Raw genomic sequence first — 288,358 nt, 5'->3', positions numbered from 1 at the left:
CTAAGTACCTATATCCTTATATCCTCCTCTTTCTCAGAAAAACAGTAACAAACTGAACACACGTGTTCCACCTTGCTTTTTTCACTTAATGCATCTGGCAATTACTTTATAGCATTATATAAAGACGGTTCTCATTTTTGTACAGCTTCAAAATACTCTCTTGTATAGATTTACCATAATTTATCCAGCCAGTACTCTATTAATGGTTAATATGGGCTATTTCCAACATTTTGTTGTTATAAAAAGTGCTACAGAGTATTGCTCTCTACCTACATCTTCTCATATATTTGGCAGTACACCTTTGGGATATATTCTTAGAAGTGTGAATGCTGGACCAAAGGGTAAAAGCATATAAAAATTTATTTGATATTGCCAAATGTCCCCCCATAATGATTGTACCAATTATATTCCAACCAGCAATGTGTGAGAATGCCTAGTTCCACACAGCCTCACCCACAGAGTGTGTTGTCCAACTTTTGGATTTATGGTAGGTAAGTAATGGTAACATAGTAATTGACGCTTCTCTTATTATTATCAAGATCGAGCATCTTTTTATATGTTTAAGAATCATTTGCATTATTTTCTATGACCCTTCTGGTCATTTCTCTTGTGTATTTTACTCTCTGGCCATTGCCCCTTTTCTATCCTACTTTTAAAAGCATGAGCTAACATTCTAAAGGAAGACAACAGACACCTCAACAGAGAGTTACAATAAAATGTAGTATAGTCAGTGATGATTACAGTAATATGTTTAATGAATACAGGTTTCCCTCACTACCCAAAGGCAGAGCACACCTATGAAATCTTCCATAAACTGAAATGACGTAAAATGAAGAGTCTCCCTGCTTCCTGAAAGTTCACATGAGCTTATGCTTGCTTTCACAAACGACCCACATTAGCACCTGTTTTTGCTAACCGAAAGAAATCCTGAGAGTAGTCTCACTTTTATGAAGAAATGAGTGTACTAATGCAAGAGAGCAGAGGATCACCCGCCAAGGCCTAGGACAGAGCAGGAGGGATCACAGTGTGGTGAGAGCGGGTTTCCCTGAAGAAGTGACATCTGAACTGTGTCTCCAAGAATGGCGAGGATCTGGGTGAGGGATAAGGGATAAGGGGCTGGAGGATGGGGTGGCCAGAGAGGACCTTTGGACAAAGGGAACAGCTTGAGCAAAAGGCTGAAAGCGGAGAAAGAGCCAAGATGGGAAATAGGACTGGGGAGGCCCTGTCTGCTCTGCTAGGAGCTTGGACTACTCCATGGACAATGAGGACTCTGAAGGGTTTTTAATGGGTGGAGACTGGTCAGGCTTGGGTTTAAATAGAAGATGAGCTTGAGAGAAGAGCCTCGGGACAGGGGGCCCCAGCTGGTAGCTGTTGAATTGGTCCAGGAAAGCAAAGATGGGCGCCCGAGCTAAGGCAGAGGTGACGGGAATGGAGAAGAGACACATTCGGGAATGGGTTGAATAGAGGTTGTAAGGAGTCAGGGTGACCCCAGTTTTCCAGCTTGAGTGAGTGGTAGTAATATAACAAAATAAAACAGGGAAAATAAGGGAAAAAGAAAACCAAGGCCAATAAATAAAGTATTAAGTAGGTGTGGATTTGTATCTGCTGTACAACAGGCTCATGGGACAGTTAAAATTAAGCCCAAATTGTCATAAAAAGTTGTGACAGCTCTTGAACTCATTCTAAGGGATTAAAGAGGATCTCCTGAGGCCACCAGATGCATTTCTATTAGAGAAAATCCCTATTATTTATTAATCAGGAGCAGCCTCCTCCAATGAAACAGGGTTTGCTGCTTGGCACCAGTGAAATTTTGGCTGTTGTCTTGCTTCGCTAATTTAACAGCAACATCAAAGTGACCACTTTAACGGTACAACTGCCAAAGCCACCACAGTGGGTCCTACAAAAATATCTTGTTCTAACATCTGGGGAGGCATCGGGCTTTACATTTTAATGACACAAAAGCGATACAGACCAGAAACTCTTATAATACAGCAGGGGTATGAATTTCCAGGTGAATATACGTCAGAATTTACTAAAATTACATAATAATATTTAAATATCCTATTTCTAAGCACCCTTTGGAAACTGAGGAGCTTTGCCACCCCTGTACCCGTGAATATTTCCTTATACTTTTTTTTAAAAAAAGATTTTATTTATTTATTTGACAGAGAGAGCACAAGCAGGGCAAGTGGAAGGCTGAGGGCTCCCTACTGAGCAGGGAGCCCCTGAGTGGGGCTCGATCCCAGGACCCTGGGATCATGACCTGAGCTGAAGGCAGACGCTTAACTGACTGAGCCACCCAGGTGTCATGTTCCTTATACTTCTAAGCACCAAATATTTTTGTTTCCTTTCCTTATATTCCTCTTTTCAGGCAATAATCTAGAAAACACATAGAATGAAGTCACAGACTTGGCTTCCAGTCCCAAAAACTGTTCTGTGTAACACTGGCAGGCTGATTTTCTGTAAAATGAGAATGATTGTGCCTACCTCAAAGGGCAAAGGGGATAAAGTACGTAAAATGTTTATCACAGTACTTGTCACATAGGATGTACTCAGTAAATATTCGTCGTAACGTTGGTCTCACCCCCCTACCTTTCACCTTTGCCACTCCCCCATTCTCCTTTTAGGAAATAAACAACACTAATACAAATTTAAACTGTGACCATAATAACCTTATTTTTTATATTTGGGTTTGCAAGACCAGCCACAAAAGTGTCTGTATTCTTCCTCCTACTCATTTAGCTGTAACTCAGGTGTTAGCACCGGGAGTATATAGTGTTATTCCCTGTCCGTCTAATCAACCCAACTTCCCACATTTGTAGTTAATTTAATTGGGGATGATGGCACACTTAAGCTTTTCCCATAGAAACACAGTTTTAAAAAATTAAAACCGTAAACATTATCATTGCTATCCTTTAATTGCTGTACTAGATATTAAAAAACAATGAATAATTAAAGCCAGTGTTTTACCAACAATAATGGTCATATCTTACAAATACGTGAATTGTTTTTCTTAAAAATGACCTTAGCCATTACGGAGACTGAGCCCCTCACTTTTTTCCTCGACCAATCTGATCCTGGAAGAGGTTAGCTAAGGAACTAACCAAGCGTCCAGGGGAGCTGGAAGCAGAACCAGGACAAAAACCCATCCTCTTGATTCTCAGTCCAGGGTGCTTTTCTCCCTACCGTACCTTATAAAAGAATCTGTCATCTGTTTGGCTCAAGTGTGGCACCATGGATATCAACAGCTAATGTTGATATGTGCTAAATTGTTGATAATGTGCTAAACATTCCCCCCAAAGTTTTCTCATTATCTGCACAATAATGTTATGGGACAGAGTCATTATTCATGATTTATTAATAAGGTCAGTGAGTTTCAGAGAGTTTAGTGTCAAAGTTTTGTCTTATTGTACATTCATGACAGAGAAAGTGTATTCCCAAATCTGGCTAATTTGGGGGGGTTTGTTATTACTGGAATCTCAATTTGACCTTCTACAATCATACCTGTCAAAATGGTACTTTCAATATGACTGAAATTCTCCCATATGAAAAAGTGATCATAAGTAGAAACTCTTCTTCTCTGTACTATTACAGCTCCCCAGCCTGTGAATACAAGTGAGATGAGAGTTACCTTCAATCCCAGCTTTTCCTAGCTTAATAACCCTCTTCCCTTTATAACCACAGAAAATCAATGCCCTTTGGAATTTCTCCTCTTCTCCCTCAACCAGCATGAATCTCTGAAGTCCCTAAATGCCCATCCAACCTTCTCTAGTCTCTGCTTTAAGCTTTAACTTGACTGTGGCTCAACCACATTTTGCTTAAGCCTCTCCACTGGCCACAGTGAAATTCTGCTAATCTCTGTTCCCCAGCTCACCCAGTTGCCACTGGGCTCCTGGCCCCCATTCCATTCTCTGTACTGTCACTCTGACTCAGACTCCTTGACAAGATGGGAAGGGAAACAAGTCCCTTCTTCCATAAGTTGCTCTCTTAGAGGGCCACCAACAGATTTTCTTGGGTTCCAAAGGACAACCCAGTTTTAGGTGACAGCTCTTTTGATTCTTTAATGAGTGTACTGTTGACTGCATGGGGTCAGGGTAGGTACTTTTGATCTGGAAGCTCCTCTCCTCCAAATGTCAGGTCTTTGGTTGAACCCAATGTACTATGCCATACTTAATCTTTGCTTGGATTAATTCTCTCTCCTGCCTGGAAAAATCTACCTGTGAAAAATTTCTTCCATCAGCGCCCTCCCTCTACCCAACTCCCTTTTTTCCTGTCGGTCATCCAGTTCACCAGACCTCCCACCTCCCTTTGAAAACACTGGATACAATTAGCAACCAGGAGGGAGGCAGCGAGGGAAGGTTTCCCCAGTGCGCAGCCAGGAACCAACACTTTCCAAGGAAATGTATTTTTATGACAGACTATAAATATTTACAGTTATGGGGAGAATAAGCAATTAAATGTCATCTCCAATGATATGTGTTCTTCTGTAAGTTTTTCTAAAGCTCCTCCTCAGAACCAAGGTCTAAAGTTCAGTGTATCTTCATCTTGCTTCCTGAGGTGAAGCATAATTTATAGCAGTTGTACATTGTAATGTTCCATATCAATGTCAGACCTTTGATATTGATATGAGCTATAACTTCTTTATATTTGCCAATCATTGGCCATGCCATAGAATGAGCATTCAGATATGATCCTCAAAGAGGGCCTCATCGCTTCAAACGTAAAAAATCATAAAAAATAGCCTGTTACATTGTACTTGACGTGGATTATACATGAGTATGGGTGTTTGGTCTAGTCTTAAGAAAAAACTCCATTTCTTTGAAAAATTTCTTAGCAAATTCAGCAGGATTTTGATGGGGGGGCACAACTTTTCTTACATATATTATTAGAATTTTTAAACATCTTTTTATTAAACTCTAATGTAACATTTAGAAATGTTATTTTAAATGGCTAGGAACAGTGTGAGCTGAGGAGATGGTAACAACATCTAGGAAAGAGCACATGAATGGGCCTGGGGCCTCCTTAGTGGTAAAAGGTGAGACCCCTCCCCACTTCTCCCTGTCACTCAACCTTGATGGGGGAAGTTTAAACAAAACCAAGTTAAAATGCTTTGTATTAAGGAAAATTAAGGTCCCAGTAGGGAGTAGATTGGGGCTTCTTAGACTGGAGGAAAAATGGCAAGACGGAAGAGAAGGTTTGGTAGACTAGGCCGGTCACTTAGGGAGGGGCACACAAGACCCTAAGGACAGTCAGGACTTCCCCATGCTGTGGTTCTCCAAGAAACTGGAGAAGTCTAATTTCAGGAAACATTGAATTTTAATTTTAAGTTGTTTGTTTTCTGTGCTCTGCTGTGCTTCCATTCAGCAGCCCTGTGTTGGTGGCATCTCAGGGAAGTTGAAGAAAGTAGGGCAGGGCCCATTGTAGAACAAGGCTCCGGCAGAAACAGAAACTCAGCCCACAGAGGCAGGCTGACCACTGCAGGAGGGGCGTAATTCCAGAGAGAACGGTGACTGATGGGAATCCTGGAAGAGAGAAGAATTTCTACAGCTGTGAGGGAAAGGGGTGACACAGAGCATTTTATTTGAGGTATTGAGATAACAGCTGAGCCCAGAAGACTGAAAAACAGAGATTTCAGGAGTGGACAACTCACACTAACATGTAACAATAATCCAAATCAAATGGTAGCCCCCAAATAACTAAAATATTTGAAAATAATTTGTTTATTACTATCAAAAGTTTAAATAATCAGGGAATGGAGTATTTCATCATCAAAGTTTTAATCTCAACTTTATAAAATGTACTGAAGTTAGAATATGCTTTTTTTCCCCAAAAACTAGAATATTTTTAAGTTGATGAAATCATAGATACATTACTTATTTTGGGCGACCCACAGTTTCTTAATATAAGCTGAGAATTGTTGTTACAGCAGCTGGCACTAGAGTTTCTCTTGGGTTACAAACTTCCTTTATTCTTTTTAGGCCATTTAAGGTGGGAAGGAGAAGCCCTGAGGGCATGGCACAAAGGAGCCTGTGAAACAGTTTTAAATTGTCCACAGAAGAAGTAAAAGGAGTGAGGGTGGCGAAGGGCCATGAGAGAGATGGGGCACTCTGCAGGAAATGAGAAGGTGGACTGAAGAAGATGGAAGGGTGCCACCGGATGGAAAGGTGTATTAGTTATCTGTTGCTGCATAACAAATTACCCCAGAACTTAGTGGCTTAAAAAACCAGGTATTTATTTTCTCACAGGTTCTGTGGGTCAGGAATCTGGGTGCTGCTTAGCTTGGTGCCTCTGGTGCAAGGTCTCTCATGAGGTTGTGGTCCCGGCATCCGCTGAGGCTGAGGTCTTCTGTGAAGACTCAGTAGGAGAGGATCTGGTTCCAGACTGACTCACCTGGTTGTTGCCGGGGTTTGATTCCTCGAGGGCTGGTGTGCTGAGTGAGGTGTGTGCTTCTCCATAGGCAGCTCACCACATGGCAGCTGGCTTTCTTCAGAGAGAGCAAGTGAGAGCGTGCACCCAAGACAGAAGCAACAGCCATTCTGTAACCTAATCCAGTACATGGCATCCCATCACCTTTGTCATATTCTTTTTGCTAGAAACAAGTCACTAAACCAGCCCATGTTGAAGGGTAGGACATTACACAAGAGCATGAATACCAGGAGGTAAGGATCACTGGAGACCATTTAGAAGCTTTCTGTCCCAGGTAGCCAATGAGAAATCCTCAGTGGCAGTGTGGCCAGGGGTATTTTAAGAGCAGGGATGGTAACTATCGAACTTTCATTGTTTCTATATCTGCTTCAGCCTCTTAAACATCAGCACTGACTCTTTCACCATCCATCAGGTGTTGGGAGATTGACATATCCCTTGAGGGGGTGGGGTGGGTGTGGGAAGGGTGTGGTTGGTGGATAGAGAGTTGGAAGTTTTCAGACTTTGATATTTGGTTGTCTCACTCTTTCATTACTGTATTTTCTGAGGCCTTTTGGAACATTCCCCATTAGTGACCATGACTCTGTCAGTTCTTCTTCTTTTTTTTTTTTTTGACTGAGAGAGGGAACACAAGCAGGGGGAGTGGCAGAGGGAGAAGCAGGCTCCCGCTGAGCAGGGAACCGGACGTGGGACTCGATCCCAGGCCCCCGGGATCACGCCTGAGCCAAAGGCAGACGCTTAACGACTGAGCCACCCAGGCGTCCAGACTCTATCAGTTCTATTAGACCACTAGCATTCAGAAAAGTTAAAAAATATTATTCATGTTTTTCTAAAACAAACATCTCTTCTTGTGCATTTTTTAAGGTTATTTTTTAAGGAGCTACAAAAAGTAGGTTGTTGTTACTGACAAAGTAATCCACTCCTGAATACATTTACTCTAAAAAAATAGCTTAATCCTAACAGGAAAGGGAAAACCCTATACATACATACATACATACCTGCATACATATATTCATGTCTGAAACCATTTACGCATCTACTTAAGCAGTATTTTCTTTCCTTAACTGTGTATTTAAGGAATTCCCTCTGCTTCTTTACATTTTCTCCGATGTTGTTAAGGGCAAAATTTACACTAGATTTTAAATTGAAAAACATTCCTTTCATTCCTGCCTTGTTCCATTACTTGATTGATTACATTTTTTTAAATCTGCTAATGCTTATCACCCATTCTTAGGAAACACAGTCTCCAGCAGTGATCTATCTTGATCTCTTTATCTGCTGTGTCACAAAGTCACATTACAACAGATTCTTGGTAATCTAAAAAATACCACGATGCTTCTAGGATAACTGACAAACCCAGTAAGAATTTCCTGCACCCACCTAAGCAGCTCTGCAGAAAAAAAAAACAAAAAACAAAAAACTAGGCTCCAACCAGATGTGTACCGCAGGCTGCTCAAAGCACAGTATGGCCAGCCCGGCTCCCTGGTGCTCCGTGATTTTGTCCTCAGTTTTGTGTTTCTGTAATGATCTGAAATAAATTAAAATGCACAAGAAGAGGGGTTTTCAAACATGAGAACCATGAGACGCTAGCACCTAATGGAATAGCACTCAATAGAGAAAAAAAGCACAACGAGTAAAAGTGCAAGGGCCCCAACTCCCAACATTTATAGAAGAGGATACTCACCATGCGGTGTGCTTACCTCCCCTCAAGAGGTCTGTTCCTTCTCCATGTGATTTCTGTCGTCTGTTTTGCCCTTCTCTAAGCCACCTGAGCCAGTCAAGGACCCACAGGGTATTCTTCTACCTCCTCCAGCGCGTGGTATTTGAGAACAGACCTGGCCTCTGTTATGACCGTTTTGTGTAACCGCAGAGGGGGCGGGAGGAAAGCTTTCGAGAGCCTCTGCCCATCTCCCGTTGAAGCCAGTTTATTCGCCTCGTGCGCAGGGCGCGCTGGAATGTTTGGCAAGTGCAGCGCAGTGAAATGCGTCATTGTGCTGGTCTCCCAGCGCCTGTTTTCCCACGTAGGACATTCAGAATGTTCAGTTCCCTGGAAAATGTTCTAAAGAAGTTTCACTGTATTAGGCTTTGTCTTCTCCTCTTTCACAAAGCAGTCAGCTCTCTGTGGAGAACAGGCTTTCCTTTCCATAGGCATTTCTGTTGGCACCGAGCCACCTAGACTTGAGCTGCTGCCACTGGGCTACGGAGGAGAAAAGCGGGGGGAGGGGACGCCCTACAACCCACCCCCCCACATTCAATACACAGAAGGATGCCGACTTGAAAATGCCTATCCTTTTGCTCCTGAAAACATTGTCAAAGAAATGTGTTTACAACGATAAATAATAATTATTTTTAAGAAGCGAGATCATTTCCCAAATGATAAAGAATTCAAAAAAAATTATTTGACATCAGAATATAAAACAGGAGCTTTTAGGCTGAAATATGTGGTTGGAAGTCCTTAAAATATTGATGTCAAATGTTTAAGGTTATGTCACATACGTTCATCAGGCTTAAAAAACTTTCCCGATGACTGATTCTCACAGAAAGAAGTTTTCTGATTATGGGAAATTTACAAAAATAATAGGGATTTCTGAAAAATTACTGTCAAGAAAGATAAAGTAACTTCAGTTTGTCACATTTCAGTGGATTCTACATTCAACACAGAATAACTTATTTTTTTATATTTAGAAAAACAAGACACAGCTGGACCAATTAAGCCTTTTTTTTCCTTTCACTACACACAGAAGTCTGAAAACATTTTTATTGCTTTCCTGAAAGCACCACAATAAATAACTCCAAATTGTTGAGAAGTTGCAAGAAAGAAGCTTGAAATATGGAGATGATATCAAGATTCTCAGAGATCGATTAAAGAATGGAATGCAAACCAAGTGATTTTAAACACACTCACTTGTGTGATCCCAACTTGGGATTTTCAGTCAACTTTTCTTGAAAGTATTTGTTCTTCAGAATGTTTTGAATTTTTATGATTCTTTGGGAATATTGGTCACCTGTTGTCAATTTTTTATATTAGGTCAGGATCTACTCAAAAGTGAGTTAAAAGTCACATGAATTTTGTGTCTGTCTGGGAAATAGGATTTGACTCCCACAGATGTTATAGAGATCCCAAATATACATTGCAGTACATCACTGATATTTTCCCTGTCACAGAGGAGACAAAAGTACATTTGATACCGGGGAGGTCTGGGTAGGGAACCGGCACTGAGGTAAAGCTTACTTTTGACTCTAGAATTAAAGCTTCTTGATAGATACAAGGCAATCTTTTGACAACACATCAAGTGACTTAGACATTATTTTAAAAATTGTGCCTTGCTAAAAAGATGCCCTGCAGTGTGAACACATTGCTCTGGCCCTGTCCTGCTTTCTTTTGACCCAGCTGGGGAAGCAGTGGAAATAAAGTTAACGGTGGCATTAATCAAACCTCTCTTAATTTTGACAGCATCTGGATTTCATTCTTCTTACTGGGTGGCACTACCACTGATCTGTTTTATTTTTTGACTGTGCTTACTGATAACCCTGTCAGGATTGAGAAGTAGAACGACAGGTTGACCACTTAACTTTAGTATTGGTCTGCTGAACTGAATGGGAGAGAGAAGTGATTGCATTTTTAATGAACATGTATGACGTTCACGGTGGTATGAGTATAATAATAATTAAAAAGGGGGGATGGGAAAGAAAGGAGTGTGATTTAGGAGAATTTACAGATTCAGATAACCTTACAAGTAGATAAATATAAACACTTTTATTTTTAAAGTTGTAAAGAGGCTTCCAAGGAAATGCTTTTCCAAGAAAATGCTATTCTTTGCATTTTCTTACAGAAACATAAAAACAAAATGGCTATAGAATAGGGTAACAGTTTTAGTAAACGTGGTTTGAATTATGTTCAGACAAATGTGAAGTGATATGTTTTCTGGGACAGGTGTCTAGTACATAGATTTTGGTGTTCCTTGAAACTGTTTAGGATTTGATCTGGGCTTTTGGGAGGAGCTTCATCCTTCTTGCAAATCTAATACCACTAGACTCTAAGCTTACTCAGAGGAAAAGATTACCACCACCACTTCCTGTGCCTCCCCCCACAGTGCCTGCTACTCCCTCCACAATAGGAGCTAAGAAATATTGTTGCCTCAGTTACTGAAGGGTCACATTCAAAAGCACTTTCATTGGCAAAGGCAAAGTAAGCCCATCTACACTACGGTTATTTCTAACATCTCTTGCTGCTAATTAATGAAATCATATCTGCCATAAGATGTCACGTCTATTTAGAGTGGTGGAAATAGAATCTCTTTCTTTTATTGCCATTCTTCTTCCACTATTTATTTGTTTCCATAATCGCAAAAGCATCTGCCCAGTATTCATTACTCAGGTTTTCCTCCCAGCACAGTAAAACCGTCTGCAATGTCTGAAGAGATGTGTTAAGCTCTAGTACCCAGCTGTGTGCTGAAATACAGTCAACCACTGGCGTGCTTATCACAGTTTCTTTGTGGCCCATTACTCTCTTTTGCATTACTATTGAATATTTACTAAGAGTGCCCATCAGCTCCATCCTTTGATTTCCTCTCCTTCGCAGGCAGCGCCCTGGTCCCCCATGCCTTCTAGCTGTCTCCTCTCTAGTTCCCTCCAGTTCAGGCTGCTGAAAAACCAAACACAACGTTTCTCCTGACATCACTTGATTCCCAATGGAACCCCCTCCCCCCAGAGAAAAAGTGAAAATGACTCAGATGGAGGGAAATAGAAAAGATGAGGAATCCAGGGGCGGATATTCAGACCAGGTGAGAGTCTGTTGGAGAAAAAGGAGTAGAAGACAGTGACATCACCTTTCCACTCTCTCTGGGAATAAGTCTGGGAAGGAGCCAAGTACACAGATTTAAGGCAGAGGTCTCACACTGGTGGCCGGCGTGCTGGGTTTGCACAAGGTGTCGATTTCATTTCTTTCTCAGATGTACCAATATTAAAATATCAGACTTGGTCTACAAATCTACGTGTCCAGATTCTCTTGAAAAATTGGAAGACCTGCACCCACATTGCAATGCTTCTCATGCCCTGTGATTTAAGGAGACCCTGAAAAGACAAAAACAAAGCCACAAAATTCTGGCACACAGTAAAAGATTTATCTCCCCGGGTGCCACGAACTGCAACTACTCAGTTGTGCAGGTACAGCAGACTGAAAATGGGGAAAGGTTTTGGGCTTAGAACTCAGCTCCTCCACTTACTAACCGCAGAACCTTCTCGATGTAAGCCTCACGCTTTCTCTTCTGTAGACGCAGTAGTGATGCTGCTATTTGTCTTCACCTGGTTGTCCTGAGGATCAAATTAAAAAACAACAACAACAAAGGGTTTGAGTGAAAGTGCTGAGTATGCACAACATTGCAGGGCAGCTAGTTTTCATTGTTTAACTTTTTTGGGTTGTGGCATTTACTCTATGTGAAATTGTTTAAAATACAAATAGACATGGATGGGTAATGTATTGATTTACGAATGTATAATAACACCCAGGAGGACACAAGGATGGGTGTGGGCCAGTTAGGGCCCCTTAGGCACGGGACGCATCCCCTCATATTCCTGGGTTCCCTGAGCCCTCATCTACTTGTTTCAGATCCCATCCAGGGATCTAGCATGGTTCCTGAGAACTTGAAGTATGTCCTGTCTCTGAATTCCTCTCTATTTAAAGCCATTTCTGGAAGATACGGACCACGCTATTCCCTTCCTCAGGATTTTGTTCTCAGCAGATTGAAGCCATGAATGGCACAGGATCGGACAGCAAAGATTTTCTTTCCTTTCTTCCTCCCTCCCTCCCTCCCTCCCTCCCTCCCTTCCTTCCTTCCTTCCTTCCTTCCTTCCTTCCTTCCTTCCTTCCTTCCTTCCTTCCCTTTTTTCTTTTCTTCATTAGAAACAAATTCATACTGTAGCAGTTTTTATTCCAATATATCATCATTCCAACTCAACTCTTTCTTTAAAATTCATAAAATAACGATCTTCCTTCCCATTCCTGACCCTTTCACATTTTACGTGTTTGCAGGAAATGCAGCCCTAACTTCTAACAATTCAGAGAAGCCAGGGATCCTGTTTCCATGTTCTACAAGCCCATTCTGGCTGCCACTGTCACTTCTCACTCCACACCTCAGTTGTCTCTTATGCTAACACCTCTCCCCAATCCACTTCCCTCCCCAAACACAGACACATGCTTCCCTCATATTCCTCCGCTAACAGAAAGCTGTTGTGTTTAACAGTCTTTACTGAAGGATAGGCGGTCACAAAGGGACATTATACGTTGAATGGAAAACAACTTGAAACTTACGTTTTAAAAATCTTGTTTGTGGAGGACAGTGGGCATCCCCTCTGAGCACCCCTCCAGCCTGCCTCTGTCCTCTGGCTGAGCAGCTGGGTCCCTGAAATCCTCCTGTCTCCTCATTGTAGGAGGTGACATCTTTCAGGGCCTTATTGCCTAGCACTCCACCCCCCCCAACCCCTGCCCTCACCACTTATACAGAAAATGCTTCAAACCATAATAATCTCTACAACAAGCTCTCTGCTCCCACTGGAGACAGCATTTTTAATTATTGAAGAGAATATTGAACATCCCAGGCTGAGGCATCTCTATTTTTCTCTATTTCACTTATTCCCTTAGTTCAAGGCTTCCCCAAGAAAATCTGCATGTCTAAAAAGGCTTATCAAAGCAAACCGCCCCCTCCCCCACCCTGCCATAAAGTTTGAGTTTGCCTAAAGACCACATCTAACCTCAGCAGAAATGTTGAGGTCTGGGGTCACAGCATTTGGATGCTGTTCTATTTCAGGAGAGATCCCGAGGCTTCCTTAGACCTCCTTACTGAAGGGCACATTATCAGGAAATACCTGAAGAATTCAGGGAGAAGAAAAGCAAGTATTGCCCCCTTCCGCACATAGGTCTGTGGCCCGGCCTGCAGGACACATGGGTGCGTGGAATGCTCCCTAGCACGCTGATGACACTGTCTGATTCTTCCCTGCGCTTCTCCCTTTTGAGAATTTCCAAATGCCATAGGAAACAGAACCATATGAGAAAAACGCCGCAGCCAGAAGCATTCGCATGTGTAGCTTCTGGTGTCACAAGGAATTAAAAAAAAAAAAAAAAAGTCTCCAAGGGCAAGGTTTATATGGTGAGCATGGGTTTCAATTATGTTCCGATCAGGTTCTAAATTTCAGGATGGAGAGCAGAGAAGAAGGAGGGTATCCTTCTCCCCTGAGGACTGTGTGTTTTTCAAGCAAAGGATAAAGAAAGCTTTTCCTGCAAAGGCTGGCTTCCAGCTCCCATTGTAAATTTATGCCACTGACATTGAACAATAAGTTATTCACACCTGCGTCAGACAGGGGAGGAGCCGCTTGTCTCAGCTTAGACCTCACCATGCTCACCAGTGTTCCAACACCTCCCCCTCGTCCCCGTTCTTCATTTCCTTTCTCACTCCCAGAGGTATGTTGTATTTCATTTTAAAGTGCTTAGGGACTATAGCAATATGCACTATATAAATAATAAATGGAATGCAATAGAATTCAAATAGTCTTGGACCCCTGACTTTGGCTTATATCCCAAAACAGACAGATTTAGACATGCAAAAGCTGCTTCTCCGACAGGCTAGGTTCCCCCCACCCCTTTCTTAAAACTGTCATTTCATTTACTTATTGGGATTTTTGTGTGTCTGGAGGTTAGGGGAAGTTCATAGCCTTCCATCTCTGTTGTTTGTGGTGGATGTGTTCAATGTAGAATGTTACTGCATGTGAAAGAGAAAGGCTACGGGCAGAGAAGGGAGAACAAGAGAATAAAGCATGGCATCCGATAGGGTAGAATTAAACAAACCAACAATAAACACAGGCTTATTTTGTGCCAGGCATTGTGCTCGGGTGAGGGAGGGATACAAAGAGCATTGAGACATGCTCTCCGTTTCGAAAAGGTCTGTGATGCCCCATATACAGCCATCACATACACCAGCTGTGGTAAATGCTAGAAACGAGATGGTGGCAAAGGAAAAGAAGTTCATTTCAGTTGGGGAGATCAATCTGGAAAAGCTTCTTATTTGGGGGGTAGGTAGGATTTTGGAGATGCAGGAAACAGGCAGGCGATAAAAAAAATAGAATAAGCAGAGGTGTAGAAACAGAAGAGCGACAGGTGGGCGTGGGGATCCATGGTGGGTGGGGTAAAGAAGGCTGAGCCCAGATCCAAGAGCAAAGAAAGACAGGAGTTCACATTAAGGAGGCCCTTCATTCTGGACCCTTTCAAATGAATTCTCATCTAATCTTCTAAACAGTCTTGCAAAATAGATACTATTGTTTTCACTGTGCAGATAAGCAGTTTGGAAGGTTAAGTATTAGCACAGGGATGGGACCCGAACCTGGGAGCTCGGAGTCTGCGCCTTGTACCCCCTCCTGGGTACTGCTGCTATCAATAGGTTCTTCCTATTGTCTTAGAGCCACAATTTAGGATTTGGAATTTGTCTGTAGACCAGTTGGAGCTATTGCAAATTTTTCAGGAAGGGAGAAATACAATCAGATCAGAACTTTAATATGTTCAGGTCTTACATTTAACAAAGGGCCTCTACAACAGGGGGCGAGGTGGGGCGGTTAGTAGGTAAGGAGGAGTGGCTCTCATTTCCTGACTGCCCTTTTATGATATCTGATAACTGATAATCTGATAGAAGGTTTTATAAATCATTCCCTAACAATCGGAAATTAATCTTAGTTTTTTTATAATCTGATGTATGCAGCAGCTGAAGTGACTTTTTTCTTTTTATTTGGTTCCCCAAAGATGAATCACATCAAAGACACCTGTTCCAAACTTAGTGCAAATTAAAATCACTAAAACATTCATTCAGTGCTAGAGAACTCTGCATGGTCGATGGTAGAGAAATTAGAAGGGTCATTTGAAAAAAGTAATTTGAAATTCAAGATCAAGTCCTAAAAATGTTCATTTTTGGAAATTTAGAGTAAGACAATACCTCAGTTGAAGAAAACTGTGTAACCAAACATATTTATTGTCTCATTATATTATTTTTTATTATGGAATAATAGAAAATAAATGATAAGAGTGCATTCACTTAATGAGATATTATGGATTTATTAAAATGAAAGATATCAGCACCATGTCAGAATATGGAAATATTTATGCTGTAATATTAAATAAAAAAAACTGAGTATACGATTATGATTTCTTTTTTAATTTTTAAGGGGGGGGCAGGCAGAGGGAGAAAGAGAAAGAGAATCTCAGGCAGGTTCCAGCCCAGTATGGAGTGTGACATGGGGCCTGATCTCACAACCCTGAGATCATGACCTGAGCCAAAATCAAGAGTCGAACGCTTAACTGCTGAGCCACCAGGTGCCTTATAATTTTCTAAAAATCACTATATCTATTAGGAACTACAGAAGAGTGATGTGTAAAATGGTCATTGTATTGGCTTGGGCTTTTTTTTTTCCTTTGAAACTCTTGTTTTGTTATTTTGAACAGTTTCTAGTGGTATTATTTTCTTAAATGTCATGGTTGCAGGCAATGGCAGCTGGGTGGAAGGGGACAGAAAACCTATCGCTAAGAATAGTAATATCACCATAAAAAAATGAAACTTTGCCATTTGCAATGACGTGGATAAACTAGAGAGTATTATGCTAAGCAAAATAAGTAAATCAGAGAAAGACAATTATCATATGATTTCACACATTTGTGGAATTAAGAAACAAAACAGAAAATCATAGGAGAGGAGAGGGGAAAATAAAACAATACGAAACCAGAGAGGGAGAAAAACCATGAGAGATTCTTAATCATAGGAAACAAACTGAGAGTTGCTGGAGGGGAGAGAGAGGTGGGGGGATGGGGTAACCGGTGATGGGCATTAAGGAGGGCATGTGATGTAATGAGCACTGGGTGTTATATACGACCGATGAATCACTGAACTCTACTTCTGAAACCAATAATACACTGTATGTTAATTAATTGAATTTAAATTAAAAAAATAAAAAATAATAGTAATATCAAATCACAACTGACATTTTTTATGCTAAGTACTAGCAAAAGAAACACAGTTTTTGTTTTATTTTGCCCTTCATCACTGAATATTTATATTGTTAAACCAGAAGTATTTCATATTGAATGAAGGGAAGATACAAAACTTCCTTTTTAAAATACATGTCTTGCTGTGCCTGGGTTGCTCAGTCGGTTAAGCATCTGACTCTTGGCTTCAGCTCAGGTCATGATCCTGGGGTTATGAGATCGAGCCCAGAGTGGGGTTCCACGCTTGGTGGGGAGTCTGCTTGGGGTTCTCTCCCCCTTTTCCTCCCCCCATTCGCACATGCTCTCCCTCTCTCTCTCTCTAAAATAAAACTTAAAAAAAAAATAAAGTGGGGGCGCCTGGGTGGCTCAGTTGGTTAAGCGACTGCCTTCGGCTCGGGTCATGATCCTGGAGTCCCGGGATCGAGTCCCACATCGGGCTCCCTGCTCAGCAGGGAGTCTGCTTCTCCCTCTGACCCTCTCCCCTCTCGTGCTCTCTATCTCTCATTCTCTCTCTCTCAAATAAATAAATAAAATCTTAAAAAAAAATAAAGTGTATGTTTTGTATTTATAATTAGGGAAATTTTCACTTTACATTTTCTCAATTGTGTGTGTCTTCATCTGTCTGAATATGTTTAAGGGCAGCTTTGCCTAATGGGAGAGAAGTGGATAAGCGCTTTAAAGTCTCTTTCAGGTGTACGATTCTGTGACTATCATTCTAGAAATTTACAGCTATTACAGGATAAAGAAAATAAATAGCTGTAAAGGAAATAATGGAAGCATGGCTAAGACTGGCTTATTTCTAGATAAAAGCATAATTATAGAGGACGATATACCTTTTTTATTTTAATTGGCACATTTATGGAGATGTATAATATAGAAATAACTGAAATAATAACTTGAATAGTATTTTATAAAGCACATACCCATTATCTTTACAGTTTTACATAAAGTAAAATACTGATCCACAAATGGCTAATAATACCTTTAATTTGCTTTCCCACTTTAAGTTTAGTATAATCATTGTAACAAAAATACAGCGGTTAAAAAAAAAAAGTCTAAGTGCAAGTGTCATTGTGATTGGTACTTTACAGAATAATACGCCTTGAACACAGACCTAATCTGTGGGAGTTTATGTTCTAAAATGGATAGCATGAATGTAGACATATATCATAGGAGAACTCAGTAAAATGAAGAATGAAGAGAGAAGAGATGACAGCATGAGTGGTAGTGTGCTGCTAGGAGACACATATGAGTTGCAAAAGTAACACAGAGTAACTCTTGCGTATGCGCTGGAATTCTTTAAGAGGCTGGGATTAATGTCTGTTCTTTGTCACAGACCCAAGAGAGCAAGTTTTCCTGAGGTTCCACATTCTGAAATATGAATATGAATCTAGTAATGATAAAATATGGGATCAATTATTTTTAACACACCGTAAAAGCTGATGAATTGATTTTAAAATGCAGATGAGTTTTGTGAACGCATGCATGGGACAATGGGGGAGAGATACTTTGTGAGCAGGGAGGGGAGACCATCACAGGGTTGACTGATGAGACATAGCTGATTGGCTTTCAAAAGGTGGGGCAGGGGCCTGGAATGGCTCTGTCCCTCCCCATGAGAGGTATACAAATATTAGGTACTTGGCCATGGAAGCTGAACTCAGAGATTCTTTGCACTGAGAGAAAGCACACGGGCGGAGCACAGAGTACTCTCCAGTCATGTTAAGGCCCAGTTTAGATCTAAGGTGACGCATCAGGGGCCCCACCAGGTACAGAGCTCAGCACAGTAAATCCTGCCGTAGGTGGGGTGTCCAAGACTTCTGCCAGGCCTGACTGTTGAGCAAAGGACCACCACTTGGGTGGGCCAAGTTACATTTCCATAGGAATGGAGACTATGCTCTGAAGTTGCCATAACAGGGACCAAGACAAGATTTCCAATTCTACTAGCCAGCCCAAATAAGAGAACGTACTCAGGAGTCACAACTTTAGTGAGGAGTCCATTTACCGTGATGGGACAAAGGGACACAGTTCAGAAGCCTAGTGGAGAAAGCAGGGGTGCTGCTTCCCAGTAGCCCAATAAGGAGATGCATACTAAGTGCCTAGTGAGGATCTTGGTCCTCTCTGCCCCAATCAGGAACTAAAGTGGAGCCGAGCCTAGAATGGTGTCAGTGGACTGGCTCTTATAGCAGGTGTAATTCACTGTCCCTGGAGCTGGAACTGGAAGTCCAATGTTTAAAACTGGGGGCTAAAAAGCAAAAATGTTACTCTCCTAAACATTGGAAGAAACTTCTTAACAATGGTGGCTTGAATAAGGGATAGTGGACAGAGGTAGTGTAGACCAGGAAGATAAGGCGTTTTCCGAATAGTTGTATCTGGAAGGGGCTGTGAACGCTTAAAAATCTCAGGGACTTTAGGGTAGCCAGAGAGGTGGGGTCTGCAGTGTCATCCTGGGATTTGATCCTGTGCAAAGCGCACCAACTTGTGACATTCCTTAACCATATGTAAATTCTAGAGTATATTAAATAATGTAACATATCTGAGGATGCTGACCACGGGGGACAAGTTGGGAGGAAAGGAATGCAGCCACAAAACAACAGAAAAAAACCTGAGGCTCTGAAGTTTGGCCCCTGCTGGGAGAATCCCCCCGCTGCGCAGACCCCAGCTGAGAGAGCTGGGCCCAGGTCTGTTTGTCTCTCCCCCGGCCCCTCGGAACCCGCAGGCCCGACACCCAGAGGCCTCCATCCTCCTGGAACACACACATTTGCCTCGCCCCGAGACCAGGGATGGTATTCCGGGATGCTCCTTCACGGTGGGCAGGGAGAGACCTTGGAATGGAGTCCCCCATTAATCCTTTGAAACAAAATGAGGGGCTTGTAAAAGAACTGAACACGAAAAGATAGATCTGGAACAGCAGGTGCACAGTGGAAACGGAAGGCATGCCTCTAGGAAAATTGCAAATGTCTTACCGTTGCTGGCAGGTGCCTAGGGGTGTTGAGAGAGAGGGGGCTGACATCAGCAGTGGCAAATAGTGGTGGCCCAGAGGCTGGCAGAGACCAGAGAACCCAGAGACAGCGGGGACGCCACAGCCCACGCCTCCAGGAGCAGCAAGTGACAGCACCCAGACCAGGTGTGTGTGGACCACGCTGGACCTCAGCGGAACTTTCCTGGCTTCCAGGAGGAGACAGGACCACCCAGACACCTTGCCAGGGGAGAGAAGGAGGTTCGGCGATTCCACTCTGAGCAGTTACAAATCAGAGGCGATTTTTTATTATCTTTGAAGGTTATTCCTTGACTGTCTCCTGCCAGGCTGCTATGGCCTAGAAAGCACGCCTTACGAGGACTTGAAACTAAGATCATTGGCTGTAGTTGCAATATTAAAGCAATTTAAGTCGTTTCATATTTTTCCTTATTAATGAGCCACTATTTTAAAACACCTATTACATGCTGATCACTATCATAGCAGAGGCTATTTATACATTTAGGGAAGACTTAATGATCCCTCTTTTTAGGTAAGGAAATTGACACTCGGAAAGATAGACTGAGTCAAACCCAGTCTGGTGCCTAGGTCTCAGACCCAGATTTTCCCCATGGTTCCCCCCATTTTCCTTTTACTGTGAAAAGTGTGGTGTCCCAACTCTTAATCACCTCACCCGCCTATCTTGGCTAGTCCTAGAGAACTGCTTGTGATTCACTGTCTATGTTGCTGATCCATTTATCTTTAGTTCATTCAGGCTGCTTGCATTTTTTTTATAAAAAGTAATCTCTAGGCCCAACCATGGGGCTTGTACTCACGACCCCAAGATCAAGAATCACATGCTTTGCTGACTGGGCCAGCCAGGCACCCCTGGCTGATTGCATTTTTCAATGCTCCGTACAAAACAGAGTTGATAAAAATATATGAAGGCATTACCATTTGGGTTAAGTTTATCTATTTATGACTCAACCCCACAAAGATAATTGCAGAATGAAATGTCAGAGCAGCTTTGCAAGCAAAGTTTCAATGCTTTTGTTTTAAAGATCAACAAAAGAGAGATCCTGAGCAAAAATAGAAGGCTTCTTACAACGTGCACTGAAGGCTGGACTGACTCAGTAGGTTATTTAGCTTCATTGTGTTCTAAAAATAAATAAGCTTGTATTTAAGAGGGTGGTATTTTCCTTGTCTTTTTCCCACTAAAGTTTATTCCTTAAGCTTTAGTTTTTATTTGTTTATTTAGGTACTTGCAGGGATAATGTCAAAAGACAGCCATAAGAGTATTAACTGTGATATTTGTAATTTATGACTATGTATTATTAATAAGGGTTGATGAATAAATAATGAATAGCAAGATGAACAATGAATATTTATTTTCAAGTCAACAAAAATAGGTTTGAGCAATGGTTAGAAGAGAGTGATTGAGGCCTGCTGTGTCATGGGTTGAATTCTTCAGGTTTTTCCAAGGCTAAAGGATCATATGGAACCAGAAAAGTGTATTAAAAATTTTTTTAATATTTCAAATGAGTTATCTCTAAAGTCTTTCCAGAAAAGAAACTTGTAGGGAAATAAAAGTGACCTCTTACTAGCTTCACTGCTCTTCGCTCTCAGAGCTCATTTTACTATTTAAAAGCCAGCCCTTCATTATGTCTTTTATTTTAATTTGCAAAATGACAAGTCAAGTAAGCTAGAAAAGAATGAAGGAATTCAGAACTAAGGAAAATCACATTTCTGATGTCAGTGATCTTGGAATTCTTCATTGTTTCTTATTTGAAAGAAATATGGATGAATAATATTTTTCTCCTATACTACTCAAAAACTGTGCTAGGAGGATTGTTTTAGAAGAGCATCATTGGCTTTTCATGTTAAGTTTTCTCTAACATTTATAGGGTTTAGGCTGTTCTCTCTCAAGTTCTATTATTTTAATCATATTGAAAATATATTAAATATAAATTGAATTAAATATTAAATATATATGTTCAGAATATATAGAGTAATAAACAGAATAATGTTTTAAAACCCTTTTCGTGAAAATATCATAGTCTAATTCTATTGAGATTAGTCTTTAACCTGTGATGTAGTGTAGATTTTTCAAATCAAGTTCCACATATGGAAGGGATATACTTGTGTACCGAGGGGATGAAAGGAAGCATTGATTAGCCCTCAAGTTACATTAATGTAACACAACATTGCGTTTTCCATTTGATTCTATACCTTTGCATTAATAATGCATGCAATTATTTGTGGACACAATTTTTTACATTCCTAGGAAGATGTATGTGGTCAGGGCACCTTCTAGAAGGTTTCAAATTATACCTACTCACATAAATGGTATGGCTACTCCTGTATGGGATGCTCCCTAGTACCTAGCGTGGAGCAATTTACACTTTGGTTTTGGAAGGCCCCTGTGCAAAGGTGTCTTTCTAGTTCCTCTCTAAGCAGACTTTCTTTTAAAACTCTGTCTTAAGTCGTCCTTTCTGGCTTCTATAACAAAATACCATAGAGTGTGTGGTTTTAAAACAAGAGACATTTATTCTTCCGGAGACTGGAAAGTCCAGGATCAAGGCATTGGCAGATTCGGTGTCTGGTGAGAGTCTACTTCCTGATTTGTAGATGACCATTGTCTCTACTTTCTCTGTCCTCACATGGTCAAAAGTGCCAGGGATCTCTCTGGGGCCTCTTCTATAAGGGCACTGATCCCGTGAATGAGGGCTCAACCCTCATGATCTACTCACTTCTCAAAGGCCCCAGCCCATCCCTAAATACTCTCACATTAGGAATTAGGCTTCAATGTGTGAATTGGCTGCAGAGAGGGAGTGGAGGGGTCTCACACATTCAGTCTATAGCAACTGACCTGATTTTGAATATTTGACAATGAATAGAGACCCAATTGCAGCCCCTATTTTGGAGAGGGAGGGGTGGTGGGTAGAATCTACTCTCCGTCTTCTAAATAAATGTCCTGGATATGTCTAGACGAGTTCATCATAACCTGAGTTTCCTACCATGAGGAAGAATGCCCTTTCAGTAGCTTTTCATAGTAAATAAAACTGAGATTTTTGATGTATTTATTCATTTAGTAAGTTTTTTAAAAGCTGTTTTTCTTGGGGCATTGGGTGACTCAGTCTGTTAAGCGACTGGCTCTTGGTTTCTGCTCAGGTCGTGATTTCGTGACTGTAATGATCTCTGGTCGTCATGAGATCAAGCCCTGCTTTGGGCTCCACTCTCAGCATGGAGCTTGTTTGGGATTCTCTCTTTCCTCCCCCCAACCTCCACCCCGGCCCTCTCCACCACACATGTACTTTCTCTCTCTCTCTCTGTCTCTAAAAAAAATAAAAAATAAAATAAAAGCTGTTTTTCTCTTTACAACATAAGCTCCCTAATAATTGAGGGTATTTGCATTTTAGAGACTGAAAGTGTTCAAGCACAATATTGCTTTCCTTTTTCTCCAGGCATGGTTGGAAGTGAAATTATGTTGTGTTAATTATGTGTTTAGAACTGATTTTAAATAGATAACCAAAGGGGATTTGTATCCCTATATTCATTGCACTTGAATAGGTTCTAATTGAAAACAAGTCTAAGAGTTTAAGAAATGAAACTTGACTGATTAAAACACTGTGAGGTATAGAAAACTCATTTGGGGAGCTGATTGGCGTTGTCTTCTGTGAGTTTCATGAAACAGGGAAAAATCTTCTCAGAAAAGATTGCTTGAAAAGCACAGGAAAAAATGCTGCATCTGAATAAGTAAAACTCAAGCAAGGCCTTCACATGGTTGTGCTAGCACTCTATAGTGAGAACAACATTGAAGGGCATTTTTCGTGTAACAGTTTCTCCTTTCCCCTCATCCCTGTTACGACGCTGCTTCTAGGCAGCACGACTATACCTCCCAGCCCCCACAATCAGAATCAATGCCTTGCCTTCCTTTCCCAAACTTCAGCTCTCCTTTTGCCTCACACCATGTTTTCTGGCTTATTTTTTCCTTCTTATGTCTACCTAATGCATATACTCTTGACAAATTACCTGTATCGATCTAGATAACTTTCAAGAACAGTTGAGTAGGCATGGTTAAAAAGGGAGACCAGATTATTAAATGGTTAAAAGTTACTAAATAGTTTCTCAAGGGAAATGGTTGATAACTGCTTGAAGTTTTATTGCAAGTGTTTGGGATAACTCCTGCCCTCATAACCCTGAGAGCTATGAAGATCATTTCAAACATGTGGCTATCAATCTTTTATAGATAGCATCTTCATGTGTTCTGCATCTCTTCTCAGGTTGAGGTAGTTCCATGGAAACCATGACAAAGGCTAAATTCAGCTAGAACTATTTGCTGTGATCTGTGCCACATGTTAAACACGGTTCTTGCCTTCCTTCGGAGCAGGAATGAGGTAATCTGAAGAGGGAGGAGCATTCTAAAGACATTGTAACCCGTTCACGTTAATTGCAAGGGTCATGTCTTACAATTTTGCTATATGTTGGACCTTTTTACGCCCATTTCACAGATATAGAAATTGAGGTCATGAGAAGTTAAACTACTTTCTAGGGGTCACACGTGTAGGATTTAAATTGGGGCAAGTCTGATGGCAGAGTCCTCTCTGCCATGTGACCTCCAGTCATTAGTGACTCCGTATGCATCTTTCCTTCCCTCATTACCTAGGTCTTTCTCAATGTTCCTAAATATCTGCTACCTTAGTGACACCACATACATAGTCTTCTTCATAATCCCAAAATTGTTTTAGCAAAATTTTAAATTTTTCAGTCTTCCAAAATTCCAGTTACATTTTACACAACTTTCAATTCCCAGAAATATGACATATTATGTAACTAGAGAAATCTTTTGCTATAAAACACCTGTAACTGCTGGAAAGAAATAACTAACACACAGCTGATTTGTAAAGTGATACCTGCAGGAGACAAAAATAGTTAGTAGAGGAGCTGTGGGAGCTGCAGTCCTGTAGAGGGGTTGCTGGTGTGGCAGGAAAAATGTGCTTTTCTAGATGGAGGAGTTTGGAATTAGGTGTCCTTAGGATGTGAGTCCTTAGGCTCTGGGGTCACGCAAGAGAGTTAGAATCAGTAAATCTGCATGAAGTCAGGACCCCCCAAAAGCCATGTCCTTAGTGAAAGCATGGGCCATTAAAAAACCTCAGCAACTCCTGAGGTGCTCATTGAGTCCACAAAGAAACCTTTCAGCTTAGAATCAGGGTGGAAGGACATGGTCTCTTCCCTGAGAATCTATAACCTTATGGCTGTCTTACTCCGGTTTAGGATTTGAATTTATACCAGGGTGTGGCAAACATTTTCTGTGAAGAGCCAGATGGTAAAACAGTATCAGCTTTCTGGCCCTTATAGTCTCTAATGCAGCTATACGCAACTCTGCCATTGTAGAAGGAAAGTTGCCGCAGACAATACGTAGACAAATGAGCACAGTTGTCTTTCAATAAAACTTTATTTATAAAAATAGATGGTGGTTTGCCGAATGCCGATTTACACTCTCTGCCTGGCCCAAGTATCTCTAAGTCAAAAAATTGATATAAAAATTGGTCCTGTCTAGTGAAAACCCTAAGGCTCCTGGAAGAAGCAAACATAAAAACTGTTGTGAAAGGACACCTCGTTAGCTCAGGCTGTCAGGGATTCCCATGCTGAAGATGAACACACATTCCCAAATACAAAGCATACAAGTAAACAGTTCGCCATGTCTGAGAGTCAGCAGATACAACACAACAATTAGGGGATTAGGTTTCCTGAGAACTTCAGATAACAGAACTATTAAATAGGGACTATAAAGTAAATATAATGTGATTAACGGCATAAAAGAAAGACTGTAAAGTATGAGAAAATAATAAGAGTCTATGAAAAACCAGCATACATATTTGAAAGAAATAATTGAATACAATTTCAATAAATGAAAAACTGAAGTAATTGAAATGAAATATTAATAGAAGAGTTAAGGAGCTGAAATGAGACTTGATAAATTGCAAAGCAGGCCTGAGGGAATTACCTGTATATCATCACTTGGAGGGAGGAAGAGATGGAAAATATAGGGGAGAGAGGTAAATGGGGGGCGCACAGCTGGCTCCGTTGCTAGAGCATGTGACTCTCGATCTCGGGGTCGTGAGTTCAAGCTCCATGTTGCGTGGAGAGTTCACTTAAAAAAATACAATAATTAAACGTATCTGTTCTCTTTTTAAAAAGCGAGAGAGAAAGAGAGAGAGGTAAGTTGGGATGGAGAGGAAAATTAAAAGGTTTAACTTTCAACTACCCTTATAAAACTTTTGGGTCTATAAAAAGAAAGAATCAAGGGAATGGGAGAAATGTAATATTTAAAGAGATAGCACCTGAAGAATTTTTAGAATTGCTTAAAAGACATACTCCTTAGATTCATGATTCACAGTGAGTCCCAAGCAGTATAAATAAAAAATGCATTTTAGTGAGATTGCAGAACAAAGACAAAGAGAATAGTTTAAAAGTAATTCGTGAAAAAGAAATTAGCAACAAAGAATGATAATTGAAATGATACCAGACTTCTTACAGTAACAACAGAAGCCAAAGACAGTGGATTAATTTCAAAGTACTAAAAGAATGTCTATGTCAGAGTTCTATATCCAGCAAAACAATCATTTGAAGGCAAGAAAAAAATGAATATTTTAGATCACCATTTCATACCACGGATCATCTTATTCTTCTTAAAGTCCCTCTTCTTCCTTTCCTCCACTTCCTCTTTATCCCTTTCCTTTAGGTTAGGATGGCTCTGTTCCTTCCCACCAAACTGTGAACATTCCAAGAAATCCTACCTTGGCTCTCTGTTCTTTGTCATTTACCTTCAAGGCTTCGATTCTTTGTGACTTGCAGATTCACATTTCTTTGGCCCATATCTCACTAAATCTCCAGTCCTGGGTCATAAGGCAACAGGAAATGTCTAGTTGATCATATGACTAGGTTTAGAGTAACATTGGCCAATCCCCAGCTCTCCATGGGGCCACCAGTGGCAAAACTAGGTATCCTTTCCAATGTCCGTGCATCTTTCAATGCCATCGCCAGCTTCCCGTTACCTACTGTTAAAACTCACGAGTCATTGCCCCTCTTTCCCGCAATTCTCATAACCAGTCTGTTACTACAGTTCATTATATTTATTTAGAATAAAAATTTATTCTTATTATACCTTCACCCAATTTAAGTATTTTGTCTCTATATTCCTGAAAAAGTCAATAGTCTTTATTGAGCTCCCTGATTTCAGTCTCTGTCTCTTCTGATCTAGTCTGAAGACTGTATTGCCAGGTTACTAACACTTTCTTCTTGATAATCACCTCTCAGCTTCTCATTCTTCATAAGTAGAATTCTAGCTTTATCACGCTGGCATTGAAATGCCCCTATATTCTGGACCTGTAGTTTGATCTCACTTTATCGATTTCATAATTCCCCTTAGCTACTTCCCGCATTTTATTCTGGACCATTCTGTTTTTCCTTCCTTAACTATGTTTTTGTTTCTTGTCTTAGATTTCACGACCTCAGGACCTTGTTTTGTCCTACGCCAAGACTGAAATGTTTTCTGATAACTGTATGAGCCCTCTAAGTAACATAATTATATTGTAACGGGGGCTTTATAGGGACTCTGTGTATGTGTGTGTTCCACATCTTTACCTAAATAAAAAGCCTGAACTTGAAGAATGGTCCTAATAGGGAGAACTTCAGAAAAATTGGCAGACTAAGGGAAAGGATATTCTGGGAAAGACAGAGCCTTTGTGGTTCCCCAAATCGCATCACTAGAGGATGTCTTTATTCCTTGGTTGTCCTGGATTTAATGTCTGAGCCCAGTAGATTAAAGTTCTTTGATGATTAAAAACAATAGCAACAATGTTTTCTATCAATTTTGCATCTTATTCTCCCTTCTCTATATCCAATTTTGGGTACAGAGAAGGCATTTAATAAATGCTGGCTGAATAAATACCTAGGCAGCGTTTTTGAGGATTGTAACACAATTTTATGAATCTTCCACTTGAATTGAAGTAGATCCTTTGGGAGCCCCTCCAGGGCTCATAACACAACACCTCTGAACAGATCTTTCATCTCCTCAATTACCATCGCCCCCATGTTGGTCCTTCCTAGAAGGCATTTCCTTCTAAGAAAAATTAAATAAAAAAATTAAATCCCAGCTCTGGCTCCTTTCATTTTCTCTTGGGATACTTTTGGGAAATTAAGCAACGGCAGAGGTCTTTAGGAAATGTGGGTTTATGTTTTTAACTTATTTTCTATCAAACACTGATACACCTTGATGTAAAATCAGTATTTTTCTTATACTTTTTAGAAGCTCATTTTTATCAGTATAACCATGACATGTTTATTTTTTTTCTTCAGTTGCTTTTTCATCCCCATGAGGCAGACAGCTGAGATACTTCATACAAAGTGGAATATTCTTGACTAAAATTCTAAATTTTGTCTCCATTTTGTTAGACTCCGACATTCACAAAAGTGGCCTCCCCCTGTCTCCCACAGTCTATGGGAAAGCTTTGGAACCACAATAGCAGATCATGTGTTTAATACTGCAGGGAACAAAGCATGTAATATTTTAAGCACCATTACTCTAAAAGAAGACAATGACTGTTAACCTCTTGCAAGACACCAGCAAAGAGGTGGTATGCTTTTTTTTTTTTTTTTTAACAACAATTAATCATGACACAAGGACTCAGACTGGGGGAAAGGACAGATGGTTCTTGTTACAATCTGCCCCTAACCTGACTTACCATGCCCTACCATAAATAGAATGTTTGTATCAAAACTGTGAGAAAGAAAGAATCATTGGAGATAAAAATCTGCAATAGTTTATACTACCAAATTGTTTAAAACCACAATTTAATGATGAGTGTATTAATAATACTGTGAATACAGTGGGGTCAGAAAAACTTTTGGCATAATAAACATCAACAGTCATCAAGTATTTGACTGATTCAAAGGTAATATAGGTACTCATGAATGATAGAATGTAAATATGTTTTAAGTTATTTTTTGAGGCACAGTTTAATCCGACCATCATATTATCTGGTATGACCTTGACAATTCCATTCTAAGCTTATGTTGCTTTAATAGTTCACTAAGCTTTGACTTACATGGAAAAAAACTTCTCTGAAAGGTGATTAAGCTTTAATGCCAGAAGGTCCCTGGACATTTTCAAATGTAAAGATACACATATGGTTTGGAAGAACCTTAAATTATTAATTGCAACCAAAGGATAGATATGTGAATATTTTGCCAACTTTGTAGGTATTTCTTAGCTTGTTCATACATCCATACGTCTTACTGGATTGTCCTCAATATGGCAATATGTAATGTAATGCAGTATGCGGGGAAGGGTGTTCTAAAACAGAGACAGACTTTTATCACTTAAATGTGTGTATACCCATATAATCAGAACGTCCAGTGTTCTGAAAGATAGGGTGATAATTCTGTGGGTGGGAGAGTACGTGTTTTTGTGGTGATTATTTGTTTTTATGAATGCTTTGGAAGGGAGAGTTGCCAAGGGGGAGCTCCTCTCCTAAGGACTCTGGACGGCGTGCTGTAACCATTCTTTCTGGAGCCACGCCAAGCCTCAGTGGTCAATGATGATGATGAGCACTACTGGCAACAGGGTTTTCAGAAACAACAATCAAACAGACGCCATTTGTTGCCCCATGGCTGGAGTCCAAGAAACATTTTTGTCTCTGGATGATCAAAGCACGGTCTGATAGGCTAAGAATACAATAATTGGTATAATTAGCCAATAATTTTGCAGCAAAAAAAAAATGTCATTAGTGACTGCTAGCTAACTCATTTACATGCTAGTATGGTGGCGGGGGGGAGAAAGGCTTTCGAGGCTTAAATTTTTTTATGGATATCAGAGTTATTTCCAGCTTTAGTTGTGGTTGGAATAATGTAAAGGAGATTGTGCATAGGTTATGTCATCAGAGAATCCTGTGATGTGGCTGGTAGAACCTGTACACGGGTTTCTGGTACCTCAGTTCCAGTTGTCCAGAGTGACCCTTCCCTTGAGGCTCTATGGAGGACAAAGGGCTAGGGGAGGGGAGTAGCCTGGGATTTATAGGATCTATTATTTGCCCACAAGAAAGAAGAGTCAGGACACCTGCCACCTTTCATGATCAAGAAGCAACACAGCTATTTCTATTAAACTAAACCAAACACATAGGGCAGCAATGACAAACTCATTGTGAAAGAAAATGAAGCAAGTTCCTGGATGTAGGCCCTTCCCAAACCCTGAAAACTAATTTAGGAACATCCCTAATATGTGAATCATTGCCCCCTTCCTGTTCACATTGGCTACCTGAAAATTCTTTTTTCTTTTGTCACCATGAGGAAAAGAATTATCTTTCTCTGTTGGCCCAGTAGGAGAGGAGGCTGGAGCATTCCATGCCTACTCTCCAAACTGCGGAGTTGTGGTGGATAGCAGTTTGGGAAATAGGGAGATATTCCAGCATCCTGGGTTGCAGGGTGCAATGTTGCCATTTTCCCTCAGGAACAACAGGGAACTACAATTTTTTGGTGCAGCTACATGGGAGTTAGTAGGCTTACAAGGCCTGCTGGAAATCTAACCATTTTTAACATGTTTTCCCTAGAAATATTTTCTTCTAAGTTCCAAATGAATTCACAAATGTCCATCTAGAGAGTAAAAAAAAAAACAAACAAATAACAGCTGATAAATTGAGGAAAACTTGGATTTGGATGTCTCCCTTGTCCATCCTCTCTCTCCTTGGGGGACAGGTTTCCAATGTTCTCCAACCCTCCTTCAGGGTTTTTTTGTTTTTTTTTAAGATTTTATTTATTTATTTGACAGAGAAAAAGAAAGAGAGCACAAGTCGGGGGGAGTGGCAGGTAGAGGCAGAGGGAGAAGCAGACTCCCCGCGGAGCAGAGAGCCTGATGCGGGGCTCCATCCCAGCGCCCTCAGATCATGACCTGAGCAGAAGGCAGAAGCTTAACCAACTGAGCCGCTCAGGTGCCCCAGGGTTATTGCTTGATCTTTTCTTTTCTGTTACGGCGTTTTAATGATGTTCATTGTTAATTTTACAAATTCTTATTTCAGTGTCCCAAGTTCTTCCCAAGAGAACCACTTCACCGGTAATGATATAAATGCTCAAAAACTAAACTTAGAATTTTAGTGAAAAGATGTGCTTTGATAAGCACAACAAAAAATCGTGAGTAGTGTTGGCTTACTACTTCTAAATGTAGGAAGGTAAACTATTATTAATATTTATAAGCCATTTCGTATCTTTTCAAAGGCTTTGTTAGCCTCACAATGGCTCTGCCAGGGAAGTGGGTGACAAGGTTTGTTAACACATAGAAAATTATGGTAATGGAGTATACACCGCATTCGTCTTTTGTGCCGCCTTTGTACTTTTCTTGAATCCGAACAATGTCACACCTATGGAGGGAGGTCACTCTATTTAGGAAAAGTAAATTTTCTTCTCTTATTCTACCTAATATTCATTAAGGCTCTCTTCAACCCATAAATAAGTAAATAAATAAAATTCCACAGTGGGTAGTAAAGCCAAAATACCATTATTAATCATTGTTACCTAAACATACTAGTTAATTTAAAAATGAGAAGAAATGAAAGTTCTTTTTTTTGCAGACCCACCGCCATCCCACCTCTCACCGTCCACCAGTCATTTTCCCCTCTGGGAAATAATCTGACTAGGAATGTGTCCAAAATACCTCCTGAAGCAAATTGAATTTCGGTAGAGGCTTTCTGGAGACTCCTGGTAATAAAAAAGCCCATTGATTTTTATGTATATATAGATCAGCACATTTTTAGTGCATTTCTTCCAGCATTGCTGAATTCTGAATTCTTTGAAACAATTGGATTCAAATAGTAGAAACATATCAATTTGCAAAGTTTTACCATTGTTTTAATCAGTACTTTTGATCTTCTTTGTTGTCTTTTTTTTTCTCAGTTGCATGTAACAGAAACTTCAATAGGTTCAAGGAAAAAAAACCACAGTGTATTTGTTCACATAATGGTAAAAGCAATTGTAGAAGAGAGCTGAAGGGACTAGGGGCTCAGAGTTTGGAACTGAGCACAGTGACTCCAAGGCCTCTTAATGTCTTCTTTCTCTCCTTCATTCCTACCTGTCTCTGCTGAGCTCCATTCTGCAGAATATTCTACTGGGAATAGAGAGATTGGCTGCAGAGAGCCCCAATGTTACATTCAACAGTCTTTAGGAAGAAGAGGGCCGCCTTTACCTCTAATTTGGGAAATTCTAGGTGAGGAATCTCTATCATTTGCTTAAACTACAGCTTCACCACAGGAACGAATCATAATGGGGGGGGTGGTATTAACAGAGTTGGCCCACCAGGTCTGGGGGTGGTGGTTGCAGTGAGGCAGTATGGAACAGGCATATATTTTCCAATCTCAACAGAAGAAGGCTGTTGACTAGAAGAAGAAGGATATTAAAACTGGGAGGCAAATGAGAATATTAACTACCCAGTCCATTACATTATTTCCGTTAAGAACTGGTATCAGTCAGGAGGTCAGGACAGGTAACACAAAACACATATTGGGTAATTTGAAGAGATCTTAATAAAGGAACTTTTTATAAAGGGGTGAAGAGGAGGCCAGGAAATCGCTGTGATGTTATTCCCTGGTACTAGTAGGAGCAAGGGCCTTACCCTCTTAAGTCTGGTCAAGGGCTACAGCCCACCTCCTCCCACAGTGACCACTTTAGGGAGGGATATGGAGAATAAATAATCCAGTGTCTTGCTGTTCTCTCTTTCTCATGTCCTGCTGATGTACCCTGTTGGCTGAACCTGCCTAGAAGCCAGCGGACGAGGGAGTCCATTGATATAGTCCTAAAAAGTCAGCCTGGCAGTGCAAAGACTAGGGTGAAAAGGGTAGAGATCTGGAGGGACAAACAGAAAATTTCTAGGACAGCCTTATGTACATACAGACAGACCTGTAGACTGACAGACAGGCAGACAAACACATTTAATATAGTAGAAACAACTGTGCAATTGAATATCTAGTGATATGTATATAATAAGTATGATTATAATATATATTATTATATAATATTTGTATTGCCTGGAAGAGATTTAAAGAGAGAGTGGGGCATAATAGAAGCTTTTGGAAGCAGGCTAACAAATTTGAATCCTGTTCTCTAATCTTGGACACTTCATTCTTTTATCTGCCAACACTAGTTAGGACAAAGCAATTATTATTTTTTTTAAGATTTTATTTATTTATTTGACAGAGAGAGAGAGAGAGAGAGAGCACAAGCAGGGGAAGTGGCAGGCAGAGGGAGAGGGAGAAGCAGACTCCCTACTGGGAGCCAGATGTGGGGCTCTATCCCAGAGCCGTGAGGCCAAATCCCAGGACCCCAGGACCCCAGGATCACCCCCTGAGCCAAAGGCAGACGCTTAACCCATTGAGTCACCCAGGTGCCCTGGCCAAAACAATTATATCTGCAGACTAGATGTGTCACAGCCCAGTATTCTGCAGCTTCCACTAAACATAGATCACTAATATTCAAATGATTAGATCCAACTGAAATAGTGATATTATGACTACCAAAGAGACTATAATTTGACTTTTTTTTTTTTTTAAAGTTCTGAAAGCTCTTTGGTACTTTGTAGTGAGTGCTTTGACTTTGCAGTTATGCACATTCCTGAGCAATGGATAATGCTAAAAATTCTGCTTAACTCTTGATAGCAGAAAAATACCCTGGTTAGTGGACAAACTTTTTTATGTATCAATAAATTTTTGCCTCTAACTAGGTCTTTACACCAATAGTTGGCTTCTAGTTTCTTTAATGGCACAATGACGATGATGATGATGATGCTAACATTTATGGGATAATATGTCCTGTGTGCTTCAAACATATTAATTCTCCCAACAATTATGACTCAGGTACGAATATCCCCGTTTTACAGGTGAATAATCTGTAGCTTAGAGAGGGCTATGAAAACAAGGTCACACTTCCAATGAGTTTGAAACCCATTTTCTAATTCTGGTCTGTCTGGATGCCATCTTTGTCCTGATGGCTGTATAGTATGTTGGCTTCCAATAGATTGCTCTTCTGACCTACTGTTTTAATTTTGGGTCAATATGTTTACTTTCTGTTATTATTATATAGCAGGCCATAGTTGATTTCACAGTTACTTCTAATTATTTTTGTAATTGTTCTTATTTCTCTTAGCTGAAATACAATTTAATGTCTCCTTACTAGAATATTAATGGAACAACTAGTGTATCAAGAAAAAAAATTTCCTGGGGCCCCTGGGTGGCTCATTCGGTTGAGCATCTGACTTCGATTAAGGGCGTGATCTTGGAGTCTTGAGATCAAGCCCATAGCAGGCTTCCTGTTCAGCGGGGAGTCTGCTTCTCCCTCTTTCTCTCCTCAGCCCCAGCCCCTACCAAACACCCCCCCTGCTGCTGCCCACTTGTGCTCTCTCTCTCTCTCAAATAAATGAAATCTTTAAAAAAGAGAGAGAACAGAGAAAAATTTCCTGGGCGCGTGGGTGGCTCAGTCAGTTAAGTGGCCAACTCTTGATTTCGATTCAGGTCGTGGTCTCGGGGTCCTGGGATTGAGCCCCATGTTAGGCGTGTCCACGTTCAGCATGGAGTCTATGTCAGGATTCTCTCCCCTCTGCTCCTCCCCCTGCTCACTCTCTCTCTCTAAAATAAATAAATAAATCTTTAAAAAATATCCTTTTAAAATAAACATTGTTATCCACAAATTGAATACATCTTATTATTTAAAACATAAGAAAAGTAGGGGTGAAATCCAGATGTCCATTAAAAAAAATGTTATATAAACAGTAATAAATACTTTACATGTTTTTCTTTTGAGTTTTTCTCTTAGGAGAGTTTTTCTTGGGGGGGGGTTGCTTCTTTGTTTTTTTAACCCAAAGTTTGAGTTTTGTAATAGTTTTTATAAATTATTCTCATTATTTACTAAGCTTAAATGCTATTTAAGTCCAGCTATATTAGGAATGTATAATTGGATTTTTCTTTTACATTTTAAAAATGTATCAAAAAATAATTTTGTTCATTAAAACAGACCTCATTATACTCAAAAGACAAGAGGTCACTGCATGACTCATTTAAGACTTTATATTCAATCATGATATGAAGAGATCTTTAATTACCTAGACAAAGCCTCTTAAGTAACGGAGTGATGGTGATTAACATCTGGGGGAAAAAAACCCCAGAGACTCCAGTTTAATGGAACAAAGCATCATCCTCTCAAATAAACTACTGAAACTTAGATAGGCAAACAGTGCTATTGTGGTAGCAAGCAGGTGGCACTTTCATTTTCTTGTTCCTTTACTAAAGAGGAGATGTAATCAGGAGTCTCAAGTTTGTACATAAAATGATATAAAAGAAACAAAGTCATAAAAGAAAAAAGTCAAGGTGTCTAAAAATAGTATATGAAATGTGAAAGAAGGCAGAGGCCGGGTGCAACAGGTATTTCCAAGTTAAACCTAGCCTTTTTTATTTTTTTATTTTTTATTTTTTTGCTTTTGCTTCAAAAATTAGAGGGGCACCTGCCTGGCTCAGTCAGTAGAACATTAGACTCCGGATCTTGGGACTGTAGGTTCAAGCTCCATATTGAGAGTAGAGATTACTTAAAAATAAAATATTAAAATAAATAAATAAATAAAAATTAAGCAAAAAGTAGAGGGGAAACCTAGAATGAACAACAGACAATTTTTATTAAATGAAGTTTTCAGTGTATTATGTGTTTTATTTCATGAATCCTGTGCAGCTATGAGTACCAAAGTTTGCTCTGAAATCCCAGAGGAATGCCTGGCCTATAGTAGGTCCTCAATAAATATCCATAAAGAAATGAATTCTCAAGCAACCTGCAGGAATCCAGAATGGAACAGGATGACACTGGTTCTGCATGAACTTTGGATTTTCAGGGTGAGGGGGTATGGAGTTCTTACTGGTGTTGGAATTGCCCTACCCCAATGCAAAAAGTGCCCCAGTTGATAAACACTGGGGGCTTCACAGCTGATTCCCTACTTAAAAACAAATACCTGTGATGGAAGGACTTAATGAAAGTTGCCAGAACTTTTAATCTTGGGCTGAATGAATTTTTGATAACCTTTCCTTTTTTTTTATTATATTATGTTAATCACCATACATTACATCATTAGTTTTTGATGTAGTGTTCCATGATTCATTGTTTGTGCATAACACCCAGTGCTCCATGCAGAACGTGCCCTCTTTAATACCCATCACCAGGCTAACCCATCCTCCCACCCCCCTCCCCCCTAGAACCCTCAGTTTGTTTTTCAGAGTCCATGGTCTCTCATGGTTCGTCTCCCCCTCCGATTCCCCCCTTTGTTCTTCTCTTCTGCTATCTTCTTCTTCTTCTTCTTCTTCTTCTTCTTCTTCTTCTTCTTCTTCTTTTAGCATATAATGTATTATTTGCTTCAGAGGTACAGATCTGTGACTCAACAGTCTTACACAATTCACAGCACTCACCATAGCACATACCCTCCCCAGTGTCTATCACCCAGCCACCCCATCCCTCCCACCCCCCACCACTCCAGCAACCCTCAGTTTGTTTCTTGAGATTAAGAATTCCTCATATCAGTGAGGTCATATGATACATGTTTTTAGCCTAGTATTATTTAGCAGGGAATGGATGTGCATGAGGGTGAGGAGGTAAAGAAAGCTGGAGGATTGGATGGGTAGGACACCAAAAGAAAGGCTGGAAGTCAAAAGACAAACTTCTCACTTTCCCTGTGAGCATAGAGCTGGTCATAACACAACACAAACATTTACCTAGTTACTAGATCAATATTTCCAACTGGGAAACCAATTTGTCATCTCAAAACCAACTGGACACATTAAAACATACTGATTTCTATTCAAGAAGACTTGGGATTTTTGTGGTTGCTGTTTGGTCGGTACATTGGTTGGTTTTACCAGCCAGAGCTCAACCATATATTTAAAAAGCACAATTTTTGGAATACTGAATTTCATTTTAGGTTTTACTTTAATTTGATGTTCTATATAAGTAAATGCATAAAAATTGCCCCTATTTCTATTTCTATAGCTATCTCTTTCTCTCTCTCTATATATATACCTTAAAAATTGGGATATCATTGTAAATTCAGATTTGGAGTCTACTTTTTTTCTCACTAAATATAATATGAGCATATACTTATGTTACTAAATAATCTTGGAAATGTGGGGTTCCTGGGTGGCTCTGTCGGTTGAGAGGCTGACTCTTGATTTTGGCTCAGGTCATGATCTAAGGGTCGTGAGACTGAGCCCCTGAGTGGGTATTCATGCTCAGTGGGGATTCTGCTTGAGATTCTCTCTCTCTCTCTCCCTCTCCCTCTGCCCCTCCTCCTGCTCTCTCTCTAAAAAGATAAAATAAAAAAAATAATCTTGAAAATGTGAGCTTAGTAGCCTCGTAGTATTCTATTGCTTTAATATAATTTATTTAATAAATGCTTTATTATTGAATATTTAGATCATTACTACTTAGAAAATATTTTATTTTTAAGTAATCTCTACACCCAATGTGGGGCTCGAACTCACAATCCTGATATCAAGAGTCTCACGTTCTACCAACTAAGCCAGCCAGGCATCCCACTACTATTTTATTATTATAAACAGTGCTGCAAATAACTCTTCATTCTTTACTTATAATCGATTTCTGGAAACGAAATGATGAGTAAAGGAAGGCCTGAAATTCAAGATGTATAGAATGTTGGAATCTTGATTTTCCCATCTTCTCTAGTCCGTGTTGGGACTCCACACTTAGTCATTTAATGCACCTGGCTTATATGAGTGTTCTTGAAAAGTTGTTCTCCTCTAATTGAAGAAGGAAAAAAAAAGTTTTCAAGTCAAGCAGAAGGAAGAATAATCTAAATCTGACAATTCACCATTTGCATACACGTGTGTGTCTGTGCTTGTGTTTTGTTTTGTTTTGGGACCTGAGGGGTAGGAGCCTTGGTCAAATACGAGCTTGGCCAAGAAGAAGGGACTCAAGACTAGGAAGGGGAAATTAAGCACGGTATTTGGTGACAAGCTGGAAGTGCTGAAACATTATCTTCAAGTAAATACTGTGCAATTTTAGTCAAACTTTTTTTTAAAGACTTATTTATTTTAGAGAGAGAGAGAGCATGTGCGTGAGCAGGGGGAGGGGCAGAGGGAGAGGGAGAGAATCTCAAGTTGAGCATGAAGCCCCCATCTGGGACTGGATCTCATGACCCTCAGATCATGACCTGAGCCAAAATCAAGAGTCAGCCCCTCAACCGACTGGGCTGCCCCTAGTCAAACGTTTGCAATTGCAGTTTCATAAACGTATTAATCTGATCATAATCAGAAAATAGTGTTCCAGGAACAATTCTGGCTATAAATTGGTGGGCAAATAATCAGTTCAACAGATTAAGCACTTGCTATCTATGAAATTAAATTTCGATCTCCCTGCCCCATCACCGCCTTCATTTGTCTTAGTACCTGACAACGTAATCAGAGCTGAATTTCTCAGCTTTTGGTATTTTAAGTTAGATTTATATTTCTATTTAAATGTACTTTTTTGGTGTTTATTAAATCATCTGGGAGATAGACTCAAAGTGGTGCAATTTTCTCCTTTAAATTGTGTGCTTAACTCTTGTCAATGTTAATACATATTAAGTGTGTATATCAAAGTAGAATTATGAATAGGTTCTGCCTTGGGAGAAAAAAAATGCTACAGATTTCTCAGACACTGTCAGAAATCACCTTATTTCTTTCATATTTCATTAATTTAGTTGAGTCCCTCCTGTGTCCCAAGTATAAATTATTGTGCAATTTTTGAAGTAAAAAATGCTATGTTCTACTAGAAATCATCTTTTCTGAAGATTCATTAGACTTTGTTTAAAGCTATAGCTTTGAGGTGCAGACATATTTTCAAAACATGTCACTTTGCCCTATTCATCATCCTTCTCAATTCTGGAAAAACTATGAAAACTAGGACAAGTTGATTTTAATTAATATTCTCATAAATCTCTCTAGAGTGCATTATAATTTCCATTACTTAAAAGTGCTTCCGGAACCACAGGGGATAACATTCCCCAGTTTAACTACATAGTTACAAGTAAGTGCAATAAATGTTAGTATGGTTTTTATGTTTTTTATGGTTATATGGTTAGTATGGTTAGTATTGATTTAAGAAAATGGTTGCAGGAGGGGCGCCTGGGTGGCTCAGTTGGTTAGGCATCTGCCTTCAGCTCAGGTCATGATCCCAGGGTCCTGGGATCGAGCCCCACATCGGGCTCCCTGCTCCGCGGGAAGCCTGCTTCTCCCTCTCCCGCTCCCCCTGCTTGTGTCCCCTCTCTCGCTGTGTCTCTCTGTCAAAAAATAAATAAAATCTTAAAAAAAAAAAAGAAAATGGTTGCAGGGACGCCTGGGTGGCTCAGTCAGTTAAGTGTCTGCCTTTGGCTCAGGTCATGATCCTGGGGTCCTGGGATCGAGTCCCACATTGGGCTCCTGGCTCAGTGGGGAGCTTGCTTCTCCCTCTGCTCCTGCTCTCTCTTTCTCACTCTCTCTCTCAAATAAAATCAATAAAATCTTAAAAAGAAAAGAAAAGAAAATGGTGGCAGTTACTCAAAGCTGCTTGGTTGAAGAACAAGGGCTAGGTTCTGTGTCCATGTAGGGACTTCCGAATTAGTGGGCTATCTACAAACTTGAAAATGCAAATGAGTATGAATTATCCTTTTGTGTCTAAGTGTATGCTTAGAGTACAATTACAAACGTTCAGTGGACTATCTCTATGGAGCGTAGAGCACCATTTACTTTGGATATACTATGTAGGGCAAAGCTATCAAATGTATTTTGTGTTATAAAGCTTTCTCAGAGGAACCAGAACAATGTTTGACACCTGAGTGTTAAACAGGGTTGAGATCACCCTGCATAGAGTAGGAGACAATCCACCACCATCCTGTTATGTAAGAAATTATATTTAGTTAAAAAAAAAGCTACATTTTAAATTTTTTGGCTGATATCATCCTCACATTGTGGTCCTTGAAGAAGAAAAGATGACTCACATCACAGTTACAGCACACAGTTTTTCCTGGTTAGGTGTCCCCAAATCATGCTGGCCTGCCTTTCTACAGCCCCCTGTCACAGCCAACCAGGCCTGGACACAGACTCTTAGAAATCCTCAGTGCTAAAAAAAAAAAAAAAAAAAAAAAAAAAAGATGGTCCCTCACCCCACATGCAATTCTAAATTAAAAAAAAAATACTAATTTGTAAGATAGAGTCCAACAAATTCTGATTTTCCTTTTAATGAGCATTTTGATGCTTTTTCCTTTTTTCTCTTCTCTCCTTTCTCCCTCCTTCTCCTTTCCTTCCTTTATTTTGAATCTTTAAGAATTTTTTTTTATTTTTTTAAAGATTTATTTATTTATTTGAGAGAAAGAGAGAGAGCACAGAGGGTGAGGGAGAAGCAGACTCCCACTGAGCAGAGAGCCCTACCCGGGGCTCGATCCCAAGGACCCTGAGATCAGGACCTGAGCCGAAGGCAGTCGCTTAACCAATTGAGCCACCCAGGTGCCCCCAAAATCTTTTTTTTAAATGCCCCTGCTGTGCTGGTGCCCTAAATATGTGTTTAGTCTGTCTGTTTGGTTACTCAGCACTCCCTATGTATAAGTGCTGGTGTCCTTATGAACCATCTCTAGCATGAATCCCAATATGGTCACAAGTCTAATTTCTCTGCTCACTCAGTTCATGAAGATTGAGGCCACTGCTGCTTTTTCCTTCCTTCAAAAGTGGAAAGAAACCAAATAAAGTGCATAACCCCAATTGGAATCATAGACAACAATAAAAGGTATTTTAGGGACAGTTGAATGACTTTGAAAGCAGACTGAATTTTGGATATTATTGAATCAAATTGCTTAGGAATTATACCAGTATTGTGATTATATAGGACATGTTCTCATCAGTAGGAAGTACATGCTAAAATATTTAGCGTTTTAGTATCATGATGTTTGTAACTTGCAAATGGTTCAGAAAAAAATTGTAAAACTGTGTGTTATATACGTACATATGTAGACACAGAGAGATCGGGACAGAGAGAGAGTGCAAATATGACAAAAATGTGGTATAATATGTACTATATTTCCAACTTTTCTATAGAGGGAAAAACCACATAATCACTAAAACTAGAATGCCAAGTATCAAAAGAAACAGAGTTGGTATTATATGATGCTTTAAGATACATGGGAAACTATAGCTTTGATTTATTAGATTCATCAAAGAAATCTACATTTTTAAAGATCATTGTAGTGTATATTCTAGATAAATGAATTTAGGGCGCACACACACACACACACACACACACACAAGCATACAAAGACCTGAGTTCACTTAATCCTAGTAATTACTGGCCAAATGCCTATTGCTTTCTGAGGGAGTCCAGCCTTTTGCAAACCAACTAACTGGTTTCTTTTGATGAATTTCTTCTACATCAGCTTGCCAGCAGCTCAGAACCTGTTAGGAATCAATAAAGAGGTATTTCTTATACTTTCCTAATCAATACAATATATTTTCTTCCTTTATTCAACCAATTAGTAAAAGTTTAGTGGCTGTCTACTCTGTGCCAAGGCCAGTGCTAGCTTGAAACATACACAAATAAAAATACATGGGCCCTGTCCTCCAGGAGTCCAGAGTCAATTGGAGAGGCAGACATTTGACACATGATTAAAGTATAATGTAAAAAGCATTATAATAATGTATGTATAAGCTGCTATGGGAGCATGGAGTAAGAAGCGTAATTGACCTGGTAGGGAGGGAGGAGATGAGGAATCAGGGAATAATGTTACAATAATAAGTGATAATTGTAACAACAACAGTAATAATACTAACATGCAAGTCCTAAATATAACTATATTTATGAAGGCATAGGGGAGGGTGGACGCAGAAGCCAGTACAAATTACTAGCAGGGAAGGTGCCTGGATATATCAATACAAATCTTGAGTAAAAAATATTAACAAGTCTACCCGGCTAGAACATTTTTGCCATCACCGCAGACTCCCTTCCCAGGTGTTTCCCATATGTTATCCAGATAATATTGCCTCCATTTAAACAAGGCCTGAGGCTCACAGGAGAAGGTATGTGAGTTGCCTCTGAACAAGCAGCTGGTATGTGGCAAGGCAGAATGTAGGTTAGAACTCAGGTGTTTCCATCTCTTGCTCCATCTAGTATGGAACACCACCTGCCCATAGACCTTTGCTTAGGAAGGTCCAAAAGGAGGAGTAGGAATTTCACAGGTCAACCTTGGAAAGAAGAGAGAATTCTAGGCAAGAGGTGCTTGTGCACTGCATTAAGAACTTAGGGAGTTTAGCAAATCCTCAGGGGCTCAATTGTTAGGAATGACTGGAGTAGAAGTTCTGTGGGTAGCAAGGGGTGGGAGAGACAACTAGACAGGTATACCTGGGCTGGAACACTCAGGGCTCTTGAATATTGTACAAAGAGGCTTGTACTTCATGAAATGAGTTTTGGAATTACATGATAGATTTGATTTTTCAAAAGATCACTCTGCAAAGGCCCAGGCAGTTTCTAACAGGAGGGGAGCCAGCCATGTGGTGGAGCCTACACTTTGACTGGAGACACCAGGCAGGTCTTATTCTTTGCTTGTGTTCTCTCTACAACTTATGGCCCTTCTTTCAACAAGACTGAATGTAACATCTTTTCGTCACAATCATAGAAACTATCATGTCAACATGTTCTTTTAAAGGATGTTGTAAAGGTACCACTTTTGCAAATGGTGCTCAGGGGAGCAAAGTTTCCCTCTGCTACTTCCAGCCATGCTCCTCAAGAGGCATTTTGCAGGGACTGAAGGTAGGAGACAAGGTTTAGGGGGAAGAGTGCCTACAATAGGTCAATGGCAGTAAAAGGGAGTGAAGAGTTAGATGTGTAATTCAACATAATTTAGTAAGTGATCAAACTTGGCTAAAAGTGAGACAGTGGGTCAGAGATAACTCCTGGTCTGTTTGTTTTGTTTTTTTTTTTTTTTTAGCCTGAACAACTGGGTGGTTGGTGGCATCATTCTCCAACATACAAGAATATTTGGAAAGATTTTGGAAAAAAGATGCTGATTTCAGATTTGAACATGCTGATTTTGCTGGATGCCAAGTTCTTCCAGTACCATTTATTGAAAACACTCCTTGCTCCTTTGAATTACCTTTGTCTCTTTGTCAAAAATCAGCTGGCTATATTTTTGTGGGTCTATTTCTGGCCTTTCTATTCTGTTTCCATTGGTCAATGTATTTATCCTTTTGCCAATACCAACTGTCTTGAATGTGGTTTTATAGTAAGCCTTGAAATTGGGTAATGTGAGTCCTTCAACTTTGTTCTTTTTTATCAGAAGTGTGATAAAAAGTAACCTTTTCATATGAATTTAGAATCAGATTCTCAATATCTATAAAAAAAGGTTGCTGGGATTTTGATTGGGATTGTACTGATTCAATAAATCAAATCGGGGGCAATCAGCATCTTAATATTGAGTCCTCCAATTTGTGAACATGGTATGTTTTTCCACTTTAATTAGACATTTTTGATTTCTCATATCAGAGTTTTATAGTTTTCTGTGTACAGCTCTTGTATGTATCTTGTTAAATTTGTCCCTAAGTACTTCATTTGTTTTGGTTGGACATGTTGATTTTAAGGGTCTGTGTACACCTATGCACAGATGTTCTGTGGGCAAGCCTGGAGATCTGGGGTGTTGTCTAGGTTGGAATTCAGGTTTAGTATAATCACATATTTCTCAAGAAATGTCACATTTCTCAGGGACAGAAGATAGAGAAGAAAATAGCGCTGAGGATTAAAAGTCACCTCAATTGTCAACAAATGGTTAATTCTGGCACTTGATAGAAGTTCCAAGTTTAAGAAATACGTCAAGGAAGATCTGAGAACCCCCATGATGAGGACTTAACACATACACTTGGGCACCAGAGAGCATGTGTGTAGATCCTGGCTCTGGGACCTCATCAAGCCTCTGTTCCCCTGAACTGTAAAATATGTGTGGTAATAGTACCCACCTCATAGGGTTGTTGGACAATTAATTAAGACAGTACATCTAGAGGACATAGAACAGTGCTTGGCTATAGTGAGCACTCAATACTTGTCACCTATTATTACTAGTGATATAAATGAATTGTCAGGAGCCTACTGTGGGAATGCCTTGGAAAAAGCTTCATGGTTCTTAAGAATCTTATTATTATTTGGTGATTACTACTGGTTTGCACAAGAAAAGATGGGATTCACTCACTGTGATAATTTTTCTTGCACAAGATATACCCAGGCCTCACTGTCCCCCTTCCAAAGCTCTTTGTTTAGAAACCATGTCTGCTGCAATTTTTGCAATGTCTCCCAAATGAAGTATGGGAGTTGTGGCTGGATATCACCATGAACTCACAATTTCTTTCTGAAGGGAAGCAAAAGAAAAGTGGTCAGAGCTCATATTCTTCCTCCCCATCCCTCCCTACCACCAATGGGTGCTTGGCCTTGTTCACAGAGATTAGCACCTTAGCTTAGTTTGTCTCCAGCTTTGCATGAGTTGGCCCCACCCTGGAGCCAGGGCCCTTCAAAAGAATCCCATTTCAGGGCAAGGACAGAAATCATGCAGGGACAACTGGATGGTCTGGACAATGCTTGGCGCTTTGTTTGATGGAAGGAAGGGGAGAATTGAAGCCCTTTCAGAAAGTCTTTATTTTCTCCATTTTCCATCTTATTGTGAAGAGTCAAAAATGTCTTGGCCAGAAAAGAAGTATTCTCTAATATTGGCAGGTACCAGGAAAGAGACCCACAGCTAACTTAGTGTCTGATACAGTCACATAGACTGCAGATGCTCTAATCAGGCAAAGGAGCTATACAGGCACTCCTTTGAGATCTCTTGTGGTGTATTGGGAGCAAGTGTTCTGGGACCTAGTGCTGCTACTATTCATTCTGGAAATTCTGCAGTGGTTTTGTGTTCACAAGTTTTCATAGTTCCTGAAGGGAGTTGTGTTAGATTGCAGACAGGTAATTTTGTACAGATTCCACTTGGTTAATCAGATTGTAACACTGTGGTTAACCTTGGGTAGAGGGCATTGAGAGGCTCCTGGAGCATTATTCTTTGGCCCCTGGTGGGTCAGGGTAAGGCACAGATTGATTTGGTTTTAAAATCCGTTAAAAATCTGGGAGTTGCAAATATTACAAACATACCACTTTGGATGTTATCTTTGTATGTAAATAAATTGGATCGCTTTGATTTGTTTGATTCTACTATACTTTTTTTTTTAGATTTAGTCTTTTGAGTGCTATGTGTAGGTTCACACATATTAATATTTGGAATCAGTAATTCTGACACTTAAAAAATGAAATCATAACACCCAAACTAGTAGATTGCAACTATCCCTTGCTTTTCAAAATGGACATAAACCTGGCAGTAGATTTAATATTTGTATGAGTAAGTTCTGGTTTTTCATTTATTTGATAAAGTCAGAGATGCTGTCAGACCCAGGTTTAGCACATCTGATGGGCAGCTCCCATTCTGCCCTGTGGAACCCTGGAGGCTTTCAGGGTACTCTCAGCATTGAGAAGATGCTGATCATCCACAGTGGGGGATCACTGGCCCAGGTGGAAAATTATTTACTTTTGAGGCTTTGGGCTATTTAGAATAAAGTAATTAAAGCTTATTTTAGTTCTCTAAGTTCAAAATTCTCTATATAAAGTTAGGTGAATATATTTTTAACCTAAAATCTTTCTGCCCTAGAGACTTGAAGGGCCATATTAAGATTCTTTGACTAATGCTCTTCCCTTTCGGGCGAAGTGAGAGATGAGAAAGGGTGTTTACTTTAATAAACCCTCTTTCGAGTCACTGTCCTATTAATCTGGCAAGGAAAATATTACTAACTACATTTTACAAAGGTAGAAACTCAGGCTCAGAGAGGTTAAATTCTGTCTTCAGGGTCACAGAGCTCATGCATATCAGAAAGGCTTTCAAATTCAGGGCTGTCTGCTATTAGATTCCAAGGTTTTTCCCACTATATTACTTATATCATATATTCCACTATGCCTTTATAAGCCTGCATTCATTGACTCCACTGAAAATACAGATTATGTTTTTCTCCTGAAGCAATGTGATAAAGTTCTGTAAATTCAGTCACCTCTATGCTATTTCTTCTGTGTCAATATACCTGTTTGTGTGGCCCTGACCAGGTAGGGGTGGTGTACTGTGGGTTTATGTTGGTCTTTAACTTGATTTAATTACCTCTGGATGCTTGCAGACAGCTATGATGCCACAGGCTCATTCCTTGTAGGTGAGATAAACATAAGGTGGAACTGAACTTTGTTTTAAACATCTTACCAGTACTTATCACTGGTTGTATTTATGTTATGTGATAAGTAAAACGTTAACTGTAAGAAAAACACCGAAGATGGCCAGGACCGATTGTGATATGCCTCTCAAGGGCTTGGATGGTTCTATTTTCTTCTGTGCCATATCTCATGTATTATCTTTCCTTGGTCCCTGTATCATAATAGCCCATCCAATATTCAGAGTTTCTCTTTTTGCTATTCACTTGTGCTTTCTTCCATTAGGTCTCTAACTCGATACATTTTGCCATTTTATATTTAAGGTTTCCCTCCATAAACTCCCATAGAGGGAATGTGCTTTCTCCTTTGACTTCCCGCCTTTAAATTTTTGTGTTGCAACATAATGGACCTTCTGATAGTTAAAACTAAAATAACAACATAAAAAAATAGCCTCATTTTCTAAACAGGCCCTCAGTGCCTGTTTCCCACGCCCTTGTTTGCCCTTCACTTCCTTTGCCTAATTTAGATTTGTAGGCGCAATGCACAGGCACTTTGTCTTTGTTTATGTACATATGGTGCCTAACACTAGTCTTGGATTTAACAAATATTAAATAATAATGACTTCAGAATGATTATGAGTATTGGCATTTAAAAAAATCACAGCTGATCAAGAGTACTGCTTTTTCTTTGCTCAAATGACCTTGCCTGATTTTGACAGTCTTGTAGTAGATGCCTGTATTATAGCACACTTGCATTTCCCCTTGAATACCACTTAGGAGACAAGAACTGGCAATAATCGTAGCTGCTCTTCTTCTGTAGAACACATTTACAAATTCTGCACTGCATACCAGTTTGCTTGTGGATCTAATTTCAGTTGTGTGTCATCACCTTACCATAACTAGAGAAACCCAGGTCCAGTCTTATACAATGCTCCCTAATGCCGTTGTGACAGAAGTACCTCACTGGGTTAACTTTGCATGAAATTGAAGGTCTTTTTCTCTTTGAATTATTAGCTTGAGCATTCATGATATCCACAGTGGGCTTTTAAAATCTATGCATCAAGTACTCACTGACTGTGTAGTGGCATTTACATTGTTAGGTTTGAAAGTGAAGTCTTTAATTTTACCTATTTTCAATCTTAAAAAAAAATCTGTATATCATACCTAAACCCCTTTAAACTGGCAGACTGATTGTGGACTCCAGTTCCACAGGGCAATTCATAAAAATAAATGCCAAACACCAGGCAACAATAGAAGGAATTGACGGTGGATCCAAAGTTTAATAATGCATTTCCTTTTAGAAATGTCAGCATCAGCTTTCTCACAATAAGGAAATAAAGACGGTTGTTTTCTCCCACTAGCCTAATATTTCAAATGCAAACAAATCAATGGAAGAAAGTAGTTTTATCAGTATGAAGGATATAATAGTGTAACCGGATAGAACAGTTTTTTAGCCTGAATAATTTTTTATTTGTATACTTATTTAATTTTATGTCCAAGGCAGAACCAAGGTGATAATGTTAAATTAGGGGAAATAAATGGACTTGTTTTCTTAGTCAGTTCCAAAATATCTAAACATCTATGTGACATTTACATTAATGTTGTTCTTACTCATGTGGCAGCATCCTCAAAACTGAATTTATTACGATTCCTGTAAAATCAAACCTAAGAGTTTGATTCTAATTGTGCTTTTGATATGCTTCATCTAACTTATTTCATGAGCTCTATCCTATGAGCACACTGCATCTTTCCCTGGATGTCTGTCACCGCACTCTCCACCAGGGACTCTTCTGGAATACTATTTGCATTCTATGTCAATATGCTACTTGCAGGTGAATATTTCCTAGTGGAGTGTGCTGAGAATGATACAGTGTCTAAGTTACAGCCTTCCACTCTCCTGAGATTCTTACTGACTTGATGTCAGGGGTAGCAGTTACTGTAAAACAATATAAAAAAAATGTTTTGGGGCACCTGGGTGGCTCAAGTGGTTAAGTGTCTGCCTTTGGCTCAGGTCATGATCCCAGAGTCCTGGAATTGAGTCCCACATTAGGCTCCCTGCTCAGTGGGGAGTCTGCTTCTCTGCCCCTCCCCTGGCTCCCGTGCATTCTCTCTCTCTCAAATAAATAAATAAATAAATAAATAAATAAATAAAATCTTAAAAAATGTTTTGGAGGGAGGGGGAAGTATGTGAGGAATGTCATTAATAGAATTCAACTTCTCTCTGCTCTGAATCTTCTGTTCAGAGGGTTTTAACAACCAGAGAATATGGTAACCGAGGAAGCTCTTGTCTCAGCAGATCAGGGAAGCTTCCTGGATCTTTTCAATCACTGCCACCATTCTCCTGGGTGAGGTGAGTAAATTAACCAAGTGCTTGGCACATAGAACAAGTGTCCACAAGGCCAGGGGAGGGACCATGCTTGTCTTATTCACCATTGGTATTCCAAGCATCAAAATCAGCACCTGGCACATAACACCCAATAAATATTTATTGACTGAACAATGACGTTCAGTGTGTGTGTGTGTGTGTGTGTGTGTGTGTGTTAACAAAGTGACTTCTCCCTATCAATTGGTCAATAGATAAAGTATAAATATAAATATATCAAATCCCTAGTCTTGTGTCATAGCTGGACTCACAAGAATTTTTTAAAATTATTTTAACTCACTTTAAAAAATGAGCCTCAACACCTAACCTACATGATATATTAATATATGTAGGGATGTATTAGATTTTACACTTGGGAAGATAAAAGATTTTTAGATTACAAGTAGAATGGCATTAAAGCCAGAACTTAAAATGTATTTCTGACTTAAAACTTAGTGCTCTGTCTCTGTCTACCCTCTAATAACTTTCTAGATAATATGATGGTTGTGGAGACAGAACAAAGAAAGTCTCATTTTTATACTTGCCTTTATGAGGCAGCATGATAGATGGCTTACTTTGATTATGGTTGGTGGACACAGTTTGGATCAGACTATTTGGCAAATTGGCAGATTGGTGTCCAGTTCTGTCAACCACGTTATACCTAACATGCCGTTGGTGCTCAAAGATACTAAAGCAGCCATGCATGCCAAGTATCAGATGTCCTAGATGCTGAATGGTGATAAGCATTATTGACATATGTAGATAAGTAGATTTTAAATAGTGAGAACATTAGCTGTAATTGAAGTTAAATGATAGTGCAGAAGTTGACAGTGAGCTAGTCATTTTGGCGGTGGAGAAGATATACTATTAAGCCTTACCTGAGGTCATGGGTGCAATTCAGTATCACAGGAGAGCACTCAGAAAAAAAGAGCTAGGTTTATAGCTGGAATTCACAACTTAATGGCTGTGAGATCCAGATGAGGGGGGTTTCAGCCTACTGCCCGTGCTCTGAAGGACCCCACCCTAGCTTCACACTTCTTCATGGGACAAGGAGTTCCATACTCTTTGAGCACCCAGGACCCTGGAATTTATTGGTCTGCTACCTCCAGGCCTGATCCTCCAAGGCTGGCCCAGGGCTGGAGGAATTGCCGAGGGGTGCCTTTTGCATGGAATACGATGTAGTTTAGATATGCAGGCTGGGGTGTCCTCATGGGTAGGAGCCTTTTTGTGGTAGGGGATGGAGCTCAGATGGGAAGAAAATCTAGTGTGAGTTTCAAGCCAGTAGCTACTCCTCCCTGCAGCACTTTGTTCCCGTTAATGTATAGTTCTCAGTATTTTTAATAGGGCAAATTGGTCTCCATTGTTAACTTACCCCAGACCCTTCCAAAGTTAAAGGCAGGCCTGGAACTAGGGCAAGTCAGGTAGCCTATTTCAGTCTCAGTTTCCTCATCTGTAAACAGGATCATAATTGTTCCACTGACCTCAAAGGGTGGGATGATGAGAATGATATTAAAAATAACTATCATTTGTTGAATACATACTATGGTTCAAGGATTCTTCAAGGCAATATTGAATCGTTACAAATCCTCAGGGCATGCAATTTTTATCCTCTTTTTATAGAACAGAAAAATAGGCTCAGAATGGTTAAGTTTCTCTCCCAGGCTTCCCTCCCCCATCAGGGACACAATTGAGATAATGTATGTAACAATCTTATATGCATATAAGCAACACCATAGTTATTAATTCATTTACATCACTTTGGGGGATATAGCAGTGAACAAAAGGAACAAAAGCCATCGACTTCAGAAGCTTACATTATAGGGGAGGGAGACAATAAAATAAGTAAAATATATGTTAGATGGTGGTGAAGAAAGCAAGGAAGAGAAATAGGGATGTGAAGTTACAGGGAAACTGACAATTTGAATAAAGATATGAAGGAGGGGAGGGAACAACACTCTAGGTTTGGTTTTGTTTTCTGGTGGACTGGGGAGCAGGGAGCTAATTCAGGTGGTGGAGGGAAGAGCAAATGGAAAGGCCATGAGCCTGGAGCTTGTTCACTACATAGCATCTTCATGCATTCAGAAACAGCATCTCCATTTCCAGTGTGGCTAGGAAAACGAGTTGGGGGTGGAGTCGTAGGAGATGAAGGTAGAGACATACGGGGTGGAGGGAACAAGGTCCATAGGTCATTTAGGCCATGGTAAGGTTTTTACCTCACATGAGATGAGGAGCTAATGATTTTTTCTTTTTCCTTAGCAGACGAGTGATTTGAGCTAAAGTGAAAAGACTCACTCTGGCGGCTGTGTCCAAAGTAGACTGCTGGAGGCAAGGACAAAAAGAGGGAGACCAGGTAGGTGGTAATTGCAAAGTGCAGGCAAAGGGTGATGCTGGCTTGGACAAAGGTCCTGGCAGTAGAGGTGGTAGGTAGAGGGTAGATTCCAGATACGGCACTTTGAAGGTTGAGCTGACAGGTTACTGACACTTGTGGGGTGTAACAGAAAGGAAGGAGTCATAAAGACTCCAAAGTTTTTCACCTGAGCAATGAGAACTGCGTAGCTGGCATTAACTGGAATGAAGAAGGCTGGGGGTGGGGCACTTTTCGGGTAAGATATCTAGACCCTGGTTTACAAACGTTAATTCTGAGATGTCTATTAGACAGCAGATGGAGATGTCAGGTATATTTTTCCACTTCACTGGATTTTGATTTTTTTTTTCTTCTTCTCTCTTTACAGAGCTGTAATAGCATTTATTCATGTCCCTTTGCTTTCAGTGTGGTGGTCTGTGTCATAGAGAATTTGATGCTGGGGCTCAACAAAGGGGTGAAAAACATGTGGTGAAGCAGTTTCAGCAAGACAGACCCAATATATAAAAGGGTCTAGAGACACAATTTATAACTCGGGTCTAGTTTCACAAGATTGGGCAGTCACTTCTCTAGGAAGCCACACAATCTGTTTAATAACACAAAGGTGACTTAAGGACCCCAAAATATTTGCTCACAACTAACCCATTCTAAGTGTTTAAAATAAACTAGATGTTAAAAATATGTTTGAAAATTTGAAAAAGTTCAATATAGTAGGCCATAAAAGTAACAACCCTCCTCTAAGTATAGCCTCCACACAGACATCAAAACATGAACTTATTGGGAGGGAGGGGGGGAGGAAGGAGAGGAGGCAGATAAAAATAAAACCCTAGGACCAGAACAGCAGAGCTGTCCTGGGAGCTTGGCTGACCTTACACACCTTGACCTGGCTCGGAGAGGGAGAGGGAGGGGGAAATGAAGCAGCAGGAGAGGTAACGTCTTAAAGGGCTATATTACCGTGTTCTCTGCACCAAGGGAGTCCGGCTTGGAAATCTGGGGTCTGGAGAAGGAGGTTTGCTCTGCCTTGATGCAGAGCCAGATCTGCCAATGTTTCTGATTATGTCATGGACCTTGCCGTCCGGGTCTCCCACTAATGACTGATCACCTTTAAATCTGACATGTTTGCCTGTCTGGGGGTGGTATTGGATCTAGTGTTGAAACTGGCACTTTTCCATGTCCTTAATCTCGTGGTTATTAAAGTGTCTGAAGGTGGCAGTAAGCACGGAAGGCAAGAGAGGAAAGCTTTCCCTGCAGCAAGTTGCAAATAAGCAAAATAAAATCTTAAGAGGATTTATCGCTTCTGAAGCAACTCGGAGCCAACCCCCGGGTTCAAAATGAATGCCCACTACAGCCCAAGCTTGCGGGCTGGACTTCTGCTCCGGGTCAACTTTCAGCCCCCTTGGCCTCGGCGTGGCGCCAGGAGTCGTCTGAGAGAGGCGAACGGACTCTGCAGGGTCTCCCAGGAACCGGGTGGGGTGTGGGTACGCGGCACGGCGTGAGACGGGGAAGGGGTGGGGAGGGTAGGAAGGGGAGAGCCGTGCGCTTCGCACCCGAGCACCAGGACTGGCGGCGCCTCCTCGGAGCCAGGCGGTGCGGGGCTCTAGCTAGCTCAGCCGGGAGCGCTGAGACCCTCTCGCGGCGCGAGCGCCGGGCTCACCTGGTCGCGACCGAAGGTGCAGCTCCGAAGGGAGGGCGCGGCCGGCGGGCGGGCGCAGGGAGCGCCAGGAGGCGGGACCGAGCGCGACGGGGCCGCCCCGCCCCTCGATGATGCGGCGCCAGCCGACTCGCCTCCGCCTTGTCACTCACTCCTCACCATGGTTGCAGCACAAAGCAACAAGCCCCGGAGGCCGCTTCCTCCCTGAGGAGCGGCTCCGGCGGCCGGAGAAGGCGCAGGAGGAGGAAGAGGCGGAGGAAGCGGAGGGGGAGTCGCCGCTTCCCAAACACTCTCGCCGAGGGGGCTGTGCGCGGCTCTCGGCTCTCGGCCCTCGGCCCTCGGACGCCCGCCGCCGGGAGTCCGGACCCGGGCTGCCCGTGGCCCCCTCTTCCCCCTCCCCCGCCCCACGCCGACCGGGAACAAAGTTGCCGAGAGCGATTGGGCCGGAGGGCTGCAGTCCCGGCTGGGTGCTCTGGCCGCAGCGGCGCCGGCGCCGGGGCAGCTCCGCTCCTGGCGCGCTGATGGGGGGAGGCGGCGGCGGCGGAGCCCACGGCGGCGGCCAGAGCAGCAGAGGCGGCGGCGGCGGCGGCGGGGCGGCCCGGGGGGATGCAGCAGCAGTCGGGAGGGACGGCCGAGTCCAATAGACGGAGACTAGGAGCGGCAGGCACGGCGGCGGAGGCGATCGGGCTAAGCAGCGCCCGGACCTGAGCCAGTCGTCCCGACATCGGCTGCGGCGCCCAATTGCCCGAGGACTAGGGACGCGGGAGATCCGAGTGCTTCGCGGAGACTCCCGGGCGGCGGCGCGAGCCCTTGAGAGGAGGGGGCGACCCTCCGCGCGAGAGGGGAGAGGAGGCCCCCTCTGCCTGCAAGCCTTTCCCTTCCTTACTGTAGCTCGTACCTCCCTAAAAATAACTCAGGCCCGCCGGGGCCAGGAGGAGACGCCACTGTCCCCCGAGTGGAGCCGGGGGAGGCGTGCCGAGCCAGGCCCGGAGGGAGCCGGGCGCGCCAGGAAGCCTCTCCCGGCCGAGCGGCGAGGAAGAAGAGGAGGAAGGGGAGTTCCCGGCCGCCAAGCGCCCGCAGGGACCCTCCGGGCCGCGGGTCTCTGGAGCTGCGCGCCCCCCGCCCCCTTCGCGCGGCCTCGCTCTCCTGCCGGCTCTCCTGCGCGCCTGTCCCGCGCTCTGGGCCGCTGGGCCCAGCGGAGCCGCCCCCCCGTAGGCCCCGCCGCCGCCGCGGTTTGGCTTATTAGCCTCAGGCGGGCGGGCGGGCAGGAAGGCGGAGCGCGCAGGGCGGAGGCAGCTGCTGCGCTGGGCCGGGAGGAGGCCGACGAGGGTGCGGAGCAGCCCCGGCCGGGCCCACTGGGGGAGATGGCGTCCTACGTGGATAACAGCTTCCGCCAAGCGGTGATGAAGAACCCCGCCGAGAGGACCCCCCAGGTGAGATCCGCCGGGACTTGGCTGGATTTATGCTTCGCCGGCTGCGCCCTTTCCTGTCCCCGTCGCCCCTTCCTGACACAGTTGTCCCCGCGCACCCCACTTCTCCCATCAGGACCCCCAACTTTTCAATGGCATCCCATCTCCGAATCTTTTCCCCTGGTCGTCCTGGGTTTATATTTTCCCTCTCCTCGATATTCTCCTTTTCGCTGCCCTCCCCATTACTGACCTTCCTCCTTCGTTTGCCCCGCGCAGGAGAGAATTCTCTAATTAGGTTCCCCTCTTCCCAGTTGTATCCTGGAGCTTCTGAATCTCGGGGGTGAGGGGGGACTCACCTCCCCATGACCAGCTACTCCTGCCACCCTAGCTCCAGGGCCCCTTTCCTTCCCATGCATGTGGCCCCTTCTACCTTCAGAGTTCCGTGGTGTTTGAAAAGGTATAGGAAAGAAACTTGTATGGCTCTGCTAAAGACAAATCCGTCTTGACCTTCTAAAGTAAAATATTGAGATGTTTGTATATTTACTATTTTGCTTCTTTGAAAAAGGGATGCAGCTTTCCAGTGCAGGGGAAGAAAAGTTGATTAGCTAGGTTGGTGCTTTGAGTTTAAATTGCAGGCATAACTGCAGAGCATATTCAAATACATCCACGGAAAGGGCACCCTGCGGATTCTTCTGGTGTTGCACAACCTTGTCAAAATTAGATAAGTTTGTTAACCTTTATATGCATTCGTTTACCTTTAGGCTTATTTGTCCTCTTACTTTAAGTGGAGCGATTGCGGATGGTGTTGGATTTGGTCGTCTCAAGTTGGACTAGAGAGGGGGAAATTGTATAAAAATGTGGTGCTTTGATTTTTTTTTTTTTTTTTTTTTGCTTTTAGTTGCTGAGTGGTTAATGACGCATATTCCTAAGCATTGGGATGGTGACTACATACAGGGGATCCTGCTGCCAACCCTCTTAAGACAAGCCCTGATCCTTGGGACCATCAGACATTTAGGATCTAATGCTTGAAAGAGTTGCTTCGCTTGTTAGGTGTTGGATGCCATCTGTTCAAACCCAAATGCTCTCCTTCTCTGATGTTGATTATTATTATTTAATGTAGGGAGAACAGAATAAAATAGAATATTTCACTGGCTGCCTTTGGACAAGGCCCAAGAAGGGCACCTGGTACTGTTTCTGATTCTTCATTTTTCCTGATGGAGCCATCACATCTGGGGGATCATAGGTTGCACATATTTACCAAAAGAATGGAAGATGTGTGATAATTTTACAAGAATATTCATTTCACTATATTTCCAGAAAGTTTCAATTCTGTAGGATTATTTTATCAAAACCAAGCAGTATTCTGCTTTGATCTTGTCCCTGGGCATTGCACTACCTCCCATGTGCCTTCCTCCTCTACTGTTTGTTTTAAAATTGTAAATTGAATCAGTCTAATGCATCCGAAAATGCTCGTTCTCCGTGGTAGTGTGATAGAAAAGCAAATTTCAGTGAAATATTTCAGTTCCTTTCAGTGTTTGAAGTACCAAATGAAATCACACAAGTTGAGAATATTAGAACCTAGCAAGGCTGATTAGAAAATGATGTCATAGGCCTTTAGTGGAAATTAAAGCGGGGGTGGGGGGAAGCTGTGCCTTCGGTTAATTAGAACAGCAATGACTTGAAACCTACTATCAGTTGGGGGGTGGGGTCAACAAACAAGACTGGAAGAGACAAAACCTCCACTGTGAAAGTGTGTGGATTGTGCCAAATAAATGAACTGTTAAACTTTCCTCTTCTCCTGCCAGTTGTAGAGAATAGAGAAAAAACTGACCTTGCATAGAACTTGGCCAGATTCAGAAGTGGGTCGGTTACTACTAACACCACAACGTGAAAGCTTCGTTGATAATCTGAAAGCAGCACATTTCCCCCCCCCCGACCAAACCTTCATTGGAAAAGTAAACATAGAGAAAGCTACCAAACATTTTGAACATTAAGTGTCAGCCCTATTAATTTTGATACTCATTTGGTTATTACTAATGCAAACCCCATGTTTCCTTATTGTTGTTTTCAGGAGAAAGTAGCTTGAAATGTGAATGTTTTCCCAACCTTACCTGGCTGGTTAAAAACAATCTTCTAAAAGTTTGAAATGTACTGGAGAGTAAAAAAAAAAAGTTTTGGTAGAAGGTGCTTTTTATATTGAGTGCTTTGTAATGTAAGCACTCACTATATTGAGTGCTGAAAGTTTTTCTGTACCATCTTTTGTCAATGTTAGAGAGAATTTTGTAGTGTGAGGAAAGCAAATGTATTAAATAAACTTGATATCACAAACAGAAGGATATGAATTAGGAAAGTTTTGCTGTCATGCTTCCTTCTGTTTTTCAGGATAGACTCCTTAAAGGAGTTCATATGATTCTCATTACAGGCAAAAGGAATGCTTTAAAAGAATAGAGGAAATATATAATTTTTTGTTAAGTTCAGGTTTTCTTTTTTTTAATCCCTACCATCCCAGTTTCTCTCAAACTCTGTGAAGACATAGTTTTGTATTTAGGTCAATCAATTGCCTAGAAGTTAATAGTGATGTTGCTAGTGTAACCTAAGAGGTTAGCTAGAGGAGAATTTGAGGGTGGGAAGAGTCCCAGTGTAAACATGGAGACTGCAAATAGGGAGCTTTCAAGCACACCTGGAAAATGGGAATCTATTTTATTTAGCCATGTCATTAGAGAGGCAGAATGGTAAGGAGAAATTAAAAAAAAGTCACCTGAATTTTTAGCCTAATCATGCATACCTAGATTTAAGAGGCTGTCACTCTTTCACCTGATATTCTGAAAGGATGAAAAAAATCTTTGATCCAATGTGTGTCCCACATTATGTGTCTGGAAACCTGGCTAAGTTTTAGTCAATGGGGCACTGTATTCTAAATAACAAACCCCTTGAAAATAATGAACACTAAATGTTCTATTGATATTTTTCAGTGCACCTATGTTGAAAAACAGGACTCTTAAGTAATTGCTTTATTAAACTATTTGGGTTTATGCTTTAATCATTTAAATGAGAAGCTTGGTCACCAAAGCAATTTAGTCAAGTAAAAGATGTAAATAAATTACAAACAGCTTTATCCCCCAAGGCTTTAAACAATAAAATGCTTTTTCTAAACCATTTTATTAACTTGTTGAGTTCAGACCCTTTGTAGCTGCTTCTGTAGGGTGTTTAAATGCATGTTTTTAGTTTTTCAGGTGAAGCATCTATTGCTGAGTTTTCTTTCAAGATCTTATTTAATGTGTTTTTAGCCAGTTACAAGTTATTTTTAAAAATGGTATGTGTAAAACAGCTCCATCTCATTTCTTCCTAGTTAAATAGTATTACTTTGTCCTTTACTACTGAAAATTTTTTTGGCTCTTGAACCTTTCGATTTAGTTGTTAACTCATGAATTTGTCAGCTGAGGGCCCAAAACAGTGTAAGACTTCATTCTTTGCAAAGTCATTTAGTCATAATGAGAGGGCTGAAAAAATACCATTTTCCTAGAGAACTTTAAATTATGAGAATCTGCACAAAAGAGTATCTCTGGTAAATACTTAACTTTAAAATCTAGTGGAAGAATTGTGTTTATTACAGTTACATTTTCCATTTGAATTTCTTTTTATTGTTTATGAGCAGTTTCATATTTTCATTTGACAACTCATACTTTGATTATATTTTAGAAAATTTGGGGGCTCTAGTAATAAATATTTGGTTCTGAAGTAGTTTTTGTTCAAAAAATAGAACTGAATGATTTTTGTGCGGTTTAGAAAATCATATTTCACTGAGTAATTCCTGTTCGGCAACAATCACTTATTTACCTTTCATAATGATATTTGAATTTATAGGTTAAAACATATACATATTTATAACTGAAATACTAATTTCAAACTGTATGAGCATGTGACTTTGAACTTTATGGTAAAAATTAACATTTTTTTGTGATATTGGTAGAAACTTAGTTGTCTTAACATAATCTTTTAAACATTTAGTAATTAACAGTTCCATAATTAGCTTTGCATATATTGGCTGAGTTTCAAAATGAATCTATCCAACTGCAGTGCTATATGTGGACTGGTTTAATGCAGTTCTTCCCAGGCCCTGGCCTTTAAACAGAACAGTTACAAAAAAATAATAACAAAATAAAACTAAGAAAAGGAAGTGGACTACTCGGTTGCCAACTTGTTTCATTTTTTTCCTTTCAAGAAAGGATGTAAAATAACAAAATAAACTATAACCTTCGATCACTATCATTTTATTAATGGTCTTACCCTTTAATAAGAAAGGGAGGATATACTGTCATTGTAAAGCTATTTCTCGAGATCAAAGATTCCTTGATTCATAAGAAAACTCACTGTTTGTTTTTTGGTTTTTAATTTTGCTGTGGGCCTGAAAACAACTTTATCCAAGTGGATTTTGGGGGCAATTAAACGATAATGGTAGGTCTGCCTTTGCTGATATTTGAAATTCAAGTCATGTAAAGTGACAGTGGGTTATTACTTCAGTTATAAATTAACTATCTGAGGTAAAGATAAAATAACCCTTTAAAGATACATACTGCTGCTTGACTCATTTGAAAACTTACTTTTTTTTTTTTTTTTTAGTGAAGAAGACTTGTAATTACCTGAAGTAACTTTGATCTAGGCTAAAGAGATAGGGAAATGTGCTGATAGTTCTTTGATATCTAAATTTTATGGGCCATTCCCTCTCCTCACCTCATTTTTGGCACGAGATAGTTTTCTTATCTGTAAAATGAGCATAATAGCTTCCTGAGGTTGTTCTGGGATTAAGTGAAAGAAAGTACATTTACTATTTAGTGCAGTGTCTAATAGTAGTTTTTATTGTAGCACATTTTAATGAAATACTTTTTATCAGGCCTTGGGAATTCAAAGATGAAATGAGACCTCTGACCCTCCAGTAACTCACCGATGTATTGTATCCTTTAAGTAGGATGTGATTCATTAATTGCTATAGCAGCCGTTGAGGCTGTGGACTTCCTAGTTGAGATATCCTATGCCAACACTTAGACAATCATGTATTGAGTCTCAGGGGAGTAGGAAGTTACCCACCAGTGGAGTAGGGCAAATGCAGGATATTCCAGAAGTAGCACACATAGTTGTAAGAAAATAGGTGTAAACCTTCATTCCGTGTGCTTGGAGCCAAGGAAGTGAGTAGGGGATGAGAAGTGATTCCACTGGAGTAGAGAAGGTTGTGGTTTGAAGGAGAGTAAGAGGAGACCAAGAAATCTGTTAAAGACTGATGTCTGTTCTTCAGGCTTGAGATGGTTGGCAGCCTGAGTGACACAGTGGAGAGGGACTAGAATTATTGCAGTAGTAGAATTTATTGGACAGGCTGACTGAATGTGTGCACATTTATATCAGCTACTCATTGTATCAAACTATGTGCACATTATGCCAGTTACAGTCTGATCATGGCAAGTGATTATGATGGACATTTCCTAGTTCATGGGAAAAACTTCTAAGTTTTTGAATATATTTTTTATTAAAATATTTTTATCTTATACTATTTTTTCCTTAAACTGTGGTATCTTCTACGTCTACATTTTGGAATCTAGTATGAAATATCTGATTTATCATATCATTATGCCAAATATTTTATTTCTTAATTTGTAATGCTGTGGTTTTTTGTTTTTTGTTTTTGTTTTTTTTTAGTGGGGAGCAAAGCAAGGTTTATTGAGTGATAAGAAAGTGATAGTACAAAGCTCCTGAGGAGGGAAGGGGCCTGAGAGGGTTGCCCCCCCCCCTTTTAAAAGATTTTATTTATTTATTTATTTATTTATTTATTTATTTATTTATTTATTTATTTATGAGCGCACAAGCAGGGGGAGCTGCAGGCAGAGAAGCAGACTTCCTGCTGAGCAACGAGCCCAACACAGGGCTCAAACCCAGGACCCTGGGATCATGACCTGAGCCAAAGGCAGATGATGCTTAACCGACTGAGCCGCCCAGGCATCCCTGTAATGTGATTTTTAAGCATTCTGCCCTTTGGAAGAGTTGAGGAATATCTGAATTTAAGGAGGACAAATGGATTTATTTATATAAAAACTCACAAGTGATTTATGATGGCACAATGTAATGATTATAGTGAGTGTTTGAGAACACTTGGGATGTATATTCCCCTGTCCCATTTAGTTAATGTTGATAAGTTAGGAAGGAAAAGCAATTGTAGTACATATTATTGCTCTTTTGTAGCTTTGTCAGAGATTGACTATGTATAGTTAGTCAAAATATGTTCAGTAACTATAATATCAGCCTTTGTAGGAAGAAAAACAAGCTGATTGCTACTTTATTTATGTTAGGATTTTTATCTTTTCAGGAAAAAAAAACATCTCTGGTCTCACATGCTAATTAACCCCACTACTTACTGAACTATTTACCCTAAGTGTTTCTTGCTGTACTCAGGTGTTTCCTTTTCTTCTTCAATCTGTGAAAGAATTTACCTTTAGTGTGGTTATGGTGGGGTTTTTATGGAGTGGAAAGTTTAGTCCTTGCATTTTAAATTCTCTTGGGTCCACCATTTCTGTGCTTTCACATCCTTATGCATAAAAAGTGTTTTAGAGGAGTTGGTGTTAGTGAGTTGAAGGGGAACTTTGTCATTGGAACTAAACCCTCTTTTTTCTTGCTGTTCAACTCTTAAAAGTTGAAATTCATAAATTGTGGATGTTTAGGATTTTTCAAATATTTAATATGAGTTAAATGAAATAAAAATGTATATTTTGATCCTGCTAACTGTTGGTAGTTAAGTTGACAAACCAACACTCACCTTAATATTGGCCCTTAGCATCTTCCTGTTCTCTAGCTCTTGGTATTTGTTCCTACCCAACATAAAAGCTACTAAGAGACCCTAAAGAAGAATTAGTCATTAGCTGGTTATTCCAAAGAGGCCTGATAGTAACTTTCTGAGAAGCTACCTAGCAATCAGTAGATCTAAAGGGGTGAGGCACAATGATGGTAATCTAATTTCTCTTGAGTATTCACTCTTGTCAAAACTCATTATCATTTTTTTATTTCAATAAACTTTTTAGTTTGAGATAATTGTAGATTCACATGTAGTTGTAAGAAATAATGCAGAGGTCCTCTGGAAACTTTACCTAGTTTTCCCCATTAACAATGTTTTGTGAGACTAAAATATTGCAATCAGGATGTTGGCATTCATACAGTCAAGATGCAGAACAATCCCGTCACCATAAGAATTCCTCTTGTTGCCCTTATTTGTAGACATAATCATTCCCTGACCCTACCTCTGGCATGGACTAGTCTGTTCTCCATTGGTATAATTTTGTCATTTCAAAAGTGTTACATAGATGGAATCATACAATATTTGACTTTTGGGATTGACTTTTTTCCCCACCCCCACTCAGCAAAATTAAAACTTTTTACCTTTTGGCTAAAATGAATTTCTACTATTGTCACTGAGTGGTTTGGGCTGTTTTCCTGAAACACCGGCAATATCTGGGGATTGGGGAGTGCCAGGTAAAGTGGATTTAAATAGTGACAATGGTGCGAAAATTCTGTGATATATATAAAATAATGACCAAAGATTATAAGGTCATGGATGAGCAAGAGTTATGATAATACAGCACATTTGGGATATTTCAATATATATAGTTTTCTTTCCATAAAAAAGATATTTTTTTGGTCATAATGGAAGTGGTAAAGCTAGCTTTAGCCTATCAGTGATCCCTTATTTAAAAGAATAACTTGATCTTCCCTAACTGAAGTGACATTTTTACAATTCAAAAGAAAGTCTAATGAATATCTTTATAAAGGAGTCCCAATGGTCAAATCAGGGACAGTTTGAACAAAATAAAAATGAGTTATAAACTTTTAGGGGAAAAAAATATCCATTAGCTCATACCAATATAAGTAAATAATTGAATACATAGGTAAATGGGGGAAGAAGAGACAGCTCTTTATTACTGTAGAATTCCAATTTAAAAAAAATTTAGAAGGGGGTGCCTGGGTGGCTCAATAGGTTAAATGTCTGCCTTCAGCTCAGGTCATGATCCCAGGGTCCTGGGACTGAGTCCCACATCAGGCTCCCTGCCCAGTAGGGCGTCTGTTTCTACCTCTCCCTCTGCCCCTACCCCTTCTCATTCTCTCTCCCTCCCCACCATGTGCATGCAAAAAAAAAAAAAAAAAAACTTTTATAAAAAATTGAGAATGATGGAAATAGAAAATTGCAGCAATAATTGCTGTAAGCAAGAATACACAGTTAATGTCAAAATTAGTGGGTGAAAAATGAAAAACATATACAAAGGGGCACCTGGGTGGCTCAGTCAAAGGTCCGACTCTTGGTTTTGGCTCAGGTCATGATCTCAAGATTGTGAGATCAAGCCCTGGATTGGGCTCCACACTCGGGGAAGTCTGCTTGAAATTCTCTCCCTTTGCCCCTCTCACCACTCATGTGCATGCATGCTCTCTCTCTGTCAAATAAATTAAATCTTAAAAACTCTATGTCAGATACCATCAGAATATTTGCATAGTCTCAAAATATCTCCCCAAGATTGATTAATTATGAAGGGAAAATCAATGCCTTTATAGTGAGGAAAACTGGTAGACACCAAATGAACCAGGTGAATCAAAGTTATATCACTACTGTCAAATAACACAATTCAGCTGAATAAATTTGCAGACATAATTGGCTTTATTGGATGATTCATGAATCAGGTAGCATCCCATCTAGCAAACACGAAGGAACTCGCAGAAGTTCTAGAAAATGGAAGGCTGAAGGGAGAAGGATAATGAAAGAGCAGATTACTTCATCTTTCTTTGGGGGATGGAAAGGGTCTGTGTGGCAAACTACCTCATTGGTGTGGACCAGTTACCACTAAATTCCTGGAGAAGGTTGAAACTGCCATTAGGTTAATAATGAAGCCTCGGTTTGGTTACATGGGTTTAGCACAAGTGACTCCACTTTGCACCTGTTGTTTCTTTTTAACACCAGCGAGAAGACATATCAGCATCATGCTGCATTGAGAAGGGCACATCTGTGGTAGTATTCTTACTAAAAATACTTGACCCTTAATGTCAGAAAATACTAGACAAACTCAAATTTTAGGAAATTCTACAAAATAACTGTACTCAAAAGTGTCCAGTTTCTGAAAGGATGACATGCTGAAGAATTGTTACAGATTGAGACTTAAGGAAATGTGATAAACAAATGAGATGTGACATTCTGGATTAGATCCTGGACCAGGAAAAGAAAAGTTAATAACGTAGAACAATTGGTGAAATTTGAGCAGTTAGATAATTTTACTGTGGTTATTTTATTTGTTAAATTATGGGAAGCTAGGTGAGTATATAGGATCTATGAACTATTTTTGTATAACTTTCTTATTCTAAAGTTATTTCAAAATTGAAAGTAAAAAAAAAGGCATAGCTTTTGGAGTTTTATTGTGACTTTGATAAGGGGCCACAAATTAAGATATTTTGAAAAATAATCTTTTTCCTGATTAATGATTTAATCTTACTGAAGAGCCTGTTCCTTTTCTAGCTAAATGTCTTGTATGCATTGGATCATTAATGACATGTTCCAAGTAATATATTAGTTGGAAGAAATTTAAAACATGCACACTGACTAATAGATAAGTGGACATGAAGAGCTAAAATAAGTTTTTAACTATTCATTTTTATTCCTGTCTGAATTTCGTAGACATTCACAAGATGCAGTGTATTTTATCAGTTTTGAATGTTTCACAGTCCTGAATTTTAGTTGATTAGTGTATTTGGTATAAGAAAAAATGTGTAGGAAATAAAATATTCCATGTACATTAATCACAATAGAAAAGAAAGTGTGGTAGTAGCTTAAGGAAGTCAGTCTAGGTTAAAATAAAGGTGTAGATTCTCCCCTCCCTGCTTTCCTATGAACTTAAAAAATTATTTAAATTATTACTTTTCGTGGGAGTGAGGGGGGTGGGTGGAAGGAAAAGGCAAGGGTGTGTATAAGAAGTTTGGTCAGAGGCACTATTACCACTACAGATGTGATAATATGTAAACTGAGTGTGGTCAATACATTTTCTAGGACTGTTTTTTAATTAGAATAATAAAAAAAAAGAATTTCTTTTAAAATCAGTTCAAAGCAGGGTGCTGGGGTGGCTCAGTCAGGTAAGTGGTTAAGCATTTGCCTTAGGCTCAGGTCATGATCTCAGGGTCCTGGGATTGAGCGCCCCTCATCTGCCTCCCTGCTTAGCGCTAAGGGACCCTGCTTCTCCCTTTCCCTCTGCTCCTTTCCCTTGCTCGTGCTCTCTTTCTCTCTCTCAAATAAATAAAATCTTAAAAAAAATAAAATCAGCTCAAAGCAGAAATATCTTTACCAGTATTTTTTTTCCTTCGTATGTACACCTTTGTATTTCAATTATAAAGCCAAACTCCACCATCCATCCATTTTCCCAGCCCCCTTCCCTCCATTAGCCATCTACTTTTCCTCTATTTATGGTAAATACTGGAGAATGCATGCTGTATTTGTATATATTTTTTTCTTCTAAAACAAATTTGCACTGGAAGATTGGATTAAAAATATGGGACCTAACATTTGAGAAAACTACAAATAAACTTAAGTCTGAAAGTATTTACTATTTTCAATTATAAAGACATAAACCATTATTTATAATATTAAGAAACTGATCAAATTGATATATTCCCAATTAGAGATGAGTTTTAAAAAGTTAAGAGTTTAAAATAATGAAATGCAGTAGCATAAAATGCCAAGAATTGATGTAAGAATTTGACTGCATTTCAGTTTTGTTTCTAATCTTCTTTCATGTTTGATCCTCCTACTTTTGTAGAACTGGAAAAAATGGAGGAGCAAACTTCAGGGGGCAAATTTTATCTGCATACCTGCTCCTACTTCTATTTGGGAACCCACAAACTTCTTTTAGAGGCAGACAATGTAGGAAGAGACCCAAAAGTTCTTCCCAATGTGAATCTCCAAACTTAGTGATTAGGATGAGTGGGAATTCCTATCTTGAGTCCATTTTCTTTGGTATGGTTTAAAATCTACATTACACAGAGAAAACTGTGGGAGGTAATGTGATAAAGTCATTTCACTTTAGAAGTCCTTGTTCCCACTTCATATATTCTGGGCTGGCTATTTTCCTTCGTAGTTATACATTTATATCTTTAATTGTGTTCACAGAATAGTTGTTTTGACTTCATTTAGTGTATTTTCTTTATGTAACCTAGTCGTTATGTATGATCTTGGACTTGGGTGACAAACAAACTGCTCTTTTGTCCTGGGCAGGTTATTTAACTTCAGTGGGTTTCAGGCCTTTGGATTTCGTGGACTAGTAAAATTTCATAAAACACTGGGGCACTGACATTGATTTGTCACTCATTTTGCTAACTATGTTAAGATGAATATAAGCTCGTTCTCCACTATTCCCATTTCATGAAAGAAAGGACATTTTAATGTAAAAATAGAAAACCTCAGAATAAGTAAAGTTAGCTTTGTTTTATTATATTACTGTTTTTGTCAAGGATTGATGAAAATTTTACAGTGGCTGTGTATGGTAATATTACCTCATATCGTTGAGATTAAATGTGTTCATGTATATTAAAGTTCTGTAACAGTCTCTGGCATAAATAATTTAATGAATAGCTAAGAATAATAGTAGTTTAATATTTTCATGTTTATTATTAATATTATTTTTCAATAATTGGTATTCATTTACTATCTGATCTTTTTCCCCTTAGATAATTTTTCATCATTAGTATGCCTTATGGCTAATTCACCAAAGTGATTTATAACATGAGTCAATTTCATAGGCTTGATTCATAGCATAAATTGTGTTAGGATTGCATTAGTCTACAGGTTACCAAAAACTATACACATAGGCTTAGCCATGGGCTTATTTTCCTCACACAATAAGAAATCTAAGGGTAGGTGGTGTAAGATTGGTGCAGATGCTCAAAGGTGTCATTAAGGAAACTGGCTCAGTCTCCTACTTAGCAAGTAATTTTAGTTTTCAAAGTCCCAAGATGACAGCTGTACACCAACCAGGAGAGAAGGGAGAATGTTTTCTTGGTAAGAGTGCTTTTGTTTTGAAGGACAGCCCTTTCCTGGTACTTGTCCTTGGCCAGAGCTATGTCAAGTGACTACTGGTGGCAAAGGAAGCTGGAAATTCGAGTATTTTGCTTTTAAACCTCCATATTACAGAAACGCAGGAAAGAGATTAAGATGAATGAGTGCTGTGAGCTGACAGTATTTATCCAACTTACTTTGCATAGGAAACGGATAATTGTAAGTTGATGCAGTGATTCTCAGGAGCCCTCTTTGAAAATCGTACTGGAATATACAGCTACATCATTATAGCTACAGTTGAGTCATACAGGTATATTTAATTTCTTGGCTCACTTATTAGGTGTATGGTTATTAATTTCCTGAACTGCAATCTCTTATCTGAAAATAGAGATAAAAATACTAGTGGCTGGGGCACCTGGGTGGCTCAGTTGGTTAAGCGACTGCCTTCGGCTCAGGTCATGATCCTGGAGTCCCGGGATCGAGTCCCACATCGGGCTCCCTGCTCGGCGGGGAGTCTTCTTCTCCGTCTGACCCTCTTCCCTCTCGTGCTCTCTATCTCTCATTCTCTCTCGCTCAAATAAATAAATAAAATCTTTAAAAAAAAAAATACTAGTGGCTGAGCATTATATGTAAATATAAATATATAAAAATTTATATTTATTATCAATGTAACTTTTAATATAATTATTTCTAAGTGGTAACTATTGATATACATATTGATATAAAGTTAAATGTAGGCTTATATTTCTTAACTTGTTACTTTTGCTTTAAATTTACTCTATTTTTAAAATTTCAGAAATTTTATTTCATTTTTTAAAGTGCTCCATTTCTGTGCTCTTATATTACTACATGTAGTAAATACTTTGTCGTGTTTCTGTGACTTTAAGGTTGCAGTTATTATTCCTCCTAGAAGTTGAATCATCACTTTATAAATACATATACATTTGTATATAAAACATTTGTAAAAGATAGCTGTTTAGTTTTCTGTACTTTGTTGGATCCATACTTATAACATAAACTTATGTCTTTAATGAAAATGGTTTGATAATGAATGTTACACAAAACTAGCTTTGATACTAAAACTTTAAGTATGCACTGTGTCCTGCCTTAGAGCAATTGTTCTGTTTAGTTATGAGCTTTTTATGGTAGCATTCAAGATTTATATAGATAAATGGTGCTTACATGTAGTGAGGTCAGTTAAACAATTTGCTATCAGAAACTAATGGATAGAGATGTTATTGGAAAGAGTCCTGGCTATTTGTCATTTAAAAATAGTCTATGTTTTCATAGACTATTTTACTTGTTTGGGTGGGGTGAGTGTATAATAAATGCCTGAAATTGTAGTCTTAAGTTAGGACCCCCATTTCATTTAAAATGGATTAGCTTGCACTGTGTCTACCAACTTAACTAGAGAGCTTGCTGGTCTGGGACTTAACTATCTATTTTTAAAGCTCAGGACTTGGTGTGCCCTTTGGTGCAGAATTTGAGCTAATAAATTTTTAATGACTTGATCTTTCTTTCCTGAGAGTTTGAGATACAGGGGAAAAAGTAATTATATACTTCTATATTAATAGCAAGTTGAATAAAAGCTGAAAAGGAGTAGTAATTTTTGGTTCAGTTTCTGTAACATATAAATCCTTCTATTTTATAGAAACGTGTACCTTTGTGGAACGAAATTATTTTTATTGAGTATCAGGCAGTTGCCTCCCTGTGAGTTTAATCACTTTGGTGCTAGTATTTTAAATTGTCATTTACATGATGTTTTCACTGGCATTTAACACAGGGTGTAAATTCTTTCTCTGGGCTCCTGTGACATTTTTGTCCTATTATGCAAATTTTTTTATTACTTTGAGATTTTTGACTGTCATCAGGAACAGTAATTTAAATTAATGACAGACTTAAGTTATAAAATTAAATTCGTTTCTGGTATCTAAAACTAATTTGCTGACGAACTGTTACTAAGTAGAGATCCTAGCCTTGCCCTATTTTAATAGATAAGACTATTTTTCAATTGTAGAATGATTTACATGCAAATCTGTTAACTTCTCAAGGGGTGATGTCAAGAATAGATTAAATATACTCCATTGAAATCTTACTCAACTTACTGATGATACATAAAACTTTAAGAAAAAGTAAGCTGTAATAAAACTTGTAGGTAAATTTTTTAATAAATTTTTAGCGAGAGATGTATTAATTAAATACATAGGTAGTGTTTTAACTTTCACTTCATTGTCTTCTACTTTTCACCAGTTCTTTATTTTTAATTTTGACATGTAACTGCTCTTCTTCATGGAAGGAGATAGTGTGATTTCTGGAGTATCTGGAAGGCCCCTAATCCACAGAATTGCTTCCCTCATCTTCTGATGATGCCTAAGGTGACAGTGAAGAAAACATGTCAATATTGGTTCTTGGTATTGAGTGGAACCTTAGAGATCAGCTGATCATTGTCCCGCAGACCTGTAGATGGGCCCTGGGAGGCTTCTCGGGGGACCTTTTGGGAGGCCTGGAAATCTAGCCTAGCTTGCACACTTAATTTTTATTAGAAAAAGATTCACCACTAAAAAAATACTGAAAATTCCTGATCTAGTTTGGACTCCTGAGTAGAAGAAGTAAACAACAAGAGTAGTTGAGTGAATTTCTTCATGTCAACAGAGACAGAGCCAGCAAACTTGAAAATTTAATTGTCTACATCAGGGTGAGCAAACTATTGCCCTTGGACCAAATTCAACCTATAGCCTGTTTTTGTAGGTAAAGTTTTATTGGAACACAGCCATGCTCATTCTTTACATATTGTCTCTGGCTGCTTTCATGCTGTTGAGGCTGAGTTTAGTAGTTGACAGAGACAGTGTTGCCTGCAAAGCATAAAACCTTTTATTGTCTGGCTCTTCACAGAAAAGGTTTGCCCTTTCTCTTAGACCTTCATCTAGGTGAAAATGCAGATACTTTTGGAAGAGTGTGGGTGTGGGGTGACTATTCAGTACTGTTATCAGTTAAACCTCAGAGAAGTGGAAATTTCCTTTTTAATATTTGATAAGGTGAGGAGTGGACCAAACTTTGCTAAAAGAGTGTATTTTATAATTTTGAGGGGCTGCTTCTATTAAAAATATAGCAGTATAGGGTGCCTGGGTGGCTCCCCTGCTTGGCGGGGAATCTGCTTCTCCCTCTCCTTCTGCCTGCCATTACCCCTGCTTGTGCTCTCTTTCTTTCTGTCAAATAAATAAAATCTTAAAAAAATATATAGCAATATAATCAGCAAAAATCTCTTTATTTCTAATTATATGCCTTAAATTGAAATGTGTATTTTTCTCAGGGATAATGCAGAGTTCTTTTGGAGTTGTTTATAATGTAGTTCTGAGCAGATTCGTTTAAATAATTAACTTTCTTGAATGGTCTGCTCTACAGTTTAGAAAACTTCAGAATGAAGAAGATAGGCTGGAAATGTGTATCAAATTGGTAGAACATTAAGTCACCTGACCATTATTTTTCTTTCTCACTCAGTTTTTTTCTAACTCAGAATTTGTTTATGTGTACAGTGATTTTTAGGAAATGTCAGTAAATTGCTTGAACTCTTCAGGGATTACAGTTAATGAATGTTACAGTTGCTAGTCCATAGTCTATTACTAGTCAACTCATAAAATGAAAACTTTAGGAACTTTTTAAGGAGTAGGCTCCCATATTGTAAATTAGTTTTCTTGGCACATGTCATATATTTTCATTTATTGTATGATAACTTGGTGAAAAATTTTTTTTTGTTCCACAGAAAACAAAATTTGTTACCTTAGAAATAAATGCTGTACTATTAGCGAATGAAGGTGATGTGTTCAATAACACAGGAAATGAAAACACTGATTTTCAATTTTGTTAATCCACGAGCTTTGTGTTCTATTTCTTAAACCCTTTTGTAAATAAATTATTTTAGCTGTTTATTTTACCAACAATAACAGTAAAAGCTCAGGAACCATTCAAACTGAGAGTTTAGAAAGCTAGCTACTTGTGGGATAAGTTTACTCACCAATTCTTAGCAAGGCTGTTTTCTGCTTTTGTGATGGAACATTTAATTACATATTTCTCTTTCGTTATACTGAAGTGTTAATTCCTTCATATTTTGCATATATTCCTTAAGGAATATCTTGCTGACCTCCCTAGTGGTTACAAAAAATGTGTTTCACTGACTTCTGGTTTGCTTACAGGCTTGAAACATTTAATCGTGCTAGGTTAAGAATTTCTAGTCTGTTCGATATGCAGTGGGGAATCATTGAAACCTTTTGAATCCAGGCAGTGAGTCAAGAACGTGCTTGAAGACAAATAATTTTGTAGTGTTAAGATGAATGTGAAGGTCATGGAGGACAGCTAAGGCTTTTGACATGCTTAAGGCATACACTTCAACTAGACTGGACAAGAAATTACATGGAGATGGATCTGTATCAGTTTGAAATGAAACAGACAGACTTGGATGGAAGAGGGACCAGCAGTGGCTCAGGACTACTTGGAATGAATGACTGTATTATTTTCTTTTTTGTGACTGTTCTGAATGATCAGTTATGGTGTAAGGGCACAGTATATGACTTTTATATTAGATTATGTTATTTTTTTAGAATATGTTAAGAATAATGTCTTACTAATTTAACACTGTTAACTATACTGGAATCAAAACAACAGCAAAAAAGGAATAACATCTTACAGTCCATTGACTATAAATGAGGAAATTTGATTTGTCAGGAAAGCTAAAGAGGAGTTTGAGGAGAGGTAGGGGCACAGAATATGGGTTCTTATTATTTTATCTTTTTTTTTTTGGTGGCATTAAAAACATTAAGTTTTTCTTTCCTAGGTTGTTTCTTGGGCACTCAGTGAGAACTTCCTACTGATTTTAGGGCTCAAGCATTTAGTACGTCTTCTATAATTGCAAGCCTGTAGTCATTTTATTGTGAAGATGTATCTTTACACAGAGGAATGAGGAGGAGTGGACTCACCCCAGCCTAGTTTCACTATTATTTAAAAGAGCAAAAACAAAGCTACTTTGTCAATCTCTTATTTTTTCTTCCTATGTATAGACAGACCAAGAGTAGGACTTTTAATCGTTCTAATAAAGTAGCTCTTTGTGATCTTTACAATTGAACTCTGAAAGGAGAAAAGAAACTTTATTCCATAATAGTATTATTAACAACTGGTTACAAAACATCTTAAAGACACTGGATATAATATGTATTATTTATTTTGTTTGTCTGTTAGTGTTCACCCAATATGGTTTTTCTGAGTCATACAGTTTCACTCCTAGGAAGGATATATTTTTGTCTAGGTTGTTGTCTTCGGGTTTTCCAGCCTCCTAACTTTTTGGAACTGTGTGTGTTTTAGAAGCCTTTTTCCAGCTTTTCAAGAAATTTGGAGTTAGGTGAAAAGTTCTAATAAAATTTTCTTCCTGAATTAGGCTTTCGTTATGAAAAAGACAAAACAAAGTGAAATCATTGAGTTCTGTAAGCCTATTGGATATATCAGGCCCCAGTACCTGGTGCATGCTGGGTGCTCTGCTCAGTTACGCAACTTGGTGTTGTACTCGGAGATACCCTAATTTCCATTTAATTTGCCGTGAAGAATTATTTTTATTGCTACATTATCTTATTTAAAATTACTGTAAGCATATTATCTAAACCTTGAAATTGGACTCAGAGATACAACTGTTTACTTTTTATTAAGTTGTTTACTTTTCTCTATCGCCCATCCAAAGTTGCATGAGTTTATCATTCCTCCTTGTAGTGGGCTATGGGGTTGTCCTCAGTAGCTGTTAATTTCGTTGCAATTACACAAATAATTTTTAAATAATTAGTTAATATAACGTACATCTGTGGTAATAAATTATATCAAATATATTAAAGAAAAGACTATTCTAATGGGACTTGGGGGGTTAGAAGTGAAATTACTTAGTTGAGAGCATTTGCTCTAATGGTGGTGTAGGAGGCAGATACCTCTCCAAATTTGCAAGTGTCTTGCCAGCATTTAGGGGAAACTTTGTAGAAAATACTAATGAAAACATTATCGCAATATACATAGTATCAGAACTCCTCACTCCCAAATAGAAATGTTCTTAGTGTTTACTCTCCTTCAGCTACCTTTCCTTAGAGGGTAATCAATTTTTATCTCTTGAGGTGGTATCTCAGTTATTTATGAAAATGATTGGATCTCAGCTGATTAATGTCTTTTGAAGGGGTCAAAAACTAACTTAAAACTTTAAAACATGTTATACAATATTTTGTACATTTCTACTTTTTATTTTATTTATTTTTTTAAAAGATTTTATTTATTTATTTGACAGAGAGAGATACAGCGAGAGAGGGAACACAAGCAGGGGGAGCGGGGAGAGGGAGAAGCAGACTTCCCGCAGAGCAGGGAGCCCGATGCGGTGCTGGATGCGGTGCTCGATCCCAATCATGACCTGAGCCGAAGGCAGCCACTTAACGAGACTGAGCCACCCAGGCATCCCTTTTGATTTTTTTTTAAAAGAAGGGAGTAGATGTTAAGCATATTGAATCAATTTTCAGGAAAACAATACTTACCTTCAAATTGGTTGCAACAAAATAGCATGGAGAAAAGAAAGAAAATCCCCCAAACCCCCAAAAACTAGCAGCTCCTGTAACTCTGAAAGTCTGATGGAAAGCAGTCCATAATTCTCATCAAGTTGGGTGAATTTTTTTTAGGAAAAATAAGAAAGATCTCACCCATAACATCTGGCCTTAAAATCTGGTCTTTTGTACATCTTACAGTTTTCTTTATGTAAGAAATAGGCTAAAATGTTGTTTATTTTTTTGTCCAGGGCTTTAAAAAAATACCTAATCCCTGTCATCTCTTTCAGAAGATTAGAATAGTTTCTTAGAATGTTCTTCTTAATTTATTGGATAAACACTCCCCTCTGCTGATTATGAAAATAACTACATTAAAAATACATACTTATGTACCATGCTTATCTTTCTTCCTCTCTGCTTTTAGGCTAGGTCCTAATTTCCATTTCCCTTCATTTTTACTTTTCTCAGTTGATTATAAGATCAAAAGTACAAGAAGAGAAATGCTGTTGTGGGTCTGTTTACTTAGGATGGTATTTTAGAGGAAAAACCTGAGGCCTCATTTCTCATTGTCAAGTAGAACCCATTAATGTGGATGGTAATTGTCAAGAATGATACTTGTAACCACAGAGAACAATAATCTCGCATTATCTTCTGAGTAAACTGCTCCTATGTTTGAACTGATTCTGTAAAAAGCTGTGGAGTTCAGGAAAGAAAACATTAGTTTATTTTCCTTTCTAGTTCTTCTTTCCATTCCAGCTGCCATCCTTCTCAGGCCTTTTCAGCGTCCCGCTAGTGAAGTTTTTGATTTCCTCTCTTTTTACACATACTTGTAGCTCTTCATTTAATGCTACTTTCCCACCCTCATAGCTGTCCTGGTCATTTAAGGATTAATCATTTTTTTTCCTCCTTCATGAAGCTTTGTCCCTTCGGCAAGAGGCTGAATTTTTCTTTATGGGATGTTTACTATTTTTAGCTTGTGCATCTCTTTAAGGCATTTATCCTATGGTAATTATTTTGTAATTATTAGCTATATACATCTTATCTCTTCTTTTAACCTGCAAAATTCCTTAAAGGTGAAATCTTATTGACATTTATATTTCCATGAGGTCTTAAAAGACCTTAGCATTTAATAAATATTTGAATGTGTGAAGTGTATGTCAGACATTCTCCTGTAATTCAGTAAGCAGTACTGATGGGGCACAACCCAATTTGGTACAGTTTTAAAATTTAACTCTTAGAAAATTATTTTTATTTCATTGTAACATAATTTCGGCTTATGATTATTTTAAGACTGTGCCCAACTGATTCTTAGAATTGCCGATTAGGTGATAGTGCTTCAAATTTTACTTAGTCACCATGACTTGTGTCAGCCAAAGAAGTAAGTCAGAAGTAAAATCTGAATTCCAGGCATGACATTATGAATTTCTAAGCCCTGGACTTGAGTTTGTTGCTTTGGATTAAATTTCAGTATGTATCCATTTGCTTTCACTGGATTCTGAACTTTTTGTTTTATTCATCTACTTTTTAACCTTTCTTAAGCTAGATCAACAATATTTTAAATTATATATTCAGTCTCTTTAACATCCAAGAAGAAAAAAATTGAGAGTAATAATGCCTTACAATATCTATCTATCTATCTATCATTATTATTATTATTATTTTGCATTGCATTGTCACTCTAATGATGCCATTCATTTTTGGGGTCTGTAATTCTAATGAGGAAGAGTAGCTAGAAAAGAAGGACTGGTGTTATACCACTCATTCTCTGTGCGACTTTGGCAACTTTCATTTGGCCTTAGTCTGTGTAAAACAGGGCACACTGTCTGCCTTTCCTATTTTTCAGGGTGGTTGTAAGGCTTAAATGGGTATAATATGTGAGAAAGTATTTCACAAATGGAAAAGTCTACACTGTGTAAGGCATTATTAGTACACAGCCAAAATATTAGTGCCAGTAGAAGTTGTGAACCATTTATAAAGATAATAGTGGACTGAGATCCTTTTAATATTTGGCTAGTAGCACTTATAGAAATATGTCTCCTTTTGGTGCGTGTAAGGCAGTAAAACCATGTTTTCAAATTATTTCTTTGTCCAGGTTAATAGTTCTCTGGATCATTTTAGAAGCATAGGCTTCATGTTGAGTTTTATAAAGAACTTTTGTTTTTAAAAGCATTTCAGACTTCAAAGAACCACAGTGTAAAAACTCATCCATACCAATGTATCTCAAATAGTTTTCATCATTTTATTTTGAGTAAAAAAGCTGAACTACAAATTCTTCACTTTCAAAAGTTCTCGAAAGTGGCAAAGTCTTTCCATGTGTGTAACATGTGCATATGTTCTATTCTAAGAGTGTTTATCACAATACAATTTTTAGGCTAAATCTTTGTAATTATATGTTATGAATGGATGTAGTTTTCTTTTCTTTTTTGATTATTGAGATCTGTCATTTTGTACTTAAATATGAATGCTGTGTGAACTTAGACATATAGCCAGAAACTTGCATAATAGGAATAAGAATGTGGAATAGAGCTCTCATGACTGTTTTCAAAGAATTTGAAGAAGAATTTGAATTACTTTCAAAATACAAATGTTCAAAATCAAAAGATGCAACAGTAAATGAATCTTTATATTATGCCTCTAATTATCTTTAAATAAGAGTTATTTTTATGATGCACCCCTTTTGAAAGTTCCATATTAGATGTTTCAGGTTGCCTATCAATATAATAATATGTAAATACTTTGAGTTGTGTTGTTTGTTCTTCATTTTATATTTTGGGGAGAGCATAACTTGAATAGCTGAGGAAAGATACAGAAAAGCGATTGACATTTATTGTCAGTTACGTGCTTGAAATTCAACTAGGTGTTTTCTGATTCTTTCGTTGGTTTTTTAAAAAAATCAACTGAATTAAATAGGTGCTGTTTTCAGTTTACCAGTGAAGAAACTGAGCTACAAAGAGGTTAGGTAATTTGCTAAAATACACGTAACTGTCTGATTTCAAAGTCCATGTTTTTTTCTACTATACTGTACTCCCTCTGCAGTAAGATTGGGTATAACTGTAGTGTTGTTAATAAGGACTTTTACAAAATGAAGTTCTGATTTGCTTAGACTTTTCTTTCTTATATTCACAGTACTACATTAGGTTACTTACACCTTAGAGATGAGCTTCAGATCTAAGGTCTAATTTTATTACAGTTACTACAGTAGGGCTAGAAGTTCTGCTTTTTAAAATTAGATTCAGGTGCTTAGCAAATAGATCACTCTCAGTAAATGTTGGCTATTGTTATTTTAACTATACCTTTTAAGTAGCCTGTCTTAATAGCATTTCATATTTATTGATTGTTAATTTTGTTACCAGACTGTGTAAAGGATGTAAATGACTTATGATCTTGATATCTTCTGTTACCTTCTTTGAACTATTTGCTGTTGGTTTTTGGTTCTTAGCTTGTTGGGTTTTTTTTTTGTTTGTTTGTTCATTTGTTTTTAAATATTCAAGTACACTGTTGGAGATTTTTGCCAGTGATAAGTCTGGTTAAAAGTTCTTTGGTTTACAGAATGGGCTAGCATGTGGCCTTTCGAGTCCTATATTGGGGAAAGTAACTGTTTCTCATCAGCAGTGGAACAACCAGGTATCTGCTGGGTTGTCAGAATCACAGAATTGGCTTGCCTCTTTATTTCCATTTTGCTTATGAAGTTTCAACATGGAATTACTTTATACTTAGCCTTTCTGTATAAGAACATAGCTGGGAGCTTTGGTTTTCAGTGCTGACTGGAAAAGCCAGGGGAAAGTTTTGGGAGATTGCAACCAGGGACTAAATTTGAATGGGCTTTAGTCTTTGAAACTTAACAGTTTGGAGGATAGAACATTCCTGGCACTTCTGCTTTTCTCTAGCTGTGGCCATGAGGATGTCTTTGGTTGTAAATGAACTTTGTTGTCTGGCCACACTGTTCAGAGAGGAGCTAATTGGACTAGAATTTCACCAGAATTGAGAAACATTTATTGAGGTATACTAAGAATTGATTCATAAGCCTATATCTTGCACAAATATACTATTTATCTGAAGTTATGTAGCTCTAACACCATTTTAGGATTGTATTTCACAGTTTCAGCTACAGAATAAAGGGCAGATTGCTGGATTGGGAATATGAAATTTCCAGAACTCTTAAGTGCTTCTGAAATCCAAAAATAATTCATGCAGATGTTCTGGTTGTGCTGAGCGTATATCTGTGTTTAAATGATGTTTTTGAATCAGTCATTTTCGCAGGACGTGTGTCACTTTGTGGCAAGAAGTTCTGTTTGTTTCCCTTTGGCTCTTATAAGACATAGAAAATATCAGTCCCTACTTTAGGGTTGGAAGAGGACAATGCTCCAGGACAAAAAGAGGCTATTCAAAGGTGTACCAAGTTCTTGACTTTTTTTAATCTGAGTTTTCTCATTTACTTCTCCTTTTAAAAAAATTATACCGTTTCCTTCCAAAACATTCTCTGTTCTCTATTTCTTATCCTCCTTATTTTCTTCTATTTTTGTAGGGTACTGGGGTCAAAAAGAAAGGTTAAGTACACAGTCTCCTATGTGGATTGCTCATTATCTTCTGGTAATTGAAAGTTAACTTGCATTGTAAGTGTACATGATAATGTTTTCTGCCTCTGGAATGTTTTTAGTGTTCCAAAAATGTTTATAATTTGTACTTAAGCTATATATTTTTAAAATTAGTGTTTTCAATATTATTTAGTTTTTTTTTCATGGCTCATACATCAAAAAGTATAAAAAGGTACACAGTGGAGAGTCTTACTTCTTCTTCTGTTTCACATCTGCCCAGTTCCCAGTGCCCTAATGGTAATGGGTGATTTTAGTTGCTTATTTATTCTTCCAAAGATTTTATTTATTTGACAGAGAGAGACACAGAGAGAGAGGGAACACAAGCAGGGGGAGTGGGAGAGAGAGAAGCAGGCTTCCCGCCGAGCAGGGAGCCCGATGTGGGGCTCGATCCCAGGACCCTGGGATCATGACCTGAGCTGAAGGCAGACGCTTAACGACTGAGCCACCCAGGCGCCCCCCAAAGATTTTTTTTAAACCATATACAGACCCATTCAAAATGTATTCCCCCACCCCTAAATTATGTCTATACATCTGTCCCTTGCTTATTTATTTAAATAAAAATATAATTTGGGGATCTTTCTAGAATAGGACATGAAGAGATCCCTTGTGTGTGTGTGTTTCTGTCTGTGTATGTGCGCTTAACTATTTCAGAGTATTCACAGTTCTATAAAGAATATCCCTTACGTGTATAATCTGGTCTAATTTTGGTAGTTATTGTAGTAGCAGCAGTTTACACTACCTACCAGCATTGTATTACGAATTAAAAAAAAAAGTCGAATTGCAATTAAGTTGGATGCAACTTTTTCAAAAGTCAGGTATAATTTATACATAGTAAGATTTAACCTTTTGAAGTGTAAAATTCAGTGAGTTTTAACATTTGTACCGTGACATCATCACCATCACCACTGTGATAAAAATAAAGACATTTTCATCCTCCTGAAAAGTTCCCTTGTCCCTTTTTGTAGTCAGCCTCCTCTTACTAGCCCCAAGTCTAGCAATTATTGAACTGATTTTTATTCCTGTAGTTTTGCCTTTTTCAGAATATCCTATGCATGGAATCATGTAGTGTACAATCTTTTTGTATGGCTTTTTTTTATTAAGCATAATGTTTTTGAGATTCAGCCATGCCTATATGCCACATATCATAATTTTTTTCTTTTCATTGCTGAGAAATATTTTATTGTATGGATGTCCTAAAATTTGCCGATTCCCCAACTGATGGGTATTTGAATTGCTTCCTGTTTTTGGCAATTCTGAATAAAGCTGCTGCAAACATCTGTATATAAGAATTTGTGTGGACATATATTTCAGTTTTTCTTGACAAATACCTAAGTGTGGGATTGTTGAGATACATGGTAAGGGTAAGTTTAACTTTATGAGAAACTGACCAACTATTTTCCAGAGTAGCTGTGTCATATTGTGTTTCTGTTAGTAACGTATGAAAGTTCCAGTGTCTGCACCCTAGTCAGTCCTTGGATTTGTTGGTTTTATTTATTAAGCTATCTAATAGGCGTGTATTGATGTCTACTTACTTTGTTTAAAAAACCCTTTATTGAGATAGAATTCACATACCAAACAATTCACCCATTTAAAGTATGTAAGAAATGGTTTTTAGTATATTTTCACATAGGTGCAGGTGTCATCACAGTTTTAGAACATGGTCATGATGAAAAAAAGTCCTTGCACTCTTTAGCTGTTATCTCTGTCCTCCCCGCCACCCTGTCCTCAGCAACCCTGGATCTACTTCCTGTCTCTATTGCTTTTCCTATTGCAGACATTTCATATAAATGGACTAGTATGTGGTTTTTTTGTGACTGCCTTCTTTCATTTAGCAGAATGTTTTCAAGGTTTATCCATGTTGTATGTATTAGTACTCCCTTCATTCTTTTATAAGGCTAAATAATATTTCATTATATGGATATAACATATTTTGTTAATCTGTTCATTAGTTGATGGACATTTGGGTTGTTTCTACCTTGAATAGTACTACTGTAAATATTCATGTACATGTTTGTATTTCCTTAACGATTAATGGTGAGAATCTTTTCCTGTACTTATTTGCCATCCACATATCTTTGGTGAAGGTCTTTGCAAATATTTTGCCCCCCACATTTAACTTTTTATTTTGAAATAATTTTAGATTTATATAAAAGTTTGCACATTAGTAGAGAGTTCCCATCTATACCTGTCAGTTAGGTTTTTCTGCTGTTAATACTTTATAGAACCATGGTGTATTTGTTAAAACTAAAAGATTAATATTGGAACAATACTGTTAACCAAACTATAAATTTTATTTGCATTTTACCAGTTTTTCCACAACTGTCTTTTTTCTGTTCTTTCTTTCTTTCTTTCTTTCTTTCTTTCTTTCTTTCTTTCTTTCTTTTCTTTCTTTTTTGAGAGAGTAAGTGCACATGTGAGGAGTTGGGGGGTGGCAGGAGGGGCAGAGGGAGAGAGAGAATCCTAAGCAGACTTCACACCCAGCATAGAGTCCAGTGTGGAGCTCCATCTCATGACTCTGAGATCATGACCTGAGCTGAAATCAAGTTGGATGCTTAACTGACTGAGCCACCCAGGCTCCCCAGAAAAGTATTTTCTTCTTCCTGAAATATTCCCTGTGTGATGTGTTGATTTTTCTGACAAACATAGGGAAAAATGCTTTGCACACATGAATATGTGACTGGATAGAAAGCCTCTGAGGGTTGGGGGGGGCCTTAGGAACCTTTTGTATGAGGCAGATACTATTTTTTCCTTTTACAGTGGATCTCACTGTAGAAATATTTGTACCTTGGATATCAGTAAACATTCACTACTCCTATGAATCCTGTAATAGGAATTAAATAATTCAACAAGTGTTTATCAAGGGTCTACTGTGTGCCACCCACTGTTTTAGCCATTGAGGATACAGCTGTGAACAACAACAAAAAAACCCCTGCTTGGTATGCGGAGCTTATATTTTAATGAGGGGAAGCACACAAACAAGGAAATATATAGCATGTCAGATGTTGATAAGTATTATAGAAAAATATTAAGCTGAGTAAGGTCACATCTGGAAGGCTTCACTGATGAAGTGGTATTGGAAGAAGGACTGAATGTAGCTATAGAACCAGCTTTGTGGTAAATGGAAAACATCAGAGGCTTTTTAGGTGTGATCTTGTCTTGGCCTGGTGAGGGATGGAAGTTTCAGAGTTGAAGCAGTGGCCAGTGGAAGGTATTGACATCAGAGTATTAGCAGGGGAGGCCTGATTGTGTAGGGATTTTGGCATTTATTCTGAGCATGTTGGGGAACCATTGGAAGGATTTGAGTAGAGGTAGGGTAAGATCAATTCTAAATGCCGGATTGAGAATAGTCAGTAGAGGGGAGAGGGTAGAAACAGGGAGACCTGTCCAGGGGGTCAAAGCAATCAACTAATTGTGATAGCAGGTGATGGAAGGGAGAAATGGTCACGTCGGGTACATTATGAAAGTAGAACAGACAAAATATATTATAACTGGGTGTGAAAGAGGACTCAAGGATGACTTCATGGTTTCTGGAAGAATGGGGATGATATTTACTGGAAAGGAGGATTTTGGGAAGATCAGGTTTGATTGGGGATGGTATGGTGGTGCTGGTGATAGTAGTGATCAGTTCAGTTTTAGAACAAGTAGAGCTTGGGATGCTTAGTTGTGATCCAGAGAGTTGTTGTAAGTAGTTTGGAGTTTACTGGGCTCAAAATTTAAGGCTATAATGCTTTTTTAAAAATTAATTAATTTATTAGAGAGAGAGAGCATGGGGGGAGGGGCAGAAGGAAAGAGGGAGAGAGAATCTCAAGCAGACTCCCCACTGAGTGTAGAGCCTGACTCGGGACTCCATTTCACAACCTGAGATAGTGGTCTGAACTGATATTGAGAGTTGGATGCTCAACCGACAAAGCCACCCAGGAGCCCCAGTGCTATATGCTTTTTAACTCTCACCTGACATCTCGCTATCATTGGAAGGCTTTATCTGATCTTAGTGTTGAGAGTGCCTAGCATAGTGCTTGATATGATGGAGATGTTTAATATTGGATGAATGGACTTGAAGTGTAAATCTCAATACTGTTTTCTCTAATGATATATTTTATTATAATAGTTTCTGGAAATATTTAGATGCTAAGAAGTAATTTGTAGATATTAAAAAGTAGAACATGTATCTGAGCTGAAGCTATTCACATTGCTCCCTCATTACTTCTATTCCTATCATCAAAAGTGCTATCCTCGGGGCACCTGGGTAGCTCAGTCGGTTAAAGTGTCTGACTCTTGATTTCTACTCAGGTCATGATCTCAGGGTCATGAGATCGAGCCCCGTGTTGGGCTCCACACTGGGCGTGGAGCCTGCTTAAGATTCTCCCTCCCTTTCCCTCTGCCTCCTCCCCACCCCACTTGCACTCTCGCTCTCTTAAAAAAAAGTGCTATACTTGATCCTAGGCTTCTTATTCCTAATGGACATTGATTTCTAATGCTTAGACTGTAGAAGAAATTAAATTTATATGTATCATAAGTTATTTATTATCAGAAAAAGTGAAGTGTTTGGAAGTAACTGTATTTTGGCTCTGTTCAGTGGGCTTAGAGATCTATTTGAATGTGTTATTTAATGTTTTGAAACTTTGGCTTAACTTTACTAGGTTTAAGAAACTTACTATTCTGTGCAGCCTGCCATAACAAGATAAGGTTGATTGAGTGGCTTAAACAGGAGACATTTTTTTCCTTACCGTTCTGGAGGCTAGATGTTCAAGATGCAGGTTTCGACTGCTTTGGTTTCTGGAGAGCGTCGCTTTCTTGCTGTATTCTTACATGGGCTTTTCCTCTGTGTAGAGAAAGAGGGCTCTCATGTCTCTCCCTCATTCATAAAGATACCAATCCCACTGGATTAAGGCCCCCTAATGACCTCATCTAACTGTAATTACCTCCTAAGGGTCCCATCTTCAGATATCACAGTGGGGGTTAGGACTTCACCGTATGAATTTGGTTGGGAGGGGGTGGACACAATTATCATGGTAGCATCTTTAGATACTGGGGTTATTTTGCAGTTTCCCTTGTGTTTGAAAAAAAACCCCAAAGAACACATCCTTTAAGGTACTTATACCTGAGGCATCATTCTAGAAAATGAGAATGACTTTGTGAAAAATAAATGCAAAAGTAATGCAAAGATTTAGGTTTATTGGGAAGGGTAGTTTAAATTTCTGAAATGCTTACATTGTAGAATATTTAAATACATGCAGCTCATTATCTATGAGCACAAAGAATAATAGTGATACTTTAAGAATGTTTTTTTTTATCCTGATGGAATTGGTTTTAGTGAACTAAGAAATTATTCACTTGTAATTAACATTCAACTAATGTGCTAGGTTCTTAAATTCTTTTCTTAAGTAGGGAAAATGTGCCCACATACAGATTTAATTGCATTATTAATTTGCTTAGCATTTTCATGGTGTAATTGACTTTTGCACAGACTGAATTGCTAATTAGTGGAACCTTAATGAATACGGCTTAATTTTACCACATAATATGGCCTGATACATCAACCACAACGCTTTCTCTAGGTAGGTATTGGAATAAAAGATATCCCCATGGACATTTTACATTGGTATCTGTTTCATCCCACCCTGACACTGCTGAAAGGACCAATAATCTATGATAGATGGAGATATACACACACATACATATACAAATGGGCCTATATACACAAAACATTTAAAAGCACTACTATAGAGTATTCTGTTCTTTCTGATAAAAAGTATGAAAATACAGAGCTTATATTCTCACATCCATATTATCCAACTAAAGTTACAAAGCCTGTGTGTGTGATACAAATAGTTTGATAATAGTTTTCACTGCTACGTTGAATAAAATTTTATCTCTCTTCAGCCTTTGAAATTTAGGCAGGTATGGGGAGGAAATAAAAATTAAGTTCATACCTTAGGATGCAGACCAAACCTTGTCAAAATTCTACTCTGTTAAAATCTCATTGAGTTGAGTGAACAGAATCTAATACACCAGTAAGAATAAGGTGACTCACTGCCTTTGTGGTGAGTTAGTTAACTTCATATTTGGGAGGTAGCAAGATTCATATGAAGGAATAAAATATATGTGTTGTGGGAAAATATTTTCTCCCCCATACTTATTTATTATTACTATTTTTAATGATGAAGACAAGGGGATTTTGACTTTATATTTTTAGCTTGGTTGATTGAAAGGATTAATAAATGCAATGTAATAATCTTGTAACTTTATCTATTTGCTACTTCACTGTTTGGAGCATAAAACTGTTCTTTGAGACCACTTGAACCAAAGGTAACAGGACCAGGATACCAATCATGTAGTTCTAGTTTAGAGTTCCATACACATCAAATGGATACCTAACAAAACTACCACCTGAAGGAAGTTTCCAGACAATAACGCATTGAAATTGGTTGGACAGAATACTGTGCAATTTCTATGAAATAGAGCCTCAGTCAATTTGGTACATCTGGTTAAGGAACATTTCCAATGAATGGGTGAAGGTAACATATATTATAACAGTGTAAAGTTCTAAGAGGTGCATACTTAGACACTTGAGGCACATTGTCACTGGCCAAATATTTTTTAACACATTTATGGTGTGTGTGGCACTGCACTACTAGTTGTATTTGGATATTCAGATGAGTAAGACAGTGAAGGGAACTTACAGTTCAGGGAGGCAGTACTTAGTGGAGAAGAATTCGTACAATTGTGGAAGTGATGAGGTGGTATGGAAAAGAGTGAAGGGAACTTTAATGTGCAGATGTCAAATGACATACGCTGTAACTGTTTCTGTTGGAAGGATTGTTGGTTCCTCAGCAGCTCTCCTATATACTTTCTGAATTCACTGTTTCTCGAGGTAGTAATTCTGTAATACTTAGGGCTTTGAGAAGAGCATCTTACACAGTGTAAAGCACACTTTTAGAGCATAGAATAATAAAAAATTCTAAGGTATTTCCTGCACTGTCATATCCCAAATATACAGAGCACTTTTAATTCTTTTTTTTTTTGTTGTTAAAGATTTATTTATTTATTAGAGAGCATGCGCATGTGTGCTCATGAGTGGGGGAGAAGGAGAGGCGGGGAGAGAGAGTCTTAAGCAAACTTCCCCGAGCACAGAGCCCCACGCAGGGCTCGATCTCAGACCCTGAGATCATGACCTGAGCCAAAAATCCAGAGTTGGAGGCTTACCCAACTGAGCCACCCAGGCACCCCTTAATTTTTTCTTTAAAGGCTATTTTGGAAATCTAAATTCCCATAATATAAAGAGGGATATTAAGTTCCAGATTATTCTAAAGTTATCTTTTGTCAAATAAGATTTGTTAAAAAGATTTTCCTTTGTTCAGTATTAGCAAGTGGACAGTGAACAAAGTGGACAGATGTTTGCTAGGCATAAACAATGTTATATCCTGTTGATTAAATAGAAAATACCTAAGTAGATGTGCTAAAAATGGATTCCTCCTTTTGAGTTTTGTCACACCAGGGGTGGAGTCATTAAATGGGAAAACTGAAATCCAGTAAACAGGAAATGCGTGCTGAGAGACAGATTTTGAAAGGGAAATGAAGGCCCATGCTCTGAAAATTTCCGTGGGATATTTCACCATTATGAGAACCTTTTTAAGAATGTGCAGTGTTATGGAGTGCCACGTGGTCTTTTTTCTCATCACTATAATACTATGGATGACAAATGATCTAAGATTGCAGGTTGCAGATTAAAGGTTTTAAATTTAATTCAGTTGTATTTTCACAGGCTAGTGCACCGTGTTTAGCCTCATTGTTTTCAATACTTTATACTGTAAGGAGATACTTTTTCATTTTAGGTAGAGATAATTTTATTTATTGTTTTTTTTTTTTAAGATTTTATTTTTTCATTTTAGGTAGAGATAATTTTATTTATTGTTTTTTTTTTTTTAAGATTTTATTTTATTTTTTTGAGAGAGAGGGAGAGAGAGAGAGATTGAGAGAACGGGTTGGGGGAGGAGCAGAGGGAGAAGCAGAATCCCCCTGGAGCATGGAGCCTGATGCGGGACTCGATCCCAGACTCTGGGATCATGACCTGAGCCGAAGGCAGATGCTTAATCAACTGAGCCACCCAGGCACCCATAGAGATAGTTCTAGGTATAATTTAGAATGGTTAGTAGAGTTTCATATTGTTTAGTATAGCCACATGTTTTTATATTTACATACATATGTGTGTATATATATTCAAGAAAGTTGGGAAAATGTCAGCTGTAATATTTAAAAAGCACTTTCCCCTTCTGGAACTCCAGCAGGTAAACATCAGACAAACCTGAACTTATTTTTCTCTTTCAAAGCTCTTGTTTTTGGGGGCGCCTGGGTGGCTCAGTCAGTTAAGCGTCTGACTCTTGGTTTCGGCTCAGGTCATGATCTCAGGGTCCTGAGATCCAGCGCTGTGTCAGGTTTGGTGCTCAGCAGGGAGTCTGCTTAAGACTCTCTATCTTTCCCTCTCCCTCAGCCCTTTCCCCTCCCCCCTCTCTCTCGAATAAAGAAAAAAATCTTAAAAGTAACAATTTTTTTGGAAGGTATATATTAATTCCAGTGATGTTACAATTCTTAAAATGTTTTTGGAATGTTTCTTCTGTAATTGCCAATATTAAGTTGTACGGAGACAGCTTTAAGTGTTAAAAATATCAGAATTCAGGATCTGTTGTGAGCTGGGAAAATGGAGAACTGGATAATCAACATAGTGTTGTGGAAGGCTCTTCTACTTATGGGGGTGGAGATCAATATGAGAAAAGGGTCTCATTGATAATTCTCTAGTAGACAAAGTAGAAAACAAAATTAAGACCAGCACATTATTTAAGCAGATGAGGCTGAGAGGAATTTAACATTGATAATGCCAATTTAATGTGTAACGGGATGATCTTACAAGCAGTGATGTTGAATGTTTTGTGCCTCAAATCTTTTTCTAGAAATACATTTTTTAATTTAAAAAATGCAAACACTCTAAAGCCTCATCTAAAGCAGTATAAGTAAAAATAGGTCTCCTATATACCACCATCCCAAAATCTCATGTTTTTATATACTTGGGAAAAAAGTTTTATGATCCTACAGTGTATATAAAAGGTATATGCAAATGGGGTCATCCTCTACATACAATTCTTGCCTTTTCCTTTACATAGAGTTTTTATGAGATGGCCCCGAGGTCAGACTTGTTCTCTTCAGAGGTTGTACCATGTTCCCCTGGATGCATCATAATTTATCTCCACAGTCCCCCAAGGATGAACATGTAGGATGTTTCCAGATTCCATGTCCCCTAACAAATAAGTGTGGTGAATGAGTATCATTGTACATGTGTGTCTATGGAACAGATACATAGATTAGATTCCTGGTAGTGGAGTTACCAAGTCTAAGAATACATATAATTAACATTTTGATAGATATTTCCAAATGACTCATTGAAAAAACTGTACTAATTTATATTTCCACCAACAGTGTATAAAAACCCAGGCCAACAATGGATTTTCACTAAACTTTTCCAGTTTTGCCAATCTGAGAAGTGAAAATTGTATCACAGTTTTCAGATAACATTTCTTTGATTCTCAGTGAGGTTAAACATATTTTTATATGTTTACTGGCTAATGTTGAAGGCATTCTTAACCAGTTTTACCTATATGTCAATGAGAAATGCTTCATTTTAGGTGGAGACTGGCTCAACAAGCAATGGGACCCCGAAAGCCTCGCTTTTCTATAACATAGGTGGGTGCGCATCTCATGCGCATGTGTATGGGGCATGTGTGTAGAACAGAAGAAATAGAGAATCCCCTGTACCTTCTGAGTACGTGTGACCAAACATCTTTTCCATGTTGTGTCCATCTAAGATTATAGGTATAACAGTTTTATTCTTGTTAACAAAGAACATTATAAAGAACAATTGGAAAAAAAAAAGACTTAGTTTGAATATTTTTCTTTTTTGATTTTTGAAAGCAAAAAGAGGTACATTAACGCCACTCAGAACATTAAAAATCATGGCAATATCTTGTTTTATTCCTTTTTTGACAAATGAGGGAGATTATTTCTAATATATGATGAATCCAGATTGATTTCTGACAAAACCAATAAGCAATTTATTTGCGGTATCTGAAAGTAAATGATAGGATGGAAAAATCCTACTGGTGCATTGGCAAGTGGATGGGACCAGATGATCAGATATTTTATTTCTACATCTACATTTCATGAGTCAGTTTCACACAACAGCTGCTATGGAGGAAGGGTTGATTTACCAGAATACTTCATGGTTTAATAAAAAACAACAACAAAAAACAAAATCCAACAATGAAAAAACAACAATAACAAAAACCCCACCAACCCAAACCCAGAGAAAAATAATATGAAATGCATTTGGGCATGAAAGGGTAAACTGAGCAAGTTATTGGTCATAAATAAAAAAGATCACTTAAAACATAGTTCTAAAAAGGGTCCTTATTTTTTGGTTTTCAGTGTTTCAAATAACAGAAAGCAATGGTTAAGTAAAAAAGTGATAGCCAAGAGCAAACATTTATTGAACAGCTTCTGTATAAAACATTTTTTACTATGTTATGTGAAGAACACACTGCATTTTTCAGAAGAGGCTTTGGAAGTGCAGTGACTTGTCAGGGCTGATATAGATGGTAAGTGGTAGAGCTGATGTTGGAATCAGGGACTCTGTGTGCTCTTAAGCATTGTGTTAGATTGGATTTAAGTCATTAAGAAGAACAAATAGAATTTGTGAATTGGGCTTATATTATTAAAATAAATACCTTGTTAATTTTAAAACATTAAAAATTTTTCTTTGAGTACTTTTCAGGGATTCAAAAATAATTTTTTTCTACAATAAATACCCATTTCCTCTAGTTTTTTGATGAAAAATGTTGGTATTTGTGCTCTTCTTGATTCAGATCTTAATTCTCCCTTGTTTGAGTCCCAGGGATTATGTGAAGACTCCCACACTAAATGGAAACCCATAAAAGTGAGACACATAAAAATTATACATTTGAAATGTTTATTTTCTCCATCTTTAGGTATACACATGGGGAATGTATTTTTTGGCACAAAATATTCCTCTGGGCCCCTAACTAGCTGATAATAGAAGGAGGATTTTTAAAAACCATGTGATATATTAGTTTATATTGACTGAGGGCTTGGATCACATTTTATAAATTTTTTACAGCTGCAGGGATATATACTCTGGGTAAGAGCTTGATCAAATCTTACATGGTTGCTTTAAAGTTGATATTTGATGGGGAGTGAGTTGTATGGAGAAAGTGTTGCTGGCTTTTTTGTTTTGTTTTTTGGGTTTTTTGTTTTGTTTTGTTTGTTTTTTGGATGGGCATGGTGCTTTTGGGGAGCAGTGTTTGAACAAATACCTCCCTTTTTCACAGTCCATGTTGTTGCCATGGAGACCTTTAGATTCTATAAATGCAGACAGGAATATGGCATTGGGTTGAGTGTGAGGGGCCATGAGAGCAGAGTGCAGTCCAGATGTGTAGTCACTTTGTTCATAGAAGTTATTTTGCAGTAGCCAGAAGCCCATTGGTCTTTTTGCAATCTCCCCTTTTCTTGTTCTTTTTTCCTATGTATGTGTGTGTGTCCGACATAGAAATAATGGAACAGTATAGAGAATAACCATTTTTCCTTCTCTAGTGTCATACTCCTTCCTCTCAGGAGAGAACCAACCATTGTTGAGAATTTAGTGAATGTCCTTACAATGTTTTTATTCTTTTACTGCATATGTGTCATACATCATAGTTTTATGTTTTTAAAGTTTATCTTAACACTGCCATGCTTCATATATGATTCTGCAGCTTGCTTTTTTTCTCAGCCATATTTCTTGAGTTTTCTTCATGTGGATGTATGTCTGGTTCATTTGTTTTAATTGGTGTATTGTATTTTATTCTAATCTACTTAGTTTTGGATTTTTTTTTTTTTTTAAGATTTTATTTATTTGACAGAGAGCGACACAGCGAGAGAGGGAACACAAGCAGGGGGAGCGGGTGAGGGAGAAGCAGGCTTCCCGCTGAGCAGGGAGCCTGATGCGGGGCTCGATCCCAGGACCCTGGGATCATGACCTGAACTGAAGGCAGACGCTTAATGACTGAGCCACCCAGGCGCCCCAGTTTTGGATGTTTAGAGTGTTCACCCATTGTATTTCTTTGCAACTCCTCAGTTCTCTTTCTCCCTGTCCTTTCCATGTTGTTCAGTAGAGGCGCTCAATAAATACTTGCTTGATGTAATTTTGATTTGGCAAAAGCCGGGTCATAAGCTACCATTTATCTGTTTTTCCATTTTTTTCCCCAATAGGCTCAGTTTATTTTGTTATTTGAAAAAATTGTTTTAGGTATCCTCCAGTCATTCCTTCTCTTCACATATTCAACCTAGCAAAATTGAACTGTGATACGTATTAACCAGGTACTTGTAGCCTGGCCAGGTTCTGGGATGTCCTTGATTAGCTCCTCAAGTTATGCATTTTTCAGAAGATTACATTTCATTGGGCCTAGGATATCTGGAGAAAGCAAAGCAAGAGCACTTTTGATCAAGTCTGCTGATGGTCACAACTTGCTTTCTTATTTTTAATTTTCTTATTTTTAATTTCCTTATAATCATAATACTATTCAGAAAGTACTGCTGTGGACTCAGTGTTTGCCCAATACAATTGTCAAAATATAGGCCAAATATAGATCAGTGCTGCCCAACAGAAATGTAATGCATGCCACACATATAACTTAAAATTTTCTAGTAGCTATAGCAAAAAATGTAAAACGAAACAGTTGTAATACATTTTATTTGACCAGTATATCCAAAAATATTGTGATTTCAACATGTAAACTATGTAAAACCTATTGAGATATTTTACTTTCTTCTTTTCATACCGGGTCTTCAAAATCTAGTATGTGTTTTACACTTACAACATATCTCCACTAGGACCAGCAAAATTTCAAGCATTCCATAGCCCCATGCGGCTAGTGGCTACCATATTGGACAGCGCAGGTATAGAAAACACAATTTTCAGAAGTATCAATTACCAGAGTAAGCATATGAAAGTATGGTCCACATCAAATGTCATCAGAATAAGGCAAATTAAAACAGCAAGGTATCACTACCCACCTGTTAGAATGGCCTAAATCTATAACTGACAGTACCAAATATTAGCAAGGATATGGAGCAATATGAACTCTCACTCATTGCTGGTGGGAATGCAAAATGGCACAGCCACTTTGGAAGATGATTTGGCAGTTTCTTATAGACTAAATATACCCTTGTCATATGATCCAGCAGTCATGCTCTGTGGTATTTACTTAAAGGAGTTGAAAACTTAGGTCTTTACAAAAACCTGAACATGGATGTTTATAGCTACTTTTCCAAAGCCTGCTAAAACTATTTTTTTAAAAAGTTGGTTTTTTTAAGACAACATTTACAACATTAATCTAAAATCATTCTTTTTTATTTTCCACATTACTGTCCTAGTAGCTAGCCTTTTCTTTTCATCTGAAACTAAACATTAATAACTAAACATCGTTGGGGAAAATTACGTGCAACATAAAGGATACTGTCCTTAAAAGAACTCAGTATGAAAGGCAAACATTAATAGTAAACAGAAAAAAAGAAAGGAAAATACAAAAAGAAAAAATACAAATGGCTTAAAATGTATGAATAAGTGACTTTCATTAGAAATTAAAGATGCAGGTTGCATGAAATACCATGTTTTTGTTCATGAAATTGAAAAAATGTTAGAAAAAGAAGGATAATACCCAGTTTTCCTAGGGGTTTAAGGAAGAGGTACTCTCATACAGGGGTAGTAAGCATATAAATTTTATAACCGTTTTGGAAGGTCCTTTTGTAACATGCACTAAAAGCCTGTACATGCCCTTTGACTCAGCAGTTTTTTTCTTCTAGAATTTGATCATAAAGCAATTAAGGATATTTGAATAAACTACCATTTAGGGCTTAATTTATATGCCATCTACCGCTTACATCTGCTAACTTACATAATTTTTTCATAGCACCCCAAGAGGCTCACAAAGGTCAGATGACTTGCCCAAGGACACACATTACCAAGTGGCAGATATATATTACAGCATCACTTAAAATCATCAAAAAAAAAAAAAAAGCAAGAACTTAAATATCTAAAATGAATGGCTTAATGTAGTGAACAAGAGTTTACAATCAAAGACTATTTGTAGTCTTTAACTTCCTGAAGATATTTATAATAGAGGTCACTGATGAAAGCTGATTACAAAACAGAAAGCATACTTAATTGAATTTTTAAAAATATACCCATATACTCACATTACATAGGTGATTGAAAATTACCGCAACAGACTCAGGTTCAAATGTTTGCTTTGTTCCTTACTAGGTGGGTGACTTTAGTCAAGCTACCTAACTTCCTATTGCTTTAATTTTCTTCACAGAAATTCTATTACCAATTTACAGGTAGTTGGAAGGATTAAATAAACACAAAGAATTTTCCACAGTGTCTGACATATGTGCTTAATAAATGGCCTTCAGAGGTCTTTAAAAAAATCTTGTTTCTGGGTAAAGGGATTACAAATAATTTAAAATTTCTTATTTTCTACATTTATACTTGTTCTACAATAGGTATGTTTTTTGAGTTAAAAAGGTTAGAAAATACTTAATTTACTTCGGGGTTAAAGAGAAAATATAGATTAGATATTAGATGAGACATATACCAGAAATTGTTATATTACTTACTGAATTGGAAAATTTAGAGAACCACTCACTTGATGTTGAAAACAGCCCTTCAAGTACACTTACATTTAGTAGTATTCATGAAGATAGTAGATTTCATTGAATCCTAGGGCTTATTCTTTATTGTTAAAGTAGGTGGTTAGGTGAGGTTCAATCAAGAATAGAGGTTGAAAATTGAAAATGCTAGTTCCTTATATTTATCTTCAGGAAAGTTTTTACTTTATATAAGTCATTTCTTATATTTTGAATGAGGAAGTGTTGTTGTGACCCTTAATAAAAAGAAGAGCAAACTATCAAATGATTTACTAATTTTGGAGGTTGTGTATAATGCTGTTTCTGATTATTTTTCCTGATTTTATTTCCATTTTGCCTCTACCTTTTTGAAGTATCTGTAACACATATGGTGGTCCATGTTTAATAACTACCTATAGAATGCCTACTCTTTCCATTTGAAATGGAATTTCATTGTGTTTTTCATGGTTTTCTTGTTGTAAATCATTCTTAGCTTTGATTGTAGTTAGGTATTAGGTACAGGAGTGAATCTGGATTTCACATTACATTGTCTCAGTAGTAGTATATCTTTCTTTTTTATTGGTTGCATTCTGGTGGGACTGTCAAGAACAAGTCCAGAAGAAACAAAAGTAAAGCTAATTCTGATGAACACATTGTTTTATTTTATGCAAGTTCTTCTCTCTATAATCTATTTTGTCAAATGTTGACATTTTAGAAAATGTCTATTACTGTATTTCTTGAAATGAGAGTGTTGTCAAATTATTTTTTGGCTCCAAATTAAACTTAGATTAAACAAATTTATTTACTGCAGCATTTTTGGAGCCCTTAAGTTTCAGGTCTGTATCATGCCTCTCTAAGGTGGAAGGGAGTAGAGTATGTATTTCCCAAATTTATTTGACTAGGCAGTGCTTTTGCAGAATCATCATGAAGGACACTCTGGGAAATACTGTTTTAAATAAAAATACAGAGAGCAAGAAGAAGAAAAAAGCTGAAATATCTACTCATTGAATAAGAAGTAAAACTGGCTCTTAAAACTGTAAATTGTGGACACTTTAAAAGATAGCAGATTTAGGTAAAGTTTCAGTTTTAGTTTTTCTTTTCCTTTTTCCTCATTCTGCCCGCATCCATCTATCCCTTTTTTTTAAAAAGATAACATTTTATGTAAATGATGAAAATAACTAGAGAATTACATTGTTTTCCTAAATAGATTATTTCTATGTACAATTGGTAATAAGAGTGTTAAAAAATTGCTTTGAGCATTAAGTTTTAGACTGTCCAGTTTTGTGCAGACGCTTCATAAAATAGAATTATTTAAGATTGGGTAGGCTTCCTTCCCTTGTTTGCTTTAGAGCAATAATAATCAGGGTTCACAGGAGACATTGTTGTCACAGACAAATGTGATTTATAACAAAATTTTACTCTAAAAACAGTTGGGCGCAGATAGAATTTGGATCTAGAAAATTGCCTTTGTAATCTTAGTTTTTTTTACTTAGGATATTTTGTTTTTTGCAGTGGAATTTGCAAATCCTAGAAGGTTCATCAAGTAGTATTAATTTATCTTGTTATTAGTTATATTGTTACTGTTATTAGTAGAATTGATTTATCTCATTATTTGTGGTATTTATATTATATAAAATTGCTGAGAACCCTCAATTAGCAAATAATGAGCCATTGCTCCTAGGGGAAGTACTAGGGTAGGTGCCTGAAAGCCCCTGGTCACAATCTTTTCATCAACCCCTGATCAATATATAACTGTGTTTTATGTTAGAACTAGAGAAGCAAGTGAGATTCATTATATTGGTGAAATGTCAAGAAAACTTACTAGGTAGGTAGGGTTTGGAAAGGAAAATAGTAGAGGTTAATCCTCTTCCAGCACAGTTCTTGAATACTCCTGAGAAATAAAGGAGATACATGATATTATTGCCTCACCATCATTGTCGTATGTGTGTGTTTCCATCTTTTGAAATCCTTTCACTCATAAAGTTGTCTTTGTACTTCAGAGAATGCACACTTCTAGTACCATTGAACTCAGATTACAATCACATTTTATGTAACCTCTTGTTCCACTCACATTACCTTTGTTTCTTGTTTTATCTTTGTTTTAAATTCAGATTTCCTTAGAAACTGTTTTAAGCATTTAGAAAAAAAAACGATTGGTGATTGATGTTAGACTACGTTAATGTATTTCTTTTTAAAGATTTTATTTTTTATTTGAGAGAGAGAGAAAGCTAAAGACAGAACATAAGCAGGGGGAGAGGCAGAGGTCGAGGGAGAAGCCGACTTCCCGCTGAGCAGGGAGCCTGACGCGGGGCTCAATCCCAGGACCCTGAGATCATGACCTGAGCCTAAGGCAGATGCTTAACCGACTGAGACACCCAGGCGCCCTATGTTAATGTATTTGAAGATTTGTACAGTAAATTGATTTTGGAGATAGGTGAGAGGCTGAGTTAGTGATTGACTAGGAGATTTTAGAATTTAGAGATCCTTGATTTAACCATTTTTAGAACACACATTTGGGATCAAAGACCCAGGGGAAATCAGTGACTTGCTCAGAATCTCAGATGGGATTTGGTTCCAGATTGCAGTCAGATTTTTTACCTTGTTACTACACTGGTACCTAAGATTCTACATTAGATTTAATGGTTGTGAAACAAGCGTTATGTTGATAGTAATTGGTATGAGGATAGTCCATGTGCCATGGTATAATTCTCTTTGCCTAGGAAGCCAATCATTTGTATAATCTATTTATAAATATACAGTATACACCAGTTTTTAGTAGATTACATATTTATTTAAAGCATAATTTTAGGGGTGAAACACTCAGTATTATAAAAATATTTGATATTTTGAAATCCAGAAAATCCTGTAACTTCTGTAACATAAGCCACAGAAATTAACATGGGGAAACATTTAGCTGGTGTGGCTTCAGTGATTCTCAAATTGGAAATAGAGGACAGACAACCTTAAACTATAGGGGGAAGACAGATTTTTAAGTTTTATAAAAGTGTAGATAGGTTGGAAAAAGTTGAAAGAGTTAGCATTTAAAGTCCGTGTGAAACTCCAGGTGAGCAGTTTTGATTTTCCATTTTGATCGACAATCTCTTGTGCACATTTCTTTTTATTTCCTCTTCCTTGTTTTGACATGATCTGAGAGGATTAGAGAAGGGAATGTTTAGGCATTTCTTCTTCCCTTTGGCTTCGAACAAAGGGGAGTGTTCAATAATATAACTCTGTCTTGAGAAGAAACATATTTAATGAAAAGGAGATAATGGGTTTCTTTGTGGAAAAAGTTTCCAGGTAGTGGAACAGATGAGATGCTAATCTGTTTCTGTAGTAGGGCCATTACTGGGCATTATTTTATAATTTCCCACTGGAATTGACTCTATTTAGAACAGGAGAAACTCCTGGAATTAATTTGAGTGATATTGCAGAAAATGTGACAGTTTTCAAGTATGTCTTTTGATTATTTTTTAAGGAATAAAACAGTACTGTCTTTTGATAGACCTGTGCCATTTGATAACTAAATGCATCCTATGCTTTAAGGCGAACTCATTTTTTTAAAAGTAAGGACAATTGACTGATCTTGAAAAAAATATATTTCACTTGTGTATGTTATAAAGTGTAGACAAGCTAAGTAATTACTTTGAAAATGGTCACTTTTTAATTTCCTTGCTCTGAAACCTTTGAGTAAAGTATCCTTAATTACAATATAAAGATTCAGATTTTTCAGGCAGTCAAAAATTTGTATCACCAAGTTGATTTTGTTGTTGTTGTTGTTTATAATTTCTCCTTTCCAGGTCTATTCAATTCTTCTCCATATTCTAACCTAAAATGAAGCCATCATCCAAATTCAAGTATTTGATTCAGTTGTTCAAACTTATGAAAACCGCCTGTTGTGAATTGCTGTCTTCTAACCCACCGTAAAAATGCAAAATTAGGCAGGATAATTGTGCTTGCTCTTAGGTTTTCACTGCTCTCTTTGGATAAAGTTAATGGAGCCCTAAGTCCAGCTGAAATGGTCATTGTGTTTATTGTAAATATAAATTATAATTATTAATAATAAAGGGTAGGTAACAGAGGCAGAAAGCATTCTAAGCTTGAAATTTGGGCTTACAGAGAATTAAAAAAAAAAAAAAGTACATTGGCAAGAGACACCAGGATATCCTTGACCAACCAGATGGGGTAGATAAATGGTTTAAAGAGACAATTTCATTTAATGTTCTGGGGAAGGAGTATTAAACCTAATTGGAAGCATGGTATCTGTTTTTGTTGCCCAGGATCCTGAATTAGTAGAGACTGGGAGGAAAGATTTAGTTTATCATACTGGTTAAGAATCCTAGGTTATTTCTTTCCTTTATAAACTGTGTGAACTTGGGCAGGTTACTTAACCTGTTTGAACTTTTTCATCTGTAAAAGAGGGGTTAATGAAAGAACCTACCTCACAAGACTCTTCTGAGGATTGAAAAAAATGATCTTTTCCAAACAGGTGGTTTTTATGAGTTTGGCACTACTAAATCCAATAATTCAATTTGGATGATGGCTTCATTTTAGGTTACAATCTTAGAAAGAGTTAGAGCTGGGAAGGAGAAATTATAAACAAAAAAATAATTGAACCTGAAATAAATTTTTGATTGATAAAGAAGAGTAGAATAATCTCTAGGAGAAGGCAGATGCTCAAATGTATCTGTGACTTTTATTGATGGTACACCTATTCCTTAATTTAATTGCAATGGTAAAACTGTGAAATCATTATTACCCCTTTTTATATAAATGAGTTTGGTACTTTGCTTTTTTGTAGGTAAGCTGGGATTGAAATCCAGGCTTTCAGATCCCCAAGTCAGGCTACTCCCTACCATGTCCCAATATGATATGTTTTTGTTTTCCTTAAAGTACTAACAAATGCTTATACAAATTTATTCCAAATATTTAAGTAGGAGCTTGCTGTAATCATTAGGTTGTCTTATATTAGCATTTTCAGTTTACCTGGTTTATGGCATCTTTGGTTAGGTATGTTAACTGTATGATAGCTGTAAAGCTGACTTACTGTAAACGAATACCATGATTCTTATACCCTATGTGGAAAGTCATAATTCTGGTATCACAATGTCATCTAACACCATAAGATTAGCAAGTACAATGGTAAGTAAGTAGGTGCTTTGGACAAGAAACCCAGTTGCACATGACAGGAAACCAATGATTCCTTCAAGTGTTCCCTTATGTCTACGTTTCCCAAACTCATCTGGTTATAAGAATTACTTTGGGCAGGGGAGGCACAGATTCTGCTTGTGAAAAATATAGAGTCCTAGGTCTCCAGAGTTGAAGAATTAATACAGCTAGAGAGAGGCTCAGGAATATGTACTATTTAAGAAGCTCACCCTGTGACTCCGTTAATTTAGGAACTATTTCCCTATTTGCCCCGTAGCTTGGTTCATTGGCTGTTCATTTTATTTGGCTAGTCAGGATTCTTGCCTTGTCCATTCAAGGTGGGGAAAAGATACTGCTCAATTGTACCTTTGTTATAGGGATCTGAGATGGTTGTAGTTGAGTAGCCTGAATGAAACTGCCATGTAATAACAATATAAATGCTGGCCTGCAGGGTATACCAATACAGTATCAGTCTTAAAAAAAAAAAAAAAAAAAAAAAAAGCCAGCAGGGTTGTTACTAAGCAGTTGGGAGAGACAGGGCCATTAATATTTCATCTATTATGGTGATACTCCCAAATTTCGTGTTTATTGTATTCATGCATTATGGCTGCTACTCCTAAACTTTATTGCTGAATTTTGTGTTTATTGTATTCCTTACTTTCCAGTTTGGGAATCAGAAGCCTATGACTTTTTAAAATGGTTTCTAGAGTTTCAGAGCCTTGCCTTTGACTTAACTTGACTATACCTGTTAGCCAAGATAGATGAATGGCTTTTTAGAACAGGTTTTACAACCTGTTCTAACCCTTTACAACCTAGGGTTTGTTGCGCTTGGTATCTGTAATCTATTTGTGAAAAGGAATTCTTCACCAAGCCCGCTCTTTAGGATGGAGGGAAAACTTAAGAGATAACAGCTTTAATCTTTGTATTGCAGTGGCTTTCCTTGTCCTTTAAAATATCGACTTACCTTTTAGGAATTTAAAAAAGACCCCCAGCTGTTACTAGAGTTTCATTCTCTGAGAAAGGAATCACTTTTCTCCTGTGACAGTCCTTTAGACAATTGAAGCCATCCCACCCTCCCACCCCCCCCCCCTTTTCCTCTCCTCTTGAGTTCATGGCAGTGGCAAGGTGATTGGGGTAGGGAACCTGGGTTTTGGAGGAGTTGGAATATGGACTGAGGCAGGGAGCCATGATAGCAAAGCACAATGAAATGTCTGTACTAATACTAACAAAGGGTACCCGGGGTTGTGCCATTTAAAAATTCTCCCAGTTGGCTATTTCCCAATTTGCTTATTCAGCATTTCAGAGCTTACTGAAAGTCAGTAATATTTTCTCCTTAAAGGAGAAAAATATAAACTAGCAGGTTTTGATGATTTTTATTCTTAATAATGTCTGCATTGCATTTTTGCCAAAGGGAGAAGAGAGAGTGAGTTCCTGCTAAGTCTTCTGCATCCACCCTCTGTACTCCCCATCCAACAATAAATTCTAGGAACTGCACTTCACTGTTCTTCTATCTTTCATTGTTCTCCTCCTCTGGGAAAATACTAGTACTCAGGTATAAATACGGATACAGATGGAGACTGTATTTGGAAAAAAGCAAAGGAGGGCGTGTGATTGTTCTTTGGTTCTCTTTCTTGTGTTGTATGTCTGGAAGAACTTTAAGATTGTCTAGTCAGGGCACCCGGGTGGCTCAGTTGGTTAAGTGTCTGCCTTCGGTTTAGGTCATGGTCTCAGGGTCTTGGGATTGAGTCCCGCCATTTGGCTCCCTGTTCAGTGGGAAGCTTGCTTCTCCCTCTTCCTCTGCTGTGTGGGCGCTCTCTCTCTCTCTTTCTCATATATATATATATATATGATCGTAAGAAAAAAGGATTATCTAGTTAATCTTCAGTCTTCCATGGGGTGCAATACCTAACCTGTCTTTATTGAAGGCACTTAAAAGATTATCAGCAGTCATTCAGCATTTCTCTACCTAAATTTCTCTACTTTTAAGGAGACACCTGTCATTTATAGAGTTCCTTATTGAACATTTTGTGTAAATGTTTTCTTCTTTGTAAGGAGGGAAAAAGTAAGTTCATACCAGTGGTAACCCTTGGTTGTTGTAAAAAAAAAAATAATGCAGGGATTGTTCATTTAGGAGAACATCCAAAGTATCTGAAAAGCACACACCAGAGTCTTCTCAGTTTGCTCATTTTGTATGATTTCGATTCAATTTTGTTGAAAATAATGCAGTTTTCACTAATAGTACTTGCTAAATCAGACCTGACAACTTCAAGGAACTGGAAACTGTCACTGGCTGCCTTGCCAGAATCCCTTCCTCACGTTTTGTCTTTTTTTTTTTTTTTAAGATTTTATTTATTTATTTGACAGAGAGATAGAGAGCACAAGCAGGCAGAGTGGCAGGCAGAGGGAGAGGGAGAAGCAGGCTCTCTGCCGAGCAGGGAGCCGGACATGGGGCTCGATCCCAGGACCCTGGGATCACGACCTGAGCCGAAGGCAGCCGCTTAACCGACTGAGCCACCCAGGCGCCCCCCTCACGTTTTGTCTTGATGGGCATCATGGAGCCTTGCTAATCCTTTTCCCCTTAAATTTGAAATAATAGCAATAGCTACATAATAGCTAATGCATAAATGCTTTATATACCTTATCTTTGTTGTTGTTTTTTTTTAAAGATTTTTATTTATTTATTAGCACAAGCAGAGGGAGGGGCGGAGGGAGAAGCAGATTCCTTGCTGAGCGGGGAGCCTGATGCGGGACTCAGTCCTGGGACTCCGGGATCATGACCTGAGCCAGGAACAGTCACTTAACGACTGAGCCACCCAGGCACCCTATATACCTTATCTTACTTGATATTCACAGCAGCACTCTACAGTGTAGATAATATCGCAGTTTACATATGGTGCAATTTAAGTTTAGTGGTGTGAAGTAACTCTCCCAGGATCTCACAGCAGTAAATAGCAGTCAGGACTGCGACTGGTGGTTCTGATGCCAAAATAATGTTCTCTTAATTGTTGTCCTCTGCTACCTCTATCATTTGCAGTGTCTCTGTCCTTCAACCTTTATCTTTCTGGATCATGCAGCTGTTTTATATTTTGCATCATCCTCCTTCCATTTTACAAATAAGAATTCATAAGTTTAGATCCACTGTACTGCAAAAGTGGCAAGGGATCATTACTATTCTCTTGGGAAAAATGTGTTGTCCGAATCTGTGTGGAGAATTTTCTTTGGATTGTAGAACTTGTAATGAATCAACCTATGATATTTCTAAGAAAACTAAGTGTAGTTTGTTCTTGTTGTTCAAGATGTCAATTAAAAAAAAAACAGTTCAGAATTGAGTTTGACCGCTATAAAATTATCTTTGTCTATATTATGACAAATTTGAGGCATTATATTTTCCAGTCTTCAAAATTTCAGTGATCTGTTATTTAGAAAGGATATGCACATTGGCTAGGCCACTGCAGAACCACCCATTTATTTATCAACCCATTCATTGCCTTCTGTAGGGATTTTCTTTGCTCTTTTGTTAGGTACTTCCTCGTGGCTTAGTTTTTTCTCCCCCCTCCTCTTTTTTTTAAATTAGCAGAATATAAAAATTCTACAACTGGAACTCTTCATTAGAAGTGTGGAAGCAGGGGCGCCTGGGTGGCTCAGTTGTTAAGCATCTGCCTTTGGCTCAGGTCATGGTCCCGGGTCCTGGGATCGAGCCCCACATCGGGCTCCCTGCTCGGTGGGAAGCCTGCTTCTCCCTCTCCCACTCCCCCTGCTTGTGTTCCCTCTCTCACTCTGTCTCTCTCTGTCAAATAAAATCTTAAAAAAAAATCTTAAAAAAAGTGTGGAAGCAATTTTAATTGACAGTGTGAATGATAGTGTTCTCAACTTGTATAGCAGTCCCCTATTTCCAGATGGAAGCAGCTGCATCCTTTTTCTTAGGAGGAGCAAACAGTGTTGTTCTCAGATCATGGTGAACACTCCTGTGGGAAAATGCAAGACAATCATAGTATAGCTATTATTGATTTCCCTCCAACCAAGCTTTTACTAATCTGCAAAGAAGAGAATCCATTTTAACTCTAATATCTTAAGTTTGAAATGTGGCATTGGATTCATAATTGGACATTTACATTATTTTTTAGTTTAATAGGAGTTTTTCATCAATAAACTGTCATTATTCAACATTACTTTGGTATTCTAGTTGTGCAAAGACTTTAAAAAGTCTTTTGTTATGTCAGGTATACCATAGATGGGTACAACTATCTAGCTTCATTTCATTCAAAAATTTTTTTGAAGATTTATTTATTTGAGAGAGAGAGAGAATGAGCATGAGCAGGAGGGTCAGAGTCCCAAGCTGACTCCCCGCTGAGTGTGGAGCCCGACGTGGGACTCGATTCCACAACCCTGAGATCATGATCTGAGCCGAAACCAAGAGTCAGAGGCAACGCTTAACTGACTGCGCCACCCAGGAGCCGTCCCCCCTTTTTTCCTATCTTCGTTTTATTTATTTATTTATATTTATATTTTTTATTTTTTTTAAGATTTTACTTATTTATTTCACAGAGAGAGACACAGCGAGAACAGGATCACAAGCGGGGGGAGTGGGAGAGGGAGAAGCAGGCTTCCTGCTGAGCAGGGAGCCTGATGCGGGGCTCGATCCCAGGACCCTGGGATCATGACCTGAGCCGAAGGCAGACGCTCAACGACTGAGCCACCCAGGCACCGCCTCCTATCTTCGTTTTGAAGTGTTATTTATTCTATGAAATGTACTTTTTACCAATTGATTCTTCCCTGTTGTTTCCTGCCAATAACTGTTAGTCATGCTTCTATATGAGATCTTAACAATAGCTAATATTTAAGCAAGTTTAATCCTCTCTCAAACCCAATGAAGAACATACTTTTATTTTTATCCCCATTTTACAGATGAGGAAAGTTAAGGAACTTGCCCAAGGTCACATCCGCCTAAGGTAAATGGTGGAACAAAGCCTCAAACCCATCTTTTTGATTTTAAAGTCCCATTCATAACATAGAAATATCCTTGATGGTGTTGAGACTATGGCTACAAAGTGTTTGTTTAATTTATTTCATTCAGTAGCACACGTGAAGAAAGTCTACCTCAAATCAACTGCATTGAAACCCACAGAACTTAGACTAGAGTTGGTGTACATCCTTAATATGATAGGCAGTTTACCTTTTTCTATGTGTAAGAAGCTATATAGATGAACATCTGCTACTTTGTGCTTTAAAGTAATGACTTCAAAAGGAAGTGAATCTGATTTAAAAGAATTTGTAAGGCAGGCTCTATCTATGCAATCTGGTAAATCATCATCTTTTTCTCTTTTCACAATGAAACTTTCCAAGTGCAAGGCAGGAATTCATATTCAAGTGGAGTTTACTTATCCATGTTGAGATTTAAAAGGTAAAAATAGTGCAACAATTTCTTCTATAAGTCTCCTATGCTACATTTTCCATCTTCTGCTAATTTCTTGTGATTACATATTTGGAACTAATCAAATTAAATTTCTTTAAAGCAATAGGTTTTGAATACATAAATGTTTTTGATCAGATACATGATTAGACTGGAAAAAATCATGAGGAGAGGAAAAAGGATAACTTTAATGAGGACCTTCTTTCATGTATATGGTTAAAAAATCTTGGATATAATCGTAAAAACTGGATTGCTATGTAGCATTCTAAACATTTTAAGATAGATCTGTTAACTTGTTAGAAATTGATTGCTCAATATGAATTCAAAATTGTTAGTAAAATTGAATTTTGTAACGAATTTCTTCTGTGATGCTGGGCTTAGAAGGGAGGTAGTTAGAAGATCTTAACTATTTGGAGGTAGGTTTCTTTTAAAATAGTTAAATTATATTTTTAGAAGTTTGCATCATATATAATTTGTAGTTCCCTTATAGTTTTTGTTTCATGAAAATGTTATTTGAATTAAAGAAATAATGTAGATTGTGATGTCAGTTGTGATAGTTTGTTAATCATAGCCATACATAATTGCTTATCTTCATACATATTAAACATATTAAATTTGATCCCTGGTGTGTGGTCAGGTTTGATGAGTAAATCAAGAATGGCAATATCTTTCAGGAATATAATGGTCGCTTAATAAGGGGGATTAAGACTTATGTTTTGAGAGCTACAGTAATTTAGATTATCTCCCAGATATGTTCTGAACTTTCATAATTTTTTAAAGTGTGCATTATAAAATTCTGGGGAGAAAAGTCCTCAGAAGGCCGCATGCAAACAAACAGAAACTTTGTTTATGAAAATTTCTACTATTAAATTTCATGTATATGGTTAAAAAAATCTTGGATATAATCGTAAAAACTGGATTGCTATGTAGCAATCTAAACATTTTAAGATAGATGTGTTAACTTGTTAGAAATTGATTGCTCAATATGAATTCAAAATTGTTAGTAAAATTGAATTTTGTAATTTCTTCTGTGATGCTGAGCTTAGAAAGGCGGTAGTTAGAAGATCTTAACTATTTGGAGGTAGTTTTCTTTTAAAATAGTTAAATTATATTTTTAGAAGTCTGCATCACATATAATTTGTAGTTACCTTATAGTTTCTGTTTCATGAAAATGTTTTTTTAACATTTACAGATTTATAGATTTAACATTTAACATCTACAGTTTTGAAAATTCTGTAGAAAATTTTTCTAACCATATACATGAAATTTACATTGTTTCATGACAGTTTCTACACTCTCAGCTACTTCTCCCTATTCCCCCCAGCCCCCAGTCCCTGGCAGCCACTCTTCTACTTTGTTTCTATGAGTTTGACTTTTTTAAAAAAATTTTTAAGATCCCACATATAAGTGATACCTTACCACACAGTATTTATCTTTCTCTGTCAGGCTCATTTCACTTAGTGTAATGCCCTGCAGATTCATCAGGTTCTGCAGATGAAAGGAATTCCTTCTTTGGTAAAGGCTGAATGATATTCCACTGTATAAATATATCACATTTTCTTGATCCATTCATCCATCTATGAACACTTAATTTGTTTCCATACCTTGGCTATTGGGAGTAATGATGCCTAAGTCCATTTTTTTTTTTTTTACATTATATATTGCAGAAGAAAATTTGGTCTTTCATGGAAAAATAAAAGCTCTGATTAATAAATGATATTCACCCTTCTTTAAATCCATAAATTAAATCAATCCAGTGGAACTGTCTAAGGCAAACCAAGAAAATTTCATGTTAAGACTGATCTATTGAAATAGTTTGGTGGACATGAAATGAGAATTACCTTTTGCAGTGCTTTGGGTCAGTACATTTTCATTGAGGACATTCTGTAGGCTAGATGCTGTATAGTTTAGAAAGATGCCAAGATGGATCTACTGAAAGGTCAAAGGGGATCAGAAAAATAAGTGGACATATTACAACTGTGGAAATCATGTCAGATATCTAGATGGGTATGAAGAAATAGTAGTACAGATAAAATGACCAAAGTTAGAATCATAGGCTTTGAAGGTTGCCAGTTGCTGACAGTACAATTAATATTATGTAGGTTTGTATCAAGTTATATAGTAGTTTATAAATTACAGACTTTTTTTTTTAAAGTGACATGTTATGATTGGACTTGTATATTTCTGAATTGCTGCTACTGAGCATGCATTTAATTTGGAAAGGTGATTGTTGAAAGGTTATATCATATATGAAACAACACCAGGACTAATTGTGAGGTTTCATAAAGTTTAACTTTAGTTTTAAGTTTGATGGTTAGATAACTATAACATGTATAACTACCAGTAATTTTTTTTTTCATTTGTTTTTTCTTTCTTAAAGGGGAGAGGGCAGGAGAGGAAGAGAATATGAATATGAGAATGAATTTGAATGAATGAGAAGAATCAGTATTAGAATATTTGGGATTTGAAAATTCTGTAGTATAAATACAATAATCTTGCTTATTATAGAGTGATTTTTTTGTGTGCACGTTTGGGGGGGAGCAGTTTAAAAACTTAGATTTCTTTCCATTTGGTAAATATTGAATATCAAATATCTACATGTGAGATTGTTAATGGAAGTTAGAGATAATAGATGTAGAACATCCAACACAGTGCCTGGCATGTAATGGGTAGTAGTGATAAAGAGGTTACCCTTCATAAAACATTGGTGGTACAATATAGTGAAATGATTTAAATAATGTCTTGAAATAGTATGTTTGAAACCAATTTTTTGTTTGATAATTCATATTACTAAGCTGTTGAGACATGACATCTTTAGAAAAATTACAAATAGAACTCAATATCAAAACAGTAAACTGAATGCCAGATCATAAAAATACAGATGTCCATTGTATTTTGTGACTTAGTCCAGTTTGCTACTTTTGTATTAGTCTTGAGGAGAACAAAACTCCCAGACTCTGAAATATTGCAAGCACACAGAATGGTACAAAAAATAACAACGTACCCTACTGAAAATCTTTAATATTATGTACTCCTGCTGAAAATCTTTAGTATTGGAGTATATTCTGTGAACTTTAAAAAAGAGACAACACAAAGAGCCTTCTGTTTCTTGAAGAAATTTTTTTTCCCAGGGGTGGGGGGAAGGTCTGTGGGATAAGTTTATTTCATATGACATCAGTTGAATAAAGCCAGCTGTGAGTAATTATATCTGATATTTGATTTCCAGCTGGTTTGTTGAACTATTATTGGCTCTCAAGGTACTTGTATATTAATTAAATGATGACTTATAAAGGAATCTTGTTTAAAGTAGCGTTGCCTCACCTAGAACATTTAGAATGGGCTACCTGGTACAAAGTTGTCATTCTTTCTCATGCAACTGCTGTTTTAAAATCAGTACATTTTTAACTTAGAGGAAAAAACACACGGTTCCGATCTATTTTGATGGTGATTTTCTATATATTAAATATGCATACATGAATAGAATTAAATGTATCCTTTCTTTGCCTAACAGTTTTCAAACTCGAGTTATCATAAGTGAAGAATTCATGTCTGATTGAGTATAGAAGCACAGATATTTATATTTTAGCATGTCAGACATTGAACAAATTGTATAAGCAAAGGATATTGTGGAATATTTGAAAAAAAATTATGAGACAAAAGAAAAAAACACAAAAGAATTGAAGAAAGAGATAAAAAATTAGGAAGTAGGAACTGGCCAAATGGAGATTGGTGCTCTAAAGATGTAAGGAAAGGGGTGCCTGGTTAGCTCAGTCTGAGGATCTCAGGGTTGTTTGAGCCCCACATTGGGTGTAGAGATAAATTAAAAAAAAAAGAAAAGATGTAGGGAAAAGAGCAGAGGCATAAATTAAAACCAAACAACCCCTTTAGAGGCTCAGGCAGTGAGATGTGGTGGAGGTGGAAGGCTGCTGGGCAAGAGGGGTGAACGCTTCTGGAGGAAAGATGTATTTATTTGCAGATAATAAATAGTGACCAGACACACATTCTCACTTACCTTCTGCACTGGGATCTTAGCATGATTACTTTGTTAATCTCTCTCAGTCTCAGGACTAGTCAAACTACAGAAGTTAGTGTAGCTACTAGCTACAGAGCCCTCTGCCAATCAGATTCTGGATTTCAGCAGTTCTAGACATTTCCTAGGGATTATGGGGAAAAAGAGTTACAAGATATGGTCTTCTCTGGGAGCATATGGTCTTTATTGAGTATTGTCTCTATCGATTTGTTCCCATGGATATTTCATTATATATATGTTAAAAAATACCAACAGTACCAACAGACATATGGTAAGTTACTTATGAATGATACATTAATAAATGCTTACGATATTAGAGGAAGGAAGAAAGAGCATGGTAGAGTGGTCTGAAAAGAAGGCATCTCAGAGGATGTGAGCTGAGATGCCCATCAGGATGGATTGGGCATTGGATATGTGCAAGGCAGAAGAAGGTGTGCATCTTGCACTGCATATGTTGGTAGGCAGAAAAGCCGCCCAAGTAGAGAATGGAGCAGAGGAAGAGTGGGAGAAGTCTGGGCTAGGACCTCAGGCGCAGAATGTAGAAAGCATTGTGAATGCATGTGTGATGCGATTGAAATTTGGTGATCAATGGAAGTTTTTCACTAGGGGAGGGGGAGCAGCCTACACAGTTGTTTGGAGTCCCTTATGTTATGCATGATAAAAGGGGCAATGGCTCTAAAATTGTCCATGCCATTGAAAATAGAATGAAAAAAAAAAAAGAGTATGACTAAAGGCTTAACTGGATTTGAAAAAACTAAATGTGTGAAAAAGGAGAAAAGAGCTGCTATAGGTTGAAGATAAGTCCTACCGTTCTCTCCAGAGCAGCTGGGGCACTTGTACCAGTGTCAGAATCAAGAAATCGAAAGGTTTGGGTGGGGGAAATTTAGTGTGGATTTTAGTTACCATTTTAAGCAATGCTCCAGCAGCTTGGAATGGTCACTAATCAGCTGGTGATTGTGGTCATTTGTAAGAAAAGTCAGGGTCTGGGAGTCATTTATAATGGTAGGCTGAGAGCAGATGTGATTTCTAAGTGAAAGGATTTTATAAAGAAGAATGAGGTTCAAAGACCAGCCTTGGGATACTCACCTTGGAGAGACTCAGTGCAGCCTACAGAGCCCCTTGAGGGGGCCAGGGAAGAGCCAGGGGGAGGGAGTGGTCAGCACTGGCCACCTTTCATGACATCTCATACTCTCCTTCCCTTCGTTATTTTTTTTCTTCTTATTGCTTATCACTATCAACAGTTTTTATGCTTTGCTTATTCAATTTCTTCTGTCCCAGTAGACTGCAGTATCCACAAGGACAGGGAATTTTGTCTGTTTTAGTTTTTTAAAGACTTTATTTATTTATTTGACAGAGACACAGCAGAGAGGGAGAACACAAGCAGGGGGAGTGGGAGAGGGAGAAGCAGGCTTCCCGCTGAGCAGGGAGCCCGATGCGGGGCTCGATCCCAGGACTCTGGGATCATGACCTGAGCTGAAGGCAATGCTTAACGACTGAGCCACCCAGGCGCCCCTGTCTGTTTTATATATTAGTGTATCCTTAACACCTACAAGAGTGCTTGGCACAGGGGAAAAGAGAAAATTAGTTTTAAGCCGATTATTGGTGATCTTGGAGAAAGGACTTTCAGTCAATTTAAGGGCAAAGATCAGATTCCAAAAGGTTATACAATAACTGGATAGTTGAAAAAAATGGATAAAAGGGGTACACCTCTCATTCCACAATCTTGGCTAGGAAATAGAGCTGTTGCTATAGAGGATTTAGGAAAGGTCAAGTGAAGATTTTTCTGAGGTGGGAAACTTTTTCATTGGTAAGGAAAGAATGGAAAATGTTACAGAGAACCACAATGTTAATAGTTTAAAAATCTGGGTGTATGCTGTTATTTTGTGCTTTTGAATGACTTACCAGTTTCAGAAAAGACACAAAAAAGTGGTAAAAAAAAACTTTTTTTTTCCCCTGTTTTAATTTGTAAAGACTTATTTTTGTTCAGAGTATTAATACTAAAGGCAGGATCAGCATGAGTGTTTTGGGTGGTGGTGGTAGTGGGGTTGTGAGGAGGAGTTTACTAGTCTACCCGACTTTTTTCTGCATTTCATATTTGTGCACTGAATCTTCTACTCATAAGATAACTGGCCTCCTGGGCAATACCTGTATGTTTGGTAGAATCCTCACTGACATGTGAAGCAACGGTTTGGACAGGTTTACATTTGGATCATTTCAATGGCATCTAATATTTACCTTCATGAATAAAACAATGTGTTGATTCCAGAAGAATAAGAAATACAACAGTTAGTTATCTGCCACATATTTTAGAGTTAAGGAGGATTAAATGAAACAAAGGTACAAGTCATGTAATATAGATTTAGTTCCCTAATTATCTGTTATTTGATTTTGATGTACTAACTTTTTTCTGTCAAAAATGATCAGCTATAATAAAGTGAAATTAAAGGTAAGTCAGGGCATTTAAAAAAGTATTATCTTTAGAATTTTTGTTACATTTCCAAGTAATATGGTTTTTATAAAAACGTTGCTGTTGTTCAAAACATGTTTAGACTGTAACGTGGTGTTATCAGAGTTGTTGAGTGAATCTTACAAGGAAGTTACGTCTTTACTTCTTACAATTGCATGTTATTTTTGAGCCTGCTTGAGCTTGAAAAACCAACTCACTCACTAGGCTTAGTTCTGGGTAAATGTTGGATGTTTTCAAAAGCCCAACCTCACAGAGGTACTACTAATGATAAAATTCAGAAGAATGTGCTTACAGATATTCATAAAGCACACAAAGCTTATGCATACGTTCAATAGCTAGACCACAGCTGTGAATAATGGGGCGAGACCTGTGACTAGAGAGGAAGTATGTCCAAAGTATGTCCTTTGTCTTCCCTTTTTCTTTTTTTCTGCTCAGTTCATCACAGTTGGCACTTGGTTGGTTTTTTTTTTTTAATTTTTTATTGTTATGTTAATCACCATACATTACATCATTAGTTTTTGATGTAGTGTTCCATGATTCATTGTTTGTGTATAACACCCAGTGCTCCACGCAGAACGTGCCCTCTTTAATACCCATCACCAGGCTAACCCATCCCCCTCCCCTTCTCCCCTCCTCCCATCCAGAACCCTCAGTTTGTTCCTCAGAGTCCATCGTCTCTCATGGTTCGTCTCCCCCTCTGACTTACTCCCTTCATTCTTCCCCTCCTGCTATCTTCTTCTTTTTCTTTTTGCTTAGCATATGTTGCATTATTTGTTTCAGAAGTACAGATCTGTGATTCAACAGTCTTGCACAATTCACAGCGCTCACCATAGCACATACCCTCCCCAGTGTCTATCACCCAGCCACCCCATCCCTCCCACCCCCCACCACTCCAGCAACCCTCAGTTTGTTTCCTGAGATTAAGAATTCCTCATATCAGTGAGGTCATATGATACATGTCTTTCTCTGATTGACTTATTTCACTCAGCATAACACCCTCCAGTTCCATCCACGTCGTTGCAAATGGCAAGATCTCATTCCTTTTGATGGCTGCATAATATTCCATTGTTTATATATACCACCTCTTCTTTATCCATTCATCTGTCGATGGACATCTTGGCTCTTTCCACAGTTTGGCAATTGTGGACATTGCTGCTATAAACATTGGGGTGCACGTACCCCTTCGGATCCCTACATTTGTATCTTTGGGGTAAATACCCAGTAGTGCAATTGCTGGATCGTATGGTAGCTCTATTTTCAACTGTTTGAGGAACCTCCATACTGTTTTCCAGAGGGATTGCACCAGCTTGCATTCCCACCCACAGTGTAGGAGGGTTCCCCTTTCTCCACATCCCCGCCAACATCTGTCGTTTCCTGACTTGTTAATTTTAGCCATTCTGACTGGTGTGAGGTGGTCTCTCTTTGAGGTTTTGATTTGGATTTCCCTGATGCCAAGCGATGTTGAGCACTTTTTCATGTGTCTGTGGGCCATTTGGATGTCTTCTTTGGAAAAATGTCTGTTCATGTCTTCTGCCCATTTCTTGATTGGATTATTTGTTCTTTGGGTGTTGAGTTTGATAAGTTCTTTATAGATTTTGGATACTAGCCCTTTATCTGATATGTCATTTGCAAATATTTTCTCCCATTCTGTCGGTTGTCTTTTGGTTTTGTGGACTGTTTCTTTTGCTGTGCAAAAGCTTTTTATCTTGATGAAGTCCCAATAGTTCATTTTTGCTCTTGCTTCCCTTACCTTTGGCGATGTTTCTAGGAAGACGTTGCTGCGGCTGAGGTCGAAGAGGTGGCTACCTGTGTTCTCCTTTAGGATTTTGATGGACTCCTGTCTCACGTTTAGGTCTTTCAACCATTTGGAGTCTATTTTTGTGTGTGGTGTAAGGAAATGGTCCAGTTTCATTCTTCTGCATGTGGCTGTCCAATTTCCCAACACCACTTGTTGAAGAGACTGTCTTTTTGCCATTGGACATTCTTTCCTGCTTTGTCACAGATAAGTTGACCCTAGAGTTGAGGGTCCATTTCTGGGCTCTAGATTCTGTTCCATTGATCTGTGTGTCTGTTTTTGTGCCAGTACCATACTGTCTTGATGATGACAGCTTTGTAATAGAGCTGGAAGTCCGGAATTGTGATGCCGCCAGCTTTGCTTTTCTTTTTCAATATTCCTCTGGCTATTCGGGGTCTCTTCTGGTTCCATACGAATTTTAGGATTATTTGTTCCATTCTTTGAAAAAAGTGGATGGTATTTTGATGGGGATTGCATTAAATGTGTAGATTACTCTAGGTAGCATTGACATCTTCACAATGTTGGTTCTCCCAATCCATGAGCATGGAACGTTTTTCCATTTCTTTGTGTCTTCTTCAATTTCTTTCATGAGTATTTTATAGTTTTCTGAGTACAGATCCTTTGCCTCTTTGGTTAAATTTATTCCTAGGTATCTTATGGTTTTGGGTGCAATTGTAAATGGGATCGACTCCTTGATTTGTCTCTCTTCTGTCTTGTTGTTGGTGTATAGGAATGCCACTGATTTCTGTGCATTGATTTTATAGCCTGCTACTTGACTGAATTCCTGTATGAGTTCTAGCAGTTTTGGGGTGGAGTCTTTTGGGTTTTTCCACATAAAGTATCATATCATCTGCAAAGAGTGAGAGTTTTGGCACTTGGTTTTGACAGAAGGCTGGGTGCAGGGCAGTGGAAGGCTGGGCCTGACACGTGTTTAGCATAGGTGGTGGTTCTGCTAAGTTGGGTTTTCTCCCCAGAGGCCTGTAAATTTATTTGTACTTGTAAGGCATTGCTGAAAATTTTATTATTGAGCTGTAATGTAAATAACTCAATAAACCTACACTTTGGAAATGACACTCCTTCTCTAATGGGAAAAGGACTGGATACTGACTGTTGGATCCTATCACATTTCCTTATGCATAGTAGGTACTCAGTAACAATTTGTCAAATGAAAGAGTGAGGTTCTAGATATCTAAGATTTCTGGTATAATTCATTCTCTTAATGCATGTTTTGAGGATCAAGGGCCTATGAGAGAAGAAAATATGTGATATAATTTAGAAGTTCTGATATTGGCTGGTGGCAATGGTAGAGTGACAGAAAGCATTTGTTGAATTTGGGCATAAGAAAATGTGTCTTCTGATACCTATGACATACAGCTGCATTTCTGTCTTGCCTTGTAGCTAGTTGTGAGGATGTTTCATCTATCTTAACAGACTAAGTTTCTCTGAGGACCAGAGTTGTTCTGTTCCAACCTCTGTCCTCCAAGACGACCTCTAGCACAGTGCTTGCTTAGAGCACATATTCAGTGTTGACAGTGGATTGCCTGTGAACTGTGAATGAAGGGAAGGGATGACGTCTAAACAGATTCTGGGTCCTCCCTACCCTGTGTTGAAATTTGGGCTAAGTAGAAGTCTTCATTTGTATCACAAAGAGCACGAGGTGTATTCAAGATTCTTCATTACTTTTCAAATCCAGCCATTCTTTACTTCTTTAGTCATCTCCTGTTAAGAGTGTTGCAGGATTGTATTTTACTTTTAAATCCAGAAATGTAAGAAGACAACAAAACACTAAAGTGCTATTTTGAGTATGTTGCCAGGAGGTCTCTGTAGCCTGACAAATTTTGGAGAATTATTGATGTCTCCTCCACTGCAGCACCCCTGTGTCCTAGATTTCCATAATTAGCATTAAACATTGAGTAATAGTATAGCAGGCGCTTTTCTTGAGCACAAGAAAAGTGCCTGCTATATGCCAAGGCACTGGCTAAACACTTTATGAAGCTTAACTTAGATGCTGCTATAATCCTCATCTTACGGGTGAATCAACAACTACAGTGAGGACGGATGACTTGACTTGCTCAAGGATGCTGAGCTATCAAACAGCAGGGTCAGGTTTTGAACTCAGGCGTGTGGTTCAAATGAGTTACACTCTTAACCCAGTGGCCTGGTGGACAGAGAGTACACAGGAAAGTTGCCCAGCAGGACTCCTCTGAATACCTACCCTGCCCAAAATATCTTGCTATGTTTTCTGCCAATTTTTCATTCTGTTCTAAGGCCCAGAATTCTACCAGAAGTTTCTAATGTGAGAAATTTCTTGAATTAAAATTTATTGAAAAATCTCTTTTTGGGTAGGGTCAAAATACCTGCAGTGCTTTTCTCTGGGAAGTTCTGAGAATAAGAGCTAGAAGTAAGAGGTTAATAATTTTTGAAACTTATATTTCTCCCCCACCACCTCATTAGTATGATTGCCTAAGTGGGTGTCCCAGGTTTTTGGATTTCATTGAATTAAGATTTCATTGAATTAAGAAGACAAAATTAAGAATTTTGTCATTCAAAAATTAAATTGCCAACATAATGTGGGCAGTTAAAAAAATTTCTTCTATTAATGATATTAGACAAAACAATGAACTGCTATCATCTAGTATCAGTTTCAAAGAAAGCAAAAAAATGTGGTTATGATCCTAACATAAAGGAGGGCTCTTTAAATTGGATACACTTAGCTCATGGAGAATCTCACCACATTGTCCTTGTTATCTCATCTTGCCTCTCATTCTTGCAACAATGTTCCTGTGGACCTACATTTGGAACCTTCTCACTGTTCTTTGAAATTTGTCCTTTACCAGGAAGGGAAAATTGTACAGCTTCCTTTTCCTTCTTCCTGTATGGATCCTGTAGTTCTAGGATTCTGGGGCCGATGCAGAAATCCACCTGCCCTTTGTAACCCTGGCTCTGGAGTGGCACGCCATTTAAATTGTGAACATGTATTTTAGGAAATGTGGAGCTGGGAGCCGTCTTCCCACCTTCTTATCTCCCTTTTTCTGGTTGTGGTAGCATCTCTGCAGTCATTGACTTCACAGGACTGTCAGTCTTGTCACAGAAGAGCTCTCTGCATTCTTCTGGTTTCTGGTGAATCTTGGTAACAATACTCCGGTGGCTTCAGGGTGTGTGTGTGTGTGTGTGTGTGTGTGTGTGTGTGTGTGTGTGTGTGTGTGTGTGTGTGTGTGGATGTCAGACTGTTGCTGTTAAGAAGGCCAAATTTGTTTATGTATGAATGTCATGGAGTCCATGATATAAATGTATACAGGCACAGACTGAAGCTGTCATGCATGTGTGGCATATCCCATACCATTGGGTACAGTAAAACAATTACAGTAGGATAAATAAAAAGATGTTAGATTTTAGCTTTGAAGGAGAATTCAAAACATGATTGAAAGGTGGGATGCTTCAGAAAGTGTGACCTGCTGTCCCTTCTAGTGGAATACTTGATTCGAATTTTATATATATGTCTGTAATATATAATATGTATTATATGTGGATGTTTCTAATTCTTTTCTATAATTGAATAATACACTTTTTTTTCTATAACTGCTGCCCCCACCCCACCATCAAGTGTTTATCTGGTTAGATGGTCAAACTTCCCCCTTCCTGCCACCTTACCTTTTACAGACAGATCTGAATTTTGAGCAGTACCTAACATTTTTTTTTTTTAGCGTTTAGTTAATTTCTGACTAACATAGTTGGAAGGCTTTAATTACATATCTAGAATATTCTCATTTGCTTCTCCGGTTCTCTTGAGAAATAGAAAAGTTTGAGAAAAAGTATAATATTGGTGGTTGACTCCTCAGTAAAACATTCAAGATGGGAAAAACAGATGTCAAATTATTTTTGTCTTTTGTCCTAGAAAAATGGCAGCAGTGAAGTTTTCTATATTTAAACCTGCTTCCATTCAGAAGCTCTTCCTTTCTGCTAAGAGGCAATAAAGAGACTGTGTCCTCAGTGACCTGTTCTACTTTGTTTTTATTATGTTAGGACTGTCTAAACTCTACTGCTGTAGGAATATTGACATTTGTACAGTCAATGATTCAAAATAAGTACTGTAAGTTGAGCTTCTGGAATTAGGTATTTGAAACTTGAGGCAAACTGAGGGTGATTTTTGTGGACTCTAGGACCTCTTGTGGTGGAGATTTTGTTCAGTGGAGTGGTGTGTTAGCTCCCCTCTGCCCACCCCAACTCAACAAGGTTTCTACAGGGTTTACCCGAGCCAAACTGTCTGTGGGAAATGAGTTGAACACCAAACTGTAGGTTTTAACTGTGTTGTTTAGCAGAGAGTTGGGGAGGAGAGAGTATGTTTGGTTGATTTTTTTTTTAATTGAAATGAATCATTTTATTAGAGCAATGTGTGTGTTTATGTTTGTGTGTGCGCACGCCTGTGTCCAGCTGATTGACCTGGTTGTTGCTCTTCATCAGATGTTTAAATGTTAACTTGAAATGCAGTCATTCACTGCCTGCTAGCTTAATCATGGAAGAACAAAAACCAGGCTAGTGTTAAATTTACTGCAAATAATTTTCTCGTGTGTTAATCTGTATATGTGAAATTAAAATTTGACTACACAGTTTTTTTACTCTGAGAAATTAAAGTAAGATAGTGACTTTAAAATGAAGATATATTTTGTTTTTGTTGCCTAGGAGATGTGAATTCTGGGAACCTGTTAACTTGGTGGTAATGCATTGTTCTGAAGGGGAAATACTTATACTGACTCTTGAAAACAGGAATCGTGGACTGATTGAGACACTTGATATTTTTCTCATTTGTGCACAAGATGAGTTTTTAGTTACAACTAAATTGTTGATTTTTCTAATGAGAAATTTTAATCTTCACAAATGAAACTTAATTGCTTCGATGGATTTTCCCCCTTAGGATATGACAACGAACGTAGGGTGCAATATATTCTAAGTTGTTCGACATAACACTGCTCATTTAGTAATCATAAAAATTGCTTTGTGATGTCTATTGTTGCTGTAGCTTTTAACTCTTGCATTTTTTTCAATAAGAGGTGAACTTTTTGAGAATGAGGATAGGCTGCAACACTTCATCTCTCTCTTAGAATTTATGAAGTACTTTTCTACCTTCTTCAGCTCATCTACCTGAAACGTAACTGCTGTCAAGGCTCCCTGACACCAACTTGAAGTAGAGGAGTCTTGGGACAAGGGTGTGTTTTGTTGAAGCTAGATGTCTGTCTTGTAATTGTCATAGTTAATTCAGGAGGGAATGACTTTATAACTACTTTTGTCTCAAATTTAGCAACTGTTCAAAAACTCTCTTTTTTAAAGTTATAAGTGATGCCTTCTTCAGTGGAAAACACCCGAGGAAGTTTTAGACAAACAGAATAGCTTGAATCTGTACCTTTTACTTCTGGAATTCCTTATGCATGTGTCTTGTGAAGATACAATGCTGAAAAACCTGAAGCTGGAGAAATATATCCAGGCTTTATCAAAGATGACCGGTAATATCATTTTCTCGAGTTCTGATATGTGAATTTGAATGAAATTACAACTCTGGGAGAATATTTCCCTTCCGGTATAAATTAGTAAGCTCAGAAACAGTCTTCGTAGGATTTAAAGTTGAAATTGCTGTTTAAGAACATGTTTCAGAATTTTACTGAAAATCATACACTCCACCATGGATTTTTTTCCTGAAGTGTGTGATGGTGTAACTCTGGCATATGAAGGACTTGGATGGCACAAAACACCTCAGCAGTGTTGTGATTTGACATTTTTGTTTTAAATGCTCTGTTGCTTTACTCTGACATGTGGGATGGGGAAGCTGCTTTAAGATTGTTCCCTGCTAGGGATGATTGGAATTAAGTGATTTTAATAGGTGTGCTGATGGACTTGTCTCCCTTCCCCTACCGCCTTTTCATTACGAGCATGGGAAAAAGGACTTGTATTTTCTCAGATGATCTTAAGGAATGCTTTAAACACTCAAATCTCTTAAGTATATGTATAATGGAAATGCTCTTGAGACCAGTGAATGAGATTTCCAGTCATAGAAATGGTCTGTTGGTCTGGTCTGCCACCTTGTGGCCCTTTACAGAATTGTCTCAGACTATACAGGTAGGAGTTTCCCACAGCTCTGAAAACCAAGTTTGGAAACATGTTTTCTGCCTTTTATTCTTTTACTGTTATTCTCAGGAGTATTCACTTTAAGGTCTTGTATACCACCACCCCCACAGGAAGGTTGCCCTTTCGTTTCTTTGCATCTAGTGCATCCACAGTCTGTTGATACACAGAAGGTATAAAAGAGAATAGAGTGACTTTGTTCAAGGTGCTTATTCTCCAGTTGAGGAGATAAAATGCAAACCCTTGAAAGTAAAGTGGCCACCCAGAACACATGTGAAGGGCCACATGTGAGTGGCACAGGCAGTGGGATCTTTAGTGGCTCAGAAAGGAAGCCCACATTACCTGTGCAAAATGGGGTGTGGGAAACGTGCTTTTCACTAGGATGAGAGGGACTTTGTTAGACTGGACCCAAAGATTGTCAGTCATTTGTACAGAAAGGGTGCAAGAGATTGTTGGTATTTGGGCTTTATTCAGAAGCCCTCCTGGGGGGCTTTGGAAGCAGGAGATTTGAATGGGACGTGCTGGAAACAGTGCACAGGTAGGTGGTCTGGAGGTAATAGGCATTTTCTGCCCACCAAACCTGTTATAAAAATTGGGATTTATAAAGCAGACAATTTAAGGGACCCTTTAAAAGTTTTATAAATAATTCATTTGACTTTATTTTTATTTTTTTAGATAGAGATATATATGAAAAGGATGCATTAATTTGTAAAAATTCTGATGTGTATGATTTCAGGAATATTTTTAATTTTATATTCTTAGCATTACTATGTGCTTGTGAACAAGTGAAATTATATATCACGTTAGCCATATAGCTTAGCCGAGTAGATAGTCCTTACTTTGTTTTGCAACTATAGTCTCTGTAAGACACCAAAGGTCACACATCTTGGCAGTGATGGAGATGAGGATGTGAACTCTGCTCCATTTGACACCCAAACCTATGTTCTTTCCAACTATCCTTCTTGGGATAATTGTTTTATATGTTTTAGTGTATAAAAATGGAGAATCTTCCAAATAAAACTTTGCAGCTTTACCGCCATGTTAACAGACACAGAGAAACTTGCAGGCTTCTCACCTTTCTCCCTCTCCCCCATTTGGCTATACACTTGAGTTTTAGTCTTGAGTATTTTAGCTTTTAACGTCCTTTACAAATAATGTTCAAGACATAGCTCTCTAATTCCTTGCTAGTGATCTTTAGCCTACAAGGATAAATTACCTTTTTGTCTTTGCAAGGGAGAATAAATTGGCATCAGTACAGCTCCTGGTGCTGACACGGATGCCACTTAAGCAAGATACTCCTTTCTCTTTCTCCTTACGTTTAAATCTGTAGGCATTTACCCCTTGGGTCTCCACAGGCCTGCTAATTGTGGCAAAATCTTGGCCTTAGTTTCTTTGATGATTGAGATAAAGTCTTTTTAAAGGAATCAACTTTCCTTTTTTTTTTTAATTTATCTTATAACTGGAGGGTTATACCCTTTGACCACCTTACTGATTATAGTTTAAATACATAGCTTCATGGGGCATCTGACTGGCTCAGTCCGTGGAACTTGTGACTCTTGACCTCTGGGTTGTGAGTTCAAGCCCCACACTGGGTGTAGAGATTACTTAAAAATAAAATCTTAAAAAAAATACAGAGCTTCACAAATGCATGTATTTTTTCTCATAGTGCAGTGCAAAATACCGCCTCCCTCATTGTTTACAAGGGGTCTCTAGAGGATAGGAAGAAGGAGCACACAACACTAATTGTGGGAAAGGAGTTAGAGGAATACTTCTCTTTTCTCAGATCTCCAAAGATTGTATTAAAATATATTGTAAGTTGTTGGCGAATCCCCGATTCTGGTGAACAAGTGAAATTAAAAGCTAGTTTTAAATGCATTATGAATTTGCTGTGAGGCTGATGATACTCTGAATGAGCCTCTAAGGAGAAATTAGAGAAAGAGCCCAAGACGCAGGAAACTTTCCCTCTGACTTCTTTCCTATTAGACTGTGTTGTGTTTATAGACTCTGAGCAAGAGGGTTGGTTAGGTTGTGAACGAGTAGAGAATGCTTTTGGGTTTTGATATGTGGTTTATGTTTGGGGCAAAAGTGTGTTTGTTCTTCTTTTCATGGAAAGCTGCATTCCAATCGGCCTGTCAGTATTCTTGTCTACCAGGCTGCAGTGTTTTTACAGTTGCTCAGCCTGCTTTCAAATAGTATCTATTTTTGAAAAAAGGATGTCCTTCCTAGGGTAGGAGGAAAAGCTTATTGTTCCAAAAAATGCTGCTTCCTGGTTAGAGCAACATGTTCCTGTTTGTCTTCAAGACTAGAAAAATTTGGGGAAAAATAGCGTACATTTTTAAGGGTCCTTTAAAATAGCAACGGTCATGTGAATTTTATTTGTCTTGGGAGGTGCACTTGGGGAATTCTCAGTTTGCATATCATAGTTTCTTGACAGAAATGTCAGTTGGGATACTTCAGGTGATTTAATGCTCCAGCATTTGTTTTTCTGCAGTCAAGTTTGTTGAAATGTAACTTCAGTCTGTGAATGTCTCTTGTTTGCATAGAAAAAAATTTATCATCCAAGAATATGACTCCCCGAAGGTCATACATTTCCTTGTTCATCTTAAGAGAAAGCCCTTGCTCTGTGATGCAGCAAGCATATCTGCTTTTCACTGAGGTTTGCAGATTTCAGGTTGGTTGGAGGAGCTAATCTTCCTCAGCACCCTACTCTTTTGCCTTTTTGTGTCTTTGCTGGGTAAAGGCAATTCCATGCCAATTTATAGATTATTTTAATAAAGACCAACTATTAAGAGGAAATGAGGGTTAAAACTTACAGGTGAAAAGTGAAGGCAGACCACTTAGCAGTGACCTCTACGGGCAAGGAAGGGAGTGGAAGCGGTTCCTGGGTTTGTTGGCTTGCTTCACCTGGCTTCTCATGCCCCCCCCCCCCCCCCCGCCCCCGTATCTCTTCCCTTACTCTTCTGATATTTTCCTTTCTCTTGGTTGTGCTGCCTGAAATCTCATACATTTACAGATTTGTTTGGACTATGGAAATGCAAATGGAGGCAGACAGCTCCCCACAGAAGATTCAAGGGCCCCCACTGATCACTCATCTCTGCATTTGTATTCAGATTTAATTTTAATTTTTAGACCAAGGCATTGATGCCTTAGAATGAGGTTTGGGGTAATGCAAGATCTCTGGACACCTGGGGAGAGGGTAGAAAAAAATGCGTAGGAAGATTCAAAAGGCCATCTTTGCCTATTTCAAAATATTGTTTGGTCCATTTTGCTCCTAGGGAAGGATAAGAAAGCTTGTCTTCCTTTTTGCCTTTCAGTGTTATTTACCTTACTTGAAATCCCTGATCATCGCTAAACCTAATATTTGGCCACTGGGCTCTTTATGGAAGAAAAGCTTAACCAGAGTCCTTATTTCTTTAGTTTGCATTTCTTCTGCTCATCTCTAATCAATGTTCTTTCTTTCCTCAGAGTCAGGAGGAGAGATTTCCTGATGCCTTTTCCAGAACTTTTCTGCTTTTCCTACCTGTCTCAAATATGTGATGGTTGTGTTCATATTGCACAGTGAAACATTACACTTACTTGTTGCTGCCATCTAGACATCATTTCTTACCATTCCTTCTGTTAGTTACAACTAAGAGATCTCAAGTGTAGATAACAATGTATCTGTAAAGTCATCTAATTCAAGCTAGATTATATTGCCTTCCATTTAACAGCTTCATTTAGAATAACGATGTCTGCTTCTTGAGTTTATAAGGTCCTTGTGGCATAAACCATTTAAAATAAGTTTCTTTTGAGATGGCTTATTCTAAGGGTAATAGAAGAAGCTCTAGACATAATCGTTGAATTCATTTCGAGAGTTGAATTCAATTCAAGAAGTTTATAGTCTAGTTAGATATCTGAAGTACATGAAACAGTTGCATAGGATTCCCTGATTTTGTATTGCTTGAGTGACACATGTTTAAAATTATTCCCCAGAAAAACATCATGATTATGTGAGCTGCAGATGTCTTATTTATGCAGTGACATACATACAGATTTGGTCATGCAGTGGTGAGGTAATGCAGTCCCTTTCCTTCACACTCAGAGTTTCATAATGCAGGCTCCGTAACAGATTTCTGACCCATTTACTATGTCAGTGACTTATAGGTGAGAATACACCATTGTTCTCTACATTTTTAAAACTAATAAGCAATTTTATTTAATTTGCAAGTTATAACTATACTTATCTTAAGATAAATAATGTAGCTATTGTCCTTAAATATATTTTATATAATCATATAGGATATACGTTCATACTCCCAAGTTGTTGCATCAGTATTGACATATGTCCTGAGTGTGACATAACTTATTCAGGAAGGTGACCCCTGCACAACTATGAAACTCTACAATGTTAAGAAGCAGCAGATTAATAAAGTGCCATTTCATTAAGGGGTATGCTCTTTTACTTTGATTTTGCTGGGTTTGTTTGAACAACAGTTATTTAAGACCTATTGTCTTTTAAGGCTTACGGGTGTTTTTTCCCTCCATTCTATTTCTAAGCTTCCAAATTCTTGCTTCTGTCCTGTTTCTTTTAGATTTATCCCTTCTCCAGATTTAAAAAAAATTATTTCTTTCTACGGCTTTCCCAGTATACCTTTTTTTGTCATTGTAAATTTATTTGCTTGATGAATGTTAAATGAATGTGATTAGTCTTGTCTGTTACATAAGAGTGTTTTAGGCTTTGGGCAGGTTATAACCCAAGGTTGATAGGTAATTCAGTGAAAAATATGTAAGACTTTAGTATTAGATTCAGAATATAAGCTCTTCAGAAATGGGGGGCAGTCTTTCCATACTATTTAATGACTGCAAGTAGCACAGATATTTATAATATCTAAAATAGAACGTGAACTTTAGGATAGTCCAGAAAAGCTCTTATTATAGCTATTAAAGAAAACTCATTAATTAGGACACTTTTTATTGATTTTCCCTACATGCAAATAGAGTATTATGATTGGAGTCTGATTGTTTCTAAAGAAGGAATTTATTAGCTTTAGGAATGCAAACTTTAACTAGATGGTGCGAAAGGTTTTGTTTCAGCTTTCTTATTTGTATTGAATTTATAGGGTCTAGTTTCAGATTTCAGTCTTTAAATAGCTTTTAAAAGACTTGTGGGAAATAACAAGGACTATAGATGGATAAAGTTGAAGACCATCAGTTTATTTGAGAGTTGATCACCAGAGGGTGGCACTTTAACTTTCTAATATTATAAATTTTAAATTGGGACAATTTAAAGTTATAAGTAAGGTTTTTTTCCCCCCTTATCACATCACAATATTGTTTAAGGACTACACCAAAATATTTTAGGCTGAAAACCTCCTCAATGTCCTCTTAAAAAGTTTTTGAATTTCTTATCTAGTTGTTATCACTATCCCTTATCTGTGCCCTTAATATATGAAATTTAATTGCACATATAGTTTGAATTGTTTAGAAAGGTATTCCTAGGGCTACAGAATTTTTTTCTTAATTAAAAGAGAGGATTAAGGGACACCTGGGTTGCTCATTGGTTAAGCATCTATCTTTGGCTCAGGTCATGACCCCAGGGTCCTGGGATTGTGTCCCACATTGGGCTTCTTGCTCAGTGGGGAGTCTGCGTCTCCTTCTGCCTGCAGCTCCCCCTGCTTGTGCTCTGTCTTTGACAAATAAATAAGTAAAATCTTAAAAAAAAGAAAAGAGGATTAAATTGAACCAAAGTGTAGTATAAGACTTGTATACTCAAAAGTATAAAACATTGTTGAAAGAAATTAAGGAAGACCTAAGTAAACGGCAAAACATCCCCTGCCATGGCTTGGAAGACTAAATGTTGTTAAGATGGCAATACTACCTGAATTGATCTACCGACTCAATGCAATCCTTATTAAAATTTCAGCTTCCTTCCTTCCTTCCTTCCTTTCTTGCGGATTGCCCACCCATGCCCTCTTCCTGTTGCTCCTTTTCTGGGCTGAGGAGAGTGCAGTGGGTTTCAGAGCCAAGAGGGCAGGGAAGGGTCATGTACATGGCTTCTGCTGGGTTCCATGCCATGGCCCAGTGCCACTGTGGTCTCCTAGAAAAAAAATTGTGGTATGTGAATTATATCTCAATAGAAATCTTATTTTAAAGACAAGACAAAAAGGATGGGGCAGCTGGGTGGCTCAGTCAGTTAAGTGTCAGACTCTTGGTTTTGGCTCAGGTCATGATCTCACAGAGGTGGGATTAAGCCCTGCACGGGGCTCCAGGCTCCTCGCAGGAGTCCACTTCACATTCTCCCCCCACCCCATGCATGCACACAAGCACTCTTTCTGTTGCTCTCTCTCTTTCAAAATAAATAAAATCTTTTAAAAAAAATGATAATTTTTCAAGTTTCTTAAAATACTTATTTTCAATAAGTTTAAGCCAATTTATTATATATTTTCATACCCTTGTATATATCCCCAAGATGGTTGAATGGATAACACTTGTGTGATTTAGTTTTTCTCTTGATTTTTCCTGCTTTTTCTTGACAAGTCTAATAATTTCTATTTTTCTTTTCAAACAGGATCTGGAAATAGTATATTCCTATTTACATGGTATGGAAGCCTTATCAAACTTGAGAGAGCACCAACTTAGGTAAGTCATTTTATGATGACTAATAATGGGATGCTGGAACTCGGTAGGACCCTTTATAATGGTTAAGAAGTAGGATTACAGATAACTTATGAAAACTCTGCCTCATCTAGCCTCTGTACTGGGCCTTATAAGTTTTACATCCATATAATAATTTTTTGACATTTCTACCATAGTGATATCTTCTCTTCCTCCATATCCCACTCCTTGCCCCCCTCATCTGAAGGAATAAAAACTACTTGGTGAATACCTCGAAAGGAGTGTTATTTGCTGTCCTGGCAAACAAAGATCTACATTTTAGCACTTAGATACATAAGAAACCAGAATGTTTTTAACCATTCAAAGAACAATGAGGTTCATTATTTTAATATGTTTTAGGTCTTTGTGTGGAATATATTTATTGCATTAAGTTAACTGCCCTTTTGTGGGAAACACATATAAAATCTTTTTGGTTCTATTGTACAGTGATAGAGTAACCTTAATTCTGGTTATCTGGGCTGTATTAAAAGAACAAAAACATATAATCCAGTGATTTTGTCTTAACTGGAACAGAATATAAAGGACCTTGGGAGGATAGATTATATATAAATACCAGCAAGGACATAGAGAAGGTTTTGTTTCCTCCAATTGTAGCTAGTTTTGATACCAGCAGTTTTTAATTATTAAAGGAATACTTTTTCTATGTATTTTCCCTTTACTCTTTAAACACTAATTAATTTGCGAGCATGTCAATTTCATTGTTCAAGTTGTTAATTGAAAAAAGTCTCAAGAGGATTGAGTACTTCTAAAATTTAATTTTTAATGAAAAAATCATTTAAATTAAAGTAGATTGCAAGTTAAGTGTTCAAAAATTCAAGTTTTATTGGAAAGGGCAAAAACTATTGGGAATTTAGAAGATGGCTAAAATTAAAGTAGGAATAATTTTTAAAGTGTCTAACTTTCATTTTATGTTTTTTTTTGGTGACAGCTACCCTAAGAAAAAATTATAGCAACATCTATTTGATTGAATGCAGTTAATTTGCAAGTGCAAATTATTTAATAAGCAAATATAAATGGCACATTCCCATGTGTGTATAAAACCACACATGGATAATATTTAAATAATATTTACATATATTGTATAATGTATGTCTATAGTATATGTGGTTATAAAGTTATTTAGGTAACGGACTCTGTGCAATAGAACAAGGAAAATTTTAATACTTCTTATGGAAATTTTCAAAATTACAAAAGTAAATAGTACGATGAAGTCCCATAAATCCATCACCCAGTTTTAAAACCACCAGTTTTCCTCTGCTTCAAAGGGAAATTTTGGATAGAAATAACTGATTAATCCAGTCATATAGTTTAGTCTATTTATACTTTAGAAAGTCTGTTTTGGAGACTATACAGTTTTGCTTGTTGGCATGAGCTTACAGGGAGGGAACTTTAAGATGTTTATCTTATTCTGCTTATGTTGAAATCATTTATTTCTGGTATTTATGGAAAATATCAGCTGAAACTAACTTCAGTCCTTTTTTAGAACAAGATCAAGATACCAACATGGTTAATAACAACAACAAAAAAAGAGGTACAGATAAATACAATGACTTGGATAAAATAGCTACCATTTCTAGGAAAAATATATCTTATTTAGATAATTTATTTTCTTTGAATTTTATACATAAAAGTTTTATCCCTGGGATTAACAGGGAACAGTTAAGACTTCCACATAATAGAGTTTTCCAATTTTAGAAAAGAAACCGCACTTAATCATGATTTTGAAAGTTTGTTTGTTCGGCATTGGGTAATAGAACATTAGTCTTCTGTGAGGGACAGCAGAGACTTTCATTTATTGGAAAACTTCAGCTTTGTGCGTTATTGTGGCCCACCCATGTGTAAGCAGTAAAGTGATTCTGAGTGTTAATTGGCATGCAGTTAATGACTATGTTGCTGTAAGATCACATATCCTATGAAGTGTATAGGTTTTCAGATCTTCACTTAAAAACTATATATTTTTTCAACACAACTTTATTTTTCTAACGTTTACTCCCTGAATCCACATGGATTAGAAGCAGCATATTTGCCAAAAGGGCAGAGGATGCTATAGTTAGGTGAGAGCCAAAAATCTGAAAAAGCAAAGTAACTGCCTGGACCCATTCAGTGTTGGAAATAAGAGCCTGCTGGAATATACATTCTTCAGCATTACGGATAAGTGTAATTATTGTTACATAAGCAGTTTAGATCATTAAGAAACAACTAAATTATGCTTAGTATATTCTTGAATTCAGGGAATATCAATGTGCTTTTTGTAAAACATCCTCCAACAACGTTTAAAGATGACCAGTTTTGGTACTTTTCCCATTTATTTATTTATTTTAGTACTTTCCCCATTAATTTGTCTTATAGAAGATTTTATCATGATTTTCTGAGCGCACTGGTTAAATTTATTTATTCAGTCAGCAGTCATTGATGTGTGCCTATTATGTGCTAGACACTGACGTAAGCCATGGAGATACATTGAAGTAGACCAGACCTCTGCCTTTATGGAGCTTATATTCCTGGTGGGGCAGACAAGATTTAAGTAAATGGGTCAGTGTTGTTATATTCAGATGTTAGTGCGTTCAGCACGGTGTGTGGCTGTATCCCAGCAGACTCTAAACCAAGGGTAGAGAAGCAGTGATTGAGACCTAAGTTTATTGAGGGAACTTAGGTTACAGGGAATTCAGGAACAGCGGACTGGACAAAACACCTGCTTCTGGATCCATAGTTAGCAAGTTTTTATAGCGTAGCAACTTAGTCTAGCAGCTGTCTGTAGCCCTTCCCATCCTTCCATGGCCAGTTCCAAGGAGCTCAAGGCCTGCCATCCAGTCACTCTTTATTACAAAGGAGATGCTCTGGGTTGGCCACCCCTGGAGCCCCTGACCTTGAACGCTAAACAACACATTCTTGTACGTATTCTGCTTGATGGGAATATAGAGTGAGGATGGGATCTCTACATTCTCAAGATAGTGATTAACAGGAACATTCAGAGTGTGCTTGTACAAACTAGCCTTCTAGCATGTACCATATACTCCACCTGGCATACCTTGGATGGTCCATACATATTTTTTTTTTTTTTTGAGAGGAGAGGAGGCAAGGAGGGGCAGAGGCAGAGGGAGAGAGAGAGAGAATCTTAAGCAGGTTCCATGACCTTGAAAACATGACCTGAGCCTAAATGAAGAGTCAGATGCTCAAATGACTGAGCCACCCAGGGGCCCCTGGCCTGTACGTTTTTTATATTCTCTTCTTTTGCAATGTCCCTGGGGCCAAGTATGCCGAGGTGCAGTGCAACCAAATCCTACAGCAACAGTACAAGCCACAGCGTCCAAATAATAGGAGAACACAAATGGCTAAGAAACCCTAGAAAACATTTTGCCCGAGGAAGCCTACATTCACTGATAAGGGGGAGTTCACTATATACCCAACAGTTGGTTTTATTCTGTATAGAAGCTATGGTCAGGACCTGATTGGCAAATAGGTTCCCCATGCAGAATATAAGGGCAAAAAGTTAAGCTGTTTAGTAAGCACCAGAAGAGGCAAGTCATGATTGTTTAATAGAATGCAGGAGGCGGTGTTGTTCTGGAATAACACCACCCATGACTGTGGTTTGGCTCCAGGTTTATAGTACCCAATTGTTGGCCTCCCCTCTGCTATACAGTGGGACAAGCCTGAAAAGGATGGTGGGGGTATAATAGTGCTCCATAAGGTGATTATGATAGTGTCTTTTTTTTTTTTTTTTCCTCTTGTGGGGGAGAGATAGATGGAGGGAGGGGCAGAGGGAGAGGGAGAGGGAGACTCCTAAGCAGGCTCCCCACCCAGAGCGGAGCCCAGCATGGGGCCCAGTCAAACAACCCTGAGATGATGACCTAAGCTGAAATGAAGAGTCAGGCGCTTAACCGACTGAGCCACCCACATGCCCCAGTAGTGTCCTTTTTTATGAGAGGCCTGGGATTGTGTACCTTCATTGTCTTTGGTGGAGTGGGGTCAAGAAATGGGGTGATGAGTAGGTCCTGTTCTATTCCTAGTCCCCATTGGGCCAAAAACCTGAACCACTGTGGACTTCTTTGCCATTTCCAGGGCCATCTAATTCTATGTTCCCCTGTAGGTGGATCTTGTGGCAGGGACAATAAAAGGTTACCTTGTGCCTCTTCCTAAAGCAGAGAACATCCTTCCTGCATGCTGTCAACTTATCTTCTAAGGGTGACATCAGGTCCTTGAGGGAGTAGAGTATAGGCACTGGACTGATTGGAATGTACCTGTTCATTTAATATCCTATCAACAGGCAGCTTGTCCAAAAGGCCAGTGAATGGATTTCTTGTCCCATTTGTTTCAACAGTCCATTCATGTGTTCCATCAGTCCAGCTGCAGTGGGATTGTATGGAAATACAATTTCCATCCATTGGATGGAAATGCCAATGGATGTCTGAGTGTTGGCCCACTCTTGCACTTCATGTCCTGTAAAGTGGGAGCTTTGGTCACCGTCAATGTCAGTGGTACCTCATAGGGAGCATCCAACCCTCATAGGGAGCATCCAACTGTTCTAGACTGAGGATGGTAGCCTTTTGGTTAGCACGCTTACCAGGGTTGGCTTGCAGGAGTTCTGAATGAGTGTCAGTACACATCAAAGTATAACAGCAACCATCAGAGAGGGGCAGGGGACCGAGGTAGTCAGTCTGCCATCTTTGAATATGGTGCTACTCCCTTGTTATCTGTCCAGTGTCACTTGACAAAGGTTGTGGCTGTTCCTGGGCATAGGTTGACCATTGTTAGCTGATGGTTCCAATGTCTTTGTAACACTACAGTAAGCCCCAGTTATTAGCAGTGGCCCACAAGGTCTGTGTCCTGTGTCCCACCTTCTTGTGTAGCCAGGTGGTAACATCTTCTGTTGGCATATCTTCTAGGAGGCAGCCATGGGCCAGCTCATTATCTTGTTAAATATCAGGTGGGGTGCATGCTGTGTGTGCATCTACATGGTAAATAGTGATGTTCATACCTCATAATTGCTGGAGTATGTCCTTCCACGTTTTGCCCCAGAGTGGGGGTTCCTCTACCATCCAGTCCTGTGCCTTCCATTGGAGAAGCTACATGGTCAATTCTTTGTAGACTGTCCAGCTATCTGTGCATATAATAGTGGGGGTAGGTTCATGGAGCAGCACCACCCATGCTGCTTATAGTTTGGCCCATTGACTACTATGTCTAGTACTAGAGTCTATCCAGATAACTTTCATTTGAGAGTGGGATGGCAGTAGCCATCCAGGTGCAGAGTTTGCTCCTTGCTGAGCCATTAACATACCAGGCATGCTCAGGGATTGGTCTTTCTCCTTCCAGCACAAAGGATGGCAGCCATGGTGGCTAGGCTATGTCAGTTAATGGCTGTGACATAAGTTATGGGGCCAAGAATGGAGTGCAGCTCCACACGAAGGGGGCTGTGTGTCAAGGTACTACATTGTTGCAAGTAGGCATGCCATTCAGCTAGTTTGGGTCTAGGCACTGCCTGATTTGGGCTTTTGGAATGTATCCTCTAGCTATCCTGCTATAGGATACTGGGTGTGAACAGTTACTGGGATCCCTTTAGTTAGGTTTTCTACTTGCCGTCAGGCATGGTAAATAGCACACAGCTATTGTTCTAAAATGCTATATTGGGTCTCAGCTCCTTTTTAAAATTGTGACCAGAAACTAATAGCACATGTTTGTGCCCTTGCTGTTGCCACAAGCTCTATCCAAACCCTCTGGGTAACTGGCAACATCCAGTACATATGGCTGTCCCTGTATGAGAATACTGAAGGTTTGGATCTATTTAATAGCCATCTTGGCTTGTTCAGATGCTTGCCTTGTCTTTTTGCACTAGTCCCATTGGGCTTCTTTTTAAACCAGTCTATAAAGGGGCAGAAGCAGTTGAGCCAGGCAGGGGATAAACTGATGCTAAAACCCTAAGAGACCTGTGAAAGTTTGCAACTGCTTTGGGATGGTGGGACATGGGTGTGCCTGTATTTTATCAATAACTGCTGCAGAAACAACTTTTGTCTTATCCGTTAAGCCAGGGCCCTGTATTTTGTTTTTGTTGACTGCTCATCCTTGACGTGTTAGGTGAGAAGGCAAGTCTGGTGCAGTGGACTGCAAAGTAGAAAAAGACTGAGAAGTTAACATTAGATCATCAATGTAATGAGACAGACAGACTGCCTCTGAATTACCCAATGACTTAGGTCACTGGCCGCCAAGCCGTGGCAAATCATGGGGCTATATAAATACCCCTGTGGTAGGATGATGAATGTCTGTTCTCCTTCCCAGCTGAGAGTGAATTGTTCTTGGCTTTCTGGGGCTATGGGAATACCTAAAAAGGTGTTAGCCAGGTCTAACATATGTACCTAAAACTTCCCTAATTCACATCAAGTGACATGATGCTGGGCACAGTTGCATGATGAGGGGGTACCACCTTATTTAGTTCTCTATAATCCACAGTCATTTTCCACGTTCCATTTGGTTTCTTCACAGGCCAGACGAGACTATTATATAGACCGTGAATTGGTCATATAATGCCCACATTGGCTAATTCCTTAATTGTGCCTGTGATGTCTTCATAGCCTCCCGAGAGATGATATTGTTTAATTGCCATCACCCTTTGTGGGACAAGTAGTATTACAGCTGTCCATTTTGCATCTCCTCTTATTTGTTTGACCAAGTGTACCCTCACTTTGAATTCCCTTGCAGTAGTTGTCCTGAGAGGACATCCATTCCTAGAATATATTTGGGTATTGGGGTTATATACACCGTATGGGGCTTTGGTGGGAGTTATCCTGTCTGCAATTACTGCAGTCTGCTTCATTTGGATGGTACCACCCCCCACCCATCGATGGCAGAGATGGGCCCTTGAAAGTAGTTGTTTCCATAAAGGAGAGTGAATTTGGCACTGGTTTCAACCAGAGCCAAAACACTTTGTTTCTATTAGACCAATATATGGTGAGTTCTACACGTGACCAACATGTGGCTCCGGTCCCCAGACAACCAGGTGACAGTAGCTTGAACCAGCAGTCCGTGTCCTTTGCCTCTTCCCTAGTTCATAGAGAAAGCATCCATCATCCTCCCTCTGAGGGTGCCCTTTGTAAGTTGCTGTTCAGGTTTTAATTTCTGCCAGAGCCCAATAAGGGCTGCATTGGATTATTTGCTTTCTCAAGGGGGAGGGGGTCCCAGCTGCAGTGAGGTCTTATTACATCTGGCAGCAGGTAACATGCGTTGCCCTCTTCTTTGTTTCCTTCTCCTGTGAGTCCCTTTCCTTCATTCCTGCCTTTCTGATACCTCTTTTTCTGACCTTTTCTGTTTCCCCCAGATCTGTGGTAGCCCGCTCAGCCCGTGATACAGGCTGCCCCATTAGGGGGTCAAGATGGACACAAGTGCCCCCTACCAATGATCGGGGCCAGACTGTACCACCATATCTTTAGTATCTGTGGCAAACAGTTCCTTATCGAGACCTCTGTACTGTTCAGCGTAGACAGCTCTCGTAGGATATGCTGGAGCTCTTCCATAGTCTGCCATTTTAAAGGGGAGATCAGCACACCCGCCCTTGTTAGGCCAAGCTAATTTACAGCCCCATACCACCTAGGAGAGTAAGGGGGTCATGTGACCTTCATTGATGGTGCCGTGGGGATGCTACCTTAAAGCAGGGTGTGTTGTAATGAACACCATCTTGGACATTCCTGACCAAAAGCAAACTGCCTTCAGTGCCCATGTCGCATATACTGAGCAACCATAGCACCATGGATTCCCTTGGTTTATGTCTGAATTTACCCCCCAGTTCTACCAGCTCAGCAGACTGAGCCAAGAGAATGGGAATTTTTATGGGCTCAGTCCAATTAGTCTTTTCCTCAGTAGAACTCTTAGTTGGGTCCCACAACTTGGGATCCCAGGCTGGCTTGGAGATAGCCGCAGGAACTCGTTTGCCAGGGCAGTTTACCACCCCTTCAGCTGGGCCATTCTGTGTGCCAGAGTTTTTAATTTAACACCTTGTTTCCTCAAGCTGATTATCGAGGTCTCTGCAGTGTCGTTTATGTTAATCTAGCAATCCTCTCTAAATGCAGTTTCTCCTGTAGGTGGCATACTTTCTTCAAGGCAGCTACATGGACAGGAGGGGTCACCCAACTATGGCAGCTGGGCATCCATCTTTTTCTTAGTCAAATTTATCTTGGTCAAAATTTCCTCTAGACCTTTTGGTATTTTCAGGGGCATCCCTATACTCATGTGGTGGGCTTATCCATCAAGGATAGTGGCTATAGGGCCCCACATAGATGTGGATGGCCAGCCTCGGATTTCCCCTGCAGATTTCCCTGTTCCCTTTCCCACATGTTGGTTTGTTTGTTTTTTGTTTTTTTGCTTCCTGGCTGGCTCACCACTTGTGTGGTCATACTCCAACAGACTCTAAGCCAAGGGTGGATGATTGTCCTGTGAGGCCAGAGAAATGACCTGGAGACAGCCAATGGGACATAGGTTTATTGGGGGAACTTACTGTAGGGAGTCCTGAAGTATCAGCCTAGACACAAAGCATCTGTTGCAGGGATCTACATGCAGCAAACTTTTATACTGTAGCAACTAGCCTAGCAACCCTCTGTAGCCCATCCCCTCCCTGCATGGCCAGTGTTCGGAGGAGCTCAAGGCCTGTCATCCAGACACTCTTTGTTACAAAGGAGATGCTTCTGGTCGGCCATTCCCCAGCGCCTCTGACCGTGGACGCTGAATACTTTCTTCTATACATTCTGCTTGATGGGAATATAGAGCGAGGAGGATAGGATCTCTATAGTCTCAAGATAGTGATTATCGGGAGCATTTAGGGTGTGTTTGTACAAACAAGCCTTCCAGCACTTAACCATACACATAAGAATGGGTGCTGGGCTGCTTTGACTTTGTAGTCAAAGGAAGTAACATTTGAGTCAGGGCAGCTGTGCAGAAATCTCCACAGTGTAGTGATGCCCCAGATACTCTACCATGGGGATAGGCTTGGTGTATGAAGGCACCAAGGAAAAGAAGTTTGGATTTCTTTCAAAGGTAGTGGAAATCAAGGGCAGAAGTGTAAGTGATATGACTTAACATTTAGAAAGATTTCTCTAGAAACCATGTGGAGAATGGACAGTAGGTGTACAAAAGTAGAAGCTGACATCTACATTTGTAGACTTGGTCGATTTCAGAGGGTATATTTTGGAAACAGGTGCTGGCAGAGAGATGGGATATGAAGAAAAGGGAGGAGTCAAGGGTAATGACTCCAAGATCTTTGGCCTAAACAATTGGGTACTACTGATTGTGGGAAAGCAAATTCTTGGGAAAGAAATGTAAGATCTGTTTTGGACATTTTGAACATGAAATCACTGTTACACAGCCAGTGGCTATGTTGAGTAGGCATTTAGATGAGTGTGTATCATGGTGAGAGATTAGGTGTGGGACATTGTTTGGAAAGTCATCCGTTTATAGATTAAATTTAAAATCACCAACTGGATGAGATTACATGGTGCAGAGGAGAAGAGGGTTGACAGGAGTGGCTAACATTTAGAAGTCAGGTAGAGGAGTGGAAAGGGGGGAGAATCCAAAGGAGACAGAAAAAATGACGAAGGAGTTAAGAGGAAAGCCAGAAGACGGAGGACAGGAAGCCTCGAGAAGATGATGGTGTAAGGAAAAAGGGAGTCAGCAAATATTGTTGAGAAGTGGAATTAAGATAAGGACAGAAAGGATTTAGATAACACAGAGGATGCTAATAACTTTTTAGAGTCTTTTCTTTGGAGTTTCAGGGAGCAAATGATGGAGAAGTGGTAAGAGGGTGAGCAAATGGAGAGAGAATATATAGACAGTCCAAGAGGAGAATATTTGTCATGGGAAAAGCAAAATATGGATAATAGCTGGAGGGAGTTGTGTGCTCAAAAGAGGTGTCGCCCTACCCCACGCAATAGGTGATGCTAAGGTGAGTTTATTTAGTAAAGGAAGTGATTTAGGAGAGAGGTAGAAATGGATGGTGATGTGGAGAAGGAGGTAAACCGGAAGGAAAGGAGAGTCTACTGTAGGAGAAGGAATGAGATCCAGTGAACAGGTTGCGGCAAGGATCCTTCTTTCATTCTAATAGGAAACAAGACAGAGCTGCTGTGTAATTTAAGACCAGGTATTTTTAGACCCATCAATTGTGACTCTTATCTTTTCTTAGAAAGAATTGGTGTGATTCAGTCTCTGTTAATGATGTGTATTCAAGGTTTGATGCTTCCTCCTGGAGTTAAGTGACATTCAGTTAGAATGTTTCAAGTAAGGGATTGAGAGGGCCTCTGAAGTAGGGTGATGGTGGTAAGAACAAGGAAAAAGAATATCCAAGAGAGTTGTTTTCAAGTGAAAGATCAAGGGTATGTGGTGTTAATGGGATTTAGCAAACAGGAAAAATGGATGTAGGTTGATACCAGAGTTTCACAAATTGGAGACCACTAACCCCATTGACCAAAATGGAGGTGCTGTTGAAATAATCACCTTTATAGCCACTTTTTTATTTGCTAGTTCCTTCATAAGAAGGAATAGTCACTTTCTCTTTTGCATTTCTGTGTTTTTTGGAAATTTTACTTGGGCTTAATATAATAGGATGCTTCTTGAAGATGCTGTTCTTGAGGTAATTTTGAATATTTAAACATTTATTCATGTTTTCCATAATTTCCATAATTTGTTCCTCAGGGATGAATCAGCCAAAATAACAAAATCTTTAAGTTGTAAAGCCTCCATTTAGTCATTAGTCATAAATATACTGAGTTAATAAAAGCCTCCTTTTGTCTGAAATTATATACTGGTAAGTAACATTAACGTGAATGACTTTATCATTTTTTAAATTAATGGGTTCTCCCTTTTAATTTTTAGGTTCTTTTCTCATTTCCGCTTACCTCAGAGAACATTAATTTGTCCACATGTCATTTACACAGAGTAAAACACATGCTATTTTGTTCCCTATAAAATACACATGGCAAAATTGACATCTAACAAAATAGTTTTTTTCTAGCATCTCTTTACCAGATTTTGTTTTATTATATTTTGTTAACCTGGGTACCAAAAATATTTATCTTGAGGCTAATCAATGATTGTGGCAGTCCATGTAAAGTAATCTTAACTTTCTAGACTACATGTCTCTTTTATGTTTTTAATCTACTAGAATGTTTCCTCGTGACATGTTGAACTCATGTCTCTGTTTTGTTTTTTTACAGGTTAATGTGTGAGACTGTGAGGTATGAAAGACACGAAGCAAATGAAGTTTTATACTAGTAGGTGTTTTCTTTCTCTTTGTACAGTGTACTGAAATAATGAAATAATTTCCTTAAAGTATCACAAAAGTGTTAGTAATGGCTAAGTTATTAACTTATTTTTTGTAATTTAGAAACATAAAACATTTCAACTATTACCTGTCCTAAAGTAAAAGTTTACAGTCCTTTGCTGCTAAGTTCCCATCTATACCTATATATCTCTCACTTGTGGTTCAGAGATATTATTTAATATTATGGAGTATTTTGACGTTTTTATCATTATGAAATAAGAAACAGTGTAGTCTTTCCAACAGAACAAAATACATGTTCCCACAACCACATCAGATGAGATTTAATGATAGCATAAATGTCATATTTTAGTTTATAACCTTTTCAGAAATAGGAAAATAAGCTGCCCGCATCTCTTTGGGCTTAGTTTGTTCTATAAATAATACTGATATTTCTTTCAAGATATGTAACATATTCCTTGAAAAAATTACAACAGTTTCTTTTTTAAGAATGTGGTAAACATAGTAGGTAAATATATTGTATTAAGGACATATAAACTGGTTTACTGCACATATTATTTTATTAATAATGTTTGCCATGATTGGCTGTTGTTCTGTTGACTTTCTGTTTTTCAAAGTGCTATTAAATAAATAATTACTACTTTCCATGCTTATTATAGGGAATATTTATTGAAATAAATGAAATACAGCTTCTCCCCCTTAGGGAGGCTGTAATTATAATCTCTTGAAGGAGATAGAAATAGAATAAAAGGAAAACAACAACAACAGAAAGTAACCAACCAGAAGAACTGAGAGTATAGATAGGTACTAAGGGCTGAAGAAGTACAAGGGAAGCCTTGAGGGGAATGGGAAGAGTCTCAGAGAAGTGGCCCTAGGTCTCAAAAGTGTATCTGGTGGTCTAGAGAGACTTTTTTGGCAGAGGGAACAGTAAGTATGGGGACACAGAGAGGGGAAGGGACCTGGTCTGATGTTCTGAATACCTGCGGCAAGTTCAGGGCCACTGACATCTGGGTGTGCGTCAGGATGACAAATTGAGAGTCAGGCTACAGTCATATTTGCTTGTGAATGTGTTGTTAAAAATACCAGTTGTGATTCTTTAGGCAATTGGAAATGAGTTTTTTCCCTTCTAAATAACATTTTATTATGGAAAATTGCAAATGTTCACAATATTAGAGACAGTAGTATAATGGACCCCCTGTACGCATCATCCAGCATTGTTAATTGATGGCCAATTATGTTTCATCTCTTACTCCCCCCTCCCACCTCTAACTGGATTATTTTTAAGTAAAATCCAGACATAACAATTCTTCCATATCAATTTTGATATGTATCTTTATCTTTAAGAGATAAAGACTTAAACAAAAACCCTAACCACAATATTATCTTTGAACCTTAAAAAAATAATTCCTTAATATTATGAAAATATTCAAAATCTCTTTGTCTCAAAAAAATCTTTTCTTTACAGTTTATTGGTTGATATTTTTCTTAAATCTCTTTTAATCTGTAGCCAGGTGGCTAGTTTGCAAGCAGCAAAATGATGTGACCAAATGCCTCCCCATCCTTCCCCTCAAAGATGATACCTGTGTCTCTCTGAAAATACAAAGGTGGAGTAGATTGAGTGGCTGGGCAGGGAGAGTAGTGAGGAGACAATCGAAGTAATCTGAGGAGGGTAGTGCTTGAACTGAGGCTAACTGAAGGAATGGGGGGAGTCAGGGATGGGGTTTAGAAGAAGATACAGGTGATCTGATCTGATCTAGGGTGATTCTTAGGTTGTAACTTAGGAAACTATGACATCTAGAGGCTGTTTAACAGGATTTGTAAATATCCAGTCTTGAGATTAAAAGAATGTACATCAAATGTAGAAGAATAGTAAGTAATCAGGATATATTTGTTAATATTTATTCTTGAAGAAATTAAGGTACAGATATTTTAGAATATTTGTTTTAGGAGCAGTTAGAAGCTATCAGTGGAGAATAAGGTGTACACATGTCAGGGTTGAAAATCTCTGAGGACTATTATTAACATTTATTGAAGCAATCTAGTGGCACTAAGTGTCAACCTTCTGTTCCTTTGCCCTCCTCCCTTAAAACACAGTTTTGGTAGTATTGATGATGAGATCATAGCAAACATTTAACAAGGACTTCCTATCTCCCACATAGTCTAATAAGTGCTTTACATGCATTAATTTCCTTATTCCTTATAGTTTGCCTTGTGGGGTCGATGTTGTCATCACCCTAGTTTTACACATGAAGGAACTGAGGCTTTTAGGGGCTAAGGAACTTGCCAAGGTTTCATTGTTGAAAGTGGGATCTGGATCTGAGCCTAGACATTGTTATTTTGTCACCTTAGCTGTTATCACTCACCAGCTTTTTCCGGCCGTTTTCATGCCATCGTAAGAAATGGTGCCATAAAAATACCATTGCTTGTGTGCAAGTCAGTATAAACACATCATCCCTCCCTGCTGCTGGCTTGCCTGGGGTGGTGAAACCCACCATCAGTTCTGCCTTCATTATCCTGAGTCCCTAGCAATGATTACTTATTATTTATTTAAATTGAAGGTAGGTTACAGTGTCTTTAAATATACCTGAGTTTTTTTTTTTTTTAAGTCAGGTTAGACAGTGAATGTGAGTTATGCTGATAATGCAAAGCCATGTCTTATAAGTAATCCTAAATTGATTGCATTTAGGCTAGAGTTTATATATAAAGTTGATTGTAGCAGTTGGTCATTTTTGACTAGTTAGAATTAGGTGACAGTGTTAGTAAGCAATGAAAAGTCTGTGGATATTCAGGAGATCATGATTTCCTAAGACCAAAAATTCACAGAGACTAATTGTAGATCACTTAATCAGATCCCTAGTATTTGGCCAATCTTGTGATGAAGGGTAATTGGAACGTTTTCTTCTGTGATCCTTGAATAGACATGTTGCTGCTTTTACCAATTCGTGTAAATGCAGTTTTGAAAATTAAAGAACACTTGTATTTGTGATACATAAAAGTCTGAGATAACTTAATAATGCTATTCCTCTTTTGGGGACCTGTTGTTATTAACTCATGAGGGAAAGGACTTGTCTGTTCTTGTTCTCCCTTGAGCTTTAAGAATGTAGTGTAGCCAGAATATCAAAGACTTGTAGACTTTGGTTTTATGACCAAGTGATGAATATTTTCTTTTCCTCATTATGTTTGTGTGCTGGTAACTTCCAAGTCTATGGTTTTAATAATTTCACCAGGTAAATATAATACTCTTTTGATCTTAACTCTGTACCTCATTTTTCTCATCTATAAAATGGGAACAATATTGTACCTATTCTTTAGTGTTGGTGTGAGGACAGTATCAGTATTATGTGTAAAGTATGTAGAGCATTGCATACGTAGTAAGTGCATAAAAATGTTAGCAGCTTCTCAGGGAGTCTGCTTGAGATTCTCTCCCGCTCCCCTCCCCCTAAAATAAATAAAGAAATCTTAAAAAATGTTAGCTGCTCCTGTCTTTGTCATCATCAGTGTTTTGATAATTTACATTTTGGTCTCCCAATTTTTTAGCTGCTTTAGACTTTTGTTAGGAAGGCATTATGGTAGTGATGTCTGACTCCTGTGGTGTTATTGTTTTAGCATAAACCAGCATTTGTTTTACGCTGCTTTATGCTAAATGCTGCTTTAAAATGCATCAAGATTGGGGGAGAGTTGTACTTCTGATGAAATAGAACTTTAAAAAACTTAGAATTGACCATTTAGATTCTAGTATTTTTCTGTACTAGATAGATAAAATTAGTTGAACTTTATACAGAGGATGAGAATAGCCGGTGATTTCTGCCTGCCTTTTCGTTTGTTATCTACTATATGCTAGGTATTTTGCTCACTTGGGAATCAGAGTTGGATAATATAAATTCCTAACCTGACGGACTTTAATTTAGAGATATTTTACTTAAAGAATTTAATTCAAGAAATGAGATAATATGTCCTTTCAGCTTTAGTTTTTCTTTAGTGGCCAACCACCCTCACCATTTCAGTTTAATTTATAGATACATTTGAAGTGCTAAAAACCTTTGGATCAGAAATTCAACCATTATATACATTTTTTAAAAGTGTAAGCACACACCCCACACCCACAGTATAATATGTGTAACTCTATTTCCACATGTATGTTTGCCTGAATGCTTTGGTTTCCAAAAGAGTTTTCATAGCATTTTGTGAAGGGGTTTCTTTCTCCTTATTGCAGGAGAGGAAATTGTTCCTCCAAAAAAAAAAGCTTCACTGAGGCCTATTGAATCTCTTCAAGCATTTTGATTTAAATCTCTAAATGTGCAATGTGCAATTTAGAACTTTAAGCCTCAGCTCGGCCCTTATTGCTTATAGCAGTCTCTTCATTTGTTGACATGGTTTCCTGTTTTCACAGCAGCTATCCTGAATTGTCACTTCTCTGCAAGGCCAGCAAGCCACCGCTGTCCCCTTTGTGCCCTCCCACGCCTCCTCCAGGGACTTGGCTTCAGGCTGTAGTTTCTGTTCTCAGATACCCAATTTGTCTGTGGCTGCAGGTGCCTCCTGTCTCACCCATCCCTCCAGGGGGAAGGGGTGTCCGTTTTCCTGCACAGGGTGGTTATTCCTGCTCTCTCCTGTACTGCTGGCCTCCCCTCCTGCCCCCTTCCTACAGACTCCAAGTGTGCCAGTCTTTGCCATCCGTTAGAATGGTCTCCTTGACTCTTTGCCATCCGTTAGAATTGGCCCATATCCAATTATTGTACTGCTTTTTCCTTCCTGATGTGGCCAAGCATTTATTTTATTTTACGTTACACATCTACTACCTAGGTTGCTTTAGCGCCCTTAAAAAAAAAAAAGAAAAAAGAAAAAAAAGAAAATACTTCAAATCTCCTTTCTTTCCTAGCAAGATGTAATCACAATTTTTAAGTATCCTTCTTGTCCATGTTTCCATAATTTTGCTATACTTGTATGTGTATATAAAGAAAATGGTGAAACCTAAGATTTTCACTTACATGAAGGAATGATATTTTTAAAGAATTAACCTGTGCATAGAATTGTAGTACAGGGATATTTGGCCACCAAGTTTGGCATGTTGTGAGGTACTCATGTGCCCTACGTAAGTATGAAAATTCAAATACACACACGTGCGTGTGTGTGTGTGTGTGTATAATACCAACATATGGACATACTTAGAAATATTGTTTTATGTACATATGGTAATACTTTAGGGCTTCTTAGCAATATCGATATTTTAATATTGACTAGTAGTCTTCCAATGAAAATGTTTTATTTTTGTGGTGAATGGAAGATTAAATAACTTTCAAAACTGTATTTAGTTTGAAATTGTCAGGGCAAGGACTGGGGTTTACATTTGCCATTTCTAGTACAGAAATTTGCATTAATCTGTTCTCTTATTTTTTTGAATTTATTTCAAAGGAAGATACACTGTTTTATAGATCAGCCAAGTTCCCTCTCTCGCTGTGTCTCTCTCTGTCAAATAAATAAAACCTTTAAAAAAAAAAAGACCTTCATTATGGTCTCATTTTGTAATAAAAGAGCTGACTGCATGTTAGGTATCAGATTCTTTGTATCAATTTTCTGTGAAACTCCTTAGTGCATAAAGACCTCTGAACTTGCAAATATAGATAGCTATTTAAGGAAATATATAGTTGGTAAATAAGACTTACTGCTTTCTGATAAGTACGGGTTAGTGGTGCTGTAAATTGTTGGGCAGTATTATCACAGTTACTCCAGACCCTTGTTTAGTGGGTTGGGCAGATCTGGCTTTGGATTTGACTCAGTTTCTGGATTTCTACAATTCTCTTTAATTTCTGAGCACCAGTTTTTTCTTCATGAGGAATGGGTTTGTTGTGAAAACGAAATTGCAGTGCATAATTCTAAAAGACATGGCTTTATAAATTAATTTTATGACCCATTGGTAGTTTTCAAAACTGTTAATTTTTCAGATTTGGCTGGTCTTTTAAATCTGATAAATTGTTTCGTAAGCCCTCCAATATATCCCTCTACCCTCAATATAGCTGAATGACTGACTGATATATTGTAATAAATATGTAATCTGCATTGACATTTTTTCTTTCTTGTCAAAAAAAAGTGTTTTTAATAACTTCATGGCTCCCAAGGCATCACTCCTTCATTTCATTTTTTAAATGAATTTTATGTTTAAGAATGACTCCATTTATGAACCTACAGTATTTTTGGCTTTACTAGTTCTTCAATAAGTTTATATGGTTCATTTTGCTGGTTATGTAAATTACAATAAAAAAATGTATGCCTACTATATTCCCTTTATTTTCAAAATACAATTTTTTTCTTTTTTCCTTTCCTTAAAGATTTTATTTATTTATTTGACAGAGATAGCACAAGTAGGCAGAGTGGCAGGCAGAGGGAGAGGGAGAAGCAGACTCCCTGCTGAGCGAGGAGCCCGATGTGGGACTCGATCCCAGGACCCTGGGATCATGACCTGAGCCGAAGGCGGACGCTTAACGGACTGAGCCACCCAGGCGCCCCTAAAATACAATTTTTTTTCAAAATAAAGCTGAAATAGCCTTAATATTTTCATCAGTTTTCAGTTCTTCTGATGCTATTTACTTTCCTTTTCCATGGTTCCAAGTCTCTGCAATTGAGTTGCTATTGAGTAGAGAATAAGGATTTTCTGAAAAACTTAATGTTAAATGGTGCTTTTTTTCCCCTCAAAGTTTTTATTTGTAAAAGTGAAGTAACTTCCTTACAATTTAGAACTTTTAGGAAATAGAATTAAAAAGTTACCCTCTATTTTTTAAATGTGTTTTTATAAGTATGGGAATTCATATATTTATATATAATTAAATATTATGAAGTATATAATTTTATGATAAATATTCTCTGTAGGTTAGAAATACAAATGCCAAACACCTGTAACTCTTGGTACATCTCTTTCTAAAATATATTTTATATTTTATGCCTTAGTAAAATGATGTGGGTTCACTTTTCTTTTGACCTAATATTGTTAGGGTTACTTACGTTGCTGTGTTGCATTAATTTATCTGGTGAGCTTACTTTGTGCCACTGACCATACAAGAATAAATAATACATATTTTGCTTTTCAGCTTATAGCTTACAGCCCCGTCAGAGGAGCAAAAACCAAAAACAACTAATGATTAAACTTTTTGATAAATCCAGTAACAAAAATGATGTGATGTATTTGAAAAAGATTACAATTATTGTGTGTCTGAAAGCCATCTGCCTATTGGAAGGTGGCCATTGTTTGAACTTCTTTTTTTAAGCTATGGAACACTTTGTTCATAGGAAATCCTATTTAGCTCAATAGCAGCAGCTATTACGGTCAGAGGAGGGTTGGACAGTGTGCAGTCCCAGGGGGCTCGCAAGTGCATATTGAAAACCTCTGATGCGAACTGACTGCCTGACTTCTGTAAAAGAACAGAGAACAATTTGCTGTAAATACGTAAAGTTATTTTCATGTTGGTTTTTGGCATAATCTTATATTCGAGAGTACAAGTCTAAGCCCATCAGCCAAGTGTGAAGACGGCATAGGTGAGCAGCAGTGAGGGCCTGAACTTCAGAGCGCTTCCATTGAGAGGCTTTTGCTGATGGCTCTGCAAGAGATTTGTAATTGCTATATTTTTGTTAAATTAGTGCTTTTAATTTCCTGGAGAGGGAGCTTAAGAGTACGATATCATTTTACAGCTAAAATTTCCTTTTTAAAAGTCATCTATGAAGCAGTGTTCCCCAAAATTTGATGTATGTACAGACCTCTTGGACATCTTGTTAAAATGCAGATTTAGTAAATCTGAGGTAGGGCCAGAGATTCTGCATTTCTAACAAGCTCCCAAGTGATGTCCATGCTGCTACCAGGGCACCACACTTAGAACAGTAAGGTCCAAAGGACATGTGATAAAGAAGTAGATAGGGGTTTATGAATTTTGGGTTTATAGCACTCCTTTCAGTTCTGAAGTATCATCCCGCTGGTTAAACAAAATAAAGTCTCCGTTTTAGTTTGACTAAAAGCAAAAAAAAGAGGCTTAGGGGTTGGGAGGCACAAAAAGAATGTGATGATAGGTTGGGGGGGAAGGGGACACTTAGGAAGGTTTTCTATTTTCTGGTTTTTGTCCTCTGGTTGGAAGGTGCTGCTCAGATAGTGGATACAGGAAAAGGAACAGGCGTTTTCCTAGTTTTGGGCACTAGGTGGCTGGCGCTCTGAGATTCCTTGCTAGTTGTCTCCACTTAGTTATTGGAATTTTTGTTAGTCTTCATTTTTTTTTTTTTCCCTTTCTGATGTTTTACCCTGGATGTGAGCCAGTCGCCCACATAAAGGTGATAATAATCCTGTCTCTGCGTCTCTCGGATGCTAGCAACTTTGTTGTTTGAATATGGTATAACATCCCTTCTAAAATATCCAAAAAATTGATGTTTGATGTTTGAGGACTTAGTTGTACCTAACCTCTCTGTGATTGCCATGTACCACCTCTTCCCTGAATGGTCTTCCTAACCACTATTTGTAGACACTTCCCCGATGCTTGAATGATTTTCATGTCTTTGCTTCTCTGTGTTCTAAAGCCCTTGCTAATGCTGCCCATAGAAAGCACCATAGAGGTGCTTCTACACTTCCCTGGATCACTTTGGACTTGTGCCAATGCCGTATTGCACTTGATCTGCTAAAGTGGGAGGGAGCCCTTCCTGTAGTGCTCATGCCCTCCTCATGCCTTATTTGTCAGGTCACCTGGGAAGGCACCAACTTCGGGTCCAGACTGTTTGGATTTTGCAAGGGTACCATTCTTACCAATGTTGCAGTGTCTTATTTGTTGCCACCACCCCTCTCCCCCCTTAGATGTCTGTTTTGAGTTGAATATTAAGCTTAGCTAAGTATCCTTTGCTCACAGCCGCCTGCCCCATTCCTGCCACTCATGTTTTGTTACAAGTCGTTCTCGCTCCTCAGTTTTCCTTGCCTTCATTGCCATAAGCAGCCCTTTTGGTTGATTGGGTGCCACAAAACACCATTAAATTTTCATATCATATTAACAGCTTAATAAAGTAGCCTTTTCATGTTAGTTTTTTGCTCTCTAATAGCCATCTTTGCTGAGTTAGTTTTCTTTTGGTGCTGATGATGATTCTTTTAACTCCTTTGTTAACTTCAATTTGATCCCTTGTATTAGCTTCCTGCTTTATAAATAGGGAATGTGGAGCTGCACGCACAGCTCTTTCACGTGGAGACATCGCCACCGTGTGGATTTACAGGATATTGCTAAGGAAGTTCTTTTAGCCTGGTTTCATTTTTCTGGTTACTAGTAAATTGAAACTTATGTCTTTGACTTTCACTTTATTTTTTTTAAAGATTTTATTTACTTTAGAGAGAGCGAGGGAGAGAGAGAGAGTGGGGGGGGCAGGAATACAGGGGGAAGGAGAGGGACAAGCCAACTCCACGCTGAATGCAGAGCTCTGTTCCCTGCTCAGCCAGGTCTCATGACCCTGTGATCATGACCTGAGTGGAAACCAAGAGTCTGATGCTTAACCGACTTTCACTTTAATACCATATCTGAGTTGGTGTCTATTAAATTATTAATTCATTCATTAAGAATATAGCTGAGTGCCAATCAAGCATTGTGTAGTGTTGTATATTGGGGGTGCTGGTGAGTTAGAGGAGTTTAAAAACTAATGGGGGAAGACTCCTAAAATAAATATTATGATACTGGCAACTGCTTAGTATAAGCATGTACAAAATGCTCTGGAAACTCAGGAGGAAAGTGACTCACTTTATTTGAAAGCTACTAAAACACGTCTCAGAGGAAGTGGTAGTTAACCTGGAAATCAAAGGGGATGAGTAATGAGTTTACTAGATAAAAGGTACTGTTTAGAAGCTGGAACAGCAGGTTTGTTCAAAGGCCCTGAGGCATTGGTGGGAAAAAAGTGTAGTATGGCTGAACAGGGTGAAGTTTGCAGTATAGGATATTCAGGATTAGGAATAGAAAGTACAGTTGTAGGTTGGCCCTTTTAGAAAGGGTCATAAGAGAAGAAAAGAGATGAAGAGAACTGGTATTTTTTTGTGTACTTATTATACAAGGCACTGCATATATACTGTTTTGTTAAATCCAAATAATGTCATGAAAAAGGTATCGATAGCCCCGTTTTACAGTGGAGGAACTAGAATGTCAGAATTTAACTTCACCAGGATCACATGGCTAGTAGGAAAGAACATATGTTCCAAAACCTTTGTGCTTTGCATAGCAATATATTGCTTCCCTTACGTGCTATGCCAAGGGGTTTGGACTGTCCCTTGTGAGGGAACGGTGGGTTATGAGCAGAAGCATGCAATGATCTGATCTACCCGAGCAAATGATAACTGAAATGGTGCCCAGTTTCTACCTGGTACAGCACACGGTTCCTGTCTAAAAGGAGGTTCAGTGTAGTTGGAGGAAGATACCTAGATACCTCAGGACTAAGAATTCAATAGAGAAAAATATAAAATAAAATGAAATTAGATGGGGTAAATATTTTGGAATTTGGAAAACAGTGAGTGAGAAGATTTTGTTAAAGAAATAGGGTTTGAACCATTTCTTTCAGGTACGATATGATTGAGAAGATGGAGAAAGGTAAACATCTTGGACAGATTGACAGAGGTGGGAAAGAAAGACAGGAAAGCAGCCTGTCAGCAGTGGTGGGTTTGTGATGAGGAGTAGAAGGAAATAAGGTGGGGAAAGAATGGCAGCAGATCACATGCTTGCCTCTTCCCCATTACTCCAGATCTGCACTTGCCGTTTCCGTTTAGCCTTGGTTCTTAAAGGGCAGCATTCATTTTTGATTACTTCAGAGTCTTTCTATCTAATTATACTGGGAGTGAAGAGATCATTTTGTAATTGTCTGTTTATATTTTGTTTTTGTTTTGTTTGGGTTTATTCATTTTCTCCCTGTTGATGAGATTAAAAAAATAGGCTTTCAGAGTATCTTATACATCTAGGTTTTTGTGGCTTTCATTTTGTGGATTGCAGAATGGGCTGTATTGGCATCAAACAGTTGTCTGTTGTAGTTCTTAGTTCAGTCTAAAAATTTATAGGTCTTTTCTAAGTGTCCATTTTGGCTAATCAGAGAGACTTGCAACATACTACTTTGCTATATGTCCCTCTTTAATCTTTAGGTTTCTCTCTTCTACCCATTGCTGGTGGTGTTAAGACTTAGGTTATTTGGAGATGTTCAATCAGGTTTATTCTAAGATTCAACTTTTCCCCTTAGCTCATAATTTCAGCCTTTAGCTCATATTTTTAAAACATAAAACAATTATTTGAGGAAAAAATTAAAATAACACTGGTGAATACAACACCTGCAACGTATTGGCACAGACATTGATAAGAGTTGTACTTTTTTTTTTCTTGCCATTTGTTGTTGGGGCTTAATATTGAGACAGTTTTTCTAAAGGTTTTTTGAAGTTGACAAGCCCCAGGCATAAGAATCACCTGGGATATTTGTTTGAAAGTCACTCTGATGGATCTCCCACCTAACGATCATGGACTGTGGGATCGGGTGGAATAGTAGGCAGAGCCTGGGAGCATGCATTCTTCATTAATGTCCCAGGTGATTCATATGCATATGAAAGCCTGAGAACCACTGGACAAAAAAAATTCCCAGCGTTAGTCCCAGATAACTATTACTGTTATAGTCAATCTTCTGTTAGCTAACTTCATTGCTAGTATGTCTGTAAGCGAGGTCCTGGATTCAATTTGCTTACCCTTTAAGTGTAGAAAAGTTTAATGCTGTTCCTGCTAAGTACTGTTCTTAGGACTTACTCATTTTTTCTTTTGAAAAAACATCATCACTTTGTATGTGCAAAAACGGTCTAAAACCTCTCGGAAAACGACAGCTGCACTGTGGGAAAGGAATATTTGCAGACTTTGAAGGGAAGCGGGATGTACCCCATACTGAAACACTGCCTGCCTGAGGCATAATTGTAGATGATTTCTAACAAAGTCAGGAGAATTTTCTGGATGATTAAGACTAAGTAAAACAGATTTTGTGGTGGCATCTCACAGCAAGGAATTTTTGGAACACAAACCCACATGAGTTCTGTGGGGGGATGGGTGGGAAGAGAAGGAGATGGGAGGGATTTTCTAGCTTACAGCTATTTCCAGAACACGTTAAAATAAGATTCACTGTTTTTGTTTTCTTAGTTCTAATGAGCTTACTTTTATAAAACCTGCATCTGTAAAAAAGAGACAACTCAGTAATAAAGAAATTGCAGTGATTATATTTGGCATGGTGTGTTGTGTAAATGCTTACCAAATTCAATAAATGTTTGTTAATTGAATGATCATCTTCTGCCAATTCCTACTCAAGCAAATATAGCTCTCATGTGAGTTAACCTTTGAATTTTTTGGAAAAGTTAGAGGAAACAGCCCATCTATTAGGAAAACAAAATTATAGTAAGTGGAAAAGTTTGGATGGATCAGTTTCTTATCTTTATCTCCTTTGTTTTTTTCTAGAAGAATCAACCCTAATTATAGGGTAATGAATGGGCTTTCAGGGAGCCAGAATATTTGCTATTATAGTCCTTTATCCACTTTGGACATAGGTCGCCTTTCATTTCATGTGAGCTTTATGATCAGTGCCAGGAAAGCCGAGTTTACAAACCTTACACTTACTTTATCCATAATAATTTGCCTTCAAAATGGACAGATACAGAATAACTAGAAAGCCAACGAATGTTTGTTATATTCTCTATGTCACAGTTAATCTAGACCATGGTACGTGATAAAAAGCTCTACAATAATTATTATTTGCATTTAATGAGCATTGTTCATTTAATCCTTACAGTCACTCTAATAACTTGCCCAAGGCCACATAGTTAATAAGCACTGATCTACCTTAACTTCCTGTTTTTCTAGATTTCATTTCTCTTGACCAACCTTTTGGGGGCATTGTAAGAGCAGATTACGTTTACATAATTCTTTTTTTTCTTTTTATTTCAGTGTTTTATTATTATTAAAAAAAATTTTAAGCTATGCTTGCATTTGGGAGAACACACTTTCACTTGACATAAATTAGAATTTAATGATAATTCTGTCACCTTATGCTAAGAAAGACAAAGTTTTTCCCTCAAAACTAGGTAAATGATTGTAGATTGCAAAAGCTAATGATTAAAATCTGGAGAGAAAAGGATATGAGTTATTTCTGAAGTATTGTACTTTGCATTTTCATTTGAGAAATCATTTAACTTTTATGGTTTCCTTGGAGCTAAACTCTATTTGACAGTGTTGTTCCTTTACATTTTCATGAGGCCTTGCCATCGAGGACTCAGTAGTTGTGATATTAGTTAAGACTGGACTGGGAGGAAACAATGGTCAACTGCTGATTTGTTTAGAAGCAGATAGCAAAATGAAAATGATTACATGATAGTGATTGGTGTTTTAAATAACTATTCAGAATCATAAATAGAATTTATTGTCCTTTAAAAACTTTTGGAATCTATTTACACCTCCCACTCACTCCCCAAAAAGGAGAAAACTTGGCGGGGGGAATTGATGAAGACTCCCTTGCAACACACACGTGGTTCATTGTGATGTGGGACAAGTGTAGCATGCAGCTTCCTGGTTGTAACTCTTAACAGCAATGGGGTAGGCTCTGTACTCTTTCCACTGCGTCCACTGGCTAGAATATGAATATAGTGGTGAGATAGGAAGCTGCCACTTGAGACTATGACATGATTGTTATGGGTTGGGGATGACTAAGCCACACAATAGGAAGAGCCTGAGTTCGCGATACCATGGAACCATCCTATCAGCCTTGGGCCTTTGTTGTTAAGGCTGTTATTATGTGTGTGAGAGAGAAATGAACTCCCTCCTGGTTAAGCCATTACTATGTTTAGCTTTTTGTTTTGTTTTAATAGTAGCTGAGCCCGTATTTTAAGTAATAAATTTGGTGGACTTGACTGGATAAAATAAAATAACTTACACATGGCAAAAAGCACAAAGGATAAAGCAACAAACTGAGGAAAAAGGTATTCACAGCACGTGTTTTAAAAAAGGTTAATTTTTATAAAGTTTCTAGATTAGAAGAAGTACCACAACTTAATAGAACATTGGTTAAAAGTAGTAAACTGATTTCACAGAAAAAGATATGACTCATGGAAATAAGAAAAAAGATGCTCTTGTAATAATCAGAAAAAGAAATGAAAAAGATATACTAAGATCTCATTTTCATCAAGCAGATTGGCAAAAACCTAAAAGATTGATAAAAAGTCTCAGTGGTAGAATTCCTTATGCCCCCCCAGTGGCTTACCCGCCACCTACTCTGCCTCAGCCACACCATACTCTCCCCCTTGCTAGGCCATGTCGGCCTTTGCACAAACACTGGATCCTCCCTGCCCTTTGCCTGGAATGCTGGTTCCCTAGGAACCCAGTTGGCTGTCAGCTCCTTTGCTCAAATGTGCTCTTCTCAGCGAGACTCATCTTCCCCAGCCATTTGAAACTATAACACCCTGCCCCCTATTTTCCTTAACCTGTAGTAATTTCTTTCCCCAGAGCACTGATTTGTAATTTACCAATTTATTACTTTTCGTGTTTATTATCTGTATTGTCCCACCAGATTATAAACTCCATAAGGGAAGAGACTTGGTGGTGGTGGTGGTGGTGGTGTTCCCCGAAGTATCCTAAGGACCTAGAATAGCCCTCCTCATAAAATTGTGAAACATTTGTTAAACTAATATAACGAACTATATTATATATTAGTAAAGCTGTGTGAAAGTATATAGGCAAATAGGTTGCTGAGCACCTGCGGAGGAATTTGACATTTATCAAAAGACCCAACAGTTACACTTCTGGTTACCAGTCATAGTCAATAATGTATGCACAAGGTTACTCATTGCACTTTTTATTTATTATTTTTAAATAATTGCAAATGATTAAAAACAACAAATGACTGTCACTGGGGCTGCTTAAAGCAAATATGGCACATCCACAAGAAAGTTGTACTCCCATAAAAAGATCTCTAAGAGCACAAAGGAAAGAACACTATAGAGTATGCTGTCTTTCCATAAAAAGAAAAAAAAGACAGTGGAGGGAATAAGAATATGTGTCTATTTTTCTGTGCATGCACAAAAAGAAATTCTGAAAGAATATCCAACAAGTGTGGTAGAAAAATGTGGGAGCTTGGTAGACCTAGGAAAAGGTTGGGAAGACTGAGTTTCACTGTTTACCTCTTTATATTTTGTTTTATGAAGCAGGGGAAGTATTTTTAGTCAAAAAAATTAAAAAGCTAAAACTTGGGATGGTAGGTGCAATAGGTCTAAGGAACATTTAAAACATTTAAATATACTGATTAATATCTTCAACTTATTTTTGAGATAAAAGATAATTTAAAAAATGAAATGGTATTTTTATGTACTTGTTTTATGCTATTTCATTGTTCTTCATGGTTCTAAAAGTAACATGGGTACTATACTTTGTGCTATGTGTGTTTTGATTTTGTTGTTGTTGTCTTAGATAATTATCTGATTTTATTATCTTTTTTTCCAGTCCTGATGATATTGGGACCTGCTGGTATATACTTCTCTCTGGTTCCGTGTTCATTAAGGAATCCATGTTTCTTCCAAGAAGCAGGTATTGTATAGATATTCTGTAATAGATTATCCATGAAGCTTAAAATCCTTTTGCAGAATTCTTCTTTTCCTGTTTCCTCTTCTGCTGACACAAAGCCAGGGTAGTATCTTGGGGCGTCTGTCTTTAAGAAAGGACTATTTGATGCTTAAACACTATTCCAATCTCTTTAACCAAGGAAAAGAACAAAAAGATGGCTGGTGACATGTCCATTTGTTACAGGAATATACATTTCAGGCTAGTTTAGGGCAAATTTGTTCATCTCTGCCTCTGTAACAGGCAGTCTCATAAACATCTAAAGAGAAGCAAAGAAAGTTCATTGAGACCACATGGGACTGGAAATAGAAAGCCAGGGACTGTTGTTGACTTCTCTGCTTCTCAGAACCATATGGTCTCTCATCCTTGCATTTGTCGGTCGACTGGCTTCCGCTTTCTAAGGCTATTAATGCCTTTCTTCCTCCGATTTTGATTCGTATGTGCTGACTGTTGATTTATCACCTTATGTCCCTAATGATGATGTCATTTGACTGTAGTGCCCATATCTTTTCTTTGGATTCTTCAGGCTACAATCTTATTGGCTGGGCTTGGGGCAGATGTGTAGTTAGTTCCAATCAGCTATGACCAAAGAAGGTTAGGACTTACCTGTTACACATGTGGCTGCCTATGTTTAAGTTCCCTGACTCAGCAGAGGGAACTCAGCCACTAACTTTTACTAGTTATTTTTTACCCCAGTTGTTTATTGTTCACAATTAAATATTTTTATTTTGACTAAAGTGTTTAAAATTTTAACTGATTTTAAGGGGCACCTGGGTGGCTCAGTCGGTTAAGCCTCCGACTCTCAATTTTGGCTCAGGTCATGATCAGGATTGTGGGATGGAACCCCACATTGGGCTCCACACTGAGTGTGGAGCCTGCTTGGGATTCTCTCTCTGCCTCTCCCCTGCCACCTCCCCTCCCCCTTGTGTGCCCATGCACACACACTCTCTCTCTTAAAATAAATAAATAAATAAATATCTTTATTTAAATTTACTAAATAAATATTTAAATTGACAAAACTTATTAAAGCATAATGACTCCCACCCTTCTGTAACCTAACTCTCTCACAGAAATATTAAGGTGTATTCTTGAGTAATTCTGAATGGGCCAGAGAGATGTTAAGAATCTATTTTAAAGATATGAACAAACTTTTATAAAATGTCAGTCAGTGAGACAGGAAGAGGTGATTTATACAGGCCTGGGTGTGCTACTAGAAGGCACCGGGATGGCCTCTGGAGGCCAGAATGTAGTGAAAGAGTGCCAGGGGCACATTGCATCTACTGAAAAACAAGCTCTGCTGCAATTCCCATGCCTCTTTTGCCCTTCTCCTTCTCCGAGATCAGATTGGCAGGCATTATTCTCTTTGGAAAATGGCCCCATGAGGGAGAGGGGCTCTATTGCCTGTTTGTTGTTCTTAGAGTAGCAATAGTTAGAGTAATGGTGATAGCATTGGTGGGGGCAGTAGTAGTAAGAGAAGTCGTAATCGTTGTGGTAGTAATAAAATGAGGATAGAAAAATAGCTAAGGCTTTGATAGTGCTTTCTATTTACCAGGTCACCATTTTATATGCTAAATATATGTGCATTTTATTTGCATATATATATGCACACACATATGTATTTAGCATATCTCTATATATGAAATCATTTAATATTGCAACTACCCTTTGAGGTAAGTATGCTTATCATCTTCATTTTATGGCTCAGGAAACTGGCAGGAGAGGATGGTGGGTGGTTGTACCTCCTAGAGTTGTGCCCAGGAAGCCTGGAGTGTCCCTATGAACCCGCTCCTGTAGTTCTAGGAATTCTGTTTCCCAGAGGAATGGTGAATTGAATAACAACACTCTTCTTCAAATACAGGACCTTCATTTTGGTCCCTTTTTGGAGACTCTAACTGTATTTCTGAACTTGGAAGAAGGTATAGGCAAATGATATTTAAACATTGTTATATTTTTAAAATTATATGTAATTTTAATGTAAAAAGTAATAATAATTACTATATAAATTAGCAAAGATAAAGAGAAGGAAAAAGTCATTTATAATCTCCTATCCAGGAAATCATTCTGTAATATTCTAGTGGTTTCCTATCTAGTCTTACATGTATGCATTCCACATACTTAAGAGCATACTTAATAAACAATTTAATATCTTGTTTATTTCAGTTAAAGAATATGTGTACATATATATGTTGCCTTGTAATATTAAAAACTCTAAAAGGCTTACACTTTATGCATCTTAATGCCTGTTTAACCGTTCAGTTATTTGAACTTTCCATAATTTAGTTAATAAATGTAAGGGTACATTTTTGATACTTTTTATTATAAATATTGCTTTAATGACTGTGATTTGAAATTTATGCATCTTAAAAGAGAACAGAGGTTAATGACTTCATTATATTGATGCAAGGTCTGTTGTGCAAACAGAATCTATAGACTGAGGTCCTAGAACAGTGAAGGAGCCTGTGATGATCTTTTTTGACTACCAGCCATAATTAGCTAGTCAAGTAACAGCTTGTTCTAACTTCTGGAAAGGGAACCTAATGTTCAGAAAACTGCTGTTCTAGAAGAAAGAGGGACTTGCAGTTCGGACCTATTTTATGAACACATTGGACTCTGTGTCTAATTATTTAAAAAGATGACATAAGTTACTCTTTCTCTGGCTGGATGTCAAATGCTTGCAAGCCAGTACTTTAATGGGATGAAGGAAGGAATGGTGTTTCAGTCTGAATGACAACTAGTACTATATATAGACTATTTCTTCATGTTGCACCTGTGACACTTGCTCTAAGTTGTTTGTTTCCTTTGGTGATGTTGCCTTAGGAATAGTACTGATAACTGTTTTAATAAGGAGTCTCTGCTGGTGCTATGCTAAAGGTTGACATTAGTGATTCATATATTTCTTTCTCCAGAAAATGTTGAGGTTTGATTAGAGAATAATATGGGTGGGGTAGTAGTCACAGTCTGATTTTATAAAACAACTAGTTCACAGATTATTCCTCACATTTACCGAATTTTTATCATGTTCGTCTGGAAATTGTTTATTGGTATATATAATAAGTAACCAGCTCATTCTCTTAAAAGTTTCAACTCATTTTGACAGCTAATTTACCCTGAACAGTTAGTTTTGAATCAAAGTACTTCGAAAAACTTTTTTATATTTTTAACTAATTCTCATGACATTGCTTTGACACCTGATATCATCAAGTGAGAAGGATGATATACATTGCAAAAAATTTGTCATTTGACTTCCAGATTTCATTTGCTTTATTGAATTCCTCAGTTGACATTTAGATCAGCATTTTATGGTTTTAAAAAAGAAATTTTGTTTTCTTTTTAGATAGATAAAGGTTCTTGCGGTTGCATACCTTTACTGTAATTGTTGAAACATGAATCTTTTTCTGTGATAAGTTACAGCATTTATGGAGTCTTTTAATTCCTTTGAGACTATCAGTGACCACTTACTCCCATTTCAAGCAATTTAAGTGGTATAAATGTTTTTATGACCTTTACTGTAAATCTATTAGAAATGTATCACCTTTTGAAACACTGGTATTTGTACAAGTGGCTATAATGTCATTTATAATGTTGTTACATATAATGTTGCCCTAAGATAGGGCTAAATTCTCATTTGGAGTAAAATTTGTAGTCTTGAAGCAGTGTATGATTTATAGTAATGTTTTTCTTAAAGTCTTATTTAAAATAAATTCAGTTTCTTTGATCAGAAAGATAGTGAGCAAGGGTAATTTAGGAAAGCAGCAAGGGCTATTTTCATGTTCATTTAGGAAAATGTCAGAGGGGACATTTGTCACAGATGAATATAGAAACAGTGTAAACTGGATGTGTTTTCCAATCCTATAAGCAAAGCAGTGGTAGCCACTGAGTTGTGCAGGTGGTGTCCACGGTAATAGTAAGTTGATCTGTTAAGACAGTGACAGGCAAAGGGTGGTGAAATATTTTGAGGAAGTAATCTCCCCCCCCCCAATTTTTTCAAAGGCATCATTTGCAACAACAGTGAGGCTGGAAAGCAATGATGAAAATTGTCTTATATAAAGTTGCAGGTTTAGAACTGGTTCTTTTTTTAATATACTTTCGATTATTCTACATAATGGGAGAAAGATATTAATAATGTTCATTGTCCTAATGTGATCTAAATCAGCACATTTATGGAACTTTAATAGAAATTGTTATATACTTGACATTTTCTCACTTTTAAAATTGTCCCATCCTATGAATGCTGAGACCTACTTTGTAGTAAAATCACAATTTAATAACTTGGGTTGATATGTATGTTGTGTTTTGGCTGCTGGCTTCTTTGAAAGGCTGAACATTTTAATGTAGATAATAAAGATAGCCTTAGACTGTGCCTCTGAACTTTCACTTGCTGTTTGGATTGTTAGAAAAGAAGACAGTTTACCTACATTAACTCGTAGTGTTGGAATATTTTTCTAGTAATTTATCAATCATTTTACATTTGTTTGCAAAAAACAGAATGCTAGATATTTAAACGTTGTTATAAAACTCTCCTTTGGGTTCACGTTGATCACAATCCTGGGGAAAAAAACGACTTTATTAAAATGTTGAACATAATTTTCTCAATAGAATCAATTTTATCATAGAAGCCTCCAAGGAAGGGCCTTTTAATAGAAATGATCATAGATACCATATTTAAGCATAAGTACTATTTTTATTGCTCTGATAGTTAAAAACTTCCTATATTTTTTTACATACAGAGCAATTAGTAAACAAATCTCTTCACTTTGTATCAGGGGCTGTAAGTTTGAAGGAAAAGATAAGCCCAAGCTAGCCATAGTCTAGAAACTTTGAAGATGCCAAGAAATGGGTTGTAATCAAAGCTGGGGGCCAGAGGAATTGGGGAAAGAAGGGTAGAGACTACCAGGTTGTCAGGCAGCAGACGTAGTGGGAGAAGTAGTCTGTACGTTGGAAGTATAGTAAGAGGTTATGTCTATAACTGGCAAAGCACTTTCCATTTAAACTGCTGAACATTGAAATGCCATCAAAATTTAGGATTGGTTCATAGGCCCTTTTCATATTTATGGGTTATTCTTTCTCATTCTAAAGTAGGTTTGGTAGAGTTTAAATTATGAGGCATATTTCCCTGTCACTTCAAATAGTAGTTGAAAGTGGCATTCAGTCCTACTGTATGGTCTCTATGGAGTTTGTAAAAGAAGCAAAATGGTCTACTCCCTGCTGTCACGTAATTTGATATCTGCTTGGGGAGTTGAGGCTGTTTTTATATGAAACATGAAAAAATTGCCTAGGTGTCATTAGATAATACAGTGTAAGTTGATACAGCAAAGACCACAGAGAATGCAAATTCCCTTCCAAGATTAGTGATGTTTTAATGTATGTGGTAATCAAGAGTCGCTCTTAAGGAAGTGAATTTTGAGTTAAGTTTATGATTTAGATTTTTGGATAGTGGTTGCAAAGGAAGTCTGGACATAGTGAAGATCATGAGTGATGGCACAGAAATAGGATTGAAGGACCACAGTTCCTACATAAGCAAAAGCTTGGGTGGAGGCACAAGAATAGGATCATTTATCTAGAACAGACATGCACTTCTGGGGGTGAACTAGTTGCAAAAGCACTGGCGATGGTGGCATTAATGAGAGGTCTGGTTTACAAAGCTGCATAAGTTGGTTGGAAAGGCTAGGATTGTTGGTAAGTTAGGTGTCACAAAACATTGAGGAGAGGTTGGGAGAAATGCACACGTCATTTATTTGTATCATGTCGGCTATGTCCATTTACAAGTAGCACTTCTCTTTCATTGATACCAAATGTATGCACAATTTAAAAATTAAAATTATGCTATGGTACTCTCAATAATCACATTTTAAGTTAGAGCTGGCAGCTATAATGAGGCTAAGTGGGGAAACAAGACATTTAACTAATCAGTTCTGAGAGGCTAAAATACTATTCTCATTATGATTCACATGACAAACAATGAGCTACTTGAGTTTAAAAATCACAGGCCTACTTCCTGCTTGCCAGTGCTGCATGATAAGTTAATTGACTGCTCTGAAACTTGCTAGTTTTTTCCAATAATAGAAGAGGGTGAAACAATGGAAATATTACCTGGTAGGGACTGAAAACACAACTAAATATTCCTTATTTCATATAAAGATCTGTAGAGGATTAGAAAAATCATATTCTTGAAAGTACAAATGTGTTATAAATCATATGATGACTTATTGGAGATGGGATATGGCTTTTAAGAAATAACTCACTGGGGGCGCCTGGGTGGCTCAGTCGTTAAGTGTCCGCCTTCAGCTTAGGTCATGATCCCGGGGTCCTGGGATCGAGCCCCGCATCGGGCTCCCTGCTCCGCGGGAAGCCTGCTTCTCCCTCTCCCATTCCCCCTGCTTGCGTTCCCTCTCTTGCTGTATTTCTCTCTGCCAAACAAATAAATAAAATCTTAAAAAAAAATAACTCACTGGTGAGTCATGTTATGGAACTTAATTGGACATGAAATGTATCCAAATGGTATGAAGGAAAGGTGAGGATCAGAATTCTGGAAATTGTACATTACAGGTAAGATTTACCTTCTGTTACTGGCCAAATCACAACAATGGTAGCATAGATTAAGCAAGGAAGAGAAATCATGCTTACTAAAGAAGGAATGGGAAAAGAAGAAAAGAAAAGAAAAAGAAAAACTTTAACTCATTTTAAAACTGCCCTCATTGGGTTTTTAAAGTAATGTATTGGTTCTATATACCTTCCTTCTCACGTGAGGAAACATCAGTAACTTATAATAGGATCAAATGACATGATATGTAAGTTTTTCAGAAGTTTTCTTTATAGCCAGTATTACTAAAAGTTGTTTATTTCTTTAAAAGAAAAAATTGTCTCTCCCTCCTTCCCTCTCTTCTTTCCTTTCTTCTAAGAAACCATAAGATTTTATTTAATTCATATTTGGAATATTCTAAAGTTAATGGATGATAGAAGAATTAGTAAGGGCTAATAAGTTATAAGAACCACTTATCTCAGACATTGTCTCATACAGCCCATTACCACATTATTTTGCAGGAGCGGGTGATTGGGGTCTGTAGATGGCCAGTTAATGAAAATAGTTGGTTAGGCAGGGAATCATAGAAACATACTTTAAAAAACAAAACAGAACAAAAAAACAGAGAGAGACCTTGGGGAGGTGGTGGGCAGAAGCAGAGGGAGAAGGAGAATCTTAAGCAGGCTCCACGCTCAGCTTGGAGCCTGAGGTAGGGCTCCATCTCACGACCCTGAGATCATGACCTGAGCTGAAGTCAAGAGTCAAGACACCTAACCCACTGAGGCATCCAGGCACCCCAGAAACATACTTCTATTTTAACTTAAAAATGTTCAATTTGATCTATAAATATAAACACACACACACATAACCTTGTATATATAATTAGATTAAAATATACACATATATGCATGAATGTGTGTGTGTGTGTGTGTGTGTGTGTGTGTGCGTGTGCGTATCAGGCTTATTGGACTTGACTATTTCCTGTCAGTCTTCTGTAGTTGTTTTGCCTACACCTAATCCAGTGACAGTTTTTTAAAAAACTGACATATCTTGGGGTGCCTGGGTGGTGCAGTTGGTTAAGCATATGATTCTTGGTTTTGGTGGAGGTCATGATCTCGGGGTCATGAGAGCAAGCCCCGAGTAGGACTCATGCTCAGTGTGGAGTCTGCTTGGGATTCTCTCTCCTTCTGCCCCCCCCCTCACTACGCTTGCACTCTCTCTCTCTCTCTCTCTCTCAAATACATAAATAAATCTTTAAAAAAACAAAACAAAACTGACATACTTTATTGAGATTGCACAAGCATTCTATTTCATAGATTGATTAAGTTAAACAGATAGCTACCAAGAATCAGTGATAAATGTATTGTTCTTTTAAAGTGTTAGCCTGTTAAAGCTAATCACTACAAGGGATAGTGTCCTAACAACTTCATATCTTAGGAGAATTGTTTACCAAAAGGGTTATCAAAAGTGATGAGCATAATGACTAGAACTGATTTCTAGCACCAAACAGTACCCTAGGCTATTATATCCTTTTAACAGAGTCTTCAACTTGATGCTTAATTAATATCAATGAGTCCTATCGACCTCTGTCCTAAATTGCTTGTCTTCAGTTAAATATGCGTATCCTTCTATCTTATTCATTCTAAAATAGCATTGAGTTGTCTCTGTGTGCCTACCCAGAATATAGTGTTGAAACACCAGGATCCTGCCTGTGTGTCACCAAAGCCAAGAGATAAAAAGTGTTTGAGAAGGTCAGCTTGTCGGGTGCTGCAAGGAGATTCAGCAAGGTGAGAATAGAGATGTGACCTTTGGATTTAGCCACTGGCATGTCATAGGTGACTTGAGTGAACCAGTCACAGTGAAGTAAGTGGTGGAGCTGGTTGCGGGGGACGATGGGAAAATAAGAACAATTTCATTGTTACAGGAAATTTCATTGTGAAGAGGAGCAGGGAAATGGGGTGGGGGCTGGGAGTTGTTTGTGAGGTAAAGAGAGGTTTGTTTCTGTGAAACTAGAAGATGCTAGTATGTATTTGTATGTTGATAGAAAGGATCCAGTAGAGAGGGGTAAATGGATGATACCAGAAAGAGGAGAGGTAATTGCAGAAGTGGATGAGACCCACAATGGGGAAGGTGTTAGCTTTGGAAGGAGTGAAAGAGCTTCACCTTCTTTGCAAGCTGATGATAAAAGCTATATAGGTCATTGGGTAGATTTGGGAGTTTGATAGTGGGTGTTTAGGAGTTTTGACAAAAGAGAGAGAAGTTGTGAAACAAAGGGAGTGTTGAGTGCCCATTTGGTATTTGTGGTCATAGGTGTGCGTGTGTGTGTGTGTGTGTGTGTGCGCGTGTGCATGTGTGCGTGTGTATGTCCTAGCTACTTTTGGCTGTGTAGGGGCAGGCATGGAGAAGGTGGGTAGTTGGGTGTCACTGGGGTTTGTGCTTTGTCAGTGCATACAGTAAAGGGGGAGATGGAAGCAGGAGTAAGGGTGTATTTGGAACACGCATTCCTTACGTGGATTTGCTCCAGGTCCCTTGAACTCTAGATACCATACATGGAAAGCAACAAACTCCTACAAGTGTGCTTCACTTCTTGCTTTTTCTGTCTCTAATATTGGCTTTAATAAATAGTTTGTCACCTACTCTAGAAATTAATGTGGGTCTCAGTTTTGACCTCTCTTTTCTCCCCTGACAATTGTTTTTCCTTTTTTTAAGCAAACACTTCAGAGTTCGAAATGACAGTATCTATCAGATCAGCTGCCTCCATCCCCACTGGCGGTGGCTTTGTTCAGGTGTCACCTGCTCTATTAAAGTAGCTCCCCATATGCCTTCAGTATTTCTCCCATAGTGTCACCATATCATTGTTCAAAGCACTGAATTTTTCTCCTTGATCCTTCGCATAATGAGCTTAAATGACCATCAACTGCCAAACAGATAAAATCCAGACTTCTTAGTGATATGTTTAGGGCAGTTCAAAATGTCTCCAACCTACATTATTCCTTCTACCCTCTCCAGACACCCAAGCCGATCGTTGTGGTCTGAGCATACCTTTGCCAGGCTATTCTCGCTGTTGGAATGTCCATCTCATTGTGGCTACTTCACTCCCACTCCTCTTCATCTGCTGGTGAAAACAGCATGTTTTCTTCTCTGGGAGTCCTACCCTTGTATTCCTGTAGGGATTAATCATTCCCTATCCACACTCAACTGTAAGATTTTTTGAAGGGCATGGGCTGTGTTACTCATCTTTGCTTTCCCAGTGCCTAGCACATCACAGCCCTTTCATAAATATTTGTTGAATCCTATTGGTTCAGGATTATATTTTTAACTTGCCCTTTAAAAAAGAGTTTAACAATATTATGCTAAGATCTTCCCTTTTAGAAATAACTTTTCAATAACCTATGGTGTATTGAAAGTCTGGTTAGTATCGAGATGAAAAGTCTGAGAAAAGAAGGAGGCTGCAACACGATGGAAGGAGGGAGTCTGGTGATGCTCATGAGAGGTTGGTTCTGGCCAGTTTGTGCAGGAGTGTAGAAGGAGGGGGAGAAGGGCAAATGGTGTCTTGTTGAATATTGTTTTGCTTACTCCATTAGTTACAATTAGTTTTGGTTATATAAAACAGTTGCATAAACACAGCAAGAACTACTTTTTTGGTCACGCAAAAGAACCCTAAAGGTAGATGGTCCGTGATGGTCTGGTGGCTCCACAATGTGAAAAGGTTACAGGCTTTCACTCTTCTTCTCTACTCGCTTACACATACCTGCCGATTTCAGCATCGGTTCATAGCGGAGGATGGTTGATGAATGCTAGCCGTCATATCTGCAGTAGGAACTAGAAGCAGGAGGAAAGGCAGGAAAACAAAAAAGTTAACTTCCATCCCCATCAGATTCCTTGAAACTTCATTTCTTTTTATATCATGTTGTCCAGAGGTACTTACATGGCCACTTCAGGTTACCCAGGAGTCTAACACAAGTAGTCTTTTATTTTGCTCTGTAATGTGCCCACTAAAAATAATAATATAAAAATATCCTTCTGAGGAGGAGGAGGAGAGTGGATATTGGAATGGACCATCAGCAGTCTCTGCTACATTTGCTTTTTAGTTTCCCCTCACATTCTCTTAGTTTGTTCATTATTTTTCGTTGCCAGATCATTCTTTTCCCTCAGCCCTAGGATCATACTCTTCTTCAGCTTATTCACGCTGCTTCAGGGCTTATATCATCTATAATTTCTACTTGTCGTATCTAGAGTTGACTTGAGTCCAGGTATTCCCATGACACACACATATAAGGTAAAGATGATATATTAAAGATTTTTGAGGAAATGCTGGATAGGGTTCCAAATAAGGCAAATAAAATTTAAGAAACAAACGTGAGTTCGGTTTGACCACAGCTGGTAATATTGAGGGAAGAGTTTAGTTTCACTTGATACAAATATATCCTGTGTGAAATTTGAAATAAGGTGGATGTCTGAATTAAAGGAATAGAGTAGACATGTAAGAGATACAATGGACTATATTAAAATGTTCCCCTTCAGGTATTAGTTGTACTTTCTGCTTCAAGATGAAGCATCTTCATTTTGGAAAGCTAACATGATTTTGAGCATTTTTTAGACCAACCCTACCCCTTTTTAAATCATATTCTGATGGGATACCTGATACACAGAGCAAAACTATTCTCTAGAGAGGGAGTTTAGTTGCTGGATCAAGTTGGGAATTTGGTTGCTATAACTACAACTTCACAGATATAAGCGCAGGCTTTCATAGTCCTTGGAAAATTGGCATTGGTAGTGTCTTAACAATGTAAGTAGCCTTAAAGAGAGGGACTCTGATGTTTTCATTTGTAGTATAATTGATATGATATCCCAGGTCATCTGATGCTTGAAATCTTCTAGTCAGGGAATTTGTCATTTGTGATCCTTGGCGTAAATGAGTGTGTGAGAGTTCACCCTAGATGTCCTTCTATGTAGTGATGTTTGGAGTTCTGTTGCAAAAGTAAATATTTTATTTCATAAAGGTTTTAAAGTCTGATGTGTGTGTCAATGAAATACAATATTTTTCTCTGTAAAAAGCAGAATTTGCTTATCTATTGCTAAGTGTGATGGAACTCACGACCCCTATTTGTGTTATTTGGGGTGGGGGGGCTTGGTTTGGAGGAATGGGTGAATTACCATTTCACCTGTATGCATTCAAAGTGTCTTAAAATATGTATCAACTAAAAATTTTTTTTTAAAGAAGCATACTTTCAGTATTGGGAACACTTAACAGTAAATAGGAGTAAGAATGTTATTACTAAGAAAAAGATTGTGATACGAAACAAATTATACTTGGTGAAATTGGAATATATTTATTAAAATAAAGGTTTCTAATTAATCATAGTTCAGGGACCTTCTATTTCACTATGAGTTAAATTGTATATACGTACATATATGTATAAAAGGCAACAATCATATATTTGAATGTTAAAGAAAATGACTTTATATTAGGTACTGCACTTGATTTTTTCAGTGTACTGGAAATTGTTTAAACGTACCTCAAGAATTAAGATAGTTGAAATAAAGTAATAGCTTAGATGTGTATTGCCATCTTTATATTAGAATTTAAATAAATGTAATGTGTGCTTAAAAATTACCTTCTGTATTTATTACTGATGAGAAGATTGAACTGTAAGTTGAAAATATGAAAAAATTTTTATTTCCTTAGGTGTTTCTTACTTTGCCACTTATCTATGGCTTTATAGAGGTTATGTGTTTTTTGCAATGAAATATAAAATATAATTTCTGGTATTGCATGTTCATATGTTATAGATCTATATAAATATTAAGTAACTGTATTTTCCTAGTTATACGTTCATCTAAATTTTTTCTAGTCCTACACTTCAAGATTATTTTTACTTTGTCTTTTATTGATGACTTATTCTATGTTTTATAGCTATAAACTGCTTAGTTTATCAGCTTTAAGATAATGTTATTTCTTAATTTAAACATTTTCAGATAATTTAAAATATTGAGGCAATGGTCAAAATCTGTCACTTTCCTATGTTTTATTTTTATTATTTTTTGCTTTATTAAGATGAATCTAAAAAACCATCAAATAAAATATACTTTAATTTTACAAGTAGGAAAACTTCATTCTAAATCATATATAATACACAATATATTTATATCTGTGCCTGTACATGTATTTTTATATATATATATATATATATCTCAGAGGTCTGCTGCTGCCAAGATGATTTATATAGTCTAAAGTAATGATTACTTAATTGTTATTCAGAATCTTGAAACCGTTTCAGTTTACCACTTTGTCACCTGATCTGATTTTTTTTTTAGATTTTATTTATTTATTTGAGAGAGAGAGAATGAGAGATAGAGAGCACGAGAGGGAAGAGGGTCAGAGGGAGAAGCAGACTCCCTGCCGAGCAGGGAGCCCAATGTGGGACTCGATCCCGGGACTCCAGGATCATGACCTGAGCCGAAGGCAATCGCTTAACCAACTGAGCCACCCAGGCACCCACCTGATCTGATTTTTAACATATAATTTCAGAAACACAGAATGAAGAGTTATCTGTGAATAGGGTCTTCTAGGTTTTATAATCATTATCTAATTTAAGTGAACTTTTTTTATTGAAGTATGATTGACATATATTAAGTGAACTATTTTTTAAAGATTTATTTATTTATCTGAGAGAGAGAGGGCCCAAGAGTGGGAGGGTGGAGGGAGAGGAAGAAAGAGAATCTCAGGCAAACTCCCTGCTGAGGGTGGAGCCGGAGGCAGGGATCTGTCTCAGTACCCTGAAATCATGATCTGAGCTGAAATCAAGAGTCCGAACACTTAACCAGCCGAGCCACCCAGGCGCCCTCATCTACATGTCAGTTCTTATACCAATACCACATTGTCTTCAATTGTGTAGCTGTATAGTAGCTTTTGAAATCACGTAGTATAAATCCCCAACTTTGTTCTTTATCAAAATTGTTTTAGCTCTTTTATATCTTTACTTTTTCATATAAGTTTTAAAATCAGCTGGTCAGTGTCAAATGTTTGTTCAGATTTGATTAGATTTGAACTGAATCTATAGATCAGTTTGGGAAGATTTATTCTCAGCAATATCAAGCCATCCACACCATGAACATGGTATAGTTCATAATTTATTTACATCTTCTATTATTTCCCTTCTCATGGTTAAGTATCCTTTTGTAGTTTTTAGTGTACAGGCCATATGCATCCTTCATTAAATTTATTCCTAAGTGTTTTATTTTTGCTGATAAGTAGTAGGTTTTTACTACTTCGGTCTATAAGGGAAGATCTGAAACAGATTAATCAATATTGCCAGGATTGTCTACTTATTGGTAGAATTAGAACAAGTACTTATAAAACAAGGTAAAACAAAATAAATATGGTTTATGAGAGATGTCCACATTTTATTCAGATGAATTAAATTAGTTGACATTTTATTACCTGATATCTTTGTAAGAAATTACATATAGGTTTGAGTTTATGCTTTTCATTTCTTGTAAATGTGTTTTTTTAACCTCTAAGAATTTTACGAATATGATATTACTCAAGTGACCTGTGTTTTCGGGTCCTGTCTTACAAGGACATACCTACTATTTCAGCTTCGTTTATGGTATATGCCAGATTTTTGGGGAGCTTAGTGGCTAGGTTTTGGTGCCATTCGTGTAAGCCTTTAAAGAATATCAGCTGCATGGTTGAGACTTTGCTTGATTTTTGAGAACCATTCAGTTTCTTCCTGGTGAAGGGCCAGTCTGAATCATTCATACGAATTCATCTACCATTTTTCTCATTAACAAGTTACATAGATCTGTTTGGTTATTTCTTAGTGTAATTGTTTATTTTACCTGTTTAATGAATTTTACGAAAATTAGGTAATTTTTAAATAAGATGTTAGAGCTAAGCTTCTTTGTACGTGATGAGCTTTGCAGGATGAAATGGTGACCATTTAACAAAGGCATTTTGGGTAAGGCATGTGTCTATATGCTGAAGGGGAAAGCTGTTGTGGACCATGACGTTTATACAAACTGATCAGCTGCCATCTGTGTACAAAGCACTGTGATCAGCAGAGACCTGTTTGTGCCACTGTTTAGACTGATAGCAGCAGGTCAATTTAGCTGAGCTGTTCTGTAGCAGTTTGGTCACGAGGACATAGACACTACCAAAGTGTAGTCATCATCACACCACTGTCCTTTGCTGGTTTAGATTGTGGCAAGAGAGAAAAACTGCTTGCTCTCCACCCCAGTACAGCTGAGGTAAGATCCACCTTTTTTCTCTTGAAGGGATAAGCAAGACCAAAAGCAGCCTCTTTCAACTTTTCCCACATTGTTTTGATTTAAATGTATGCTAGTTTTTTCCATGATAATCCCTCAAGCGGGGTATACAATTCAGCCTCCCTTTGGTGGAGAGCAATGTGTGTAGTACAGCTTAGATAAATTCTAATAACAAAATTGCGCTGCTGAGCACATCTAAGCATTTGACCTTGAAGACTCCTAGGAGAGCAGACACTGCAGATTTCCCTACTTGCCCTTGACTTACAAGAGAGTAGATAATGAATTAATAGAAATTGATAAAGAGCGTCTGTCAGGCAGCCGCTGAGGTCATGAGGCTGGTATGCGGAAACAGTGCCCATACAACATGCGTAACACATAACTGCAGCCAGGAGGGGTGGGTGGGTCATCGAAGCAGGAAATTAGCCTTCAGAAGGAATGTTGGCTTTCTGCACAAGCTACAGCCGCATGGACTCACTGAGAGAAAACACACAGGGAAATGGGGAGTGCTCACTGCTGCAGAGAAAAGAGCTCCTATAGAAGGTGGCAGCGCTATTGCTGTTACTGGTGCTTCAAAGATATGAAGACAGTGCAGGTTAGATTTTTTTTATTTTTAAATGAATTAAAATGTTAATAGTACTAATAGCAAATGTTTAGTACTTTTTCCGTCGTTGAGTAGACAACAGGCTGCTGAGAAATGGACAGAGGAGAAGACACAGCTTATGAGGCCTTCGCTTGTAATTTTTTTCTTGTTGCTCTCTTTTAAGCAAAGGTTAAATGTTGAGATTTGCTGTGGAGCAGTCTGCCCCCATTAATTTGTACAGGGTGAGGATTGTTAGAACTTTTCTAAATGAACCTCGAAAGAAATTTAGAGGCTCTTAAGTGTGTATGTAGTTTTCCAAATAGTTACTTCTGAAATATGAGCTTGTTAAAGGCCATGCTTTAGAAACAATTTGTAGTTTACACACACATGTAACTTATATGTATACTTGGTGTGTATATGTTTTTGTTTTAAATAGCTGTTACCTTTTTTTTTTTCCCTTTTGGTTAAACTAATGAGTGAGGGCAAAATATTTAAGAAGATTGAATGCATTTTTATGGTAAGTTTTTCAGTGCAGTTTAGTAACTACTTAGAAATAGGTATGAAAAATTGGTATCTTGGAGTATTACATTTTAAATCATTTTATAGATTGGGATTGCCCACCAGTATAATCTCAGTTTGATTGCTGTGTATTCCCTCGCTGGGTATAGCCTGACATGAGTAAGTTTACATTCCAATACTGAGGAATTGCATTCCACTGAGTAGTTCTGACGTACAACAAGAATGTGGAGGCCCATACAAAGGGCAAGTTTAGGGACACTGTTAGAAGAAGCTTCTGTATTCAGCAACTGCCTTTCGTGGAAACTTACACTGGTGGAAAGTGCGCTTGACTCAACTTGGGTGGGGAAAATGTGGTCACAGCAAGTTAAGACAGGACGGCCTTACCAGAGTAAGATCCCTCAATACCCTGTCTGGTGTATTATTACCAAAGGTATTTATGAAAACTAGGTAAGCCTTTATATTTTCTATAATTTTTTTAAGATTTTATTTATACATTTGACGGAGATAGATACAGCGAGAGAGGGAACACGAGCAGGGAGAGTGGGAGAGGGAGAAACAGGCTTCCCGTGGAGTGGGGAGCCCAATGTGGGGCTCGATCCTGGGACCCTGGGATCATGACCTGAGCCGAAGGCAGACGCTTAACAACTGAGCCACCCGGGCGCCCCAAGCCTTTATATTTTCAACCATTTGTGCTTTCTGGTTGAGTCTTGAACTTGAAAGAAGGTTTATCAGGCTATTAAAATTTTCTCTATTTTACATTATGTAGAAGACGAATTACTTACAGTAATTTTTTGTCTGCGTATTTTTAGTACTATAAAGTCATTGCATTTTGCACCTGTAAAAGTACTGAAGTTAGCTTATTTCAATTTTAGAACAATTTGTAATTCTTAATTTTAAATTTGTTCTATACAGAAACTTAATGGGAATGAAAATCGGGATTGTTAAACTGTTTTGGGAGCAACCATTCATAAATTAGTTATACTTAGGGAACATGAGCATTTAGGAATAATCTGCTTGTTATACTGTAAGTGGTCTTTTCCGTAATCATTTGTGTGAGCTTAACTTTTTTTTCTTTTTAAGAGCTCAGAGAACCAATAGATTGACCAAAAGTGAACCTGCATCACTTTTAGTTGTCATCTTTGGTTATTTAATGTAAAATTATAAGGACATTCTGAAATTACATTGAGGTTAACAGTTGAAAGCCAAACTGTACAGTGTATTCATACAGAACAGTTTTAGAAGAATTTAAAATAGGTGGGAGTAATTAAATTTTCACACTGCGTAGAACCAGAAGACTATCAGCATTCTTAAAACACACAGAGCATACTTCTTCCTATCTCCCTATCTCTTTCTTTCTGACTTCATGGCCTCTTGTGAAAGGCTGGTATCTAGTATAGAAAGGGCTAACAAGTTTTTAAATATTCAGGCCAAGTCTCATTGATAACTGTTACCCACATCTTTCTTGATTTTGAAAGTTATTATGCATTTGTATTCATATTTATGCATATACACGGACTGAAATTATCAGAAGACAGTTTTTAAAAATAACGTAATTCAAAGTTTAAAAATATGCTACATGACTTTAAAGAATTAAGTTTAAACTTTAAAAATGTCATTGTTTATTGTGGTGTGTGGTATCATGAGTGCCATTTCAAAGAAGCAGATGTTCTACTAGTTGAAGTTCTGGCAGCAGCTGCCTGCAGAAGCTTGGTTTTTATAGATTGGACATTCAAATCTTTGACTATTCCAGGGTAACCCTCAAGCTCTTGATGGTCTTTTGTAATTTTGCTGAATTTGAATTGCTTTCTGAATTACAAGAGCTGATTTGTCTTTTTCTCACTCAACTAGGCAGTGAGTGAGCCTAGCCAGCCTCTGAGAACCTACCTTTTAACAAAGCTTTGCTCTCCATTGGTTGTTGGGTTTGTGCTTTTATGGGTAAATGTGATACACTGTAGCAATATTCCTGAGGAGGTCTGGTAATTATTCCTCATAAATGTCAAGCTTACCAAAGACTAGATTTCATGTTATGGAATGCGGAAGGCGGGGTATAGCAGAAAGCAAGAGAGGGTAGGGTCCTTGTAGGAGGACAGAATCCTGTTATCATGGAATCTGATTGTCCTTTCAGGTATCTCATTTAACCTTCCCTCAGATAGGTTGGCTTAGTTTCTTCAATTGTGAAAGGAAAATTGAACTGGAGAGACAGTTCTTATGGGGAAAGTAGGAATGCATTGGTCATACATATTATCATTTGGGGGCCTTTTTCTAAATGTTTGAGGACCTTGACTGTAGTAGCTTAGGTTATGGCATACTTTCAGCTGTGAAATTGAAGAAAAAAATGCCAAGAGGCCCTGTATGATATGATTTTCTAACTCGGAAGTTCTATACATCTATTTTGGTTTTGAGATGCAACTGTAGGAAGCAAATATGACATTCTTTTTGTTAAACTCATGGCACTTACTATTCTGTCTGTATTTACAACTTCCTGTGTGCTCATCTTTTGTAGAAGATACGTACGTTCTTACATACAACCTCTGTAAGAATAGGGACTGTATTTAGTGAGCTCTGTATTGATAATAGAGTTTATATATAGACTCTGTTGTATGTGTCCAGTGAGTATTTGGAAGAGGAATGGGAGGCCGAATTGTGGAGATGGGGCTAGCATGGCATTACCCTCTAATTTACGGCCAGGGATAAAATAAAATGTAGTTAATGTTGGGTGAAAGAAAAATGTAGGTGTAATTGACTTTTCAAAAATATTTCAGTAATATTTGTTTACCTTTTCCCCATTTCTTACTGGTTCAACTTTTACCCACAACTTCTCTCACTTCATTGCTAATTAACGTAGAAAAGAGATTGGTTTAAGGCTTGTCAGTGGTATAATTCTGTCATCAAAGTGAACTCTTTCTTTGTCCCTAAGATTTGCTCTTATTTGGTCAAAGTGGTAGTGTTCCCACTTTTTGTTATTCAGGCCCTGCCTGAATTTTTGCCAAGAAACTCAACCTCTTTATCCTTACATAAAATATGCCATTTTAATTATTTTTTAAAGTTTATTTACTTATTTTTTTAAGTTTATTTACTTATTTTTTAGTAATCTTTATACCCAATGTGAGGTTTGAACTCACTACCCTGAGATCAAGAGTCCCATGCTCTTCCTACTGAGCCAGCCAGGTACCCCTGCCATTTTAACTATTTAAACTGTATGATTCAGTGGCATTAATTACAATCACGCTTGTGCAAACATAACCGCTACCTGTTTCCAAAGTTTATGTTCCATGGCTCCAAACAGAAACTCTGTAACCATTAAGCATTCCTATAACCCCCAGTAATCTGTAGTCTACTTTCTGTCCTTATAAATTTGCCTGTTCTATATATTTCTTATAAGTAGAATCTTATATTTGTCATTTTGTGACTGGCTTACTGCGTTTAGCAGAATGCTTTCAAGGCTGATCCAGGCTGTAGCATGTATCAGAACTTCAGTCCTTTCTATGGTTCCCAATGTATGTATTTATCACATTTTGTTTAAATATTAATCTGTTGATGAACACTTGTGTTGTTTCCACCTTTTGGCTCTTGTGCATAATGCTGTAGTCAACTTTGATGTACAAATAATCTGTTTGAGTCCTTGTTTTCAGTACTATTGAGTATTTAGCTAGGAGTGGGATTGCTGGGTCATATGGTTACTCTGTATAGCTTTTTGATGAAGCACCAATCTGTTTTCTGCAGTGACTGCACCATTTTATACTCCCACCAGCAAAATAACAAGGGTTCCAAGTTCTCTATCCTCTTTAACACTTGCTATATATATATTTTTAATTATAACGATCTTAGTATCTCACATCTAGTATCAGGTGTGAAATGGTATCTCATTGTGGTTTTGATTTGCTTTTCTTTAATGACTCAGGATGTTGATCGGTTTTTCTTGTGTTTATTGGCCATTTGTGTACCTTTTTTGGAGAAAGGTCTATTCAAGTACTTGGCTCATTTTTTAATTAGGTGGTTTGTCTTTTTGTTGTTGAATTGTAGGAATTCTTTATATATTCTGAATATTAAACACTTCTCAGATGTATGATTTGCAAATATTTCCTCCCGTTCTGTGGATTTTCTTTTCAGCTTCTTGATAATGTCCTTTGATGCACAGAGGTTTTTAATTTTGAAGAAGTCCAATTTATCTATTTTTTCTTTTGCCGCTTGTGCTTTTAGTGTCATATCTAAAAATCTCATTTGCCAAACCATAAAACAGACTGAACTGTAGAGAACAAACTGAGGGGTGCTGGGGAGGAGGGGGGTGGGAGGGGGATGGTGAATGGGTTAAACAGGCGATGGGGATTAGGAGGGCACTTGTGATGAGCACTGATTGTTGTATGTAAGTGATGAATCACTAAATCCTACACCTGAAACTAATATTACACTGTATGTTAACTAAGTGGAATTTAATAAAAACTTGGAAGAGAAAACTGAAATAATCCATTACCAGATCCAGTGTCATGAAGATTTATCCCAGTTTTTTCCCTAAGAGTTTTGTGGTTTGGGCTTTTTTATTTAGGTCAGTGATCATTTTCAGTTAATATTTGTATGTGGTGAGAGGTGAGGGTCCAACTTCTTTTTTTTTTTTCCTTCAATATGGCAATACAGTTGTCCCAGCACATTGTTCTTTCCCCATTGACTGAATTTGACACCCTTGTCAAAATTTGGTTAGATTTGTGGGTTTATTTCTGGACTCTCAATTTTATTTCATTACTTTATACATCTGTACTTATGCCTGTACCACACTGTTTTGATTACTATAGCTTTGAGGTAAGTTTTGAAATCAAAAGTGTGGGTCCTTCGACTTTGTTCAAGACTGTCTTGGCTAAGTAGGTCCCTTGGGATTTTATATGAATTTGAAGATTGGCTTTTCCATTTCTGCAAAAAAAGCTGTTGGGATTTTGATAGGGACTGCAGTGAATCTGTAGATTACTTTGTGTAGTCTCTTATAAGACTTAATAATAAAAAAATGCACTTGATAGGACTAATTGTCCATTTCTGAAGTGGCACCAAGGAATATTTGGAGCAGAGTATAGTCACATAGCTGGGAAATAATCCTTACCTATCTCTGACTTCCCTTTCTTCCTTCCCTCTCTCCCTCTCTCCCTTTCTCTCTCTCTCTCTCTCTCTTTCTCTGACTTCTTAAAACCCTTAAGGATTGTAGGTATGTTTAAGTTGCCTGCATTCTTATTTAATTTGTATCATTCACAAATTTTCTTAAATCATGATTTTAAAATCTTAAATGCTACTAAGTTTCAGCTGCTATTAATAAGACTGAAGAAGTGTTCTTTTAATTTGTGCCCCTGATCTTACAGAAAGCCCTTTGGAATTCCTTAATTTTTTTATTGGAAACTTTCAGTTCTGTGTTTTTCCCCTTAGGAACTTTTCTGGGGCAGTGCTATTTCATAGGTTTTGCATGGTTTTCTCTAAGAGTAGGTTTAGTCATTTTCATTTTTTATTACTTCCTGGTGTGTTTATCATTTTGAGATGTGTTTTGTGTATTATTTGTTCTTTATTATATCAGCAGCCTACTGTGCTAAGCTTTAAAGACTTCTAGTTTTCATTTATGTCTTTTGACTAAAATGTGAGAACCCCTTATTGTTTAATGTCATATTAAATGGTGTGTGCATTTGATCACTTTTCACATTGGATATTTCATTGTGTAGATTGGATCCTCTAATTACTGCTTTCTTGCACTCACATAAATCTTAGTGAAATGTGTCGTACTTTATTCTTACTGGCTTTGTTTTGTGCTTTACTATCTAAACATCTATATGTCATTTGCAAACTTGAAGATTTCTCTCCATTTCTTTCTACTAAATCATCTAAAATATTTTAAAGAATTGATCTTAATATCACCTAGGGTAGATCTTATCTCTTATACATCTCTATCTGGTTTCCTTTTTTAATCTCTATACCTATTTTCCAGAACCGAGTTTTTAAAACAGTTAATAAAACTTGGCCCAAGATTTTAAAAAGCTTAGTAAATAATGATTATTTACTTACTTTTGTTTACATATTTGTTGTTTCAAAGACTCACATAGGAAAAGCAAAAGTATTTTGCGGACTTAGTGAATTTCTAGCTAACATTTTTCATTACTCTCCCTGTTCATTCCTACCTGATAGCTTCTGGCTTGTAAGCAAAGAGTAAGTCATCTTTGCTTTAGAGACAAGAGGCCTAGTCATTAGGCTTAGTATGTGCATTCATGACCTACTCTTTGTCTCTCTTGAGCCCTCTTTACCTCTGGGTTCTTGGCTATGTTTGAAATAATAGAATTTTTGATAAATGAAATAATATATTCTCCTTTGCTAGACTGCGTTCTTTGTGCATTTGCCTTTTCTGCTCCATGTATTCAAAGAGTTACCTGAGGAACAGTATTATTTCTCCTACGGTTCACATATTTGTGTTGTTCAGTAGAACTTGACTCTTTTGTGGCTGCAAAGAAAGTTTCATCAGATTCTAGTGGATCTCATTTCCCAAAAGACTCTCATGGAAGTATTTTTTAATAGCACAGTTTATAGGATGCAAACTTTTCATCTCCAAAGTAATAGTGTTAGTGCAAATAATATCTTCCTACCATAAAATTCTTTTGAGTCAATGGCTAATTTGTACAAGGATTTTCACCAGGATTTTCTCTTCGTAGTTCTAGTGTGCATATAGCTGTGTCAGAATAAATGTGCTTCAGTGTTGACCAACATAACATAATAAAATAAAATAAAATAAAATAAAATAAAATAAAATAAAATAAAATAAAAAAACTGCTTCAGTGTTAAGGTGGGAGCTATCACAGATAGAGCAAAGTTGCTGTATCTGAATTCACTAGTGAAAAATTTTCAGGAGAAATGGGCTAGTAATATGCACAACCACTTGAATTAAGAAGAAAAGTCTTAAGTTGAATACCATTTCCTTAAACTTATTTAGAATAAGTTGATTGGAAAATTTAGGAAGAGGCACCTGGGTGGCTCAGTCAGTTAAGCATCTGCCTTCGGCTCAGGTCATGATCTCAGGGTCCTGGGATGAAGCCTCACATCGGGCTCCCTGCTCAGCGGGGAGTCTGCTTCTCCCTCTTCCTCTGCCCCTCCTCCTTGCTCATGCTCTCTCTCTCAAATAAATGAAAATTTTTTTAAAAGAAAATTTAGAAAAATTAAATAACACTTTTTAGGTGAAAGAAATGCTTAACCTAAGCAAGTTAAATAATAGAAGAAAATTTATATGCATTTTATAGTTTGCTATCCATTAGAATATTCTAAGTCTTCATCTAACTGGGAATAATTTAAAACAGCCTAACATAAACACATTCGTACAGATTTTCTGATACTTACATTATCAGTTTGAAAACAATATTGGAATTTTCCAGAAAAATGTATGTCTGAAATTTAAGAAATTGAATGGTTCCTTGTCATTCGGTGTAAATAATGATTAAAGAGTTTCTCTTTCTCTACTAGTTGTTTTTGTTTTTCATTTTCATTTATTTAGAGAATTGGCCCAAATTTACAATTTATATTTCATAAATCTTTTTTTTTTCCTTCCTAGTTTTGGCAAGCGTTCTGCAGGAAGCTTTAGGCGTGGCTGTGAATGCATTGTTTTAGAGCCTTCTGAAATGATTGTGGTAAGAATACTTCTGTGAAGACTTTTTTCCCTAAAAAAAAAATTATAAAGTAAAACCCTTTAACTAAGTACTTATATGTGTATTTATATATTTTATAACTTTAGATATATTTCTTTCATAATTTTTATTAGGAATCTGAGTTTATAATCATTATATTGTAATTATTTATAAGATTCAGTGAAATGAAAAAGATAGAAGACTCAAAAGGGGCAAGTACATATATGTTATGTGCTTGAACTTAGTCAAATCAATCTATCATAATGGCATTTAATTGAAATTTGGGGGGAATATTTGAATTGCAGGACTTTATCTCTCCAAATATTAATTGGAATGAGTGAAATACTTCAGATGAGTCAAGGTGGTATGTATTCAGGCAACAGTTAACATAAGGAAATCAATTTCTGTTTTTTATCTATGTCCTATATCAGTATATTTTTTAAATCCTACAATTCGGGTAAAAAGAGAGAGAAAGATTTCAACAGAGTGTCTAACCAGCATACTAGTCCCCCAATTTTCTGGCCTAATGTAGAAGATGGTGGAAGTTTTTTATTCACATTTAGTAAAGTAATTGGTAGAAAGCTCTAAGTCTATTTTCAGAGAAGATTTAGGGTTTTTCCCTATGATGTAGGAGAGGAATTCATCAGAATGAAAACTTCCTTGTCAAAGCTAGTGAAAACCTTTGGTAAAATTTCACAAAATTTACTCCTCAGTGAGAAAGTAGCATGGTGGTGAGTAAAGATTGAGGATTGGAAAAATGTGGGTGGTTACATAGGAGCTTCCAGCACCAGGTCTTGAAAAGCATTTTAGATATATCCTAGAGATTTTGGCCTCTGTTAGTGCTATTTTGTGTTTCTCTGAGGGACTTTTGATCTTCAGAATTCTTTGAGGATTTTATACTTGCTGATATTATACAAACTCCTAAGTTTGCCAGTGTGAGAATAGTCTTAGAATCTTAGTATGCCTTGATTGTGAGTAATCACATTTTCATTATATAAGTTTGACGAAGATTGTCCTAACGTAACTTTTATTCTGGTTAGTCCATTCATCAGTTTCTAAAATGTTGAAAATGAGGATTTTTTTTTTTTAAATAACACTATTTATAAGAAGAGAAACTGAATACAGATTGAAAGTAGGAAGAGAAACCCTTAGGTAATCTTCCAAAGCCATTCTGCTAGCAGTCCTGTTTGAGTCATTTGGGATTTGGGGGTTTTTACAGCTTTACTCACATATATCAGGGTTAGGACAATGAGGCAGTTGCTTTTATAATGCGAGGCAATGTATCCTGTGAGTTCTTTCACTAATAAATCAGTACAAAGATTGCTGAAAATATCCTTCCCTTTGAAACTGCAGGAAATTCAAGAGTTACTCATATTGTCCTAAGTGGAACTGAAAATGCTTCTTCATAAAAGAAAAGTTACTCAAAACCAATTAGTTCCAGAGAAGTTCAGACACTTAGTCTGTCACGATAGTTTGTCCACAAATGTCTTTGCAAAATGAATGAATATGGACTTGTCTGTAAGTTTTATTCTGCATCTAATCTTAATACAGAATGTTGTGTTTGAAGACATAAATTTTTGGGGGGTTTTATTTCAGGTGGACTATATGGATGAAAATGAAGAATATTTTCAGCGTCAAGCTTCTCATCGACAATCTCGAAGGAGATTTAGGAAAATCAACCAGAAAGGTGAAAGACAAACAATCATTGACACTGTGGATCCTTATCCTGTGGGCAAACCACCTTTGCCTCGAGGCTATCATACGGTAAGTTATTAAAATATATTTTTAATCTTTAGTTTTTTATTGGGAATTTTGTGAAGAGACGTGCATTTCCTATTTTAATTGAATAATTCCTTTCTATGATATGTGCTGGAAATACATATAGTATGAATAGTTTTAAGGAGCATTGAGATAAGTTATCAAAAATATTGTTTAGTCTTTTTATTTCTTAAAATGTCCTCTGAGGATTAGCTTTGTGAACAGTGATGCAGTTGTAACTGGGATATTTTAAGTTCTTACCTTAATCTAAAATTTGAACTCCCCCTGCTCCTACCCCAGTGATTGGCATCAGACTTACTTTTTATTTCAAAAGTAGATATATAAAAATTATGTTATTTTCATACTTTGCATACCACTGTGAGAATATTGCCTGATAATTTTTTTTTGTTTTTAATATACTGAAGTGAAAACATAATTTGAAGTGATGCTTTTTAAAATCCCAATGTAAAGATGATCTGAAGTGTTTCTGATAGGTTCAAAGATCCTCTTAAATGCTGTAGCCCACTTGATCATCATTTATTTCATAAATATTTGATGAAGTATTTTTATGTTTGCGGAAACAAGGCACCGATAATGAGTGATTTGTACAAGACCCCAATAAAGTCAGTTTTAGGACCTTATTTTCTTATTCCTTTCTTTCTGCTTAGCTGCATTATGCTCATTTCCCCTGAGAATATATTTGAGGATTTCTATTTTCAAAAAGAAAGTAACATTAGTTCTTATATATGTCATAATAGAGTCTAAGATGGCTTGTCTGTACATAAATACCGTTAAGTGAGTAGTCATTATATGTGAAATTAATTTTAAAATAAAAATAGGAAAAACATAAAAATAGGTAATTGACAGCTATTTTACATTTCTCATTTGTTTTGCTTACCTGCACTTTTCTTTCCTTTTGCAAATAAGTATAAATGCAAAATACATGGGAAAATATATAGACTTAAAATTATATACTCAATTTTTGGTAACTTTTAGTGATATGATACACTTTATACACACACTTCATATGTTTTATTTCTGAGAGCTCTTTGTGTGTGAATATTTAAGCAGTTTTGACCACCAGCTACCCGCCTACTCCTTTCACTACCCATGCACTATTTTAATTTAACATGAATTTTATAGTTGAATCATTTCATTGAGCTCCTTTGGAAAGGGTAGCTTTTTGCTCATCATAAAGAGGGCTTTGTTTGTCCTTTGGAGAGACTTGGTATAAAAAAAACACAACTATGAAAGGTTTTTTTGTTACCATTATCTGTAAAAGAAGGTAGTATTTTTAGTGTTGACAAAGCATCATGGAAGAAGGAAATTTGGATTAAAAATAGTTGTACATATTAATAGTTCCATATATTATTTTAGCCTGGTGCTGATATTGTTAATATTCTTTCTGCCCTGGAATTATTTTTCCAAATCAGATTCCATACTAAGATAGTGGGAGTGTGAATTACTTAAAATTTAGTGTTAAAGCTGATTGGTTTAATTTTATAGTCCTGTTTTTCACACTTAAGTTGGGGGAGTCCTATAACTGTTTTTCTCTTTAATTCCCATTTGTTCCCCCCTTTATGGAATATTTCACTTTCCCTACGTGACTTCCCTTTTTGGTTTGATTTTTAAAAAAATGTGCAGGGTTTTTATTATTATAAGATTACTTTTTTGTTTTAATTTAATTGTTTTAATAAATATCTTACCTGGTCAATAGGTACTTTTATTAGGGAATATTCAGTGCTAGGAGGAAAAATTTAACTTGATTACTAATGGATCATGTACTAGCTTACTAATATGTGACATGTTGGTATTAATTTTACTGGGTGAGTTCAGATTGGCAGCAACATGGTCATAACTGAAAATATTGGATCCTTTTTTGTGTGTGCAAGGTGTGTTTTCATTATATTTATATAATATTTATTATTTCACCAAATATATGATTTTAACATAGAAAACAACAAGATTTTGTTTTGTATATATGGTGCCACAGGATAAAAAGGGTGAAATGAAGATTATTATTCTTCATTAGTCCTAAGTTATATTTACTTATTCTTAACAGAAATATTTCTCTTTGAAAGAACTCTAGTAGAGTGGGACTGAGGGTGAAAAGTTTATTTAGAAGATGCATGATCATACTTCACAGGTGATTTTAAATGATTTCAAGTGCATTTCAAGTGCATGGCTAAAAAACATAAAGAACATTATACATACAGCCAATTCTATATGGTCATTCTTAACCTAATTTTAACATTATCTTCGTTTTGGCAGATATACTATAGCATGTCTGATAATGTTCATCTTTTCCTTTCCTCTTTTATGGCACTCATTTCATTTTGGCTCAAAGGAATGCACTAAATCTCAGGTATTGTAATTTGTGTGTGGTCTCCTAATACTAACCTAAGTTTATTTGTGAATTTGCATTGTAACTAACGAGTTTATAATATTGATGTGTTTGGCTTGGTCTTGTTCTTTTGTATTTTGCCCTGATTCAGTAAAATCTCTTAAAACAAAAAATGGTTTAGGTGATGGCACAGTCTGTTTGTGCGGATGTAGTGATGGATTGTCCATCTTGTCCACCTTAGGTCCACCTAAGTGCAACCTACTTATTTTATTTTATTTTTTTAAGAATGAGTGGAAGCACTGTTCTTAACTAACATGATTTGCAAGTAAAGAAATGAAGAGAAAAAGACAGGTAGATGTAATGGAAATTTAATTGCTTTTTATGCAAAAGCTTATGGGAAATCCACTAGAAATTTACATTTTAAATGATGCTGTAGGTAAAAGCTTTAAATTTTAGGAATCCCAGTATGAGAGCATTTTGGGAGACTACAAGTAAAATTTTAGTCAGATAGAGTAAAGGCTTAGTCAAAAAGGAAATGAGAGTTTAAAAACGCTTGTGTTTTCTTATTTGTACTTTATTTTTAACCAGAATTCATGCTTTATTTCATTCTATATTTTAATCAAAAAGCCTATAATAATACCTTTGCTCATTTCTTTCATGCCAACACATGACTAATTTATGATTTTCAGTGTTACTCTTTTGAAACTGGGGGTCAGATTGGGGGTTATCAGGGAATTTGGAGTAAAGGAAGGAAAACTGATTTATCTCTGGAAAGGAATTGGTTAAGTAACTTAGTAAAATCTTATGGTTGTGTTTTCTTATTGCCCAGGAAAAAGATCATGTATAATTTAATTCACATTAGAGGAAGTCGACTGTCAATATAATATCTTTGGCTACTATAGTGACCTTGCCTGAAAGCATGAAATATTTGTATAGAGTTTCAAATTAAAATGAGGCAGTAACTTTATGTTCTATGCAAGAGAATGCATATTAAAATGCCACAGGTTGCTGCTATATTGTACTTGAGAAGCACTGCTACATTTTAAATGATGTGGTAAATCTTAAACATTTTCATACCATTTGTAAATTTTATAAAATTTTGATGTAATTGTATACTTTTTAAAATTGCCCCAGTGTTTTGGGCTTTTATCTGGTAAAAGTATACTCTAAAAATATATAACTTTAATATTTTAAGAGATACATCAGTACATAATCTTTCTCTTCTTTAATAGGAAAAATTACTAGTCAGTCTAATTCACATTTAGAAGTAGGAATTGAATTGAAGATGTACACTGAGTTATGATATATACTTTATGTACACTTTTTAAAATTAGATGTGTCACAATAGTTTTAAACTGATTATAATCATTTTCTTCAGAAACGTGAGTACTCAAATAGTCCGTGTGGAGTGTTTTCAAGACATTTTTTCAAGGCAAGTCTCTGAGGTTTGCAGAGAGAATAATCAGCATTTTAAAATGCAGTGAGAAGGGAATATTGGAGATGGCTTTCATGAACAGTATCTTACATTTTGATGCTTTGAGGTTGAGGCTGTATTTAAGATTGCCAGAAAAGAGGATGTGGCATGAATTTTCAGTCTTAAGGTAGATAATGAAAATAGAGGCAGGTAGTAGATAAGGTTCTTGGCAGAGGCTGAAAAATTTGGGGTCAGTCTCTTTAGACTTTGGACATGTTTATTTTGTCTCTGGGTTCAGAGTAGGATAGGGGAAAAAAGCTTTGTTTATTTTACCCATGATTACAGACCCTGCCTGTCTATATTTATGGGTAATTTATTCTAGGAATTTGTGATTTATTCTAGAAGATGTTTAAGGGGAGGACTTAACTTACCTGATTGTAGTCGATGGGGAGACTGGTACATACTTGTTCTGTCATCTTTTATTTCTTTTTTTATTTTAATAAAAAGAGAGCTCTGCTCTCTTCTCAGTTTAGAAAGAACAAAATTAGACAGAGACATTAGATTGAACACTGAAGAAAACTTGTCCTGTCTATTCCGCGGAGTTCACATGTACCAACAGACATTGCAGCCTAGGAAGGCTGGAAGAGCTGAAGTGCTGCTCGTGCTGTGAAGTTCTGATTGACTTTCCACTTCCTATTCCTACTTACCTCCAACAGATGGCTCTAGTTTTTTTTTTTTAATAGTTTAATTAGCAAACATCTACAGAGTATTACCTATGTATGTACTACTGTTCTAAAACATTTCACATAAATTAAGTCATTTGATATACATAACTACCCTGTGAGGAATGGATTATTATTAGTACATTTTACAGATTAGGAAATGAAAGAACAAGAGTAGGGCGTGTGCTTAAGGACACACAGCTAATATTAGTAATAGAGCCAGAATCCTAACCCCAGAAGTCTGGCTCCAGAGTCAGAGCTCTTCACATTATTCTATACTGCAGAATACAATAAACTCAATGAATGAAAGTGACCTCTTTTAAAATATGAAAAAAAAAAAGTAGATTACAAATTAAAAGGATTGGTACTCCTCAGTTGTCACAATTTCTTAGCCAAATATTTTTATGAGATTTGATTTAGTTTAAGTAATATTTGGAATGTCCATGACTAGTAATTGTTTTAGAATGAGAAGAGAGAGTCAAAATCCAAGATGGCCTTGTGACATTTAATTTTGTGTTGTTGTTGTTGTTTTCTTTAATCTTGGAATGTTTTATTTGATCAGGTCTAAGCAGGCTCACACTGTCCCAAAGGACATTTTCCCAAGGAATGGCTCTGTTTTATACAAATTTGAATTAGGAGGATTTGAACACAGCATAACATAAAACATATTCATAAAATTTCACTCAATGCAAAATTTTTGAAATAATGGAAACCGGTTGATCATATAAAAAGATATCTGCCACACATTTTATTAGTAGTCCTTTTCTACAATATGAATATATACTTCAAAGCACTGTTTAATAATTATGTATTACATTTTTCAGTAGATTAGGCTTAGTTTAAAATTCTTGGTGCAGATGTATAAAAGGTAATAAAAAGTGCATAAAATTATTAAGTTAATATAATGTAAGTTGAATACAATGTAATATTAACATAATGGGAATAATTTTTGTATTATAGTCAGTGATAATACAATATCTATAAAATGTGGCACCAATGTAATAAGATTGATCCATGCATGAGGCTTATGGAAATGAGTTCCATTTTTTATAATAATATAAGACAAGTTCTATTTCTAATAATGGTTATATAATCATTCCTAAGTTATATTTCTCTGAAGTAGATTTTTTTTAAGATAGATTTAAGTTGGTTTCATTTTTAGTTAAGGACTACTTGGTAGGTTTGTTTAGTTTCAAAAATTGTCAGATACTGAAACAAATGAAAAATTACAGTTTGTGATTATGTACTTTTGACGGTCGTCTTTTTGATGTGGACTATTCTTGCATTAGAAATAGTGTTTTCACTCGTGTTATGGCTTTGCTTTTTCACTTATCTATTTAATTTTTTACTGAAGTCTTCTTAGTTTAATACAATATTTGCTGCCTAACAGTAAGAGAATATGTTTTGAGCAATATATCAATGACTTGTATATTTACTAAATTTCCTAGAATATTAAGGTCTTAGGATTTTAACTTATAACAATCAGTTCACATCATATTATACCTGACTATGATTTATTCATATGATATTTTAAAAAAATCTGTTTATATGCTTAAATAGAAAATATTCACATACAGGGGAAATGTCTTAATTATTTCGACATTTTCATTCTTCTTTAAATTCGTCAAGCGTTTGTTCGCTTAATTAAACCTAAAGCCTTTGTCTTCAATAATGTCATCAGTGCCTCTCTGAATTATAATAGGATGGAGTTTCAGGAAATGTGTGTATTCTCTTTCTTGTATCATAGAGAGGAAAGCTCAGTATTTTCATTTACATATTTTATTCATTTAATGAATATTTATCAGGAGTGCCCACCTTGTTTCAGGTTTGTGCCAGACTCTAGGGCTATGAAGGTCTAGAGGACAGGCATATTTTGCCCTTATTGTCCTTTTAGTTTCTTAGGGGATATAGATAAATAAATGCGCAACTAAAATATAGGGAATTCTAGATACAGTGGAGGCACATAGACAGGGCACTTGAGGAATCAGGCATGGTTTCTTAATGTCTTGGTTCAAAGGAAAATGTTCTTCAATCCAGGAAAGCCCAATAGAAATGTGAAAACTGAATTGGTAAAGAATGGAAAAGAAAGTTGTGGAGAGAGTGTTAGACAGTAGTGATGTATATATTAAAAAAAACCAAAAACACAAGTTTTGCTAGACCCTAATTATTGTATGCATGCCTCATGTTTTATGTTTGCATCAGAATCTTAGAGTGTCAAAAATACTCTTTGCTTTTCACACCCATTATCAGCAGGTTTACTGGTTCCTCTTCACCTAGATCATGTTGCATTTTAAAATCCTGCAGAAAGCTCCCTGTGGAAAGGTCTTTGAACAATAGGTGGACGTAACAATTCTGTGCCATGTGTGCTGCAATTTCTAACAAAATGCAGCATGGAAAAACTGCTGCAGTGGGCTCCATTTCCTTGCTTTGGGGGGACTATTTCTCTTTCTTGCAGTTATAATCAGGTATTTATGTTCATTTAATTTATACAGATTGGGAAATTATACTATAGAGTGTGTATCAAAATTGAAATGTAAATCAGGAAATAGTTTAAAACATGAAATGATTTCTCTTGCGCTATTAACAGCATGCATTGCAAATTCATGCAAGGCAGTTGAGAATAGTATGCAGTGTGCTGTTTACCCAAGTTTCAGCTTCTGTTAGAGGATGTCTATTTTTATATATTACATCATCTCTGCTGCAGAACTCCCGTGTCCATTGGGATTTACTGTTCTTTCATTCCATTTTGAAAGAAAGCTTGTCTTGATGTCATAATTGGACCCATCTTTTGGTTGCACTTGGAAATTGAAAGTAATAAGGGTGTTGTGTAGCAAGTCATGCAATATTTCAAGCAATTTATTTGTCAGAGAGACCACTGCTACTTTGTCCTGCCTCTAATTGTGAACGCTGGTGACTGTCTGTGCTTGTATATGTTTTAAACATACTTGGCTGAAATTTAGCTTTTAGTTTCAACAGCAAAGATCCTTTTCATCTTAGGCTGTTTCATTTCTTATGTGATTTTTTCTTTATGAGATTTTGCAGTGCTACATGCTGATTTGAAAAATGTCTCTTTTCTTTGCGAAAATCTCCTTTGATATTCAGACCTATTTCCTAACAGTGCTGAATTGATCTTTTTACAATTAAGTTATCAGTAAGTTGTCTGTTTCACTGTTTGAAATAACAGGTGACTAGAAATATTCTCTTTTGATTTTGAACCCAGTGTTGAAACATTAAGTAGAAATGCCTTTCTATTAGCTAGAAGATACTCTGGAAGAAACTCTAGGTTTGTATTCAGTGCATAGGTGTTAGGTTTAAATCACTTGTGAAAGGAAATATTTAAATTAATTATTAAAATGCCTACTATATGTTATACATATTTATGTATATAAGATCTCCCACTTATTCTTTCAAGAAAAATTAGTCATCCATATCTCAGTAGTAAACCTTTTTTCAAACCTTTGCTACAAAACAAACAAAAAAGCAAATGATTAGGAGCAGGGACTTAACACTTTTAAAAAATAATAGCTTTATTGAATTATAATTCACATACCATACAGTTTACCTCCTTAAAGTGCATAATTCAGTGGTTTTTCTTTTTTCTTTTCTTTTTTTAGGTAAGAAACACATAACATTAAATTTACTGTCTTAACCATTTTTAAATGTATAGTTCAGTAGTGTTAAGAATATCGGTAGTAAACTTTTGACTGACTTGAACATATGCAGTCCACATTGTACCAAATATCCTCTGTGGTTTAAATTACACAGAGGCTGAAAAATGACTAAGGTATTTTGGAAAAAAAATAATTATAGAATCTGTTGAATAATTGTATTAGAGCAATTTCTTATGGACTTAGTATGGGATCAAGTAGTCCTTTATTTTTCTTAGGTCTTCCTTTCTCTCTTTCAAGTGAAACATAGGTGCTAGTTGGATGTAACATGGAATTTGGAATTGCTAGCCTAGAGGAGATGTGATGTGACAGTAGAGTGAGCCAATCTGAAATATGAATTGCTCCTTGGGATGACTGATTGGCAGACTAATTGAGAAGGGAAGATTTTAAGAATGAAAAAGAAAATATTCAGGTTGTCTTGATTTTTACTTAGATATCTATGAGGATAGTAACAATAATTGGTCACTTGTGGTTTTGGTACAATCCAGAAGGCATTTGCAGATGTTAGAAAATAAAGATAAATCTCAAAATAAGTTGTGACATTTTCCTTTCACTAATTATTAGCATACTTCTACTTTCTATCCATTTTTTTATACAGTTTTTAAACTGAACCTTAAAAAAGCTGAATCATCAGGAATTTTGGAACATTCAGGAAAGTTTTTGGAAAAAAAAGATCATTTTGCCATTTGTTAATTTGTGACATAAGCATGAGCATCCCAACTAAGTGGGATCTAGTAGAGAGTACTTGGGCATCATTGATATTCTTGATGATATTGATGCCCTTGACAGTGGGCATTATTGATGAGCACTTGATAGCTTTGGTCTTTTTATGTCTCTATGGTACGAACATTTTCCTAACTTTAATTAGACTGGAAGAGTATGAGCAACTAACCATTCCGCAAGCAGATTAAGGTGTTCGAGGGTTCAGCTGAAGTTGTATTTCATGTAAACACAGGATTTTGTCTTAAAGGAATCTATGGATGTTTGATAACTGTGGAATCCTTAAAAGAGCAAAAAGGCTGATTATTTTCTAGTTCATCTCTTAGAGCTATAGTTGTCAAAGTTTTTCATTTTGGGACTCCTTTATACTCTTAAAACTTTTTGAGAGCTCCAACAAGCTTTTGTTTATATGAGTTATCTGTATCATCGTTTGCCATACTAGACATTGAAGCTGAGAAATTTAAAAATACTTAATTATTAATTAATAAAAATAGTAACCTATTATATATTACATAAGGGTTTTTTTAGTGAAAAATAACTATATTTTACAAAACAAAAAAATTTATAAGAAGAGTAATGTTGTTTTTCGGGGCACCTGGGTGCCTCAGTCGTTAAGCGTCTGCCTTCAGCTCAGGTCATGGTCCCAGGGTCCTGGGATCGAGCCCCACATCCGGCTCCCTGCTCAGCAGGGGCGTCTGCTTCTCCCTCTGCCTCTGCCCCTTCCTCCTTGCTCATGTTCTCTCTCTCAAATAAATAAAATTTTTTTTAAAAGAAAATTTAGAAAAATTAAATACACTTTAAGGTGAAAGAAAGGCTTAACCTAAGCAGGTTAAATTATAGAAGAAAATTTATATGCATTTTATACTTTATCGAGCCCTGCATTGTGCTCCCTGCTCAGTGGGAAGCCTGCTTCTCCCTCTCCCGCTCCCCCTGGTTGTGTTCCCTCTCTTGCTGTGTCTCTCTCTGTCAAATAAATAAATAAAAATACAAAAAAAAAAAGTAATGTTGTTTAATACTTTTGTTCAGTATTTGGCCTGATAGAAGCAGCTGGATTCTCAAATGAACTTCTGTATTCAATCTGTTATGATATACTCTTCTGGTTCAAGTATATAAAGTATATGAAGAAAATCTGACCTCACACAGGTAGTTGGAAAAGGCAGGAGTATTTTAACAGCTTTTTCAAATCTTATTGATATACTTCACCAAAATTTGACACGTGGTCATTTCTTAAAAATTTAGTTGCAATAAAGAATGTAAAGCTGTGTCAGGGAAGTTACTCTCTTTTATTAAAGCCCATATGGCTCATGTATGACTTTGTAATATCATGCATTGGTCAGTAAATTAGGCTGTCATCCAAATTTTGGGGTGTTATACAATATCAAAAAAAAATTACATTAATATCACCACCAGTCTCATTAAAAAAGCCTCACTTACTGGGAAGCTGTCAGGCTTATGGTGTTGGATATAAATTTTGCAAAAGTCTAATTTTTACTTGAAAGCTAAAATTTTTATCATTGGCAAACAAAGTACTATCAGCTGTTTTCCTTGAAGTGACAAGCTTGGTTTGTTCATTTTCAAGAAAATATCTGCCAAATATGTAATTCTGAATAACCATAGTTTGTCCATTGCTTGTTCTTTAAAATAAAAGTAGTTTTCCCAAGTGCAGGGACTCTTCTGAACAGAGTCCTTTGTGACTGCATAGGTTCCCATACCTCTGAAGCTGACCCTAACCTTGTTTCCTGTATGATTTTTCTCACTGCTTCCTTTTCCTCTTTGCTGCCTAATTCCTTTATAGATACTGGGAGAAAATGGAAAGATCCCAAGCTCACTTTGGGTAGAATCAGAAGAATTTTAAAATGCTTTACATTAAATAATTGTATTTTTAAATATATTAATTGTATTGGATGGTTACCAACAATCCATTTTGTAGTTACTGTAGTGATTTTTAAAGATAGACATTTTTACTTAATTGAGCATTTCTCATTTAGAGCTTTTTTCCTTTTAGGAATTTTATCTACTCTCCCATCCCCCCCCAAAAAAAGTTAACACCCCTTCCCTATTAAGATAATTATGAGCTATTATGTAGAATTAAAAAATATTTAAAATGTTTATGTCCAATTTTGTATGGTAATGAAAGTATAGTAATCATAACTGTAAAATGTCTGTTAGATAATATTTAAAAAATGGATTTGGGGTCTTATGCCAATATCAGTAAGAGTAGTTTTAGGTCCTTGTCCCCCAATACCCTCAAAAAGAAAAAATCACCATGGGTAGTTTTAACAACATTCTGTGATTACAACATTCATTGTTAATGTTCAAGATAATCTAATCCAATTTATTACAAATTATTCCCAGTTTGATAGCACAAAATGAATAAATAACCTAGCAATATATTTAAAACCTTTTCTTCTCAAAACTCTACTTCCTATTTTTTTAGAGTTGAATTCTTTTCTCTTTGTTATCCTCTACTTTGGGTACCTATTTTCTGTCTTTTTCTACTGACTCTTTTTGTTTTGTTTTGTTTTGTGTCCAAATGAAGATTCTGTCTTCAATCTTTTCCATCCGCTTGTTCTGCTTGTGTTAAGACATTATTTGGCTAGTTTCCTTTGTCATCACAAAGTGTGGGATTTACTACTGATTGTGCTCAGAGGTTCAATGTGATTCAGTAATCAACTACTAAAGCAAAAATCTGACGGGATAGAGCTGCCTTTGGAAAGGAACTGAAAATGTCCCTGCTCCACAGATTTCAAATTGTAGGTGGGTTTCCCTTGATGAAAGCTGAAATGTCCATATGAATATTTTATGGGGTTAGTGGTTACTATAGGTTTGTGTATTATTTCTCACATAGAGAAATGTCTCCTTTAAATAGTTGTCTCATTTTCTTCCCTACTGTATTTTTACCTTTATTGTAAATACCATGTTTGGTAGTTGTTTGAGTATAATATATTAATATCTTAAGAGCTTTTGTTTTGTTTTTAATCTTATAAGTCCACTGGGTTGAACGGCATATATTTTTAAATTTTGGTACAGCAGATTTTTATTTTGCTTTTTGTCATTGAAAAACCTATAAAATATAAGCCATCAAGAAAAATAGGTTTTGTTGTACATTTGTTCTAAGGCAGTCTTTTAGTGAGCACGTTATATGATGAACAATACATTTTGCTTAGGTCTGTCACACTGTTCAGCTGTCCAGGATGATTTCTAAATTTCATCCCTGATTTCTTGTTTCCTAACTTACCCACTTAAGTCTTGGGGGTCAAATGTAGAATGAATAAGTGACTGCCTTATTCTGTTTAATATTTAATTATAGATTTATGGTTATGTGTTGATACTATGAACTGCTACTTTATGGCACAACCAGGAGCTATAATCTTCCATGAATATGATCCATCTGGCCAGTTGTGAACAATTTTAACAATTATAATAGTCTGATATATACGATTAATTATTTGAGTATTATTTAAAAATATCAGCATGGTGGTAATTGAAAATTTCAAAGTGCAACTAAAATATGATTAGGTAAAATACTCTGCCTTTTTTAGAGCTTTTAAGGAGAGGGAAAAATTAGATGTGTGGTTTGGGCTTTGTTCATTTTTTTATGAGAAGGACGATTGAATGTTGTCATCTTGAGCTCATATGGTTATATATCGTAGGCTGACTTCTTTTTCAAGAGAACACTTAAAAAATTTCTCTGGCATCTAAAATATTTTCTATATTGAGACAATCTTCTATATTTAATTATTTTCCAGGCAAATTTACTTGGAAGCATTGCCTGTCTGGAATATATTTAATTACAATAGAGGGACAGTCTCAGTTCTGCTCCTGATTGTGAAGTCTATTGATTAATGCTTCCATTTATAAACATTGTCATTTTTCTCTTAGATTGAAGATTATTCAACCATTATGAAAACCTACACATTTTGATATTTATTTGAAGACATTAGTTTTTTTTTTTTTTTTTTTTTGAGAGGGAAAGAGTAGGGGGGAGGGGCAAAGGGAGAGAGGGAGAGAGAATCTTAAGCAGGCTCCATGCCCAGAGCAGAGCCCGACATGGGGCTCAGTCTCAGAACCCTGAGATTATGACTTGAGCTGCAATCAAGAGTTGGATACTTAACCGACCGAGCCACCCAAGACATTGGATCTTAAAAGTGAGAGTATGTTTGTTAAAAATTAAATTCCTAAAGAGAAAATAGTCTTTAGAAGCAGATAGTATCTCGTATGCCGTAGTATACTTTTTGTACAGTGTAGTATATAATAGGTGCTGAGCAGCATCTTGGTTGTACATTGGTGTCTTTGGATCAAACTAACAAAGTTAGCATTACTGAATATTTCTAGGAGTGGCATTTTTTAAAATTATTATTTATTTATTTATTTTTAAAAATATTTATTTGACAGAGAGACAGTGAGAGAGGGAACACAAGCAGGGGGAGTGGGGGAGGGAGAAGCAAGCTTCCCGTGAAGCAGGGAGCCCGATGTGGGGCTTGATCCCGGGATTCCGGGATCACAACCTGAGCCGAAGGCAGACGCTTAACTGACTGAGCCACCCAGGCACCTCTAGGAGTGGCAATTTAGATCTACCTACATTAGCAGTTCTACACAAGGATATCTGCACAAGGATATTAATCCTAGCCATCTATAAAGTATTAAGAACTTTGCCCAATGGATTGCCCAAACCTTGAGTGCAATTGACTTTTTAGAATATCTTGGAAGGAATAAAATTTACCCTTATTGAATCCTTATGATATATCCAGTGGCTAGGTATTATCTCATATATTTTGTCAATTAAACTTTGTAGTTCTAAACACTTAGGTGTTGGTGTCTCCACTGATAGGAGATAAGCATGCTAAGGTCAAAGAGGTTAAGTTACATGTTCAATGTCTATGGTACTCAGAGTCAAACCTAGACATCTTTCTTTTCTATTCCTGATATTTAAAATTATTTATTTGAAAAAATGAACTTAACATATTTTGCTCTATGTTACTTGAACTTTAAATTTGATCTCAAAGAGATATGTATCAAATAATTCAGTCACTTTAGATGCCTTTTATTTAAGTACCTTTAAAAGACATAGGCTAGAGCATAGAATGTCCAATGTGAAAAATAATTACTAAATTATATTGGCAGTGATAATAGGCTTTGGTTGATTCATCAGTATTTTTGTTGCAAGTACTTTTCCTTTTCAAACCATCTCTCTCATCAATAAAGCACAGCATTTTTTCCCCCTCTTTAACCTTTAGTTTCATTCCAATGCAGAAATGGGTTTTTACTGTTAAGTAATACCATTTTGTAGCAAAGATGACTATGTAATTAATGTATTTTAAAAGTTAGTTTCACTAATATTATAACTAACAAAAGCCAAATCTTAAAGATTTTTTGTAAGTATGACTTTTTAATGAATCAAAACAACTTACAGTTGTCTGAATGTAGTCATGGTTTTTAGAGATGAAAAAATAAAGTCATAAAATTGTTTGCTTCTGCACCAGAAAATACTGGAAGTTTTGGTAATATTTAAGAATATTGAAAACATATATTAAGTAATTTCAAGGGATTTAAAAAACATTTTGTAAAACTGATTATCTAGTTATGTATAATTTTTATTTTTTTTTAAAAGATTTTATTTATTTGACAGAGACACAGCAAGAGAGGGAACACAAGCAGGGGTAGTGGGAGAGGGAGAAGAAGACTTCCCGCGGAGCAGGGAGCCCGATGCAGGGCTCGATTCCAGGACCCTGGGAACATGACCTGAGCCGAAGGCAGACGCTTAATGACTGAGCCACCCAGGCGCCCCTCTAGTTATGTATAATTTTTAATCAATTATTGTTAACATTAAGAAAATCATCTTTCACTTACCTTCTTCTAAACTTGGCAACTTTTAATTTATGAGCTAAGGATTTTAAAAATATCTCTAATCTATTGTCTAATTAGCAGTATAATTTTTAAAAAGTAAGAGCATTTTAATATTTCCCTTCTAACTGCCAAAATAAGGAAGACAAATCTCAGAATAAAGGAATAGTTACTAGCAGGAAATCTTATTACAAGACAGATTTTTTCCATTCATTGGTTTTTTTTTTGTTCTATATCATATCATCCCTTTTATCACCGTTTTGCTACCAGCTAATATTTGGTAATAGCTGTATGAGAGGGGCACCTGGGTGGCTCAGTCAGTTAAGCATCTGCCTTCGGCTTAGGTCATGATCCCAGGGTCCTGGAATCAAGTCCTCATTGGACTTCTTGCTCAGCGGGGAGCTTGCTTCTCCCTCTGCTTGTGCTCTGTCTCTAACAAATAAATAAAATCTTAAAAAAAAATAGCTGTTAGATAACCTTAAGAACTTGAAAGGATTTTAGGAATCTCCCAGTCAAACCACTTAATACAATTTATCTTTCTCTATAGAATCACTGACATTCAGCCTCTGCTGTAAGATTTTTAATTGCAACTAGCACTGATATTTGCAAGATAGTCCTTACATAATGTGTCAAAATTGTACCCTAAGGCCTAGTACAAAGTAAGGGTTTAGAAAATCATAACAGTTATTATTTATTTAAGGGAAGGGATAATTATGAAGAAACTTTTCCTTATGTTTAGCTGAAATCTGCTTCTTTATAATTTTAGTTCATGGTTCTAGATTTCTTCTAAAGCAACACAAATGAATATTCATATTCCATTTTCACATAATTGTGCTTCAGATAGAAAGATCCTACTACACTAAGCCTCTTTTCTAGGTTAAACATTCCTAACTTCTGGTACTTTCCTAAACACCTTATCATCTAGATTTTCTGCTCTTAGTACAACAGTTACTCATTTTTCTCCTAGGTTATGATGTCTAGAACTGGGTTGCTACCACTTACATAAGGTCCTGCAGTACCCTACAGTGTAGATTATACTAGAACTTTGTCTTCCTTGCTCTGGACATTATATGTCTGATGACGTAACTCATAATTATATGAGTTGTAAGGTATTGTGTATTGGCTCGTATGGAGCTTTTAGCCAGCTCAATTTTATAGATAATTCTTCCCACCTCCTCCCACCCCTGTGAATTGTTCTTCCAGCCTGATATCCCTTATATTGCAATTGTGCAAGTGACATTTTGATAGTATGCCTGTAGATGTTTATATTTATCCCTGTTAAATTTAAATGTTCTGGTTTTAGCCTACTCTCTTCACCTGTCAAATTATTTAAAACACCTAATTTTGTCAGTAAACAAATTGGACATCTTTTATGGTTATGCAGTTATCCTGTGTCTGTTTCGTCATCTTAACGCTGGTATAATAATATTTCACAGGGTAGTTTGGAAGAGTTTAAGTGGAATCACTTATGCATTCATTCTTTTTTTGAGTAATTACTGTGTGTTAAGCGTAAGAGATAAAGCATAATTTGTCATTAACAATATCAAATAAATAAAATGTATGGCCTCTGCCTTCAACTAACTGACATTCCAGTTTGTGATCAATAGTCCCCTTTTTGTTCAATAAAAATGGAGGAATAATTAACAATTCATGTGCTCATTTAAATATATTAATTATAAGGGAATATGTTACATGGCAAATTAGTAATAAAGGTAATAATTGCTATGGAATTTTGAGTGTTGCTTTGTGAAATACTGTAGTAGGGAGCCCACATTGAGTACCAGTGTATAAGGACTTCACCTCTATAACTGAGCATATCAAGATAAAGTCCGGAATTTTCTTAAAATAGGTTCTAGGAAAATAAATAAGCTTTGTTAAATAAGCTATTAAAGTCTATTCATTTTTCAGATAAATGCATTGGAAAAGCCCCATGCTTCATGTTGGAATTTCTCACTGACTTACAGGCTACTTTATTTTCTTTTTCTGCATGTGTCCCATCTCATGTTATCTTTTAATCTTTCTCTTCTAACATGCATCATGTAAATATTGGGCATATTTATTATGGCTAGGTTACTATGTTAATTTTCCAATTATCAATCAAAAGTATCACAAACAGTATATTGTCAGGAACTTTTTTTATTAAAGAAAGAAATAGCCTATAAAAGCCACCCAAAAACTGCTAGAACTGATAAATGAATTCAAATAAAAGGTTACAAAATCAGTCTACAGAAATTTGTTGCATTTCTGTACACCAATAATGAAGCAGCAGAAAGAGAAGTTAAGGAAACAATCCCATTTACAATTGCACCAAAATAATAGGATACCTAATAATAAACCTAACCAAAGAGGTGAAAGACCTGTCTCTGAAAACTGTAAAACAATGATGAAAGAAATTCAAGATGACACAAAGAAATGGAAAGATATTCCATGCTTATGGATTAGAAGAACAAATACTGTTAAGACATCTATACGGCCGAAAGCAATCTAGATGTTCAGTGCAATTCCTATCAAAATACGAAAAGCATTTTTCACAGAACTAGAACAAACAATCCTAGAATTTGTATGGAACCACAAAAGACCCTGAATAGCCAAAGCAATCATGAAAGAACAAAGCTGGAGGTATCACAATTCTTGACTTCAACTTATATTACAAAACAGTGGTAATCAAAACAGTATAGTACTGGCACAAAAATAGACACATAGGTCAGTGGCACAGAACAGAAAACCCAGAAATAAACCCACAATTATATGGTCAATTAATCTTTGACAAAGCAGGAAAGAATATCCAATGGGAAAAAGACAGTTTCTTCAACAAATGGTATTGGAAAACTGGACAGCAACATGCAAAAGGAAAAAACTGAGCCACTTTCTTACACCATATATAAAAATGAATTCAAAAGAATGAAAGACCTAAATGTGAGACCTGAAACCATCAAAATCCTAGCAGAGAGCATAAGACAGTAACTTCTCTGACCTCAAAGATTTTTTTCTAGATAAGTCCTCTGAGGCAAGGGAAACAAAAGCAAAAATAAACTATTGGGACTGTATCAAAATAAAAAGCTTCTGCACAGCAAAGGAGGCAAAGAACAAAACTAAGAGGCAACCTCTGGAATGGGAGAAGATATTTGCAAGTGACATATCTAAAAAAGGTTAGTGTCCAAAATATATAAAGAGCTTATAAAAAAAATGGACAGAAGACATGAACAGACATTTTTCCAAAGAAAACATACATATGGCAACAAGCACATGAAAAGATGCTCAACATCACTAATCATCAGGGTAATGCAAATCAACACTACAATGACATATCACCTTACACCTGTCAAGAATGGCTAAAATCAACAACACAAAAAACAACAGGTGTTAATGAGGATGTGGGGAAAGGGGAACCCTCATGCACTAATGGTGGGAATGCACACTGGTACAGCCACTCTGGAAAATAGTATGGAGGTTCCCCAGAAAGTTTAAAATAGAACTACTTACTCTGTGATCCAGCAGTTGCACTACTGGGTATTTACCCAAAGAATACAAAAACAATTCAGAGGGATTCATACATCCCTATGTTTATAACAGCATTATTTACAATAGCCAAGATATCGAAGCAGCCCAAGTGTCCATCCATTGATGAATGTATAAAGAAGTAGTGTATATATACACATAATATATACAATGGAATATTATTCAGCCATCAAAAAGAATAAAATCTTGCCATTTTCAATGACATGGATGGAGTTAGAGAGTATAATGCTAAGCGAAATAAGTCAGAGAAAGACAAATGCCATATGATTTCACTCATATGTGATTTAAAAAATAAATGAGGAAAGGGAAAAAGAGAATGAGAGAGAAAGAAAGGGAGGGAGGGAGGAAGGGAGAGAAACCGAGAAACAGACTCTTAACTATAGAGAACAAACTGATGGTACCAGAGGGGAGGTGGGTGGGGGATGGGTGAAATAGGTGATGGGGATTTAGGAGTGCACTTGTCATGATGGGCACCAGATGATTAAAATAAAAACAAGAAAAAGAGAAAAAAGTTGAGAAGAAAAAAGAAAGAGCCTAAAGGTTTCTTTGGAACCTGTCTTTGAACTATATCTGGGTGAAAGTTTTGGACTCTTAGTTTGGTCTTTCTGGTACTAAGTGTTAATTGAAGTAACAGGTTCCCAGTATTTGTGAAACCTGTATTTAAATTCAGCTCAGTATTTACTCAACAATTATTATGTATCAGGCATTGTGTTGATATCTTTCATGTATTTCATAACTAAATTATTTTTTTTAATTTTTTAATTTAAAAATTATTTTTAATAATGAACCAAAGTACCATTTTTATTTGGTCAAAGTAGAAAAAAATAAAATTGTCTATGAAAGCTTTAGGAGGATGTGCGTGGAAGATGTGTCTGAGGTATACTCAGGGATGGATAGAATAGATTATGTGAGATGTAGGATTGAGTTATGGTATAAAGAATCTTTAGATAATCAACTCTTCCTTTGAAATCGTAGTACTGATGGGGGGGATATACTGGGTTTAGGAAGAGAAGAAAAACTTCTGACCATACCTCCTACGATAACTTTATTTTGTGTTGGCTTAGTGCTTAATTTGTTTGGTGTATCCATAGAGAAAACAGCATTTTAAAATGTCATTTCTTTGGTGAACAATAAAATATTAGAAATGAGATTTGTAAAATTTCTTGTTCCTGGATATCAAAGAGTAAATTCTTTTACCTTCTCCCACAGAATCTCTCCAAAACTCTATAGTTTTTCCTCTCAGGTTGGGGGAATAGGGAGGAAATCAATATATAGTGGATAAGCGAAGTAAATGATATTAGAGACCTGGAGTTTTATTTTGTATTCTTCCAAACTACCAAACCTATAATTTTATAGTTTATTTTCTATGAAAGATGAATACATTATTTTATTGCTTTCCTTGACTTATGACCAAGCTTAATTAAAATATTTGTAAAGCACATTGAGATCTATGGATAAAAGAGTATAGATACTATAAATAAATAAACATAATTCTAAATGTGGTTAATAATTACTGAGAACAGTCCATTTTTTCTGTTTCATAGTAATTAAAAATCAAACACAATAGGTGGAAAAAATATGAATGAATACAATGACATTAAATTTAGCATGGAAAGGCCTTACATAAGTAGTTTCCTGAACTATGAATGTAATCTCTGTCTTTTGGATCACTGTTACCAATAAGTTGGAAGTTATTAGATGTTCTTGACACAAGACAGAAGGTTGTTACATGGTCCTTTTTCTGGCTGGATCTATTTAATGCTACTTGTCAAATTTAGATGGTTAAGGAATGGAGCAGATAAAACTCAAATTAAGGCTACTTCAAGGTGAGTGTAAGTTCTTGTTTGTATAAAATCTGTAATGGGATTCTCTTAAATCATCAGTTTATATTTTATTTCTCAAGCAGCGTTTGGCATATTATAGCCTGGCATAATTGTGTTTCAATGCACAAGGTAGTAGGAATAGTAAAATTTCAATATTACAGTCATGAGTTTTAAGATATGTAGGTTGTAGGCACGGAGCCAGATTGTGAGAGAAATCACATCAAGTCTCGGCACAGAAAAGCAACGGTGCCTGAGGATGTGTGATTTTCTGACATCACCTATCAGGTTTTCCCATTTAGTTTCCTTCTTGAGAGAAGTGACACATTTTCCCAGAGAGGCAAGCAATGGCAAACCTTCACATGTAAGGTCAGACACTATCAGCATGGGGCTAATTTGACTTAAACTTGGAGGAGAGTTTTTGTCACATGGACACATGGACATGTGGGACATGGGCTAGATGGATGGAAGTTGTAGAACTTGATTATTTAGTTCTTGGTTTGCCATTAACTCTGTGTGTGTGTGTGTGTGTGTGTGTGTGTGTGTGTGTGGTAGAATATACATGACATTTAAACTTACCATTTTAACCATTTTTAAGTGTATATAGTTCAGTGGTACCAAGTACATTCCCATTGTTTCATAACCATTGCCACCACCCATCTCCAGAATTTTTTCTTCCCCCCAAGCTGAAACTCCATACTCATTACACAATAACTCCTTCTTAGCCCCTTACCCCAGGCCCTGGCAACCACCATTCTCCTTTTGGTCTATGAATTTAACTACTAGTCTAGATACTTCATGTAAGTGGAGTCCTACAGTGTTTGTCTTTTTGTGGCTGGATTTTTTTCACTTAACATAGCATCTTCCAGGTTTATTCTTGTAACTTGTAACAGAATTTTATTTCTTTTAAAGACTGAGTAATATCCCATGATAGGTATATACTACATTTTGTTTACATGTTCATTTATAGATGGACACTTGACTTGGATTGCTTCTACCTTTTGATACTATGTACTTTTTTAAAAAACTATTTTTTAGAGCAGTTTAGGTTTACAATAAAATTGGGAGAAAGGTACAGAGATTTTTCATACATCTCCCACCCCCACACATGCATAGCCTCCCCCATTATCAACATCACTCACCAGAATGGTCCATTTTTAAACTCTCAATATGAACTTACATTGACACATCACATTTACCCAAAGTCCATAGTTTACCTGAGGGTTCACTCTTGATGTTGTACATTCAGTGGGTTTGGACGAATGTACAAAGACATATTATCCTTCAACATAATATCATACTGAGTATTTTCTTTGTTCTAAAAATCTTCTGTGCTCTACCTATTCATCACCCCTGGCAACCACTGATCTTTTTATTGCCTCCATAGTTTTGCCTTTTCCAGAATGTCATATAGTTGGAATCATACAGTATTCAGCCTTTTCAGATTGGCTTCCTTCACTTAGTAATATGCATTTAAGTTTCCTTCATGTTTTTACATGGTTTGATAGCTCATTTCTTTTTAGTGCTGAATAATACTCCATTGTCTTGATGTACTACCATTTATTTATCTGTTCAAGATTTTGGCAATTTTGAATAAAGCTGTTTTAAACATTTGTAGTTTTTTGTGTAGACATAAGTTTTTATTTTTTTTTAAGATTTTATATGTTTATGTGAGAGAGAGCAGAGTGAGAGAGAGAGAGCACAAGCTGGGGGGAGGAGCGGAGGGAGAGGGAGAAGGAGATTCCCCGATGAGCAGGGAGCTTGATGCAGGGCTCAATCCCAGGACTTTGGGATCATGACCTGAGCTGAAGGCAGACGCTTGCTTAACTGACTGAGCCACCCAGGTGCCCCGACATAAGTCTTTAACTCCTTTGAGTAAATATCAAGGAGTGTGATTGTTGGATCACATTATAAGTATGTTTAGTTTCATAAGAAACTAAACCTCACTATCTTCCAAAGTGGCTGTACCATTTTGCCTTCCTGCCAGCAATGAGTGAAGTTCCCATTGCTCCACATCCTCACCAGCATTTGGTGTTGTCAGTGTTTTGAATTTTGACCATTCTAATAGGTATGTGGTGGTATCTCACTCTTGTTTTAGTTTTCATTTCCCTGATGACATATGATGTGGAGCATCTTTTCATTTGCTTATTTTTCATTTGTATATCTTCTTTGGTGAGGTGTCTTTTAAGGTCTTTGGCCTATTCATCAAGTTTTGTCTTACTCTTGGGTTTTAAGAGTTCTTTGTATATTTTGGATAAGAGTTCTTTATCGGATGTGTCTTTTGCAAATATTTATTCCTGATCTGTGACTTGTCTTCTGATTTTCTTAATACTGTTTTTTACAGAGCAGAAGTTGTTCATTTTAATGAATTCTAGCTTAACAATTATTTCTTTCATGGATTGTGTTTTGGTGTTGTATCTAAAAAGGTATCACCATACCCAACTTGATCTAGGTTTTCTCCTGTTATTTTGTAGGAGTTTTATAATTTTGCATTTTACATTTAGGTCTGTGATAATGTTGAATTAATTTTTGTGAAGGGCATAAAGTCTGTGTCTAGATTCATTTAGTTATTGCATGTGGATGTCCAGTTGTTCCAGCACCATTTGTTGGAGAGACTGTCTTTGCTGTATTATATTGCCCTTGCTCCTTTGTCAAAGATCAGTGCCATTTACTTTTAGCATTCATTTGTTTATGGTAGAAAAGTATTTGGGATTTTGATAAGAACTAGTTTACAAGATCAAATATGGTTTTGCTAATGTCCATTCCTGATCACTGAAGATTTTACTCGTTCAGAAAAGGTGAGAGCCTCTGATGTGTACCATGCTAGGGGCTGCAGGTACAGTGGCTACACACAAACATGATTCCAGCCATCACAGAGATTAAGTGTAGCAGGGGAAGTAGACACTAACTACTTAAATAATTCCATGATTAAATGTAAAATTAGAACTGTAATAAGCATTATAGGGAAGTGATACACAATATCATGATAAATTTGAGGGCATTTCACCAGTGGTTTTTAGGGGTGGATTAAGAATCAATCAGGAGAAGGAGGGTGAAGGAATGTTCTAGGCAGAGGAAACAATGTGTAGAAAGGCTTTTTTGCTCATGCAAGGAAACAAGAGCAGCCCAGGTGACCTGGAGGGCATGAGCATGGTATAACTCGTAAAAACATATACAAATCTCACACACTGTAATAGGAGTTTTAGTCTGTATGCTGAGAGCAATGAGAAGCCTTTGATACGTTTTAATTTAAAAAAGGGCTCAATAGATTAAGTTGAAGTGACCAGACTTTAGTTTTTAAAAGATCTCAGGAGGAGTATGTTAAATGGAGAAGGGTGGGTGGGGTAAAAATTGAATCCAGACAGTTCAATAAAGAGACTTTTGCAATTTTTATGGCAAAAAGTAATGAGTGGGATGATAGCAGCAGAAATGAAGAGAAATTTAAGTTTGAGAAAAGGTAGAGAATTAATGGGATATTGTGATGGATTGGGCATGGAGAAAGGTGTTAAGGATAACTCGTAGATTATATAAATTATACAACAGAACCATAATGGTCCTTTATTGAAGAAGTGCATGGGATGAGGAAACGGTGGAAGCCAAAAAGGTAATTCTTGAGAAATTTGGTTGTGAAGTGGGTTAGTGTGAAGACATTAGACTGTAGCCATGGGAAAATGTAGGGTCTAAAGAAGGTTTCTGTTCTTTGTTTTGTTCTTGAGATGTGAGAAACTTGAACATATTTAAAAGCCAGTGAAGAGACCTGCTAGTTGTGGGGGAGAGGTGGAATATAGGTGGGAAAGAAGGGATAATAGATAATATAATAAGTCTATGAAAGGGGTATACTGGGGATGGGCAGGAGAGAAGGATCTCAAATAGTCATGGGCAGGGAAGACGGTCCAAAATAGTCATGTGGAGGGAATGGTTGCCTTTAGATAATGAGAGGGGAAAAGAAAAGAAAATAGTATGGGTGCAGTTTTAAGTAGACAAGAAACACAAATCAGCAAGCACTGACAATTCCAAAGTCAATTATTAAAGTTGCTAGATTTTCCATATCTGTTTTCTATTATGTATGCCATTTATAGACAGTCTTGACAAGAGAAATTGACCAGTACTTTAGAGTTAAAATGTCCTTATTCTTTGTCAGCTATAATGCTGTCTTTCAAGTAACCTGCTAATCCAGATGAAATTAAGAGTTTATGGTAGAATAACATATCCTCATTAAATTTAAACTCTACCTCTAAAAGTTTGATTTTTTTTAACTAGTAAGTGTATTTATTTTGTTATTATTTGCAATGTGCTATGTGCGTGCATGTGTGTGTGTATGGGTGTTTGTGAAAATCACATCTTCTAAATTTATATAAAGCTGTTAAATGTGCATTTTGTAAATTTTTGATAGATACTTGCTTCCTGTAGCACAGTAATGTTTGAGGGTGGGGAAGAGGTCATATCCATTCTCTTATCTTCCGACTGGTGAAAAATCATATTTTAGTTCAAAGCTGTTCAAGTAAGTCCTTGCTCCGTTTTCCCACCCTGTCTTCAGTGATATTATTTGGAGTCAGCAATCAATGGATTCCATCCCTCTGAGACTTGCTTAACCTACAGCCGCTGATATAATACAGGCAAGAGCTTGTTACTTTATCTGAATTGTCCATCTCTACCTTAATGAGTGAAATGGTTAAGTAGAGGAGGGGGCGAGTCTTAAGGAATGTGTGTACCATTTGAGCTGAATATCTCAGTGTATGTAGAGAGAGGGAGGGTGAGAGAGAAATCCACTTACATCACTAGAACTGCATTGAGTGTGAGCCTTGCAGGTTAAGAGACAGACTACAGTGTCTTGCTTTCTGCAGGAAGCAGCAATGCCGTTTGTTCCCTAAGAGGAATTTTTTATTTAGAAAAGGAAGCTTTCTCTCTACCCAGGAAATGGCTTTCCTTGTGCGTTGCTATGCCAACTGCCTGCAGCCATGGTCCTCCAAAGTAAGCACAATAATGTAATTATATTGGTGTATTGCATTCAGACTCATGATTCTCGAGATTGTGTGTGTGCATGTGTTGTGTTTCTGTTAGTGACTCTCTTGCTAGCAGTCATGCTTGTGTTGACTGTGAGGGACAGACATCATTAAATTAAATGTCCATCAGTGTCATGCTGCTAAGATTAATTGTGCAAACTTGGTTAGTGGAGTGGGACAGAGATCACTGGTCACCACTCTGTCAGCATCATTAGCAGCTAGGGAGGAGGTCCCGATTCACATGCTCTGCCCTGATTTTTTTCTTTCTTTCTTTTCCTTTTTTCTTTTTTCCTTGGTTGGAGGGGTCCGTATGTGTGATTGCAAATGAAACAAGAGTATTAACAATGCTTGGCTGAATGCTAGAGACTGGTTCTTATACCACCCTGACTAATATAATTCTGTATTAAGCCTTTTTGAGGGGAGTCTGTGTGCAGTCAGCCATTTTAGCTTTTTTTTTTTCTTCTTTTCTTTTGCCTCTTGCTCTTCAATCTCAGAAATGATCTTGTTCTCTTGGAAGAGTGAGAGCTGTATAAGGTTTCCTCTGTCTTGTCATAGCCTAAGGTGTTTAGAGTTTCAGTGTTATAAAAATGGAGACGAACACTGTTGTTCGGATTCCTTTTCTGGTCTACAAGTGTGAGAGGTTTTTTAAGCTCACCAGTAGTGACACTTTCAGCTGCAGCTTGGTTTCCTCCTCTCTTTTTTTTTTTTTTTCTTTTTCTTTTTTAATTTAATGCTGTAGAGGGTGACTTGCCATCCATGAGAGATTGGTACATGATGTGTAAATTCAGTTCAGCATATGTTTCTTCATTATGAAACCACTAGCAATCCCAGCTAACCATGGAGTTATGGGCCAGCAGGAGAAACATTCAGTAAGTATCGCAAATGCTGCTTGTGCTTTAAAAGCACGTCAGAGAGAATTGCTTTAAAATGGGAATTATTGCTGCTTCTATTCAGGGAAAACAGGTTTTTTAGAGGGTGTGATATAGTGTGCTTGGAGGAGGGAGGGTAAGTTATGGCTGGCTCGTGCTTCCAATTTTGTTGTAATTTTTAAAAATTTTAAACAAGATCAATTCATTTAAGGCAAAATAATTGCCTTAAATTTCTGTCATCAGAAATGAGAACTAGACAATTCAGCTTTAAGACTCAGAGAGTTTTTTTAAAAAATGTTTTTTATAGTTGAATTTAATGAGAGATCACGAAAAGGGTTATTGGGAACAGACGTCTGGTAAGGAATTCACATGTAGGTTTGAGGGAGGGAGGGAGAGCTCTGGGTATTGATTTGGTAATAAAACGTTTGGTCAGTGGGACTCGTCTGACTTCTTAACGTGCATTAATAGGTGATAAAAACAGAGAATAATTTTTTTAATGCCACAAGTATTGCTTCTTTATAATTGATCCCATGAGTCAGCTATGCATTTGTCATGCTGAAATCCCACAGGCAGCTACTGCTGTTTGTGGGAAACACTTTTCTATGGTTAACACCAAGTCTGAGCCTCCTGTTTCAGGAATGGGAGTGCTACTTTTATGTCACCGTGTTGGAAGTTTTCTGCCATCACACGAAGTCATATTTTTATCTCTCTCTCTCTCTCTCTCTCTCTCTATTTTTTAAATTCCCCAAATGAAAATGTATAAATTTAGGCGGCTTATAGAGTAGTCTAAAGTATTTTTGAATTGCCTATTTTTACACCCTAGCATATAGAAAGTATTCTATTAGGGTGTAGGAATTATCTTTTATGTATTCTAAAAAGGATAATATGTTAAACTGCAAAAATGGAGATAGATCACTAAGGCTTTGAAAATTTATAGAGAGGAGGCCATGAATTTAGAATATTTAGATGCTTAGGTTTATGGGTATAGTTTGGTTTTGTTCATCCTTATGAACAAAATTGTAAATTAAATCCAAGAGATTTTCGTTGAGAAAGTGACTCTGAAGGCACTATCTCACTCTTTCCAGTGAACCACAGGATGCTCTTAGGGCACTATCTCTGGTGGAAACATGTTATGATGCTGTGCTTAGAGCCCAGCCCCTTCATAATGAAATCCTAATGGTACCTCACTAATTAAATCTCTTTGGGTCAGATCCAGGAAAAGACCAGCCTTATACTTAATTTCACTAATAGGAAAGGTTGTTACAGAAAAGTTCTACTGTAGTTTGATTTTCTTAACAGGGCCTTTGAAATTAAGCTCCTCTGTAGTCATGGTCCCTCCAGGTAAAAGTGAGAATATTACTTAAGACTACTTGAGGAACCTTTGAAGGAAAGTTTAAACTACAGGTTCCTTGTCTACCTTTTTCATATAGCCTTTCTCAAAATGCAGGGAGGGGGTATTTAAATTAATAATATAATTTTAGTGAACAAGGAAAATTGTTAAAGTTATTTACTGGTGGTGGCGGTGGGTGGAGTATTACTAGATTTGTGACAACAAGATCACTTGGGACAGATAACACCAAAGAGTGGGTAAGCTGCAGCACCTAGTATACTATTCTGTAAGCATGTTTGTTTCCTGACAAGTGCTTTATGTATATTTTACTGAAATTTAGGGTAACGCTATGACAAAAGTCACTGCAGCCATAAAATAGCCTTGAATCAAGCAATTTCTAAAAAACATGTGAGTGGTATTTCCCATGATACTTTTACAAGTTGCAATACTAGAACTGGCCATCATAGATCATCACGTGCGGCAGAGCTGGTAGCCTATGGTGTCAAGATCTTGCTCTGTACTCGTTGATGAGTTTTTTGGTTATCTAGGCTTTGCTGTATAATGAGCAGACCTTTAAGATTTTAATTTACAAGGAGTTGCATAGGAGAATAATTACTCTGGCTCTCACATAACAGGTGATTCAGTAAACTGCTGAGCAAAAATTAGTGAGAATGCCCCTCTTTTGACCTATGAGGCTTTATGAGAATAATGTCAGAGCTCATTTTAAATGAGAAAAATCTAGTAAATTCATGTATACTTCCGTTTTTGCTTCTACAAAAGTTGCAGCTTCTTTTTTCTTATTATGTTACGTTAATTACCATGCATTACATCATTAGTTTTTGATGTAGTGTTCCATGGTTCATTGTTTGCATATAACACCCAGTGATCCATTCAATACGTGCCCTCCTTAATACCCATCACCAGGCTGACCCATCCCCCCACCTTCCTCCCCCCCAGAACCCTCAGTTTGTTTCTCAGAGTCCATAGTCTCTCATGGTTCGTCTCCCCCTCCGATCCCCCCCCCTTCATTTTTCCCTCCCTACTATCTTTTTTTTTTTTAACATATAATATATTATTTGTTTCAGGGGTACAGGTCTGTGATTCATCAGTCTTACACAATTCACAGTGCTCACCATAGCACATACCCTCCCCAATGTCTGTCACCCAGCCACCCCATCCCTCCCACCCCCCACCACTCCAGCAACCCTCAGTTTGTTTCCTGAGATTAAGAATTGCTCATATCAGTGAGATCATATGATACATGTCTTTCTCTGATTGACTTATTTTGCTTAGCATAGTACCCTCTAGTTCTATCCACATCATTGCAAATGGCAAGATTTCATTCCTTTTGATGGCTGCATAATATTCCATTGTATATGTATACACCACATCTTAGGGTTGCGGCTCTTTAAGTGGCTTCGCTTCTTTGACAATAGAAGGCAGTGAGAAACTAAAAAGCAAAAATGTTAAATTGGGTGCTTTTAAAAGAGCCGTGATTGGGCACTAGTAGTAAACTCACTTATTCTGCTTTGTCAGGATTTTTCAGATCTTATGGGCTTTTATTCTTTATTTCTGGCTAATTCAGTGCATATCTCAGTTCCTGGCACATAGTAGGTGCACAATTAGTACTGTTGAATTTGTCATTTAATTGTATTTTTGGATTAATGAAGTCTCATTTAACCCTCTAAACTAGTAAATTTCACATATTTTTATTACATCTCCTCCCTGTCCCAGTTCTAGATAGTCGGTTGATAACACTGAGATGAGAATACCTGTTGTGTCACTGACAATGTACCTGGCACTGGGCTATAGCCTTACAGTCATCTAGTGCCTTCAGTTAGTCTTCAGAGGGATCTTCTGGTTTTGTGATTTTTGAAAATAAGATGCATTTTAAAAATGTATGATAAAACTGCACTTTCCAAAAGACTACTGTTGAGCACTAGTTGAACAGACTGTGAATAGATATTTCATGAAAAAAGTTTTAAAAGCTCAGTAAGTTGGGGAAAGCCTTAGGATGGCATTAAAGGCATCATTACTCTGTTTACCAACTGTTTTTTAACCTGCCTCTCCCCTTTTTGCCTGCCTCGGGTTATCTAATGGGAAGGGTGTTCCTTGAGCGTTCTTTTAAAAGTTCCGCGCTATACGGTAACTTTGAATCTTTGCAGATTTTTAAATGAATTCCTTAAAATAAATCAACTTAATACTTGTAATAATATCCCTTATTCAATAATCCCTTTTCCAGTTGTGCATTTTTCTAGAAATTACTGGTATAAGTAGTGAGCTGTACTTAACGGTAGATAAAACCTCAGTCATGATTGAATAATAATTTTAAAAAGTGGTGTACATAAGAAAACGCTTTACTTAAATGCATGGAATAAATCAAAATAGCTGTTGTTTATTGAGCACTTATTGTATGACAGGAACTGAATATTATCTGACTTAATTATTACAACAACCCACTAAAGAAAGGTGTATTGTCACCTTTTTAGAGGTAATGAAACTGAGGCTTAGCAGGACAAAAATAAACTTTTCCAATGTCTATTAAGTGGTGGAGCCATCATGGGCCAGGTTTGTCTGGTTTCATAGCCCTGCTTTAACCACAAACCTATACTACTTCTCTTTAGAGTACATTAGGTGTGTAGACTCCATCATTATGAGAGCTGGTATTAATCAGTGGAATACGTAACTTGAAAAAAATGTTTGCTTTTCTCCTGCTACTCTTTTTCCTGGTGTTTGTGACATTCCAAGCACTGTCAACATAAAAAAGCAACAATGTCATGATCAAAATTATTGTATAAAACTTTCATAAAAGTAGTTTTATAAAGCTACTTATTACTTTGTGCAATTTTGATGTTATCTTGAGACTTGAGTTGGGATGATCAGGAATAGATGGCATTTAGCTCAGTTCCTTCCTCTTTCTGCTTTTCTGTGTTTGGCCTTATCACACACATACCTTTTTATTTTTGCTGCTTAACCCTTTAAACATAACCTTCATGCCTCAACTTCCGCCATTCCCTTTGTAACTTGTGACAGACTGACCTTGGCCACTTGTGCTTCATTAGAAGCACTGAGTCTTGCTGTTTCTTCTACCCTGTTTGTGCTTTAATGAAGTCTGCATCTATCATGGAAGCCAACTTGAATTCGTGATCGCCTCTCAGAAGTCCATACTGGTCATGGTTCTTTTGTAGCCATAAATATAAATTTCATTATTTCATTAGCCCTAACTAAGAAGGGTCTAATGTAGCTTAACCATACGTCTAAATTCCTGTTGGTCACTAAAGCCCTCTATAATCTACCTTCTCTTCCTTCTGAACATATTCCCCCCCCATTATGACTTTTTTATTTAGGACAAGATGATCTGATTACAAATCCTTCAGATTCATTTTCTTTTCCTATTTCTCAGAATGCAATGCTCTTTGCTTGACTTTCACTTGCTCCTTGTCTCTTTATATTCATCTCTGCTTTTTCTGAATAATGATTTAGTGGCACCTAATATGTAATGCTTAATTTTATTTATTCTAACCAGTGTTTGTAAATTGGTTTATTTACAGTTAGATGAGAGATCATATCTTGAATTAATTCTTCACTTTCCTTATACCATGTATTAAGGATATAGTTGCAATTTGGAATTGTTAACTGTTAAAAGTACAGTACAGAGAAGGAAGAATAACATGTGAGGGTCCGAGGCAGGAAGATATAGAAGCATATGAGGAATCAGAAGGTTAGGAAAATCAATGAGATCATCACTGTTGGAATGGATTATATTAGAGAGTAGGTCAATACAGGTGATGGAGAGGAAGATATTAGGATACCTGACAAATAATGACTATAATTTGAAGATCCAGCAAAGGAGTGTGACCTCCTCTTCATCCCCACCTCCCAAAGCACCCCCTCTATCTTTAACTAAAATAGATTTAAGAAAACTCAATTTTTAAGAAATTACTTTTTTCCTACCATGACAATTTGACCTTGTCTGTAAACACTGAGTAGAGTATCTCTTTAATATAATTTGATTGATACATTTTCCTTAGCAATGTAGAAAATAACATTAATTATGGATGTTAGGTTATGCGTCTTTTGGGTTAAGGCTCCACCTTTTCTTTATCTGATCTTTTTTTCATCTATTATGACAGATATATTTCCTGAGATGAAATAAACTCATCTCTTGGGGAGGTTTTTCACTGTGCTAGCTAGCAAAGAGGCCTGAGAGGAAGCAATATCCTATTGTTTTATTCAAGGACAAGGTCATCTTGTCTTGGATTTGGGCCAAGAAACCCTAGCAATAAATAATAGATCTTTTTACCCTGTTAGAAGTGAAGAAATCTATTTTAGAAACTTGCAGTGTATTGCAAGCACTACTTATATGTGTGATATTGAAAAAAGCTCCATCTCATTGTGGAATATATTAAAGAAAAATCCTTACTTTTAGTCAAGAGAAGAACCATACTTCCCATCCTTGCTTTTAAATATTGTTTAATAATTTAATAACAGTCCATTTAAAAAATAGACTGTATAAAAAGTAAATCAATTAAGATTAGTGAAAAGAGAATGATCAACTTTAAAAAAAAAGAAGAGAATGTTTAAAATGCATCATTAGAAGCGCAATTATTTCTTCTCCTTTAACTGTTTAACCATAGTAAGATCACTAATTGTAATTTTCCCTTCTGATTTAAAATATCATATTTTATATGTTTGAAATACTGATACTTAATTTGCACCAAAATAAATGCCCTGTAAATTTGGTCATGTAGCTATAAATATTCCTGAAATATAACCTGAAATTTCTTCAGTCCATTTCCTTGATATTAGGTCTGACAACACTCTTAAATATTTTATTCGGGTAATCTGTTTAAGAATCCCTCCAGAGTGATTGTGCAGTTTTCTTCATTTTCCTATGTTTAATAATAGTCACATAAAATTATTTTTATTTAATTTAAATCCCTAATGAAGTATGTTTTAATGCCTACTTTATGTACTTAGTAAAAAGAAAAAGAATAATTTAGTACCATCTCATCTTTGGCAGTCTTTTGTAAACTTTGAAAAACTTCACCTATTTAGATCAATGACCATTTTATCATTATCCACATATTTTATTTGGATTGTGGTTTGGTTATGAACTTTTTTTAAAAAGGTTTTAAAAACAAAAGAACATGAATGTCTGGATGTATATAGAGATACACCTGTGTGTGTGTGTTTGTGTGTGTTTTAAAGGAAAGTTTGTAAATGTGTCCTTCAGATCCCTGTTAATTTCCTTGTTCTAAGATCTTTACTCTCTCTGACCTTATTTTTCTTCATCATTAAGAAATGAAATTTATTTTTGAAGACCTGACATATGCTTGTGATTATTTCCATTTACAGTATTAAAATGCCAGTGCTATTAGTACTGACATAGGAGTCACACAGGACTGGTTAAATATTGTGCCCATTTTTTTGGAACACAGATGAGAAGCATGTACAAAAGCATACAGGAGAACATAAATATACATTTGTACTCCAAAGCACATAAAGAAATGATGTAACAGAATACACTCACAAAAGCGTTGTGCATCATACAGGTAGTCCTCTTAAGCCCTTGGTCTCTGCCCTTGCCCTTTCTCTTAGTAGAGAAACACCTTGCCACCTAGAACTAGTCAGTTGTCAACCTCTGCCATTTCTTCTTATTAATTGAACCTGTAGCATAGGCCTTTTATGCTAGTTATGTTGTATTCTCTCTCTCTCATATATACTTAGTGTGTGTGTATGATACATGATCTTAATTGTACAGTCTATGATATGTGTCATATCTGCATAACTTACCAGTCAACCCCTTATCTATGTTTCTTTTGTATATTAAGTCACTATATAAATATTCCCTGTGCACCTCAGATCTCTTCATTCCATATCAGTACACCAGATCACACTGCATGTTCATTATAAAGGCTGTTCTCAGAGGTGTCTTAGTTATGGATTAACCTTACATTTGTTGATTGATAAAGTGATAGTCTGAAAACACTTTCAGACTAAAGTATATATTCTTTTTTTGTGAACTCTACGGAAATACATGATTGGCTTATATATTGACTTGGATTGATTATAAAATGAAATACCCCTATTTCATTTCATTTCATTTTATTCATATATATATGCATTATATATATAATGAGTGTATTTCATGCATATGTGTTTGTGTAAAATAATTAAAAATAGCCCATAATCTCATTTCTAATTTAGGTACATAGAAAAAGCTAGAATTTAATATTCTGCACGGTTTATTTTATTGGTAAAAGCTAATTTTAATTAGAGAACTTAAAAATACAGATTATGATGGGAGCACCTCATAATGAATTATTTCCTGTAGGTCAACTTTTCACTGTTTAAGTGCTAGTACACAACTTCATTGAGCCTTTCATAATAAACGGAGACAAACATGGCTATTAAAAAAGCTATAGAGTTGTAATCTTGATTGTCTCTGTTCTAGAGAAACAGAATGGGTTCAACTAGACATTTCTACTCTCTGAATGATTTTGAATAAATGAAAGCACTCTTTTTTTTTCTCTCTCTCTCTCAGTAATCAGTTAAAATTTGGAGTTAAGTGGGGATATTGTGACATGTAGTCTTTCTGGGTTTTATGGAACTGAGAAGTACATAGCACTTTTACTATTAGTGACAAAGAAGATTGCTTGGAGTTACCAATAAGGGTTTAGAAAGTTCACTGGGCTTGTAGTGGCTGGGCAAGGGGGAGCCAGGGGAGGTTGGCAGAAGTTGAGTGATGAGTACAATTTACAACCTAGGTTTCTAGTGATTGAGATATGAAGGCTGAAATTAACTTTTTCTTTATGGCTAATTAATCTCATACTTACTTGTTTTCTTAAAATACACTTTTCTTCATATTAAGTGGCAATTAAAAATAGGCATTTTATATTATATTTGTATTATATTAATGTATAAAGTTTCCTATTTCTTGTTTGAATTAATTCCATTTGTGGAAACAATCAAATGTCAAAATTATACTACTTTAGAGATAACATTTACCTAAATATAAAAATTATTTAAAATTATTTTAGAAGGGATACCCCCTGAATAGGTCAACTAATTTTTGGTGCTTGTTTGCTTTGTGTTATGGTTATTCAGGTGGCAGTTTAACCTGTGGCTTGTCTGCATTATTAGTTTTGTGCATAATTTATAATTTAAAAAATACATAACTTACATGTTCATTGAAGAGAAAACAAGTGAAGACAAGGACAGAAAAAGAATCAGAGTTTACTAGTCAGACAAAACCATTGGTAACATTTTAATACGTATCTTCTTATTACAGACATATCATATTATACCATAGTATAAAATCTGGTAATAGCATTTGTTCTAGACTTTCCTTCTCCCCAAAATATATGTAGAAAATATATTTAAGGATAACTGATTTAAGAGACACACTGTAACTTGTATGAAGCTTCTATCCGAAGCTGCTTTGTCTACTTTATAGTTTCAAAGTTTGCCATATATTAAATATTGATATATAATGTAATATGTATTCTATATAGTATTTTACATTTTGAGGGAAAAGTTATTTACTTAGAGCTTCTTTAGGTAGTGTTCAAATTCCATCCCAAATATGGAAGATAAAAAATGCAAAATGTGATTTTAATAAAGCTTACTGTATTCATATCATTGTGCTTTTCTTGAAGTTTATGGAAAAGTTTAAGATATTGGAAGTCAATATTAAAATGTCAAAAGAAGAAAGAAGTGAGCTTTCAGATGGCTTAGCTAAAGAAAATACACAAAAACCTGTGAAGGCAGGCCTGCCCTCCTCCCTTTCCACTGTGTATCATGTCTTTTATCACTTGAGACCTTTTGTGTTCCTTTTAGTTGGGCATGTTCCCAGATTTCTTTACCCTTCTTTATCCTGTTTGTCTATTGTCCCCCTGAAAAAAATTAACAACTTGGTATAAATAAGATTTAAAGCCTGTGTTTTGAAGAAAAACATCACAAAAGTTGACAGTAGTGATAATAAATGAAAGCTTACTTTTGCTCTAGAAAAAGAGATATGGATAACTTAAATATCTCTCAGTTTTTTCTTAGGGCAAGACCACTTAAGCTCTCTCTTCGAATAGAAGAGGAGAATATAGATTGTAGTTCTCAAATAATAGAAGTGTTTTCAGTGTTAACTGAATAAAATGTCAAAATAAGAAAACATTTAATGTTTTCTTGTGGGTTTTATCCAGATTTCTATCAAAGAGATTGAAAAATAATGGTTTGAAAATTTTGCGTCTGGTTGCATATATTTAAATGCTTGGGTGAGCAGTATTGACAAAAAATACATAGGAGTGCACAAGCAGGAATGTCACGTATAATTTGAGTAGTCTACAAAGAAGGAAATAGGACCTGAGCTGTGCCACAAATAAAGGCAAGAGATAAGCAAGATGTGAAGAAAAAAGGAAATGGGAGGAATGTTTGCAAGGCAAACAGAATGAGCTAAAGCACTGAATCAAAAGTGTTCATGCACAGTCAAGGAACAGTGAGTATAGATCAGCTCGGCCGAGGTGGAGGGTCGGCCAGAGGTACACATGTTGATGAGAGAGGGCTCAGACTGTAAAACCCTTTGAACGGCAGGTCAAAGAGTTTTGGCCCAATGCTGTGGATTCAGGTATTAATTAGAAAGCCATTAATGGTAGAATATAGTGAAAAGTGTGATGTGGCCAGGGTACCACCTGGGATTGTAATATTCATGAGTTAGCTTTCTGAAGTATGGGCTTTGTTTTAAGTGTTTCTTCAGGGTAGCTAGTAGACAAACCATTTCTATCGATCTGGACATAGTTGACTAATCATTTCTTCTAATTATATTAGGTAAGCAGGTGGGATGGATCAAGAATTCCCTAACATTATTTTCTTTAAAAATTTGTGTATATTTTAATGAAAATGTAATTTTTTATCAAATCTAAGACACCATTGACTGATTCACCTTGCTATAAATAACCCAGTATTTTCTTTTCATTGATTTTCAGATGGATCCCAATTTCAAAGATGTTAAAATAAAAAAATAGTGTATCTTAGAATCAGTGAAATATGGTCTTAGTATACTACTTAGTATAGTTTTGTTTAATAACATTTGTATATTACAATAATAGTGTACATATAGTTGTGGAACTAGATACACAAAGTCACTGGTTTTGGGAAAATGTATTCTATATTTGGTCTTGATTATTTGTGAATGAGACTTCACTTCTGTCTCAAGAGTTGCTCACAGAAGAGTAGCAGGAGAGACACCTGCTGACATGTGTATTAGTGTTATGTATGGGGCCTGGTGGAGGAATATACAGGGGGCAGCTGGAGCCCACCTGGTGGATATAAGTAGATGTAAGGAATGTAAGGGCATTTCAGGCAGACAGATTTTGGAGGTTTTAAGCAGCAGATCAGAGTCATCTGATAGAAGAACTAGAAGCCCAAGATGAAATGAGGTTGAAGAGGCCCTGCTCCCATATTGATTTCTATACTGTAATCTTGTAATTTATATGAAGCTATCTTTTCTACCTAAAGGAAACTGAATACTGAAATATATTTTTAAAAACTACTCTAGGGATCTATTAGAACGTAGCTCTAGAACGCAGTGAATGGGAGAGGGGGAATCTTACTTAAGTTCCTAGGAGTAGTTTTGCTTTTTATCTGTAAAAATAACCCAATTTAGGAAGTAGTTTGTACATGAAATAATGAAAACTGTAATCTGACCAGTTGTAACCTTTGTGAAGAAAGTTACACAGAGAGAAGGGATTAGGAAAAACTGTAGCCTAGTGGGCAGAGGAGGGCTCTAGGGCCAGGAACTTGGACTTACATTCTGGCTTCACCACTTACCAGCTATGTGAGCCTAGCTAATTTATTTAGCTTCCCTATTATGTGGTCTCCATTTGTAAAATGGAGATGATATGGTTGTGTGGAGATTAAACGAGGTAAAACCTATAAAGTGCTTAGAGTAATGCATGGCCCATAATAAGCACAGTTCCTATGTTTTTAAAGGTGGCTGTTTATCCTCCATTATCCAGGAGGTAAGGAAAATTAAATCTGTCATGAGACTGTGTTAGGTTTTCTCTTTGCTTAGATGACATGTCCTTACATTGATTCACTTTTCTTCCTCTGCAGTTCCATACTCAGCAAGCAATCTTCTGGTCACTAATTTAGTATTAGAGTAAAAAAGCAACAGTAATAATGCCATTAGCTAAAATTGAAGGCTTCCTGTGTTCTAGGCAATGTTCAAAACTGTTCATATATTATCTCATTTAATCCTCATAACCATATAAATATATTGTCCTCCTTTTATACACAAAGAAATCAAGGCATAGAGAGGTAAAGTAACTTCCAAAGTGATACAGCTAATACATGGTGGAGCCAGTGGAAGTCGTTTCTTGTACATGTGTGCATGCATGCACGCACACGTACGCACACACACGCATGCAGATCTATTTTTGGAAACTGCATGAGGGCACTAAACTTGGCTTCTAGTACACTATTGCAAGGATGGTCCAATTCCTTGTTTTCTATGTATCCTGTGGATTATAATTCTCATCAGAAAATTTGAGAACAGTTATATTTCTCCCCCTACATTAAGATTTTCCTTAGTAAGTTTCAAAGGGATTTTGTATGTGTGATGTAGTAATTACCATCCCTACCATAAAACATAGAGTAACTTTACCTTGATCTTGAAGGAAATAAAAGAAATATATTTTGTTCCCCTTTAAGTGTGGCTAGAATTACAAGAGTATAATTTTGTATTGAAGAATTACTCTTTACACGAAGTTTTCTTTTGTTAATTCAACCTTTTCTGGGTCCCCACACATATCTGAGATTTCCCATCTGTATGGTTCTTCAGAGGTCTTTCACATTACCTTATTTTTATACTTGAATATAGAAAAGAATGCTGTTTTTTTTTTTTCAACTTATTGTTTGGGTGATATGCTTGCCCTCTTAATTTGTTTCTAGTGCGATAAGTAATTTATAAGGAGGTAATTTTAGCATTTAGCCAGATGAGATGGTTTTTTCAGCCACACAGATTTAGCAGCATTGTCTTAGCCATTTAAAATACAGATAAGTGATTCATAGTTAGGTCCATCTTTGTCACAATGTTGACTTTTTTTTAACCTCCTTCCCTATAACACGTATTCTTGGGACTGTGGAATGTAATTACCTTTTAGAAAGCTGTGTTAAAATATACTTTAACCTGGCCACAAGAGTGACCTGAGATCTGATGATTATGGACTCTCTTGCAATTAAGATTTTTCTTGGCAGCGCTCGTGACCCTAGGTTCAGTCCCCATTCTCTGTGAAGTAGGATGGTGGGCAGGGCATTGTAGTAGGCAGGATTAGAGACCATCCCTCAAGGTGTATCGAGTACTGGCTCTGTTAGCCACGGGATACACATTACTTCTTTTCTCTGTTTTGTTCCTTCCTCTAAGTGCTATCCACAGATGCTGTGGAAGAAGATATTGCCTTCAGTTGGTTTATAATAAACTTAATGGGTAACTTTGAAGTGTTACCCTGAACCTGAGAGCAAACAGGATGCATACTGAAATGTCCTAGTGTAGCAAAACTCAATAACAGTGCTCATTGCATACCGTCTTCAAGTATCTAACAGGGCTATTTAAAGCAAAAAAAAAAAAAAAGAGAGAAGAAGATAGCAGGAGGGGAAGAATGAAGGGGGTGGGAATCGAGGGGTAGCTGAACCATGAGAGACTATGGAAAACAAATTGAGGGTTCTAGGGGGGAGGGGGTTGGGAGGATGCGTTAGCCTGGTGATGGATATTAAAGAGGGCACGTTCTGCATGGAGCACTGGGTGTTATATGCAAACAATGAATCATGGAACACTACATCAAAAACTAATGATGTAATGTATGGTGATTAACATAACATAATAAAAAAAAAGCAAAATACCTATTTCAGCTGTGAACCTTTCCCCATAGTAATAGGAAGGAACTATAGGTTTTTGTATAGTCGAACAATAAAATACTTTATATACAAGAACCTTGCTTTGAGTCCTTGTTCTGATTTTACTAGCTGCTCAACTGTTAGGCAAGTCATTTAACTCCTTGAAGTTTCTGTTTTCTCACTTCAAAGTGGAGATCATGATAATACCGGTCTCCCTCACAACCTTGTTTTGAAGATTATTAATGATCACAGTAATAGTTAACAATTATTTTACGAGTACTTTACACATGTTATTTTCTTTAATTACCAAAATAATACTAGGACTGAAGTGAGAATCTCCCTGTGTTACTGATGAAAAACTTGAGGTTTAAATAAGAAAAATGTAAAAATGTTTTCAGAATCTGCAGACTCTACAGCCTATGTGAATGTCAGTTATTGACGCTAGATTATAATACTCCAGAATCATTTGTCTGTGGGTTGGAACCCTACCTCTTCTTAGTAGCTGTGTGGCTTTAAGCAGATTAGTTAAATGTTCCGAACCATTTGTCCTAGTCTATAAAGTGTTGTTAACGATGCCTACTTCATAGGTTGTTTGTGGGGATTACGTATGGGGCACAGACAGGGTCTGGCATTTGGAGGCATCCGTGAGTTTGATTCCCACTTTTCTAGCCAGAAAATTTCCCTTTTCTTGGTTTTTAAATAGAATGTTGACAGTGATGTAGAGATTTATCTTTATCTTGTTTTAAGTTCATAGAACATGAGTCTCTTTTGGACATCTTCGATCAAGTATGATTTGCTTTAAGATCCTTCATTAACTACTTTTTACAGATGGGAACTGGTTTTCAAAATAGCTCATAAAAGATCATAGTTGCTATGAAAAATTCCCGTTAAATTTTCCCTAAGTACTTTAAAAATTTTCCCCACTTATTAAGTGATTTTGTGCAAGTAGAGCTGCTTAGTAAGACCTGTCTTTGTAGTCATTTCGTGTGTGTGTGTGTGTGTGTGTGTGTGTGTGTTTGCAAGGAGGTATTTTTAGATAGTTTAGCTGAACAGCAATCTGACGTCTTTAGAGGAGACATCAGTTCATTATGTGGATACAAATTCTATGCTTTCAGCTTTTATACACCAAGTCTTAATTTAAATCTGTTCTTCTTGCCTTTTCTAACGAAAGAGACTATATCATGGTATGTATTCTGTTTCTTCCTAAGGTTGGCCTTTCTGGTTAACCTTCGCTTAGAGAAATGAAACAAGGTAGAAATGCCTTTATTTTGCTCACAACTTAATATAGATTATAGAAGCATGGAATTTTGGGTCATATTTAAATATGCCATTATATATTATGCTACACAGTGTTTTTCTATTGTGATGTGATTCAGGGGATTTAAAATAGTCATTATGGGGCTCATAAATGCTGCTTTCTTATAAGAAGAAAAATTTAAAGGCCGGAATGTGGGAGTTCTATACCTCTTAACTGTATATTGCTTTTTGGTCAAAAAAAAAAAAAAAAAAAGCCTTTTGCTTTGTGAAAGATAATTTAATGCTGAGCATGTAAGAGGGACATGGTTATTTGCTTTCTTGTTGCTCCAAACACGGTGTTGTATATATTAAGTTACGATAATATTTTCTTTTGTCTGGTTCTTCTCATCTTTTTTAAAATTCTGGGAAAAGAAGCTCTTATAGCTTAAGCAAATTAATATTAGTTGTATGTGACCCTTGTTCTCACAAAAGCGTGCCTTTGATTAATAATAAACATAGAACTTATATATTTGTCTTTCTAATTTTACTACAGCTAATTTTGGGAAAGTATTTATATAGAAGTTCAAACCATTTTTAAAATTAATTTTCAAATATATGTTCTTTATTCATTTTCCAAAATTTAAAATTTTTATTTACTTCATATCAAAATGTCTGAGCTTGAGTGAAAACTTTTGTTATTCATTCAAACATGTTATCTGCATGGTGTGAAGCTTCTAGGATTTAAAGCTTGGTTTTTAATTTTTAATTCAATTATTTGATACTGTGTGAACTAACCAGGATTTTAATGCTATTTTAATTATTGCAGTGGAATTCCTCATGTTTCACTTTATTTTGTAAACATGAAGCTTTATCATAGAAAGATGAGTTTCCAAACCTAAAGAAAGATATGATCTTGGTAAATAAATAAATAAACAAACAAACAAATAAGTAAAATATATAGTAGGGTCAGACATGACATTTTTGTAGTAGGAAAAGCAGAAAAAGGAAATCCTAAAGCCTGACATTTAAAAAAAAAATCTTTCTTGTTCTTAAAAATTAGTGGTGTTATGTAACCACTTAAGAATTTAGCTGAAGCCTGATATTAAGTGACTCACATTCCTAGCTTCTGAATGATGCTTCTTTACAGTGAAATTCAAGCAGTTGCCAGATTTTTAAGTCATGAGTTCATCCCCCCAAATTTGCATGCAATAAAAATTGACACTCTGTGCCAAAAAAGGTGTTAACACTGAAATTCTTATATGCTAAGTGCAACATATTTTATGTTGGCTGTTTCTCAGTGAAATCATCTATCTTTAAATTTAAGAGAAGTGAACAACTTTAGGCTAAAGTTTCTTTGCTGAAAAGTGGTATAACAGCTCCTAAATCTGGCTTTATTAGATCCTTCTCCTAATTCCCTTAGCACTTCTGTCAGAAAAGCCATTGTTCTTTCAGAGTTGTTTACCCCAAATCAACCAAGAAAGGTATCTGCCTTCTTCTAACACAATAATATACTAACCGTATCAATTAAACATGCTCTCAGGTAAGGCAAGTGTTTTCTTGTCTCACCATTCGCTGACTTAAAGGGAGATACTTACATAATAAGCTTCTTACACAAATAACGCTGAGCAACCCTTGGGACTTGTGAATTTGAACACTTCAAGGATTTTGTTAAGGTACCTGGTGACTAACCACCCTGGGGAGGATTTAGGTTGGAAATATTAAGGATGTTGTTAATCCTTGCTCCCCCACCCCCACTCCCACACTACACCCACCCACATGTACACATAGAGCAGGTCATCTGCTCTAAGATAAGCTAAGCAGTGTCCTCGTGGGGATATGTAGTACCTGACTTGTCAGGTATCCCTTCACATCGACACCCCATCCCCCTTTTCCTGAATTAAAGGTGATTAAATCTTTATTGTTGTTCCATTCACTTCAGAATATCTCACAGATTTGAAACATAATTAAGTGGAATATATAGAATGCTCGGCAATTGTGTATTTATCACCTTTCCCCTCCTTTCACCATTTAAGTCAGTTACTCACTTTGGAATGAAGACGTCTTAATTTACTCTCTCTGCATTGACCTAAGATTATTTCCACCTCCTTTACTTTTAATTTCTTATTCCCCAGTTTTCCATAGTTAGTAGAATACATTAGAATAAGCCTTGTTTGGTCAGATATGAAGATATGCATCTATCTAGTTTGATATGAAGATACCTAGTTTATAAGCATCAGAGAATAACAGATGTCAGACCATGGCCTTCAAGGGAAGACTATACACAAAAGAAATCAGAGATTATGTCTTATTTGCAGGATGTGTTTTGTTATTGGTGTCTTGGTTACTATTTAGTTTTTCTTGATTCTGATCTTTAAGTGAGTTTTCTTAAGCTGTAAAAGAAAGGAGATTTCTATCTTAGGACGTTTGTTAATCCTGAAAGCATTTAAAGAACAGACTTTATTGGCAAAGGCACATTAAGTCAAATGACAAACATCTAATTCAACTGAACTTTTATTAGCTTTATACATTTGGAAGAGGCACTAGGTATTTTACAAGTTCTTTAAAAGATTCTGTGAGCAAAATTCTGGATGTTTAAGCTAACTTTAAAATATAAATGAATTCCTATTTTACATTTTGTGGGGCTACTTTTTAAATTTTTTTGCTAGTGTGTATCTAACACTTTTGTATTAATGGCTTAGATCAAAAGGGAGAGAAAGTGGGACCTTGTATCTCTTGTTGCCCCGTTTATTGATTTCAAGAATCTTTATCCCATCACAGTATAAATCAAAATATTTTCTTCCTCATCATCATAATCATCTTGATCCTCATTTATTATTTTTATATGTATTAACATGTAAACACTTAATGAGCAGGTGAAAAGTCTTACAAAATTGTGCCCCCCAAGCCAGACATCCATTGGTTGATTATAATAAAATTCAAGACTATATATTCAATTACCCACTAGATATATTGATGTAGATGTTGTCAACTCAGATTTGACATCACCAAACTGTAACTCCTGAGTGTTCTCTCAACCACCACCAAAAAATAAACCCAACCAACTAACTAATTGAGTAGGCCACAAATACCTATGGTTCTCTAGTTTTCCTCATCTCATCATCTTTGGCATTGCCCTCTATTAAGATATCGAAGCCCTAAAGCTACAAATTATCTTTGGTTCTTCACGTTGCCCAAAACTCTTATTCTTCATCAAATCCTGTTTGTTCTACCCTTTTAATCATGAATTCGTGCTTTTCCTCTCCATCTCCATTATCATCCCGATCTAAGCTATCATCATCTCACTTGGACTATTCCAGTTGACTCCCACTGTTCCTTTATTTCAGATCTTGCCATTTTCACAGAGCAGCCTGATTTATCTTGTAAAATATGAACTAGACCATGTAATTTCTTTTAAAACTCTTTAGTAACTCCCTGTTGCACCTGGAATAAAATCTGTACTCCCTACAGAGCTCTGTATGAAGCAGCTGAGGCTTGCTCTTCTTCCCTCATCTTGTTCTACTTTCCTTATGCACTCCACTTCAGCTGCCATGATCTTCCTTTTGTTCATTTAACAGACCAAGCCAGGGAGTCTTTCCTCCAGTTGTTTCTTTTGCCTGAATTCCGCTTTCTATGATCTCAATTCCTTGATCTTCCTGTGATCTTAATTCCTTGACTCTCAGATCTCAGCCATTTTATATTTATTGATTGTATGAGATGAATTAATAAAAAGTACAAAAATGCAGATATAGGCAAATGTTATTAAGTTCAGAATCAGTGGATAATTGTTTTACCTTGGGAAGATTTTTTTTCCCCCATATGGCTAGATAAACTTAGATGAAACTGAGTAGGGTGTAAGGTCGGAGCCAGCATGCATCAGCCCCTCGATATTTATATTGGCAATTCTGATGATAAATTAGGATTAACATTGTTAATTATCAGAATTTTGTTATAGTAAGTCATGCAGTTCTTTCACATTTATGTGAAATATGGAAATAAATATCCACCTAAGCAGCAAAAAATTTCTGGTATAAGCTATTTCGGAATTTTGGATAATAAGTTTGAGACATACTATTTAGAAACAATATTAATATGGATTATATTAAATATTAAACTATTTTGAAGGCCTTCAATAGAATGCCAAAAACCAGGTAAAGGTACTTGCTTCTGTCCTTACATGAAAAGACCCTGACCACTTAGCATTATGAAAGTTACATGCTTTTCTGAGAGCAATCATTGTTTTAAGACACATAATTTGTGACCATAATTGTGTGTCCATAATTTGGAATTGAGATTAAAATTAATCCTACATTATTTTTGATTTATACAAACATCATACATCATTAATAATGAATTCCAAGTTACTTTTCCCTTTTAGTATTTTTTGTGTTCTTCAGAATACTTATTTAATAATATTAATGCTACAGTTTATATTGTAGAGAATTTGGAAACTACTCAAATTAATTTTTTTCTATTACATAAAAGTAAGATCTGGATTCTAGTGTTAGCAGTGCCATGCTAATTCACCTTCTTGGACATCAGTTCTCACAACTGTGAAATGAGATTATGTTAAATGAACCCCTAAAAATACTCCCAGGTCTGTCACTGTAGTTCATACACAACCTTGCGTTTGTATAATGCTTTCTATTACTGGAAGTCTTTCCCATTTATCCTCCATTCATTCTCACAGCTCTCTTGTGAGATGGGCAGGACGGACCTTGTTATGTCTGTTCTATGCTGGTGAGGAAATTGAGTTGCAAGGAATTTAAATGATTTTCTTGAGTCACACAGACAGCTTGGAACTAGCCATGTCGTCTTTTTATAATGTCATATTATAAACTGTGACCTCCTAATGCTACTCTCTGGTTAGGTGCTTTGTCAAAAGAAGTATCCATTTTATTAGGATATTTAATAAATTATTACTGAAATAACATGAATATTTTTATAATCTGACCCCTTGTTCTTTGGAAATCTGTTTAGGCACCCACAGAACTTATAGGAGGTCAGAACTAATTACTAAAGTATTGTAGCAACCGGTGCCACATAATTAATCACCTTTATGGTACTTTAGATAGAATTTTTATCTTTTGGAGAAGTTGATTACAGAGACCCCTCTAAGTATCACAGGTTAGGTTTCAAAAGGCCACTTTTGTTTGCAGTAACCTAGATGGCATGCCTCACTCTGTCCTAACTTGTCTTTCCACTTCTATTCTAACCTCTTAGAATCTGTTCTCCCTTCCCACCGTCCTACCAGAATGATCTTATAAAACATAACTGGATCTTGTTAATTGCTTATTTAAAAAGTCCAGTGTCTTCCCATTGCCCTTAAAAAGCCTAGTTTTTAGCAGGAATAGTTCTGCTCTTCTGTCCTCATTTGTATCACTTTCCCCCTCAAGCATTCTCTCCCTTTCTCCCATCTAGTCACCTTGGACTTCTGTTTCTTGAACATTCCTAGGTTCTTCCCACCTTAGGGTCTTTGCCCTTGAGATCCCCTCCACCTATAAAGCTCTCCCCACCCCTTGTTTGGCTAGATCCTTTCTGTTTATTCATCCCTCATCTCAAACATTTTCTCAGAGCCGCCTTTCCAGGTTGCCCAATCTGAAATAGCCTCCTGGAAGATAAGATAAGAGCCTCCCTGTTCCCAACCACCACTGTCCATTACATCACCGTACCTTTTTAGTATTGTCTTTATGGTAGTTGCTGATATCTAAAGTTGTTTTGTTTATTGTTGTTTTTCTTGCTGTCCCACCCTCAAGCCCCTCCTGCCTCTAGAAATGTAAATTCTAGGGAGCAGGAACTTTGCCAGTCCCAGTCAATTGCCTAGCTCCTATAGCAATGCCTGGTTAATTGAAGTAAGTCAGTAAATACTTGTGAAATAATTAAGTAGATGAATGAACCTTACAATTCTGAAGTACAATTCCAACACTCTTCATCTTCCAGGCTCCTCTTTTGGATCTCTACAGATAGAAAGTCAAAAACTTTTTAGCCCATAGGCTTTTGTCCTTAACTTTTTTGTCCTGACTTCTGGGAAATCCAAACTAAATATAATTTATTGTTGGCCTAGGTTTTGTATAATTCCATCCCTCTTCTGTTCTTGTCTTTTCGTCTTATTCTGGTGATCCTACGTATAACTGCTGGTAGGAAGAGGTGACTGTGGGATTGGGAAGGGGGAGAGAACACTGGCAACAGATAGTCTTGTTCAGTGTCTCTCAGCCGCTTTGTCTTCAGCTCTAAACTAGGGTTAATAGTTCTGTGGTTCATGCATATATGAAGTACTGGCTATAACTTGGGCACTTTGAAGCAAGGGAAAGAGTGATGAAAAAGGCAGACATATTCCCTTTTGGACTCACCTAGAGAGTTAAATCAACAATATTGTAAAGTGTGGTTAAGTTCCATCACAGGCAACATTCTCGGTGTCACAGGAACATCTTATAAGAACTTCCCACCTCTGTGAGGGAAGTTCAGAGAATTAGCCAGCCTAGGGGTAAGTGTTCTTCTAGGAGGAGGGAACAGTGAAGACCCAGGAGAGAGTTACAGAGTCTGACATTTCAATAACCATAAAGAGCTTTAGAGATCTATCTAGTATGGAGACTGAGGGGGCAGAGAGGTGTGTGAAATAATCAGGAGGAGAAGCTGGTGGGTGCAGTTAGGAGTGTAAACACTTGCCTGAGGGTGAAGAGTCCATAAAAGATTTGTGGCAGGGGATTGACAAGATCAGGTGTGTATTTTTCTGTCCTCTTTTAAAAGTTTACTCTGGCTGCAACATGGAGAAGAGATGGAAAGGGGGAAAAAATAAAAGACTTGCAAGGAGCAGCAGGAGAGGACAATGGTGGTGCGGGACCATCAGAGGGAAGTGGGATAGTATTTGTAAATCCCCTGGCACAGTCTTGTCACTGCAAGTGTGACTCATTTTATAAGTTCTTGTTTTTGCTGAAGGTGAATGGAGGCTGTGTAACTTCCAGGTTATGAAAGTTAAACTGTTTATATCCAAAGACATGTTCAATTTATTAAGTGCTTGTATGTGTGCATGTACGTGCATACATACATGCACTGACATCACAGATTATATTAAACCAGTCATAAGATTCCCTAAGTGCATCTTGATTAATGCTATTCTATTTTCCTGATTTAAACTTGGGGTAATAAATTAATATGCATACACGTACACGCTTAACAGAAAAGTTCAGAGAAAGTAGTTGAAGTTTGAGGAAAGTAAAACCTTAATGGACTGATAGAGTACTAACTGTTGGTGTTAATTTAGGAAGAATGTGCTTTCTAAGAGAGTCGCTCAATTGATTATGTAAATAAATCTTTGCAGATGACTGAGAAGGTCATGAAAAATGCTGGAGCATTGACAGAAGTGAGGGTATTAGGAAGGAGTCTCCTTATGAGGTAACGTTGTGTTTGACTGTGTCTTAGTAATTCAAACTATTCATTTGATGATATGGTGTCTAAGGTTTACTAGTCCAAACAAAGAAAAAAAAAGGGGAAAGATGAAGGAAAAAGAAAATCTGTTAGACTTCTTGCAATTTATGCACTATGTGTTTCTGCTGACCCTGGGCAATGAGTAATGCACCACAAATGTTCAGTCAGTTCTCCCATAGTGCCCTCCAGACAGAGCTAAAGCAATGAAATTATCTGGTGTGCCAGGGTTGACACATAAAGCCCTTGACAATAAACATTAAATTAAATGTCCTAGCATTGAAGTCCTTGGAAATAAATGCTGAAATGAATATCTTTATCTTTGAAGTAAAAGGAAAAAGTGATACATTAGACACATAAAATTAATACCTACTATTTTTGTTAGTAACTTAAGAGGGATAACATGTAATTATTTTTTGATTTAAAGATTATTGTCTAGCTAAGTTGTAATACTCATCACTGGAAAAGTAGCAGTTGTGGTGGTAGTGTTTTAATGAAATCTAGAAATGAACCATTAGAGGTAGGATCTGACATGTTGATTAAAATCAAAGTCATTTCCTCTGTGTTTGTGTACATGTGTGTCTCACATAAATGGAGTGGGATTTTCAGTAAGTTAAGTTACATAGCCAGTATACCCATGAACGATAACTTAGACTAGACACAACTTCACAGTTGAGTCACACTGCCTATGGTGTATCCATCAAGACAAGCTACAGTGCCCTTGCTTGCTGACGGCCTCTTGATACAAGCTGTAATAAACACCTTTTTCTGTTTAAGTCATGTGGAATTACTCATAAATGTTTATCAAAAAAGTAACATATATTCACAATAAACACTTTGGAAAAATGCTTTAAATTCAGGATGCATACATTGTGAGTGCTCAAAACCCTCCAGTGGCTTCCCATGTCACTCAGGATAAAATCCAAAATCATTACTGTAGCTTTCCTACATGATTTCAGCATAGAATATTTCTCTGTACTAATTCCCTCTGGTCTTCTCAGAGCTTTTACTAACCTTCTATCTATTCCTAAAACATACCAAGGGCACCCGTGCCTTTGACTTTTGCTCTTGATGTCCTTGTATTGTGAAATGCCTGTTTCCCCATTATGTATCTGTAGGGTTCAGGCATTTGCTCCATCAAGGTCTTTGAAATGTTATCTTAGTGGTGAGACCTTCTACCCTCTATATCCTGTATCCTACTTTATTAGTTTTCAATTTACTTAACTCTGTGTGACATATTCTTGTTTGATGGTCCTACTACCACACACAAATGCTAGGATGTAAAGTCTATGGAATCTAGGATTTTGAGTATATCCAAGCTTCTTCCTAGGGAAATAAATGTTCAGTAATTCCTATTTTTAAAAGATTACAACATAAATTTTAACAGAATTATTTTTTTTCTTAAGTGGTCAGTCTATTCAATGAAATTTTTGAATACTTAAATCAGTTGACTACAAGTGGGTGGGTTCTAGACTTAATTTTCCATTTAATTTATTCAGCAGTATTTTTTGAGAACAAATAATTATTTTGAAGACTGGTATTTCCATCATATAATATTTGTGTTGTGAAATGTGAGCAGATATTAGTAGTCTCCAACTCATAGGGCACTGAACAACTCCAAATATATTTTACACTGTCTTTGATTCATAAGGTACTATGATACTTAGTTGATTTTAAGTTGTATAAATAGCTAAGAATTTTTAACAAAATGTTTAATAACTATATTCCTTTGACTTAGAGATGTACTAGACTTATCTCACTTTTACACAAAGATAACATATATTATAAAAATATATGGAAAGTAATGTATGTGTTATATATATAAAGTATGTGTGTGTATATATATATATACATATGTATGTATGTTTATGTGTATATATATGTGTGTGTATGTGTATGTTATGTGTATTAGATAACATAACACACATATATACATCTATAAAATATATATATCTAACAAAATGATATAATTGGAACTGTTCCTTTAGAAAATAAGTGAAAATGTAAAAAATAATTTTCTCATCTCAGTATCACATCTTAGATCATCCCTGGCTATCCTGTGACTCTTCATCACATCAGTCTCTCTCTCTCTCTCTCTTTTTTTTTTTTTTTTTTTTAGTTTTTATTCGAATTCCAGTTAGTTAACATACAGTATGGTATTAGTTTCAGGTGTACAATATAGTGATTCAACACTTCCACACAATACCTGATGCTCATCACAAGTGCCCTCCTTAATCCCCATCACCTATTTCACCCATTTCCCCACCCACCTCCCCTCTGGGAACCATCAGTTTGTTCTCTATAGTTAAGAGTCTGTTTCTTGGTTTACCTCTTTTTTTCCCCCCAAAATAAATTGTTTTGTTTCTTAAATTCCACATGTGCCTGAAATCGTATGGTATTTGTCTTTCTCTGACTGACTTATTTCACTTAGCATAACACATCAGTTTCCTTTAATCTTTGTTGAATGCAGCACTTACCACTATTTGACAGTTTTCTTCATTATCCTTTTATTGTTTGTCTCTACCCACTAGTTGTAAGATCCATGAGAGCAGGGAGTTTATCTTTCCTACTCCAATATCTAGAAAACCTGGAATAGTGCCTGGTATACTAGCATAAAGTGGGTTCTCAATAAATGCGTTGAATATGTAGAAAAACTCTAATGTTTATTTTATCCAAATTGGACCTAGTACTATGAGGTCAAGATATTTTCAGAGCCCCACCTACTTCTCCTTAAGGAATTTAGAATTTCATTGTGAAAGATTTTTCACAAATAGGTCTCACTGAGTATTTATAAGTTAAGATATTTATGTGTTAAGACTATTTATATGAGTTATTTATATTTATTTGAGTTAATGATAATGTATTTATATGAGTTGAGATAATGCTAGCCGTTATACCAAACAAAATATAATGGTTCAAACACAGTAGAAGCTTATTCTCTTTTGCATAAAATCTAAAGCAAGTCCTCTTGATTACTTAGTGGATAGTTCCCTTCTAAGCAGTGTTTCGAGGATCCAGTCCCCTCTGTTTTGTGACTCAGTTGTCTAACCCTCAAAACAAAGTTTCTGTTGTCATCCAACAGAGATTCTTTTGATGCAAGGGGAAAGATCATGACAGTCTTAAGGAAGATTTTTATAAGTAAGGTGTGGAAATGGCATACATCACTGGTGTTTGTCCATACTTGTAAGGCTTGAACTCACTTATATGGACACATACATAACTATAAGGGAGACTGGGAAATGTGGTCCAGCTGTGTTTCCTGGAAGGGAGGACACTGATGAATAACTAGCCAGTCTCAGACATTTCATGGTATTTTGTTGTCTAGAGACCTTAGTACCTTTGCATTTGGATGTGTGGTAGCTTTTATAACTTTTAAAGAGTTAAAAACTACTTGTAGGTTAATGTTTTTAATTTTGTGTGAGACTTTCTCCCCAAACCAACTGTTTTATTTTTATTCAAAAAGAAGGCAGCTTAAGGTTCTCCATAGATCCCCTGGGAATCTTTTTTCCTTGACTTTAAACACTCATTTCCCTAACTCCATACTCCCTTGAGCATTTTTACAGCTGGGACAACTAAGCATAGTCCCTTTGGAGCTCATCAGAGTTGTTGTCTAATTGGTCACAGAAGTTGGTTTCAGGTATTACCAGCAACTTAACCTCTCCAGAGACTGCTACTTCCATAGCACTGGTCCCCCTTGGTCCTGGAAAACAGCAACCGCAAGAGATGATCAGTTTTACCATATGGATAATCACAGATTTGTATTTATTGGGTTGGTATTCACATTAGAACATAAAGCTGTTCTTATATTAATGTAAAGTTCCTTTAAGGTGTTTACTGTTTAAATAAGGGAGAAGATAGGTGCAAAGATTGGGTTAGAATATGGCCCCAAATAGGAAATATCTAGAGTCAGGATACAAAGTAAAAAGGGTAGAGATTTTGGAGCCTCTTACGTGGAGTCCTTGGACAAGTCACTTGAGCTGTTTGAGCTTCTGTCTCTCACTATGCCAGGTGTCTTCCTTTAAGATGATGAAATTCATTGACTAACTTATAACTAACTCTGTGTATATGTGCGCATAATTTTTTTCTGATTATCAAATGTTAGGGAAATTATACATCAGGCAAGGTTTAGTTTCTGCCAAAAATAAGTACCAGGAAAGGAGTTGCTCTCCTCACATATTTTATGAGGTTCTCTCTTACTTTACATTAAAAAAAAAAAACTTAAAATACTCTTCAGTAAGGAACATAATGCAGAAATGACCTCAAGCAGTGCTAGCTTGGAATGCTTACCAGTGTCACATGATGGAACTGGCATAAAGGAGTGAAAGAAGCTTTACATTTTACACAGATTTAATAATGAGTCCTGGGTGTGTGATCTCAAAATGGCAAGTACTGGATATTGCCATAATATTTTAAAGATGAGTTTATAAGATATATAGTAAACGATTTTATAAAGAACCTGTAAGATAAATGAAAAATCAACTTCACTAATGTACATTATCACATACAGACTCAAAAAAGTAATGTATCTCAAACAATTTAGAAGGAATGAAAATTCTGTTAGGAAGCAGATGTAAAGTTTTAATAGACTGATTTTATGAAAGTGAGAGTGAAAAATTATTTTAAATTAGTATTTTCCTGTATGATTTTAAAATTTGCACAAGAAACTATATTAATAAATCGATATAAGCAGCCATTTGACCATTTCATTAATATCCATGAGAGTTTTCAGGTCAGCTACTAAATAAATACATTAAATTTAAAGCTTCAGTGTGTGTGCTCTAGAGCCAGACATCCAGAGCTGTAATCTTTCTTTACTGCCTTTTCACTACGTGATCTTGGTGCAAATCACTTAACTTTTCCGTGTCTTAGTTTCCTCCTATTTAAAACGCTCATGATAACACCTACTTCGTAAGATAGTTGTAAGAATTAAATGACCTAATATATCTGCAAGTGCTTAGATCCGGGCCTGGCACAAAGGAACTCATATACAGGTGTTTTTAGTATTGCCTTCTCTTTGAAAAAAATGGGGCACAGCCTTATATTTTGAAATATATGGTACCTAAATAAGTTCATACATTTTCTCATCCTACTAAAGGATTCTACTTTTCTGTTTTGAAGTAAAGGTCATGTGGATTCCTTCTGTTCAATGCTTTCATTCCACATCTGGTAGAAAAGGCTTTCTAAAAGTATTTGCTTAAAAACATCAATTTACTAGTTTTGGTTGTTTATTTTCCTCAACAGAGGGTAATAGGTGTTCTATTTGTGTGCAAATTATCACTATTTCATAAGTGTAGGAATTAAATTTTAGATAGATTGTAATTTGTCCAACTATAGCCAATGAAGTTTATGATTCATTTATGTTACCAACTCCAAAAAACATGAGAGTGACTTTTCTGCCTTGGGGTGAGGACTAGGTCACTACCATATCTCAGTAGCTAATTCTAACGTGTAAAGGTTTATTTTTGGACAGAAAGCCATGTGAAATAGTCATGTATATAAGTATCTTCATAGCAAGTCCTCTCTATTAAGTTCCCTTTAAAGCATTATTTTCATGTAGGAAAGTAGCAAGGAATTTTTGAAATAAAGCATGACTAAACTTGGACTTTGCTTCTGTTCAGTGGTGTTTCTGTTCAGACTGTTCTCTAGAGGCAGTGTGCTCAGGATGGCAAGAGTATCTTACTGTGGTTAAGCCATACCAGGTTTCAGCATGTGTCTAGGTCAAATACATGGAGGTGTTTGCAGTCAAACATCGTAAGACTATACACACAAAAGCACAAACTCCCCAAGATGTTATCACTTTGAGAGAATTTTTAGCTATGACAATTTGAATGTTTATAAAAGAGAGTAAGTAATTGGACTACAAGCATATCATGATAATAAGGTTATTTACTTTACAAAATTTAGTACAGTATTCTAAGCAGCGAGCTCCTCCATATAAACATATGGTTTGTTTAAAATGTAATATATAGACGGGGGAATGTATATCATAAGTAAACTACTGTAATGGTAGTGTTAGGTATGACAGTGTCAAAAATAAGTCAGGTTTTTCTCTCTTTTTTTTTTTCATTGTATTTGAAAAACATCTGACCTAAGGTGATGGAGAACCTTGACTGGAAAAATGCCAGAGGGAATGAAAAGGAAGAGAGAGGCATCAGTAAGGTAGATTCTGTAGTTCACAATGATTATTTCATTTAGTCATTGTATTATGTTATATTCATTTGATAGAAGAAACCAAGGTACACAGAAGTTAATTAACTTGTCCAAAGTTTCCTGAGGAAGAGGTTGACCAGAGGATAACTCCATATATGTTGACATGAAGCTTATGTCTTTTGAGCCTGGCAGGAAGCTGGGAGAATGTTCTTACAAATGATTAATTTTTGTCAGATTTCTCCAGTAGACATAAAGCAAATTCTTGTAGACCCACTCCTGTGAAACATAGTCATATCAACATTAAAAAATGTCTCCATGTATTTTAATGAGAAATATAATTAGATCTATTCATTTATTAAATTATTATCTCATAACACTTTTAGGAAAACTGTTTCTTGCTTTTATGTTTATGAACAAAAGAAACTGTATATTGTGCAAATATCTTTCTCTTTGGAATACTGATGGATATGTAATTAAGAATAAGTATTGGATCTAGAACATATCATAAGGTATAAGGGAAGCAAAAATTACTTCTGATGGATAATATTCAGAATTCCAAATGTTTACTTTTTCTGGTGTTCTTAAAGAAATACTAGGATTGAGAGATATAAAAGTTGACCGTATTATGAAGTGGCCTTTAAAATGAGCTACTAAATAATATTCCTGCCTATTCAAGCTGTATATTGAAACAGGTCAGAGAGTGTCAGGACTAGTAGTATCTGAACAGATGAATAATAAAAAAAAAATAGAGTGTGTGCGTGTGCATGTGTGTATACAGACGCAGAGAGAGAAAATATGAATTGCTTTTAAAACACAACTTGAATTCTAAAGTGAGTAAGGAGACCGTGTTTGTGGCTGAATGATTTTGGCTACTAAAGCCCTCTGAATAACCCACTGGTATCTAGTCTTAGATTCTAGCTACAATAGGAATTCTAGAGCTGGAAAGGACCTGTGTCTTACACAGCATCCACATGTGGTAATTATTATAGCTAACACACTTCTATCGTGATTTCTGTGTGCTGGGCCCTACCCTAAATGCTTTATGCCCTGTCATTCATTTAATCCTCACAACATAGGTTTCCAATAAGTGATGAATGAGTAGAAAATAGAAAATATAAGGGACTGTATTTTCACTAACATCTCAGAGAAAAATAGGAAATGTGTCCAGTAATATACCAGCTCTTCCTTGCAGAGCTTGAAATCATAAAGAACACTCACAAAACTCCAGTGATGATAGGAGGAAAACAATAGTCATTTGGGTAAATTCTTAGGAATACATCCTAATATAAAGTTAGGTTTGGGTCACTAAGTACGATATTTAACTTACTTTAGATAGTGTCACTCAAGGTAAAGGGAAGATTACATAGATCCCAACAATTAACCCAAACCTTGTGTGTTTTGTTGTAACTATTTCTTGAAATAAAGTGATTCTAAAGGTTAGTTGGGAAATTTTTCAGTTAAATAAATTTCAAATGTTGGTGGCAGTATCTTTGTTTTGTTTTGTTTTTTAACTATTGGATTTCTTAGCAATCCCCTAAACTAATAATAATGCATTGTGAAACATGAAACTCTAGTCCATTTCCATTACATGTCCAGTAATATACCAACTCTTCCTTGTAGAGCTTAAAAACATGAGAATAAAGAAGTCTTTGGTGGGGAGAGAAGGAAAGGAAAGAAGGCAGCCATCTTAGCTTCTACTACATTATCACTACTTTGAAGAATTTTACCATTTCAGCAAAGTATTGACTTAGTGGTATCAGAGACTTCAAAGCACTCAAAGCCAATGCATTTTATGTTTAAAACATAGTTCATGTATTAACTAGTAATTTTATAAATGCCAATCATTGGACTAATTAATAAATCAAAGACTATCAAATGCCTGTTCCTATATGAGACTTGTTTTTTGTATAGTACCTATTTACAGCTAATTGTTGTAACATCCCTTTTTCTCCCAAAAAAGAAAAAAAGTTACTATATAATTGATACCCAGATTATATGAAACTATGATGAATTTTGTTTATCCTCACTATATGCATTTAAAAATCTGATTTTAATATTACCCTGCATTTTTTAATGTAGTTAATAGTGTTTGTGGTTACATTATGATTCAGTCATTTGCCTAACAGAAGTTTATTGCAATTGTGATCCACCAGTACCATATTTTTAGGAATATAGGTTGCTTGATCCAGGAAAAATTTGAACAGTAATATATTCATATATCAAATAGTAAAAATATTTAAATGATAAAAAAAAGAGACTCCTTTAAATTGTGTTCTTGATTGTGAAATATATTGGTATTAAGATCAAAATGTATAAAATATGTTAATTTCCCCTTTAGTTTAATTATTGTTTTATTCAGGTAATTACTGTATATAGTCCCAACTTCAAACATTTTTCTTATATTTTAGACAGTTTCAGCTATAAATGGTGGCTAGAATCACAAGATAATTCACAGCCCCATTTTAATCTGAAATTAAATGAAATATGATACTGATAGTAATTTAAATAGGCACTGTGTGAAGCCTAGAAAAATTTGGAATAGGTGAATTTTGTTGTCTTTGGCATATTGTGCCCTTTCTTGGTATATTTTACTCAGACTATGAGTTACTGCCTCCCTAGGGATTCTGTGTTATCCTTGTTGATCTCATGTTTAAACATGGGTGCCTGTACTGTGCTTGTCCCCTAACTTCCAATCCCTGTCTAGTCCATTTGCCTCTTAAAGACCATTTTCCCTAGATGTGGGCTCGGGTCTCTATTCTTTTAGAGTATTGTGGCTGGCTGGGTGAAAGCAGTGCATTTCAGACTCTTCCTTTATGGGAACAGCTCCCACAGCTTCTCCCATTCTGAAACCTTGGCTGAGGTGTACTGTCAATAAAATTTAATCATGGTACTATTATACAAATTTATGGGGAAAATTTTTAAACTTTCTTAAATGTGGCATCTGCTGTAATATAAAGAAGTATTCAGTTAATACTAAATTATGTATGCATTTACTCTAAGTTTAATATAACATTTCATGCTGTTCTGCAAAAAAAAAAAAAAAAAAAAACAGGTGGTAGGGGGAAGATAAAAGCCATGTTTTTTTTTTTTTTAAAGTATGTTTGATTTCTTTTTCTTTTGTAGGTAACACCTGTTTCAATAACATTTTGGGTAGTAGAAGTTACATTTGGAATTGGGACTGTCTTATTCACTTCCATATTCCCTGGCCCTAACAGTCTGACATAGCAGATACTCAATAAGTATTTAAAGTAGAATTGAATTCTTAAGAGTGAAAATACTTTTTTTTCTTTTTAAATAGCTCTTTATGGGTCTTAGCCTAACATAGCTATATAATTCTGGTATCTGTGGCTATAAGCTAGCATAGTTGAAGAGATTGTAGTATATAAGGGCTGGATCCATTTGTATTGTAGTAGATTTAGAGCTCTGTAGCTCTTAGTACTGTCCACACAGCAAATTCTTAGGAAAGATGACCACCTAATGGATATTGAAGAGAAGAGAATCCTATGAGACTTGAATAAATAAGTGTCTAGTGAGTAAAAATTCATTAGTTTTATCTTCATTTGACAAATTTAAGTTAATTTTAAAAAATCACACTATGTGGCACGTCAACCTGAGTCATGTCTATAAAAAATAATCAATAGAAATCAGTTTATTCTATAATTATATGTGTTGATTTATGCCTTTTAAAATCACTGAGCCATTGAATAATGTTTCCCCAGTTGGCTTCTGCAGTGAGTGGCTGAATTAAATGGAAATGCAGATGATGAAGGATATTTATCCTGGTTTTGGACACATTTTGATATCTGATATCTATCCCTTAACAACATGCAAAATCACAGTCATTAATACATCTTGGCAGATTTCTGTCTTCAAATTGTTTCCGAAGAAATCCTGCAACTATTTCACCATTCTACATTGTGGATAAATATATATATAAATTCTCAATTTAGAATTATTCACCTATCTATTCCTTATATGGGAATTGTTATTTTCCTAAATTTTATCTAATATTTCACAGCATCTTCGATTATCAGGTTTTTAAAAAACAACACCCTTAGTGAGATGTGTCACGTTTGCAATGATTTCACACATTTGAGTAAACATCTCACTTCTCTGAGCTCCTCCAACATATGTTTTTTGTCCATTTATTTGGCATCTAATCATATACCTCCTAATAACTTTATTTTTTTATAAAGATTTTATTTATTTGAAAGAGAGGGAGAAAGCATGAGCCAGGGGTGTGTGTGTGTGTGGCAGAGGGCGGGGGAGAAGCAGACTCCCCACTGAGCAGGGAGCCTGAAGCAGGGTTCCATCCCAGGACCCCGAGATCATCACCAGAGCTGAAAGCAGTTGCTTAACTGACTGAGCCACCCAGATGCCCCCTAATGACTTTATTTTTAAGTCTTTTCTTTGTTTACCTTGTCTCTCATGAAGTCAAAAATATTTCTGTACAGACGGTATTTAATATTATTAAATATCATAGTCTGTTTATTGAGTCAGATCTGAATGATTGTGGGATATAAATACATTTTGCCTCTTTGTTTGAAACTTTGAGGTATTAAAATTCATTGGTCATTGTCATAAAACTGAATCACCTCCCTTGGGAAATTTATTCTAATCTTTGGAATGGCATCTTGTTTTTGAAAGGGGAGAAGGGATGAGATCAAAGGAGAAAAGGGAATGTTGCTAAGATAAACTCTTATTTAAGTTTTATTTTAACATTCTTTATTATTATTCAACAGCTAAATAGAATCAGTATGCAGGGAGGACATAGAAAATGTTACCAATATTGCATGATGTCAGCATATATTTTGAAATGCCAAGTGTATTACTGGCCAATAGTATAATAAGTGGGATAGTATAAATAGTTCCCTTTTTTTTAATTCAAAAGAACTGGTAATAACTTATAAGAGTATAAGATTCTTAAGGCAGTGTTTTCTTAGTGTCTCATTGACTAGCACATAGTAACAGGAAAAAGACTCAGTAAGTATTTGTTGAATGGAAAAATATATGGATGTTTTCTCCTTTTTTTTAAGATTTATTTATTTGAGAGACAGAGCAGGGAGAGAGACAGAGGGAGAGGGAGAGAGAATCCTCAAGCAGACTCCCTGCTGAGTGCCGAGCCTGTTGCAGAGCTTAATCCCAGGACCCTGAGATCAGGACCCGAGCCAAGATCAGGAGTCCACCACTGAACCAGCTGAGCCACCCAGGCCACCCATGGATATTTTCTTTTTCAATACATTTTCTCTGTTATATGGGGGAATCGTAGAAGCACTTGAGGGATACTTAGTGAATCTGTTCCATAGAAACTCTTTTATTTAGGGTTTAAACATGAACACATAGAAAATTGATACGTATGTGTATGTGTATAGATAGGTAAATGTTGTCCATAACTTTCTCAAGTCTAAGTTCTTTGAAGGCATTTTCTGTTTTCTCCCTAGAGCCTAGGGCAGTTACTTGTATAACAATGCATTTTGTCAGTTCTAAAATGCTCATTTTTTTACTTTTCTTTTTTCTTTTGAGAGAGAGAGAGCGAGGGTCCGTGAGCAGGGGGTGGGGAGGGGCAGAGGGGGAAGGAGGGAGAGAATCTTAAGCAGGCTCCACGCCCAGTGCCCCACGTGGGGTGGATCTCAGGATCCTGAGATCATGACCTGGGCCGAAATCAAGAGTCTGCTGCTTAACTGACTGAGCCACCCCTTTTCTTTACTTTTAAATAGTATTTGGGCATGTAAGAACCTCAAATCTGTTTTCTTGTTTAAGCTATTTCTTGCTACAAAGTTGTATTTGTGGGGCTAACGAATAATAGAATAATTTCCTCAGTGGTGTGTAATTAGAAAGTTGTCACTCACTGAATTAATTGCTCACCCAAGTGAGCACTTTAATCCACCTCTTTAAACATTGAATGTAGTGTTAAGATTCATTGACTGTCCCTAAATTTTAAACATTTATTTTGTGATTTTTGGTACGTAGGACATTTGGTAATTTGTGAACTTGAAAAATGAAAGATCTTTCCTAGTACTTTTGGGTAAATGGTATGGATAGAGTATAATAAAATGTTTCAATGTCTTAAGAGTTCTTGATTCAAATTGTAATCCTGTTTCTCCTGCTCCTTCCATAGCTTCCTGCAGATTTCACAAAACTACACCTTACTGATAGTCTCCACCCACAGGTGACGCACGTTTCTTCTAGCCATTCAGGATGTAGTATCACTAGTGATTCTGGAAGCAGCAGTCTTTCTGATATCTACCAGGTAAGAAAGTGTTTTCCTTGTCATTTGCTTCATTTTATATGTATTCCAAGGAGTTTTATGATTCTTAATTGATAGGATCTATAAAGTAAATATATATGTGTATATTATATGTACAGGTACATAAAATGTTAATGTTATAGTATGTTTGTTTCAGGAAGTAGAACTACTGTCTAATTGTATTTACCTCTATTATTACCAATTATCAGAGTTTTAAATAGAGTGGTTAGAATGGAGATATTTCTCTTGACTAAATATTTTATAAATTTGACTATAGACATACTAAGTTTTTGACTCTCAAAACTGTAGGGGAAAACTGCAGAATTATGCTATATATAAGTTTTTCTTATTAAAATCTTGAGAATATTATTCAATCATTGGGTTATATTTTTTTGCATTTTTTAAACTGTGTATAGATTTAGTTATGTTTATAAAATACATTCTTATGATACCGATGGATAGAAAAGAAACTAGAACTATGGAATTCCATAACTGTTTTAAATTGTTTTTTTTTTTAATATATTTTATTTATTTGAGAGAGAGAGAGAGAGAGAGAGAGAAACAGCATGAGAGGGGAGAGGGTCAGAGGGAGAAGCAGGCTCCCTCTGATCTGGGAGCCCGATGTGGGACTCAATCCCAGGACTCTGGGATCATGACCTGAGCCGAAGGCAGTCGCTTAACCAACTGAGCCACCCAGGCGCCCCTCCATAACTGTTTTAAAAGCAAGATAATTTTAATTGTTAAGGAAGAGTTCACTGGCTTGGACTAAATTAGTGACTAAGTAATGACTAAAATAATGCAAAAAAGGTCTGTTTGTGAAGAGGTCTTTAAATAATAACTACTAATACGGGATTTTGGATGGTTTCAAATAAAAAGAACATAGTACTCACTTTACAAGGTATAATTCTTGACTTCTTAGGAATTGTGAATGATATGACCATAGAAGTACCTTTCTTTAGAAACATTATAGTTTTAGGATCATTGAAATATTCAGGCAGTGCTAAGTTTCTATTTAAAAAAAATACTAAAAGTAAACAATTAGGATACCCTCCGGACAAAAATATTTAACTTCTAAATTTAGGAGATCTTAGAAAATAGTTTTGTTTGAAGGAGGTAATAGGTATACATTTTCCTATAATTTAGGGGTATTGTAGAGACCTTACTGCCTAATAGTCAAAAGACACAAATGCAATTATTTGCAGATTTTTGGCTGATTAAGAATTTAGTATTTTGCAATAAGAAATATTATCTGGCCTTTAAGGTAACTTTAAAAAAATTCTAGTTTGATAGAATATCAAATGCAAAGATCGATACCTTTATAATAAGTGATAACTTATAATAAAATTTTTAGGAAGTAATCCCATTTTTCAAATGTTAGAGGAGGAGAAGGTGGTGAATAAGGGTAACTTTGCTCTCCTCCCTCCACCAGCCAGTACTGCCTATTTTTAGAAGTTGATTTTTTTAAAACATTTACTTGAGTATCCCTTATCCTAAAACAATGAACAGTATAACTAAAAGCTGTGCTTTATAGTAACTGAAATATCATGATAGAGCCCTTGTCTTCTAAACTTTGAGATGATTGTACACTTTAAAGAGCTGCAGTAGAAACACAGCTTGAGGTTATAGCATATACAAACCTGAATGGAACGCCTAGAAGGCAAATTTATAATAAGAATGAAGTAAGTTGTTCAGATAATTTATTGAGGCATATTCTGAATGGAATTTTAGCTTTATGTGTTTAAACCTTGAGTAGGCTAGGATAAGTTCATGAGGAAATTCTTGATGGTATGGAATGTCTGAGAATCTAGACTGTGGGTGAGAACTCCAACTTGCTCTGACATGGTCTGCCTGCAGCTTAACTTTATCTTGGGGTATATAGATGGAATAGAGGATCCCTGTATATTTTGCTTCATTTTAGTTGAGTTTCAAGGCTATTCATTTCAAATTTGATGGTAGGCCTGTAGCCTTGTTAAGTTTATACTCCTCATAAGGAAAAATCCATAGGTGTATCTGAGGATTTGTTACTAGGTATACAAAACTTAACATTTGATAAAACCCCCAATAGACCATTTCCATTATCTTTAAATCAGAAATTCTTAAGTTGAGAAGGAACCTGACAGATGCACCTGGGTCAGTGACCAATCTTGTATTTGAGTCCTCTACTGCTTTTCTTTTCTTTTTTTCTTCTTTTTCTTTTTGTTTTTTATGTTTTATTTATTTTTCAATGTTTCAAGTTTTTATTTAAATTATTGTTAGTTATCATAGAGTGTATTATTAATTTCATGGGTAAGATTTAGTGATTCATCACTTACATACAAAACCCAGTGCTCATCACAACAAATGCCCTCCTTAATACCCATCACCCATTTAGCCCACCATCCCCCCTCCCCTCCAGCAACCCTCAGTCTGTTCTCTATAGTTAAGAGTCTCTCTTATGGTTTGCCTCCCTCTCTCCCTTTTTTTTTTCTTTCCCCAATGTTTATCTGTTTTGTTTCTTAAATTCCATATATGAGTGAAATCATATGGTATTTGTCTTTCTCTGACCAACTTAATCTACTGCTTTTCTATCAGTGAAGCATCCAGTTTATTCTTGAACATTTCCAGGGATGGACAACTATCTCCCATGGCAGTCCATTTAATCTTTGTATAATTCTGACTTAGGAGAACTTTCTCCTAAGTCAGAAAGTTGTCATATTGAAGTGAATATAAATGCTTACAAGATGGGCACAGAGAGATTGAAATTGAATGCTGTGTACCAGAGAGAAAAGGGTAGAATAATATTTCTGAGAGGGTGGGAAGAAGGGAATTCAAGAGCAAAGTGGAATAACTAGCTTTAAGAAGAGAGACCTTCCTCTGTTTTAAAAGGTACATATTTATCATGGTGGGTTTGGAGTGGGGAGTTTGGGAGTTGAGTGCGTTTCTCTCTCATGGCTCCAATTTTTCTCTCTGAAGAGGTGAGTTCATTTGTTGAGAGTGAGAGGATTGGCAAGGGTGAGAGTTCTAAGGAGAGAGAAGTTTTGAAAGAAGTTTCAGGGAGTAGGAGAGCAAATTGACTAGAGTAATGGAAGCTCAGTTGAGATGGTGCAAATACAGAGTGATTTCCCTCTGTCCTGTTAAGTATTTTTTTTTCTACAGCAAGCAAAAAGAAAGCGAAGACTTGGCTTCACCCAGTCCTGGAGTTTTGTTAAATGAGTGTAACACAAAGACGGATGAAGCAACATGCCAACCTCTTTTTAACTACTGAGCTTTGTTTTTGCATGCCTTCTGCCTGGAATGTTTTCTCCTAGGTTGTTGATCCTTTTCTGCCTTCATTTTTAAGTACCATCTTTGCAGAGAGTTCTTTCCTTATTACTTTCTGAAAAGTAGGTCCTACATTTTGGTTTCTTCCCTGGCTAGTCCTTTTGTTTAGACTTTGATTGAAATGATTATTGCTTTCTATGTTGTTCTGTCTGCTTACTAAGATGACAGCTTCAAGAAGATAGGGAACTTCTCTGTCTCATCCCCATTTTCTCTTTAGAGCCAGGAAATTGTGGGCATTCGGTAAAGGTGTGTTGAATGAATGTGATTGAGATGTTAGAGCTTACAAGCTGGAGGGGTGAAAGCTAAACACAGAAGGTAGTAGAGTCTTGCAGACTGAAGGTCATGCTTGAGTTGAAAAAGGGTTATCTTGGAAACAGACGGAAGCAGTTGAAAGTAGGAGTTTGTTGGCAGTAGAAAACAGAATGCCTAAGTTGTTTATATGAGACAGTGCAATTCTAGCCATGATAAGGTCCTGGCTACATAGTGTGAGTATCAGAGCAGTAGCTTGGTGGACTGGAAACAGTTGTTCAGAAATAGGTCAATAGAAAGACGTCAAGTAAAATGGAATTCATGTGTAAGTATGTAATATGTAATAGAGAAATCCACACAAATCAATGAAGAATGTGATGGATTATTCAGTAAATGATCTTTAGGGTGGGGGAGTCACTTTATAGTGTCACTTTTTTATTTATTTTATTTTAAAATATATTTACGTATGTATGTATGTATGAGAAAGAGGGAGAAAGAGTGCAGGCAGGGGGAGAGGCAGAAGAAGAGGGAGAAGCAGAGAATCTCAAGCAGACTCCATGCTGAGCACAGAGCCCAACGCAGGGATCGATCTCATCACTCTGAGATCATGACCTGAGCCAAAACCAAGAGTCAGACGCTTAACCGACTGAGCTACCCAAGCACCTCTGTAGTCTCACCTTATATCATAACTAAGATTAAATTCCAGATAAACTAGAGTTAGCAAACTTTTAATGGTATAATAATAAAAAATTTAATAATTAAAAGATCATTTAAGACAAAGATTTAAAGTTAGAATACAAAAAAATACAAAAAAATAAAAATAAATAGAATACAACTCACTTATGCAAATTAATAAGAAAAATAGCTCACCATATAACAATATTCAAAATACAAGAGTAGGTAATTTGCAAAAGAGTACATGTAGATATCTGTACTTTAAATAAAATATTTCAAAATATATTAGTACTTGAGTATATGAGGATTAAATATATTTTCCTGTCAAATTAGTACAGACTTTCTTTCTTATAATAAATATTTACAGATAGATGTTATTACACCTGTTACAATTACAGTTTTTGGAAAGAAACTTAACAATTTATACTAAGCTGTAAAATTGTTCCTGTTTTTTAGGCATAAATATATTTTTAAAGCCTATATTGAAATAAAAAAATTGATGTGTAAAATTAGGAACAGCATAACTTAGAATATACAAACTATCCTTATAGCAAGCATTATACTTATTTCCAAATATATTTTCATATTTTCTACATATATATGGTTTTGTAGGTAGTTCCTACTCACTTGTTGTCTTGGTTAAATTATCATCAGCATTAAGCATTCACTATAACCTTCTTCTAACCTAAATTTATGTCAAGGTCTGACTTAGATACTATTTGGGTTAAATATGTATGTTCGAAATTCTGCACAAAATTTATTTACATCAAGAATGCTTATTAGGCAACTCTTTTAACCATGGGGATATTGCAAAAACTTTTTTTCATAAATGATTTTTGAGTCCTTGATGATAAAATACATGTAGTAGTTATTTTTATTTTAGTTAAATAAATTAATGTTAGTTAAATTAATGCTTCACTGGAGCTTTAGGCATTTAATATTTCCTCTGTTCATTTTCTTGATATCCTTTAAAAATGCAAAATAATCTCTTAAGAACTGTATTCATAATACAATATATGTAGTCCCTTTTGATTTCAGTAAATCATAGAGCTTTTGGCATTGATCTGAAAATACTACTAGTTTTTTGAGAATATTATTATTTAACTATAATGTACATCTAAATCTATAATTTAGGATGGGAGTTATTTGCCTAACTGAATTATGTAAATCTTCCTTCTTGCTCCTGAGACACATATAATCAGATAATTTTTAAATATAGGGTGCCTGTGTACTTATCTTTATTTAGAATAAAAGGGTTTAAAGACTAGCATTAATCTTAGTAATATTATAGTTTGGAGGAAGCTAGAAAATAGCAAGCATTTTATCTATGTTTATATATAAATATATATATTTAAAATTTTATGTTTTATGACTTAGCAAAGCAGAAAACATTTCACTGTTTTATTATATTTTAACTATTTTTTTAGTATAGTTGACAGTGTTACATTGTTACATTAGTTTCATGTGTACAACATAGTGATTCCACAAGTTAATAAATTATGCTATGCTTACCACTAGTATAGCTACCATACAGTGTTATTATAGTACTATTGACTATTTTCCCTATACTGTCTGTAACTTTTATTCTCCTAACCTATTCATTCCATAACTGGAAGCCTGTATCTCCCATCCCCTTCACCCATTTTGACCATCCTCCCAACCCCCTTCCCTCTCTGGAAGGCATCAGTTTGTTCTCCGTATTTATAAGTCAATTTCTGCTTTTTGTTTGTTTATTTGTTTTGTTTTTTAGATCCACATATAAGTGAAATCATGTGGTATTTGTCTTTCTTTGACTTATTTCACTTAGCATTATACCCTATAGCACCATCCATGTTGTCACAAATGGCAAGGCAAGATCTCATTCCTTTTTACAGCTGAATAATATTCCTCTGTGTGTGTGTGTGTGTGTGTGTGTGTGTGTGTGTGTGTGTGTGTGTGTGTGCGCGCGCGCGCGCACATCACATCTTCTTTATCCACTCATCTATAGCTATACACTTGGGTTACTTCCATATCTTAGCTATTGTAAATAATGCTGCAATAAACATAGGGATGAATGTATCCTTTTAAATTAGTGTTTTCATTCTCTTTGGGTAAATACCCAGTAGTAGAATATTTGGATCATATAGTATTTCTATTTTTAATTTGTTAAGGAACCCCCATAGTGTTTTTCACATTTACATTCCTACCAACAGTGCACAAGGGTTCCTTTTTCCTCCACATCCTCACCAACACTTGTTATTTTTTGTCTTCGTGAGTCTAGCCATTCTGACAGGTGTAAGGTAATATCTTGTGGTTTTGATTTGCTTTTCCCTGATGATTAATGATTTAACAATTTTCTTTATGAAGACAGTCTATTGAGAAAACTGGGCACAGTATTATAGGACAGAGTATTTTACTAGTTTGCATTGGTCAGACCTGATTTTGAGTCCCAGTACAATCACTAGATTTGGTTTTGTTTACATTGAACAATTTATTTGATTTTCCTAATGTTTTCTCATCTGCAAAGTAGGAGTAATAATCCTAATTTCCTGAACTGATGTGAAAATGATTATGTATTAAAAGCATCAAATGTAGTACTAGCTACATGGCAGTCATTTAATGTAGGATCACTGTTTTTATAATTATCGTATGAGCCATTTAGCTGGAATTTGATAGTCACAATTAGCCTGAGACATTTTTTACAGTGAGAGTTTGCAGTATTTAACAGAGTTTTGGTTTTTTTGAAAATTCTGCCAATATAAATTGTGTGCAAGCTTCATTACTGGGATGGGAAGAGGTAAAGATAAGCCAGTGCTGATATTAAAAAATGTGTCCCCTTGAGGAAGGGACTTTTTTTTTTAAAGATTTTATTTTATTTTATTTTAGTATTTCTTTGAGAGAGAGAGAGCATGAATGGGGTGAGGGGGAGGAAGAGGGAGAAGCAGACTCCTTGTTGAACAGGGAGCCCACCATGGGGTTCAATCCCAGGATCGTGACCTGAGTGCCCCAGGTACCCCAGGAAGGGACTGACTTTTGAAGTAGCCTGTAACAAGCTTTCTTTGCTTTCTCTTTATTTGAGTCAAGAACAGTCCTATGAGTGGGAAGATATAACTCTAGTTTACTGATAAAACTAGGTTCATAGAGGTTAAATAATTTTGCTAAAGTCACATTATAAATGGTAGAGCTGAGATTTGAATAACTAAACTCTGAGTTTGTTCTTTTGGCAAGTGTAAATTCAGTAACTACTAGGTTCCAGGCACTCCTAAGCTTAGTACACTTCTCCTGTAGACCAGTTGGTGTTCATTAAATTTTTAACTCCAGTCTCCAAACATTTCATTGTTCATGAAACAGTAATATTATGGAATTAGTAGACTCCTAAAAAATTGTTTATCAAGTTCTATTTAAAACGTATGATTAAAAGGAATTCTTGGGGCGCCTGGCTGCCTCACTCAGTACAGCATGCAACACTTGATCTCGGGGTCGTGAGTTCAAGCCATTGGGCCTAGGGCTTACTTAAAGATTAAAAAAAAAAAAATTAAGGGAATTCTGTAGTATTTTAAAATATAATGAATATTTATTTTAAAAAATAAGTTACTGGTTTAGTGAATGTTATTTTATGAATAAGAATGGAATACACATAATAGAAAACAACTAATGATCATTTACGCAAGTGGGGTAGAGGTTTCATTTTTGAAGAGATTAATCCAATTCCCATTTAAAAGTCTTTTTGTTTTGGGATGCCTGGCTGGCTCCGTCATTAGAGCATGCCACTCTTGATGTTGGGGTCATGAGGGTCGTGGGGTCATGAGTTCAAGTCCCATGTTGGGCATAGAGCTTACTTTAAGGAAAAAAAAAAAGCCTTTTTCTTCTATTTAAGATTTACATATAATTCATGTAAATGACAGTAACGATTTCTTTGGGATGGTGTGAAATATCTTTTTTATCTCTTACTGTATGGTAGATGTTTAAAAATTAAAGAAAAACTGTAAGCTGTATAACTGTGTTACTTAGAAGTTATTTTTTTTGTTCTGTTATTTCTGTCTCCATTGGTGTCCCTTCTTCACTCCAGGCTCATATTAAAGAATATATAGAGAGAGGACTGATTGTATATTTGAGAATATAAGGTGATAAATAATAATCTTCAATGTTAAGATGAAACTGGGGTGAAAATGTAAACATAGCAAGCATTAGCACATTGTCATATTTCTAGACTTCAGAAATAAGGTGGTGACAATAACAGGATTGGCCTAATTTCTCTGATCATAGTTTTGGCATACTACATCATATCAGGCTCTACCTCAGTTTCATTCTACAGTCTAGAGACAATTCTGTGAATTCTGAATTTAAATTAGGAGATCTGTTTCTGAGTGTGCTACAATTAATTCTGTGGTTTTATTGCTCTCCCACCTAGAGCACTTCTGCTGATAATGGTCTTAACCCCAGCAGTAATATTATTAAGGCCATTACTTAAAGAGCTTTTGTAGACATTAGGTTTTTCCATTTTTAATTATTCTGTCTTCATTAGGTATTCTGTCTTCACTTATTTTCCCCTTAGGTTTTTCTTACCATGTATGTATTTTAGTTCAGGAAACTGTACCTAAAGAACTAAACATGTGATTAAAATTCTTTTTGTTAAACTTCAGAAAATATTAACACCTGTTTGTATTGCTTTGAAAGGTAGGATTAAATCTTATGTTTGGCAGTATAAACCAAGAGAAAATACTTGAGAAAAGTAAAACTCTGTTGATAAGAAAATAATAAAAATTTTCTTTAAATGTTGACTTAAGCTAAATTACAGAAAAAGTATAGATCCTTCTATAAGCCATATTCATATGTAGGTATCTTATAAAGAGACAGATTAGGTTTGGTTAAGACTGTAGAGTCAGAATTCCTGGGTTCTAATTTTGATTCTGCAGTTTATCAGCAACATGACCTTGGAAAAATAATTTCTCTTTACCCGAATGTTTGAATAATAATAAAAGTCAATAATGGCACTTACTTCATAGGATTGTTTTGAGGATTAAATGAGCTAATATATATATATAAAACAGCAGTTCCTGGCACATTGTAAGTATTGGTGTTAGATGATGATGGTGATGATGATCAGGCTCAACATTTTCTGTTTATATATTTCATTTTTAATGTGTTTTTGCCTATTTATTCTTAAAAATAAGGTGTCCATTGTCTTTGAAAACCATGTGGACTGCAAGTTATCCAAAGTTAGTAAACTTTATAATACATGTTTTCCACAAAGTTAATCATTTTAAAACAAACTGTTTTCAAAAGTTTAATATTTTATCTGGCAAAACATGTTTGTGACATTTAAGACTTACACAGTAATATTTAATTGAATTCATTCTTATTATGCTTAAACGGTGAATTCTGGGTATAGAATGTCAAGTAAGGCCAATATGATAACATTTATATGTATTATTGAGATGATAATCACAACAGGCTAAAGAATGACCTAAATAGGATAACTGTTCTAGCTCTGAGATCGCCCAACAAAAGAGATCATTTTGAAATCTATGACTCTAGTGACTAAGAAAACATTCAAGTACTAGCGTATATCTTGATTACTTGAAATTTGGTGATACAGTCACCTGTGTTGAGGAATGAAGAAAGAATGTGTTACCTGTAGGCATATGGTCTTTTAATATTTTTTGGTAATTTATAATTGGAGAGTGGACATTGGGATAGTCACACTAAATGTTTTGTTCACGTACTTATCAAGTTACCTTTGATTTATGATTCACTTTTCCATAAAGACCATCTAATAGGAAAGAAGTTGTTCAGTCTTCTTGGCATTAATAAGTTCACACCTATTCTTTTGGAGAAGGAATTGCTCAAAATCATTTGTTACCCTTAAGCTCTTAGCTTAAGCCATTCTCTTTGAAAAATGGAGTAAAAACAAACACTTTTTCTTTAGTCTACTGTTTCAAGTACATATGACAGCTCAGATAAGAAATCAGAATTATTGAGATAAGATCATTAATCCTAACTAGAAATGTAATAGGAGATAAATTCACTCCTATTTTATTGAAATAATTCCTTTTACATAGTGCCTGGTACATTAATATTTCTTCATATTGAATACATGCTTAGTTATAGACAAGTTAATATACTAAAATTTGAATATTTCAAATTAGGTTTGTTCTTATTTCCTTTGACTACAAAAGATTCACTTAAAACAGTTAAAAAATTGTTTTGGTCTCTTTTAAGGCCACAGAAAGTGAGGCTGGTGATATGGACCTGAGTGGGTTGCCAGAAACAGCAGTGGATTCTGAGGACGACGATGATGAAGAAGACATTGAGAGGGCATCAGATCCTCTGATGAGTAGGGACATTGTGAGAGACTGTCTAGAGAAGGATCCAATTGACAGGACGGATGATGACATTGGTAAGTTTGGATGGCAAAATGAACCTAAGAGCAATTTTAAAAATTTAGGGTAAAATGATCTGATAAAATAGAGCCCAAGAATAGTAAGCTTTAAAAAGTTATAAATTTCCCTTGCATAAACAGTAAGTAGCATTTGTTGAAAAAAATTTGAAAATAAAATCAATTTTATCCAGTTACGTTCTGGAGTCTACAATTAATAAAACTTCCTAATACAACCCTTCCCCATAGCCCCTTCTTAGTTTTCTTTATGACCAAAAAAAAAAAAAAAAAAAAATTAAAAGTAGTCTTCTAAACAGTGTTGCTTCTATTATTGTTTCTTGTGAGCACTATTCCTATTAAGCTCATGTTTTCTGTATGTAAATACTATTCCTGTTAAGCTCATGTTTTCTGTATGTAAATACTAGTCCATGACAATTGGTAAAATTGTCGTGTTTGCTTCTGTGGTTCCATACGAAGATGGGACTGAGTGAAAGAAGACTACGAAATGTCAAGTTAGCAGCCTATGAGCTGTGGGTTGTTGAGACTTTAAGTGCACGCTAAGGTTAGAAATCTAAGTGGTTTTGTATGTTTTCCCCATCCCTGAAGTTCCCTTTACCCACTTTCCTATTAGAGCAAGAGCGGACTATGTAATAACGGTTTAGTATTTGAGTATGCCTTCTGCACGCCGCCTTCTTCCTTAGAATACTAGGAGTCAGAGCAACTTCTGTTGAGCGTCTTCTCTCCACTACAGGCCTGGAATCTGTAACCACCTTTGACTGAGCCCAGATTATCTGTCCTACCACTCTGCCAACTCTTTTTGGGCCAATATATATTTGAAGACAAATTCAAGGAACTGGATCTATTGGGATTAGATATAGGACAGTATGGGCATAGTTATGAGTGGCCAGGTGAATGTGTTTTGAGGGAAACAAACTATCTGAAGAAAATCTTTTACCACTTACACCATATACATATGCTAGAAAATTAAGGATGAAAAACCAACAACTAGTATTAGACACTTAAAATATAATTTTAAAATTTATAGGAATTGCTAAGTATTTAAGGTGAATATCATGTGTTGGTAACCATTCATTCATTTGGCTAATGTGATTGAGCACGTTTGATGTACTGAACATGTTTTTAGGTCCTGGTAACTCAGTGGGGGGCAAGGCAGGTAAGGTCCTTGCTCTTTTGCAGTGTGAAGAATAAAGTGGGGATTAGGGAGTGATGGAGGTTGGGGAATGAAATGAACGGGAACCTGTTTTAGGAAGGAGTGGCTGGTAATGCCCTTTTCAAGGGCTCAGACCTGAAGGAGGTGAAAAGAGGAAGCCACCTTGTCCGTGGCCCCCAGTAAATAATGTGTTCTGTGTTAATCTTTTCTGGATAATTTCTGCTGGAGGAGGGGACTTAATGGCTTTGCAGATGTCCATCCCTGACTCTAGCCCATTTCATTCTCTACTACCTCTACTCCCATTCCAAAGGTGCTGGTAATTCATAAGTCTTTGGAGGGTTCTGAGAGTGGTTCTGTTTTACCTGCTGAAAACACTGGGTTTCACTCTCGTGTCTGATACCACATACACATGCATTTGGTTTCCAGTGTCCAGAGTTGCACTTCACTGTCCTGTTCTCTTTGTCCTTGCCGACTTCTTTTCAAAAATCTTTTTATTGTAGTTTTAAAGAGAAAGTGAATTTGGAAGTGTATTCAATTTGCCATCTTAATCCAAAATCCTTGTTCGTAGTTTTCTTTAATTAGATTGAGCATTGCTTATGAACAGATTGATGTGGAAATTATTCTTTTGTAAGTTAATGTATCATCTTTTTGAATATGTTCATTTTAGTATAGTTATGGAAGAAAATAATGATTATTAAAAATGTCATTCCTGGAAATTTAAAATTTTCACTTCATATCTAAGAAGCTTTCTCTTCCATAATTTCTGGAAAGCAAAAGCTATGCTGATTCCTACAAAAGAATACAAAGCTATCTTTTTTTTAAATGGGCTTACTGATATAATCTCCCGTGAATAACGTTTACTCGAATACCAATTCACTTATAAGCAGCGATGATTCTGATTCTTGCTTCTATCAAATATACTTTTATTTAAAATAATAAACCATTATTATTAAAGATAAGGCCTAATGAGTGTTTGGTCTACAAGAGATCTTGTAAGATCTTATATTCTAACTCCTCAAAACAGAACCACATGTGAGAACTCTTTAGCTCTTTTGCTGTTACTCTTGTTAAATCTAACTGGTCCTCTGGTATTTAGTTACAATAGACACCTTTCATATAAACTACAAACTTCTACATAATTGATGCTTTCTCTGGATGCCTCTCTTCCTAACCAGCTTCCTCTACCCCCACAAAAAAGGGAAGGAATGGTGTATCTGGGTGGGAGGGGGATCTAAGTTGAATCAAATGAAATTGCTAATATTTGATCTTATTTTAAAAACTGCAAGAATTAAAAAAAATTTGCCTTTGGATTCTCATAGATTCTTGGGTGTGGTTCAATGCTTTGTTTCAGTGCTTTGAAGGAAGGGACTTTATTGATTTCTGCTCTCTAACTCATAACTTTGTAGGTCCTCAATTATTGAATGGTTGTCAATTTAATTTTTTGTTTTGATGCCTTGACACGTTAAGGTAGAGACCTACTTCCAAGATCCCTTCCAAAGAATTCTTTTTTCTCCCCTTCAATATACCACCAAAAAAACTCCACAGATTAAAAAAAAAAAATCTTAATAGTAATCATTTCTTAAACAAAATCAAGCCAAAGCAAATAAGATAATGTCCATACTGACATAGCTTGTGGTGTCTATAAATCGGTTGTCTGGCTTTTCTGTATGTCACACTGACTAGAAAAAAGTTTTAAAAAATGTCTTTTTTCATAAACAGAAATATTCCTTTCCTAATAAAATAAAATATTAATTAATATATTATTCTAATAGATTTTTCCAAGCAATATAGAAGAAAGTAGTCCTGCTTCTCCAATCCATGGCTGCTTCTTTCCATGTCCTAGAAACTATCTTATTACTCATCCCATGTTCTGAATTCCTTACCTCTGTGTGATTCCTGTGGCGTTACCAGAGTTTATGTTGAGTCCTGACAGCCAAATGCTTCATTTTATATTTATTTATTTTTTGAAGATTAGTGATAGAAATTTTTTATTTTTTTAATTGCTCTAATTCTCCAGTGTAATAAACAGAAGTTACTACAAAACCAGCAGTACCATTATTGAATCTTTGAGAGTCTTAACAACTCTTAGATGCCATCTGGTTAAGCATTTATTTATTTTTAGTTTTTCAACTGAGCCTAAAGAATCATGTACATTACTACAATTATATCTTTTCTATCTTTTTATTATTTATATTATATGTGATGCACAGGCATTTTCTATCCTGTCATATTTTTTTTAATGTTAGTCATTACTCATATATCAACTTGATTTCATGACCCACTAACGGAGCAGGAATCTTCCAAAAAGCAAGAACAGCGTCTATGCAAATCATTTCAAATCATTATAACAAGTATTAGTTGAATATATTTTTTAAAGATTTTATTTATTTATTTTGAGAGAGAGCAAGAGAGAGTATGGGGGGGTGGCAATGGGAGAAGCAGTTTCCCCACTGAGCAGGGAGCCGGATGTGGGGCTTGATCCCAGGACCCTGGGATCATGACCTGAGCCAAAGGCAGATGCTTAACCGACTGAGCCACTCAGGAGCCCCTAGTTGAATATATTTTTATACTTCATGTTCTTATGCTTCATATTCTTCAATCACACGTGTAATTGTAATTTGATTTATTTTTGCCTAAATATATTATGTTAAATTTAAAACATTTCTGACAACTTCTGGTCTCATATTTTCTTAAGACCATAAATCTTCATTTGTCCAAGGAAATTTAGTATCAGTAGGGAAGGAGAAAAAAAGCAAAATGTGTGTTCTATAGATAATATTCTAATACCTTATGGGGAGGGGTAAGGAACCAATAGCTTGAAGAAAACAGAGCTGATAACCGCAGAACTAACAGTGACGTGCAAGTCAGAGGACCAGGGCTTATACATTTGCCTTTATGTTTCAAATCAAAAGGTCAATACATTTGTAAAGCAATGATTCTTACCTTCCATATATAATGATATGGGTACCTCTTGAAGTGGTATTAAAAATTGCTTTATCACTGTCCCCAGGAATAGATATATTTTATGGCATGACACAAACGCACCTACTCATTCCAGAAATAAAAGTTTCACTAAACAGAACGTATTCTATAAGTAATATGCTTTGATTCTCTCTCTCTTTTTTTTTTTTTTAAATGCTGGTTGCAAAAAAAAATGCTGGTTGCAGCAGTAAATTGATTTCCTGGCACCTCAGTCTGGGTCAGGTCTAAGAACACTGGGTACCACCTACCATTGTTATTCTGATTCCAAAGCCACCCTGTGTTATGAAAAGTCTTATACAGGAGGGATGATGTAGGGTCTAATCAAAGGAGACATTACCTAGCTGGGCCAGAGAAAAACACTCAGTCTGACCTTCTGGAAATGTACTGTTTTCACAGAATATATCTTTCTATTCTGTGTTGTTTTTGCAATTAACAAACTACCGTATACCCAATAACATAAAATATGTCACTAAATCCTAACAGATAGAGGGAATGTGCATAGGGACAGTTTCATTATGTGAGGACAAGAAAAATGTACCAGAATTTTTACTTAGCCAAAAGTTTGAATGATACATGATAATAATGACAAGAATAGCAGTTCTTATTTATTGAGTATTCACTCTGTGCTAAGGACTTTATTATCTCTATTTAATTTTATTGTCACAACTGTATATTGTTCTTTCACAAATGACAGAAACATGCTTAAGGAAATCAATCAACTTTCCCAAAGTAATATAACTAATAAGTATTCAGATGATGTCTGACATACACCTTATGTTCTTTATCACTACCTATAATGTGCAGCAGAAGCTTTGGAGGCAGGCAGCCCTGAATCATATCACTGCCACCTCCGAATTATATGACTTGGAGCCTGCTTCCTCCCTGTGAAATGAGAAAGAAAACATGAGCCTCATAGATCCATGGTGAGGAGTAAGGAAAGAACTTAGTAAGTAATTAGTAAAGCTACCTAATAATAGAGAAAATTAAAAATAGAGACTGCAGGGCTAGAGAAGATTATGAAGTCATCTGTCTTGTCAACAGCTAGAAATGTATCAAAGTTTAAGCTGTTTGTCCACAACATTGCCAACAGAAAGAGTGATCATACTTTTTTTGGCCAATCTGTGGAATAAAAAATAATATATCAATTTCCATTTATATTTTTCACATAATGTAAATTTTTTAGTTGATTTTTATAGATTTGTTTTCATTCATAGAAAATATCCTTTGGTTTCTAAATCCTGGACTATCTTTAGATTGAAAGTGGTTATTTCTGCTGTTTTGGACATCTACTTGCCCAGAAGGCACTAGAATAGACCTATTGACTTTTTGGAGAATTCTCAGAGCTCTATTTCATTTCAGCTTATTTTATCCTTTAATTAGCCTTAATAAGATCACAGCTCATTTTCAGTAGAAATTTCCCAGTTGAAGTTTGTTAATTTCTTCATTCCCATTAGAATTTGAATTACAGTGTATACTATTGTTCCTAAATCAATAGGTAAATGTCACCATTTCTACAGTGACAATTCTTTGTATACCTACAAGTAATCCAACTTTTAGACTAACAATACTTGAAGTAATTATATTTTCCAATGGGCAGGTTTGTAGGACATTTAAAAAAAAACCCTAGAGGGGCACCTGGGTGGCTCAGTCGGTTGGGCGTCTGCCTTTGGCTCAGGGTCCTGGGATCGAGTCCCGCATTGGGCTCCCTGCTTGGTGGGAGGTCTGCTTCTCCCTCTCTCTTCCCCTGCTTATGTTCCCTCTCTTGCTCTCTCAGAAAACAAACAACAACAACAACAAAAAACCCTAGAGCATTCTTTTTGAATGCTTGCTTTTTAAAAAAGTTGTAATGTTTACAATATCTTTTGCCTTTCAGAACAACTCTTAGAATTTATGCATCAGTTGCCTGCTTTTGCCAATATGACCATGTCGGTGAGACGAGAGCTCTGTGCCGTGATGGTGTTCGCAGTGGTGGAAAGAGCTGGGACCATAGTGTTAAATGATGGTGAAGAGGTCAGTGAACATTGCCAACACTGGAAAAGTTTCTGTTTGAGGGTCTCTCAGTAACAGCAAAGAAACAAAAAATCAAATTTCATTTTTTCCTCTTAAAAAATAAGCAACAATTAATTTGAATAATTCAAGAATTGTGATACACTTATTGTTATGTCAAAGTATTCCAAATCCATTATTTTTTATAATAATATTTCATATGCTACTGATAGAAATACTTTGTATTAACTTTTCAGATTTTTGTAACTTTAAATGTTCATAATATGCCTTTGGTCAGTACAAAATGATCTTATTGAGGCAATGGTGATCATTTGATATTGCTTACATATGTTTTGGGGAGCAGAAGAGTTCTTTTTCCTTGTGTCATTTTAGAGAGGAATATCCAAGGTCAAATTAAAAGAGCAGAATGACGTGTACTTTGCTAGGCATGTGGAAAACACAGATACATGGCTGTGCTTTGCTTTATTCCTTGTTCTTTGAGTTTAGTAAACAGTTCATTTTACTTGAGTTATTCCATCTTTAAAGTGAAAGATCTGCTAAATCATTTGTAGGGACCATGCTTGCATTTACAGCTGCATGACCATGATTTTCTGCCTTGTTTTCATTTTTTTGAATTAGCTGGATTCCTGGTCAGTGATTTTGAATGGTTCTGTGGAAGTAACTTATCCAGATGGAAAAGCAGAAATATTATGTATGGGGAATAGTTTTGGTGTCTCTCCTACCATGGACAAAGAATACATGAAAGGAGTAATGAGAACAAAAGTGGATGACTGCCAGGTATAAAATATCATTAAAAATGTATATTTTATGCTTAACACATATATGCCGTTGGGGTAAGATTTTTCTGCCTATATAAATAGGTCATTTTTTAGAGTTATAAATAATATTTTAAGTTAGAACTATTACTTTTAGTGTCCTCATGCCCCAGGAAATTAAAAATAAGTCTTCCTTAAAGTTGTTTGGACTCGGGGCGCCTGGCTGGCTCAGTCTTTAGAGCATGTGACTCTTGATCTTGGGTCAGGAGTTCAAGCCCTACATTGGACATAGAGCTTACTAAAAAAAAAAAAAAAAAAAAAAAGGTTGTTTGGACTCTGCATAACTAGGTGTTCTATAAGGTGTTTTATAAATATGTTCTATTAAAAGTGTTCTATAAATATGGTATTTTAAAATTTCCATTAATATTTTTATAATCTGTTCATCAAAAAATATAAAAGTAAAACATCCACTATGAAAAGAAATTATAAGTAGATTAATAAAGATGATGTGATACAGTTATGCAGTGTTTTTATTTGAATACCTACAAGGTAAGGAATTGATTTAGAAGTCATGTAAATTAATCATAGTATGAGTCAGAAGAACTTCCTAGTAAAAAAGTAATTACTAATTAAAAGAAAATACTTGGTAGCAAAAGAAAAATGTTAGTGTTGATATTATGTTAATATTCATTATTTAAAAGCACTTAATAAAAGACTAGAGAAAATATGGAGACCAAACGTGAAGTTTAATTAGATTGGTAACTGGTAACCTCTGTATTAATAAGAAATAAATTTAAGATGCTATGTTACCAAGTTTTTAAAATTTATGTCTTTCCTTCTGAAAAAGAAGTCTTTGAAAGATAAAATATTTTAATATAAATAAACCCAAAGATTTGACTTAGACTAATTAATGTTAAGTACTCATTGTATTTATTAGTCTGTAGTCTGAAATACATCTGAATATACTTTATTCTAAAAGAACATCATTGAATTTTTATAGTGTCTGATAAATGTAAAAATAGTACCCATTTAAATTTTCATTTTGAGCATTTTACTTACCAAAAGAGAAAATGACCATGGCTATAATAGCATAAAATGATCTTACCTAGAGAATCAAAATAATGTTGCCAAATAATTCCTTTCAGTAAGCACTGTAGAGAAAAAATAAATGGCTATGTTCATTGTTTTGAATAGTAATGCCAGAAGAACATTCTAAATATAGTCAACTCTCAATTATTTAGCATAATAGAAGAAAACAGAATGGAAGGTAAATCTTGAAGTCTTTATTTGGCGGGGAAATGTGTTTGTAAAAGCGATCATATGTGATTTTTCAGCTCTGGAACTGTACTCCCCAAAATAAGAAAGCCATACTTAGTCCAAAACAAACTAGAAATTTGTTAAAGTTTTCCCCATTCTATTATCTCTTATCAGTTCCTCCCTGGGACATGTTGGCATTACTAGAGCATTTTAGTCAGAGTCTCTGCCCTTAAGGGGCAAGTTAAAAAGTAACTTTATTTCTGAGAATTCATTGATTACATTACTATGTCTTAATTGGCCAGCCCCTTTTGTTAGAAATTTGTAATCATGGAACTGAAATGATATTAGAGGCATAGAAATGTTTCAGAATAATTGATAAAAATGTTATATGACTGAGTATTACAGAGTGCTGCAATAATATCGCATGTACCAGGTAACATTAAATACTTCTCTGGGAGTTCTGGGAAAGGAAGAGGAAGTAGATGTCAAGGAAGAAAGTCTAATCTATTTACTGGATGAGGAATTGGTGGGAAACCCAATGTTAGCAAGGTAGACCCAAAAGAAAATTCTGATTAAGAAACCTAGATTCCTATAGCTCCTGATACAAGGTAGCCAGATATACAAAGAAGGTCAATGGTGAGGTATCTGCTGGAGAAAGTCTCTTTCTTCCTCTCCACTCCAGTCTAAGCCACTGTAAAAGGAACATGTTAAATCAGGAGTTTCAAGAATCACTCTTGTACCTCCACTGACTCATCTGCTCAGGCCTAACATTCACTCCCTCAGCAGTAAAACAAGGGTGGAGAATGAAGTTAGACCATTTAATGTAAACGCTTGTTTTGGTCTAGTAGTTTAGTGTATTTCTGTTAAAATGTCATACGTCTCTCAGGAAGTACACACATGTCAGATCATCCTCTTGTTAGGCGAAGTAAAGGAAACAATGAGAATCATATTTTCATTCAGCCATAAGATGGCCTCCATAAGTTTATATCATTCTCCTGAGCATGCTGTGGGCATTTAACAGTTATTGAATGAATGAACAAAAATGGTGTTCTCTTTACCAAGAAGCAACTTCACCTAGGACTGGCCTTAATTTTCTTACATTCCAATGTGTCCCGAAAATAAATATTGGGTAATGTGATATTGAGTTGAACTCATATTAAGCCTGAGTGGCTTACAGTGAGTGGATTAAATTTGACATTTATTTCTGTTTATTTGGAACCCAAGACATACTCAAGGTTGTATTTTGCTCTGAATCCCTCCTTTGTATAAAGCTCCTCTTTCAGTTCCTCCCTTCCATTGTCTATTCTTCTTCCCCTGTGCAGTTTGAAGGACAAAGGCAGCCTACATATAGACACCCTATGCTACCAGGGGATCGGTAATGGTTTTCTGTTTCCCATATGTGCCTTTTTCTTTTCTTCTCACTTCCTATCCCTCTTTTCTTTTCCTCCTCTTCTACTCTCCTACTCTCCTTTTCCTTCTCCCTCTTTCCTTCTCCACTGCCTGTGTCTTAGGCCTGCCACTGACACATCAGGCATTGCTTAGCCCTGCCCTACACCCTTAAATGGGAAATGAACACTTGAATACCTGTGTGAACAGTTAGGTATGACTTTCCCTTAGAGACCGCGAAGGGCCCCAGTTTAAGTAGAGCTAACCTCTTAAGGTAAACCTGTTAGACATACCTTTTTCAGAGACCATGGGAACTAATGACACTTTGAATTTAAGTAGTTTTGGGGAAATTTGCATGGATAAGTTGAAAGTTGACAATACTATATTAGGGCTGAAGTTTAATTTTATTTCATCCTTTTATCATCTGTAATTTTTCTTCTACGTATCAGTTGTGATGTCATGTGCCCCAAAACCAATCCTGCAATATGAACTGCCTTTGGCCTTTTATAAGCAAAATCTTGTTTGAATTTATATTTTATATCATAATGCCAAGATCATATATCACTTTCATGTGTTAAGAGCTATCTGAAAGTATAAAAAAACAATTATATACATAATTCACAATTTTTCATCTGGCTTCATCATACCAATCAAAATTATGTTTTACACATGAATTTCTTATTAGATCTACAAACTTCTTAAGGCAAAAATAAATCTAATAAAAATATAGATAAATGTTTTCATCTAAAATTTCTTTTTTAGGTATGTGTGGCCATATTGGAAATTCAGTTGGTTTTTATTTTCTTTTTGGATGGTACTTTTCAGTTTGGTACAGAGAAGTGCCAAAAATGTCTCTCTAGGCATTAAGCATTTCAGATCAAGCTTATTCTCCTTAAATCCTTGGTCAAGATTAATTTGAGTATGTTTTACTTCTAAAAGCATTTTCTTTTCTCTGTTTACTTACTCCTTTTAACTCATAATGTATTTCTTTTTTAGGAGATAAATGAGAAAATACAATATATAATTGTTTTCTCTGAAACTGAGTATAACAAAGATCACCTAAAATTATTTGGAGGCATAGAGAGCAATTTTGGTATCCTATTTAAAAGGACAGAAATAAACTGTTTTTGAGACAAGGGACTAAGGACCACATATTTCAAAACATACATACACCTGTAGTCAGTGTTACAGAAATGGGTTTTGTTTTTAAGGTTTTTTAAAAACTTAAACTATATGTATTTACCCAAAAAGCCTGTCTTTTGTGAATTTTAACTTTTTTATTCCAAATTCTTGATTGAAAAATTAATGAGATTCTATCAGCCAGCTCTGGAAGAAACTTAGTATTGTAATACGCTGTTGCTCAAGTATGAAGCACTGCTATTTCTTTTAAAAAACTTTACTGATTGTATAGAAAGTATAGAAAATATAGAAAAGTATTTTAAATAAAATGAAAGTCACTTGTAATTTGCATTGTTCAGAAACAATAATTATTAACACTGTTATATTTCATTAGAAGATTTTGATGTGCATGTATAATTTTTTTTTAATTAACAAGTGTGTAACTATGAGACACTGGGCAAATTAGCAGGCTGTTGGTACAGCTGTTTGTTCATCTGTACAATGGGGATAATAGTAGTACCTTCTTTATGGAATGATTAGGAGGATAAATTGAGAAAGTTCCTATAAGGGTACCACAAAATGATGATGATCATCATGTTGTCTTCATTATAGTTAATTTCAACATTTGGTTTTGCATCTTTTAAAAAAAATTAATGTGCTATCATGAACGTTAAGTCAAAACTGTAAATGTTCCATGAAAATATGTTTTTGAATGGCTGTGTCCTATTTTATCTTCTATATGCTGTAATTTAACCATCCCCTTTTTTTCATCTTTTCACATTAAAGGAGAAAAAGAAATGTCCATACTTTTTTCATTTGCAAAATGAGAATAAATTCTTCAAAATTCGGAGACAACAACAATTCTTTCTTACTTTAGAATCTCTTATCTCCTCCTCACTGGCTTCTGCTTATTTTGTGCAATAAGTGATATGTATAATTCATTCTTCACTTTCTTTTAAAAATTACTAAGAAATGTAATTTAATAGTTTGCCCTAAGCCCTGATATTTTTTTATATTTGGGGTGATGGAGGAGTAATGGCTTGATGTGCATATTATTTTTAACTTTTTGGTTAAGAGCAAGGATTACCCTTAATACTAGTTACAAGGAATAATGGCTTGAGTCAACAAGTAGGTGGCTTGTTTTGTGGACCTTTTTTGAATAAACTTTCCAAACTGATTTCTTAATATAAATAGCAAATTTATAATACCTATTCCAGGGGTATCTTTGAATTTTGATCTTTTTTTAATTATGTTATGTTAATCACCATACATTACATCATTAGTTTTTGATGTAGTGTTCCATGATTCATTGTTTGCATATAACACCCAGTGCTCCATTCAATACGTGCCCTCTTTAATACCCATCACCAGGCTAACCCATCCCCCCACCCCCTCCCCTCCAACACCCTCAGTTTGTTTCTCAGAGTCCATAGTCTGTCATAGTTCGTCTCCCCCTCCGATTCCCCCTCCTTCATTTTTCCTTTCCTACGATCTTCTTTTTTTTTTTTTTTTTAACATATAATGTATTATTTGTTTCAGAGGTACAGGTCTGTGATTCAACAGTCTTACACAATTCACAGCGCTCACCATAGCACATATATTGGGGAGGGTATGAATTTTGATCTTTTATTAAAACCATCTTTATTTTAAAATTGTTGCTTTTAAAGTCTTTTCTAATTTGTAAAACCCACTAAATGGTAGTTATGTTTTTAAATTTATCCTCCTAAGATTCTACCATCAAAGAAGAGGCATGAAGAAGGACTCTTCTTTTGTCTTACGATTTTTAAAATTGTTAGGATTTTTAATATAAACTACATATAAATTTGCTAAAAATGAAACTTGATTTGACCAAGGAAGAAATACATTAAAAAGTAGGGAAGTCTGATTAAGGTTCATTACTGCATTCATTTAGAGAGTATGGGAAAGACATGGAAAAATGTCAGTATTAAATAATTAAAACACTGAATTATTAGTACTGCTAGGTCTCTTGCAAGCACTTCATCAGTAACATGTGACTTACATTTTATTCCAGTTTGTCTGTATAGCCCAGCAAGATTACTGCCGTATTCTGAACCAAGTAGAAAAGAACATGCAAAAAGTTGAGGAGGAAGGAGAAATTGTTATGGTAAAAGAACACCGAGAACTTGATAGAACCGGAACAAGAAAGGGGCACATCGTCATCAAGGTAAGACAGACGTGCCTCCATCTTCTGGGAAGGATTTCTTTGGTAGTATCAGTTAGTTATGACGACTTAAGATTCTGCCTGCCACATTTTTGTGTATAATTTCTCTGAAAAGTTATCAGTTGTTAAGAAAAATCTTTACACCGCCTGATGAACAGCAGTTTTATAAATTATTATATATGTATATTACTACCCAGGTCATCTTATGTTGAAAATTTGGAATTAAGGTACCATATAGATGATACTTATGCAGGATAGTGATTAAACCTTTTATTTGTTACAGGGCACCTCAGAAAGATTAACAATGCATTTGGTAGAGGAGCATTCGGTGGTGGATCCAACATTCATAGAGGACTTCCTGTTGACCTATAGGACTTTTCTTTCTAGCCCAATGGAAGTGGGCAAAAAGTTATTGGAGTGGTTTAATGACCCGAGCCTCAGGGATAAGGTTGGAAAATATATTCTAGTTTGGCTTTTAAATGTGAAATATTCAGATATAAACTTAAAGATACTTTAATATTTGTCACACCAGTTATGTTCACATTATTTTAATGGAATAAGAGAGTGTACTTTTTAACCCCAAAAAATGATGCAACCCCCAGACTCCTGAGTTCCATTGGGATCTGCATTCTCTACTTGGGCAAATGGTCACTGTATGTCAGATTAAGTTACAGTTTTTAAATTGGCACCAGAGCAGCATTTTATAGTAAGCATTGCTGGTCGGTAGGCCCCAGTAATATAATTCTAAACAGACTCCTTTAGCAGCTCTTGCGAGCTCTGTCAAGAGCCAGATTGACAGATTGGCCAGATTGGATGATAAAGTCTACATACTCTTGTGAGGTGTGAGAGTTAATCATAGCCTGTACTCAGTTTCTCCTTTTTATGGGACAGTCTGATTTACATGAGACTTCCCAAGACTTGGGAAGACAGGTAGGAAGATCCAGAATAGGAGACCAACAGTGAAAAGCTCCCAAGTTCTCCTGCTCGTCCTACCACTAACTAGCTCTGCGGCCTTAGAGAAATCATTTGGACAGCGATGCTTTTCATTTCATATTCTGAGAGTCATAAGCCTAGAAGAGCTGAGCCAAACTCTCCAGCTGTCAAAACTTAGTTTGAGCATTAACTCTGCCATGTCCTTTATGTGTCATCTGACCCCTCCTCACAATCACCTATTTACTTGTAAAATGAATAATCATCAGCCTTTTGGGGTTATTGTGAACGTGAATAATAGAAGTAAAGTTCTTTTTGTAGTGCCTGACTCAATTCACTTAATACATCTTAACACATAATACATCTTATAAGTTGTTAGTTGGTGGTGGAAGTTGGTAGTATTCAACTTATGATTGATGAATCTCAGTTTTCTAACCTGTAATAGGCTAGTAAGACTTTTAAGTTGGCTTCTCAGTTGCAAAATTTTAATTTTATGAAAAGATTATGTGTTAGATATAGTTTCAAGGGAGATAATCTTCCGGGTTTCCGAAATTTGAAAAATGGACAGTGGTGATAGTAAATGACCAAAAATTAATATAAATATCAAAACTTGACTCCTAAGTGTATATTAACTATAGTATTTTAACTATCGTTAGAAATTAACTATATACCAGGGTGCCTGCCTGGCTCAGTCCGAAGAGCATGCGACTCTTGATCTTGGGGTTGTAAGTTCGAGCCCCATGTTGTGTATAGACATTACTTAAAAATAACAGCTTTAAAAAAAAATTGACTAGGGGCATCCGGGTGGCTCAGTCAGTTAAGTTTCTGCCTTTGGCTCAGGTCATGATCCCAGGGTCCTGGGATCAAGCCCCGTATTGGGCTCCCTGCTCGGCGGGGAGTCTGCTTCTCTGCCCCCCCTCCCCCAGCTCGTGCCCTCTCTCTCCCTTAAATAAATAAAATCTTTAAAAAAAATTAACTATATACTGTCACCTTTGTTTCTCTACTGCTAGAAGAATATCGTGCTTTTCTCACTTTAATTAAAAAGTTAGATGGTTTGATTAGAGGTTAAAATGTTTGAAAACAATTCTATGGAAAATTTTTTTTATGTTTTCATTTAAAATTTAGAAAATTAAACTCATAAATAAAACAAATACTTTTATATTTATTTATTTTTAAATTGTATTTTATTGTGTTGTGTTAATTACCATACATAACATCATTAGTTTTTGATGTAGTGTTCCATGATTCAGTTTGCATATAACACCCAGTGCTCCATTCAGTACGTGCCCTCTTTAATACCCATCACCAGCAAATACTTCTATATTTAAAGTCACAGTTATACTCACTTCATTTAGTAAAAAAAATTTTTTTTTTTTAGAGAGAGTGCACCAGTGGGGAGCAGAGGAGGAGGGGAGGGAGAGAGAGAATCTTAAGCAGGCTCCATGCCCAGCACTGAGCCCAATGCAGGGCTTGATCTCACAACCCCCTGAGATCATGATCTGAGCCAAAATCAAGAGTCAGGCGCTTAACGAACTGAGCCACCCAGGCATCCCCATTTGGTAAAATTTTGTTGAGAATTCACTCTATGCCAGGCTTTGTAGTAAGTCTTAAGGATGTCCTTTGAACATAATAGATAAAGCTGTCCACGTGGAACTTAGAGTCTAATGAATGTCACACACTTCTTGCTGAGTACAACACAAATATTCTCTAACTGTGTGTTTGTATAAAGGAGGTATAGAGCTCTGTGAAAACAAGTGTGCAGTGTAAGAAAGGCTACTCATTTTTCCTGAAGAATTGTAGCTATTAAAAACCTCCTAAATCTTAATGTTAGCAAGTAAGATGTAACTCCCAGTAACTCCCAGGCAACTCCTTCCTTTTACAACTTATTCCCTTGTAGATCTTTCTAGGCCTCATACTATTCATTCCTTTTGTCTATTGTGCCCTCTGCCGTTATTTTTTAGTTTCTGTCTTCTTTTGTTTTGTATTTATTTTGGTTTTATTATAGCTTTGGTTTTTTTTGTGACAGGTTTCAAATATGTTTTGGGAGTAGACAAGATATAAGTACCACCCTTCACAGATTCGAAACCCTTCTGGGCAAAACAACAAAACGTCTATATTCATAATATATATTTTTTCAGAAGGTCATTTTCTTATGAGTAAAATCCTTGCTGTGAGGAGTTTTATTGTTAGTTTATTGTCCATTGTTATTAAGTAAATTGTTTGTTAGATATCTTTTTTGAAATTACTTTAATCGCACATTTTTTAGCCCTGAAAAGAAGAAAACCTATTGAAAACAATTGCTTTTTCAGGTTACACGGGTAGTATTATTGTGGGTGAATAATCACTTCAATGACTTTGAAGGAGATCCTGCAATGACTAGATTTCTAGAAGAATTTGAAAATAACCTGGAAAGAGAGGTAATATTTGTGATTTAAAAAAAAGTCATCAATTTTAAGTTCATTTAATTCAGCCTATTTTTGAAACCATTCTTTCTGACCTTTTATAGAAAATGGGTGGACATCTAAGGCTGTTAAATATTGCATGTGCAGCTAAAGCAAAAAGAAGATTGATGACGTTAACAAAACCATCCCGAGAAGCTCCTTTGCCTTTTCTCTTACTTGGTGGCTCAGAGAAGGGATTTGGAATTTTTGTTGACAGTGTGGATTCAGGTAGCAAAGCAACCGAAGCAGGCTTGAAACGAGGAGATCAGGTATGGTGTTTCTAAGTCCAAACTTCAGGGTGAATACTGGTGTCTTTTTTTTCTCCAGTCAATTGGGATGCTGAAATAAATTTCATAATTTTATTTTTAGATATTAGAAGTAAATGGTCAAAACTTTGAAAATATTCAGCTGTCAAAAGCCATGGAAATCCTTCGAAATAACACACACTTATCAATCACTGTGAAAACCAATTTATTCGGTAAGTAGTTTTGCATACTTTCATTTTTCTCCTTTCGGTCTTTTTTTCCCACATTTAGGTCTTAATCATGACAAAAGTCATTTTTATAAGTAATATTTCAAATATAAGAATCAAGATATAGTAAAATGCATATACTTAGATATTATTTAAGTATATATAGATATTAATTATGTAAGTATATAATTCGGTCTAAATCAAAATCCACTAACTTGAGGACCATAAAAATTATTTTTATTGATAAATGTCTTAGACATCTATTATGTTAAATACTTATAAATACTCCTGTATTGTAACTTATTCTGAATGGAAGTGGTAGAGCAACATAACAAAGCAGATTCTTGGTGTCATTCATTCATTGGAGTAGTATTTTTCAATAGGATTATGGTTTTGATAGCTGAAGTGTCTACTTCTCACCTATTTCCAAGTTCTACAATTTCCTTTGAATTGCTTAGATTTCTTATAATGGGCGTTTTTTTGGTGTTTCTTTCCATTTTAGTATTTAAAGAACTTCTAACAAGATTGTCAGAAGAGAAAAGAAATGGTGCCCCTCACCTTCCTAAAATTGGAGACATCAAAAAGGCCAGTCGCTACTCCATTCCAGATCTCGCTGTAGATGTAGAACAGGTGATAGGACTTGAAAAAGTAAATAAAAAAAGTAAAGCCAATACTGTTGGAGGAAGGAACAAGCTAAAAAAGATACTCGACAAGACTCGGATTAGTATCTTGCCACAGAAACCATACAAGTAAGTGTTTGTATAAATTTTCTGTGTGTTATTTTATTGTGTTAAAATGATATGCAAAGGTAGTGATATAATTAATGTTTACATATGAATCTAAACAATGTTCTAAGCTTTTATAGCTGAGCTATCTTAGAAGCAATATTAAATAACCACGTTGATTTTAACTCATATATTTGCCACTTCCTTGTCCAACACGGGCTTCATTAGCACTTCCTCATTTGAACTTAAAAAAATTAAGAATGTGTGTTTGCTCTTGTTTCACCCATGGTTTGGAGTTATTTTTGCTACTTTTTCTTTGTTTCCGGATATCTTCTCTACCATCAGTATCTGCTTTTTGACAACCAAATCATTGCTTCTTCTAGTTGCTACTATTCATCCTTGCCATTCTCCTTTTTCCTCCCTCTGTTTTCTGTTATTTAATTGTTGCCAAGACATCACCAACCAAGCACAGAACTCCTTTCCTTCTCTCAGTGGGTTTACAGTCAGAATGTCAGGTGTATTCTTGAATCTCTTCTTGGCTGCTTATTTATGCCAGGAGCTCAGACTGGACAAAGTTGTAGGTGTCACAGTTTTTAAGTCTTGTTTGTTTGTTTGCCTGTTTGCTTGGTTATTTCTTCATTTTAGCACCTTCTGAGTCTAGAAATCTTATAAAACTCAATTACCACTAGCCAAAGTTTTTTTTTTTTTTTTCATGTTAAATAACCTGGATGTAATAGGTAACCCCTGGGTGGCTCAGTTGGTTCAGCCTCCCGACTTTTGATTTTTGGCTCAGGTTGTGGCCTCAGGGCCCTGGGATTGGCCGTGTCTGGCTTCACGCCCAGCGAGGAGTCTGCTCTCCCTCTCTCTCTGCCCCTCCCCTTCCTTGTGCACGTGCTCACATGCACGTGCACTATCAAATAAAGCATAAATAAATAACATGGATGCACCAAATGCATTTATTTTATATTCCTTGTACTATAGTGATGTAAGTTCAAAGCATGTAGGTTATTTTTCTTTCTTTGATAATATAATGGGTCTTCTAGAGGAACAGTAGATACAGACATTCAGAACTATATCAAACATTTCTTAAATTCCATTTCAGATAAAATTTTTATCCACAGGTTAGAGAGATATGGCCCAAAATATAGTATTGATGGGAGTGTCAAACCTGTGTTGTCTCCACTGAACTATAAGGATTAGTGGGTTTGTATCAGCTAAAAAGACTTCTATAACAGAGTCCTAAGGATAAGCAATGAGTATGATGGTTTTATTTATAGACCTGAGAGCATGTTTATATTGAGTAAGTTAGGCCTGTTAACATTACAGAAAATAGGAATTGATTTTTAAAGTGACCATTCTAGATTTAAAAAAAAAAAACAACTTATTTTTAAATGGGCAAAAAAATAAATTACTTAAATGTGGAATTATTAGCAGCACAATAACAAAAATATCCTACAGTCATATTTGACCATGAGTTAAATATGAACCTTAAAAAAAAGTTAAATAAAAGTCAGCATGACCCTGGCAAGTATTAATAGAAACGTGACATGTAAGAACTGGGATATAAGCCATCCACAGTACAGGATGTTGGCAAGGAGCACAATATGAGGATACTATGTATAATTTTGTTCTATGTGTATTTAAAAAGATATTCAAAAGCTGGAGAAGGGAAAAGAGGATAATAAGATGTGTTGATTTTGAAACACTGAGGAAACATCTTAATTTGTATTTAAGAACGTGTATGCCTCTTTTAAGTATTTTATTGTGAAAATTATTTGAAATAATTCATATATGTAAAGCAACTGAAATGAAAAAAATTAGATTTAAAAGAAGGCTCAGTAAACTATAGGAGCTATTATATGGTGTGATAGTCTTGATTTAATACTAGTTATTATTTAAACTTTGCTCTCCTAGAAATCAGCATGTGTTCAGAAAGATTTTTTTTTTTTTTTTAAACAAAGCCACTAAACTAGTCAGACAGATCTTCTAGGTATACTGTGGTTCCTTCCCCCACCAAACACTGTCAGTATTACAGCAGGTAAGATGCCCGATGATGGCGAATTGGCAAGGATAGGCATGGTGGCGTCACATGAACGGTGGGGGAAGAGAAGGATGAGGCCAGAGGATTATAGGACTCAGATCTGGTTGTAAGGTAAGTAGAGAAAGACTGATGAATCCTGAGAAAAGAGGGAATAAGTCAACAAACTACAGAATCAAACAAAGGCCAAAAAACAGTTTTAGTAACATTGAGAAAGTGGGAGAGATCGAAAAATAAGAGAATGTGCTCAGAGAGGGACATTTCTGAATTAAATCTTGAATATAAAGTAGTTTCAATCCAAGGGTAACCTCACGTCTGTGGATAAGAGAGAGGCAAGAGTGAGGTCTTCATTTTAGGTGTTAAAATGTTGCTGAGAAACATTTAAGAAGGTAACCCTAGTACTTTTAGCCATTTGTGGCAGTGGTAGTCCAGTTGGCTGTATCTTTGGCCTGAGTCCATAGTAGTAGTCTCATGTCATGGATTATATCTGAGATTTTTGGCAGAAAAGATGGCTTATATGGATGAAAAATGAAATTTTACTAATGTGAAGGTTTTAATGTTTCACAGAACATTAATATATCTCCTCTTTATATGCATGCCTATATATGCTTAAATTGAATTGAATTTTGTCATTCACTTACCTATGAATTTGGAAGAATTTACACTAATATCTTTAAGTTTTATGTTGACTTTAAAAGAAAAATCTTATCCTTGCTTATTTAACTTTAGAATTTCCATTCTTTCCCCCCTCAAAATAAAGAATGCAGCTAGATTTTTTTTTTTTATCACAACCATTAAAGATGGTAGGTACTATGATCAAGCTCTAATGTCTGAAAACCTAATTGATGCTAAATGTTAACTTTATTTATGACACCTCGGACACCCAACCTTAGTACAGTTTTCTTTCTCCTCGTTTTAAGGTATTTCTAGAAATTAGAACTATAAGCATTTGCTTATGATCTAGTTATTTTGTGTGTGTCCATGCTTATTATTTTAATTTTAATGTTTTGTTTTGGAAACAGTTGACTCTTCAATTCTGGAAATTTATATATGTTATTAAATCACATTTTAAGAATTGTCCACAGTAACAGACTCTTTACAAATGGAACTGATTTTGTAGCTATCAATAATAAGCAGTATTTCTCTGGGAACTTAAATGTCTAACTAGAAATTTTGAGTAGAGAATTAAAAGTGAGTCATTGGATTTCCATCGCCTCTTCTTTGATGCTAAGAAATATCACCGTGCATCACTGCTTTTTTATGCTTTGTATAATTAAGAAACAGTGTCTGTGTCAGGGTTTCTTTACATTTGACTCCATAGAGATTTCATTTATTTCTCTGAAACATTGGAGAATGAAATTAGGACAGTTTTGATTTTTTTTTTCCCCTCTGTTCATTTTACTCTGGTTTTGGTTTTTTTTTTTTCAGTTTTTAAAGATCAGATTATAAAATAATTTATCATTCTGATGCATAAATCATCAATTGAATGAGACTAAATGCACTCTTTTCGATGTGGTTTCCCTTAAATCTATTTCCAGGAGTAAATAGAGCTTATCTTCTCTTGAATATACTGATAAACTACTATTATTTGTTATGCTCTGTCTAGTGAAAAAGACATAGATTTTGGAGTAAAATATGCTTAAGAAACAGCAAGGTGAGTTGAGTTAGATACACTTAAGCAGTACTTGCTATTGCTGTTTTCAACCAAATTTATTAATGGTATTTTAAATTAATTGCAAGTCTTAGGAAATACAGTTTATTTATGGTTTCCGTCTATTACGTATTGATGAGTTATAGCCTTTTTACTTGTGGATCATTGATTTTCTAATTTTTCCTCTTTTTTCAGTGATATTGGGATTGGTCAGTCTCAAGACGACAGCATAGTGGGATTAAGGCAGACAAAGCACATCCCAACTGCGCTGCCCGTCAGTGGAACCTTGTCATCCAGCAATCCTGACTTGTTACAGTCACATCATCGCATTTTAGACTTCAGTACTACTCCCGGTGAGCCCTGCCCATGCCGCTTTTGTTTTCTTATAGTAATCTGTTTGCTTCTAACGTAATGGTGATGCTCTATGCTCTTGGTTTGGTGTGGATTATGTCAAATGCTGAAAGTTAGAATGAACCTTAAATTTCAAACAACTGGAATCAGTTCTTTTTTATTGTTCAGACTAATTTCATAGGCAAATCAATCTCTCTGAACTTGTTTTCTCTTTCATAAAATGAAGATAACACATACCATGCAGATTCTTACTAGGTCATATTAAATAGTGTAAAAGGAATATTTTAGGTTAGCTAAATGGGATTTTCAGTATAATGAAGAAGAATTTTAGATTTAAATTTTTCATTTTTTTGCTACCAACCTGACAATCTTTTTTTTTTTTTTTGGATGTGTTAACGACCTAACAATCTTAAGTGATGCGGTTGTGTACTGATATGTTTGCATTTGTCTGTGGATCAGGCGTTCGGTTATCTACAGGGAAAAATGTGTTCATGCAGCAAATCAGTATGTTGACTGTTCAAATATTTGAAGAAGGATTATAAGGGAGAGATGAAATTCGCTCAGCGTTGTCTTTTCTCAGGGGGTTTTTCAGATTACTTCACTTAATTGTCTTACCATATACTAAAATCCTTTCTACTTACATATGGCCTTTCTTTCCCCCCAGACTTGCCAGATCAAGTGTTAAGGGTTTTTAAGGCTGACCAGCAAAGTCGATACATCATGATCAGTAAGGACACCACAGCAAAGGAAGTCGTCATTCAGGCCATCAGGGAGTTTGCTGTGACTGCCACCCCGGATCAATATTCGCTGTGTGAGGTCTCTGTCACACCTGAGGGTGTCATCAAACAAAGACGACTTCCAGATCAGCTTTCCAAACTTGCTGATAGAATACAACTGAGTGGAAGGTATACGATATCTATTCTGTTGGATTTCTTTAACCCCTCTTCAAACCCACACCGAAGTCTAAGAGATGAACACTTTCAAAGGGTTTTTAAAAATGAATTAAGGGGGTTGGGAGGGATGGGTTAGCCTGGTGATGGGTATTAAAGAGGGCATGTTCTGCGTGGAGCACTGTGTGTTATACACAAACAATGAATCATGGAACACTACATCAAAAACTAATGATGTATGGTGATTAACATAACAATAAAAATTTAAAGGAAAAAATAAAAATAAATGAATTAAGTACCCTGTGCAAACTAGTATCTTCCCATTCTCTTAAGAATTGCTATATCAAAGTAAATGTATCCCATGGATTGTTGACCCTCACGAGGATCTCTTAAGAACCTTTTCCAAAGCAGGGCAGTGTGATCTGAATGTTGTTAAGGCCTGTCAGGGCACCGGCAGTCACTTCTTAGACTCGCCCTTGAGGACAGGCTCTCTTCTTGGATGTGTACATTCACAGACACATTTTTAAAGACTATTCTAGTGTCAATTGCTCCTGCCTGCCTAACTTTTCTAGGAGCTTCATTTATTTAGATGACAATTATCTAGGACAATGTGGTTGGCCAATGCTGCCTGTGATTGTGCATTACACTATGAAAAGTACCTCGCTCTAGAACTAAACTTGTAGTTGCTTCGGAGCTTGGTCTCCTGCTGAATAACTGCTTATCTCACGTATTACTGGCAGGAAAACATTGTGCCTGATTTTGTGAGTCCCCTGAACGTTACTTCCCTTGATATATATCATTTGTATCCTCAAGCCACAAATTAGCGAAAGTTGAAAAAGTGATTAAGTTTTGGCTCTCATTTAATGACCAGATTCTGCACTGATGGAATATTAAGTAGTTCCATAAATCACATTTTTTTCTTTCTTGCCAGATGGAGTGTTTTATTGTACTTGACTTTTCCATTATCTATATCTAAACCTGATTTAATTCATTCAAAACTTCGTTTTTCTTGCTATCAACTATAACTTTCATACTCTCCTTCACTCCTCCTTTATTTCCAACCCTGACACTAGCAGTTAGTGTTGTTTTAGGAGATCAGTTTTTCTCATGATCATTTGAATGTACATTGATATATCTGTAACCATGATGGAGTACTACAGATCTCCATTGAGGTGCAGATTCATGATTCACATTCAAAAAAATTATAGATGAATACATGTCATGGGCTTCATGAGTAATGAAAACTGGGAACATTAAATCTGTGAATGTGAAGGCCTCAAGGTATGTGTTTCCTGTCCTGGTTGCTTTGGTGAAATATACAACAGGTCAGTTTATCAGGACTCCCACTGTCCCATTCTGTTTCTGTCTTTATGGACTTTGGCCTAGGAAAAGCATTTGTCTACACCCCCCCCTGCGCAAAAAAAAGAAAACCACAGGGCAAACATCTGGATTCTATTTTCAACAAGTTGTTTACAAAGAGAAAGGAGTATTAATGAGTTCTCATCTCTGTCACTGATATTAACTACTCATTAATATTTGGGAGCCTCTGCTTCCTCATCTGATAAGAATAATACTTGCCTCACTTGTAGGGTTTTTGTGAAAATCAGGTGTTTAAAAGTTAAAAATTTGTATTAGGATTGTTGTACTCATAGTATCAAACAGAGGGGAATAGCTTATAGGTTTCTTTGGTTTTTGAATAAATAGGTAAATTTGGATTAATCCAGTTTGGACCCATCAATAGTCACAGGTTCTCTCTGTGAAAATAGGGTGATGACCTGTGTCTGATCTCTCCTGCTGCCTTCCTTAGAGCCTATTTTCTTATTTAAACTGAAATTTCAAATTTAGCTCTTTTCTGTCACTTTTAGCAAAAACAGATAAAATAATCTAGAAAGCAGGGAAGGGCAGGAGAAAAATGCACTACAACTGGTACAAATGAAATGACGTGTGATTCGTTAGCTTCCATCAGTGGCTTCTGGTTAGGTGATTCTGGGAGCTGATGACTCAGGCAGCAGTTGCACTCTCTGTCCTTATAGAGAAGAATTCTTCCATCCTTCAACTGAGCGTTCTTGTAAATATTGTCTACAAAGCAGCATTATTCTTTCAAGTAATGTCATGAGACTACTGCTTAGGCTTTGAATTCTGTGTTTTTCATAGGTATTACTTGAAAAACAACATGGAGACAGAAACTCTTTGTTCAGATGAAGATGCTCAGGAGCTGTTGAGGGAGAGTCAAATTTCCCTCCTGCAGCTCAGTACTGTTGAAGTTGCTACACAACTGTCCATGCGAAATTTTGAACTTTTCCGTAACATTGAACCAACCGAATATATAGATGATTTATTTAAACTCAAATCCAAAACCAGCTGTGCCAACCTGAAGAAATTTGAAGAAGTAATTAACCAAGAAACATTTTGGGTAGCATCTGAAATTCTGAGAGAGACAAACCAGCTAAAGAGGATGAAGATCATTAAGCATTTCATCAAGATAGCACTTCACTGCAGGGAATGCAAGAATTTTAACTCAATGTTTGCAATCATCAGGTGAGGGAGCATACTGGTCCTAAGATTCAATTCAGTTTGTAGATCAAAAATATATATCAACCTAGGAACACCATATAATTTGTGTAAGGGTAGCAGTTTTTAATTGAATCCTATGGAATGATTCTTCTTCTCTGAATCCAATCGTTCTTAATTTAAAATCTCCTGTAAGCTACACATAGAGCCCAGAAAAGCTATATTCACTAATTTTTTTTTTTTTTAGTTCTGAGAACTAAAAAAATGGGCAAATTATTTGAATTTCTCTGAACATCAGTTTATTTCTCTGTAAAATAATGATGTCCCAGAGAGTGATTGGGTAGATTAAATGGTATTATGTAGAGTTCTATCAGCTAGCACAAAGCAGGTGCCCAGTAAATGTTCATTTTTTTCCCCTTTTAAAAGTGCTTATATTGAGGCTGGAAGAAAATATAAACTGAAACAATTAGCAATATTGATATTCATGGTGATATTAGTCATTTTCTTTCACTAGGAGTTTGAGTGTACTCTCATTTCTATTATGACTTTCATTTTATTATTACAGGATAGCTGGCTAGTCCGTTTTATCAAATGCCCGCTATGTGCCAAGTGCTTCTCTATGTATGGAGACAAAGCTGCAAAACAAAATGCTACCCTCGTGATACTTCACATTCTAGTTTTTTGTTCGTAAAAAACAGACTAGAAAGCTATAAAGGGAAGAAGAGTAATAACCCTTGGCCCTGACCCTGCTTCTATCTTCAATTCTCATTACCCAGAATTATTAATAGTTTCTTATGAATCCTGTAAGTTGCTATGTAAATACAGCATAAACACAGAGGTGTTATATATTAATAAACAGTTTGCTGTTTTACCATCGTTAATGAGTAATTTGGTTTTATGTTACTTTTCTTTTTTTCCTTTCAGTGGCCTAAACTTGGCACCAGTGGCAAGACTACGAACCACCTGGGAAAAACTTCCCAATAAATATGAGAAGCTGTTTCAAGATCTCCAAGACCTGTTTGATCCCTCCAGAAACATGGCAAAATATCGCAATGTCCTCAACAGTCAAAACCTACAGCCTCCCATAATCCCCCTATTCCCAGTTATCAAGAAGGATCTCACATTCCTTCACGAAGGTAAATATAAAGTAGATTTTCTGTCTTCACTTGTGGAAGCACAGAATAAATGAATGCAACGTGATTCCCTTTTTCTTCTTTGCCAATTATAGGAAATGACTCAAAAGTCGATGGGCTAGTCAATTTTGAGAAGCTAAGGATGATTGCAAAAGAAATTCGTCATGTTGGTCGCATGGCTTCAGTTAACATGGACCCTGCCCTCATGTTCAGGACTCGGTGAGTGTGTCAAGTTCAGTAGCACATGTGGGATTAGAGAAGTTTGGGCTTAGAGCTTCCTAATAAAGGAGAAATTTTTGAATATTTATATTTGTAGCATGGTAGAAATTATATAAGGTCATGCTGAGAATCCCCCTTGAGCTCCAATTTTAAACAAATGTCTTATTCTGCATCAGGTACACTTTTGACTATTAGTAAAAACAGCTTGTCCCGTAGAAATTTTTCACTTGACACGAGACAGAACTATGCCTTATTTGTCAGAACACCAATTTGTGGAGCTAAAACTAGTAATTGGTAGGATGAACCGAAACATGTAGAGAACCCAAACAATATTGTCTCAGTAGCTATACAATGGATTTAGTTGTCCGTGGAGTCAAAAGTGATTAATCCAGTGAAGGTGAGGAGTTTTTAGAACAAAAATTTTAAATATCTGTCTTTTGAGCCAGAGAATTACTGCCAGTAAAGCTGTGTGTGTGAGGTGATTATGCAGTTTAATGTTTGTGAGCTTCTAGTACTGCTTACCCAGAAGTCTAGTCCCTTCTTTCTGAGCTTGTGATCTTTCTGTCTCTCTTTCTACACCCATGCTTCAATCTCCATGGCTCTCACTTACAGGAAGAAGAAGTGGAGGAGTTTGGGGTAAGTGGTGGAGACCTTGCAAACCCACACACGATTCTTATTCTGCTCATTGCATTGTTTTCTTACCTGCTGTATTTTCTGATGCTTTGCATTTTTTTCTTAACCCTCTTGCTCTAGCAGAATTTCAGCTGGCAAACTGACTTCAAGTTTAATCTGTTGGGGCTTTTGCTTTTGAGGTCATGATCCATGACAACCGTGAAATGATGGATGATGGTTCTGGGGAACTGTAGGCCAGGCATACTTCCTAACTTTCAAAAAGATTTTAATTTGTGTGCTTTGAAATGGAGAAAGCCTAATGTGGGTTTAGGGGAGGAAGAACATTAAAAGGAAAAACTGTGCAATTTATATAATATTGCACAGATATTTAAGTAAATATGTATAATATAAAAAGTGCCCCTACGTGTTAAAACTAAATTTTTTATAGCTCAACTAACTACTATTTTCATTCTATAAACCAGTACTTTTTAAATGTAATTCTTAACAATTCATGTACTAGTTTCTATATATATATATGTTTACATTTGCATGATCATTTTATTAACAAATTGACCCATGTTACGTTAAAAACTCATTACATTTAACTCAAGGAATAAGGAAATGATTGTGAACAGTGTAAAAGCTAACTTTATTTAAATTTATGTAAGACATCCTCTTTAAAAAAAAAGACATTCTCTTTAAAAGAGGTAAATTTAATGTAAATCTCAATGATTTTGACTGTGTATTGCATGAGCTTATATATATAAAATCATTATTATTTGCTGGCTTTTATGGAAGAACTGCCTTGAATGCTCTGTAGATGAGAAAAGCAGAATTTCCTAATTGGACTAGAACCAGGTGCCAAACATATATATGTTTGTGTGTGTGTGTATGATTTTTTAACTGAAAAAACATTTTAATCTGTATTAGTCTATATTTCTCTGGAGCAGTTTACTTACCAGAATGAGGCATGTGATCTTTTGAACATAAAATACTTATTGTAAGTCTTGGCATGTTTCAAGTCGCTGCCATAACCCCGTGCTAGAGTGAGATGCATATCTGCCTTTTCATCTTCCAGGTCTCTCAGCCAGGGTAGTACAAATGCAACAGTGCTAGACGTTGCTCAGACAGGTGGTCATAAAAAGCGGGTACGCCGTAGTTCCTTTCTCAATGCCAAAAAGCTTTATGAAGATGCCCAAATGGCTCGAAAAGTGAAGCAGTACCTGTCCAATTTGGAGCTAGAAATGGATGAGGAGAGTCTTCAGACATTATCACTGCAGTGTGAGCCGGCAACCAACACATGTGAGTTTTTCCCTGAAGTGGCTACAGAATCTGACTGGAATGCAGATTGGTTTCCTGTGCAGTGGTACGGGCCGTGACAAATGGGGCTTCAGCGCAAAGGGGTAATTAGCATCCCGGGGACACGCCAGCCTTTGCCTTGAATGCTACTGCTGGTAGCATTCTGTCCTAGGCTAGACCTTGTGTCCGACTAGGTTAGTGTCGGGAGGATGATATCAGAGACTGACTTAACGGTGCCTGCAGTTTTTGGCTGCATCCCTTTTTCTCACAAAGATACTTCCAGATTGATGGACCACCTGAGAGAGGTGAGGGGCCTACCTTGTCAGAGGGGCCTGTACCTAGGCATGCTGGCTGCCTTTTAGACCCTCAGCCTGGACAGCGGCCAGCAGTAAGTTCACCTACTACACAAAGCAGTAATTCTGCTACACGGTGAGCCACGACTCAGCCTAATGTGTAGCTTCCCAGCCTTTAAAAATCTGGCCAGGCTAGAAGTAGGGACAGTTTTCTGTTTACTTGCATCTGCATTTGTGTGAGATAGAGGCATTTTCCGCGTAGGACACTTTTGGGTCTTTCATGGGCAGGTTTGAAGATACCTTTTATAAAGACTTTAAATGTTAGATAATTTGAGAAGATTCAAATTATTAGATTTTCCCAGGACGCTGTGGAAACACTGTGTGTCATGATGAAGAGTTTGTTCTCTGGAGTCAGATTGGCTTTGAGTTCAAATTCTGTTTGTTCCTCAAAATAGCAGTGTCACCTTAGGAAAGTTATTTGAGCTGCCTAATCCTCAGCTTCTTTATATGTAAAATGGAGGAAGTATATTTATGTCACTGAGTTGTTTCAAATATTTATATACATGCAGAATTTCATTGCCCTACTAAATTGGTTTACTTTCTATATGCCATGGAATTGTACACTCAGTATAACAGTCAAGCAGTATTGGTTGCTATTGGCGGACATAGATCATTCTACCCATAGGAGAGAGAATTTGACAGTAACAAGATTACAGTTCATACCATTTATTAAATAAAAACTAAGCTCATGTATGTCAAGGAACTTTGGACTCCATTTTGAAAAGTAATTCCTAACAATTTTCCTGTTGTAGCTTTTACCATTTATTTGTGCTTTTTATATACATACACATAACATATTGGACTCCCCATATTTTTCTATTTTTATTTTAATGTGGTAGTATTTAATAGTATAATTATCATTTGAGAGCTAGTTTCGTAAAGTAAATATCTTCTCCTGTCATGCCTTTATGACTTTCTGTAGCTGAGTTCTCTCCCACCCCCATTTCTGTCTTTTATATAGGCAATAAGAAAAAAGATGAGAGATACATTTTAGTGTTCCAAAGTGTAGAAAATACTCATGCAGTTTTAAACTTATCTTGTGTATAGTTACTAACCTCTGAAATTTCTTGTTCTGTTTTCAAACCAAACAATGAACAGTGCCTAAGAATCCTGCTGACAAAAAGCCTGTCAAATCTGAGACCTCCCCAGTGGCTCCAAGGGCAGGGTCGCAACAGAAAGCACAAGCCCAGCCCCAGCCCCAGCAGCCACAGCCCCAACACAAAATCAACCAGGGACTGCAGGTTCCTGCTGTGTCCCTTTATCCTTCACGAAAGAAAGTACCCGTAAAGGATCTCCCACCTTTTGGTAGGTGATTAAAACCATATCTTCTTTTGAGGCTATTCGGTGTCATGTTTTTCAGATTAGGAAAAAATCCTTATCCTGAATAACTCTGTTATCTAATATACTTGAGTCTCTCTCCGATTGTTACCTCTTAATAAAACATTAATGTTCACTAAGTGAAATTTTACTTTTGCCAGTGGAAGGGACTGTTTACGTTACAGAGTCTCTCATTTAATCATGCTCATTTGTCATGGCAGTGGGTGGGTGGGGGTGTGAAATGGGAAAATTTTGCTTTTATTAATTTAATTAATGAGAACAGAAGTTGATTTGTCCATACACGTTATTGAAACTAGCTTGGCTTATGATCAATGAATTGCTAGAATTTAGGCAGAATATTTTTAAGTGAAATGATTTGTCTGGAGGTGAATTCTTGTTGAATCAGTGATTCTTGTAACTTGAGGGGGGAAATATAGTTAATTCCTGAATGTTAAGGGGCCAAATCATGCTTCATCTTCCATTTAAATATATCTACAAGTTTAGTCCCTTTATGTAAATGGTACAACAAAATTATATTTCATAAAATGTATGGGTTCTTATATATATATATATATATATATATATATATGAAAGGAATATATATATGAAAGGAAACAATGTTAATAAAAGGGAAGAAATTAAAAAAAAAAACCTGTAGTAGAGTTTACTTAGATAAAATAGGTACTTGGTCACTGATGCAGCTCCTGCCCAATTACAACCTGTCCTTATGAGGTGAGCAAGAGTCTTATAGTAGTCCTTCATACTCTATCTTTGGCCCTTTCTTCCTGATCAGCAAGTATGCCATTTGTTGAATTTGGGGAAGAGTGACAAAAGAATACCTTTACTTGACATTTCGCCTTTGAAATATTTGTATTGCTCTCCCTATCACAGAGTTACATGTTTATTTGTCCACTATCTTATTAATATTTATATACTTCTAAATCCCCTGCAACCTGACTTTTATTTCCTCTTTTACACTGAATTTCTTATATGGAAGTTTATCAGTCTTTCTTTTAGCTAAATATGGCCTATTAGCCAAACGTATAGGTGTGCCTGAGTATAAAGCACTTTTTGAATCTGTGTATAATGCTGGCCTTGGAATTTTTTCCCAAATCAAAACTATTTATTCGTACAGTTTTAGTGTAGCTAACATTTTCATGCATCTTGGTTGTATTAGCATCTATACATGTAAATAAAATATTGCTTTAAAAGTGGCTTTAAAAAACTGTGTTAAAACAAGATCAAATGCTTACATGAGGTGAAATGAATGAAGGATTACATCTTTGTTAAATTTTACTGCCTCCTTCTTAATGGATTCTGTTAAGTTTAAGAACATTAAAACTAGCATTGATCAAGGTAGTGTCAGGCTATCATGCCTTTCCAAATATCTCTTTGTTGTTTAAAATAAGGTAATTGAGAGTGCCTCATAGGAATACTAGAGGCTTTGTAAAATATTTTAACACGAGTACCTTATTTCTAAAAATAATTTTTTGGGGGGAAAATCACCTCATATTGGCATATGTAATCCTTTTCCTTCTACACTTACTTGATCCCACACTTGGCACGGGATCGCTCCTCTGAAGATCATCTCCCCTGATTTCTGTGACACAGGGCACTTTCATGGGTCTCCTTCTGCCTTCTCTTTCATCTACTTACTTGATCAAATATTAACTGTATGGAATTCCTTAGAATGCTTTTATTCACTTTTCTTACTACTTTTGTTTAGCTCTTGGCTTGTTAGTTTTCTCCCATCGTTCCCACTTCTCTTGAGCTCACATATCCAACAGTACCAAAATACCTGTTTGAGTTCACCAAAATACTCAAACTTGAATTCTAATAATAAATATGCCTAGCTGTATCACTTTCATCCTAAATTCTAATATTTTCAAATTGTGCTTGTTTTTCTCTTCATTGTTTAATATATTGTTGAATAAAGATGGTGATTACTTTAAGATTTAGAATCTAAAGTAAAATACCCAAAACAGTCTGTTTCTAGCACTCCAGCAGATAGCAATCAGAAACCACATTACAGGTATCGTGTGCCTTCTGCAAGCTTACTGTTTATACCATGATGAGTACAAAGACTGTTGAGAATATAAATACGTTGAAACTGAAGGTAATGTTAAATCTTACAAAAAGATTTTAGTTATTAATGTTATTTCTTTTTCGTCTTAAATACGTATTTCTTTCTTTTACAGGCATAAACTCTCCACAAGCTTTAAAGAAAATTCTTTCTTTGTCTGAAGAAGGAAGTCTGGAGCGTCATAAAAAACAAGCAGAAGATACTATATCAAATGCATCTTCACAGCTCTCTTCTCCTCCCACTTCTCCACAAAGTTCTCCAAGGAAAGGTAGAACTAAATTACTTACTGTTTTCCTTATAGTGATCTACAACATTTCAGCTACAATCAATTCCAGAGTTACATATTACATCATTTTTGATATTAGAGTCATTGAAAATGATACGTAATCCCTAAGAGATTTTCCCCCCCTCAGTTTATAAATTTGGAAGAATTTCGGTATTTTTAAATACTATATTTCTAGTAAGTAGCGTTAAACTAGATAAGGCCTTTTAAAACATTTAAGATTTTTATGGATTGTAAGTATGGAAATAATTCTTTTTATACCAAAAGTTGTTCTAACTAAATATGATTATATAACAATAATTACAGAGTAGAGGGCTTTAAATACATAAGAAAAACTAGTATTTTCCTGATTTATTTTTTCATTGTATTAACACAGGTCTTGATTATCTTTTTTTGTCACTGTTTTATTTTAAAAGAGATTAAATTTTATTTTAGGCAAACTGTCTCCCTTATATTGATGCTTTCTGAGATTACAGTAACAGTGGCTTTCTGCTGCATAACCCCCCAAGTTGCTCTCTCCTCCTCCCCTGTAAGTGAATGGGGGGAAGCCAGACATAAACGGCCAAGATGGTTTTCTCTGGAGGAAGGCCAAAGAGATTAACAAATTATTTGATTTCACTGACATGACAAATACATTTTCAGCTTTGCTTTTTAGATATTTCAGACATCTGTGCATTTTGTGGGGTATCAGTCTCTACTGTCCTGGTTAAATGGATACATCTAAATTCTTTTCTCATCCTGTTGTTAGGTGGCAGTGGCAATCAGCTGAGATCTTTTGGCCCCGGGCAGCTGGACTTAACCAGTTCCTCCTCTTCTCTTGGAAGTGAGAACAGTAACAAGAATAACAATGCACCACGGACCTATGGGATAGGTGGGGTTAATAGAACCAAAACTGGGGTGGGAAAGAGAGGAATTTTCTCATTATTAGTTAAGGAGAATGGGAGAATTCCTTTAAATGTCAAGTGCTCCATCTGAGTGATGATTTTTTCTCGAGATGTTTGTTTTTGTTTTTGTTTTTGTTTTTGAGCAGACTGTTCAGCAAAGGCTTTAAATCTTGTCTGTCACAACTTCCAGTGTGGTTTATAAAAAGATTTCTCATAGATGAACACCTTAAACCTTATCAAGACCTGTGCAACCTTTAAAAAATAAATCAGGAATTAACAAGCTACTAAAAGGATGGGGAAGTACTATTTCGAGAGTACATTAGCAGCATTTAGGTGTTCTAGATTTAATTTTTTTATTAGGGACGTGGCACAGAAAAATTTGCATTGCATCCATATAATCATATAAAATCAGTATTTTAAGGTAACATGAGATCTATAGTAATGTTTAAAAAAATGAGTTCTGAGAAAGAAGATTTCAATTTTTTTATTAAAAATATCAAGACAAGTGTCTCTTCCTTTGTGACTTTCAAAATTATTTTTAGCAACAAAGGAGAGTTTTCCTTCCGGTGAAAAAATGTCCTTTGGGACATCTATTTAGACATTGTGATGGTCTAGGGAGAAAAATGGAGATTTTGTACATTATATCCTTCAAAACAACTGGCTTTTATGTGATTCATCCAACATATTATTAATATTGAAAAACCAAATGGCAAAAAACCAAAGAGGTCTTCTTCAGGTATTATTCTCATATGTCGCCTTTTAAAATTCTAACATAGATACTTCCAGTTGAATTACTCTATACCATAAAGTTCAAAAAATTTAAAACTTCATAGAAGGTTACTGACTTTGCAATTTGAAAAAAAAAACACTTTTAAACTTGATCATAGTTCTTCAGTTTCTCTTATATAGACTAATAGTAGTGTAATTTATACTTAAAAGAGCTAAGAATAGTCGAGTAGTGCCCTGATTTCTGCAACATTTCCTGGCTCACATAACACGGTCTCTTTTTTTCCCTCCTTAATCTTTCATTAAGCATGTTAAATTTCATTTGAGTAAAAGCTTACCTTATCTCGGTCACCTGGTCTCCACACGTAAAGTGGTCCGTTCCCCGCCCCCCCCCCCCCCGCCCCACTTCAGTGGTGCTGTCTTTGATCCACATTTTGGTTTTGCTTCTGTTTGGTAGACGTCAGTTTTTTGTTGTAAACCCACAGTGTCTAATGAATATGGTTGTATTTCCCACACAGGCTACACCTTGGCTCCCAGTGGTACTGTGGATAATTTCTCAGATTCTGGTCACAGTGAAATTTCTTCCCGATCCAGCATCGTCAGCAACTCTTCCTTTGACTCGGTGCCGGCCTCGCTGCACGATGACAGGCGCCAGAGGCATTCTGTCAGCATTGTGGAAGCAAACCTCGGCGTGGGAAGGATGGAAAGGCGGACTATGATTGAACCAGACCAGTACAGCTTAGGGTAGGCAGCTTTTCTTCCGTGTTCTGTTACATTCCTTCTCCCATCCTTTACAAATGAGTCCTTTACTCCTGATGTATATTTCTACTATATTACATAATGCCTAAGAAATGCTCTCCCATCCCAGTTCTAATTTTCACAATTTCTAGATTACTAAATGCCATGCTATTTTTGTTGTACACACTGCTTTTCAAGTCAAGTTAGGTTTATTCTTCATTGGAAGGCCGTTATTCTTGGGGCGCCTGGGTGGCTCAGTCGTTGGGCATCTGCTTTCGGCTCAGGTCATGATCGCATGGTCCTGGGATCGAGCCCTGCATCGGGCTCCCTGCTCTGCGGGAAGCCTGCTTCTCCCTCTCCCACTCCCCCTGCTTGTGTTCCCTCTCTTGCTGTGTCTCTCTCTATCAAATAAATAAATAAAATCTTAAAAAAAAAAGGGGAAGACCGCTATTCTGTGCTAAAGGCAGAGAGGGTGGCTTTAGGACGTACCCCAGATCCTTTGTAGAAGCTGCCTTCCTGAAATCAGATTATGTTGAGCCATCCTTTAACCTCATAAGGAAAGTGTTCCTTTATTGTAAGCAGGTGGTTGGTCTTTTCCCCCTGGATTTATTTTTTGGTAAGGACAAGGTGAGCAAACTGGACGTAGCAGAACCGGCTATGAGAATACTGTTCAGTGGGGCTTTCATCCTCTTCCTGGGATGAAAAAAGCCACAAAGCCACCTTTCCCCGGGGGGGAGTAGGGAAGAGGGGGGAAGAAAAGGTATTTTGGTTTTGTATCCTAGGTTTCTTAGTTAACAGTCTTGCACTTTTTCTTCCTTTTCATTTCTTTCGACTGCTTAGGTCCTATGCACCAATGTCCGAGAGCCGAGGCTTATATGCTACAGCTACAGTAATTTCTTCTCCAAGCACAGAGGAACTTTCCCAAGACCAAGGGGACCGGGCTTCACTCGATGCTGCCGACAGCGGCCGTGGGAGCTGGACGTCGTGCTCCAGCGGCTCACATGATAACATACAGACCATACAGCACCAGAGAAGCTGGGAGACACTTCCATTCGGGCACACTCACTTTGATTATTCAGGGGATCCTGCAGGTTTATGGGCCTCCAGCAGCCATATGGACCAAATTATGTTTTCCGATCATAGCACAAAGTATAACCGGCAAAATCAAAGTAGAGAGAGTCTTGAACAAGCCCAATCCCGGGCAAGCTGGGCATCGTCCACAGGATACTGGGGAGAAGACTCAGAAGGGGACACAGGCACAATCAAGCGGAGGGGTGGGAAAGACGTTTCCATTGAGGCTGAAAGCAACAGCATGACCTCTGTGACCACAGAAGAAACCAAACCTGTTCCCATGCCGGCCCACATAGCTGTGACATCGAGTACCGCAAAGGGACTCATTGGTAAGCAGATAGAGAGCTTTGTCGGATCTAACTTGTTTCCAAAGTAAAATTATGTGTACATGGTTCTTTTCCTCGTTTTGTCGCACCCATTGGTGTATAGGGCTTCCAAATTAGCAGCGTGTTCAGGATTTTGAAATGAAGAGTAGTTAAGAGCTCAGGTTCCGTGGTCAGGTACATACAGATATATTCCAACATTCTAAACATTCAGTAAATTCTGGCAGTCAAGATCAGCAGATTATCATTATGGATGTTCACTTGCCCGTTAAGCTAAAATTATGAGGAAGGCTGCCCATTCTTTCTAAAGGAAGAATATTCTTTAATTGAAACTGTTTTAAATGTTCTATTATTCTGTTTTGTTTTAAATGTTCTATTATTCTGTTTTGTTCCCTTGATTGTATTTAGAACTTTGCACTTTGCATGTATAAATCTTCCACTGACTTCGGTTATGCAGACAAATTGGGCGCTAACCAAATGCTCTCTGCTCCCTGTAGAACAAGGGAGATGGTACAGAGAGAGAGCATGATGCAGAAGAGCACAGGCCTAGGGATCTGGCAGATTGGGGTTTGAATCCCTGTTGGCCACTCTACTAGCTTTGCGACATTGGGCAAGTTACCAAACTTGGCCTGTTTATGCCTCTGTAAAATGAGCTGAATAATTTCTACTAATACAGTTGAGGTGGGGATTAAGGGAAATCTAGGGAAAGCACTTGGAACAGTGCCTGGCTAGGAATTTGTACGTACCTGAGACACGCTGCTGCTTTGCCACAGCCCTTGCTGTTGTGAAGTCTTCTGTGCTCCCCCAGTCCTATCAGCTTGTATTTTCTGTGGCATTCAACATCTACGTAATCGAAGCACAGGACTACGTTACGGAATACGGAGCAAGAAACTCTAGAGTATCATCATTACAGACATCACTTTTATTAGTCAAGAAATTATAGTTATTTTGCCATATAAACAGTCATGGATAGATAACAGTTAATACCTCTTCTTGGGTTGTGATTTTTCAAGCATTTTTTTTTTAAACAAACTAGTACTCAGAATTGTTAATGCAAAGAAAAGAATGATGTTCATTCCTAAAAATTGAGTCTGTGAGGTTCAAGAAAATAAAACTTTAGTTTTACTTGCCTTTACAGAGCTCATATTCTAGGTCATGAACATTAATAAAAGGATTTTAAGAGAAATAACTGTATAGTTTAGGGTTTTTAAATTTGCATCTTTCTGGGTACTACTTTTCCAAATTTAATTCTCTATTTTCCAAAGTGAGGTCCAAGACCTGAAAGTAACCTAAGGTTGATTTTTCTGCCTGACAAAGGTAATGCTGGGTAGGTGCCCGGCAAAGATGGACTAGCCTACCTTGACCTTGGGGCCAGGACAGAAGGAAGGAAATGTTCACCTGGCACTACTAACATGTTCCACGCATACTACTGGGTACCTTTTCTGTTTTCTCTTTGCTTAATCTTTGCAGTAAACCCAAGGGTGCTTATGACTCTTTTATAGTTAAGTACTAGGTTTGAAGGAGTCTGTTTGTTTATTTTTTTTTTTAAAGATTTTATTTATTTGAGAGAGAGAGAGAGAGCACATGAGAGGGGGTTGGGTCAGAGGGAGAAGCAGACTCCCTGCTGAGCAGGGAGCCCGATGTGGGACTCGATCCCGGGACTCCAGGATCATGACCTGAGCCGAAGGCAGTCACTTAACCAACTGAGCCACCCAGGCGCCCTTGAAGGAGTCTGTTTAAAGATAACAGATTGCTTAGTTGCTTCTCTCACTGATTATTTCACCACGGAGAGATAACCATTGTGGATATTTGGTCCAGTTAACACCCATTCCCTCGCCTACCATATATCCCTCACAGCTATCTCATACCACACAAAATCACACCTGTGGTTACACGGTTTTTGCTGTCTCAATAATTACTTGTATAATTTACCATAAACATTTGGGGGCATGAAATATTCTTCCACAAAACGTTTCATGGCCGGTACCCTGTCTTTACTACAGCGCGGAAGGAGGGCAGGTATCGAGAGCCCCCACCCACCCCTCCCGGCTACATTGGAATCCCCATCACTGACTTTCCAGAAGGGCATTCCCACCCAGCCAGGAAACCTCCAGACTACAACGTGGCACTTCAGAGATCTCGGATGGTCGCCCGACCCACGGACACGGCTGGGCCTTCGCCGGTACAGCAGGCGCACGGGCATCCGGCCAGTGGCAGGCCCGTGAGCAAACCGCAGTGGCATAAGCCCAACGAGTGTGACCCGCGCCTCGCCCCGTATCAGTCTCCAGGGTTTTCCACCGAGGAAGATGGTACATATCCATTCTTAGAACCCTAACGTTAGCTGTGGTCACTTATGCTGCCGACTGTAAGCTTTCCAGGGCGTTGGTTTTTTTAATACACAAAGAAGAGTTTATATTCAGAGGTCCAAATTTAGAGTTAAAGCTTTCGAATGTTTGAGGTTTTTTTATTTGTTTCTAAATGGCTTAAGAAATACCAAAGGTTGCAGAGGGGAGCACTTGTCATTAAGTGTGTACACGACTAGATTTCTCTACTAATTGTCAACGTTTTCTGTGGAAGTGTTGCATTTGGGCTTTTAATGAGTTCAGATGGAAGTCTGATAAAGAAATAGACTTCTCTATAACTTTTTTGCCTTCTTTCTATAAATCTACCTGGTCATGCTGGAATGAGGATGACAGAGATCATCCCCTCCCCTTATTTTTTCAAGTTTAACTTGTTACGTAAATAATCATTCCGGAAAAAAGCAAAAGACAAAAAAGGAAAATTAATTCTCATCCTGCCGCTTGCAGCTGACCATTAGTTACATTTTATTATATATCCTTCTAGACTTTGTGTAAGTATATATTATTTAAAGTCATGTGCTGCTATGATTTATAATTTTCAATGGATTTATTAACTTTTCAATCAATAATGTTTCTATTTTATATTGTGTATATATATTTAAAGATATGAATCCTATGTATTTTTTTTAAAAACTCTATTATTAATCATTACTTAGGTGAGTTATACTAAAGAAACAGCTGTGGTATTTTTATTTAACCCATCAGCGAATGTGTTCTCTCTAGCCCAAGAAGCGACTTGCTTGCTCACTGATGTTTCTCCTTTCTCTCTTTCCTGGTTATGTTTGCAGAAGATGAACAAGTATCTGCTGTTTGAGGCACAGGCTTTTTCTGGATCCAGAGTCAGCCACCTTTAAAAGGAGAGCACAAGAAGACGTCCCTAGCAGCGGAGCCTTGGAACTCACATTCTGAGGCCGGTGGACCAGTTTGCCTCCTTCCCTGCCTTAAAAGCAGCATGGGGCTTCTTCTCCCCTTCTTCCTTTCCCCTTTGCATGTGAAATACTGTGAAGAAATTGCCCTGGCACTTTCCAGACTTTGTTGCTTGAAATGCACAGTGCAGCAATCTTCGAGTTCCCACTGTTGCTGCCTGCCACATCACACAGTATCATTCCCAATTCCAAGATCATCACAACAAGATGATTCACTCTGGCTGCACTTCTCGATGCCTGGAAGGATTTTTTTTAAATCTTCCTTTTAGATTTCAATCCAGTCCTAGCACTTGGTCTCATTGGGATAATGAGAAAAGCTAGCCATTGAACTACTTGGGGCCTTTAACCCATCAAGGAAGACAAAGAAAAACAATGAAATCCTTCGAGTACAGTGCTTTGTCCACTTGTTTACAATGTCTTTTTTTTTTTTTTTTTAAGAAATGAATTGAAAGATTGTGCTCAGAGAGTAAATGTTATATCCATTTAATGATTACAGTATTATTTTGAACCTTTAAGTCGGGTTGCCAGCCTGGGTTTCTAAAAACCAAATATGCCGGACAGGGTGTGGTCACAGCAAGGAGAGGGAAGACCTGGCTTGCGACCCTGTCTTCCCGGGTCCCTCTGGCCTCACCCGTGAAGTGCCCTATCCTGGAAGTAGAAGAGGTTAGCCAATTACGTAGATACCAAGACACCTCATCCACTCCTTCCCCAGTGGGTGGGGTTCTTCTGTAAAACTGTTTGCACATGGCCAGGGGAGGGAAATGGGACTCTTGTGTCCTGTGTCTGAGCCTTACAGGAGTGCAGGGCGGTGTCATTGGAGGGCGGGTCCTGCTCCCTTGAGATGGATGGCAAACCCCACTTTTTTTAAGTTATGTTTCTTTGATTTTTTGTTAAATTAGTTTTAGGGATTTTGTTGTTGGTGGTCGTTTTTTTAAGAGAAACGTTCGTAACTGGATAGCCCTGCAGTGAAAGCAGCTCGGGTATTGGAGCAAAAGCCCGCTGTTAGTACTGCTCGGTCAAGACAGCCTCCCTTTGTTGAACTGGCATGAGGGAAGAAGCAAGCCTTTAACGTGATAAAAGAACAAAAGATCGAAAGCCCGCTGAGATACGCCAGCCTTTGCAAGGTGGGTTAGTCACCCAAGACTAACCTGTAAGTGGCTTTATGGACGCTACAGATAGAGAAGGCCTCCGTGTAGCAACCATCTGCTCACAGCTGCTATGAACCCGATAATGACCGAAATGACCCCTCCACTCTATTTTTGTGTTGTTTTTGCACAGACTCCGGAAAAGTGAAGGCTGCCAATCCGAGTAGTACTCAAATGTGAGGAACTGCTGGTCTTGGATTTTTTTTCCATTAAATTCAGCTGATCATATTGATCAGTAGATAAACGTAAATAGCTTCAAATTTTAAAAGTCAAATTGCAGTGTTTTTTCACTGTATCAAACGATGTCAGTGCTTTATTTAATAAATCTCTTCTGTATCATGGCATTTGTCTACTTGCTTATATATTACATTGTCAATTATGCATTTGTAGTTTTACATGTAATATGCATTCTTTGCCAGTTTTCTTATATAGGCTATGGACCTCATGTGCAGATAGACAGAAATCTAGCTCTACCACAAGTTGCACAAATGTTATCTAAGCATTAAGTAATTGTAGAACATAGGACTGCTAATCTCAGTTCGCTCTGTGATGTCAAGTGCAGAATGTACAATTAACTGGTGATTTCCTCATACTTTTGATACTACTTGTACCTGTATGTCTTTTAGAAAGACATTGGTGGAGTCTGTATCCCTTTTGTATTTTTAATACAATAATTGTACATATTGGTTATATTTTTGTTGAAGATGGTAGAAATGTACTATGTTTATGCTTCTACATCCAGTTTGTACAAGCTGGAAAATAAATAAATATAACATAAAGCCTTTTGTCTATATCCTTAATGAATCGTGCATGCTTTTTATTATTGAAGTGTAATAAGGCTCTTGGGTCTCACTGCAGGAGCAAGTCCTCAGGAGGCCAAGGAGATTTATAGTCTATTTAGCGTAAAAACTGACCAATGGCCTATTCTTTTAGGTAGCTGTCTGTTGATTGAGAGAAATTAATGTCACAAACCCAACCATGTTCAGAATTCAGTGTTTCTTGAGATTCAGTGAAAAATAATGACGGTGATCACTATATAGTTACAGAGCATTTGTCTCTTCTCAACCCTTTTCCAATAAAAATCTCTGTGGGACATAATGTTTTAATTCCCAGTATACATACTGAGAAACAGGACCTTGGAGAACTTAAACTGTCCTTCAAGATCATGTCCACTAGGTTAAAGGTACAATTTAGCTAATGATTTGAGACTTCTAATGAGTACATAAAAATGGTTATGTCTAAGAAGAGTTCTATTGTTGGGTAAGTTGAATCCTGTTCCAGCCTATCAGAAGGGCATTATACTTAAAAAAGTAAAAATCAGGTAAGCAGCAGCAAGCTATTTAAGCACATTTTGAAACCAAGGACTCGTTTCTTACCCCGCAGCAAGCATAAATACAAGCAGTACCCACCACTCAACCGGGAAGCAGCAGAGGTTGGAGCGGAGGCATACGGGAGCACGTGCGCAAAATGTGAGAACGTCCAAAAAGGAGTCAGAGGCTTAGTCCCGATACTAACGTGGCCACAGGCCAAACCTAAAAATCTTCCTGAGGCATTTGTGCTAGCTATCTTGGTGAGTAAGTTTTGAAACTCTGTCCGTGAAAACAACTGGAGAATTAAAACCAATAGCTTCAACCATACCGTCTATAAAATGAAGGGATGGTGTGTACGTGTATTATGTGTCCACCTCCATCTTTTCCCCATGAAATCCATTACTCAGGAACACTCTTACCAAAACAAAAACCTATCCTTTATTTAATGCAATGCTCTATTTAAATTTGTCATTCAAAAAGCTCAATTTTCTCAAATCTGGTTCAAAAAAATCTGATATTAATAAGCTCTTCCTAACATTTTTGTATTCTGCTAAAAGCATAGGAAAATGACAAATCAGCCACGGTGCCCATTATTAACACTTTGATATTTTAGGTTACCTTCAAGTAGCCAAAGACTTGTCTCTGCCTCAGGGCTTCAAGAAGTATGTGTGCATCAGATATAATCGATAGTAGTGACAGAGTTTATGTCATATTAGTAACAGAACTTGGCCGAGTTTTAGGAATGTGGTAGAAAGTACTTTGTTGGCAAACAT

General features: G+C 36.9%; 1 protein-coding gene across 8 annotated transcripts; it reads left to right on the top strand.

Annotated features, from left to right (window-relative positions):
• The first annotated feature begins 53,349 nt into the window (after nucleotides 1-53,349).
• RAPGEF2 (Rap guanine nucleotide exchange factor 2) lies at nucleotides 53,350-286,616 on the top strand. 8 transcript variants are annotated; one of them, XM_028104355.2, is made up of 31 exons: nucleotides 53,350-53,496; nucleotides 122,921-122,991; nucleotides 134,214-134,270; nucleotides 149,767-149,850; nucleotides 173,332-173,407; nucleotides 175,001-175,168; nucleotides 177,510-177,527; nucleotides 235,225-235,356; nucleotides 245,779-245,956; nucleotides 251,962-252,098; nucleotides 252,714-252,872; nucleotides 258,645-258,797; nucleotides 259,078-259,242; nucleotides 262,034-262,141; nucleotides 262,231-262,434; nucleotides 262,535-262,643; nucleotides 263,140-263,386; nucleotides 267,247-267,404; nucleotides 268,067-268,307; nucleotides 270,447-270,830; nucleotides 271,728-271,939; nucleotides 272,032-272,155; nucleotides 272,768-272,791; nucleotides 273,846-274,069; nucleotides 275,518-275,724; nucleotides 277,935-278,087; nucleotides 278,851-278,925; nucleotides 280,231-280,456; nucleotides 281,291-281,850; nucleotides 283,848-284,153; nucleotides 284,993-286,616. In XM_028104355.2, the coding sequence occupies exons 1-31, from the start codon at nucleotides 53,428-53,430 to the stop codon at nucleotides 285,016-285,018; spliced, it is 5,055 nt and encodes a 1,684-aa protein (XP_027960156.1). In that variant the 5' UTR covers nucleotides 53,350-53,427; the 3' UTR covers nucleotides 285,019-286,616. The 8 variants fall into 8 exon arrangements, with proteins under 8 accessions (XP_027960156.1, XP_027960153.1, XP_027960154.1 ...); XM_028104352.2 differs by having other exon boundaries at nucleotides 278,851-278,973; XM_028104353.2 differs by lacking the exon at nucleotides 177,510-177,527 and having other exon boundaries at nucleotides 278,851-278,973.
• The last annotated feature ends 1,742 nt before the right edge of the window (nucleotides 286,617-288,358 follow it).

The sequence above is a fragment of the Eumetopias jubatus genome, unplaced genomic scaffold (assembly GCF_037043125.1).
Source record: "Eumetopias jubatus isolate StellerSeaLion01/CBP00866 unplaced genomic scaffold, mEumJub1_p1.0 scaffold_2, whole genome shotgun sequence".
In the NCBI taxonomy this organism is placed as follows: Eukaryota; Metazoa; Chordata; class Mammalia; order Carnivora; family Otariidae; genus Eumetopias; species Eumetopias jubatus.
The sequence above is the reverse complement of the archived record's forward strand: the minus strand, read 5'-3'. Positions and strand labels throughout refer to the sequence as shown.

What these genes read in the sequence shown, in the direction of transcription:
- RAPGEF2 (XM_028104352.2), top strand. Translation starts at nt 53,428, where the DNA reads ATGGCGTCCTACGTGGATAACAGCTTCCGCCAAGCGGTGATGAAGAAC. An exon ending in AGAATACAACTGAGTGGAAG is followed by an intron (nt 268,308 to 270,446) that starts GTATACGATATC and finishes TGTTTTTCATAG; the next exon opens with GTATTACTTGAAAAACAACA. An exon ending in GTTTTCCACCGAGGAAGATG is followed by an intron (nt 284,154 to 284,992) that starts GTACATATCCAT and finishes TTATGTTTGCAG; the next exon opens with AAGATGAACAAGTATCTGCT.